Source organism: Bos javanicus, chromosome 5 (assembly GCF_032452875.1).
Source record: "Bos javanicus breed banteng chromosome 5, ARS-OSU_banteng_1.0, whole genome shotgun sequence".
NCBI lineage: Eukaryota > Metazoa > Chordata > Mammalia > Artiodactyla > Bovidae > Bos > Bos javanicus.
Window position 1 is genome coordinate 43996190 of NC_083872.1, and position 246945 is coordinate 44243134.

Here is a 246945-nt window from a genome sequence, read left to right on the forward strand (position 1 = left end):
GAAAGATCAAATGCAACTTATCTGAGCCTAGACTGGGTTAATTTAAAGGACTTGTCACAAGCCAGTGCTTCCCAAGAGGACATAAAAGTTTCAGTTCAGTTCAGTCGCTCAGTCGTGTCGGACTCTTTGCGACGCCATGAATCGCAGCACGCCAGGCCTCCATGTCCATCACCAACTCCCGGAGTTCACTCAGACTCACGTCCATCGAGTCAGTGATGCCATCCAGCCATCTCATCCTCTGTCGTCCCCTTCTCCTCCGGCTCCTAATCCCTCCCAGCATCAGAGTCTTTTCCAATGAGTCAACTCTTCGCATGAGGTGGCCAAAGTACTGGAGTTTCAGCTTCAGCATCATTCCTTCCAAAGAAATCCCAGGGCTGATCTCCTTCAGAATGGACTGGTTGGATCTCCTTGCAGTCCAAGGGACTCTCAAGAGTCTTCTCCAACGCCACAGTTCAAAAGCATCAATTCTTTGGCGCTCAGCCTTCTTCACAGTCCAACTCTCACATCCATACATGACCACAGGAAAAACCATAGCCTTGATTAGACGGACCTTTGTTGGCAAAATAATGTCTCTGCTTTTGAATATGGTATCTAGGTTGGTCATAACTTTCCTTCCAAGAAGTAAGCATAAAAGTTTAGCACCCATCAAACATTACAAAGTAACATTACAAAGATATTATTTTTTTAATCCAGTTTATTAGCAAGTTATAGTGTATGTAGTTCAAGTGCATGCACACACATATACACATAGTAATAGCTTGCCTAAATGTGAGCTCAGCATCAGATACCACCCACCCCTCCCCCAACACACACCAAATCACAAATTCTCAAGAGTCTGTTTAGTGGGTCCAAGTTGACACGGCTGAAGTGGGTCTTTTGTTTTCCTCAAAAGCACTGAGATATACAAAGACAAAGTAAAGTCAAACCTGCCCATTTTGACCTCACAGCTTCCTTAGGAACAGAAACAGTATTTTCAAATCCAACAGTGCTGTTTACTCCAGGAAATGTTTTCCTCATAGTCACGGCAAAATCAAACACTACAGTATCTCAAATTCCAGCAAACACTTTATTCTCCTCACTAATGTCTCAAAACCTTTGGTAGCCAAAGCCTGGAAAAAGCCCTTTGGCAATAAACGTGAATGTTTTACAATGGGTAGAGAGAAGTTGCAAGAGGATAAAAGTTTCTGTTAACTGTATTGAAGTATTTTTCTTGGGCAGAGTCCCCAAACAAACTTGAATAAATTACACACAATGTCGATAGAAGTAAAAGAAGTAATCTGTAAAGAATTTCCCAGCAAAATAAGGGTCCGTTGAACAGTCAGCTAAATCCTGTCAGAAGGGGAGTTGGGGGAGAGAATGATTAATGTAAGAATTAGTTGTAATTAAAATTATCTACTTATCTGTTTGGAAAAGGAAATGGTAACCCACTCCACTATTCTTGTCTGGGAAATCCCATGGACAGAGGAGCCAGGTGGGCTACAGTCCATGGGGTCTCAAGAGTCAAACACAACTTAGTGGTTAAACCACCACCACCACCATTTACCTCTCTATTTATCTAATGGTCCATTTCTTTCTTACTGAAAAGAAAAAAAAAGAGAGCTTACCGGTGCAGCTACCCGGAAATGGTACCCACTGTCGAAGAGTGGTGCTACAGGGAGGCTCCAAATGTGCTGATACCCCTAAATAATGAATGAAAGAGAGGTCCATCACATAACTACATTTTACTCTTTGCTGGAAAAAGCCCAGGCTGAAAAGCATTCCCTTGATTGCAGTAGGAGAGGTGTTTGTGGCAACAGTTTTTGATGGTGTTGCTGGAGAAGTCTGTAGCTTCCAAAGGATGCACAGAAGATGCTGAGCCAACTTCTGTGACCAGGGTCAGCAAAGGGAAACACTGACATGTGACCCATGGCATCTCTGTCTTTGTGAGAATCAGAGGCTGTGCCACCACTATAGATGCACTTCTGGAATGCAGAATGCTGAGGAGCTGGAAATTGTTACCTGTGTCATCTCCTGGGAGACTTCCTGTTGACTTTCCATCCCTTTGGCCTCTATTTTACTACGGAAACACATATTTCCAAGGGTGAACTTGCACTGGAAGACTATCAGTGGCTCTGTTGTGCTTCAAGAGACAAATGAAAGAAAAGGCAAGTGGAAAAGCAGTTATCAGCTCCCATAGGCTACACCGTGAGAAGAAGAGGGCTTATGGGAACATAACTTTGGAATCCATTCAAAGTTCCAAATAGACCTGCTATTACACAAAACTCACGAATGCCAATATACTAATTCACATCTCATTATAAAAGAAAGAAACTCGATCTCAGATGACTACTATTGTCAACTAAATGCTTGTGTCCCCCACCCCCCAAATTCGTATGTCTAAATCCCAACTTCCAATATGATGGTGTCAGGAGGCAGAGCCTTAAGGAAGTGACAGATCCTGACGGTGGAACCCTGATGAGTAGGGTTAGTGCCCTCATGAAAAGGACCCCAGAGAGCCCTCTCACCCCTTCTGCCATGTGAGGACATAGAGAGAAGACGGCTACTTATCAACCAGGAAGTGGGCTCTCATCCTACATCAAATCTGCCAGTGCCTTGATCTTGGACTTCCCAGGCTCCAGAACTGTGAGAAATGAATGTCCGTGGTTTAAGCCACCCCATATTATATAGTAGACTGGAACTGACTAAAACTAAAACTGAGGTAATATACAACAGTCTTGAAAATCTAGTCTCATGACTTAAGTCATTTCAATATTAGAACTTCTTATCTCCATAGATTTAAAAAGTAATTTTGGGGTATATCCCTTCTCTTTTCACTGGCAGCTGAATTTGCTTTCATCTGACATTTCCAGGATTTGAAATTCTGCAAACTTCTGGTCTGGATAGGTCTCATTTGAATCAGAGAAGAAGACAACACAGGTATGGGTGTGGGGTGAGCCCCATTAGGAATTATCAGTTCTTATCCCTGGTCCCTCAGAGGTTAAAGCATCTGCCTGCAATGTGGGAGACCTGGGTTCGATCCCTGGGTTGGGAAGATTCCCCTGGAGAAGGAAATGGCAACCCACTCCAGTATTTTGCCTGGAGAATCCCATGGACAGAGGAGCCTGGTGGGCTACAGTCCACAGGGTCGCAAAAAGTCAGACACGACTGAGCGACTTCACTTCACTTTCAAAGCTATCAGAGTGGAAGACATGTCAGAAAGAATGGTTCTTCTCTAAAGGTTGGCCTGGGAATCATCATCAGGAGGATGAGGTCGACCTATTTCTGGGACAACTACAATCTTGGTTGAGTATATGTGTTACTTTAAGATCACCACTGTTAGAAAAAAAATGATTCCTAAAGCCTGATTTATCATGGGAGACTCAGTTTCAAACCCTGGGTTGAGAAGATCCCTGGAGAAGGGAATGGCTACCCACTCCAATATTCTTTCCTGGAGAATTCCATGGACAGAAGTTACAGTCCATAAGGTTGCAAAGAGTTGATCACGACTGAGTGACTAACACCCACTTTTCAGTGATTCAAGACAACCTTTTGCCACTTCAAGGGATATACGACTTCAGCTTACTTCCTTCCATCGAAGCTAGGGACAAATGAGGAAACGCTGTCCCAGGCAGCTCAGAGAGTGCTAAAGAATAGTACACTTAGCTTTTGCTCTCCCTTGTAATATGGTGGATTCTGAGTCATGAAATTTTAGCTGCTTGAAAAAGACCATTTCAAGGCAAGCAGTTGTCTTGTGTTATTAGCTGCCATCTATGGGGTCGCACAGAGTTGACACGACTGAAGCGACTTAACAGCAGCAGCAGCAGAAGCAAAGTTGATGAAAGAAGGAGTATGAAGTCTGAGTGAAACAGAGGAAGACACCAGAGTGGAATGGGAGGAAATGATGGAGGAAGAATAACAGAGCTGGGGAAGCAGAGGGAGAGAGGGGAGGGCAGAGGAAAGTGAAAGAAAGGGGAAAAGGAAAGAGAGAGAGGAAATGTGGAAGGGACAAAGGAGAAACTAACATCAAGAGACACAAACACCATCTTCATGGTGAGTACCTCACTTCATAATTTCTGTGAAAGTCTTCTAAAGTACCATGATTATTCAAAATAGCTGATAAAATAGATTAGAGTTTTGTGATTTTGGAGGAAAGGTAGTCATAATGTGAAGTGCCTGCTGTGTGCCAGGACGGGGCAATGTTCTTACAGGTCTCACCTCACTGGGGAGGCAAGAAAGTGATGGTCGAATGGAAGGGCTGATTGGAAGCCCATCTCCACCACTTATTTGCTCTGAGTTTCAGGGCAAGCTTTTTGACCTCTCTAAACTAAGTGCTCCCATCTGAAAAGTATGCTGCTAAGTCACTTCAGTCGTGTCCGACTCTATGTGACCCCATGGACAGCAGCCCACCAGGCTCCTTCGTCCCCGGGATTCTCCAGGCAAGAACACCGGAGTGGGTTGCCATTTCCTTCTCCAATGCATGCAAGTGAAAAGTGAAAGTGAAGTCGCTCAGTTGTGTCCGACTCTTAGCGACCCCATGGACTACAGCCTACCAGGCTCCTCCGTCCATGGGATTTTCCAGGCAAGAGTACTGGAGTGGGGTGCCATTGCCTTCTCCATCTGAAAAGTATAAACTAGAAAAAAACACCAACCGCAGAGGGTTGTTGTGAGGACTATATGACCCAGTAGTAAAGTGTAGAGTGTCTGGCATATAGTCTGTGCTCAGCAAATGGTAGTAATTAATTTTGCTATTATTATCACTGATTCTCACAGAGGCTCTCCATGTTATGATATAATGTCAAATTCATCTTATAGATGAATAAACAGTAGTCAGTGAGGATAAGTGGTTTTTCCAAGATTATAGAATTAATAAGTGATGGAGACAAAATCTGAGCCCTGGTCTGCCAGCTCCAAACTCTGACTCCATTTTTTAACTCCCCTGCGGGGAAGTAGATGGTATCTGCATTTGCAATGTTCCCAGGAGCTCAGAGAAATGTGCAGCGCCCCATCCAGGGAACATGCTATTACTCTAGCTCCCACCCCAATTCAAAGGGACACAGCCAAGGGCAGTCGGCAGCCTGAGAACATCAAATCCAAGGTCAGGCTCACTTTGCAGGTGTGAGCATACAGCCCACAGCCTTTCTATCCTTTGGAAGAAGCTTGGAAGGTCCCAGGCTTCTGGCCCACCTCTCAACCCAATCGTCATTCTTTAACTGAAAACATTCTACTTCCTAAATTATTAATCAAATTGTGAGGGAAACTCAGGCTTGGTAGTCAGATAATAAAAACAGAATTATAATATAATAAAACCAGAATTATCTTTTACAGCTATGAACTTACTTGATTTCCAGAGAGAATTTGACATTGGTGGGTGTGTACTTATTAACAGGAATATGGTAATAGTAATTTCCAGACCTAATTAAGGGAAAAAAATAAAATCACAAATCAAAATATGCAGGGAAGGATTCAGTCTTTTTTCTATTTTTGAATACTACATAAACTGTGAAATATTCTATTATATGTGATAGATATAGAAAATCAAGTTTAACATGGCACAGTTTCATGTTTTTCAGAGATATACCTGTCAAATTTCAAAGTGATCTCTTCCAGGTCAAACTCTATCAAATATACCACAAACAGATTCATAGTTTCTTAGAATACACAGAAGAAATGATGGAAAGTCAAAACCTCCACCAAATGTACAAAACTAAACCAATAGGAAATGACTTCAACTTCCCTTAAGGAGACAGAGATTTCAGAAAACAAATGAGGCAAAGGCCTCAAACTAAACAGTCCCTCTGGAAAGAACTGGAAATAATAACTACCTGCTTTGATACAGTAAATCACTCCCTTTTAGACAACATCAGCAGGAAATACCACGTACTTTCAAAAATGGAATCAAGTAAAATTATTACAGTCCTAATTATCATTGAGTAATGGAGAAAACCGCAGGATAGAAATGCTTATACAGGGATTCCTCCCACCCTTGGGGAGGGATGGTTGGGAAAAGGGGGGAGTTCCTTTGACTCATATTGTAATGAAAACTCAAGCAAAAAGGCACATTGTATCTAATACAAGTTCTTATGACCTTCCTATCCCTTGAATTATATACAGAAATAAAACCAGATAAATGGGGCAAAGGGCCAGTCATTTTAAATTCTCTTTAATAAATGCTATACTGAGTTGTTAAAAATGAGAAAGCAAAAATAAAAGCAACAGATGTGAATTGGAATCAGGAGGACTTTGTCCTACCACAGTAAGCTTAGATAAATAGAAGTCGTTTCCTGCTGTGTGCCTCCCAGTATCTGCGTGGTTCCCTGAAACCCAACTACTTAGGTAGTAAATATCCTGATCTTACAGATGGGAAGCAGGTACGCAAGGATAATGAACTTCTTGTCAACTGGAATTTGAACCCAAATCATCTTACTATTCATCATCACATCATTCTACCAAACCAATTAATGTCTGTCTCTGACTTTTTCAGGCTCACTGAGCCTCAAGTTCTTTAACTTCAAAATGGGGATAAATAATACCAACTTTGTGTGATTTTGTGAGAATTCAATGAGATAATGAATGTAAAGGTCATAAACATATAATAAAGTGTCATACAGGTTATTTTCAATAATCAGGTCCAGGAAATTCCCCAGTGGTCCAGTGGTTAGGACGCCCGAACTCTCACTACATGGGTTCAATCCCTGGTCGGGGAGCTAAGATCCTACAAGCTGTGTGGCACAGCCAAAAATGAAAAATATATATATAAAAAATTGTTTTATAAAAGTCAGGACCATCAGCCTGAAGCCTAAGCTATATCAAGCTTAAAAAGAAATAAGGCTGAGAGGACTTCCCTGGTGATCCAGTGGATAAGATCTACCTGCCAATGCAGGGGACATGCGTTCAACTCCTGGTCTGTGAAGATTCCATATGTTACAGAGCAACTGAGCCTGTGTGCCACAACTACTGAGCCAACATGCTGTAACCACTGAAGACTGAGCACCTAGAGCCTGAGGTCTGCAAAATGTGCAGCCTTGCCTTTAACCTAGCAGGCTGAAATATGAGCAGGCTTAACTAAACCAGTAAATACCTATCAAATAAAGCCTCTCCATTCTTAATACCTTCACCCCGCATAGTGTGTTTACTGAAGCTTCTGTGCTTGCCCTCTATGCCTCTAGATTCGTCATTACCTCGACGCATGTGATTCACAAGAGATGAATGTTGCCGTAAACTTTTGCAATGCCTAGATTTTTTTCCTCTTAACTGAAAAGGTTAGGATACGCTCTATTTTTTCAGCAATTAAAATAATGATATCCCTTGTTATTAAAATATATAAATGTCAGCTCACTCGTAACTCAGAGCCATCAGTAATAATGCCTTCCTTTTCTATAAAATTAACTAACAGCTCTGTGCCTATGGTATGTGGCCTCCGAGAGCTGCCCCCTAAGCTTTTTGCTCTGGACTTACCCTTTAAACCAGGAGACTGTAATCTTTGGAGCCATGGCTTATTGACATTTGCTAATACCAACCATTTTACGATTCCCTCGTCCACCATGTAACAAATGTGTTTTCCACTTGAGGAGCCATGTAAGCACACATCGATTTTGCCATGTAACAACAGCTTTCATTCCAATCTCCAAAGCCCTGAGCCCTGAGTAAATTCCAGAAACAATGGGAGATAGTGGGGGGCTTACACACCCGCACTGGAGGCTTCTACTGCAATAGCGCCGATCTATTATTTGCTGGATTTCCATAATCTGAATAGAACTGATGGTTGTATCAATCCCTGAATTGAGAAGAAATAGAGAAAGTAAATGCTTCTGCAGAGGAAAAGAGCATTGTGTTCCAGTTGCAGGCTCCAAATTACAGAATGCGAAATAAGAGTTTTCTAGATAAATGGATTCCATTTGCTTTCAAATGAGATAAAGAGAGAAGGGGAGAAGGCTTTTGTTGCCATTACGGTATATTTTAAGAAAACTAAAAAAATAAAAGAAAACCCAAGCTCCAGTAGATAGCCCCATAACGTCCAAAAGAAAACCTGAATCACTGAAGTCCTACTAAGTTGAAATTTATTGAAAATGGACAGTGTAATGGGACATGCAATCTGGCCAATAAGGAAAGATATATATATATATATATATATATTTTTTAGAAAACAGAAAACCAACTAAAAACAGCAGAAAAATAGAAGAAGAGAGCAGGAAGTTCAAATAAATTATTAGAATCCATGAAGATCAACCACAATGCCTAGCAGTATGCAACCATTTCCAATGCTTCCTTAATAGTTAGGTTGGCATTGGTTACAAAAAACTGTAATCCCCACAGGGGTTTGGGGCAGAGTGCAGCCTCTGTCCCTGTACCTCTCTCCAGTATCACTTTCATAGCTTGTTGTTGTTCTGCCTCGCTCCACAAAGCCAAAGAAGAGAGTAAATGTAAACTTACAATCACTCCTCCAGTCAACGTTGGTTTGTGCCTCTGCTGCCAAGAATGATGTGCTTCTGCCTGTTGAAGAGGAAACCGTCTGTCAGTCTTAAAGCTTGCTCAGGATGAGAAGAAACCCAGTGTGTAGCCTAGCTTGTCAGTCGGCCGAATGTCTCCCCACCCTTTCTCTCTCCCACTTTTCAGCCCATCACGTCCCTATGCCACTATTGGTTTGTTTGTTTGTTTGTTTTCATTGATTTGACTGTGCCAAGTCTTAGTTGTAGCGTGTGGGATGTAGTTCCCTGACCAGGGATCAAACCTGGGCCCCGTGCATTGGGAGCATGGAATCTTAACCACTGGACAACCAGGGAAGTCCTCCCTATGCCATTTCTTACAGGTCTAGTTTATTGTCTCCCTTCTCCAAAAAGCCATCTGTTTTGGAATGAATTAAAGCCCTCCAAATTTTCACATATATAGCCCTAACCCCTGGTACCTCAGAACGTGACTGTGTTTGGAGATGGGCCTTTAAAGTAATAATTACATTAAAGTGAAGTTGTTAGGATGGACCTTCATTCAATGTGTGTGGCATTCTTATAACAAGAGGAGATTAGGACATGAAAAGCCTTGTGTGTATGGAGGAGAGAATTTGCAAGGAGGCAGAGAGAAGGCATCGCTGTACACCCAACTGTGAGCTTCTGGAACACTGCCTCTTGTTCACTGTTATAGTCCCACATTCGACAAGGCCACACTCAGCTGTGATGCTCAATACATATTTGTGGAAGAATAGAAGCAGGGACGTCAAGAAAGAGGGAGGAAGAGAGAAGAGAAAGCCAACTGTGTATCTTCTTTGAGCCCAGGAGTGAGACTTCAAGGAATCAGATCTGGTAACCCCTGAATCTTGGACTTCTAGACTCCAGAACTGTGAGAAAATAAATTTCTGTTGTTTAAGCCACCTAGTCTATGGCATTTTATTTTGGCAGCTCCAGCCGACTAAGACACCATCCCGAATTAGCTCACTGTAGCTCAGAGCTCCAGCCTTTCCAGTGGAGGGTGTATTATTATTATGCTGTAGTGTGTATTATTACTGAATCCTCAAAGTGGTGACCAGTTAGTGATATCTTCTCGATCACTGTACCAATGGGCTATTATCTCTGTTTTGTTACTTAACTTTCATGTATTTTTGCCCTTTCTCAACACCTCCAGGGCTTCCCTGGTGGTCCAGCAGTTAAGACTCTCGCTTCCAACTGCAGTGAGCATGGGTTTGATCCCTGGTCAGGGGAACTAAGATCCCATGTACTGAGTGGGGCAGTCAAAAGAAAAGAAAAGGAAAAAAAAAAAAAACTCCAGAATAGGGAACCTCTGTTAGCATTTTTGAATTGTCGATAACTCCAAGCATAATGTGATCCATACAGAAAAAAAAGCGAGCTCGAGTTTCCCAGGTGGTGTTAATAGTAAAGAACCTGCCTGTCAATGCAGGAGACATAAGAGACCCAGGTTTGATCCCTGGTTTGGGAAGAACCCCTGAAGGAGAGCATGGCAACTCACTCCAGTATCCTTGCCTGGAGAATCCCACAGACAGAGGAGCCTGTTGGGCTGCATTCCATAGGGTCTCACAGAGTCAGACATGATTGAATGGACTCAGCACACATGCAAAGTAAAAACTGAGCTGAAGTCATCTGAGAAGAAGAATCAAATCACTGGTGTGGGGCCAGAGTTTACTGATGGGGAAGGAAGCCAGGGGAGTGGTTATGATCTGTCAGAGCCAAAAAGGCATTTTAAAAGCAATTTTGAAAAGGTAACCATTCAGATAATAGTTGTTAAGGCTGTGGGAAAAAAAAGTATATCTTTTTAAAGTGGATAGTAAAAGCCATCATTTAGTGAGTTGCTAAGCTAACCTCACAAAAGAATTTTAAAGTGTTTTCAATAATTTCTTTAAATTTGCAGATTTTTTTCAAGTAAATGTCCTCTTTATTGCAGCCCTTCATGTGCATTAAATAATATCTATGTTTTTCAGTATAATTTTGGGCAAAACACAAAGACATTAACCTTATTTAACAAGAGATATAAGTTAACACAATATGTTCTGCTTTCATGGCAATGAAAAAGAAACAAGATGTGAAACTAATTTCTATGTGGAATTTCAGGCGAGAAAGCAAAGCTAGTGTGTATTCCTGAGTGTCTCTGTCTGTCCTGGTTAGTACTTCTTACATGAAGTGGAAGGGCTGGTTTACTTATCCAGTCACCCAACTGTGAGCTTTTGGAACACTGCCTCTCATTCACTATTGTATTCCCACATTCGACAATGCCAGTCTCATCTGTGGTGCTCAATACATATTTGTGGAAGGATAGAAGGAGGGATGTCAAGAAAGAGGGAGGAAGAGAGAAGAGAAAGCCAACCATGTATCTTCTAGAGAAATGTTTTCTCTTCCACACTCAAAGGAGGAACCCCTAGGGGCTGAGTGCAGAGGGATGCTGGGGGTAGATGAGGAAGCTGGACTTTTTCATCTCATTAGCAAGTGGGAGTGAGATGACTGGAAGGCAAGGCCAGTTTGCTGAGACTCTTCCCCAGTGTGATACTTCTCTTTAAGAAGAAATGGACCTTAATATATACTGATTTTCTAGAAAATTGAATATTTATTTCCCTTTTAAATATATGTGCTGTCTAAAAAGCCTCAAGATTACCTGGATTCCAGCTCTTCAAATAATAATTTTCAAGCACTTTTCCTGCTATGAGTTTTGTTTATGATTACTTCCATAGAAGGCTAATTTACAAGGCAAATGAGGCATAAAGAGAAGAGGAAACCAGACTTATCTATCCTGTTTTTTTCCTTACCTTTTGTTCTATTTTCCTGCTGAATTTGCAGGAAAACAGCTCATTTATAAAGTCTGGTAGCTGAACTACAGAGTTGCCTTATTTTCACAGAAGCGTGTTTCCACATTCCTGGAGACATAGAACCCTAGGATAGGATTTAGTTTCTGACGGGATAAGGTATTTTTTAACGGTAATAAAAAGGTGAAGTTGAGCTTGCAGCTTAGAATTATGAAAATGGCTTTTCCAAAGCAGGATTGGAAATAAGAAGTTTTAAGTCTCCTATAAAACACCTCTACTTTGTCACTTTTCTGAGGCAAGACTGTTCAGTTCTGAAGGGCTGGCTATTGGAAAACCGTAAATTCTCCTGTAGTCATACAGGAGTAGCTCTCATTTTATAAGAGCCTTCTAGCAACATTCCCTATAAACTTAACATACATTCCCAATGGTTTTCATTGTAAAGTTGGAGATATATCTCACAATCAGCAGATGAGATCTCCCCATAAGCTAAATTAGAAACTTCTGGAGAAGAGAGATTTAAGCTGGTGTCCAACCAAAGCATACCCGGTCGTGGTAGAATGTGTATACTGCATACTTGTAAAACTGTACTGATGGCTTAGTCCCAGTACAGCAACTTGGATGCCTTTCTCTTCCCTGGTTGAAATAGACTCAGGCCAAGAAAAAGTCAATAAGCCCAACCAACTCATGACTGAGTCCTTTAACACAGGGAAACATTTTCTTTCAGCCACTGGCTCTTCTCAGATCTGGTCTCCAAATCAAAGTAAGCATGACTTACAGATGTTTCTTGCTGTGTGAGATTTTAAAAAACTTTACCAAATCTCCTAAAACCTGCATAATTCTGTTGGTGCATTTTCCCATAGGTGTTTAACTTTTCAATATCTTATTCTGTTGCCTATTTAAATATTTATTAGTTCCACAGATTAAAATCTACTCCATCATACTCAGTTCCTCAGAATATAAGTTGAATATTTTGAAGTACCTGCTTTCCACTTGTTAGTTTTACTCAAACCTTTTATTAGGTATGGGAAGAGGGGATATAACCTTTCTGAAAGACACTTTAAGCAATCAACTCAGGCTCAAAGGAAGAATAATGGCTTGAGCTCAACATATTATAAAAATGTCAATTTCCCTTTGTTTATTTTACTAGTATTCTTACTCTTCAGAAAGGAGGCTCATAAGTGTGTTATGAGGCTTGGTGAACTATGAGATATTACTCCACATCCTACTGAGGGTTATTCTACATTTTTTTAATTGAAAAATGTATTTGTAAATTTGTAGTTGGTCTAAATGCCCCAGAAACACCTGTTGAAACGAATATTTGCCTGACTTTCTCCTCTGTTGGATTTAGAAACTCTGGTGTTACATGGTGCTCTGGACAGAGTGAGGAGATGGAACATCAGCAGGGGGGAAAATGCCTTTCTTCAGACCCCCAGAAATATCCTGAAGTGGGAACGACATCTCAATGGCTATAGGCACACAATGGGATACTACTCAGCCATAATAAGAATAAAATAATGACATTTGCAGCAACATGGATGACCTAGAAAGGATCATACTAAGTGAAATAAGCCAGAAAGACAAATACTGTATGATACCACTTAAATGTGGAATCTAAAATATGGCACCAATGAACTTACTCATGAAAGAGACTCACAGACAAAGAAAACAAACTTAGAGTTACCAAAGGGCAAAAAGCAGGAAAGGGGAGAAGAGATAAATTAGGGAGACTGGGATTAAAATACACACATTACTATCTATAAAACAGATAACCAACAAGGACCTGCTATATAGCACAGAAAGCTATACTCAATATCTTATAACAACATAATGGAAAAGAATCTGGAAATTACATATATATATATATCTAAATCATTTTGCTGTACACCTGAAACTAACACAATCTTGTAAATCCACTGCAGTAGTAGTAGTGTTAGTCGCTCAGTCGTGTCCAACTCTTTGCGATCCCATGGACTATAGCCCACCAGATTTCTCTGTCCAAGGGATTCTCCAGGCAAGAATACTGGAGTGGGGGGCCATTCCCTTCTCCAGGGGCTATTCCCGACCCAGGGATCAAACCCATGTCTCCTGTGTCTCTGGCATTGCAGGTAGATTCTTTACCATCTGAGCCACTAGGGAAGACCTAATTAGCTGTATTTCCCTAATTTTTTTTAAAAAATGGCTATAGGCAAAGGGGAGGAGACTTAGGGTACTGAAACTGCTTTCTAGGACCACAGAATAGACACTTTCTGCATCTTCTGGAGTTGATCTCAGGTAGATGCACACACAAGCCCAAATAAATAAAGGTTGAATGGTGGGGCTGGGCACCTAGATTTCAATTTCAACTTTACCTGTGATTCACTGCAGAATCTTAAGCAAAGTGCTAAGCTTTTGTTCCATCAGCAGTCAAATGGATAAGCTGGTACAAATCAGAGATCCTCCTGGCCTGGGGACTTTGGAACCCAGATGACTGCACAAAGGGGTCTGTGGTGTTGGTTGTAAACTTAAAAAGTAACATCTCTCCCGTAGATATATACCATTTTTCAAATGTTGTTGTTAGATTAACAAAAGCAATTCATTTGAAAGCTTAACTAAACTTATAGTTACATTCTCCCTCTATGTATTAATACTTTTTCAGTCAGATAATTGTAAAAGCATAATGGATTCATAATCTCAGGGTCAAAAAACCAGGGCACCACTGGAGTAGCTGCTCTGTGACCTTCTATAACTCTAAATCCCCCAGAGTTTTCAAGTTTCCTGAAGGTGATAGTAAACAGAACATTTCAATCCTTTCCATTTTTTTCAAGTGGAAAGAGAGAAGAGGAAACAACTGCCCAGTGTGTCAGAGAGCCTGATAAAGCAGACCTTCAACTCCATTCTTAGCCAGAGAAGTTGACTGCTTTGTCTAAGAGGACACAGCCAGACGCTTGGGGCAGATCTTCTGTCTCCAGGAGTCTCCCCAGTGTTTCAGTTCATTATGGAAACATAAGAACATTCATAGTCCCAGAGCAGAGAGCAGCAAATCTTCATTTGGTTTGATAAGGTCTGCTCTTCCCAATCTCCCCTTGATGGGAAGAGATGGTGGCTATAGGAGTGAATTTGCACAAAAGTCAAAAAACTTTTTGGAAGTGAAGATCGGGCCAGTGTCCAACCTCTTCCTGTTCAGGATCCATGATTATCCACCTCACATGAGTGAGATGGTCTCATCTGAGCACTGCTCTCAGAAAAGGACACCAAGTGTCCCCAAGGTGGATTCCCACGGTAAGGGAAAACTGACCAGCCACAAGCTTCCATGTGCTCTAAACAAGAGATGAAGGTTCTGGGGGATTTTTATGACAGTAATGGATTTTTCCATATTTAAAACCATTGAGGATGTGATGACTGAAATTAATTTCTTTCTTTAAAATGAACTTTTATCTTCATTCTATAGTGATGCATCTGTTTCCAAGTTCAATCAAAAATTGCTTTCATGAGAGAAACAGTGTAAACATTGCTTCCTGTAGCTTTGGGGAAAACTCTCTGTGTCTTAGCTTCCTCACTGGGGAAAAAAAGATCATAAATGGAGCCGATTATACAGAGTGAAGTAAGCCAGAAAGAAAAACACCAATACAGTATACTAACACATATATATGGAATTTAGAAAGATGGTAACGATAACCCTGTATGCGAGACAGCAAAAGAGACACAGATGTATAGAACAGTCTTTTGGACTCTGTGGGAGAGGGAGTGGGGGATGATTTGGGAGAATGCCATTGAAACATGTATAATATCATATATGAAATGAATCGCCAGTCCAGGTTCAATGCAGGATACAGGAAGCTTGGGGCTGGTGCACTGGGATGACCCAGAGGCATGGTATGGGGAGGGAGGTGGGAGGAGGGTTCAGGATTGGGAACACGTGTACACCTGTGGTGGATTCATGTTGATGTATGGCAAAACCAATACAATATTGTAATGTAAAATAAATAAATAAAAATAAAAAATAAAATACATTTTTAAAAAAGGAAAAAATATAAATAAATAAAAAGCAGAGACATTACTTTGCCAACAAAGAAAAAGAAAAAAGATCATAAAGCTGCCTATCTTTCCAGCTTTCAAGAACTAAACAACTTAGTCATGTGGACTACTTATGATGGTGCCTGGCCTACAGTAGTAATACTTCATAATATGGTGTTACTGATGATGGTGATAACAATGGTTTGTAGAAGCTATTTATTCAAGCTTCAAATATAAAATAATAGAGTTTGCCCCCGAACTTCAACCATTGACCATAATAACGTCATTCATAATTTGGGCTATTCAAAAATATTCTGGTTCATCTTCTTCCAGGCATGTGTAGGTCTGCACTTCACCAGCTGTTTTTAAATTAGACATAACCAATGTCACTTGCTTTGGCAAATAACATGTAAGCAGGAGTGACGTAGTGGAAGCCCTAACAGCCAATGCACAATTTGCCCTGTTCTTTTACCACCTCTGTAGAGATTCTGGAAATATGTACTGAGAAGGAGCTTCATCAGCTGAGTCCTGAACAGCATGATGTACACGATCCTTCTTTTGATCCACATTTGATATATAGAGTCAAATAAATTGTTGTCACATTAAGCATTGTGATTTGGGAGTTGTTACCACAGCATTCTAATTGATGTCACACTGATACGTATGTATTGTTACTATTAGCATAATCATCATTATTATATTGGGCTTCCCTGGTGGTCCAGTGAGTAAAGAATCCCCACAATGCAGGAGACTTGGGTCAATCCCTGGGTCAGGAAGATCCCCTGGAGGAGGGAATGGCTACCCACTCTGGTATTCTAGCCTGGAGAATCCCATGGACAGAGGAGTCTGGTGGGCTACAGTCCATGCGGTTACAAAGGGTCAGACATGACTGAACGATGCACACATTATTATTTTAGACACTTGCTAATATGTGTGTAAACAGAAGGAAATTTCTGAAAAAAAAATAGCTTAGTATACATTTAGAAGTGCAGTACTTGATCTTTCAGAGATAATTTTGTCCTTAATCAAGTTTCCATATTTTTTTTTGCTTTTGTGGCATGTGGAATCTTAATTCCCAGATCAGGGACTGAACCTGTGCCCCCTGCAGTGGAAGCGTGGAGTCATAACTACTGGACTACCAGGGAATTCTCAGCTTTTTTAACATGAACATTCTGATACTAAAAGAGCACCAGTATGTGTGTGTGTGTGTGTGTGTGTGTGTGCACGCATGCGTGCGTGCATATGTATGTGCATGTGTGTTTGTCTATGTCCCAAGAAGATAATCTGAAAGTGAAAGCTTTTTTTCATGGACTTAAAGCTTACCCTGAACTCATTAGAATCTTCAAAGCCATTTACTTCCTGCCACACTTGGTTTGGATAGACAGCCCAGATGCTGTATCACTTTTTAAGTTCTAAGTGGGCCAAAAAGTCTACCCATCTGTACATGATGACTCCACTTGTGCTACTGTTACTCTCTTGTTTGGCAAAGAACAAATGAGACCCTTTCACGTGAATTCACCAACAATTCAATATTTTGGGAATTCAACATTGTAAATGTAATCATTTGACATGAAAGAAAGCTGAGTGCTGAAGAATTGATGCTTCTGAACTGTGGTGTTGGAGAAGACTCTTGAGAGTCCCTTGGACTGCAAGGAGATCCAACCAGTCCATCCTAAAGGAAATCAGTCCTGAATATCCATTGGAAGAACTGATGCTGAAGCTGAAACTTCAATACTTTGGCCACCTGATTCAAAGAACTGACTCCTTGGAAAAGACCCTGATGCTGGGAAAGATTGAAGGCAGGAGGAGAAGGGGAAGACAGAGGGTGAGATGGTTGGATGACATCACAGACTCAATGGACATGAGTGTGAATGAACTCCAGGAGTTGGTGATGGACAGGGAGGCCTGACGTGCTGCAGTCAATGGGGTCGCAAAGAGTCGGACACAATGGAGCAACTGAACTGAACTGAAATGATTGCAAGTTTATGCATTTGTGTTTTTAAAGATTTTGCCACCCCTAACAGAGGAGTGGAACCATTATCTAGACTCATTAACAGACTAACCAAGTAAACACTGGGAAGGGGAACAAATCCCTCAGGTTCAAAGCACTAGTTGTTACCCTTTGGTCATTCTTTACCTGCCCATGGCCCCTGATGCGGCTCCTGCTCCTCCAACTGTCTTTGCATGGGGCTTGAGAGGCCTCTTCTTGTTCCCCAGATGGGGCAGCAATAAGTCTGCTGACATGGCAGGATCTCACAGAAAGTGATCTCAGGTACTTGGAAGGAGGGCAATGTGGTTGCCAGGGTTGTATTAGGTGCTGCAAAGCATCAGGCAGAGGGGAGGGAAGTGACAAGGTTAACCTGAAAGGCTGGTTCTTCTGTTGACAATTCACATGAAACCCAGGCTGGGTTTGAAGGTGGCTGATGGAGAGATCTTACCTGAGGGGGAAGCTGTGGAGGGCAGAGCTGGCTCCTGAGAGCTTGTGACGTTGCTGGAGGAAGAGAACAAAATAATTAACAAAAGAGGCCTTCAAGAGTCCTCCCCAAAAGAAAACAAGATGGGAACTCTTACCTGGAAGGGGCACTTGGGGTACATCGGTCTTGATCTTTTAAGCTAAGTATGTAAAGGGAGACTATTGTCAAGCCACTGTTTAAAAAAATAACAAAAGAAAGAGTTATGTGGCTGATTTGATTCCAGATAAATCTCACATAACCAGCTGCCAGAGATGTCCCCTCCCAGACCATACAGATGAGCGAGCAGGGGGCGGGCGGCCATGGAAACCAGCACAGTTCTGCTTCTTTGCCCTGATAAGGACGATCTCCCAGTCTTCCTGGAGCTCAGAGGCTCCTGGGGTAGGTGGAGCTGATGCATTTTTCCACAAGCAGCCCCCTGACCCTGGCAAGCTGTCTCAGAAGTGTCTGTCACTAGCGGAAGATTACAAGAGGAAGTGTGTAAAGCACTGGAGGAAGCCCTCTGCTCCTTGCAGGAAAAAGTCACAGTAAAGTTCATATCCCCTAGTGGAGGCAGCCGTGTGGTGGTGCAGGGAGATGAAAGGCCACACAGATTTAGTCAGCGGTAGGTACCAATCCTTTTGGCCGCTCCTGACGTCTTCCTGCAGCCTGTCTTTTGAGAGCTCAGTGCATCAAATTGGACAGAGGAAGGAAAAGCAGTGCCATAAAGTATCCATTTCCACTTTACGTGACTTCAGAATAATGAGTGTATCGCTCCCCACAATGATCGGAACTTATACATCCAAGTGGAGGCTTTCCTCAAAGGTCCTGAGCTTTGGGAAGCTATTCTTAATACTACTCACACATCCCAACACTCAGCATCCTCCTCTCTGGGGGTGGGTGTCTGTAGAACTCTACTATCCCACTGTGTGGGGGCCTGACACAGGGGGACCTCACTTGACCTCCTGCCGGCTCGATGTCACATCTGGTTCCCTAGACTCAACTCCTCATTATTTTGTTCCCCATCAAAGGTAGTTGGTTCACCATCATTAAATACCTACAAAGAAATGTACCCCCCATTTGAATTCAGCTCATAAAGAAAGAATTCCCAGAGTTTTCTCAGAAGCAGCTGGTTACTACCCAGCGGGCACAGGGCTGCTTGGTAAAAGCCATGCTGAGCCCCAAAGATGCCTTCAGACAGAATCTGTTGTGTTGCCGTGGCAACTATTTGCTGTGGTCCAGTCTCCCTGACTTTGTTCTCCCACATTCCCCATTCTCTATCTCCCTACTATTAATCCTTAAATATGTTTTCTGATCCGTCTGCTATCTGCGTCAATGCATGGCCTGGGCAGCTTCTAGAATCATACACCAAAAATAGACATCTGCTTCTTTCTTTAGGGTTTTGACCCCTCTTGGGTACACCACAGGCTGGAAACAAGACAATAAGCCTATTACCACCTATTTCTGGTCTTGGAGGTCGACAACATTGGAATTCATAAGATCTGATGAGCACATTTAAAAAGCAGTCTCTTCATGTCAAAATTAGACTTCCTGTAAGCTTTGCATTTGGCTTTCATGGGAACCTGTGTCTCTAGAGAATGTTAAGCATGTCTGTGAAAGGTCAAAGTGCTCACTCTCTCCTGAACTGAGAATCCTAGCAGAAGACAAGTTCATTTAGGAGAGAGAAAAAGTATACCAGCTTCTATGGAAATTCTATGTAGTGGTGTCAAATACTTGGGGATGCTTCCCACAGTGGGCAGTAGCAGGTGAAAAGTTAAAATGCTGAGGGGAGAGAAGGGTACAGAGAGACCAACAACGTCTCCTATAACTAAGAAGTTGCCTTACTTCAAGGAACCGGAAGCATCTTTGGGCCCATCGCTTACTTAGCCTCTGAGGATAATTGTCTCATCTGGTACACGGCCCAGCAGCTAGTCCTTTCCCACACTAACACAGCATTTTGGAGGGATAGATAAATACCCATTTTACTCTGTGAATAGTCATACAGGGAACCAGAAGGCAGGGAAGATGCAGGCAAGATGACCAGGGCTCCAAGGCTGAGAAGCCATCATAGCGGCAGCACAGGTCTGAAGACCAAAGGCCTGAGAAAAACCTCTCATCCCTCAAAAGCACGACTCTTCCTCCTGTGGAGGAGGGATAGCAGACCAAGGGTATCCAGTACTTGCCTAGCAACCATCTTGTCCTTTCTGAATTTGTTTAACTGCTTAGCACATTTGGCTAGAATTTCATCATGTTGCATATCTTGGGATAATCTCATGGTCTCTTTTGGCATAAAATCCAGAAGAATCCTAATAAATGTAAGGATCCAAGGGAGAGTGGATTGTACCTGATTGTTTACTCACTCTTTTCCTCCAAGTAGATGGGAAAGGAGAGCAAAGATGTTGCAACAGTTATTTGCAGGGCAGGACTAAACAATATACACACACGCACACACATACCTGCATACACACAAACACGAAAGCCACAGCGAGCTAGTAAAAAGTAATCAGTTGATTATAAAAAAAGAGCATTTCATATTTAGGAGCAGAAAGCCTGTGCTTTTTTTTTTTCCTTCAAAGAATGAGTTTACAAAGGGCTCCGTCATCTCTAAGCGAAATCAAAGACCAACACCTGGTTTAAAGGGCTTCTCAGTCTTCAAAGTAAATAGAAAGTCAGTCCCCAGTTCACTTGTGAAAAAGGAAGATGGAAAGAGAAAAAGAGCTTGACGTAGAATAACACTGATGTTTTTCTTACCAAAATGCCATCACAGCAATGAGGGTTATAACCAAGCTCTGGAAAACCCAGTTAGGACATGACTGTTTTTTTCCTGAAAAAGAAACCTATAAAAAATTCAGCAATGAGAAATGACAAATCAGTGACACCAACTTTGAGAAGGATGTCTGAAGGCTCACTCCCCAGGGGGTCTTTGCTGCTGCCTTCAGCCTATCTCTCCCTCCTCCTCTCTGAAAAGGAAATTCTTTCAAAGCCAAGTCCCTCCCTTTCCTTGGCACTCCAGGCCATGCTCTCTTTTCCCTGCAGGACAATTGTCTGTGCCATTCATTTAGCGCTTATTCTTGAAGTTCTATGAGAAAAGAGGAGCTGCCAGACAAGATACTGTCAGAAGACAGAGGTCCATTTCTTTTAATAAGATACTTTCGAAAAACAAAATGCCTTCAAGACATGATAGAATAAATCCCAATGGAAGAATTTCAGGCAGCATGACAAATTGCAGGAAAGGTTTTTGTGGCATGAAATACTATTAATTACTCCTTAAATCATATATATTAGTATCCGATTCTGCCACCTATTTTTGAGAACAGTTCTGGGCCTATGTCTTATTTATTCTTATCCCTTCAGCAAATATACATTAAGTACTATGATGAGTAACACTATAGGGGGAAATGAAAATAAGTAAATTACACTCCCTAGGAAGTGAATGAGATAAACCTTTAGGACGGGTACATATTGGCATTAAAAACTTGCACATGAGGAATGAGCCAGAACTAGGATAGACAGCTGTGCAGTTGGTGAGGAATCTGACTAGAGATAGGAGAGGTTTTCTGCCCAGTTAAATATAAGCTCTTTAAATATGAGTTTTCCTGCTAATGCAATAGAAAGTGTTATGTTTGCTTCCTCCTGGGGGTCCAGGGTAAGAAGGGAATTGAAGGATGGCAGTAGACAAGAAAAAGCTTAAATTGGTCTTTGAATTTCTTGGGCAGATTATCTGTATAGAGAAAATGTTCTTCAGTGTAACATTGTGGGTGGGATTAACTGCACCCTTTTTAACAATTACCCAAATCTTTAGGGCTATTTTATATATGTTTATAACTGACTCGTCCAGAGGTGCAATAAGAAGCCACTTTGAATACCAATAGGCTTCCCTTTTGGCTCAGCTGGTAAAGAATCCGCCTACAATGTGGGAGACCTGGCTTCAATTCCTGGGTTGGGAAGATCCCCTGGAGAAGGGAAAGGCTATCCACTTCAGTAGTCTGGCCTGGAAAATTCCAAGGACTGTATAGTCCATGGGGTCACAAAGAGTCTGACAAGACTAAGTGACTTTCACTTTCACTGAATACCAATAGCTCAGTTGCTAAAGAATCCACTTGCAATGCAGGAGACCCAGGTTCAATCCCTGGGTGGGGAAGATTCCCCTGGAGAAGGAAATGGCAACCCACTCCAGTATTCTTGCCTGAAAAATCCCATGGGCAGATTAGCCTGTTGGGCTACAGTCCATGGGGTCACAAAGAGTCAGACACAACTTAGCGACTAAACAACCACCACTGAATACCGAGAAGTAGATGGTTTATACCATTCCCATACCTCACTGGAATAGTTCTGAGGATGCTCTGCTAGTGCTCTGTGCACAGAAGGAACTCAGTGGAATTTACTGAATTGATTAGAATTAAATAGTATTAATTTCAGGATAGCAGCTTCCCTCCCAACCTACTCCCTAAAGATGCCAGATTGTTTTAAATCTGTATGGTTTTGTTCCAAATCCTTTGACCTAATATAGGAAAATCACCCAAGACCTGGAGTCAGACTTGGAGTCAAGCCCTGAACAAGTCATCGAAATGTCATTGATCCTCATTTCTTCATCAATAAAATAGGAAGGATGAAATCATACCTGCCTACTTTACAGAGTTATTGGGTAGATCTAATTAACAGTCTAATGGTTCTCAAATTCAGGTTTGTGTGAAGATTACTATGGAGCTTGTTAAAAATCTAAATGCCCTGAAACATTCTGATTCAATAGGTTTCCATTCAGACTGAGGTGGGGGCTGGGGATCTATAGGAAGCAGGATAATGAAAAGTGTCTGCATCAGTTCCTTTCCTTTCGCCCTTCTTCTCCATGTCCTCAGTGGATTTTTACTTAAACTCTGAGGTTTTTCCAACTTCACCCACGGCAACAGCACACATTGGTATTTTACCAAGCTCCCTGGAAGACTCTGATATATGCCAAAGTATGAGAACCACTGAAAGAGTGGGTTTGAAAATACTAATGGTGAACACTTTTATGGCACTTACGTGTCACACCCTCTTCTGAGTGCTTTATGTATACTAATGTTTTGAACCCCACAATAATTCTCAACGTCCCTATAAGGTAAGTACTGTTCTCATCCCTATTTTAGAGATGGGGAAAAATGAGGCTCAGGGAGCTAAGTTCTCACTCAAGATCACACAGCTAATAAATTACAGAGCCAGGCTTTGACCCAAAAAACACTTGGGTTCAGAATCTGTGGGGCTTCCCTGGTGGCTCAGACAGAAAGAATGTTTCTGCAATGCAGGAGACCTGGGTTCGATCTCTGGGTTGAGAAGATCCTCTGGAGGAGTGAATGGCAACTCACTCCAGTTTTCTGGCCTGGAAATTCCATAGACTGAGGATCCTGATAGGCTATAGTCACTGGGGTCTCAGAGATTCAGACACAACCAAGCAACTAACACTTTCAGAATACGCGCTGTTATTCTCAAATGCCATGCCGCCTCCCTTTTTCTGTCTGTAAAGAAAGGAGACACTGTACGACTTATTGTTATTATTCACAAAGTCTTCATGGCTACCAAATGAACTCCTTAACTGGCGATCCAGAAACTGAGACTAACTTATTTTCAGCCTTAACTTTTCTCCTCCCTAACAAACTCCCACCTAGTCAATGAAGCCAGCACCAGCTCCCAGACCTTGGCTTGTGTCATTCCATCCAGAACTGCTCCGGCAGCTCCTGTCACTTTCCAGACAAACCTTTGCCCCCTTGAAGGCCCAGCTCCCATGCTACTCCCACAGTGCTCTGAGCGTCTACATTATTTATCACTTCCAGGTACAGCTGGTCTTTTTATTCTCTTCTGATTTTCCCTGATTACTTTAAACTTCTTTTTTCTTTTAAGATTTTTTTTTTAAATATAGACCCTTTAAAAATCTTCATTGAATTTGTTATAATATTGCTTCTGTTTTCTGTCTTGGGTTTTTTGGCCCCAAGGCATGTGGGATCTTACCTCCCCACCACCCTGGGTAGGGGGGACCTGCACTCCCTGCAGTGGAAGGCAAAGTCTTAACCACTGGACTACCTAGGAAGTCCCTAGCTTAAAATTCCTTAGACGAGGCCACATCTTACTCACCTTTGCCTCCACAGGCATAAGACAGTGACTATAAGAGGTCTTCGAATTGAGGGGATGCCCTTCAATGTCTATACACGTCCTGGACTCTGTGTTCACACCCCAACACCCCCGCCACCCATGCACCCAAGACATTAAATCTCTTAATGTTTTAAATTTAGATTGTTAGCCTACAGGGAATATTTTCAGATGGGGTCTCCATTCATGCATTGATTTAACGAACAGTTCCTGAGTACACACTGTGTGCCAGTCCCTGGGGACAGAGAGTGAGGAAGGCAGACACAGTCTCTTCTCATGGACCATATATTGTAGTTAATATCCTGAGAAAACTGCGAAAGAAACAGATCCCTTAGGTGCAAGATGGTTGCCACAAAGGTTACACAGGAACCAAATGCATGTGTGCTTGCTAAGTTGCCTCAGTTGTGTCTAACGCTTCTGCGACCCCATGGAGCCCCCACCAGGCTCCTCTGGCCATGGGATTGTCCAGGCAAGAATACTGCACTGGGTTGCCATACCCTCCTCCAGGGGATCTTCCTGACCCAGGGATCAAACCTGAGTCTCCTGAAGCTCCTGCATTACAGGTGGATTCTTTACTGTTGAGCCACCAGGGAAGCCCACAGGAACCAAATCAGTACCTTCCAATCTGCCTCCATTGATGCAGATACAGTTCCTTCTATTCCCTTGCAAACTGGTTAGTACAAAGAGCACCTTCCCTACACAATATTGTTAGTATTTTGTGTTTATTGAGCAACCTGCTATGTGCTGGGCATTGTGCTGAGGACTTTAGATCATTTAATCCTATCAATTATTGTTGTAAGGTAGACACTATTATTATCTGTTCAGTTCAGTTCAGCTCAGTTTAGTTGCTCAGTCGTGTCTGACTCTTTGCAACCCCATGGACTGCAGCACGCCAGGCTTCCCTGTCCATCACCAACTCCCAGAGTTTACTCAAACTCATGTCCATTGAGTCGGTGATGCCATCCAACCATCTCATCCTCTGTCGTCCCCTTCTCCTCTTTCCTTCAATCTTTCCCAAGATCAGGGTCTTTTCAGATGAGTCAGTTCTTCACATCAGGTGGCCAAAGTACTGGAGTTTCAGCTCCAGCATCAGTCCTGCCAATGAATATTCAGGACTGATTTCCTTGAGGATGGACTGGTTGGATCTCCTTGCAGTCCAAAGGACTCTCAAGAGTCTTCTCCAACACCACAGTTCAAAAGCATCAATTCTTTGGCACTCAGCTTTCTTTATAGGCCAACTCTCACATCCATACATGGCTACTGGAAAAGCAATAGCTTTGACTAGACAGACCTTTGTTGGCAAAGTAATGTCTCTGCTTTTTAATGTGCTGTCTAGGTTGGTTATAACTTTTCTTCCAAGGAGCAAGCGTCTTTTAATTTATGGCTGCAGTCACCATCTGCAGTGATTTTGGAACCCCCAAAATAAAGTCTCTCATTGTTTCCATTATTTCCCCATCTATTTGCCATGAAGTAATGGGACTGGATGCCATGATCTTAGTTTGCTGAATGTTGAGTTTTAAGCCAACTTTTTCACTCTCCTCTTTCACTTTCATCAAGAGGCTCTTTAGTTCTTCTTCATTTTCTGCCATAAGGGTGGTGTCATCTGCATATATGAGGTTATTGATATTTCTCCCAGCAATCTTGATTCCAGCTTGTGATTCATCCAGCTGGACATTTTGCATGATGTACTCTGCATAGAAGTTAAATAAGCAGGATGACAATATATAGCCTTGATGTAATCCTTTCCCAATTTGGAACCAGTCTATTGTTCCATGTCCAGTTCTAACTGTTGCTTCTTGACCTGCATACAGATTTCTCAGGAGGCAGGTCAGGTGGTCTAGTATTCCCATCTCTTTAAGAATTTTCCACTGTTTGTTGTGATCCACACAGTCAAAGGCTTTGGCATAGTCAATAAGGCAGAAGTAGATACTTTTCTGGAAGTCTTGTACTTTTTCAATAACACAAGGGATGTTAGCAATTTGATCTCTGGGTCCTCTGCCTTTTCTAAATCCAGCTTGAACATCTTGAAGTTCATGGTATTATCTGTTTCCCAATGCAATTAAGTAAACTTTCCCAAGAACACTTCTACATGTTTATTTATCCATGTATTTATATCTGTTGGCATATATCAAGAAACTTGTCTGCACCATAGCATTTTAGTACTTTTTAGTAGAATACTGAACTCTTCTTAAATCCTCTTAGAATAGTTCAGCGATATACAGAAGAAGTAGAGAGTAAAACAGGACAATGGCCCAAATATCAGGTCAGCCCTTAACAAAATATAGATGAAGGTCATAAATATCTTCCTCTGGGAATATCAGTGGATCTGAGGCATAAGCTGAGGTTCACAGCTTTCTATGAATGCACCTAGGAAGAAGGGACTGAAGCTTCCCCCTCACTGACACTTCTCTGCCATGGATAGGCTGTCCTTTAAGCTAATAAATGATTAACCTTCACTTTTTACTGTAAATGTTATCCTATTTGATGAAATGCTCCGTTCATTAATAAAGTTGCCACATTTTAAGCTTTGCAAGCAAATGAATACCTAGTCTCTATTTGCATATAGAGTACCGAATGTCAAAGGGAAAAGAGAGATTTAGAGATTAACTGACATCCCTTTGGGATCTTTTGGAACCAAAGATAAGGGACTAAATCAAGTCAAGGAATACACACAGGTCTTATAACCCAGGGTCATCTGCTGATGAATTTCTCTTGTTGGGGAATATACACACAAAAACTGGCAGAGTAATATTTCTGAAATGAATGTCCCTAACCTCCTCTTTGAAAAACCAATTAATATCTATTAAAGGAATAATATTTAAATGGCTTTGTGCATAAGGATACATACTAGAGAACCCATCAACAAATAAACGATGAAAACAATTCTTGATTAATTTTCATAAACTCTATTTTAATAGAAAATATCATCTCTGTTCATTATAAATTTAAGTCTATTTACCTTGCTGTTTTTTTTGGAAATGGTCCTTTTTGGAGAAGATGCACTAAGAGCTCTGCTAAATTTGCTTTAAAAAGAGAAAGAGAAAATTAATTACAAATCAAATGCCTCTCTGGGAGTTATATGACAAAGGCCCAGGCTGTCACTAACACAGCAGTATGGCTCTTTTTTTGTAATACAGTGGTAATTTTAAAAAGGAAAGTCGAGGCAACTGAGAGTTCTTTTTGTGTAAAAGAACTTTAGTAAATATAAATAAATGCATTAAAATTTACATTTCCCTTTTCCTCAAAACTATAGCCCAGAAAATATGCACTTACACCCTTAAGTAATAAAAAATAGAATAATTTTTGTCCCTGAGGATCAAACATGGTTTTCTAAATTTAGAAATGGTCCCCTTTCCTTGTTAAAAAGAGAGACGGTCTGTTTTGTTAAAATGTAGCGCATCCTATAATCACCACTCTTAAACAGATCCATTATATTTTGTTTCATCTTAAAAGCAGCAACAGAAAAAATAAGAAAATTATCATATAAAATAATTGTGTTTCAAAACATTCATTCTAAAAGATGAATAGAGACTTAATTAAAACAAAGTAATGATTGCTGCTTGGTAGACAAACCATTCAGATTGTTACAGAAAGGTCTTTCTAGTTATAGAAAGACCCTCATTCTCCCTTTCTCCACATTTCTATGGCAGTCCTGGAGGTACCTGATTGAGCTCGCCTCACTGGCAGAGGACTTCGAACTACTGAGCCGCTTTAGCCTGGCCAGCTTTCTGTTCCATATTTCTAACTCTTCTATTCTTTCTTCAAGGTTGTTGGTTAATTTGCAAAGCTGCTTCACTGCACCCACATTTTCCATGAAGATCTGGTCCTAAAAATGAAAATAATTCAAAGCACATAAGTTTACAGTTTGAGACCACTAGATAAGTGTCTGCAGCCAATCTAAAAACAGTTCAACCCTCCACTGAAAATGGTTATACACACACACACACACATACCACGACACACACATACCACGACACACACATACCACGACACACACACAACCTCAAGTTCATTCAAGACAAGTCTGGAGGCTAGAAACTTAAAGTGATCTTGCTAAACTTCTGGTTGTGCAGTAAAACTGCTTATGTTCAATTTGCAATAAAATGGAAATATGTCCTTGTAATCTAAGAGAGAGAACAGAGCTGAAGGACATTGTCAAGGTTTGAATCCAAAGATTTATTTTCAATGGCCATTATGCTCTATTTAAAACTCATAAAAAGAAAGTCAGAACAGGCTTCTGAATGTTGATTTGTGTGTGCATCACTAAATCATCATAAGGAATAACTCCAGTTTTCCCTGGTAAAATGTATATCAAACTGCTCAGGTGAAGGAAGGAAGAATGAAGATCTGGGCTTTTCTCTGAGCTCTGCCACCTGCTAGATGTGAGGCCCCAATTAAATAGAACAACTGCTCTGAGCTTCAGTTTCTTCATTTATAAATGAGAGAACAATTCTTGAGGTGTTAATTCTGTCTTGCTATTACATGCAATTTATATTTTAGCTTAAAATTTAAAAAATAACACTTAATTCTTCCTATTCAGAGAAAGTTATCCACATGTCAGAAAGAGCAAGAAAGGAGAGACCAACCAAAACCATAGGGTGCCAGACATCCCTTCCCCTACCCACACACTTCAGCCATCATAGGAACTTGTGTGTCTATCTTGTGTGTGCACGCTCAGTGACTAAGTCGTGTTTGACTCTTTGTGACCCCATGGACTATAGCCCGCCAGGCTCCTCTGTCCATGGGATTTCCTAGGCAAGAATACTGGGGTGAGGTGCCATTTCCTTCCCCCAGGGATCTTCCCAACACAGAGATTAAACCCATATCTCTTGTATCTCTTGTATTGGCAGGCAGATTCTTTACCACTGAGACACCTGGGAAGTCCCATAATTAAAAATGCTGCTGCTGCTGCTAAGTCACTTCAGTCGTGTCTGATTCTGTGCGACCCCATAGACAGCAGCCCAGGAGGCTCCTTCGTCCCTGGGATTCTCCAGGCAAGAACACTAGAGTGGGTTGCCATTTCCTTCTCCAATGCATGAAAGGGAAAAAGTCGCTCAGTCGTGTCCGACTCTTAGTGACCCCATGGACTGCAGCCCACCAGGCTCCTCCGTCCATGGGATTTTCCAGGCAGGAGTACTGGAGTGGGTGGCCAGTGCCTTCTCCATAATGAACAATACTATATTATATAATTGAAAGTTGATAAGAGAGTAAATCTTAAATGTTCTCACCATACACACACACAAAATGTAATTATATGAGGTGATGGGTTTGTTGATAAACCTTATTATGGCAATTATTTTGCAATATAAGTTTATACCAAATCATCATATTGTACACCTTAAACTGACATAGTGCTATGTGTCAATTATATCTCAACAAAGCTACAAAAATTCAGCTGTGAGGGAGGATAGTTTATTTAACTAAAACAAGATCGGAGATGAATTGATAACTGTGGAATCTGAGTGAAGTATATAAATTTTATTACTGTATATGAAGTATATAAATTTTATTACTCTTCTCTCTCATTTTGTATGTTTGAAATTTTTCACTAAAAAAATGTTTAAAAATAAATAAAGCACAAAATAAAAACAAAGCAAAAAAAAAAAAAGTCTCCTGACAAAGGCTCTTCTAAATTTTCTAATTCTGGTACAGATTTTCCTTTACTTCTAAATTTGTTTTATAAAAACAAGTCAGAAATCACGAAGATAGGAATGACATTCTATGGTTCTAAACCATAATAAATGTCATATTACAATTTACTGTAATGAGTAGAAAGCCTTAGAGTAGAATTATAACTGTATTATTTAGAGTGGGTCACAAGGTCATATGATGTCCACTTAGCAGTCCAACACAGGTTCCCAAGCATCATCTCTGACTCCCTCCTCCTGCAGGAAATCCATCACACAGTTCATCATCCAAAATCTCCTGAATCTACCTACTTCTCTCCATCCTCACTGGAATTACTATTTCTCAGAATATTTTTAAAAAAATTTCTTGGCAACTGGCTTCATTTTTTTCTCCTTTAAAAAAAAAGTTTGCTTGATATATTAATTTGTGATTTAGTTCACACTAAAACAGACTGTGGAAAATGATACTGATATCCTCTCTAAACCACAGTCAGTTTTTTCTGTCCAGTTATTATTGACCATTTCAAATGACCCACTACCTCAGCTGAAATGTAGCTTTACAATCGTGATGTAAAAATGATGAAAATTAATATGTACACTATTACGTATGAGGTAGATGGTTGGTGAGAACCTACTGAATAGCGTGCGTGAGTGCTTAGTCACTCAGTCGTGTCTGACTCTTTGTGACCCGATGGACTGTAGCCCACCAGGCTCCCCTGTCCATGGGATTCTCCAGGCAAGAATACTGGGGTGGGTTGCCATGCCCTCCTCCAGGGGATCTTCCCGACCCAGGGATCAAACCCATGTCTCTTATGTCTCCTGCCTTGGCAGGTGAGTTCTTTACCACTAGCACCACCTGGGAAGCCCATTGTATAGTACAGGAGAAAGAAAGAAAAAGGTACAATGTGTTTATAGGACATTTATTAAGTCAATCTCTAAAATGCATACCAATATACATTAGGTGCTGAATCCCTAATCCCTAATTTGATCCCACTTATAGGAGACACCTAGAATAGTCGAATTCATAGGATCAGAAAGTACACTGATAGATGCCAGGGGCTGGGTTGCATGGGAGAGGGAGGATGGGGAGTTAGTGTTTAATGGAGATAGTTTCAAATGAGGACAGTGAAAGATTCAGGAGATGGATAATGGTGAGAGGTGCATATACTTCGTGTCATTGAACTGTGCAATTGTGAAGTCGTTCAGTCATGTCCTACTCTTTGCAACCCCGTGGACTGTAGCCTATCAGGCTCCTCTGTCCGTGAGATTTTCCAGGCGAGAGTACTGGAGTGGGTTGCCATTTCCTTCTCCAGGGGATCTTCCCAACCCAGGAATTCAACCCCGTTGCAGGCAGATGCTTTATCATCTGAACCACCAGGAAGGTAAATATGGTTAAAATAGATGTTTTATGTTATGTGACTTTTACCATAATTAAAAAAAATTTTTTTAATGATTAAACCAGCTTGCCACCAAAAATTGCTCATAAGTCTGGGGGTAGGGGTAGTCTTCACCCAGTATTTAAAAGACTTGCTTTGGGGTAGGGGTACACATTGGAGAAGGCAATGGCACCCCACTCCAGTACTCTTGCCTGGAAAATCCCATGGACGGAGGAGCCTGGTAGGCTGCGGCCCATGGGGTCGCTAGAGTCGGACACAACTGAGCGACTTCACTTTGATTTTTCACTTTCATGCACTGGAGAAGGAAATGGCAACCCACTCCAGTGTTCTTGCCTGGAGAATCCCAGGGACGGGGGAGCCTCGTGGACTGCCATCTATGGGATCGCACAGAGTCGGACATGACTGAAGCGACTTAGCAGCAGCAGCAGCAGCAGGGGTACACATGGACAGTGTGAGCATATTTTTTGGAAGGATACATAGGGCAGTTTGGCAAGTGTGTGTGCACAGAAAAACAACAGGAAGAGTTTGTGAAACCAGAGACCTTGTTTAGCTTAGACATGCCTCTGTCTCAGCCTCGCCTTTCACACAGTCCCCGTCACAGGCTGCGCTCTAATCATACCTAACTTTGTGCCCCTCATGGAACATACATCAGGTATGCCCTGGCCTCTGACTGCTCCCTCTGCCTTGACCAGCTGTCATCCCTCTTCACCCACCTGCCTTTCACTTGGTGTCATGCTGACCAGTATTATAAACCCCTGGAGACAGGGCCTGCCTCTCGTCCACCGCAGATTCTTCAGCACCGGGCGTAAATGAATGAACGTTTTTACAGCCGTGAGTCAAGAAGCCCTGAAGCACTGAGACAACATAACCTTGCTCTCTGGTGAAACTGAAGGGAGTGGCCAGACTTCCAGTCTGTTTCTTTACCCAAGGTTTCTCTCAGAAAAACGAAGTCTATGTTCCAAATTCCCTTTCCATGTTAGGAAATTCGAGTGACCTCAGCAAACCAACACTAGTGTCTGATGCCCTCAGTGTGATGGGCTAGTGACTTGCTGGTCACCTGCCATGTGACTTCCACTCTGGCAGTACACACCCTCTCACAGCCTCCTCACCCGCTAGGAGACAGACCGCAGAATGCTCCCCCATCCCTTGCAGGACTGGCCGTAAATGAGCCCCCACACAGGGGAGCAGCCAGGCAGCGGACTTGATTTCTCCTCTATTTGGGAATCCCAGCTTGTCCCCTGCCTAAAAGCACTAAGGAAGGATAACTAAGCCTGATAGCAGAGAATGCTTTGAGAAGTTGAAACAAACTCTTATTGCTTTCCAGGGAGAGTCACAGACTTGAAAAATCTCTCCTTGTGGCATCTGATGTTGCATAGACTGATGTTTTTGTAATAAAATCATGGGAATAAAGCTGCCTATAATTGAGTATTATGAAAATGATTGTCCAAGGGAGAAGAACTGTCTTCTAGCCAATGGGTGTGCCTGGCAATTGTTTAGGCTTTGGATAAACTCAGCTTTAGATCTTTGTCCAAGAGTTTATTTGTGGACAGCTCACCAAGCCTTGATGTGGATTAAAAAAAAAAAAAAAAGCTAGAATCCCCAAACCAGAAAAGCAGGCTCTGAGATGATGTGGGAGCTCAGACTTCAGCTCAATTTCTAGCAGGTCCCTGGAGGCAAGGTTTCCCTCTTCCAGGCAGTTTTCTCTTGCAAACAGGGCAACTCTTGGGCTCACTCCTCTAGAGGTTGTGTTTTCACCTCTGCTTTATGTGGGAGGAGCACAAGTTCACGAAACTGTTTACAATTATGTGTTTTATTGTTGCCCTTTGTTTGCTTTAGAATTCTTGCTTAATTTTCATTATCTCTGTTTCAATGTAATTTTCTGTGGAAGGGCTTGAGTCCTTTGACTGAGATGAGTTTCCAGTTGAACAATCACATGGCACAGTTCGTTGCAATTCTTTGATTTCTTGTCTTCCCTGGGTGGCCAAGGAGCTCTCTTTGTGGGCAGTGTCTTATGACTCCTCAGGGCCAATATAGTTCAATATTCAATTAATGACAGAATCAATAGTTCTTTTTCAAGGACCTGGGATGTGCTAACCATTGTCTTAAGTGTGTGTGCTCACTCAGTCGTGTCTCATTCTTTGTGACCCCCAAGGGCTGTAACCTGCCAGGCTCCTTTGTCCATGGACTTTTTCAGGCAAGAATACTGGAGTGGGTTGCCATTTCCTTCTCCAAGGGATCTTCCTGATCCAGAGATCGAACCTGTGTGTCTCTTGAGTCTCCTGCACTGGCAGGTGGATTCTTTATCACTGCGCCACCTGGGAAGACTGTCTTAAGTACAGGGAGAAAACAATTAGATAAGGCAGATAGGATCTCTGTCTTCATAGACCATGTTTTCTAGTGGGGAGATTAGCCAAGAACAAGTAAACCATTAGTAAATAATATAGTTTTAAGTTGTAATTAGCATTAGGAAGGAAGCCATTGAAACAAAAAATAATTGTTCCTCTTTTAAGCCATTGGTATAGATTTGGTCTATTTTATTCAAGATAGCAATGATGGAAAAAAAACTTAAATAACAGAATCAAGTGGAAAAGTATATTCTTGTCCTGCAAAAGAAAGGTAATCCAATAGAAAACTGGGCCAAGCAATTCACATAAGGAGAAATCTAAATAGCTAATATAAGAAAGAGATGTACAACTTTATCACTCATCAGAAAAACATAAATTAAAACAGTAAGAAACCACTTTACCCATATTAGAAGTGAAAAAAAATAGAAAGTCTGAAAATGTCAAGTATTGATGAGGACACAGAGAAGCAGTCAGCCTCATGTACTGCTGTTATGAGTTGGAGCTGACTAACATTCTGGCAGCATTTTGTAGAAATAAGGCTGTGTAGATCCTATACCACTTCCGGAATGCATGCCAGAGAAAACCGCCCACATATTCACAAGGAGGCTTGTGTGAGAACATTCATCGCTGCATAGTTGTGGTCAACAGAGTTGGAAGAGTCCATCACTGGAAGAGAACGTAAGGACACAAGCCAAGGAATTTCACGCATCAAAGTAGGAGCAGATGTATATAATTCAAAGAAATGTAAAACACATTCATGAAACACTAATAATATTCCAGACAGCCTGACTATCCAAGGATATATATGAAAGACATTAGCATGGCTGCCATTGTTGTGGGGGGTGCATGGAAGAGGAGGATGCAGAGAAGAAACAATTGAAACATGTATAATATCATGTATGAAATGAGTCACCAGTCCAGGTTTGATGCACGATACTGGATGCTTGGGGCTGGTGCACTGGGACGACCCAGAGGGAGGGTATGGGGAGGGAGGAGGGAGGAGGGTTCAGGACAGGGAACACAGGTATACCTGTGGCAGATTCATTTCGATATTTGGCAAAACTAACACAATATTGTAAAGTTTAAAAATAAAATTAAATTTAAAAAAAAGAAAGAAACAATGTAAGAAAGAAAAAGAGCAGCACAAGGAGGAAGGTTAGTACCTCCACTCTAAAGTTCCAGAGGTAAAGACAGAGGAAAATCTACTAGAGAGAGAAAAAAAGGAAAGAAACAGATTTTACAGCTTGAGAGATACCACTCCAAATCCAAAGTGTCTTTACCTACTCTCCACTGCTCTTACTCAGTTTGTCGTTCGAAGGCAGAGTGATGGACTCTGCGTGGTTGAGACTGAGCTCAGCAATCTAAGAGCTTCATGGAAGAAGGCTAAGCAAACTGAACTATATCTACAGGGAAGAAGCTGTTCTGACCTAGTGGCCAGACTTTACAGGTAAAGAAAAGTTAGTACTTATCAGAAAGGGACTGGAGTATCCTTAAAGACTTACTTTTTAAGAAACTATTCAAAAATATTCTCTTTGAAACTTTTGGCAAAGGTCCGTGTAGTCAAAGCCATGGTTTTTCCAGAAGTCATGTAGGGATGTGAAAGCTGGACAATAAAAAAGGCTGAACATCAAAGACTTGATGTCTTCAAACTGTGGGGCTGGAAAACATTCTTGAGAGTCTCTTGGACAGCAAGGAGATCAAACCAGTAGATCTTAAGGGAAATCAACCCCAAATATTCACTGGAAGGACTGATGCTGAAGCTGAAGCTCCAATACTTTAGCCACCTGATGCCACTGGAAAAGACCCGGATACTGGGAAAGACTGAAGGCCGGAGGAGAAGGGGAAGACAAAGGACGAGATGGCTGGATGGCATCACCAACTCAATGGACAAGAGTTTGAGCAAACTCCGGGAGATAGTGAAGGACAGGGAAGCCTGATGTGCTGCAGTCCATGGGGTCACAAAGAGTCGGACACAACTGAGTGATTGAACAACAACCACCACTTAGGTAAATGAAATGTGAAATTCCAGGTATTGAATTAGTAAAGGCATGAATAAATGGGCTACCTGATCTTCAAAGCTTTGCCACCACCTGCTGATACAATATTTAAATTGCAGTTTTAGGTGTCTGGAACAGTGCTTCTTTTCCCAACATTTTATTACAAAAGTTTTCAAGCATACAGAAAAAAATTCAAGCATGCATTAAAAAAATTTTAATTGCAGAGTAAATGCCCACATACTGCCTCCCACTGTAATTTCACAATTAGCATATTGCTCTAATTCCTTTATCACACATCTGTCCATCCATCCATCCATCAACCCATCTTGTTGAAATGCATGGAAAAAAATAAATGAGCAATTACTTTTTAAAGATATACCTACAAAAAGAAACTTCCAAAAAAACAATAAATGTCTTGTGTGTATGTGTCTGTGTGTGTTAGTCGCTCAGTTATGCCCGACTCTTTGCAACTCCATGGACTATAGCCCACCAGGCTCCTCTGTCTATGGAATTCTCCAGGCAAGAATACTTGAATGGGTAGCCATTCCATTACCCAGGGGATCTTCCCAACCCAGGGGTTGAACCTGAGTTTCCTGCATTACAGGCAGATTCTTTACTTTCTGAGCGTCAGGGAAGCTTAGTACATGGCATATATCTCTCTAAAATTAAGAAACAAGAGAATTTTCTCCCTGCTCCCAGTGTAAAGAGCTCCTGGGAAAGAAGATGATCTACATGGATTTCCCTAGTGGTCTAGTGGCTAAGACTCCATGCTCCCAATGCAGGGGGCCTGGGTTCGATCCCTGGTCAGAGAACTAGATCCCACATGCTGCAACTAAGAGTTCACATGCCACAACTAAAGATCCCACGCACCACAACCAAGACCTGGCATAGCCAAATAAGTAACTTTTTTAAAAAAGATGATCAACAGACAAGTGGTCAGTTGTTAATATATCCAGAGTTGGTTGCAAAAGCATATGAGCTTTAATCATTTGGCTTGGGGTCAAGTCACTCAGTGAGTGCAACAGGGTATACTAATTCCTATGGGAAATATCACTGCAAATAAGGAATGAATTCTATTCCTCTCTTGATGAGAAAAGAAGGGACTTCTAAACTAACTATGGATGGGGCAGGGTGGAGGGTGGCACTCCTTAGTACCACATTCCCAGATCTGATATCAAGGGAACCAGAAATCTGAAATGTGTGTGAAGATCTCCTAATTTTATTTGTTTGTTTGTATTTTTTGGTATGCAGGATCTTAGTTCCCTGACCAGGTATTGAACCCATGTCCCCTGCAGTGGGAGTTCTGAGTCCTAACCACTGGACCACCAGGGAATTTCCATCCTAATTTTTAAAAGCAGGCAATGAATTTGAAAATTTCTTAAACACCGTGAGGTAAAAAAGTATCTGCAGGCCAGACTTCACCACAGCCTTCCCATCTATGACCTGTGACCATAACCTTTTCCTTATGAATTAATACCTTCACCCCTGTCTGCAGCTCCCCCTCAATCCCCTAATTGTTCGCTCACATTCTATACTTCCAGTCACCTCCATATGTCTTCATCTGAAAGTTCAGCTGGCATTCCAAACTCGAAATTGAACTCATCTTTTCCCCCAGAAAAACACCTCTCCTTCTGACTTCCTTATGTGAAGATAACCACGTCTCTTCTATTCACTGCGATTCAAAAACTCATGCATTAATATAAGCAAAGTCTTATTGAGAACCCACAAGGTATCACATACTGTTTTAAATAACACAGGATGGGGACTTCCCTTGTAGTCCAATGACTAAGGATCCACCTTCCAATGCAGGGGATGCAGGTTCGATGACTGGTGGGGATACCAAGATCCCACATACCATGGGGCAACTAAGCCTATGCATCACAACTACTGATCTCACAGCTACTGAGCCAGGGCCCTCTAGAACCTGTGCTCCACAGCAAAAGACACTCACACAGCACGATGAAGACCTAGCACAGCCAAAAATAAAGAAACAAACTGAACATACACACATACGCAAACACACACGCGAGATCGACGAGGCACATTCCTAACCTTGAGAAACTCTTAGTCCAGTGGAGGAGACACTGAATAGAAAAAGAAGGATAACAGAGTGAGACAGACACTCTAGAAGATGTCTATCCAAAGGCCTAAGGCAGCGTGTAGACAGGAGCAATCCAGGCATCATGGAATCCATTAACTCAATCACCCAAGATCTCTCAAAATCCTACAGTCCCCTAAACCCTGGGGTTAATGCCACATAGAAAGTACTGGAGATAGAGTTTGGAAAAATATAGAAAGATTTGCTCTCACACAACCACCCAGGGAGCTTGGCAAAGAACAAGTAGGCAAATAAAGGAGCTCATGTCAGATAGGGACAGAAGTCTCCAGAATGCTGGGAGCAAGTTTGCCGTATGTCCCGTGTTAGAGGCCCCACTGAGGGGGAGCATGAGGCCTGTGCCAGCTGGAGGGAGAGCCCTTTTCAAATCATTGCCAAGGCGCTCTGCACCCTCACAGCGGCCCTGGATCTTAGAAACAAAGTGAAGTCAAGCACCACAGAGACTCTTTTAGCCAAGGTGGTCAGAGAAGGTCTTGCTTTGCGATCCAAATGATGAGATCATCTGAAGGGAGGGTCTTTAGGGCAGAGAACAGTCCACAGAACACTTCCAAGGCAGAAACAAAACTTGGAGTGTGGGGAACAGAAAAAAGGCTGGTAGGGAGGAGCTGGGAACAAGTCATGCGTGTGTGTGCAGATACATCAGATTCTGAAGGTCTCAGCTCATTCAGATGGTGTTTGGTGGCTGAGGGGTGTGAGTGTTAGGAAATGAGTTAGAAAGGGAAGATTCCATCCAGATTGTGGAGGGTTGTAATCATAAACCAGTGAAGATTCAACAATGGGAAAGGGGGATTATAGGATGAGATATTTGTTTTGTTTTGTTTTTAAGGAAAATGATTCTCTTGGCATCTAGTAGGTCAGTTACAGGGTTGCTATGATGGCCAAGGAGAAAAATGGAGAGAATAAAGAAGGGAGCTGATATACAAGAGACAGTGCCAAAGTAAGAACAGCAGGACTGGGTGTCACATGGATACTATGGATGAGAAGAAGGAAGGTTTGGGGGCCTTTATGATCCCCTTCCCCCCTTGGCCACACTCAGTCCCCACAACCCACCAATGCCTCCCTTCCTTTGTCTCTCAGTCTCGTCACTTCCCTTCCATCTGAGAACCCCTGCCTAGTCTCCAGGGAGCCCCTCTCCTTCCTATGAACTAGGTAACACTTCATCTATGCATTCCACAGATTCATTACATCTCATGTTTTAACTTAGAGCTTTATTTCTTGGGTACCTGTCACATCACCCTGCTTAGACTGACAGCTACTTGAAGACAGGAACCAAGTATTATTTATCTTTGTATGACTCAAATAGACAATTCTTGCCACATTACAGCTGCAGGAAAAATAGAATCCAAGAGAAAAAGTGGCCACTAAGTTATGGCAGGGTGGCTTCTAACATGCAGTCTTAAAAACACACACAAACAGATTATTCAAGAACTGGTGCTCATAAGATGAACCTCATCTTTATATGGGCTCCACTGTGAATTCCTTTAAGGCAGTTGTTATGTTTATTGTGGACATTTTTATTATACCACGTATACCTAATAATAATGCTCAAGAAATGCAACCAGTTGTTCCCAAATAATCACAGAAACAAATTTTAAAAGTTGACAAGTAAAGAGACAGATGAACAAGCCAAAAGGCAGAGCCCCAGTAGTCTAGCTCAGGAGACTATGGTGTCCACTCTAAGGCTCCCTTGCTCTCAGTATGAACCCCGAGTCCTCTCACCCCATCTCCCATGGCTGAGCTTTCACTGAGCCACCCAAAACATGAGAAATTTAGAGAAGCAGCACATCACCCCAGGAGAGGTTTATCTCACAAGGTCATCTCTCCTGTTAAGGAGAGAACGGGTACTTCCCTGGCCATCTAGTGGTTAAGGTTCACCTTCCAATGCAAGGGATTTGAGTTCAATCCCTGTTTAGGAAGCTAACATCTCACATGGCCAAAAAAACAAAACATAAATAAAACAAAATCAATGTGGCAACAAATTCAATAAAGACTTTAAAAAATGGTCTACATTAAAAAAAAATGTGAAACTCATATGTAAAACAACAACAACAAAAAAAAAAGAAAGGAAGAAGAGAAAGAAGAGTGGCTTACATCAACTTTGGCTGACATCCCTAATCTCCAACTTTGGTTGTTGTATGGACAATCTGTAAAGATCCAGAATTCTCTTTCCTATTTCAGCTTCAAGTCCAGGTGAAAATGATATAGCAACCATGGAGCACAACATTTCAGCATTTCCAGATTCTAGTTTGCATTTTAGCTCCAGTGAGAATTTCTTTATAAAAGAGAAGAGAAATGGAGTGCAGAGGGAGAGACTTGTATCTTAATTGGATCTCCACCTATTATTATAACACACAAAGCCCAGGAAGTGCTAGCGAAGGTCTTGAAAACAAACAGGTCTGGACAAAGCAAGATAGATTGCCATGGTGCAACATGAATAGGGAGGAGCCCAGGAAAGCAAGAGTCTGTCTGTACATCTTTCTCATTGCACAGTTAAGAAAGAGCCTGGAGGTACTTTCCTGGCTAGTGGTTAAGACTTTGCCTTTCAGGGCAGGGGGTGTGGGTTTGATCGCTGGTCAGGGAACTAAGATCCCACATGCCTTGCAACCAAAGAGCCAAAACATAAAACAGAAGAAATATTGTAACAAATTCAATAAAGACTTTGAAAATAGTCCATATAAAAAAAAAAAAGAAAAAACTTTAGAAAAAAAGAAAAAGAGTGTGGACAATAGGAATCACATACCCTATGACTTTTTTTTAACATGCATGCACATTTTATTTAACGTGATCTCATGGACTGAGTTTTTTTGCTGTCTCGTTAGTTGTATTTGAAGTAGAGTATTGGAGAAGGAAATGGCAACCCTCTCCAGTGTTCTTGCCTGGAGAATCTGAGGGGTGGGGGAGCCTTGTGGGCTGCCGTCTATGGGGTCGCACAGAGTCGGACATGACTGAAGCGACTTAGCAGCAGCAGCAGCAGCATGGACTGTAGCCCGCCAGGCTCCTCTGTCCGTGGGATTCTCCAGGCAAGAATACTGGAGTAGGTTGCCATTTCCTTCTCCAGGAATTTTTCCATATGCATGGACAATTTCACAAGAGAATGAAGACCTGAAAACATGAACAGAGCAGCAAACTTCTAAACTCATTAGACAAAGAAACAATAAATTTGTGAAGAAGCAACAAGACAGAGAGATTTGGGTTAGGGATAGAAAAAAGTGAAGAAGTAACTAGTTAAGGTTTAGTTAAACAAGGTTTCTTTATGCAAAATTCTTTGCCCCCAATTCCAAAGGACTTCCTTCCTCCCGGTACAGGGAGGGGACCTCTCATATCAGCCTGTGCTACTTCACTATAAAGGATATTCTGGGATGAACTTATAATGTAGAAGAGGGATATTCCAGAGTGTGGAGGTTTAAACCAGCAATTCAAGTCTGTCCTCAGAAGTGAGTCAAAGAAGAAAGCCGGGCTTTAGAGTGTGGGGATATTCATCTGCTCTTGGTGTCACAGATGCTGTAAATGACTGTGGCCTTGGTGACGTTGCCATAGACCATATCACTACATATCTCTTCCTAAGAGAATCGTCCCTTTTCCTTTCTGGATTCTTGTCAGCTCTAGTTATTTATAAACTCAGTGTCCCCTTGGCATGGATGGTTTTTCAGGTGATAAGTGAACCTGGCTGCTTGGAATAGGAATGCCACCCCCCAGCTTCCTAGGATTCTGGGCTTGTTTCTTAGCAATGAACTTGGGATATAGCTTCCCCATGGGAAGTGGGGCATTGGCCCTCAGAACTGCTAATCTTCTTGACTGTCTCCATTCAACTCATCTGGGAATGGGAAAATACTAGGCTAGAGGGAGAACTATTAGGTTGGCCAAAATATTCTTTCGGGTTTTTCCATACCATCTTACGAGAAAAACCCGAAGAAATTTTTGCCGAACAGTGACAGTCCTAAGGTCCTCAGCAGGTGCTACCCACACAGGTAACATAGAAATCTCTTTCCTGAATGTTCCAGGAAACAACTGGAGACAGAATTAAGACAGCTGCTATCAGACGAGACCCCAAGAGCCCCCACCTTGGCAGCCTGGTGACGTACTCCAGGACCCTGAGGCTGACTCCAGGAGCTGGGCTTCTGCTCTTTCTCTCACCCCAGGAAGCTTGAAAATGCAAGAGTGTGAGGGTGACTTTATTTTACATATACCTCTAAATATATTTTATATTTTAATATATGTGTAATGGCTTCCCAAGTGGCATAGCGGTAAAGAAACTGCCTGCCAGTGCAGGAGATGCAAGAGGCGTGGGTTCGATCCCTGGGTCAGGAAGACCACCTGGAGGAAGAAAGGGCAATCTGCTCCAGCATTCTTGCCTCTAAAATTCCATACGATACCTCTGAATATATTTTATATTTTATTATATTTTAAAATATATTTTATAACATTTTATTTTATAAATAAAATAGTTTGTATTTTAAGTAAATTATATACAAACTTTGGTGTTGTTTTTATTATTAAAAATACATTTCTGGGTAACTCCCTGCTGGTCCAGTGGTTAGGATTCGGTGCTTTCAGGGGCCACAGGTTCGATCCCAGGTCAGGGAACTAAGAAGCCACAAGCCATGTGGTATGGCCAAAAAATTTTTTTTAATTTCTTCAAATACATTTCTGATGATAACACCTCTCAAGTGAACGTAGCCTAGGTCTGAGAGACTGAAGAATTTCTCCTATGGAGGATGTGGTCCTAAGAGGCAGGAAAGTGAAATTTAAGTTGCTTAGTCATGTCCAATTCTTTACCACCCCATGGACTCTAGCCCACCAGGCTCCTCTGTCCATGGGATCCTCCAGGCAAGAATACTGGAGTGGGTTGCCATTCCCTTCTCCAGGGAATCAGAGGCAGGAAGAAGTATTAATAACTCAACTTCTACTACTCGGCCCTTGCAGCCCAGTGAACAGGCCATCTGATGCTGTAATCTAAGTGATTGTTGTTTAAGAGCTTGTAGGTAGAAGACTGAAAGGGCCTACCTGGCTACTCCAAGTGTGTCTTGCTGACCAGCAGGACTGGCAAAATAGGTTTTACCTGGAGGCTGGTTAGAAATGCAGGATCTTGGGTCTCACCCTGTTCTGGCTGAACCAAAACCTGCATTTTAATAACACCCCCACTGATTCATGTTCACTTTGAAGTTTTTGAAGCACTGCCCCAATGAGCTGACAAATTACAAATTACTCTTCACTCAAACATCTCTTCCGACTACCATGAAATCCCCATGTCAATCAGCCTTCCCTCCAGCATCAAATATTATAATGCGATGGAAAGCAAATCAGCCACAGAGTGAATCTGCAACCCTTGCGAAAGATGCAGGATTTCACGGAATTAACAGATGTGATCTGGGAGAGCCCCTCAAATCATAACCGAAGCATCAGCTAGTAAGGAAATGGCAGACTCCTTAACAAGCGAAGAGGAACTAATCTACAAGGGTGGTGACATTCCTTCACAAGAGAATGATTTGAAAGAGAGAGAGAGAGAATGATTTAAATATCAAAGAATTTCAACAGGCCCTTGGGAAAAAAAGATGAAGCTCATGAATATCTTTGTAAAAATGACCCACTTTTTGATTGTGCTGTGAAAGTCAAACATACAGTTTTGTTGAAAACCTATGCTTAAAAAAAAAAAAATTCAACACTTCATTCAGTCTTCAATCATTCTGAGGAGCACATTGTGTTAATTATAACTTAAAGGATATCATGTGAGAGAAATGACACATTTGCAAGGTTTAGGCTCATTTTTCAAGACAAAGTCTAATCAAAACTGGCTGCCACTATTTCTCATGATGTTTGGTCCTTGTTTGCAGGGCAGTCTGGGTAAGTGGACTTTCCCAGGGCCACTACTCCTCAGACAAGATCCACGGTTTCCAGTGTTGTTTGTGGTCTTTCCCCTTTTTCCCTAACGTGACTTCTTTTTGGGTCCCTACGACCAGTGTGGGACAATTAATACCTGCTTACTCTACAGCTCAGTGAAGAATTCTTTTTACTGTCCCATTTCCTGGTTGGATATTCAGGGCACAGTGAATATCCAACATGGGATAATCTGGCCACAGAATGGGGTTCACCTGTGGGGTTAGAGCCCTAGGGGAGCTATCTGTTCAGGGATTACCTTATCCACCATGAGGAAGTTCTCCAACGTCTCTCCGTTTTCACAGGTGACATCGCCGACCTCCCTCACAGCTCTGGGCAGGATCTCTCGCACCTCCTGGGCAATCATTCCTAGACACAAACACTCCATCAGGTTTCGTCAGGAAAAGACCTTTCCCAGGATGGGAATGGCGAACAGGATGTCTTTGCAAATAGATACTTATCCCTCGTCAGTGTTGGCTTTGATCTACAAGGCATTTGAAGCAAAGGAGGAATTTGGATCCCAGAACCACTCTAAGATTAAAATATGTATACCTATGACTGATTCATGTTGATGTTCGGCAGAAACCAACGCAATTTTGTAAAGCATTTCTCCTTCAATTAAAAAATAAATTAATTTTTTAGAAAGTGGGAGTGTTGTTTTCTCCACTCTTTCTTGAGACTCTGAGCCAAAAGTTGGAAAGGGTAAGTGCCTTAAATTCCCTGTACATAGATGTAAGGCTGGAGCTTAATTTTCTCTCTTTTCCTGCAGGCGGACTCTGATCCCTAAATGGTTCTTGTTTCTTTAGAATTCCTGGTCTGGAGTATAGACACCACTCTGCCTTTCCTCTGACTGGACCCACCTGCCCGGCCACCTTCCCCGTCTACCAGGAGGCTGTCCAGGGCTGCTTATAGTTTGCTCTGCCATCTGCCCCTTAGCCCTCATCCCATGAGCAAGAGGACTCTGGGGAAGAGAAACAGCGCATTCAGAATCGTCCACCAGTACCTTGGGGTGCAGGAGCTGGGGTGAGGGTGTTGTTGAGTAAAGATGACACAGCAATTTCTTTAACCTTCCCTGTTCTGGTGATTATAGCTCTCACGGGGACATGTTAGAACGACAGGTTGCTGTCAAGAGCTATGGGCATACAGCCTCCAGATGAAGTGGGAATTAAAACATGAATAGTCGACCACATAAAATCAAGAAGGGCGTTTGTGTGTGTACCTGTCTGATGGGCAGTGTTTATTCCCATTGCAGATGCAAATTCAGGCTTGTAGTCATATTCAACAATCCTCATTTGGGCTATTCTTCTCAGCTGTTCGTTTGTGTCAACCTAATGGAATTAAAGAGCAGATTTCATGCACATAGATGTTTGTTATTTAAATTAACACTCTGAGTGACCCAGAGAGACAAAGAATGTTGGCAGTGGGACTGTCCTTTCCTTTTGCCCAAACTATTTTAAGAGAAATTTATGTTTTTCTCCTCCAAGAAGCAAAAATTTCAAAATTCATGTCAGTGACTTCCATCCACTAGTTTATAAAATGAGCCAGAATTAAATGGCTAAATTATAGGGAAAAACATTTTTTAAAAAATAAAGGACTTCCCTGGTGGCTCATTGGTAAAGATTCCACCTGCCAATGCAGGAGACATGGGTTCGATTCCTCATAGGGGAGGATCCCACATGCTATGGAGCAACTGAGCTCCTGCACTACAACTACTGAGCCCGCGCTCCAGATCCTGGGACCGCGACCACTGAGCCCACGTGCTGCGGCTACTGAAACCCGAGGGCCCTAGAGTCTGTGCTTCCGCAACAAGAGAAGCCAGCACAATAAGAAGCCCACACACTGCAACCAGAGAGTAGCCCCCGCTTGCCGAAACTAGAGGAAAATCCCATGCAGCAATGAAGACCCAGCAAAGCCAAAAATAAATGAAATGTAAGTAAATCACAGGGCAAAAGCTCCCTCATTCACTACTCTGGCCTCACTTCTCTCTGCTAAGAGTTAAACCATCTTTTTGAGAATGGAGCTGGCTGACCTTGGAGAGAAACAAGTGCTGTTCAAGACGGCAAGATATTTCCAAAGGAGCACGCAGGATAAGCACCCAACAAATACAGCCTACCTTGTATTTATAAATTAAAAGGGCAGGGCTTAGTTCAAGTAACAACATTTGAAGAACGGGTATATAATACATCATTGAATTGCTGGTGGACATCTTGCTGGAGAAAATTTCTTCAAGGAGCAGTTTGCAAGCCTATATGATCCACCAGCAGGTCCCTCAAAATTCAGGGTTCCTTCCTACAGATGACTTCTCCCCTAGACCACCCTAACCAGGGGTCCTCCTCTGAGCTGACCACTCTTACAGAAGTAGTTCAAACACTCCCAACTGTCACTGCAAATTGCTCAAAATAAATTTCATGGGTGCCAGCAAAATGATAACAATAAAGACAATATAGTGGAATTTTCCTAGGGCTAAATGTGCTGATTCAAAGGCTTCTTTTTCAATTAGAGTTTTTAAAAAATGAATTCATAGTAATAGCATGATCAATTTTTTTAATGACCTAATTTGACAAGTTAAAAAGTTGGCAGTACTATGTGGGTCCCTAAATTTTCTTTTAGGGAACATAACTGGATTATGACACCAGCATCTCTTGGCAATTAAAAATATACCACCTGGACATCATTTATATGTTGAAACAACTAGAAATGCTTTTCTGTTATTTTAAGAAATCCCTGCTTTGCCCCTTAACTCCTCCCTGCACTCACTCTGTCGAGTGAGCAGGAAAATTCTTCCAATATCAGAAAGTCTCTCTGTTCATCCATTTGGTATCAGAAGTTGTGACTTGGTGCTTAACTGCATAAATAGACTAACTTTATTTCAGGTACTTGTCAGGGAACTCACAGTTGTTTTGATCATTGCTGTCATCAAAAGCTTAGTTCAATTCATTCATTCACTGCTTCATTTGACTAATATTCACCAATCACCTTTGATATAGCAGGTACTACACTAAGTGTTGAAACTTCAAAATAATTTCTCTTTTAAAGTTCATGGTCTAGATAGACTCATCCCATAAGATTATATTACAATGTGAAAAATGCAGGTGAGGATGGAATTATGAAAAGAAAATCCCATCAACTCCAAGGAGGTACCTAAAGTATTCTCAGGGGACCGTGGAAAAGGGCTTACCAGAGATGGTGAAGCCCAACAGAGATCTTGGCTTATTTCAGTTCTCAAACACACTCTGCCCCTCCACAAGGTCAAGACCTTTGCTCAGGGCATTTCCTGCCTCAGAAGCTCTTCCTTCCTTTTCCTCTACCTCCACGTCCCCAATTTAAAACACCCCTTCACCAGAGAAGCATTGCTTGACCTCCAAGACTAGGAAGGCTCCCTCTGCCTTACATGCAGGCATTAATCAACTCATCACCAAACAACTAGTGAGTTACCTTTACGGTCTTATTCTATTGAATAGATACCCTTGTGAGGGTGAGGATGTATTTGAGCTCATGGTATTCTGTTTGTTACCATATCACCAGTTTCTAGAACAATTCCTTGCATGTAGTAGGTGCTTAACTAATATTTATTAAATAAATTAATAACTTTAAGATAGGAGTGGGACTTCACTGGTGGTCCAGGGCCTGGGACTCTACACTCCCAATGTAGGGAGCCCAGGTTTGATACCTGGTCAGGGAATTGGATCCTGCATGCTGAAACTAAGATTTCTCATGCCACAGCTAAGACCCAGTGTAGCCAAATAAGTAAATAAATAAAAGACAGAAATTAGTCAAAGACAGATGTCAGCTAGGGAAGGGAGTGGAAAGGGTAAGAATAAGACAGGGATGCTGGGCAGAAAGAACACCATAAGCCAAGTCCTGAGGCAGCAAATCCCCTGAATTATATCTGCACGACCGAATGCAGAGTTCGCTGTGTTTAGACTGTAAAGCTGAAGGCCAGAGCAAGGAGAGCCTTGCCAGCCATACCCAGATAGAGCAGTCAGAGTCTCATATTGCCCTGTGTGTGCATCTCACTGTGAGCCACTTCATTCATTCAACAATATAAAATGAGTAGCTACTATGTGCCAGATACTATGCCAAGCCCTGGAGATTCAAGGAGTAGTTCTTATTTGGAGCTTAAACTTTCATAAAAGTTCCTTCCCTGAGGCTGAGACCTGTATCTTGACCGTCTAAGAACCAACAGAGCACCTGGCACAGTGTCTGATAGGTAACAGGCACCCAGACTTTGAGGGAAGGAATGAAAGAATGGAGGTAGTGAAATGGCAGAACCATCACTGATGCTAACAGAATTGAAGGCAGGGTCAATCAGGAGCCACTTAGCCAGGCCCTGCCCTGGCCCCGACTCCCTGCACTCTTGGGAGACCTGTGCCCACTTTGCCTACTTCTCATTATCCCCTTGCTTCCTGCATGATGGCCCATCAGAGAGCAAAGCGGAGGCAGTGCCAGTCTCTTTGTTGCAGAGGGAAACCAGAAGAGAATGTGCCCTCATGCCAACAGTCCAGGCTACACAGAGGGAAAATAACTCCTGCTGTCTAAGTGGGATTCTTGACTTCGTTTTCCTTTAAGACATATTCCCAGACATAGCAATTAGATTCACTAGGACTACTACCATTGTATTTCAGACAGATTTTTGGCCAAAGAAAATTTTAAGGGTTGACTTGGGGAGCTAAACACCTTCTAGAACAATCTTTATCTAAGAAAATGCTCTCGTGACTTCTAATGCTGGATTGTAGACCTTCCAAAGCTAAATATAAACATCTTGAGTTGCATGTTCCCTGTGGTATGTACAGTTGGCCCAGGGAAACCCCTAGAGACAAGGGCTGTGCCTCTTTGGAATCCTCTGCTAGAAACTGTACCAAGGCCACCATTCAACCCCATGCCTTGCTCACCGGTGTGTGTTGAGTGAGAGCCTAGTGAGTGAATCTGGGCGTCTGATCTTGCCCACAGTAGTTTTGGAAAGTTTTGACTGTGAATGCAAATGGTTGTCTCTGTCATGCTATCTCACAGTCAAGGTTTCCATACCATTAACTCAAGCATTGTACCGCAGAGAAGACATCACAGACTGTGGACTCCAGTCTGTTTAGGGAGGCGGATCTCATTACACATGGCCCACAGCCCAGACTATCAGTCTCCCATCAGGAGCAGCTTGAATGGCACCAGCTCACCCTGAACTTCTGGTTTGGCTCATGGCCCTAAAGGGAGACTTCACATGTTTGGCTTTCTTGAGCTCATCACACTTTTGTCTTTAACTAGCACACTGCTGGTGCAATTGGGAGAAATGGTCTAGACCATTGTTCTAGACCAACTGAAATGGTCTAGACCATTTCACCTTAACTGATTTTTTTTTTCCTGGTTTTTCTTGTTTAGTCCTTTGCTGCCTTATTTTCAGCCTTTACCACAGAATTTGACTGATGCATTCAACGTTCAACTTCTTTATTTTTTTATTTATTTTTTTTTTTTGCATTGACATTGCTGTTCTTCATGCCCCTTTGGTTCTCATCATACCCTTTCCACCCTAATTGTGCTCAGTTTCCATTGTAAAAGCTGCGTTTCTTCTCCAGGTTACTATCGCCTCGGTAAATACCATGTCTAGGTAAGTGAAACTGCTCTTCACAGAGGCCGATCTCATTTTCCAGAGCTTCTGTTTTGTAGGTTTTAGTCACATCTGCTTTATCGTCTCTGTGTCTTGGACGTGAGTCCACCTAAGTCCAAGAAATCTCCTCCAGGCCTCTCCACACAGGGTGCTTGTGTGCTTATTATCTGCAAAGCCCTCTCCCCGCTGCCTGGAGCGAGGAGACACAGCCGGGCACTCAGCACCTAACATTTGTCCTCCCATCACAATGCCAGGCACAGGTGTAGCCACAGCAGTTGTTCCACAGCAGTTAATCCAGAAGCCAGCTCTGGTTATCATGCCTCCTTAAAGAATGGGAAAAAGCCTGCTGTCCTATGCTTGCAATCAGATCAACCAAGCTTCACTTCCTGGCATGTTTGGAAGAATGGCCTTCTTTTTAAAAGTTGGGAAAACTGAGTCAGGGAGAGGTGAAGATGAAGTTCACGTATCTGTCAGCACCATCATCAACATTACCATCATCTCTCTTGTCTGTAATAAATGGCGAATGAGATAGACAAGATTTCTAGAGACGTGCATTTTATAAGTGTGGATAGACTTACGAAAGACAAAAATATTAATGTGAAATAATGGATGAATTATGTATGTAACTTGCATTTTTACATCAATAATAGTAATATCCATTTATATCTGCTTAGCTGTATACATCTAAAAAATGTTTCCCATATATGAGCTTAGAAAAAATCCTTTAATGTGAGTGAAATGAATATAGGTATTCCCCACTCACAGAATAATAAACAGAGGCATAAAGCATGTCTGGGCCAAAGTTCCTGAGCAAGTAGGTACCAGAATCAGGGCTCAAACTAGCCTTCTAATCAGGGATTTGCTTTTCTTTCTTCCCTCCTACTGCTCTGGGCAGGAAGGGGACACAGGAACTTCTCATCTAGAGCCTTGATTGGATGACACTGCAGTGTATGGAGAAGCTTCCTACACGGATTTGAGAAGTTCCAGGGAACCTTGTTATTTTAAGACAATACATTTTCTTCAAACCAAGGAACATCATTCGATGACGACATTTGGTAAATGGTAGCAGGAGGGATTATGGAGGACTCTCCCCACTTGTCATCTTCTGCTTACATTTAGATAAGACCTGGTGGGGGATTGTAGAACCAGTTGCAAGGATGAGTTTGAGTTGGTGTGATCTGAAGCACAGACAGTTCATCTCTTTTTAAAAGGCAGAAGCATGGTATCTAAGGCTGGTATCTGGAAATGTATATGAGAACCTCCCAACCCGGAGAGTTCCCATCTGGCTAGTAGGTCACAGCTCTTCTAACATGAACCACAACTTTGCAATCAGTATAAAAGTCTACAATTACAGCCTTTCTCTGGGATTCTCTCAGCCAACAAGGACATTCCTTGGCTAGTTTAGAAAAACCAGTGCAGATCTGCACTGGGAAAGGAATGCAGTCTGGTAGCATGGCCAGTGATTTACAAATTAAGTCTCCTATTAACTGAGAAAGAATACAGAAAGGAGATTTAAAAACACCATTCTGCCACTGCCTCAAAATTGTTTACAGGAGACGCAGTATGTGTGAGAAGGTGGGGAGGGGGCAGAAGCAGTGAAAGGGCAGCAGAATTAAGGTTGGAATGACCTGGCATTTTCATCCTGACCCCTTAGGTCTTCATAGCATTTGAGACTTTCCAAGATGATTCAGTACTTATTTTCTCCACAGGTTAAAAATTATAAAAGATTCAGTGGGGTTAGGCAGAGAAGCATCATCTCTACCTTATGGATAAAGACACTGGCATTTCAGTGAGGTTAGGCATTTTTATCCAGGCAAGCCCAAAGTGAACAAGTAGTCTCCTGCTTTCAAGGCCTGATTTCTGATTTTTATAAGGCATGCATGCCTCATTACAGAGGGAAAATGTCTTGACCTGGAAACCGGGGATGATGGGGTTGCCTGAGTGAGGAGGTGAAGTTTCTCTAAGTGTTCTCAGAAGGATGCTGAGCAGGGAAGACAGTGGCTGGCAGGCCTGGTACGAGGGACTCTAGGAGGAAGAAGGTGGAGAGGCCCAGGAGAAACATGAGCAAGAACGGACCTAAGACAGTGCTCCAAAGACGAACAGGGAGATGGAAGTGTGGAGATGGAAAGGAAAGGCAAGCTCCAGTGGGTGACAACAGAAAAGCAGCAGCCTGTGGAAAATAACTCGGAGACTTCTTGCTTGTGAAGCCAGTGTCATGCTGTCATGGCCCACGACTCCTGGGAGGTAAATGCATTCTCTCGGGTAGGAACTGCATTATAGTTTCAGCAGAGACACCTAATGACTCCAATGCTCATAACTGTTAAGTGCCATGTTTATCTCATGCCAGCAGGTGACGTGGAGAGATGCCCCGTGTCCAGCATGTCAGAGGCCAGGAGAGCCCAGAACTCCTGACTCGGGTGTCAGAGGAGGTGTCTGAGGCCTGCCCCCTGCTCACCTCCTGGACGTTCTGCTTTGCCCGGCTGTCAGAGGGATGCATAATCGTCCCCATCACTTTCATGTTGCCACAGACAACCAGGGCTTCGTCCGGTGCATCTGTGTTTATGCCCACTCGACCGTGACAAACGACAGACTCTGGAACTTGTCCTCGCTGCCATAATGCATCAATGTCATTTTCAAATTGCCCAGGGTTGGAGGCCTAGAAAAAAAAATACATAAATACATTACAATTAAAGTTATGGACATAGGAACAAATGATTGCTTTATTCCTCAAAGGAAAGCGGAATGTTAGCTAAGTCTTTCACTTGAGAATCATTTGTCAGATGGGACATTCTGACATATTCTAATAATTGCAGCCCAGGAGAACAAGGAAGTCTCCTTTAAATGCTCTGTATCCTCCACAGACCCCCGCCCCTGCCTCTACCAGCAGGAGCTCAGCATGTCATGGTTTGCAACATCCGGTCTCTACATGGAACTAAAAACGTGTCAGTTATAGCAGGTGGATGATAAAGAAGAAGGGAAAAAACCTCAAAATGAGTATCTTTTTAGGGAGAATAATAATGATTTAAAACCAGAATATTATGTCAGAAAATATTACAAGTTTATTAAAGCTCAGATAATTTTAGCATTTAGCTAGCCCTTTTATAGTTTCAAATCACCTTCATGTTTATGATTTCATATACAGTTGACAAGCAAATGACAATACAAGCATAATTAATATACTTCTGCTGCTGCTGCTGCTAAGTCGCTTCAGTCATGTCTGACTCTGTGCGACCCCATAGACAGCAGCCCACCAGGCTCCCCCGTTCCTGGCATCCTCCAGGCAAGAATACTGGAGTGGGTTGCCATTTCCTTCTCCTCAGCTATTCCCTAAGCACAGATGATACTGAAGGAAGCATTGTAACAGCTACGTTTGCTGAGTGCTAATCCACATCCCAATTCCATGAGATAAGACCATTATCTTCCTTTTACTATATTGAGACTCTAAAAGAATAAGCCTATTTCCCAAGGTCACAAATCTAGTAAGTTCTAGAGTTGCAATTATACTTCCTTTGATGATTAAATAATGATTCTAACTTTGACTTTTGTGTGGTATTGCATAGAAGCAGCCCTGGCTGAATGCAGTCTTCCAGGAAAATCCAAGTGGATCTATCAGACTAGAGAAAGTTTTGGAGGTTTTATTGTTTATAAAAATTTTTTGCCAAATAATTTTCTACTGTACTGCTTTCCCTCTGCCCCATTTCCCTGTAGCCAGTGACCATATTTCCACATATCTTTTCAAAAACTATTTGTTTATATATCTGGCTGCACTGGGTCTTAGTTGTGGCATTCGGGATCTTCCGCTGTGGCAGGTGGACTCTAGTTCTCTGACTGGGGATTGAACCCTGGGCCCCCTGCAGAGGGAGCGTGGAGTCCTAGCCACTGGACCAGAAGGAAAGTCCCATATTTCCACACATCTCTGAGTAGGGAATCAATGAATCCATCAAAATCCTCACAACAAAATTAACGTTTTTAAAATTATGACCTATCCTTCTCTACCTACTCTCGGTGTTATTTGAATGTTTTTACCATAGTCGTGTGTTACTAATTTACAAATAATAATGAAAAGAAATCTCAAAGTTTATTGCTAAATTTGGGTTCAGTTAGGAAATTTAGGTGTCTTCTACTTCCAGTTTCATTCCCACCTGTCTGAACCCTGATCTGCTTGGAAGACTCAACCATTGACACCACGTAGGCAAAAGCAGGGAAAGAATATACAGCAACATCTTTGAACAGTATTTTGTGTGAATTCACTTGAACAAAGAGCTTTTCTGTAAGGTCCCCAGAGCCTCCTTGGTTGTGAATGGCAATTTGGCTTTGACTCAAATCCTTTTATAGTGAGCAGTCAACTAAATCCAAAGGTATGCCATATAAAATGCTGATGTATTTTCCTCTGCTATGAACATAATGAGCCACTTCAAGGAAACAAAACAGGACAGTGATGGATTTTCTTTTTCTTAATGAGCTCTGGGATAATTATGATCCTGTTGGTAACTTGATAGTACTGGAACAGCAGATATAAGTAGGTTCAATTTTGGGGGAACAATTACAAGAATCTCACTTGGCTTTCATCAAATGAAAACTCAAATTCCTAAAACATATTCAGATCATTTTGGATGGTCCATAGATCTACAAGGTTTAAAATACAGAGCCTTGAAGAGGATTCCTCCTCAGTAATGTGTTTGTGTTCAGTTGTGTCTGACTCTTGGCGACCCCATGGACTGCAGCCTGCCAGGCTCCTCTGTCCATGGAATTCTCCAGGTACAAATACTGGAGATGGGCAGCCATTTCCTTCCCTGGGGATTGTTCCTGACCCAGGGATCAAACCTGGGTCTTCTGCATTGCAGGCAGACTCTTTACTAATGGAAAATGTTATTATAAAATCTGTGAACTTATTTCCCTTCTCTAGTAACAGGAGTGTTAATGTATCAAAGCAAACTGAAATGGAACCACAGAAAAACATTCTGGGATCACGAATTTGTGCTCAGATGTGACCCAATAGTGGTTGATTGCTCTCAAATGCCAAAATAAAGTTTATAGAATACTTTTATTTGCCACAGCCTTACATATTTAGGGGTGACCTGAACATTTTACTCTATATTGTGACACAAACTGGCTGTGTGACTTTGGGAGACTTACTTAACCTTTCTCTACCAGTTTTCTCCTCTGGCACATACAGATAATAATGTCTTTACCTATCTTATGGGGTTGCGGGAGTTAATTGAAATCATGTGTGCATGAACACTTTGTAAAAATGAGGATGAATGGTCTCAAATTTATGCTCAATACAATCTGCTGTGCATAGTAAGCACCATTTAACCTGTAATCAATCAATCTGTCCCCTCAGTAGCATCTGCAGAGCTACACAATTACGAGGGAGCTCCGTTCACAGAGAATACAGTGGAAATGGCGCCCCCTGCAGATGCTTGGAACAGGAACCATCACTAGTAGCAAAGTTTGGAAAGGAAAGCTGGATTTCTTTGCTTTATCAGTTTGGGCTTCTAAAGAGCAGCCAAAGAGCATAATAGGAAAGCTTGAGCTGAGGAAGGCAAGAAACTCGTTCTTGTACCTTTTGAAAGGACTATTGAAAATGGGCCTAGAGATGCGATCTACCAGGGCTACTCAATGTGTGTCCACAGGCCAGCAGTAGCAGCATCTCCTGGAAGCTTGTTAGAAATGCATAATCTTGAGAGAGTAGCACTGAAACATATATATTACCGTATGTAAAATAGATTGCTAGTGGGAAGCTAGTGAGAGTCCCTTGGACAGCAAGGAGACCTAACCAGTCAATCTTCTAAAGGAAATCAGTCCTGAATATTCATTGGAAGGACTGATGCTGAAGCTGAAACTCCAATACTTTGGCCACCTGATGCAAAGAACTGACTCTTTAGAAAAGACCCTAATGCTGGGAAAGATGGAAGGCAGGAGGAGAAGGGGATGACAGAGGATGAGATGGTTGGATGGCATCACCGACTCAATGGACATGAGTTTGAGTAAATTCCAGGAGTTGGTGATGGACAGGGAGGCCTGGCATGCTGCAGTCCATGGGCTCACAAAGAATCAGACATGACTAAGTGACTGAACTGAACTGAAGTGAGCAGGAAGTTACTTTACAACACAGGGAGCTCAACCCCGTGCTCTGTGACAACCTAGAAGGGTGGGATGGGGTGGGAGGTGAGAGGGAGGTTGAAGAAGAAGTACATACATAAGTATAAATATGTATACTTATGGCTGATTCACATAGCTGTCCAGAAGAAACCAACACAATATTGTAAAGCAATTGTAAAATTAAAAATAAATTTTAAAAGATAAATTAGAAAAAAAGAAGTGCATATTCTCAGACATCTCCAACCTACTGAACCAAAAATTGTGGAGGTGGGACCCAGGCATCCGTGTTTCCACCAGCTCTCCGGGGGATTCTTATTCTTAACATAGTTTAAGAACAACTTCTTTATGTCATACACTAGTTCCATACAACTATGAAAGGGCTCATGAGTTACCCCTTCTCTAGTTAGTAGGCTGTTCTGTTGAACTCCAACTGCACAGTGAGACAGACATTGCTCTACCCACTGATTCCTTTGGGTAAATAAAAATTCAGCTGAACTTCAGAAGAGGTGTGTGTGTGTGTGTGTGTGTGTGTGTGTGTGTGCAGCTCGAGTGTGTAGGGGAAGGGGAGGGAGGTTTGTGGTCAGAAATGGGCAAGGGCCAGGGAAAACAGAGATGGCACCTGGAGTGGCTCTGCTCTCCCCTCATCCCTCCCCATCCTTGCATCTGCGTTCTTTCCCTTGTCTTTCCCCATTCCGGTTGTGGGTTTCCCACCCCATGGTACTTTGGTTGCAGAGCAATAAAAGAGAATTTGGGGGGACCTGCCCATTTCTATTCTTCCGGAAAAATAAGCTGGAATAAATTAATGGTTTTCAAAACTAGGAAACCCTGGCATGTCTTTGAAAGGAAGACAAAACTGATCATCCCTCCTGCTCGCAACATAGCCCTACCAACCAGGTTTAATTATGTGTTTTAGGAGAAGAATGGAGCTGAAGGAAAGTCTAGCCATTAACAAGGAGAATCCGAAGGAGCTCTGCCGGGGGATGCTCCCCAAAACAAAGAGCTGGGAAACAAATCTGTTCTTTGGAGTGAGCTTTAATTTCCATTAAATTGGTCAATTTACAGTATGGGACCAAAATATCTTTCCAAAGCTGTTTTGATTGACAATCTGGATGAACAATTGCTGGATCCTGCCCCTGTTTCTCTCTCCTCGGAGAATTCTGACAAGCTTGGTCTCCTGAACTCCCCCTTGAGGCCTGAAATTCATCTACTGCAGTCTTCAAGCTGTGTGTGTTGTGCTAAGTCACTCAGTCGTGTCCAGCTCTGTGACACCAGTGACTGTAGCCCACCAGGCTCCTCTGTCCATGGGGATTCAGCAGGCAAGAATACTGGAGTGGGTTGTCATGCCCTCCTCCAGAGGATCTTCCCAACCCAGGGATCAAACTCAGGTCTCCTGCATTGCGGGTGGATTCTTTACCATCTGAGCCACCTGGGAAGCCCAACCTTCCTCCATACATTCACCCTTATGTTAATTTCTGCTATGGGGAAAAATGACTCAGTTCTCAAAATGAATCTGGATTTGCTAAGTGCAATTTGCAGGTCTCCATATAATGTGGTCAGGTCTTATCTTTGTCACATTTCTCTTCCTTCATCCTAGAACTCGAACTAATAGACCCAGGCTTTGGCCCAAGAGGGCATATCTGGCTTTTTTGTAAAATGTAGGCTGGTCTGCCCTCTGCTCAACCCATGGTACATATACCTGTTTAGTACCCTCTAGAATCTCAGGGGCAGGAAACATGCTCTCTAAAACTCACTGATTCAAACAATAATGCCATTTCTTAAATTCAGTTTTTCTCTTAGTTGGTTTAAATATTATATGCTTAAATAAATGCAAAAGTATGCATTCATTTTCACTCTGCATTTGGGGTTAGAACAAAATAATCTCAGTAAGATATTTCCAGTGTGAGGGAAAGATATTATTGCTATCGTTTTTTTTCTCATTGTTGTTAGGGTAACCCTTGTGTTACCCAGCATACATATAGAATAGGGTATTCTCTTTAACCAAAAATTATGGCTAGAAGAAAGCCATTGAATGTGGAACACATCCATTTTTAAAAAATAAAAACTTAATGAATAATATGACATCCAATCTATACTAAGCATAATTTTTTCAATAGTCACACTTAACATGAATTGCAGAAACTTAGGACTTCTTAGGGTCATCATTATGAGTTAAATTCTCATTGAACTTTGGGTACGAGAAAGAGCCCATTAACAGAGAGTTCTGAGAACAGCATGTCCGGCCATGTTCCCCTCTCACATTGCTGCTGTGGAGACTTGCACGGCAGCCTAAGCAGAGCTTTGCAGGGGCTGTCAGCAGGAAATGGAGAAATCTCAACACCAGGTAAATTATTTAAAGTACGCAGGTGACTAGCAGACTGCCTGACTTAAGCATGAATTTCACCACTCAAAGCAGCAGTTTCATGGTATCCGATCTACCCTAATGTTAAAAAGAAAGGCATTGCCTGTATTTGTTCCTTCCTGTGAGGAATCAGAAAAAATAAGCAAGCTAGGTTTCCAGACTTGATTTTAAATCACATTTATTAGCACACCGAAGCAATCCCAGATGACAGCAGGTGAGGTGTCAAAGACCACCCCGACCCTGGCTGAGGTATGGGCCGGAACCTCTGCTCTTGGCTCATGACCTAAGGAGGGGCCCCACCTTCCTTTGCCCCAGAGGAGGCTGTTTTGCCGAAGCTTAGATCAGGCCCCACAGAAACACAGTCTGGGTATGTGTGCTGGCGGGCACACAGCCGGCCTCACCCAGGGACATCTGGACACACCAGTGTTTTACTTCATTTCCATCATTACTTTGCTTCCAATAAAACTCTGAGATGTAGTTTCAAGAGTTCCACTAATAGATGGCTTGTTATTTTTTATTGACTAAAAGAATTACACAGAGGGCCCTTTGTTTGAGAACAGCTCAAGGCAAGCTGTGGAAGACTCACTTCCCCAAATGGGCAGCTGTTGTCCCCAGGCCTAAGTTTAACAGCCAGGTCAGTGGGCGTGCCCCAGTGTAAACTAGTTTCCCCACTGGAGTGTGCACGTCTCCCTGTGCCACTTCAAAGACCCATCACCAAACAGCCCCTCCCAGGGCTGCCAGGCCTGTGGTTACCTGTTCCCTCATGGCCCTGGCATTCTCTGTGCTGGCCAGCCTGGCCTCACACAGCTGCAGCTGCAGCTGCCAATAGCTTCATGTTTTGGTGGCTGCCAAGACTCCCGTCCAGAGCTGTGACCAATCATTCATTCAGCAAAATGTGCTGAGCCATTACTCTGCTCTGGGCAGCAGCCTAGAAGTCCTGGGGTCACCGATCAGTCTGGGGCATGGGATGCCTTCCTGCCTATTCCCCCACCCTGTGGGCTTTGGGGTCAGAGGGAACTGGGTTGTAACCCAGGCTCCTTCATTTACTTACTAGCTTTGTGCTCATGGATGACTTTCTCTCCCTCTTAAGCCCCTCTTAAGAACTCTTAAGTTCCTCTGGGTGTAAAGAATGTAATGTAAACGTGAAACAATGTAGAATGATGTCACACAGAAATTATGTAGCCCAGTGCCTATAACATACAGTAAAAACCAGGGCTTCTCAACTACGGCACTACTGACACTTGAGGAGGAGTAACTCTGTTGTGGGGGCTGTCCTGGGCATCGTAACGTGTTGAGCAGCATCCCTGGCCTTAACCCACTAAATGCCAGTAGCACCCCCAGTTGTAACAACCAAAAATGTTTGCAGACATTGCCAAATGACCCATGGGAAACAAAAGTTCTGGTTGAGAACCACAATGTAAAAACTAAAATCACAGTATCTGCTATTACTATCATTATCTTTGTCATCACTGGCAACTGAGAAGCTGCATACTTCATGCATTCCACTGAATATGTAAAGTCTACTTACAGGGGAAAAAAAACACAAAAAACATGGGATCCTGAAAAGTCAAAGAACCGCACTTACCCTTACAATGATCCGTTCAGAGATGTGGGCAGACAACAGGTAGAACTGGTCTTGGTTAGCAGCATACAGTCCAACCACCAACATGAAGTATCTAGTTCAGAAACAGCAGACGAATGCCAACACATCAGGAAACAAGAGACACAGTTTCTGCCATGAAATTGATTAATTAACAGAGAATTTACCGGGTTTACATATTCAAAATTTTTCTCTTCCACTCTAAGTTGCCCCTCTTGTGAAATCACAGAGGAGTTGGTTCACTCACTGTTGTTCTGGGTCTGCCTTTAACTCAGCTTGAGGGATGAGTGTGCTGTTTTGCACACCCACAACAGCCATCACTGGGCATACTGGGCTTGGCCCATCAGTGCTGGCCTAGTGCAGACCTTACCCTGCTGCATCCCGGGGCCCTCAGCACAGCACTGCTTACACACACTGCTAAGTGCTAAGTTGCTTCAGTCATGTCTGACTCTGTGCGACCCCAGAGATGGCAGCCCACCAGGCTCCTCCGTCCCTGGGATTCTCCAGGCAAGAACACTGGAGTGGGTTGCCATTTCCTTACAAAAAGTCACCTTAGAGGTGCCTTTGTTCAGAGCCAGCCAAGCCACACATCCTACGCCATAAGGCGGGGGTGGGGGGGGGGGGGGGCGGAGTGGGAGATGACTTGGCAGGGCTTGCTCAGACGCACAGGTTCCTTCCCATCCTGATCTGCTCTTGGTCATGTAACCTGCACCTTTCATAGCCTCCAGTCATGACTTCAGTCAAAAACCAGAACCCTCTCTTCCGATTGTTATCAAGGCGATCTTCCTCACTATTTTAACTGCTTCTTCATGTGTACCACTGATGAGACATTTTAAAGATTAGACCATTTCTTCTTCTTTTTTAAAGAAGCATAATGAGTTTTTAAAACTTTTTATTGAAGTTAGCTTCTGCTATACAGGAAAGTGAATCTCTTATATATATGTCCACTCTTTTTTAGATTCTTTTCTCAGAGATCACTACAGAGTATTGAATACAGTTCCCTGTGCTATACAGTAGGTCCTTATTAGACCATTTCTTGAAAGTCGAAATATAAACTATCCCTACCAGAAAAGCATTTACTTTAAGAATTGCAATAGAAAAAAAACTTGGCCAACTTCTTCTGTAGCACTCTAAACAGTCTCCAATCCTTAGGGAGTACAACTTTTCCCCTGTAACTAAAGTACGTCAATAATAGTAATAACTGTTACAATTATGATAATAATTAGCTATCATCCACTGAGTGCTCAAAATGAGCCATGTGCTGGGCTAAGCAGTTTGTCTACATTATTTCATTTAGAACCCCAAAACAACCTTATTGGAGAAGGATATGGGTATTGAACCATTTTTACAGAATAGGAAAATGAATCTCAGGGAGGTTAAGTTCCATGCTTAAGGTCACCCAGCTAGTAAATGGCAGTATCAAATAGTCAAACTCAATTCCCTCCAACTCCAAAACCTTTGTTCTAAAATCAGTGGTTCCTAAACTTGAGCATGCATCAAATCACTTGGAGGGGGGCTTGTTAAAATATAGACTGCTGGACCTCACCCCAAGTTTTTGATCAGGTAGGTTTTTAGTGAGTCCCAACAACTTGCATCTCTAATAAGTGTCCAGGTGATACCATCTCTGCCGGTCCTGGGAGCACATTCTGAGAATCACAGGTGTAAATCATTAATGTAAATGTATTTTCAATCAAAAAAGGCTACAGCAGAGCTTTGGAGCTCAGGGCATTAAAGTAGTGACCAGCACACAGAATTCGAGAAATGCCATCAATCCTCAGCCCTCAGCCCGTCACAAGACATGAACACATGGTCCCTCTAAATGCAGCTGTCTCCAACCTTCTTGGCACAAAGGGCCATTTCATGGAAGACAATTTTTCCACGGACTGGGGTGGAAGGGACATGGTTTCAGGAAGATTCAAGTGCATTACATTTATCGTGCACTTTATTTCTATTATTGTTACATCAGCTCCATCCCAAATCATCAGGCATTAGATCCGGGTGGTTGGGGACCCCTGCAGAAGGATCACGGGGAGAATGAAAACAAGGCACCCGGAGGCTGGGCAGGAGAGGAGGCATAGCAGGGTGTGGGGATGGAAGAAGGACGATGTCTAAGGGTAAATGAAATGCGGCAACAGCAGAGTCAGAGAAGGGAGGAGGGCAGCTGAAGAAGGCCAAGAGGATCAGAGGGGCCTCTGGGGGCCCTGGGCTGTCAGGTAGCATAACCAGCTACCCGCCCCCACCACGCCCCCCGCCCCAGCAAAGGCATACACACCACGCCAGTACCTCTGGTCAGGGTTTGGCTTCCCCTTCTTTCTCATGTTATTTGCTGTGGTTTCGCTGAAGTGTAACCGGCCCAGAGTTACTTTGGTGACCTGGTCAGCCAGCAGGTTAATTCTAAAGCAAACAGCAAAAATACAAAGAGACTGTAAGAGAACATAGTTCTTGATCATATCTGATTCATTCTTAGATTCTGAGCTATGTTTAGTCCCCCATTCTTATCACACTGTGGAGGACACTGATTTTTAAGATAGTGCCCACAGCCTGGTCAGGAATGGCTGCCAGGGAGGTACTCTTTGTTTAGTCACTAAGTCATGTCCAAGTCTTTGAAACCCCATGGATTGCAGCACACCAGGCTTCTCTGTCCTTCACAATCTCCTGGAGTTTGCTCAGATTCACATCCATTGAGTCAGAGATGCCCTCCAACCATCTCATCCTCTGTTATCCCCTTCTCCTCCTGCCCTCAATCTTTCCCAGCATCAGCATCTTTTCCAGTGAGTCGGCTCTTCACATCATGTGGCCAGAGTATTGGAGTTTCAGCTTCAGCATCAGTCCTTCCAATGAATATTCAGAGTTGATTTCCTTTAGGATTGACTGGTTTGATTTCCTTGCAGTTCAAGGGATTCTCAAGAGTCTTCTCCAGCACCACAGTTTGAAAGCATTATTTCCTCGGTGTTCAGCCTTCTTTATGGTCCAGCTCTCACATCCAGACATAGCTACTGGAAAAACCATAGCTTTAACTACATGGACCTTGGTCAGCAAACTGATGTCTCTGCTTTTTAATACACTGTCTAGGTTTGTCATAGCTTTTCCTCCAAGGAGAAAGTGTCTTTTAGTTTCAGTGAAAGTTAGAAATGCTCATTCAGCAGCAGTTCAAGTCCAGAGTACCTGACTCCGAAGGGCTTATGCTCCTACACTGGGGCTCTTTGATCTCAACAACAGGAGAGAAGCCCCGTCACCTGCATCACCATTGCTATAGTGCTCTCCTCCCGATAGAAGCAGTTCCTCTAGGTTGCTGGTGAACTCCTTTGCATCTCCTTCACGTATATGCCCTCTCCTGACCTGGCTGTGGGAAGCTGCCTGCTTCTAAGGTAGACCACACACAGCCTCCCAGCAAGAAAAAACCAGAGGTACCAGGCAAGTTCAGAGCTGTCTGTACACGCTTGAGCTGCAGGCTGAGCTCACACCTGGTCTCTCCAGGCTCTAGCACCATCTTCTTCCCCAAATAGGACTGCTGCTGCTGCTGCTGCTGCTAAGTCGCTTCAGTTGTGTCTGACTCTGTTCAACCCCATGGAGCCTACCAGGCTCCTCCGTGCATGGGGTTTTCCAGGCCAGAGTACTGGAGTGGGTTGCCATTTCCTTCTCCAGTGCATGAAAGTGAAAAGTGAAAGTGAAGTCACTCAGTCGTGTCTGACTCTATGCGACCCCATGGACTGTAGCCCACCAGGCTCCTCCATCCATGGGATTTTTCCAGCCAAGAGTACTGGAGTGGGGTGCCATTGCCTTCTCCCTCAGGCTCAAATCATCCCCACCCAGTCAAAAAGGAAGTCTCTTTCATTTTATATGGCATCCATTGTTTTGGATGATCCCAGTCCTGTGGCTTTCTTTTTTTGAAATATTATTTTCATTTATTTCTTGGGCTGCACAGGATCTTAGTAGTGACATGTGGACCTAGTTTCCTGACCAGAAATTGAACCCAGGCCCCCTGCATTGGGAGCACAGGGTCTTAGCCACTGGATCACTGGGGAAGTTCCCCGCATTCTTTCTATTTTAGGGCTCATTAAGCAATCTAACAGCAGTGCTTTAAGAAACAAGATAAATGAATTATAAGCACAGCATGGATCCAGAACCTTAAAATCAATTCAATCAGTAGCATGCTGATTTAAATGAAAAATTAAAAGAAAGATCTAATTATAATCTGTCTCAGGGAACCAAGGTTGTTAGCAAGGTTGTCAGTAATAAATATTCTGTAAATAATGATGACCTAAAAGATGGGGCTTTTTATAGATTTTTTTGCAATTATTTCAATATATCTTACCTACTTTTGTTGATAAGCATGTGTTCATAATACTAACACATTATTACTAATTTAGTTTGTATCATGGAATTCTTTTAAAATAAAATAAATTTGGCAATAAATTTTCTTCCCAAAATACATTCACAAGAGAATTCAGAAAAGAAGTTCTTACTTAATAGGATTGAAAATCTTTTTGCTTCTGTCTGCTTGGGACTGTTCAATAGCAATTATTTGATTGGTGGCTTCTACCTATGTAGAATAACAAAAAGTAATTACTTCATAATTAATTTCTTTATTAATTAAAACATTCATTAGTAAATAATTTTCAATTACTTAAAAAGTTTCCCAAGGCATTATGTTAAGCACTTGGCAAGAGGCACCAGTCACTGAAAGAATGTATAAGACAAGGACCCTGACCTTAAAGCAGTGTGCTATTGGAGAGAAGAGAAACAAATACCTGAAGAGCTAAACAAAGAAAACACAAGACAAGAGAGAACTTCAGGTAAACAGGGAGTATAGAGTGGACTATAGATCTTCCCGACCCAGGCATTGAACCAGGGTCTCCTGCATTGCAGGTGGATTCTTTACCCACTGAGCTATCAGGAAATCCCCAAAACACATGAGCAAGGCAGCTCAACAGATCCATGCACTCACTCATTCATTCATTCTTTTATTCATTCATTTCATACATACTTGTTGAGCACCTGCTTTGAATCAGGCATTGCATTAGGCAATAAAGGTGAGAAGACAAAACAGAAATCTCAGCCCTTTCAGAGCTTATTAATAAGAAATAAAAATAAACAGTAAAAATAAATAAAACATAGGAAATGACATTTATTCAATAATTCTTGTTATTCAATAATATTCTTGTTATTAGTGAAGAGTAGCAAGTGTCTGCTGGTATCTGCTGTATGACTGTAGGTATTTGCATAGTCACTGTCTTTCCAGAAAGCAATTAGGCAACCAACATCAAGAGTTTTAATACTGATTATATGTTCAATGTGCAATGCCTATTCTGGAATTTATTCTCATACAAAAATGAATATGCCTGGATGTTCACTGCAAAAAAAATTTACAATAAATTTGTAAGTAAAAATTGACAAAAAATTTACAATAATACAGAAATTAATATGGTATCTTGATATAATGGAAAACCATATCATCTTTGTAAATAATATTTTATAGTCTTTAATGATATTATATAATGCTATTTCCACAACATAATATTATCTATATGAAATTAATTTTAATAACATAAAAAATAAGGAAAAATTAAGTTATTAAATTGTGGATCCCAAGTATGAATGAATTTTATCTCTTCTTTCATACTTTTCTATTATATTCCATAATGTCCACAATGGACTCATATTACTTCCATAATCAGAAATATATGTTTTATTATTGTGTGCTTGCTGTTTATTTTATTTTGGTTTGGTTTGCAGCAAGAGCAGCTGATGTGTTTAGCTGTGAAGCGCCACTTTGGGAGACTTGGTGCCTGAGCCCAGGTTGGTGATAAGAAAAAAACATATGCAGATAATGGATATTCCTCACCCTAAGGAGCTGGATCTGAGGTAATAATGCAATAAATACTTGTTGACCACTCAGAAGTCATCCTACATGCATTCTAATCCCAGCTCTATTATTGACTATTTTGGATGAATGGTGTGACTTTCCTGGGCCTCAGTTTCCCCTCTGCTAACTGGGAAAGAGGGAGCATCGACTAGATTAGTGGTTCCTTGGCTTTTTTAAGTTACAGACTTCTTTGAGAATTTGGTGAGAACTATGAACCAACTGCATATGGGAACACACCAGCCTCAAAAAGAATAAACTAATTACACTCAGCAAATGAAGTCCAAGATTTAGACACTAAAAACATTAAAACTGTAGTTTGAAGTGATGTTCTGCAAGATTCTGAATTGGCAGCTTCTATTTCCTATGTCTTGAAATATTTATTCTTAGACCCCATCCACCATGCTGTGAGGAAGCACAAGCTGTCCCACAGAGAGGTCTACGTGGAGGAGAGCCCAAGGCCTCCCAGCTACAGCCCTCTTTGAGCTCCTGGCTGATGGCCAGTACAGATTTGACAGACACTCAAGTGAGCCATCTTGGAAACTGGATCCAGCTAATGACTCCTGAGTAGAGCCAAGCCCTGACCAAGTGGCAGATTTTTGATCCAAACCAATGAGTGTTATTATTTTCAGTTGCTAAGTTTCGGGATAGATGGTTATGTAGCAACAGACAACAGGAACGCTTACTATATGTTGACTGAATGAGATGAAACTAAATAAAAGACTTACCTTAACCCCAAAAGGTTTCAAGTAAAACATTTCTATTGGCTTTAGACCCATTTGAGTTTTGACAAATTTTGGACTTCCCCAAACTTGAATATGGATGGTGATCTGAAAATGGTTCTTCTTTTGGCAAACAAAAGCTTCATCTGCTGGCGAAAAATTAAATCCTTTGTCTGTGACGACTCGATAGCCTACATCAGGTCTATGAAAAGTGGAAGCAAGAAACCAGTCTTACAAATATTTTCTACACATTTTCTTTCATGAACAATATTAATTATATAAACATTTTGGGAAAATACATTTTGGAAAGTATCTTTTGCTATATCTGAAAAATGTGAAAGTGTTAGTCACTCACTTGTGTCCGACTGTTTGCAATCCCAGGGACTGTAGCCTGCCAGGTTCTTCTGTCCATGGAATTCTCCAGGGAAGAATACTAGAGTGGGTTGCCACTCCCTTCTCCAGGGGATCAAACTCGGGTCTCCTGCATTGCAGGCAGACTCTTTACCAACTGAGCCACCAGGGAAGCCCTCTTGCTATATTTAATCAATTTTGTTAATTTTCACCAAGGAAATGAAAATGGTATTTCAGAACACAGCTGGCTATCTAACAGCTTTTTTCCTTCATGAGAAAGAAGTACAATTCTTGCCAAATGGAATCATTGTCTCCTCAGCCTGCCTTTTCGCTTTGTGTTTCCTAGATTTCTAACTTGACTCCACTATACAATAGAAAGACGTTGGTTAGAAGTTGAGAAGTTACTATATTACTCAGACATATCAAATATCTGGGATATATTTCCTTTTTTTCCTTCTTAAGAAAAATCTCTCATTTCATCAGCATCACCACACTCAAATAGTTCCTCAGATGAATGACTACTCAGCTTCCTGGTAGTCAGATGAAAAAAAAAGCAGACTGGTCAGAACTACCAGGAATAGCTTTCAACCAGATTAACCAGAGCCAGACTACTGATTGAAAACATGTTTTCACTAAAGTATGGCCATTTCCTTTTTATCCTTTTGATCTGATCATAGCACTGAATACCTACTATGTTGTTTACTTCTGCAGAAAAAAAATAATAGGTTGACGGTGGGTTAGCTAATCAGACTCTTGCGTTATTTGTTTTATCAAACCATGTTCAAGAGCTGTACTTTACATATACGTAATGCTAACTTGCTGCAGTAGTGTCCGACTCTCTGCAACTCTATGGACTGTAGCTCGCCAGGCTCCTCTGTCCATGGAATTCCCCAGGCAAGAATACTGGAGTGGGTTGCCATGCCCTCCACCAGGGGATCTTCCCAACCCAGGGATTAAATCCACATCTCTTAGGTCCTGCAGGTGGGTTCTTTACCACTAGCACTACCTAGGAAGTCCTTGTGTATTATATGCTTGATTAAATACTTTTTAATATTAATAAAAATAAAACCTATTAAACATGCAACATTATCAAGTAGAAAAGAGAACATAAAAGTTGAAAATTTTGGTAATTTTTTCTGTGTGTTGTAGATATGAAACATAATTTTTAATGCATCAGGTTTCCTAAATGTTCCTCAGGAAAAGAGCTCCTTCCTAGAACAACACACAGAGATGGCAGTACTTCCTGCTTTGCTGGCTCTCTGCTACTATGTGGATCTTTGCTTCCTGGGATCTCAGTTTGGATGGCTGCCATTTAATGAACAACACAGACTTTCTAAATTTTTTTCTAATTTCAGTGACAGAAATATGAATGGGTCTCTTGGGAAATGAGTATTCATGTTCTTGGCAAGCTAAGCACCTCACCGAATGGATCAAGTCACTAGGTCACTGATTACCCTCAAAGTCTTCTCAGGTGGCTCAGTGGTAAAGAATCTGCCTGCCAATGCAGGAGATGCAGGAGACATGTGTTCTATCCCTGGGTTGGGAAGATCCCCTGGAGGAGGAGGTGGCAACTCACTCCAGTATTCTTGCCCAGAAAACTCCATCGAAAGAGGAGCCTGGGGGGCTCATGGCATCGTGAAGAGTCAGACAGGACTGAGTGACTGAACAGGAGCAGGAACTGATCAAAGGCCCCACAGTCACAGCGCCCTCCAGCAGCAATGGGAAAATCCACTGAATGAAGGGGGAGATAAAAGCAGGTATTTTAAGACATTTGGAACTTTATACTGACTTGCTTGTCAAAAGGCTAGATGGATTGAATTGTATAGATTGGACTACAGAGGGTAGTAAGAACAGTTTTCATTAAGGAAAAAAAACAAAGGAAATATTTTTGTGTGTGATCTTCTATATTTCACTGTCAAAAACTCTGAAGAAAAAAGATTTGCAGCTCAGATATGAGCATTAGCCTGAAATTTAAAGACAGCTGTAAGCAGACACTATATCAACCCATAAAAATTATACAGTTGAAGAGTACTCTGAATCTTAAAAAAATGTCTAATTATAAAAATTATTCTATTTACCTAAGAGTAGCGATTCTGCTTTTGATATCAAAAGTTAATTATAAAATCAACTAAACTGGCCTTTTTAAAGGTCTCTAACACAAGCTGTAAATATAATTCAAAAAAATGTAATAAAATTTTAATCCCCTAACTTTATAACTTTCAGGTTATTTAGAAAAATTATGCTTTTGTAACGAGTTAGATCTACTAATCAAAGCAGAGGCAAGTGATTTTCCATCTCAGTGATGTGAGTAGTGAATTTAAGACTTCTGAGTTCTAATCCAGATGAATATTACCTATCTTTTTTGCTTAAGAAAAGTGAATTATGGCTGCTACTGCTGCTGCTAAGTCACTTCAGTCGTGTCCGACTCTGTGCGACCCCATAGACGGCAGCCCACCAGGCTCCCCCGTCGCTGGGATTTTCCAGGCAAGAACACTGGAGTGGGTTGTCATTGTTCTCCAATGCATAGAAGTGAAAAGTGAAAGTGAAGTTGCTCACATGTCCGACTCTTAGTGACCCCATGGACTGCAGCCCACCTAAGCATTCAAAATAAATCTGCTTCTACATCTTTGAGTTGATACTATTCATGTATCTTTTTGTTCTTTTCCCCAGATCAGTGAAGCATAGATTGACTGCTCAGATAAACTTAAAAAAAACTACTCAAGTAAGAAAAGAGATAACAGTTACCTTGAAAACTTGATCAACTCAGATCCATTACAGACTAGGAAGCATTACAGGTTTTGATTAAAATACCCTGCTTATGTGTGACAGTTTCATACCTGGGTATTCATACGTAAGACACTATATGGAACAACCCCCCCAAAACCATTAAATGAAGTCTGACTCAAAACCAGGACCTTTGGATCCTTCTTTTCTTTTTCTGTTGCACACAGCAGTAAAGATACAAGTTGCGACATTTCAGTGATACAACTAGCAACTTGCTTCTTCTTGTCTCCTGTTAAACACATTGAGTCCCAAAGTCTAACTTCTCAGATTTTAAGGAACAGATTTCTTCCTTCTAGGTCATCCAACATAAAATTCCAAGTGATAAGTTTTGCTCTTAAAAAACTGTTGGGATTAACATATATACACTACTGACACTACATATAAAATAGAAAATTATGAGAAGGTCCTGCATAGCACAGGGAACTCCAATCAATGCCCTGTGGTGACCTAAATGGGAAGGAAACCCAAAGAAGAGGGATATATGGATAAGAAGAGCTGATTTACTTTGCTGTACAATTGAAACTATAAGCAACTGTACTCCAATAAAAATATAAAAAATAAAAAGTTATTTGGAGTTTGAAAAATACCTTGAAGACCCTCAAGTTTGTAGCCCAGCATCTCTCATTTCATATTATATTTATTAATTGAAAATCATATTCTTTACCCATTAACACACTTTAGTGTTTCAAGAAGGCATTTACAATCAGTGAAAATTCTAGAAGAGCTGGGTAAGTAAATTATATCCTAAGGAATAAAGAGAAGGCTTAAAAGATCTTTAAGAGCAATAGTGCATAAGTCTACATTTGTTTCTTGAAACTATAATGTCATAAGAATAGGATGAAAATTTTCTAGTTTAAGAATGTTTTGTATGGTTTGATTTCAGTCTCTTAATATAAAGCCACCCTCAACTATGATCACTACAGGCTATATTGGCAATAAACTGACAGTACTGAATTGCAACATTGATGCTGGGGGAGCTAACAATTTAATATGCCCCCCAAAATAATTCTATGAAATTTTTAATTGACTGCAGGATTAAATATTAGTGATTTGGGAAATCTCCATTTTCCAGCTTTTAGTTTAAACTGGGCATTTGATCTCAAAAAGATTCTCTCTCCCTCCATCATTTAGTGGGTAAATTATGAGTCAGAATTACAAATCTGGATTCTTGAAGACCAAAACTCATGTCCCAACTGTTTATTGTTAAAATGCAAAACATAAGGAGTAAGACACACTTTCTCACTGACACATTCCATTTGATCAGAGGTAGCATCAAAGCCCAAATACTTGGATTTAGTCTTGAGAGTTAGCCCTGGCTTGCTCTCCAGTCAACCATAGGGGTTCCTAAGGCCACTTACAGTTTTTCATATTGACTGTTTAATAAGCTGTGCCAAGGAACACTCCGGTATGGCTGCCACTTCAAAGCAGGAGAGGGCTGGTCCGCAAGCATCATGTTCTGTCTCTCACTGCCAAGGTCTTGCACTTCGATGCTGTGACTCCTACCTGTCACTGCAAAGAAATTGGTATGTTAGATCTTCCCTCGGAGGCTGTTTTTCTTAGACAGCTGCATGGAGCGAATGCATAGTCCATGTATGAGGCAGAGTGACCCTGTGGGGAATGACAAGTGTTGGGAAGCAGGGGGCATGTGGCTAGGTTTCTTTCCTCATCTGTAAATTGAGCAGCTTGGGTCAGTGATTCTAAGGTGCCAAGGTGAGCGCTTGTTGGAATCATTGCCCTCAGTGTCTATCTACTCTACTTCCGATATGGCATCTCTTCATTCCCAGTCTGTCTGGTTCTAGTGAATCCCATTTCCAGCCCGAAGAGGTGGAGTTTGGTGAAGTCCATTCCCAGCCTGAAGAGGGTAGGGAACCCAGGCTTAATCAATAGAACTACAGCATTCACTATTTGCATCAGTAAATACGATGCAAATAATGAATGGCCTAATTCAATCCAAGAAATGTGGGTCTCTGTGCTTTAGGGGAGATGGGTTCAAAGATGCTGACTCTTTTCCATGAGGTATGAATCTAAGACACATCCCCCAAAACTGCTGGCACCATTTTGGGACAAGAGAGAAAAGCCTGTCTGGAAATGAACCAGCACAGCAGAAGGTAGAATTGAGAATGAACACACCCAGTCCCAATGGCATAGTTTGAGTTCTGGCGTCCAGTATTAAATCTTGGGTTACAGGAGCCAATAAATCCCCTCATTTTGATTTTTTGTTTGGTTGCTGCATCAGGTAGTTTAAGGGTTTGTTTTTAAATTGGTTTTGTCCTTTGCTTCTTTCTTTTTGCTCTTTACAACGAATACATTCTAATTTGTTACAGGTCCCTTGTGACACCAAGATTCTGTGGTCTAGCTTTTTTAAGTTATTTATTTGTTTAGTGTCTTACTTCCTTCAACTGCAAAACAGAAATTAAAACAGGTGTCCTGCCTGTCTTACAACAACACACAAGCAGAATATCATAACACAAGTGAAAGCACTTTTAGAAGCTAATATTACAACCAAGATAAATTAGCAGAGAATACTTTGTTAGAAGTTAGTATTAACTATATGAAACTGCTTCTTTTCTGTATCAAAAATGGTCCCATGACAGCAATTTCGCATGTGTAAGCTTCTAGTTTTGCATAATCCTTGCAAGTTGTTTGTCTAATTTGAATATGCCTCCAAAACTTCTGATTCAACCACAGAAAAATTTTATGTAAATCCTATTAAGATGCTTGCTGTTTCCCTTTTCTGTGAGCTCCCTACCATCACTCATGCCTCATACCAGGAGTGAAAGGGAAATAGTGTGTGAACATAAAACCTGGTGATGGCTATAAGCAACAAGTCAAGATATAACACCACCTTCTATACAATGTGCACTTAGCCCACTCACTGTTCTGTCTTTCTTTATACTTTTTATTGATGACTTCTTAAATAACTAGCAGAGCTACTTCAGTTTGCTTTGTATCCCAAATGTCCCAGAAACTGTCTTTTTCATGAGATATCACTATTATATGTCACCTAAGCAGAACATCTATTTTTTGAGTTTTGTATACAACCATTTCAGAAAAAGATTTTCTCAAAATTCTGAAAAACTTTTTCCCAGCTAAGAAGACATAAGGTCAGCAATCCTCGAAGTTCTTCACGTCCTCACTTCTCCAAGAGTTACCTGTCTTAAACTTTTCAAAACAAACAAAAAACCTTCCGTGGTTCTCCTGTTCATACCAAGTTCAAAGAAAGGGAGAAGCTAGTTCTTCCATCTTTCCTTTCTCCCTCCTGCAGTGGAGAGAGGATAAAGGAAGTTCAAGAGCTTGGAGTTTGGAACCATATGGAACTGGGTTTGAATCACAACTCTACATTCACTGGCCAATTAGGAAGTGGTCTAACATCTCTAGGCTTCAGTTGCTTCACCTGCAAAATGTAACAATATGCTGCCTCCCAGAACTGCTGAAGGAATTCAGTGAGTCATATCTGCAAGTGCTAAGCACAGTGTCTGCCTCCAGAGAGTTTAAACAATGGTGGCTTTGGTTAGTCCTGGCAGTACCGTCATTATCACATGTACTTGTTTTTCTCAGGTGACTCAGTTATATCTAAGAAGCTTTAGCAAATACTTCTTTCTCAGCCTCCATGGTAACTCTGTCTCATGTGAAATTATGTGGTGGTGGGCCTGAGTGCATACCTAACTCAGACCCTTCCCTACTCAAGTATGGCAGTAAGGTGACAGGGGAAGCAGTCAAAGGTCAGCTCTACCCCTCTAGGTGCTGACAGGGAGGGTGGGCAGGGGGCAGGGGGTTCTTTACTACTAGTGCCACCCAGGAAGCCCTTATTGAAGTCTAATATTTGTGAAAAAGAGTGCACAGATCATTAGTACACAACTTGATACTTTTTAATAAAATGAGTTATACTGGGTAACTACCTCTAGATCAAGAAATAGGATACTTTCAGCACTCTAAAAGATAGGTTCATGCTCTCTCCTGGTTACTACTTTCTCTTGCTCAAGAATAATCACTGTTCTGATCCAATGCCATAGAGAAGTTTATAGAAATTTTGTAATATATGTACTCTTAGGTATTGGCTTCTTTTAACCAACAGTGCTTATGAGATCATTCATCATTGTTGCAAATGATAGTAGTTCATTCGTTTTTCTTGCTGTATAGTGTTCCATTTGTGATTATTATAACTAAAGCTAGTATGAATGTCTGTGGGGACTGTCAGTGGGCATATGTATATACTTCTTTTCAGTGTATTCCTAGAAGGGGAATCACTGAACCATTGGATATGTTTCAGTAGATGTAGCCAAAGAGATTTATAAAGTGATTACAAGGTAAGGATTCTTAACCCCATTTAACAAATGTAGAAATTGGGTTCAAAGACCTGAAACACTCGTTCAGTGTCACAACTGTTACCTGGAACAGATGGATTCAAAATTTCTCTTCATGCTGCCCTGAGGAACTCTTGAGAAATGTAATAGAAGAGAGAAGCAGAAGTGTGAAGGCAGCAAAGTTTCAACTTTTGGGAGAAAACTCACAGCTTGCATCTGAATGTCTTTCAAAATATTTTCTTTGACATTTTTTTTTTTTTTTTGCTGTGCTGCATGTGGGATCTTAGTTTCCCAATCAAGCCTGTGCCCCCTGCAGCAGAAGTGCAGTCTCAACCACTGGGCCACCAGGGAAGTCCCTATATTACTTTTGTTTTTTTAAACTCTTGGTGAAATAGAAATTATTATTCTTATGTGATAATCAAGAAAGTCAGGCTTGAAAAGTCCATGATTCCTGGAGACATGAGACAGGTACTTTTCCTGATTCTACACTGGAAATTCTTTCTCTGTGGACTAATGACCATGACTCTGGGGGTTAAAAAACACTCATGCATTTGAAGTTTAAGCCATATAGGGCCATGAGCTCTCTTATATTTAGAATTTTCATCAGATAGGACCAGGAATCCTCTCATATTCGGGGTCCAGACCATGTGGGGCCAGGAACCAGCTGGCAGAAGCCTGCCCAACACCTATTCTCTCTCAAAGCAAGTTTTTACATCTGCCTCCAGCAACCCAGTAATTCTACATTGTGAATCCAATAAATGGGCATCTTGGAACCCTTGACCAACATGCACTTCTGAGAAGAAATTCACCAGAAAAACCTTACTGATTGATTTAGGACATCTTCCCCCATCAAAAATCCTGCCTGTAAAACTAGCTCCTCCTTCCATTCCCCATATGCCATTTCTCCAGGACCTTTGTAAAACTCTTGGTCTCTGCAACAACAAATATGAGTTCCCCAGTGGAAAACTTCTGCTGAAAGCATAGCATTTGAATTAAGTGGTTTTTTTTTTAATTCCCCTGGGAACCTGCTCATTTTCATCCTGGAATTGCTATCTGGGGCCAATTATCTTTAGAAGGCTTTTCAGGGACCTTTGAATAGGATTTAAATAAGGAATGCAAGATTTCTGATGTGCTGGGACATTCCAGTTACTTCTCTATGACCATTCTCTAGAGAGAGTGACACATCAATGCCCTCCCTAGGGACAGGCTGCAGACCATCATCACAGGATGGAGCTTACTTCTGAAATGGCCAGGAGAATTTGAGTAGCAATCTAGCTTATGACAAAGCTCTTGGAAGGTTTGGGTGACTTACCCAAAGTACTCTCAGTGAGCTGGTGTATCTGTGGGAGAGTGAACAGATGGTCCTCTCATCTGGCTAGAAATTTACTCAGCTTTTGTGTTTAAGAAGCATAAATAAGCAGCAGGCAGTATGCAAGGATCCTTGAAGAAATTAGAGTAACCATGCATAGGAAGATAGATGGAGAGCTCTATATTATTCAGAAACAAGGCTTTAATTAGCGTTCTGTGTTTCTAAGGTTGAATAAGAAAAATCAAGGCAGCTGCAGGCCATGATGGGACCATGCAAAAGACATGAAGGCAGTAGAGGTTTGCTTTATATGATGGCTGGATGCCCGGGGCAGTACTACCACAGCACGTCCAGGGAGTGCTGATGTGTGGGACTTGGCCAAGTGAAGTCATCATTCAGTGAAGGACTCCCACAGCCCGTGATGGAGCTGAGGCCAGATGTCCCTGAACAAACCATAAGGCTCCATGGGACTCAGAGGACCAATTCTCATCATGTGGCTGTGAAAGGCAAAGGCAGCAGTTTTCTCACCTGAGCAGGCAAGAAGGCCACAGGCACCTCCTGTCTGGGCAACAAAAACCTCTGGAGTGTGGAGACAATAGTTGCAGGGGAGCCTTAAGAGGAAAATCTTGGACTTCTGGCCAAACTGATGATTAGGAGTAAAAGAGATGTGACTTGGTATCCTGAACTGGGGGCACTGTTGACACTGCCTACGTTAATTATTTACAGTGGGTGGTAAGATTGGCATGGAATAGTGTCCTTTCCCCTAATAAGTGTCATAGCACTTGCTCCAGAAATTCAGAAGTTCAAGGCTTCAGGCTCAAAAACTTCAGCTTGTTCTCAATTTGGTCAGGTCCCCAAGCTCATAACATGATGTGGCATGTGATATATAAGACAAAGAATGAGTTGGGCTGACCACTTGGGCATCATATAACCCGGCTAAAAGACTTCTAAAATGGTTTTTGTTGTTTTAGTCGCTCAGTCATGTCCTACTCTTCTGCAACCCCCATGGACTGTAGCCCTCCAGGCTCCTCTGTCCATGGGATTTCCCAAGCAAGTGTACTGGAGTGGGTTGCCATGCCCTTCTCCAGGGGATTTTACAAAATGTCAAAGATCTACTGGGAATCTGCTAATTGGAAGCAAGTGCTAAGGAAGCTCAACTCTCTCCCTTTTGCTCCCCTGGAGAAATCCTTTCAAGTCCTGCTTCTCCCAGTAATTTCCTTTCCATGAGCCAGCAGCAGCATTGCCCAGGAGCTTGTTAGGAACGCAGAATTTCAGCCCACATCTCACACGCACTGAACCTGAGCATCTGCATATTACTAAGATCCCTGTGTTATTTGCGTGCACGTCTGTGTTGAGAAGGATCCCACTGAACGAAGCACTGAGCACACCAGCAGGCTCTGCAGGTGCAGCCACACTGCATGGCCTCCCCAGGCCTAGAGCCCAGGTCCTCCAAGACACAACTGCCCCGAGAACTGAAAGGACCAGCATCTCATCTCTGCCAGACAGAGACAGTGGCATCTTCTCCCAGGAGCACCTGTATGACCCCACCTAAGACTGCATGAAACATTACATCAAGAAGGAAAAAATAGGATTTCCCTGGTGGCTCAGTGTTGAAGAATCCGCCTGCCAATTCGGGAGACACAGGTTCCATCCCTGGTCCAGGAAGATCCCACATGCCGTGGAGCAGTTAAGCCCATGTGCCACAACTACTAAACCCGTGCTCTAGAGCCCAGGAGCCACAGCTACTGAAGCCCAAGCACTCTGGAGCCTGTGCTCTGTAACAGGGGAGGCCCCTGCTCACCACAGCTAGAGAAAAGCCCGCATAGCAACAAAGACCCAGCATAGTCAAAATATAAATAAATAACTAGAATTATGAAAATGGAAGAAATAAACTCCCAGAGCATATCATCGCCCTTCTATGAGAGAGAAAATGATTTTGGGGGCTACTCCAAGGCTGGTAAAAATCCCTTATTTAATGGCAGCAAGGGGCCCCGGGCTGGCTCACTGGGTCTGGAGTGCTGGGTCCACACGTGACAGTCCCCCGAGTCCTCCAGCACCTGTGTGCACTTTCTCTTCTTGGTTGGTGGCAATGAGACTCTAGAATCAAGAACCCAAAATCAGGTTAGCATTTTTCTTTGCTCTCCATGTCACATTAAATCAGATTAAATTTCCCAGGACCGTGCTCTTGACCTTCCTAAGACTAATTCTAGTTAAAGTTTCTTGCGTCCTACTAGTCTGTAATACCAGGTTGATACATGGAGTGGATGGAGCAAGCTCCTATTCCATGAGCTCTATTAGTCTGAACTTGGTTTTCCATTATCCAATGGATCTGGGATTCCTGTATTTGAAAAAATTAACAGACATCATTTCCAAAGGCAGAAACCAAGTCAGAAGACAAAAGATACTTAAAATTTGAGTGTACATTTTACACCTGAAATTGTTTTTCACCTGAAATTGTTTTTCACATGGAATTTTGTCACAATATTTGATGGCTTTTACTCTTTTGATCATCCTCTAGATCCAGAGGAAGGAATGAAAGAGAGGGAGGGAGAACAGAAAGGAACGAGGAAGAAAGAATATTGATTGATACGTGAATACCGATTGAAAGACAATTGACACATGAGTTTCAGAGAGCTGTCACAAACTACTTGAGTGGTTTAGCTGAGGCTGCAAATGCAGAGTGCTTTCTCATTCACCCAGAATTATCCCTCTACATTTCTGACATTTTGACTTTCCATCACACTTGGGTTCGGTGGATTGTTATTTAAAAACTCGTCTAAAGCCAAGGGTACTGGGTATCTGATATGTGTCTCAACACTGCCATCTTCTGGAAAGGACTATGCAGTTCATTCTACCAGCACTGGGGAGAGGGGCTGGCTGGACTTTCAAAACCAAGTATCTACAAACATCAGCATGAATCAGCCATAGGTATACATATGTCCCCTCCCTCTTGAACCTCCCTCTACCTTCCTCCCCATCCCACCCCTCTAGGTTGTTACAGAGTCCCTGTTTGAGCTCCCTGAGTCATACAGCAAATTCTATCTGCTTTACATATGGTAATGTAAGAAATCAACACAATTCTGTAAAGCAATTATCCTTCAATTAAAAAATAAATAAATTTTCAAAAATTAATTTTAAAATAATAAAAAAAAATAAGACAAACAAGTAAACTAAGTATCTAGCCCTTTACCCAGGACTGTGGCACAGAGGCTGCTGATGGTAAGAACAACCAATTCCCCCAGACACAGACTGGTCCAGGGGGCTCATGAGGTGACTGGCGTCTGGGTAGCAGTTGTGAAAGGCTCTGTGGGGAAGGCCAGAGTTGCTCATTTCAGAGGAGCTGTGCGACTGGTGTGCAGGCAGAATCCCAGGCGCATTTGCCGAATGGAGGAGGGCAGCTGGTGTCCCCCGGGCTGCAGGTGTCAGAGTCGGACAGCACGCACCTGGGGGAACATGCAAGTGAGGGAGGCCTCTTTCTCACCATACAGGGCCCAAGAGAAGAGAAGTGCAAGACATGTGAAAGGGAGGTGTGTCACACTCACCTTTGACCTGTGGAGGAGAGCAGGAATCTGATGCAGAATAGGGTGGGGTGTCTGGGAGTTGGCCTTGCCTGAGGATGAGAGACAGGCATTGCTTTTTTGTTGTAACCTATTTCATCATTATATTTTTGTCACAAACTGGTAGTGTGTGCAGCAGCCCCCAGGGAGGGTTCTAGGTGCTCCTGGGGGCCAAAGCCCACCAGACCACACCCAGCGTTGCGTTGACTGGGCTCCAAGTCGAGCAGACCTGGGTTTGAATCCCAGCTCTTCCACTTCCCAACTGTGTATCCATGAACAAGTACTTACGCTCTCCAGGCCTGCATTTCCTCACCTACAAAGTGGGAATAATCATGATGCCTCTTCAGAGCATCATAGTGAAAATTAAATGAGATACTGTGTATAAAGCCCATAAAATACACCCCAAACACAATGAGTACTCAATAAAGTTTAATTAACATTAGCGTTGCTTCTTGACATTCTCAAAGTACTTACACCAGAGAGATGATTGGGCCAAAGCAGTATAAAATATCACTACTAAAGCCCTGGCTTTCCATCTGTGCTCTGGGGAATCCTAAAGGTCTTGGAAGGAGTTCAAGTGTTTTATAAAAGAAAAATTGTAAATACCTGGAGGGGAAAAAATTACAACTTTTTTCTGTTTTATATATTAAGGTGCAAGTAAAATTTTATTTTTTAAAAAATTGACTACCACCACTAAAAAAAAAATGTGAAAATTTCTGTTAAAAAAAAACAACTCTACTTATGTATACACATTGTTGTGTGGCAGAAACCAACACAACATTGTAAAGCAATTATGCTCCAATTTTTTTTTAAAGTTATTATAAGATAATGTCCATTAAAAAGTAAAAAACCACAAACCTATCTTTTATGTTCAAAAAGTTTCTTGCTGCTCTGATTCTAAGTGATGTATAAGCACCACCATCTTCCACCTGACTCCCCTGCTGGAGAGTAAACGATCCTGTTTTTCTTGGTTAAGATTTCAACCTCATGCAATAAAGAGAGAGGTGAAAGTTGTTCAGTCGTGTCTGACAATTTGCTACCCCATGGACTATTACAGTCCATGGAATTCTCCAAGCCAGAATACTGGAGTGGGTAGCTGTTCCCTTCTCCAGGGGAATAAAGAGAGAAGTCTGTCTTTATAAAGATAATTTAGAAAAAATACAGAAAAGCTATATTTTTTCCTCAAGTCGGTGCTTTATAGTTTATTCGTTTTTATTAATAAGGAAAGAGAGAACACACATTATCCTTCCTCCCAAAGCTCCACCCAAATGGAAGTAAAAAGGAATAAAGAAGCACGAACATGAAAGGACATAGCGTCTGTGAGTAGCGACCACGACAGACCATATTTCAGTAACAGTGAGGCAGACAGAAGTAGGTTAGGTGGTAACTGAATTAGCAGAAGGGAAAGGCAAAAACAAGACTGCCTGGGGATGGCAGAGGGCATGTTGGAGCCAACAAGACTTTTTCCAAGTTGAATATAACTCCAGCAAAGCCCAAAACATTGATGTCATCAGCAGCCTCTGAATCCAGGGATAAGGTGGAGCTAAAAGTGAAAAAACTAGGACTCCCCTGGTGGTCCAGTGGTTACAAATCTGAAGGGTCCCCACCCCTAGTCGGGGAGCTAAGATCCCACATGTCACAGGGCAATTAAGCCCATGTGCCACAATTCAAGAGCCCTCATGCCATACTGTGTGCCACAACCAAGACCCTATGCAGTCAAATAAGTATATAAAAATATGAAAAATAAAAGTGAAATAATTGATTGAAAGTTTAAATAAGGAAAACTGGACCCTTAGATCAGTTTCCCCAACCTGTATAGTCTGGCAACTACCTCCATCTTCCCAACAGATATTGGAAAGATTTTTATTCTCCAGAGAAACAGATCCCAGGAAATTGTAGAGCTTTGGGACCAAAAATGGAAGGACTCATTAAAAGTCTAAATGCTGAAAGATGAGACCCTTCTTCAGCTTGGCTTTGCAAGCAACCAAGCTGATTTCCCACAGTAAGAAATTAGAAGATTGCTCCCTAAAAAATGCAATGTCTTCAGGACAGGAGAGGGGGGAATGAAATTTGGAATTGAAAAGAAATAAAGTGGCCAATCCTTGCCTGATCACCCTATAGTGAAACTCATTCTTTAAGAATAGTGGTTTGCAAATAACTTCTTAAACAGGAGAAAGCAATAAAAGACCAGACATTTTTCAGAGAACCTTAACCATTAAAGACAGAACAGACAACTAGATTCAAAAGGAATGCAAAAGAATCACAAAGAGTTCTTCTACATCTGATAAGACTGGTTAGCTCCGACCAGACTTGACCCTCCCAAAAATAAAAATATCAACTCTGGAAAATTATATATATATATATAGTTGTTGTTTTTCAGTTGCTTAGTTGTGTCTGACTCTTTGCGACCCCATGGCTGCAACACGCCAGGCTTTCCTGTTCTTCATCATCTCCTGGAGCTTGCTCAAACTCATGTCTATTGAGTAGATGATGCCATCCAACCATCTTATCCTCTGTTGTCCCCTTTTCCTCCTGCCCTTAATCTTTCCCAGCATCAGGGTCTTTTCCAAGGAGTCATCTCTTCGCATCAGGTGGCCAAAGTATTGGAGCTTCAGCTTCAGAATCATTCCTTCCCGTGAGTATTAAGGGTTGATTTCCTTTAGGATTGACTGGTTTGATCTACTTGCAATCCAAAGGACTCTCAAGAGTCCTCTCCAGCATCACAATTTGAAAGCATCAATTATTCAGCACTCAGCCTTCTTTATCATCTTTTTTATGGTCCAACTCACACATCTGTACATGACTACTAGAAAAACCATAGCTTTGACTCTGGAGCCTGGTGGGCTACAGTCCAGAGGATCACAGAGAGTCAGACACAGCTGAGCAACTAAGCACACACTCGTGATATACCTGAAAATACTGAAAAGTAGACAAAAGGAAGAAGATTTTGGAGGAGTTCTGAAACTTAGAAGAAAGTAATGGCATAGGGTGAGCTGTCTATTTACAGCTTTTAGCCTTAGGGCCAGTTGAACAGCTAAAACTCCGTGTGTTAGTTGCCAGGTTTCTCTGTCCATGGCATTTTCCTGGGAAGAATCCTGGAGTGGGTTGCCATTTCCTTCTCCAGGGGATCTACCTGACCCAGGGATCAAACCCTAGTCTGCCACAATGCAGGCAGATTCTTTACTGTCAGAGCCTCCAAAATTCCAATAGAAACCCACAGTCTTTCAGGACTGAAGAATCAGAGAACAGAGTTGGGGGCAAACATAGCTGCTGAAAGTGAAAGGGAAATCTTGGGAAAGAGGGATACAGAGAGGGGAAACCCTAAATTCTTTGTAAAATCCCTGGCCAAATGTGTGGCTAAATCATGAGCCATCAATATGTCTTACAGAGGAATAAAAGTAGAAGAGATTTTTTAAAAGACAAATAATAAAGTGGCTCCTGTTCAATAACAAAGAATTAAATGCAATATCAATAATTGCATTAAAGGTTAATGGATTATATACTCCCATTAAAGGGAAGATATTGGAAGAATGGATTTTTAAAACACAAGGCCCAACTATATGTTGCCTGCAAGAAACACTTTAAAGACTCTGATAAGTTGAAAGTTAATGGAGAAAGAATATGTATATGGGAAGGCAGAAGTGATTTCATGAATAACAGCTAAAATAGATTTAAAAATAAAGAGACTCATTCAATAATAATAGGATAAATGGCAAAGTGTGGTCTCCTGAGGATTGATAGCCATGCAAATTAAAAGGAGTGCAAAATAGATGTTCTCTTGAGCTGGTTGAAGTTAGCACATCCAGGACATCTGCCTGCTGCCTCCAAAGCAGCCAGGATTCCTTTCAGGTTGCAGCCAGGCTGGATTAAGCATTTACTGAGTGCCTAGTATGTGCTCATGACTCTACTAGACACTAGGCAGGACTTACAGTGCTAAGATGTGGGCTTCCTGGGACTTCCTGGCGGTCCAGTGGTTAAGACTTGAGCTTCCACATCAGTGGGCATGGGTTTGATCCCTGGTGAGGGAAATAAGATTCCTCATGCCCTGCGGTAAAGCCCAAAAAAAGAAAAAACATGGGCTTCCCATGAACACCCAGCTGGGACTATTCACAATTCTACAATCCAGTCCTCGGTTTTCTCCAGTGACTCCGCCCAATACCTTCACATACCAATTTCACCTTCTCTAAAGCTCTATTGCACAGTGACATCACCTCAGCAGAGTGCCCTGTACAGAGTTATTACTTAATAAATATGAATTACTGCTTTTTACCTGACATATGGCCATAAACATGTGTGTATTTATAAATTCATATATCAAGAGAGTTTTCCTGACCACCAGTCTAACCCGGTAGTCTTCCCCCACCCCTTGCATTCCACTCTCCTACCCTACACTTCCTTTTCTTCATCTTACTGAACCACTTTATACAGTACGTCACTGTCTTTCTCTTCCCACTGGAGTCCGTAATGACCTTGGAGCACTAAGAGTGAATGCTGATGGCAAAGGAAGAGCTCTCCCCAGGAGCAGACAATAAGGAAATGCATTGTCTTCTGAGAATTTAAAAAAGCAATACTTAAACCCACAGAAAGTCAATCTGCTATTTGTCATTACAACCACACACCACTAAATCAAAGAGAAATGCCTGGGTGCCCTGCAGGGCAGACTGCTTTACCGCATTGCCCTCAGTAAACTGTCAGCAGGAACTTCATTGTTTTGTTTACTGTTGTACCCCATCATGCAATTACAAAGATTGCTGTTACTGAAAGTATTTTCTCCACATTTTCATGTATATGATTCATGTCCTCCCACACAGACATTCACTTACGAGCATGTCTTAATACTCTGTGTGTGTGTGTGTGTGTGTGTGTGTGTGTGTGTCTCCTGCATTGTGCCCACTGTCGTGTCCGACTCTTTGCGACCCCATGGACTGTAGCCTGCCAGGCTCCTCCATCCATTGGATTTTCCAGGCAAGAATACTGGAATGGGTTGCCATTTCCTTCTCCAGAGGATCTTTCTGACCCAGGGATTGAACCAGGGTCTCCTGTGTTACAGGCAGATTCCTTAACGTCTGAGCCACCAGGGAAGTCCATGTCTTAATACTATGTGTGTGTGCGTGTACATGTGTGTCTCCTGCATAGTGCCCACTGGCAAGCATGTAGTAGGCACTTAATAAATAAATATTTGATCAGGCTTGGTACCCACCACCTGGAAGCTGGGATGGGAAAGGGCCTTGGCAGAAATGTCATCATAAGATAAAGTTGCCCAAGAAAATCATTTTATGACAGGGCAGTGGAAGCAAGAAAAGCAAGGTGCAAAGCAACTATCCTACAATTAAAAAAAAAAAGAAGACGACGAGCAAGCTGCCACCCCTCTTATTCAGCCCTATCTTGGCAAACTGCAAACACCCTGACCCTCTCACCACTCTCTCCTGCTGCTTGAGAAATAGACAACCTTTAGAGAGGACCTTGGAGAAGGCAATGGCACCCCACTCCAGTACTCTTGCTGGGAAAATCCCATGGATGGAGGAGCCTGGTAGGCTACAGTCCGTGGGGTCGCAAGAAGTCGGACATGACTGAGCGACTTCACTTTCACTTTTCACTTTCATGCACTGGAGAAGGAAATGGCAACCCACTCCAATGTTCTTGCCTGGAGAATCCCAGTGACGGTGGAGCCTGGTGGGCTGCCGTCTATGGGGTCGCACAAAGTTGGACATGACTGAAGCAACTTAGCAGCAGCAGCAGCAGCAGAGAGAACCTACCCTGGTCCAGTCACTGAGCTAACCCTTTGCATGTGTTGCCTCATCTAATGTCTGCTATGACTATTTTTGCCCCTAACCCCCAGACAATGAAACTAAGACTTGATGAGATTAAGTAATTCACCCGAGATTATTCATATGGCAACCAGTCAAATTGGAGTCAAAAGATCTAGCATCAGAGTTTATGCTCTAAGAGCAAGGTGTTGGGCTTCTCTGGTGGCTCAGTGGTAAAGAATCTGCCTGCCAATGAAAGAGACATGGGTTTGATCCCTAATCTGGGAACATCCCACATAACGCAAAGCAACTAAGTCCATGCACACAACCACTGATCCTGAGTTCTAGAGCCCTGGAGCTGCAACTTCTGAAGCCTGTGTGCCTGGAGCCTGTGCTCTGCAACAAGAGAAGCCCATGCACGCAACTAGAGCGCAGCAACAAAGACCCAGCACGGCCAAAAATAAATATCTAATTTTTTAAAAAAAGAATATGGTGTTTTTCGATACAGATATTTAAATATCTTAAACTCTTTACCGTAGGTTATTTCATTTTTTACAAATATCTTCAGAATTGATAAGTCACTGGTAATACTTTAGCTCAGGATTCTGTTTAGCTTTTCTCCTACTGCATCCGTTTGAACCCAGAAATCAAACTGGTCGATGAACCCAGCCTTTAAAACGCTCATCTCACAGAATTACACAGACTATCTCACTCTCTTTCGCAACATCACAGTGAAGAGTTTATCAGCCCCACTATACCAGTGGCAGAACTAAAACATGCAGCTGGTCATTGACTCCTAACTCGTTTTGCCATCCAACTCCAATAAGCCAAGTCCAAAGTGAAACCTGGGCTTCCCTGGTGGCTCAGCAGTAAAGAATCTGCCTGCAATGCAGGAGACATGGGTTCAATCCCTGGGTTGGGAAGATCCCCTGGAGGAGGAAATGGCAACCCACTCCTGTATTCTTGCCTGGAGAATCCCATGAACAGAGGAGCCTGGTGGGCTATAGTCTATGGGATCGCAGAGTTGGACACAACTTAGTGGGTAAACAACAACAAAGTGAAACCCAGAATACCAGATGCTTAAACTCAACCATTAGAATGAAATGACATGAAACCTGGCGTTGCTTCTTCATGGGCCCAATATGTCTGTAAGTTCCTCTCCTATGGAGTCACCCGTGGAAATCTGTGATTGGGTGTCACCTCAATGCCCCCATTTAGTTCCCTCTTACCCTTCAGCAGCATCTCGAGGCCAGCCTAAAGCTTGGTGTGCCATCTACCTCCTTGAACACACTCAAACCAGAACACACTCAAGACCATTACTTGGTTTGGGTCTTGAGATGTGGTGGGGAAGGACATATATGCATGTGACCTTAAGTAGGTCCTCTCAAACTGTAATGTGTATGTGAATTCCACAGGGATCCTGGTAAAAAAGCAGATTTAGACTCAGCATTTGGGGTCAGGGCTTGAGGTATGACATTCTTAGCTCTCAGGCAATGCTGATGCTATGGCAACCTCACCCACACTTTGTGTAAAGGAAGGAAGCAGGTAAACCTCTGGGCATTTTTGAAGAAAACAAAGCCTGTCTTGAAGAGCCACTGGTCACTTTTCCAGAGTCTTCCTTCCTCTACACACACACACACACACACACACACACACACTCACACACACACCACACACATACACACAAACACGCTTCTTGTCCTATTTCACTGTAACCTCCAGGAGTTTATGCTGCCCCCTAAGTCTCTAGCCTCCTGCTCTGTAAGCAGTACTCCATACCTGGACATTTCCCAGGGTGTTCAACCACCACAGCTCACCTTTGTTTTTAGTGGGTAACTGGCAGGCTAACGTAGCGAATCAGAGGACTTCAGCCTGCTCCTGCTCCTCCTGGGCAGAGAGCTGCCCTGGATTCTCCACACAAGGAAACACAGGGGTGAGGGCAATTGTTAGACGGTCTCATCCTAACAATCCCCAGCTCAACATACCAATTAGAGTCACACAGAAAGATGAGATTGTCCTGAGCATCACATCCCAATGTTTATACATGGGCCCATGCCTCCCAAAAGGGACTCCCAGCCATGTAAGTTTGAGAACACTGCATACCATTTCCCTTTTGCAGCTGCATATTAGCACAACAAAGGCTCTGAGAAGTCCTGCAGTAAAGAAATTTATCTAATTTTAAGTCAGTGAGTCACAAGCTTATTTATTATTGATTACAGAATTTTAATTTTTTCCCCACAGCATCTTATGGGACTACTTTTCCATAGAGCTTTTAGGGACAGCTGTTTCACATAGCCAAAATTTCATTTTTTTAATGTATTTGAGATTTGAAAATATACCTATGAGATTCAAATTTGCTTTCAGAAATTGTGTAGCTTAATAGTCTCTTAAGTTGCTTAAAAGTTGTCATTCATAATTTTTAAAGTCACAATTCAAGGGCAATATGGTGGCACAGACAATAAAGCATCTGCCTATAATGCAGGAGACCTGGGTTCAATTCTTGGGTTGGGAATATCCCCTTGAGAAGGGAGTGGCTACCCACTCCAGTATTCTTGCTTGGAGAATTCCATGGACAGAGGACCCTGGCAGGCCACAGTCCAGGGGGTTGCAAAGAGTTGGACACGGCTGAGTAGCTAACACTTTCACATAGTAGAGGGGAAGTAACACAGTGTTTGTAGTAAATTCATGCTTGAATCCCAGCTCTACTACTTATTAGCTGTGAACCCAGGAAAGAAAACCTACATCCCAGGGCTTCTGTAAGGAATACAACTAACCTGCGAAAAGAGAGCCTGGAATTTAGAAACACTCAACACTTGGGGTATTTGAATATATTATGCAGATGTATAATGATCATTGGACCAGCTCAGCAACTCCATGAGTACAGACTGGGGCTGTTTCCACTTGTTCTTTCTTGGATTTTTATTGCAGCTCCACTTAACTGCATGTACCTGAGCAAAGGTAGGTTATCTGATCATAGGACTTCTCTTTAACGTGCAAGAACTCTGACAATCTTTGCAAACAATGGTTCAGGATCCGAGTCACAGCTTTTAGCACACAATTTTAGACATACTTCATGTGTTTCCCTGAGAGTCACGGAGTCTAAAAACATCTCCGAAAATATCAATTAATCCAAAAGATACATGTAGAAGAAAAGGCAGGTATTCTAGAGCCAGGCACATTTTAATTCCAGCTTTGTCTCTGATTAACCGATGAAGACTTACTTTGCACCTCTCAGCCTCTTCATGTGTAAAATATGGACAATACTGTGCCTATTTTGAAGAGTTAATATAAGAATGAAATGTGTAAAATCAAATATGTAATTAAATAAGTGAATATATTACAAAGAATAACACCTAATAATTGGTGTATGTTCAACAATATAAACTCCCTCCTCTACTTCACTTACAAACTCTCAAAGGTAGAAAGTAAATCTGATTGAGCAAACTATCTCTGAATCTCAATAGCAATCATCCATAGCGAGATATCTGCTCTTGCTTGAAGGACCATTATTATCAGGGAGACTAAGATCAAACGACAGATTTCTGAACACCCAGGTAGAAAGACAGCTCTTTGAATAAGACTTAAGCTACAGCTTAAGTTACACAAACAGCTAAAGTTCTTTCTGCTAGTTATAAAATTGATCCAGATGATTAAACAGATTCTGATGGGATAAGCTTTACCTTATCTTAGGAAGAAATCACGTGGGGGTAAGAAACTAGATAACTTCTGACGGACTGTTTATAGGCAGAGGTAGTTAGGGTAAACCCGCTTGCCCATCCTTCTCACAGGAATAATGGCAGCTACCTGGATGGACTGAGAGGAATATGAAAGCAGGCACAGGGGAATTTGTGTCTGGTGCCAGCCCATGCAGCCATCTGGAGCAAACAGCCAGCTCAGAGTGTGGGTTCAGATATGTGGCAACCCATCAGTTGTGTGTGTGTGTGTGTGTGTGCACGCGCGTGTGCTTAATTAGCCTGCAAAATGTTGAGCTTCCATTCTTCCCCACAGTCATGAATGTTTTTTTGTTGGCAAAGAGCAACAAGAGCCAGGTACCAAAATACCTGCAAATAGCTTTCCCTGTTACTATTGAGATTCATGTCTTGTTTCACTCTCTGTCCTTCACAGGGGAGAGATGGAAGGGCATTTATAGGAACGTCGATGTGGGCTCAACAACAGGAGGGAATGACAGAGGAGGGTCAGTGAACTTAAAGACAGATTAATAGAAATTATCCAATATAAACAACAGAGAGGAAAAAAATGAACTGAGCCTCAGGGACCTGTGTATAACATCAAAAGTCTAACATATGCATCATTGGAGTCCTAGACAGAGGAAAGAAAGACATTGATACAGAAACATAAATGTGAAGAAATAATGACTAAAACCTTCCTAGATGTAGTGAAAAATAGAAATTTACAGTTTAGAAAGCAGAGCCAAACAGTATAATCTCAAAGAAAACCTTCCCATATCCAGACACATTATAATAAAGTTGCTGAAAATGTTATCTTGCAGGTAAAGAAAAATGATATATATACAAAGGAAGCAATGATTCAAATAACTTCTTATTCCTCATCAGAAACCATAGAGATCAGAAGACAGTACTAGGGAAAAAAGAACCGAGAACTCTAAATCCACAATCATTCTTGAGGACTTTGGCATTTCTCTTACAGTAACAGATAAAAGTAGAGAAAAATCAGGAAGGCTATGGAAGACTTGGACAACGATGTTAACCAGCTTGAATACTTGACCCAACAACAGTGAATGGACAAAGTGCACGGGGAACATTCACAAGACAGATCACGTCCTGGATCATAAGGCAAATCTTAACAAATTTAAAATAATTAGAATTATAGGGTGTGTTCTCTGTCCATAAGGGAATTAAACAATGAATCAGTGACAGGAAAATTCCAAAATATTTAGAAATTAAATAAACCAATTCCAGCAACTCATGAGTTAAAGAGGATGTCTCAAGCAAAAATAGGAAATATTTTGAGCTGAAAGAAAATCAAAGAATAGCATATCAAAAACTGAGGAAGGCAGCTAAAGCATTGAATGATTAAATTAGAAAACAAAGAATGGCCTCCAGTCAAGAACTAAGCTTCCAACTTGAGAAACTAAACAACGAGGAGCAGACTAAGCCCAAAACAAGCAGAAGAAAATAATAAGGATAGAAATTAGTGAAACTGAAAACAAACACAATGGAGGAATTCTTTAACTAATTAATGGCTTCATTAAGATTGTAGGACCCAAGCCCACTCTATAAAAAACAAAAATAGTTCTATATGATGGCAATGAATAACTGGAACCTAAAATTTGAAAAAAGAATTTAGAATCATTATTATTTACAATAACTGAAAGAAAAAACATGAAACACTTGGGTGTAGATCTAAACAAAACATACAAGATTTGTATGCTAAAACTATAAACACTGATGAAAGAAAGCAACAAAAGCCTAAATAAATGGAGAGGTATAATATGTTCATAGGGCTTCCTTGGAGGCTCGGCAGTAAAGAATTTGCCTGCCAAGGCAGGAGATGCAGGTTCAGTCCCTGGGTTGGGAAGATCCTTTGGAGAAGGAAATGGCAACCCACTCCAGTATTCTTATCTGGCAAATCCCATGGACAGAAGAACCCAGGTGGGCTACAATCCATGGGGTCTCAAAAGAGTCAGACTCGACTTAGTGACTAACCAACAATTATGTTCATGGCTTGGAAGACTCAATTTTCTTAAGATGTCATACATGCATGCTCAGTTGCTAAGTCATGTCTCTTTTGAGACCCCATGGACTGTAGCCCACCTGGGTTCTTCTGTCCATGGGATTTGCCAGACAAGAATACTGGAGTGGGTTCTCATTCCCCTCTCCAGGGGATATTTCTGACCCAGGGATCGAACCTGCCTCTCCTGCATTGGCAGGCAGGTTCTTTACCACTGTACCACCTGGGAAGCCCTTAAAATGTTGATTTTCCCCAGATGGATCTCTAGACTTAATACAATTCTAGTCTACATCTCAGAGAAGGCAATGGCACCCCACTCCAGTACTCTTGCCTAGAAAATCCCATGGATGGAGGAGCCTGGTAGGCTGCTGTCCATGAGGTCGCTAAGAGTCGGACACGACTGAGCAACTTCACTTTCACTTTTCACTTTCATGCATTAGAGAAGGAAATGGCAACCCACCCCAGTGTTCTTGCCTGGAGAATCCCAGGGATGGGGGAGCCTGGTAGGAGCCTGTCTATAGGGTCGCACAGAGTCAGACACGACTGAAGCAACTTAGCAGCAGCAGCAGCAGTCTATATCTCAATAAGATTGTATAGATATAAACAAGCTGATTTTAATATTTATGTGAGCTCAAAGGAACTAGAATTATCAAAGCATTTTTGAAAAAGAAGACAAATTTGGAGAACTTACACTATATGGTTTTAAGACTTATGATTACAGTAATCAAGATAATGTGGTACTTGCAAAATAATAGATACACAGATCAATGGATCAGAACAAAGAGTCTAGATATAGATCCACACAAACATGGTCAACTAATTTTTTTACAACAGCATAAAGAAAATTCAGTAGAAAAAATTACCCAACAAGGAATTCATAAAGCAACTAGACATCTATACACAAAGAAATTAATCTCAACTTGTATCTCAAAACTCATACGAAAATTAATTCAACATGGATCACAGACCTAAATATAAAACTAAAACTTTTAGAAAAAAACAGAAGAAAATCTTTGACAACTTGTTAGGCAATATCTATATTTCTTACATATAAAACACAAAACACAAAAGAAAAATTTGGTCTATTGGACATCATCAAAATTTAAAACTTCTGCTCTGGGAAATTCATTGTGAAGAGGATGAAAACACAGGTTACAGGCATGGAGAAAGTATTCATAATCTCATATCCAACACAGCTCTAATATCCAGAATATTTAAAGAATTCTCTAAACTACAAAATATGAAAAATTTAGTTTTTTAAATGGGCAAAATATTTGAACAAACACTTGAACAAAGAAAATATATGAAAGGTAAACAATCACATGAAATAAGGCTCAACATCAGTTGCTGATAGGAAAATGCCAATTAAAACAAACCGGGATACCATGCTAAACCTATTAGAATGGCTATAATAATGTTTTTTAAAAACCAATAATTCCAAGAACTGGTGATGAAGAGAAAAATTTGGCTATCTCATATATTGCTAGTGGTAATGCAACTTTATAAAGTTAAGCTTGCACTTATAACATGGTCCAGCAGACTTTATCCAAAGTGTTACCCTAGAGAAATTAAAACTCTTGATCACACAAATACCTATGCATGAATATTTATAAGAGCTATTCATAACTGTCAAAACTGGAAATAATCAAAATATCCTTGAATGAGTAACTGGACAAATAAACTGTTACAACAGAGCTTATCTCAGCAATAAAAAAGAATGAACAACAATAGCAAAAAGAATGAACAACAATAGCAAAAAGAATGAAAAAAAAAAGACATTATGCCTAGTGAAAGAAGTCAGACTCATAGTATTATATACCACAGGGCCTCACTTATATGACATCCTGGAAAAAGCAAAGCTACGGGGATAGAAAAAGAAAGATCAGTGTTCACCAGGGGTTAAGGGAGTATGATGGGTATGCGCACAAAGTGGAAATGTAGGGGAAATGTATTGGGTGATAGAATGGTTGTGTGTGGTAACCATGGCAATAGTTACACAACTCTGTGAATTTCTCAAAACTCACAAAACCATACACGAGACAACAATTGAATTTTATTGCTTATAAGTTGTTTTAAAAGAAAATGGGTATGGCTATATAAATATTAGAAAATAAGAGCAGAAATCAATGACATAGAAAACAGAAAAACAATTAAGAATATAATTTTAACCAAAAGCCGGTTCTTTAAAAGCTTAAGAAAACTGATAAACCTCTTAATAAATTATCAAGAAAAAAAGACATGAATATCAATGACATGATATCAATGACAACACTTGTTGTTCACTATAGATTCTACAGACATTAAAAGTATAATAAGGAAATGTGATGAACAATTTTATGCCAGTAAATTCAATAGGTGATAAGTGAAATTTACAAAGCCATTGAAAGACATAAACTGCTTAAGCTGATAATTAATAATTGATAACTTGAATAGCCCCATGTCTATTAAAGATACAGAATTGGAAGGGAGGACCTTCCTATTAAAAGAAAAAAAAAAAAAAGGCAAAACAAACCAAAAACCTCCAGACTTAGTTAGCTTCACTGATGAAATTTGCAGAAGGTTTATATTAATAGAAGAAATAAGACCAACTCTACTTAGTATCAAGCTCTTCTGGAAAACAGAAAAGGAAGAAGCACTTCCCAGTTCATTTAATTATTTCATAATTTTTTAAACACCAAATGGAGAGCAGTGCTCTTATTACTTACAAGGCTCCCAAATCGAAATCATTGCCCAGGAACTCCTCCAGTAGACTTGTGTCCAGGGTGGGGTTCCCCAGAGTACCATTGGCACCTTGAGCTGCAAAGGCAAATTGAAAAATCTAGAGATTCATGAAGATTTCAGAATGGTTGATCACTAAAATTTCAAAGCAACTAAATGGCATAATGAATTTATTGAGAATGCAGTCTTCCTTCCATGCAAATATCTCCTTCAGAAATCTTTCTAGATGTTACCCTCTTCCAGTAGCCTTCCTTGACCACCCAAGGTTGCTTAGGTGCCCGTTTCTATGCGCTTTCATTAACACCATGTATTTTGCCTTATGTACTATTTTAATCACTTGCTTTTGTGTTTGTTGCTATATCTAAATTCTCTGACTTCAGGGACTGTGTCTTTCTTATTGTATCTACAAGTATCTATGGTATTAAAAAAAGAAAAGATTTATTGGCTGGCTGGCTAGCTGGATGGATGGGCGGATGGAGGACTAGAGTGATAGTCTCAATATTTCTGTCAGGTTCTTTACCAGATCCTTCACCCAGGTCCTTCATGATTTGAGTGAGGCTGGTTGTTCCTCTTTTATTCTAATCACATTACAAAGTCTTATATGCATGCAGTAAACCCTTTTGAATTGATTTGTATGTTATCTGAAGTCAAATAATCCCCAAGGAAATTGTTCTGAAAATCATCTGGAAGAGTAAATACATAAAACTGACCAGAAAAATTATGGAGGGGGGTGGAAATAATTACTGAGAAATACACAGATGAACACATCAAAGGAACACACATGAGTCCAGGATATATCAAGAAATATTACATATGTATGGACTAAATTTGATAGACAGAGTGCCTGATGAACTATGGATGGAGGTTCGTGACATTGTACAGGAAACAGGGATAAAGACCACCCAGGGAAAAAGACCATCCCCATGGAAAAGAAATGCAAAAAAGCAAAATGGCTATCTGAGGTGGGCTTACAAATAGCTGTGAAAAGAAAAGAAGTGAAAAGCAAAGCAGAAAAGGAAAGACATTCCCATTTGAATGCAGAGTCCCAGAGAATAGCAAGGAGAGATAAGAAAGCCTTCCTCAGCAATCAGTGCAAAGAATTAGAGGAAAACAACAGAATGGGAAAGACTAGAGATCTCTTCAAGAAAATTAGAGATACCAAGGGAACATTTCATGCAAAGATGGGCTCCATAAAGGACAGAAATGGTATGGACCTATAAGAAGCAGAAGATATCAAGAAGAGGTGGCAAGAATACACAGAACTGTACAAAAAAGAGCTTCATGACCCAGATAATCATGATTGTGTGATCACTCACCTAGAGCCAGACATCCTGGAATGTGAAGTCAAGTGGGCCTTAGAAAGCATCACTACGAACAAAGCTAGTGGAGGTGATGGAATTCCAGTTGAGCTATTTCAAATCCTGAAAGACGATGCTGTGAAAGTGCTGCACTCAATATGCCAGCAACTTTGGAAAACTCAGCAGTGGCCACAGGACTGGAAAAGGTCACTTTTCATTCCAATCCCAAAGAAAGTGAAAATGAAGCCACTCAGTCATGTCTGACTCTTTGTGACCTCATGGACTATAGCCCACCAGACTCCTCAGTCCATGGAATTTTCCAGGCAAGAGTACCGGAGTAGGTTGCCATTTCCTTCTCCAGGGGATCTTCCTATCCCAGGGATTGAACCTGGGTCTCCTGCACTGCACCCAGATGCTTTACTGTCTGAGCCACCAGGGAAGCCCAATCCCAAAGAAAGGCAATGACAAAGAATGCTCAAACTACCGCACAATTGCACTCATCTCACACGCTAGTAAAGTAATGCTCAAAATTCTCCAAGCCAGGCTTCAGCAATACATGAACTGTGAACTTCCAGATGTTCAAGGTGGTTTTAGAAAAGGCAGAGGACCCAGAGATCAAATTGCCAACATCTACTGGATCATCAAAAAAGCAAGAGAGTTCCAGAGAAACATCTATTTCTGCTTTATTGACTACGCCAAAGCCTTTGACTGTGGATCACAATCAACTGTGGAAAGCTCTGAAAGAGATGGGAATACCAGACCACCTGACCTGCCTCTTGAGAAACCTATATGCATGTCAGGAAGCAATAGCTAGAACTGGACATGAAACAACAGACTGGTTCCAAACAGGAAAAGGAGTATGTCAAGGCTGTATATTGTCACTCTGCTTATTTAACTTATATGCAGAGTACATCATGAGAAACGCTGGGTTGGAAGAAGCACAGGCTGGAATCAAGATTGCCGGGAGAAATATCAATAACCTCAGATATGCAGATGATACCACCCTTATGGCAGAAAGTGAAGAGGAACTAAAAAGCCTCTTGAAAAAGGTGAAAGAGGAGAGTGAAAAAGTTGGCTTAAAGCTCAACATACAGAAAACAAAGATCATGGCATCTGGTCCCATCACTTCATGGCAAATAGATGGGGCAACAGTGGAAACAGTGTCAGATTTTATTTTTCTGGGCTCCAAAATCACTGCAGATGGTGACTGCAGCCATGAAATTAAAAGACGCTTACTCCTTGGAAGGAAAGTTATGACCAACCTAGATAGCATAATCAAAAGCAGAGACATTACTTTGCCAACAAAGGTCCATCTAGTCAAGGCTATGGTTTTTCCAGTGGTCATGTATGGATGTGAGAGTTGGACTGTGAAGAAGGCTGAGCGCCAGAGAATTGATGCTTCTGAACTGTGGTGTTGGAGAAGACTCTTGAGAGTCCCTTGGACTGCAAGGAGATCCAACCAGTCCATTCTAAAGGAGATCAGCCCTGGGATTTCTTTGGAAAGAATGATGCTAAAGCTGAAACTCCAGTACTTTGGCCACCTCATGCAAAGAGTTGACTCATTGGAAAAGACTCTGATGCTGGGAGGGATTGGGGGCAGGAGGAGAAGGGGATGACAGAGTATGAGGTGGCTGAATGGCATCATTGACTCAATGGACATGAGTCTGAGTGAACTCCGGAAGTTGGTGATGGACAGGGAGGCCTGGCGTGCTGCTATTGATGGGGTTGCAAAGAGTCGGACATGACTGAGCGACTGATCTGATCTGAGACAGCACATTAAAAAGCAGAGACATTACTTTGCCAACAAAGGTCCGTCTAGTCAAGGCTATGGTTTTTCCAGTAGTCACGTATGGATGTGAGAGTTGGACTGTGAAGAAAGCTGAACACCAAAGAATTGATGCTTTTGAACTGTGGTGTTGGAGAAGACTCTTGAGAGTCCCTTGGACTGCAAGGATATCGGATCAGTCCATCCTAAAAGAGACCAGTCCTTGGTGTTCAGTGGAAGGACTGATGCTGAGGCTGAAACTCCAATGCTTTGGCCACCTCTGCAAAGAGTTGACTCATTGGAAAAGACCCTGATGCTGGGAGGGATTGGGGGCAGGAGGAGAAGGGGATGACAGAGGATGAGATGGCTGGATGGTATCACCAACTCGATGCACATGAGTTTGAGTGAACTTTGGGAGTTGGTGATAGACAGGGAGGCCTGGAGTGCTGTGATTCATGGGGTTGCAAAGAGTCGGACATGAATGAGCATCTGAACTGGACTGATGGACTAAATATATATATTGTGTGTATGCTAAGTTGCTTCAGTTATGTCTGACTCTTTGTGACCCTAGGGACTGTAGCCTGCTAGGTTTCTCTGTCCTTGGGATTCTTCAGGCAAAAATACTGGAGTCGGTTGTCATGCCCTCCTCCAGGGGATCTTCCCGACCCAGGGATCAAACCTGTGTCTCTTAAGTCTCCTGCATTGGCAGGAGGGTTCCTTACCACTAGAACAACCTGGGAAGCCTCATAATATATATTTACATATATATATATATATATATATATGTAAATATATATATATACACACACATATAGGTAAGCATATCTTTTGAGACCAGTGAGGAAAGATTAATTATTCAATATATGTTGTGGGGAAAATTGGTTATACATTTGGGAGAAAAAAACCTGGATTATTTGCTTGTTCCCACAACAAAATTCCAGATAGATCAAAAATTTCAACATAAATAAATAAAACCATAGAAAGAAAACATCAGTGACTATGCTAACAATCTTGAGATAAAGAAGGTTTTTTTCAAGCATGGCACAAAAGTCAAAAATTATTTTTTTTAAAAAAGCCTTGATAAAATTTCATTATATATACATTTTTTGTGCAGGGAAGAATTTTTAATGGTTTATTTTGAAATAATTTCTAACCTAAAGAGAAACTACAGGAATACAAAGAAAGTCACACATAACCTTCACTCACATTCATCAATTATTAACACTGTGCTGCATTTTCATTATTCTCTCTCTCTCTCTCTCTCTCTCTCTCTCACACACACACACACACACAGATACACACCCACCTATACATATCATTTTGAATCACTTGAGTACAGGTGCCTTCATCCCTGACTACTTCAGTATATCTTCCTCAGTATAACCATTATCTTCACAACCACAATTCAATTATCAAAATCAGAAAACTTACTATCTATACCGTTTTATTATACAATCTATATTCCACATTCAAATTTTGCCAATTGTCTTAATAAATGTCATTAATAGCATTTTTTTCTGGTACATAATTAAATCCAGTGGAACACAATACATTTAGTTTCCATGCCTCTATAGATATTTTTGAAGGGTATAGGCTAATTATTTTATAGAAGGTGCTCCAATTTTAGTTTGCCTCATGTTTTCTCAAGGTTAAGTTCAAATTTTGTGTGTTTGGCAAGAGTATTACATAAATGATATTATGTATCTCTTAGTGCCTTATATTAGGAGGACCATAATATCTCATTATTATTGATACTAATTTTCACCCCTTGGTTAAGGTACTACCTGACAACTTTCTCCACTATAAATTTACTACTATTCTTTTTGTAATTTGTGGCAAAATACTTTGAAATTATGCAAATATTCTGTTCCTCATTAAATTTTTATCTAATAGTTTTAGTATCCATTGAAGATAATAAGCATTTTAATCCACGAAGAAAGTTATAAACAAAGTGAAGGAATATTTTCAATATACATGAAAAAGTAATTATCCATAATACCCAAAACATTCTTTCAAATCAGTAAAGTAACAGCTACACTTCAATAAAAAATAGTAAAAGACTTAAAGAGGCAGTTCATAAAATGAAAAATCAAATTGGTTAATAACTGCATAAAATATAGTAAACTTTACTAAGAAACAATTTAAAATATAAGAAATTTTTCTTACAAAATTGGCATATATTCAAGGAATTAATAAAATCCACTGTTAATGATGATAGAAATAAGATGACCCTCTTATGCTCTGCTGACAGGAATACATATTAAATAATCTATCTAAAAAGAGCTAGCAGATGTTTCAAAAAAACTGACTGTTCATATATACTCTGATCCCGAAATTTCACTTAATATACTTATGATAATATACTTGCTATAATAATAGAAAATTGAGAATAGATGACCATTAATTGACATTCATTTAATGAAATACTATGCAGTCATTTAATAAATTCTATAACATTTCAAGAGAAAGTAGGTTGCAAAATCTTTACCTACCCAATTTGTTTTCAAACATAAATGCAATAGACAGACAATTCCAAAATTTAAAAGTTTAGAGTATAAAGCCCCCATGACTTCCTCTTGAAAATAACTCCTTGACAGTGAAATTCCACCAAGCAAAAATAATTCAGAAGAAAGAACTCAGAAATATAGAAATTGAAGGGGGAAAACAATGATGAACAGTGAATACAGGACTTAAACTGAATAGCTGAGGGAAATATGGTTACAAATCAAAATGTAAAAGTAATAAACCCTTAAAAAGGAAAAAATATCAGCAACAAAATTTACAAGATAGGGAGAGGGAAAATGGGAAGAGATGTGATATCAATCCCTCTGTTATTCATATCTCAGAGTTCATCTTCATCACACTAAATCTCAACCACTGAGTAAAGAACTAACTGTTTCAGCTTTGTAGTGACTTTTAAATCCCCTTTCTTAATCTTGGAAGAATCATTTAGAACTATCTCTAATAGTATATAAACAATTATTTAAATTCTATAATTCCTTCAGTTTCCCTTCAAGTTCTTTTTATCTTATTAAATTCAACTAACATTAATATTTATATTTAATATCAATATTTTATTTAAATAGTACATGTGAGCTAAGGTCCATTTCTTACAAAATTATTTCTACCATCTATCTAGTTATCCATCCATCTATAGATATTCATAGAGAAGATGAAATAATATTCTACCACCATTGACAGTAGGTACATGGTAGGATTTAGAGTGATTTATCATTTTTTTTAATTCCTATTACACACTTTGGAAAATTATTTTTCACTTTGCACAATTTTGAATAAAATTATTTTCTAAAACAAGTGAAAAATAAATTACTAAAATAGATAAAAACATAAAACCTAAACTGACCAAAAGCCCTGGAGTAAATAGAGAAATTTTCCACTCATGACTACCACTCTATACTTGCATGAAAGATAAAAGTCCCAGTGGCATCATGAGTTATGTTCTAAAACATGATCATTCCTCTGCCTGCCATTTTCACAATTCTGGAACATAAAGAAAGAAGTTCAGTTCAGTCTCTCAGTCGTGTCCAGCTCTTTGTGACCCCATGAACTGCAGCACACCAGGCCTCCCTGTCCATCACCAACTCCCAGAGTTTACTCAAACTCATGTCCATTGAGTCGGTGATGCCATCCAACCATCTCATCCTCTGTCGTGCCCTTCTCCTCCTGCCCTCAATCTTTCCCAGCATCAGGGTCTTTTCCAACGAGTCAGCTCTTCACATCAAGTAGCCAAAGTATTGGAGTTTCAGCTTCAACATCAGTCCTTCCAATGAACACACAGGACTGGTGTCTTTTAGGATGGACTGGTTGGATCTCCTTGCAGTCCAAGGGACTCTCAAGAGTCTTCTCCAATACCACAGTTCAAAAGCATCAATTCTTCGGCGCTCAGCCCTCTTCACAGTCCAACTCTCACATCCATACAGGACCACTGGAAAAACCATAGCCTTGACTAGATGGACCTTTGTTGACAAAGTAATGTCTCTGCTTTTTAATATACTGTCTAGGTTGGTCATAACCTAGGTTGTGGACATTTCCCGGGTATAATTTCAATATGCATTATTTCAGCTGTCTATCCCACACACCCGTATCCCTCATGTAATCCAGTGCCTTGAATTCCTCCTAGGGGTAAGGTACCTCAGTACTAGATCACTGGACTGGTTATATGAGTTGCAGGAGGGCCATTTAATCTTCAGCTTTGGGCTTGCTAATTCACCCAATGGCATTAAAACAAAATTTTAAAAATCTTAAGCACCTCACAAATGGGAAAAATTGATGGGTGCTGAGACAGGCAGATGAGAGGCAGCCGGAAAGGGAAGAGACAAAAGAGATCACCAGCTCCATTCAATGACATGAACTCAGAGGGAGATGGACGGAAGACACCCCTAAAGGTCGAGATGGTCAGAAATGACCTCGTAGTGGGGCTTTGTCTTGAGCTAGACTTGGAGAAAGGATAAGATGGCGATGAGAAGAGACTCATTCCTTCTCTCGTTGATTCAACCAGTACTTGCTAAGCATCTACTATGCGCCAAGCATTGTATAAGGTTCTGAGAACACAGCCTTGAGAAAAATTAACAAGATCCACGCAGGAGGCTTGGATTCAAATGGAGGGGAAGAGAGCAACAGTGGGGGAGGAGGTACATGACATATGAGAAACAATAAATAAACAGGATCTTTTTGGGTGGTGATGAAAATAAAATAGAGTGGTGTGATAGGTGGTTGGGGAAGGAGCTCCATTCAGCCTGGAGGCTTTTCTCAGGAAGGCGCCAGCCGTGCACAGATTGAGGGCAGAGCATGCTAGGGAGAGGGAACAGCCCTGCAAGAGCCCAGGGGCTGGACTGAGATGGCTTGTCAGAGAAACAAACCATTCTAGTGTGGCCAGAGCACAGGAGCACAGGGGAGGAAGAAGGGAAGGTGCTCAAAGCAATGAGAAGCCTTTGGAAACTGAAATGATATGCTTTACAGTTTTTTGTTTATTTATTTGTTTGGCTGCATTTGGTCTTAGTTGCAGCACACAAGATCTTCACTGTGTCATTGTGGGATCTTTCCTTGCAGCCCATGGACTCTCTAGTTGCCCCTCGAGGGCTCAGTAGTTCCCTGTGGGCTTGGTTGCTCTGTGGCTTGCGGGATCTTCCCAGACCAGGGATCGAACCCGCATTCTCTGCATTGCACGGTAGAGTCTTAACCACTGGACCACCAGGGAAGTCTCGCTCTACATTTATAAAAGGTCACTATAGTTGCTTTGCAGGAAAGAACTATCCAGGACTATCCAAGAAAGGAAATCAGCTTGAAGCCTGTTGCAGCTGTCCAGTGACTTTCAGAGGGACTTTGGAGTTCTTACTCTGGAAAGGAGAAGCACTTTGCCCGACCTCACCAGTCCTCTTAACAGCCCTAGGGGGTGGGCAATTAGCATTATTTCCAGTGTACAGAGAAGGCAACATGATCACACAGGTTAACGAGCTCGCCCGGGGTCACACAGCTGTAAATGACCTGCAGGGAAGCCGACAGGCCTGCCCTGATTCCTGGAAGTGTTCCCACTCCCGCCCCCATCACTACCACCCCAGCCTGTGTTCCTGCTCCTCCCCAACAACGCCAGCCAACTGAGGGAAAGCAACTTGCTTTCAACTGGGCTTTGGTCAAGACAATTGCTAAGAGAAGCAGACGGAGGAAAAGATCTGTTTAGTTTCCCACTGAAGCCCCTGCTGCAGTCCCATCTGCTTTATACAGCACACCCCACACCCCCCAAACACATACACACAACTCCCCACGTAGAAGTAGGAGATGGCCCGTAGATTCTCAGACCTGACCTTTGTGTTGTTTGCATTACATCACCCACCCTCCCCAACCTCCATCCCCAGGTAGAACTAAGAGATGGTCCATGGCATCTAGGACCTGCCTGTGTGACTTGTCCAAATTCCTTACTGAGCCAGGAGAGATGAACCCCAGGCTAGCTGGCTTTCTCTAGGACTCCAAAACCACAGCTGTGTTTTCCAGACCCAAAGGAAATTATTCCACAATATAAATCCGTAGTGTCAGATAAAATTGTTTTCAGGAGGCTTTACACACACAGGGTGACACTCAAATGGCTCTTAAAAGAAATCACATGCTTTTAAAAATAATCACTTTGCTCTAAATGTCTTCAAGGCTGGTCTATAACACCCAAACCTGCAAAGTGTGTGTTCTTGAGCATTCCACCCACTGTCAGGAAGGCTCAGGTTCAAACCTTGATGCCACCCTTTTCTAGGTTTCTCTCTGTGGCCTGGAAAGGCTGTCACCATCCTGCTCACAAAAGCAGAAACTGCCCAGGCCTCCAGGAGTCCCAGAGACCCACTGCCTTCATTGCTCTAAGGAAGCAAGGTCCTTCTTCACCCTAACTCTCTGCCCCACTTCCAGGCACAGTGACAGCTGCAGGAAGCTCACCTGTCCTGTTGCCCCTGGCCTTGGGCAGACAAGGGAAAAAACCTCAATCCACCAGGGATACCACAGATAGATCTAAGTTGCATCCACAAGACTCAGTCATAGGCATGCATGTGCCTTCGGGAACACAGGGCTTCCCTGAAGTTATGAACAGGGTGCATACAGCAAGGACCTCCCTTTCTGTTTCCCTGTGTAAGGGACCAGTCCTGCATAAGGACCCTTCTTGTTTCTACCCAAATGACCCCCTTCCAATATAACTCCCTCAAACCCAGATGCCCCCTGTTCCTTTTTAACTACTCTTTCACTCTTTGTCCCAAAACAGTGCTGCCCAGACTATTCAGACAACAGGTAAGATGAAAAAATTTGTCTGTTAGGACAATTCTACGATTTTTAAAATTTTTTTATTTTGGGGGGCAGCCCCAGGTCTTAGTTTCATCATTTGGGATCCAGTTCCCTGACCAGGGATAGAACCAGGGATCAAACCTGGGCCCCCTGCACTGGGAGCACAGAGTCTTAACCACTGGACCACCTGGGAAGTCCCTTTAGGTTTTTTAAAGACTCTAAATAGCAACCAGTGTTCCCACCTCCCGCAACCCCCATGTTGATTGCCCTTTGAACTTAAGCGTAGAGCTTCCCTTTGATGTACCAGTGCTCATGAGGAATCATATCATAAATGTTCGTGGATATGCCAAAGAAGGAGGAGGAGGGGGAGGGAGGAAAAGATGGAGGATAGGAAGAGAAACGAGACATTCATTTGCTTAAGGATGTGTGCTCAGTCGCTTGAGCCACCCCTTTCGCCTTCAGTCTTTCCAAGCATCAGGGTCTTTACCAGTGAATTGGCTCTTGGTACCAGGTGGCCAAAGTATTAGAGCTTCAGCTCCAGCACCAGTCCTTCCAATGAATATTCAAGGTTGATTTCCTTTAGGATTGACTGGTTTGATTTCCTTGCAGTCCAAAGGACTCTCAAAAAAAAAATAATAGAATACAGATAATAAGAGCATTTACCTCAGGGAATCTGAGGATTAAATGAGATAATGCATATAAAGGTATGCAGCATAGTCCTCAGCTTAATAAATACTGTCCTTTGTCATAAGCATCCATTGCTGCGCTCAAGAAGTTCATAACCCAGTGAGAAAGACTGACATGAAACACAGCATAGCAGCTTGATGCGACAGCTGAGTGTCATAGGGCATTACAGGTCACCTAAATGACAACAGGAGCAAAAAGGTGCCAGGGAAATCTTCCAGGAATAGGGGTCCATGAAGCTGGAACTGTCAGCAGGGGCAAATCCTGGGGCTTTGAATGACATGAGATTCTTTCTTTAATGTTCCTTACTGAAATTATTTTTTAAATTAATTTTTTTTGGCACTCATCTCACATGCTAGTAAAGTAATGCTCAAAATTCTCCAAGCCAGGCGTCAGCAATACATGAACCGTGAACTTCCAGATGTTCAAGCAGTTTTAGAAAAGGCAGAGGAACCAGAGATCAAACTGCCAACATCCACTGGATCATGGAAAAAGCAAGAGAGTTCCAGAAAAACATCTATTTCTGCTTTATTGACTATGCCAAAGCCTTTGACTGTGTGGATCACAATAAACTGTGGAAAATTCTGAAAAAGATGGGAATACCAGACCACCTGACCTGCCTCTTGAGAAACCTATATGCAGGTCAGGAAGCAACAGTTAGAACTGGACATGGAACAGCAGACTGGTTCCAAATAGGAAAAGGAGTACGTCAAGGCTGTATATTGTCACCCTGTTTATTTAACTTATATGCAGAGCACATCATGAGAATCGCTGGGCTGGAAGAAGCACAAGCTGGAAGCAAGATTGCCGGGAGAAATATCAATAACCTCAGATATGCAGATGACACCACCCTTATGGCAGAAACGGAAGAGGAACTAAAAAGCCTCTTGATAAAGGTGAAAGAGGAGAGTGAAAAAGTTGGCTTAAAGCTCAACATTCAGAAAACGAAGATCATGGCATCTGGTCCCATCACTTCATGGGAAATAGATGGGGAAACAGTGTCAGACTTTATTTTTCTGGGCTCCAAAATCACTGCAGATGGTGACTGCAGCCATGAAATTAAAAGACGCTTACTCCTTGGAAGGAAAGTTATGACCAACCTAGATAGCATATTCAAAAGCAGAGACATTACTTTGCCAACAAAAGTCCGTCTAGTCAAGGTTATGGTTTTTCCAGTGGTCATGTATGGATGTGAGAGTTGGACTGTGAAGAAAGCTGAGCGCCGAAGAATTGATGCTTTTGAACTGTGGTGTTGGAGAAGACTCTTGAGAGTCCCTTGGACTGCAAGGAGATCCAACCAGTTCATTCTGAAGGAGATCAGCCCTGGGATTTCTTTGGAAGGAATGATGCTAAAGCTGAAACTCCAGTACTTTGGCCACCTCATGCGAAGAGTTGACTCATTGGAAAAGACTCTGATGCTGGGAGGGATTAGGGGCAGGAGAAGAAGGGAACGACAGAGGATGAGATGGCTGGATGGCATCACTGAGTTGATGGACGTGAGTCTGGGTGAACTCTGGAAGTTGGTGATGGACAGGGAGGCCTGGTGTGCTGCGATTCATGGGGTAGCAAAGAGTCATACACGACTGAGCGACTGAACTGAACTGAACTGAAATGAGTTGCTTTACAATACTGTTAGTTGCTGCAGTACAGCAAAGTGAATCAGCTATGTGTATACATATATCCCCTCTTTTTTTGGATTTCTTTCCCATTTAGGTCACCACAGAGCATTGAGCAGAGATCCCTGTGCTATGTAACAGGTTCTCATTTGTTGTTGACATGTATATTGTTTAGTCACTAAGCTGTATCTGACTCTTGGTGACCCCATAGGCTGTAGCCCAACAGGCTCCCTGTCCATGGGATTCTCCAGGCAACAATACTGGAGTGGGTTGTCACTCCCTGCTCCAGGGAATCTTCCCCACCCAGGGATTGAACCCGGGTATCCTGAATTGCAGGCAGATTCTTTATCATCTGAGCCAGCTGGGAACATCAATCCCAATCTCTCAGTTTATCTCACCCTCCACAATGCCCTTAGTATCCATAAGTTTGTCCTCCACATCTGTGGATGACACGGAGTTCTGATCTGGTGCCATGGAGTTGGGGTTGGAAAAGTGGAGGAGTGTGCAGTGGTATGCTGGAGCCAGATTGTACAAGCTTGGGCACATCTCTTCCCAACTCCATATTTAGAGTCTAGTAACTTGAAATTGGCAATAGGGGGAAGATTTACACCATGGAAATTGGCAAATATTACAACTTGAAGGATTTTCTCCAAAGGCTTGTTAAACATTTACCAGCACATCCTTGAATGTGAGTAGTATTTGGGAAAAGAATCCCACTGAATTTAGTTACTGATTGGATCCTCCCATCTCTGTTTTGTTGGCTGGTTGGGAGGTGGTGTTGGTGGGTGAGGAGCCTGGGAAGGAGCTAGGGGGTTCATCAACTCCAAGCCATGTACTGTCAACCCCGAGAAGTGACCTGCAGGGCACTGCCCCAGGAAAACCTCCACCTAATGACCTGGGAGTCTCCCCAGTCTTCCTTGTACAAATAGTCCTGCATTGATCCAGGAAGAAAGAAGCTAACCAGTTCTTTCAGGCGGAGGTAACATGGCCCAGTGTTGAAAGCAGCCACCCAGTTAAAAGACTGTCTCTGAACTTTACCATGATATGAATCACCTTGAAATTTATATGCCTGATAATGAAAGATAAAATGAAAACCTTAATTCAACTTGAGTAAATAAATGGATCAAGCATATTGTGTAACGGGTCGGCAATACCCACATAGCTTTTCAGAAACTGTCATGGATGCAAAATTCTAGAAAGGATTGCTGAACACTTGGCTGTTGGCCACTGAGAACAGCAGATTATCCAGGAGCCTGCATGTGTCCAACAAGAACTGGTCCTGGGGATGGACTTCACCTGCTTTCCTGACTAGATTAGGAACTTGCGCATGGAAATCTATATCTTGATTTCAATTAGACACTTAACAAAATTGTTAATTCACTCATCCAATAATAAATATTTTAATGAAGTGTTTGTGCTAGGCAGTGGGATATAACCATGAGCAACACTCAATCTTACCCTCGAGCCAGGGAATGAGAACATAGACAGTAAAGAGGCAGGACTAAGGGTGATACATAAAGCCCAAGAGACATATAGGAATGCCTTTCCCATTCAGCTGGGGGAAGGGCAGTCAAGGATGGCTATCCTTGTAACTCAAACACAGAAAGATAGAGGAAATTACATTAGAATTGGGTGAATTTGTATCTGGGAGAACAACTGAACTCCAGCACGCTAACCCAGAGAAAATCCTAAAACTTACTGTAAAAATGACTCTGCTCTTATCCTTCTCAATAAGGTTATTTGTAATTTGAACAAGTATAGAAAAGACAAACCTGCCACATATACAGATGGCCCAAAGGAGAGGAACAAGGTGCAAATGCAGAATAAAGGAGTCAGGTCACTAGAGATAGTCCTACTGAGTGAGTTAAAGTCACTCAGTCATGTTTGACTCTTTGCAACTCCATGGACTATACAATTCATGGAATTCTCCAGGCCAGAATAATGGAGTGGGTAGCCTTTCCCTTCTCCAAGGATTTCCCAACCCAAGGATTGAACCCAGGTCTCCTGCATTACAGGCAGATTCTTTACCTGCTGAACCACAAGGGAAGTAAGACAGAAAAAGATAAATATTATATGATATTGCTTATATGTGGAATTTTTTTTAATGGTACAAATGGTTCAGTTCAGTTCAGTCGCTCAGTAGCGTCCAACTCTTTGTGACCCCATGGACTGCAGCACACCAGGCTTCCCTATCCATCACCAACTCCCAGAGCCTACTCAAACTCATGTCCATCACGTCAATGATGCCATCCAACCATCTCATCCTCTGTCTTTCCCTTCTCCTCCCGCCTTCAATCTTTCTCAGCAACAGGGTCTTTTCCTAAGAGTTGGTTCTTTGCATCAGGTGGTCAAAGTACTGGAGTTTCAGCTTCAGCATCAGTCCTTCCAATGAATATTCAGGACTGATTTCCTTTAAGATTGACTGGTTGGATCTCCAAGGTACAAATGGACTTATTTACAAAACAGAAATAATAGAGTCACAGAAGTAGAAAACAAACTTATGGGTACCAAGGGGGAACGTGAGAGGATGGATAAATTGGGAGATTTATATACACAATTCTACTACTGTGGGCAGGAATCCCTCAGAAGAAATGGAGTGGCCATCATGGTCAACAAAAGAGTCCGAAATGCAGTACTTGGATGCAATCTCAAAAACAACAGAATGATCTCTGTTCGTTTCCAAGGCAAACCATTCAATATCACAGTAATCCAAGTCTATGCCCCAACCAGTAACGCTGAAGAAGCTGAAGTTGAACGGTTCTATGAAGACCTCCAAGACCTTTTAGAACTAACACCCAAAAAAGATGTCCTTTTCATTATAGGGGACTGGAATGCAAAAGTTGGAAGTCAAGAAACACCTGGAGTAACAGGCAAATTTGGCCTTGGAATACGGAATGAAGCAGGGCGAAGGCTAATAGAGCTTTGCCAAGAGAACACACTGTTCATAGCAAACACCCTCTTCCAATAACACAAGAGAAGACTCTATACATGGACATCACCAGATGGTCGACATTGAAACCAGATTGATTATATTCTTTGCAGCCAAAGATGGAGAAGCTCTATACAGTCAGCAAAAAAAGGCCAGGAGCTGACTGTGGTTCAGATCATGAACTCCTCATTGCCAAATTCAGACTTAAATTGAAGAAAGTAGGGAAAACCACTAGACCATTCAGGTATGACCTAAATTAAATCCCTTATGATTATACAGTGGAAGTGAGAAATAGATTTAAGGGACTAGATCTGATAGATAGAGTGCCTGATGAACTATGGAATGAGGTTCATGACATTGCACAGGAGACAGGGATCAAGACCATTCCTATGGAAAAGAAATGCAAAAAAGCAAAATGGCTGTCTGGGGAGGCCTTACAAATAGCTGTGAAAAGAAGAGAAGTGAAAAGCAAAGGAGAAAAGGAAGGATATAAACATCTGAATGCAGAGTTCCAAAGAATAGCAAGAAGAGACAAGAAAGCCTTCTTCAGCAATCAGTGCAAAGAAATAGAGGAAAACAATAGAATGGGAAAGACTAGGGATCTCTTGCAGAGATACCAAAGAACATTTCATGCAAAGATGAGCTCGATAAAGGACAGAAATGGTATGGACCTATAAGAAGCAGAAGATATTAAGAAGAGATGGCAAGAATACACAGAAGAACTGTACAAAAAAAGAGCTTCACGACCCAGATAATCACGATGGTGTGATCACTGACCTAGAGCCAGACATCCTGGAACGTGAAGTCAAGTGGGCCTTAGAAAGCATCATTACGAACAAAGCTAGTGAAGGTGATGGAATTCCAGTTGAGCTATTCCAAATCCTGAAAGATGATGCTGTGAAAGTGCTGCACTCAATATGCCTGCAAATTTGGAAAATTCAGCAGTGGCCACAGGACTGGAAAAGGTCAGTTTTCATTCCAATCCCAAAGAAAGGCAATGCCAAAGAATGCTCAAACTACCGCACAATTGCACTCATCTCACACGCTAGTAAAGTAATGCTCAAAATTCTTCAAGCCAGGCTTCAGCAATATGTGAACCATGAACTTCCTGATGTTCAAGCTGGTTTTAGAAAAGGCAGAGGAACCAGAGATCAAACTGCCAACATCCACTGGATCATGGAAAAAGCAAGAGAGTTCCAGAAAAACATCTATTTCTGCTTTCTTGACTATGCCAAAGCTTTTGACTGTGTGGATCACAATAAACTGTGGAAAATTCTGAAAGAGATGGGAATACCAGACCACCTGATCTGCCTCTTGAGAAATTTGTATGCAGGTCAGGAAGCAACAGTTAGAACTGGACATGGAACAACAGACTGGTTCCAAATAGGAAAAGGAGTACGTCAAGGCTGTACATTGTCACCCTGTTTATTTAACTTATATGCAGAGTACGTCATGAGAAATGCTGGACTGGAAGAAGCACAAGCTGGAATCAAGATTGCCAGGAGAAATATCAATAACCTCAGACATGCAGATGACACCACCCTTATGGCAGAAAGTGAAGAGGAACTAAAAAGCCTCTTGATGAAGGTGAAAGTAGAGAGTGAAAAAGTTGGCTTAAAGCTCAACATTCCGAAAACGAAGATCATGGCATCCGGTCCCATCACTTCATGGGAAATAGATGGGGAAACTGGAAACAGTGGCAGACTTTATTTTTCTGAGCTCCAAAATCACTGCAGATGGTGACTGCAGCCATGAAATTGAAAGACGCTTACTCCTTGGAAGGAAAGTTATGACCAACCTAGATAGCATATTCAAAAGCAGAGACATTACTTTGCCAACAAAGGTTCATCTAGTCAAGGCTATGGTTTTTCCAGTGGTCATGTATGGATGTGAGAGTTGGGCTGTGAAGAAGGCTGAGTGCTGAAGAATTAATGCTTTTGACTGTGGTGTTGGAGAAGACTCTTGAGAGTCCCTTGGACTGCAAGGAGATCCAACCAGTCCATTCTGAAGGAGATCAGACCTGGGATTTCTTTGGAAGGAATGATGCTAAAGCTGAAACTCCAGTACTTTGGCCACCTCACGCAAAGAGTTGACGCATTGGAAAAGACTCGGATGCTGGGAGGGATTAGGGGCAAGAGGAAAACGGGACGACAGAGAATGAGATGCTGGATGGCATCACTGACTCGATGGACGTGAGTCTGAGTAAACTCCGGGAGTTGGTGATGGACAGAGAGGCCTGGTGTGCTGTGATTCATGGGGTCGCAAAGAGTCAGACACGACTGAGCGACTGATCTGATCTGATATACACAATTCTATATATAAAATAGGTAACTAATAAGAATCTACTGTATATTACAGGGACTTCTCTTCAGTACTCTAATGACCTATATGGAAATAGAATTTAAAAAGAGTGGATATATGTATATGTACAACTGATTCACTTTGTTGTACAGCAGAAACTGACACATCATTGTAAATCAACTATACTCCAATTTTTAAAAAGTCAGTCAGACTATACTACAAAGCTACAGTCATCAAGACAGTATGGTACTGGCACAAAGACAGAAATATAGATCAGTGGAACAAAACAGAAACCCCAGAGATGAATCCATGCCCTTATGGACACCTTAGCTTTGACAAAGGAGGCAAAAATATACAATGGAGAAAAGACAATCTCTTTAACAAGTGGTTCTGGGAAAACTGGTCAACCACCTGTAAAAGAATGAAACTAGAACACTTCTAATACCATACACAAAAATCAACTCAAAATGGATTAAAGATCTAAATGTATGACCAGAAACTATAAAACACCTAGAAGAAAACATAGGCAGAACTCTCTGACATAAATCACAGCAGGATCCTCTATGACCCACCTCCCAGAGTGACGGAAATACAAGCAAAAATAAACAAATGGGACCTAATTAAACTTAAAAGCTTTTGCAAAACAAAGGAAACTATAAGCAAGGTGAAAAGACAGCCTTCAGAATGGGAGAAAATAATAGCAAATGAGGCAACTGACAAAAAATTAATCTCAAAATTATACAAGCAGCTCTTGCAGCTCAATACCAGAAAAATAAACGACCCAATCAAAAAATGGGCCAAAGAACTAAACAGACATTTCTCCAAAGAAGACATACAGGTGGCTAACAAACACATGAAAAGGTGCTCAACATCACTCATTATCAGAGAAATGCAAATCAAAACCACAATGAGGTACCATCTCTTGCCGGTCAGAATGGCTGCTATCCAAAAGTCTACAAGCAATAAATGCTGGAGAGGATGTGGAGAAAAGGGAACCCTCTTACACTGTTGGTGGGAATGCAACCTAGTACAGCCACTATGGAGACCAGTGTGGAGATTCCTTAAAAAACTGGAAACAGAGCTGCCATACAACCTAGCAATCCCACTGCTGGGCATACACACCAAGAAAACCAGAATTGAAACAGACATGTGTACCTCAATATTCATCGCAGCACTGTTTACAACAGCCAGGACATGGAAGCAACCTAGATGTCCATTGGCAGACAAATGGATACGAAAGTTGTGTCACATATACACAATGGAATATTACGCAGCTATTAAAAAGAATGCATTTGAGTCAGTTCTAATGAGGTGGATGAAACTGGAGCCTGTTATACAGAGTGAAGTAAGCCAGAAAGAAAAACACCAATACAGTATATTAATGCATATATATGGAATTTAGAAAGATGGTAATGATGACCCTATATACGAGACAGCAAAAGAGACACAGATATAAAGAACAGACTTTTGGACTCTGTTGGAGAAGGTGAGGGTGGAATGATTTGGGGGAATAACATTGAAACATGCATATTACCATAGGTGAAACAGATCGCCAGTCCAAGTTTGATGCCTGAAATGGCACTCAAAGCCAGTGCACTGGGACAACCCAGAGGGATGGGATGTGGAGGGAGGTGGAAGCGGGATTTAGGACATGGGGGGTACATGTACACCCATGGCTGATTCATGTCAATGTATGGCAAAAACCACCACAATATTGTAATTAGCCTCCAATTAAAATAAATTAATTAATTTAAATTAAAAAAAAATTCAGGTCAAATCTCAGCAACTGGACTGATGGCTGACTCTGACAAGATGAAATTTAGTAGGTTAAGCATTCAGCTTTCCATTGATTTTCTCCATTATGTAAATATGAGATGGGGAAACCTGAATTTTGAGTAAATGGATGATAGAGACATCAATTTAGTCTTGTCATCATGAAGAAGTATTGGGAAAACAAAGAAACAAATTTCCTCCTGAAATCATTGAGGACAGAACTGGGAGGGTAAGTCCCTGTTCCTGTAGGCACAGGTCCAGTATTAATGACCTGAGCCCCATACCTTAAGAGGAATGCCCACAAATTAGGATGTCTGAATGAGAGCCAATAAAGTGAGAAAGAATCATAAGTCAAGCCACATATGAGATGCTCAATGGAGAAAAATATGAATAATAACATATATAAATAATAAAATAATAATAAACTTGGTAAATTTGCTGAGCACGTTTTATGTACCCATACCATGCAAAGAATTTTACATTTACTTTCTCACTCATTCCAAACAATAATTTTATTTTGCCAGATAGGTACAAGTATTATTCCTGTTTTTCAGAAGAGCAAATAGTCTCAGGAAACTTAAGTAACTTGCTCAAGTTGCAATAACACAGTTGTCATTGCAGGGGTTCTTTTTTTTTATGGCAGGGGTTCTTATTGCAGTGTTTTCTACTATAACATAACATACATGTTCCTGAATAAACTTGGTTTCTGCAAAATCATGTGAAATAATGAATGAGTATGGGATAAACCACTCAAAAGCTAATAAAAACAAGAACATTCCTAGTAAAAATTTAAAGGACACATCAAGTTATAATTCATACAGTTAAGTACTTCAGAAAACACAGGGATTCACCCTTTATAAAAAGGTTGTTAGAAGGAAGAGTTGTGGCCACTGAATGTTGAGGGAAGAGAAGAGGGAGGAGGCAAATGAAATTAGGATAGCTGGTTTCCATCACCTGCATTAATGCCTACCCTTCCTGGGCTCAAGGACTCTCCTTTGTCTGAACACATTAAGCTTCTGTTAGGAGGAAAAAAGGTAGAGTGTCTGCTGTTTACACCTTAGAAATATAGTTCTTTCAGCATTAACAGTGTTACAATACCACGTGACTGTGTCCTGAATTGCTTTTTTCACAAACTCAGCATTGTTCAGTGTAAATAATAAATGATGGCTGATTGGCTCAGTACCTTTGGAGATCTGTACTTGTGGCACAGCCTCTGGTAGAATCATCTAACAATTCACAGGATTCAAGGTAGGAGAGGGAACTGGTCTGTTTACTCAGTTTTCATGACAGTATTTCAGTGTCTTCACTAGCTGATTATCAAGCTCATACTTCTTCTCCTTTAAAATTAATTATTTGAAATATAAATTAAGCAAGATCCTCTGGCCTTTCTGGCAGCCTGGGGATCCGTTTTTCCAGAAGCCTTCCAGCCATTCAGCATGAGTATTAAACTTTTATGCTGTGTCCATTTTCTCTTCAATAGCACATACTAATGTTAATACATACAGGAAAAATAAAACAAAAGAAGAGAAATAAAACACAATCAGCATGTTAACCATATTAATTTAACTGTGGAAGACAAATTTGGGAAACAGAAACCAATCACATTTCTTTTAAGTAGTATAGGAATACAAGGACTCTCTTTTATGTCCAAGATTTGAAGAATTATTGCTGTGGTTTATTCTATGCGTACATGTGTTGGTCATGTCCAATTCTTTGCAACCCCGTGGCCTGTAGCCTGCCAGGCTCCTATGTCCATGGAATTTCCCAGGCAAGAATACTGCAGTGGGTTGCCATTTCCTCCTCCAGGGAATCTTCCTGGCCCAGGGATAGAACTTGTGTCTCTTGCATCTCCTGAATTGGCAGGTGGATTCTTAACCAACTGTGCCACCTGGAATTCCTGTTTTTTTCTAATAGAAAGTCTAATTCTACCGAGGGTCAAAATAGAGGAGGAAGGGAAAGCAGAAGGAAGAAGAAGAAGGAGAAGGATGAGGAGGAAGACACCCCAAAGGAAGCAGAGCTAACCCACAGTCAACAGGAGGGTTGACTCATCTACAAATCAATGCCCCCTGGGCCTACACTGCACAGATTCAGGAAAATGTGACCAGGAAGCTGCTTGTCCCGTGGCTTTCAGTGTTCCTGCCTGTGTCAGCGAAGCCTTCCTTCCTGCCAACCCAGACAAAGGGGACAGCCCAGCAGAGCACTGGCTGAGGCCGAGTCTTTAGCCAGGTGTAGGACAGACTCACGTCCTCTTCAATGCAAGAAATAAAAGAGAGAAATCCAGAAGACTTAGGATCTAGAAGAGAGATCAGGCTCAGATTTGTTGACTTATGGATTTGGCAAATATGGTCAAATGCCCACTACTGTGCCAGTCCCCAGCTGCTGAGGCTCTAGGAATGAAGGAGACATAGTTCCTTACTACCAGGAGTCCACAGGAGATAGACACAGAAAAAGGTAACCCAGGCTTTGACGGGTGAAATGCAAAGTGCCCTGGAATACACGGGAGCCTGACAGGTGGATATTGAAGCAGGGACCCCGAGTGTGAACTAACTGCCGTTAGCCAGGTGAATGAGAAGGGGGAGGGTGTTCCAGAAGGAGGGAGCCCCATGTAACCTGGAGGTAAGAAAAGCAGGAGCTTTGGAAAATCACAAGCCAGTCAGACTTGGGTTTAACTCCAGTTCTTGAACCTCTTTGGGTCTGTTTCCTTGTCTAAAAAAGAAGATGGGTTTTACCACCTTAGAGTGTCACTTGCAAACTAAAAGTGATAACATATATAATCCCACTACGAACAGACTGTAGTCAGGCTCCCCTGAACTTTTTTCAGTGAGGTCTATTTCCATGTTTCTCTCTTCATTTTGCAGTTTTAGCAAGAATCCTGATAAATCAGTTTAACCAGAATCCCTTGTCCTTCAGATCTGATCACCCTCGATGTCAACCCAGCCCCTCATCCTCCCCCATCCCCTAGGTCACCATCTGACCGCCCAGCCTACTTTCAGGAAGAATCTCCTTAGGTCAGTTTATGAACAATCTCCCCCCTTACCCTGCTCCCTGACTATAAATTCCCACTTGTGGTATTGGGAGTTGAGCTCAGTCTCCTTCCCTCACTGCAAAATTCCACCCCAGTGGTTATTACTTGCTGTAACAGCCCTTCTCTTGAATAAAGTCCTCCTTTATTATGCTTTGTGCTTCCCAGCTGGCTCACTGGTAAAGAATCTGTCTGCCAATGCAGGAGACAAGGGTTTGATCCCTGGTTTGGGAAAATCCCCTGGAGAAAGAAATAGCAACCCACTCCAGTATTCTTACCTGGGAAATCCATGGACAGAGGAGCCCAGCAGTCTACAGTCTATGAGAGTGCGAAAGTCAGACATGACTTAGAGACTAAACAGCAACAAAACCATGCTTTAACAAGAGGCATTGAATTTTTTTTCTTTAATACTACTAGTGTTTGACACATAATGAATATTCTTTCCCTTCCTATCCCTTCTCTGTTCCTCATCTCCACCCCCAAACACAGGATTTTTGTAACTGGACAGATCTGTTTCAAAGCAACAAGATTCTCTAATCCACCAGGGAAGGAAAAAGAGGATCTTTGTGTCCACATTTTGCCTCTATAGAGTCTCACACACAGAATGCATATGGAGCAAGAGGAGTAACATTCTCAATAATGCTTTTTCACTCTTTTAATATGCATAATGAGACAAATAACCATGCAGATTTAAAAAGCTATTTCCATACATGCTTTTATAAGCTTTTAAAAATATGAATTTTACTAGGGTATTTTACAGGATATTATATTTTTTTAATTCACTTTGGATTTCTAACCTTTACTTACTAATTCAGTTCAGTTCAGCTCACTCAGTCATGTCCAGCTCTTTGAGACCCATGAATCGCAGCACGCCAGGCCTCCCTGTCCATCACCAACTCCTGGAGTTCACTCAAACTCATGTCCATCGAGTCGGTGATGCCATCCAGCCATCTCATCCTCTGTCGTCCCCTGCTCCTCCTGCCCCCAATCCCTCCCAGCATCAGAGTCTTTTCCAATGAGTCAACTCTTCGCATGAGGTGGCCAAAGTATTGGAGTTTCAGCTTCAGCATCAGTCCTTTCAAAGAACACCCAGGACTGGTCTCCTTTAGAATGGACTGGTTGGATCTCCTTGCAGTCCAAGGGACTCTCAAGAGTCTTCTCCAACACCACAGTTCAAAAGCATCAATTCTTCGGTGCTCAGCTTTCTTCACAGTCCAACTCTCACATTCATACATGACCACTGGAAAAACCATAGCCTTGACTAGACGGACCTTTGTTGGCAAAGTAATATCTCTGCTTTTGAATACGCTATCTAGGTTGGTCATAACTTTTCTTCCAAGGAGTAAGCATCTTTCAATTTCATGGCTGCAATCACCATCTACAGTGATTTTGGAGCCCAGAAAAATAAAGTCTGCCACTGTTTCCACCTTTTCCCCAACTATTTCCCATGAAGTGATGGGACCAGATGCCATGATCTTCGTTTTCTGAATGTTGAGATTTAGGCCAACTTTTTCACTCTCCTCTTTCACTTTCATCAAGATTATCTACATGTACAAACAATAGAAGTAACTAAAACTTTGAAACCTTTCAAAGAAGTACAGAATACAATTTTGTTATGGGAAGCTCAAAGCCAGCTTCCCAAACCCTGCCAATCCATGGCTGAATAACCTATTTGAGGTCAGTGGTTACCAAAGTCAGCAGAAAACATTTTTCATACGTATTTTAAAGTGCCCCAGCCTTTTCCAAAAGACAACTGATAGATCAAAGAACCAGTTTTCTTACAGGGAGAACATCACAGAACAGAAGTAAAATGAAACAAGTTCTCTCCTTAAAGTGAATTTGCAGTGCCCCAACTTCAGAACTTCTTACAGATTTATTATGAAGTTAGCATAAATGCTTTAGACTATTCAAGAACAGACAATAATAACAATTTATTCCTTTTAGCTTTGATTCTATCCCCAATCAAGGAAAGCCCACAAAACACAAATACGGTATTAAGTTTCATTATTCTGTTCTTTTTTTTTTTCTAAAAAATGTCAATTTCAAGATCAACATGGAAAAGCTGAACCTTTTGCAATAAAAGGAACTACTCAGTACTTTGTCCTTTGTTGCTTGGCAACTAAAGGCTATAAATGGATTTTATGATTATAAAGGCTCTAGAATTAATGTGAACATGTAAAAGTTGTAATAACTCCATGGGGACAGAAGTATTCCTTTGAAAAAAATGTATGTAGCTTTTACTCGTTCTCATTTCAAAATAAATAGAACAATTTTGTTCCTTCACACTTGTAAATGCTATAATTAAAAATCAATAACTATCATTTACCTCATCATTTCAATATTTTATCATTAATGCTCACAACCCCAAGAGGTAGGTGTTATTATCCCCATTTCACAGACGGAGAAAACTGAAACTTTAAAATGTTAATTTAGGGGACTTCCCTGCTGATCCAATGGCTAAGACTCTGAGTTCCCAATGCAGGGGGCCTGGGTTCAATCCCTGGTCAGAAAACTAGTTCCCACATGCCACAACCAAGTGTTCACATACCACAGCTAAAGACCTCGCATGCCTCAGTAAAGATTGAACGCCTCAGCTAAGAACTGACTCAGCAAATTTTTTTTTAAGTTGAGATGACTTTAAAAAAATGAAAAATAAAGAGTATAAATAGTATGATCCTAATAAACACACCACAAGATCAACACCAAAATGTGAAGACCTGTTATCACTAAATGGTGTGATTAACAGTGATAACTATTTCTTATTTTAGGTTATCTGTTTTTCCCACAACTGTCCATGTATTCAGTGTTTAGCTCCCAAGAAATTGTGGAGTCTTCCAGAAGGTGACTTCTAACTCCCAAGTTGAGAAGTTTGACATCAATAACACCAAAGAAAGTGGTGGAGTCTCTGCTCAGAAGCATTTGTCTGAGTAATTTTGTTCCAGGATTCCCTAGAGTTGCTAATAACGCTGGCAGGTCTCAAATGTAGGATGTGTGCGGTGACAGAAGTTAGCTCTGACCTAGTTACAGCACATTTTAAATTCTAATAAAATCGCCTTCACCTTGGGGATCCCAGAATGAAAGAATAAAGGATTTTTTTTTTCTTAATGGCAGCAAGCCCATACCTCTTTGTTCTGGATGCTTCATGATAAGGTAACATAGTTTCTACCCACCTTCCAGCATCAGATAGAAGTGTTCAGATAATTATAAGCTGCTTGCATTATCTGGGTGGTTCTTCTTGTCCTTGATGTGTTCTTGTTCCCAGTCTCCTGAAAAGTCTATACTGTTTCCGAACAGAAACAGAGGCGATCTCATCAATAAACAAGGAGCTCCTACCTCTGTGGGATAATTTCAGAAATACTAGGATGCAACAAGATGTCTAAAATTCCACCATTAGAGATCAACCAAACCTACCCTTAGAGAAGGTAATCTTTTTGATTCATTTGATCAAAACAAATGTGTTCTATGAAAGTACATTGGAAACAAAACTCTTTAGAGATGTCAGGTGGCATCAGATCTTTCACCATTTGTACCTTCTGTGCAAGCTCAGGTTTTATTGGGACAGAAGGAAGAGGGAATAAGGATGCTAGTTTGTGAGAGGTGAGAAAGTGGTGGTCCTAAAGTGAATGAAAGACAAAGATTGAGAGACTGGTCAAAGACACCCTTTACCCACAAGACTCTTCGTCAGGGCCAGCCCTCTACACTGCATTCAGTTGCTCAGAGCTTCTGATTCCAACCACAGGAATTCAGAAACATCAACCAATCAGAGTTGGTTTCACTTTTGGAGAAGTAATATACAGGAATCATTTGAGACATTTATGACTTTACCTTTGGTAATAATGGAATCTGAGGCTTTCCACCAACAGGCGGCATTTTGTATAATCTGCCTCTGTTTTATTCACTGAACCTTTATGCTGTGTGTGTGTTAGTCACTCAGTTGGGCCTGACTCTTTGAGACCCCATGGACAGTCACCCACCAGGCTCCTTTGTCGATGGGATTTTCTAGGCAAGAATACTGCAGTGGGTTGCCATTCCCTTCTCCAGGGGATCTTCCCAATTCAGGGATCAAACCTGCATCTCCTGCATTGCAAGCAGATTCTTTACCATATGCTAGTTTTTCTTCTTCTCATATCTGAACTTACTAGATGCTCTGAACCTAGAGTTTAAACTCCTGAGTAGAATAATCTTCATCCATTTATTCTATAAGTATTTCTGTCTACTGTATGCTGACACCATATAGGCACTTTTCCAAGCTACATTTCTCTTGTCTCAACAATTCTCCCAATGCCTTGGAGACTTGACGACTTTGATGCCTTTCTAGACGCCTTTCTAGATGTTCTATCTGGGGTCAGTCCCTTGAGTCACTGCTTTTCTGCTCCAGAGTTTTCAGCATTTTCTTCACTTCCAAGAAAACTTAGCACCTCCATAATATTCCTGTACAACTCATGGGTAGTAGATGTTTTTGCCTAAATCCCTACCACCCTACTTTAATAATAGGTAATTAGAAATTTAAATCTTAAGCAGAGAGAGGAGGGCAGGAAATATATTGACGCTTGTTTGACAGCAGCTTCCTGCAGGGTCTGTTCTTCCTCTTAGATCTCAGGAGCTGTTCAGTGCTTCCTGCATGTGCACAGCTTCTGGTTCTAGGAGATACCTTTCAACCCTCAAACTTCAATAGGTGAGTAGGAGTTTCTTCAGCTAGTTTCCATCTTCTGCTTTTCCATGTGATTCACTCTTAGGAGACTCGGCCCTCCATGTCTGCGAGTCACACATTTGCAGATTTCAACCAACCAAGGATGGAAAATATTTGGGAAAAAAGATCCCAGAAAGTTCCACAAAGCAAAACTTGATTTTGCCACATTCTAGCAACTACTCACATAGTATTTACCTTGTACCGGGTATTATAAATAATCTATAGATTATTTAAAGTATGATGTATGTAAGTTAATATGCAAATACTATTGCCATTTTATATAAGAGACTTGAGCATTTGTGGATTTTGGTATCAGAGGGACTGGATACTGAAGGACAACTGTATGTAGTTTTCCCATTTCTGCTCAGTCAGGGCAGGAATCTCCTCTTTATTTCATGATAAGCCAACAAGCATTTGAGAACCTACTTCCAGACCCTATGAAGAGGATGAGCTAAATAGCTTCTTACCAACTTAGAAAATTTCTTCTTAAAGATTAAATTAATGAACTATAAAATATTCTCAAATTAGCTTTTATAAACTAAAAGCTAGTTTAGAATAATTTTCTTTTTCTTCATTTCCATGAAAAGTAATTCTCAAATTAGCTTTTATAAACTAAAAGCTAGTTTAAAATGATTCCCATGGGAAATAAAAGATGAATCTTGATATCATAGTAGTCCAAAAGAAATACCCATAGGGAAACAAATTTAGAATGTAAGGTCACAGCTATCAAAATGAGTGAAATAAACTGAGGGATGGGATATAACATACTTTATGTCATATTCATTTTTTACCCAGGAGGTTGTACGAATTAAATGAGATAATGGTGTAAAGTGAATGGAATAGTACTTCAGTTCAGTTCAGTTCAGTTCAGTCGCTCAGTTGTGTCCGACTCTTTGTGACCCCATGAATCGCAGCACGCCAGGCCTCCCTGTCCATCACCAACTCCCGGAGTTCACCCAAACTCATGTCCATCAAGTCGGTGATGCCATCCAGCCATCTCATCCTCTGTCATCCCCTTCTCCTCCTGCCCCCAACCCCTCCCAGCATCAGAGTCTTTTCCAATGAGTCAACTCTTCACACGAGGTGGCCAAAATATTAGAGTTGAAATCTCAGGACTGATTTCCTTTAGGATGGACTGATTGGATTTCCTTGCAGTCCAAAGGACTCTCAAGAGTCTTCTCCAACACCACAGCTCAAAAGCATCACTTCTTCGGCGCTCAGCTTTCTTCACAGTCCAACTCTAACATCCATACATGACTACTGGAAAAACCATAGCCTTGAGTAGATGGACCTTTGTTGGCAAAGTAATGTCTCTGCTTTTGAATATGCTGTCTAAGTTGGTCATAAATTTCCTTCCAAGGAGTAAGAGTTTTTTAATTTTATGGCTGCAATCACCATCTGCAGTGATTTTGGAGCCCAGAAAAATAAAGTCCGCCACTGTTTCCACTGTTTCCCCATCTATTTCCCGTGAAGTGATGGGACCAGATGCCATGATCTTAGTTTTCTGAATGTTGAGCTTTAAGCCAACTTTTTCACTCTCCTCTTTTACTTTCATCAAGAGGCTTTTTAGTTCCTCTTCACTTTCTGCCATAAGGGTTAAGATGCCTAGTAAATGTTCAGTAAACATTATTAATCTGGTTTGAATTTAAGATAAAACAAAATCTAAGTTAACTAACTTAAAACTTGGCAAGTGTTAAAGGATATATATTTTTAAAGATAAAATCATGACTTATACAAATAAAAGATGAACACATGTCAAAGATTTTTATTTACTTAATTAAGGAAATTAAGATGTTAGAACTGTTTCAAGGAATATTCAAACAGCAGATCTAGATCTAGGTATCTAGAAAGATGAACAAAGATAGATAGATGGATAGATAGATCGATCTATATAGGTATATAGATAGATAAGCAAATAGATAATCTAAGTCTAGCTGTGCTATGGAATGAATTTAATAATAATTGGAAACTTGGGTTTTACTGAAGCTGTTGTTGTTTAGTCGCTCAGTCGTGTCTGACTGCTTTTACAACCCCGTGGACTGTAGCCCGCCAGCCTCCTCTATCCATGGGATTTCCCAGGCAAGAGTATTGGAGCAAGTTGCCATTTCCTACTCCACTGAAACTCTACTGAAACTATTGATCCCCAAAAGGAGATAATTGATTTACATATCTATAGACAAAATTCATTGCATTGATATCAATCATCTACAATTTACAGAGTTTCAGAATAGCTCTAAAACAGTAAAAGGTGAAAATCCCATAGAATTTGATAGCCCAGAGGACATGACGCAGGCATAGTTTTCTGTGGAAGATACCCAGTAATCTTTTTTTCATCCATGTCAATGTCTTTTACAATTTTTCTTTATGCAAAAAAGAGACTCTAACAGAAGAGTTTTGCAGAATTTTTTATTTAAGATAACCTATGACATAGTACATTCCAAGTTTGAAGCACTGAGATAATAAAGAAGAAACTAAAAATCTCAATAGTCCTACTGCTAAGAGATAACTACTCTAATGCTTGTGGTGTAATCATCCAGTTGTTACCATGTACATGTGCATGTGTGTGTATATAGTATATGTGCATGCATATGTGTATATACAGTAACTCTTTTCAGGTCAATTTAAATAAACTCTGTCCTAGAAATATATATATATATATATATATATAAAATTATAATATACCAATTTTTAACCCATGTTTCTTCTTTACATCATTAACATTTTCCTTATCATCATCATTTTTACTAACTACAAAATATTCCATTATATAAAAGAACTATAATATATTTAACTAATTCACCACTAATTTAAGTTGTAATCAATTTTTAGTTGTTATACATAAAATAATGTGCCTCTCCTCTGACAACTTTTCTCTTGCAGTGATATCAGCTTTATTAAAAAAACAAATATTTCACATAATATCTGAGCTTCCAGTGGATGTTGGGATCCCTGGAGAACGTGATCCACCTCTTCTGCTTTAATTGATGGGACTACTTATTGCATCATTGGCAGGCAATAAAATGAGGCTTGCCAGTTGCCTAGAATCACTCTTTGTTCTTGTCATTTTCCTGAGACACACAGTAAAGATTTAGCATAATCAGCATGAACTCTGACGTTCAAGGTCATTTAATTCACAATGATATTGTCAGTCCAGACACTCTTTAATACAAAAGTGTTCATAAGGAAAAATATATTATTTAGGATTCAGTTTATTAGAATGAAGAGTTTGAGGAAACGAAAAATTAGCTTTCAGGTGGGTAACAAATAAAACTTTTCTTGTTTTTCAGACCTTGGTTTTTTATATGAGACTGCACATGGATGGAGAAGCCTGGTGGGCTGCAGTCCATGGGGTCGCTAAGAGTCAAGACACGACTGAGCAACTTCACTTTCACTTTTCACTTTCATGCACTGGAGAAGGAAATGGCAACCCACTCCAGTGTTCTTGCCTGGAGAATCCCAAAGACAGGGGAGCCTGGTGGGCTGCCGTCTCTGGGGTCACACAGAGTGGGACATGACTGAAACAACTTAGCAGCAGCAGCAGCAGCACTTAATTGGAAGGTGATATATAAACAGGAGAACAACATATAACTGGCCCTCCTCATGAGAAGAGCATATCCAATTTTGCTGTCCTCATTCTAAGGAATATTTGAGAAAGGAAATCATAATCTAAGGGAAATTCTTCAAAGCCCTACAGGCTTTCAAAGAGGTGATTGTTGGACTTGGCACACAGTCAGTGATAGATATTTGCTGAATAGGTAATAAAAAATTGACAACCAGCCTTGTGATTTTCAAGGGGAGGGGAATCACTTAAATTACTACTTCTATTTTTTTATTTCAAAGTTTACCATCTTTTCAATCTATTCATTCAAATATAATGTAAGAAAACACTGACCATTTTATTCTCTTTCCATGGAGAAATTACTCCTCCCCACTTAAAAAGTCTCCAAAAGCAGCCCAAGTTTAGTTTGGGCTAAGAAAGATACAATAATAATAATAAGATTTTTGTAACCAGCTAGAGAGAGGATTTGTGGAAACTATATCCCCAAAGACTTCAGAAAATAGCATGAACAAGGACAACATAGTGACCCTATAGGTATGACAGCACTACCAAAAAACAGGTAAACCAGATGAACTTTTCAGGTCTTCTCCAGCTCTGGAATAAAACTAGGTAGGTTTTGTGCTTTTATAAAATGAATGGTTTCTCTAAAATAAAGCAGATATAACTGTAGCTCGGACCTTTCTACTCTATTCAAATGAAAGTTGCATAGGATATAAAATCAGGCGACAACAATTGAGCCACATTATTGTACCTACTGTGTGACCCAAGTGGACACATTGGCTTGGACACTGCCGGAGATAGAATATAACGAGATAGATTATAGATCTAAAATAACACAATACTTCTCTAGGTCCTATATTTTCTTGCCCAATCTGGCAAAATTCAAGCCATTGGACCTACTGAACTGTGCCTTCTGATAGTGACCTAGAATCTCACTGTTTCTTTGGTAGAAACACTCTTTAGTGTTTGACACAATATGGTCATTCAACCTTTAAACGTCTAGTATTTGTCAGGCACTTTACTAATCACAAGAAATGACAAAAGCACTTTCTCAATATGCTGCTAACTGCCCTTGGGATTCTGTGAGCGAGCAGGTCTGCCCTCAATTATTCTCATACTCTCTCCTGGGAAATACCTGGAAATGTGCAAACGCTCTGGCCACATTTCCTGTTCCATGGAAGTCTGAGCATGGCTAACTGAAAAGGAACTCTAGCTGCACTAGTGTGCAGCCTGCCAGTGGCTCCCTAAAAGATGCCACAAGAAGGCAAGGCCTTGCTGACATTTTCAGTGGACCCATCATGAGAATATCAACCCAACTAAATATGAGAAGTGCTACCGCCATTTCAGGTTTTTAGAAAACAGAAAATCTGTGAAACCATGTCGTATAGTAAGCCTCCCCTTGGGGAGAAAGATACTTACCCTCAAAAACAAGCCATCATTCAATAGTTACATATTTTTTAAGTGTTGTGAAAAACACAGATGGGAATGGGGAAAGAGGTGCTTCTTTGCTGTTAGGCTGTTTCGTATTTAATTATACCAAGGGAAAAATTGTCTTAGTAAACTTTTACATTTTTTGTTGTGCTATATTCAATAATTTTAGAAGAAAAGTAGTATCTTATTTAGAAGTAAGTAGTAAGTATATTTCTAGCTTTATGAAACATAGGGATTGGAAAAAAATCTAGCATAGGACAGGGACACATTCTAGTAACATAGGAATGCTGACATCTTGATTCTTTTAATAACCAAGCTATAAGATGGAAATCCTGAATTTTCAAAAATCACTGTCTACACCACTGATTTTTTGCTACAAACACAACAAACAAACCTGAACTTCTGACTTTAGAACAGTTAGTACAATTACATTTCTTTGAAAGCCAAGATTAAGTGAATTCCAAAAAGGTGAAACAGTGATTGTAAGCAATGTCATCTCTCAGGTGTTGAAAACAGGCCTCTTACCTTCAAAGAACTGTTGCAGGGCCTCGTTTTCGCCTACCACATCCATGGTACTGTGGTCTTGGTTGTTACTTCCTCGTGGAACAACTACCAGATCTCAGGAATGAAGTGCTCTCCTCTTGGCTCGAAGCCTATGAATGCTCTTGAAAATTTTTCATTTTCTTTTTATTGGAGTGAAGCATCTCTTCAGCCATTGAACTGTGCCCAAAAAGATGGTCAAGTTTTCAAATGTGATTATAAAGCCAGAAGGATATGCAAGCACGCAGAAGGAAAATTCATGAAGAGGGAAGTGGTAGCAAGTCCATCTATCTTACTGTCGGGAACTGCTTCTACTCTGCCTTTTGTCTTTGTTTTAAAGACCTTTGTCCTCAGTGACACATGTAATTACATAAATGGGCAATAAATACATAGTCTTATCTCCTATGTGTCCTTTTACACCAATATATTTATATCTCTGCTTCTATCAACCAGAGCAATTTAGCTACAACTAAGCAAAGATACAGTTGATTTTTTCTTTTTACCTAGAGAAAGGGGACAAATCAATATAATCACTTTCATAGACATGAAGACTTGTGAAAAAGAAAAGTTAGGGTTTGTTAAATATTTCCATATCTACCCATAGTGCAAAATTAAACTCCTTAATACACACCTAGTCCATTTCCTCCAGTGTATTTCCTTAGAAAGTATAAGCCATAAAATATGAAAGTCCCTCTAATGAGCAATAGAACTTTATTTCTGATTTTGTAACTCTTACAGCTAAGTACATGACTGACTGTTAGCTGGTTTTATTCCTAAATATAAAGTTATACCCAAATAACTGTTTTGTTTTCATTGCTTAGCTATTAACTTATTATTAGATAAAAAAAGAATATAGTTAGGAAATTAAACCAGATCTTTCGGCTTCTTCCTTTTTCCCTAAGTTTATTTTGAAAGTTTTTATTTTTTTTAATTTTTTTTTTAAACTTTACAATATTGTATTAGTTTTGCCAAATATCAAAATGAATCCACCACAGGTATACCCACGTTCCCCATCATGAACCCTCCTCCCACCTCCCTCCCCTACCCTCCCTCTGGGTCGTCCCAGTGCACCAGCCCCAAGCATCCAGTATCGTGCATCAAACCTGAACTGGCGACTCGTTTCATACATGATATTATACATGTTTCAATGCTGTTCTCCCAAATCTCCCCACCCTCTCCCTCTCCCACAGAGTCCATAAGACTGATCTATACATCGGTGTCTCTTTTGCTGTCTTGTACACAGGGTTATTGTTACCATCTTTCTAAATTCCATATATATGCGTTAGTATACTGTATTGGTGTTTTTCTTTCTGGCTTACTTCACTCTGTATAATAGGTTCCAGTTTCATCCATCTCATTAGAACTGATTCAAATGTATTCTTTTTAATGGCTGAGTAATACTCCATTGTGTATATGTACCATAGCTTTCTTATCCATTCATCTGCTGATGGGCATCTAGGTTGCTTCCATGTCCTGGCTATTATAAACAGTGCTGTGATGAACGTTGGGGTACACGTGAAAGTTTTTAACCTATAGAAAAACTGAAAGAATAGTACAATGAAGTACCCTATATTCTTCAGCTAGATTTAGTAATTACTAATATTTTCCCTTATTGTTCACTTAAGAAAGGCTTCTTAAGTGAACAATGCAAAGAAACAGAGGAAAACAATAGAATGGGAAAGAGTAGAGATCGATTCAAGTAAATTAGAGATACCAAGGGAACATTTCATGCAAAGATGGGTAAAAGGACAGAAATAATACGTACCTAACAGAAGCAGAAGATATTAATAAGAAGTGATAAGAATACACAGAACTACAGAAAAAAAAACTCTTAATGACCTGGAAACCACAATGGTGTGATCACTCACCTAGAGCCAGACATCCTAAAGTGTGAAGTCAAGTGAGCCTTAGGAAGCATTATTATGAACAAATCTAGTGGAGGTGATGGAATTCCAGCTGAGCTATTTCAAATCTAAAAGATGATTCTGTTAAAGTGTTGTACTCAATATGCCAAAAAATTTGAAAAACACACCAATGGCCACAGGACTGGAAAAGGTCAGTTTTCATTCTAATCCCAAAGAAGGGCAATGGCAAAGAATGTTCAAACTACTGCACAATTTGCACTCATTTCACATGCTAGCAAGATAATGCTCAAAATCCTTCAAGCAGACTTCAACAGTATGTGAACCAAGAACTTCCAGATATACAAGCTGGATTTAGAAAAGGCAGAGGAACCAGAGATCAAACTGCCAACACCTGTTGGATCATAGAAAAAAAATCAAGGGAATTCAGAAAAGCATCTATTTCTGCTTTATTGACTATGCCAAAGTCTTTGACTGTGTGGATCACAACAAACTGGAAAATTCTTAAAGAGATGGGAATACCAGACCACCTTACCTGCCTCCTGAGAAATCTGTATGCAGGTCAAGAAGCAACAGTTAGAACCAGACATTGAAAGACGGACTGGTTCCAAATTGGAAAAGGAGTACCTTAAGGCTGTATATAGAAAACTAACCAATCTGATCACATGGACCACAGCCTTGTCTAACTCAATGAAACTAAGAGCCATGCCATGTAGGGCCACCCAAGATGAATAGGTCATGGTGGAGAGTTCTGACAAAATGTGGTCCACTGGAGAAGGGAAGGGCAAACCACTTCAGTATTCTTGCCTTAGAGAACCCCATGAACTGTATGAAAAGGCAAAATGATAGGATACTGAAAGAGGAACTCCCCAGGTCGGTAGGTGCCCAATATGCTACTGGAGATCAGTGGAGAAATAACTCCAGAAAGAATGAAGGGATGGAGCCAAAGCAAAAACAATACTCAGTTGTGGATGTGACTGGTGATAGAAGCAAGGGCTGATGCTGTAAAGAGCAATATTGCATAGGAACCTGGAATGTCAGGTCCATGAATCAAGGCAAATTGGAAGTGGTCAAACAGGAGATGGCAAGAGTGAACGTCAACATTCTAGGAATCAGCAAACTAAAATGGACTGGAATGGGTGAAGTTAACTCAGATGACCATTATATCTACTACTGTGGGCAAGAATCCCTTAGAAGAAATGGACTAGCCATCATAGTCAACCAAAGAGTCCGAAATGCAGTACTTGGATGCAATCTCAAAAATGACAGAATGATCTCTGTTCATTTTCAAAGCAAACCATTCAGTATCATGGTAATCCAAGTTTATGCCTCGACCAGTAATTCTGAAGAAGCTGAAGCTGAAAATTTTTATGAAGACCTGCAAGACCTTCTAGAACTAACACCCCAAAAAGATGTCCTTTTCATTATAGGGGACTGGAATGCAAAAGTAAGAAGTCAAGAAACACCTGGAGTAACAGGCAAATTTGGCCTTGGAGTACAGAATGAAGCAGGGCAAAGGCACATAGAGTTTTGCCAAGAGAACCCACTGGTCATAGCAAACACCCTCTTCCAGCAACACAAGAGAAGACTCTACACATGGACATCACCAGATGGTAAATAGCAAAATCAGATTGATTACATTCTTTGCAGCCAACGATGGAGAAGCTCTATACAGTCAGCAAAAATAACACTGTAAGCTGACTATGGCTTGGATCATGAACTCCTTATTGCCAAATTCAGACATAAATTGAAGAAAGTAGGGAAAACCACTAGACCATTCAGGTATGACCTAAATCAAATCCCTTATGATTATACAGTGGAAATGAGAAATAGATTTAAGAGACTAGATCTGATAGACAGAGTGCCTGATGAACTACGGACAGAGATTCATGACATTGCACAGGAGACAGGGATCAAGACCATCCCCCAAAAATGCAAAAAAGCAAAATGGCTGTCTGAGGAGGCCTTACAAATAGCTGCAAAAAGAAGAGAAGTGAAAACCAAAGGAGAAAAGGAAAGATATACCCATTTGAATGCAAAGTTCCAGAGAATAACAAGGAGAAATAAGAAAGCCATCCTCAGTGATCAGTGCAAAGAAATAGAGGAAAACAACAGAATGGGAAAGATTAGAGATCTCTTCAAGAAAATTAGAGATACAAAGGGAACATTTCATGCAAAGATGGGCACAATAAAGGACAGAAATAGTATGAATTTAACAGAAGCAGAAGATATTAAGAAGAGGTAGCAAGAATACACAGAAGAACTATACAAAAAAGATCTTCATGACCCAGATAATCACGATGGTATGATCACTAACTTAGAGCCAGACATCCTGGAATGTGAAGTCAAGCGGGCCTTTGGAAACATCACTACAAACAAAACTAGTGGAGATGATGGAATTCCAGTTGAGCTATTTCAAATCCTGAAAGATGATGCTGTGAAAGTGTTGCACTCAATATGCCAGCAAATTTGGAAAACTCAGCAGTGGCCACAGGACTGGAAAAGGTCAGTTTTCATTCCAATCCCCAAGAAAGGCAATGCCAAAGAATGCTCAAACTACCGCACAGTTGCACTCTTCTCACACACTAGTAAAGTAATGCTCAAAATTCTTCAAGCCAGGCTTCAGCAATACATGAACCGTGAATTTCCAGATGTTCAAGCTGGTTTTAGAAAAGGCAGAGGAACCAGAGATCAAATTGCCAATATCCACTGGATTATCAAAAAAGCAAGAGAGTTCCAGAAAACCATCTATTTCTGCTTTATTGACTATGCCAAAGCCTCTGACTGTGTGGATCACCACAAACCGTGGAAAATTCTGAAAGAGATAGGAAAACCCTGAAAGAGATAGGAAAACCAGACCACCTGACCTGCCTATTGAGAAATTTATTGCAGGTCAGGAAGCAACAGTTAGAACTGGACTTTGGACCATAGACTGCTTCCAAACAGGGAAAGGAATACGTCAAGGCTGTATATTGTCACCCTGCTTATTTAATTTATATGCAGAGTACAGCATGCAAAATGCTAGGCTGGATGAAGCACAAGCTGGAATCAAGATTGCCAGGAGAAATATCAATAACCACAGATATGCAGATGACACCACACTTATGGCAGAAAGCGAAGAACTAAAGAGCCTCTTGATGAAAGTGAAAGAGGAGAATGAAAAAGTTGGCTTAAAGTTCAACATTCAGAAAACTAAGATCATGGCATTGTATCCCATAACTTCATGGCAAATAGACTGGGAAATAGTGGAAACAGTGACAGACTGTATTTTGGGGGCTCCAAAATCACTGCAGATGGAGACTGCAGTTATGAAGTTAAAAGACGTTTACTCCTTGGAAGAAAAGTTATGACCAACCTAGACAGCAAAATAAAAGCACAGACATTACTTTGCCAACAAAGGTCCATCCAGTCAAAGCTATGGTTTTTCCAGTAGTCATGTATGGATGTGAGAGTTGGACTATAAAGAAAGCTGAGTGCCGAAGAATTGACACTCTTGAACTGTAGTGTTGGAGAAGACTCTTAAGAGTCCCTTAGCCTGCAAGGAGATGCAACCAGTTCATCCTAAAGGAAATCAATCTCAAATATTCACAGGAATGACTGATATTGAAGCTGAAACTCCAATATTTTGGCCACCTGATGCAAAGAACTGACTCATCAAAAAGACCCTGAAGTTGGGAAAGATTGAAGGCGGTAGGAGAAGGAGATGCCAGAGGATGAGATGGTTGGATGGCATCACCAACTCAATGGACATGTGTTTGAGTAAAAGCCAGGAGTTGATGATGGACAGGGAGGCCTCACATGCTGCAATCCGTGGGGTCGCAAAGAGTCAGACATGACTAAGCGACTGAACTGAACTGAACTGAAGGCTGTATATTGTCATCCTGGTTATTTAACTTATATGCAGGATACATCATGTGAAATGCCAGGCTGGATGAAGTATAAGCTGGAATCAAGACTGCAGGGAGAAATATCAATAACCTCAGTTATGCAGATGACATCTCCCTTATGGCAAAAAGCAAAGAGGAACTAAAGAGCCTCTTGATGAAGGTGAAAGAGGAGACTGAAAAAGCTGGCTTAAAACTGAACATTCAAAAAACAAAGATCATGGCATCCAGTCCCATCACTTCATGGCAAATAGATGGGAAAACAATGGAAACAATGACAGACTTTATTTTCTTGGGCTCCAAAATCACTGCAGATTGTGATTGCAGCCATGAAATTAAAAGATGTTTGCTCCTTGGAAGAAAAGCTATGACAAACTTAGACACATATTAAAAAATAGAGACATCACTTTGCCAACAAAGGTTTGTCTAGTGAAAGCTATGATTTTTCCAGTAGTCATGTATCAATGTGAGAGTTGGACCACAAAGAAAGCTGAGCACCAAAGAATTTATGCTTTTGAACTGTGGTGTTGGAGAAGACTCTTGAGAGTCCTTTGAACAGCATGGAGTTCAAACCAGTCAATCCGAAAGGAAATCTGTCCTGAAGACACATTGGAAGGAGTGATGCTAAAGCTGAAGCTCCAATACTTCAGCCACCTGATGCAAAGAGCCAACTCATTGGAAAAGACCCTGATGCTGGGAAAGATTGAAGGCAGGAGGAGAAGGGGATGACAGAGGATGAACTGATTGGATGTTATCACCGTTTCAATGGACATGAGTTTGAGCAAACTCAAGGAAATAGTGAAGGACAGGGAAGCTGGCGTGCTGCAGTCCATGGGGTTGCAAAGAGTCAGACATGACTGAGCGGCCAAACAACAACAACAACATTTTTCCCACTTTTGTTTTCTCTCTCTCTCTTGCTCGCTCGCTCTCTCTCTCTCTCTCTCTCTCTCTATATATATATATATATCTTGCTATATATCTCTCTTGTGTGTATATATATATACACACACACACATACATATATATACATATACACACATAACCTTTTTCTGGCTGAGCCATTTGAAAATAAGTTGCTGACATCATTATTTCATTCAGAAATAACTCTGTATATGTCTCCTAACAAATAAGGATATTTTCCCACATAAATCATGATATTATTGTTACTATTATTATTGTACCCAAGAAATGCCATATTATTTTAATACTAATGCTTTGTATATAATTCCCATGATTGTGCCAAAACTATCTTTTATGATTTTTTGTCTTATCGAGAATCCAAGGAAGGTTATACATTACCTTTGGTTATGCATTTCTTAAAATATAGAACACTCTCTTTGTCATTTTTATTGGTTGGTTTTTATAAGACTGACACTTGTTTAACAGTCCTGGTGTATTGTCTGATAGAATGTCCCACATTTTGAATTTGTCATATTATTTCATTTTTGTAAGAATTGGTATGGGTGATGAGTATGATTCTTAATAAGTATTTTCAAACTTCACACATAAACTGTTAAAACAAAAGAATTAATTTTATCCTGGAGAAAGAAAGTGAGGCCTAGAATCTTGTATCTTTAAGGATATCTTAAGGACATATCTTTAAGGACAAGTCATCAAGTTCTTCAAGAAATAGATTTTCTATTTGAAACAAATAGAAAACTTGTGCTAAACTCTCTGTTAGGGGCAAAAAATAAAAAGATGCATAAATTATGGTCCCTGCCTCCCTAGGCTCAAATGCAGGGCATGAGAAAAATACAAGGAACTGTAATTCAAGGCAGAGTCTGATAAGAGCAGGGGAAAACATCCCAAGAGAACAGAGGCAGGACAGATTAATTTCATTTGAAGGGACTTGTAAAAGTGTCATAAAGAGCTAGGATTTGAAGAGACTTAAACAATGGATATGTCTTTAAACACTTGAGCAGTGACTTGGAGGGGAGAAAGCCCATGAACTGAGGCTGGAGTCACAGTGGATGCGTGGTAGAGTGAGAAAAGAAAAAAAATGGAAAGTAGGCTGAAGAAGGGTTTGGGTAGATTTTGAATGTTTGGCTAAATCTGAATTTGATTCTATGCATATTCATTCTAAGTATATCTATTGATGTTTTATATTTGGATAGTGTGTGGTACATGATATAGTTAAATCTAATTTAGAAAGAAGCTGTGTTAGAGTGTGCTGATTGGGGCAGTAACTAAATTTATAGCAGCTGAGATGCTACTGCAGAATCCAGATAGGCAGTAACAAAGCCTCAAGATGCTAGAGAACCAAGAAGAGATGGCTGTTGATTGGATGTGGGGAGTAAGGGAGAAATCAGATGTGATTTCTCAAAAGGATTTCTTTACCTTTAGGTGCAGTAAGAATTAAAATGTCTAAAACGTGTGCGTGCATGCTAAGTTGTAATCCCATGGACTATAGCCTGCCAGGCTCCTCGGTCCGTGGAATTCTCCAGGCAAGAGTACTGGAGTGGGTTGCCATTCCCTTCTCCAGAGGATCTTCCCAACCCAGGGAACAAGCCCTTGTTTCTTACATCTCCTGCATTGGCGGGCGGGTTCTTTACCACTGTGCTGTGTGCTGTAATTAGTTCACTCAGTCGTGTCTGACTCTTTGCAACTCCATGGACTGTAATAGGCCAGGCTCCTCTGTCCGTGGGGATTCTCCAGGCAAGTATACTGGAGGGGGTTGCATGCCCTCCTCCAGGGGATCTTCCCAACCCTGGGAATGAACCCAGGTCTCCCACATTGCAGGTGGATTCTTTACCATCTCAGCCACCAGGGAACCACCTAAAACATGTAGCCTATGGCTAAATCTAGACTCCAAAGCAAGCTCCCAGCCAGGTTTTCTGAACGCCATTGGAAATTAAGTCAGCACACTGCATCCTCTACCAAATGATGATTCAGGATTCTATGCAACAGTTCACCCAGAGACTTGACATAGTCAGCAAAGAGTAATGAGTGATAGGAAACAAATCAGGTTTCATTTAACAAGCTGAGAGACAAAGGTTAGACTTGGAGTCCCAAGCTCAATTATAGGACCAGGCAGATAAGTGAGTAAAATGGGTCAAAATAAGCAAAAACAACCATGCAAGCATATTGATAACCGACAACTGACCCTTAGCCGTGGTGTCCAGAAGACAGTTATGGGTGGTGGGGCAGAGAGCAAACCAGAGAAGACACACCCTCAGGGTGGAGCTGCCAGCAGGTGGAGTCACTCAACCTCCTTCACGTGCTGCCACTCAAGAATGTGCTCTTAGGGTTCTTGAAACAGTCAACTTGAAAAGAGGAGCTGGAAACGCAGTTGTAAATCACATTTGTAAATGTTGCAAATAATCTGTTTAGAAACAAAACAATAAACCAAAACACTGTCAAAGACAAACAGCACATGTGTGAAAGCACAATGCAGCCTCAGGTGGCAACGTCTGGGTTGGAGGCTAAATTATAATCAACAGGGTTTGAGGAAAGCCTCAAAAGAATTAAGAAGAAAGATGGTGGAAGGGCTAGAAAATATATCTGTATTGATTAATGAGCAGACAGCTGATCACAATACAACTGCTGGCAACTGGAATTCAAGTGGAAGTTTCTCCCTCACAGTGAATAATAAATATTACCTATATTTTGCCTCAATTCTGAGCTTTACTTCTCCAATGGTCTAAGATTTTCCAATTCTACTAGGCATCCCATCTTACACACATTTGATGGATTATCTCGAGTACCAATCTAATGGAGCTGTCCCTTGGATTTGTTTGGTATTAACATTTTGTAAGAACACTAGTAGATAAATGATCAGACCTGAGCTGCTGTGGTTAAATCTGGGCATGTAGTGATGGGAAACTGTCTCTCTTAAGACTGTCCTTGGTGGATGAACCCAGAGCCTGTTATACAGAGCGAAGTAAGTCAGAAAGAGAAAAACAAATATCGTATATTAACGTATACATGGAATCTAGAAAAATGGTACTGATGAACCTCTTTGCAGGGGCAGAAATAAGAGACAGACATAGAGAACAGACATGTACACAGCGGAGGTGGGACTAATTGAGAGAGAGTATCGAAATATATGCATTACCATATGTAAAACAGCTAGCTGGTGGGAAGGTGCTGTGTAACACGGGAAGCTCACCCTGGTGCTCTGTGACAACCTAGAGGGATGAGATGGGGGAGGAAGGAGCCTAAGGAGGGAACCCTAAGTCCACTTTCTTGAGTGGCAGCACGTGTTGTTGTGCTGTGCTCAGCTGACTCTTTGAGGCCTCATGGACTGAAGCCCATCAGGTTCCTCTGTCCATGGGATTTCCCAGGCAAGGATCTGGAATGGGTTGCCATTCCTTCTCCAGGGGATCTTCCTGACTTACGGATCGAACCCTCGTCTCTCACATCTCCTGCATTGGCAGGTGGGTCCTTTATCACTGAGCCACCAGAGAAACCCCAAATAAGTACTTTTTAAAAGGCTGTCCCTGAGGCCCATAGCTCCAGAGTTCTTGTATTCATACCAGTCCTCCTCTTGAAGTCAGAGTGTTTGTGGGCTTGTACTTCTGGGACCGATGCCTTTGGCAAGTGTTTCTATTCTTTGACAAGCTTGCTCCTCTTCTCTATTTTTTTTTTTTTTCATTTTAAAAAGATTCATGAACTGTTTTCCAACCTGATTTTTATTGTTTTTTCTCTGTTAACAATAACCACTGTGGAAACTTGATGATTTCCTATTGAGTTTGGATTTATTTTTCTAAGAAGCCATGAAAGGACATTTTGATTTTTGTTTTTAAAGTGATCATGTAAGCTGCTGTCAGGAATTATAGAGGGCCAGGAGTGGAAGCCAGGATACCAAGAGATTATTGCAGAAATTCAGGTTAAAGATGATGATGGCTTGGACAGAGTGGAAAAGTGAACATTGAAGAATGGATGGTGCCAAGATATGTTTCTGAGACTTGATGGGACTTGCTAATGGATTGGACTGAGGTAGTGGTGACAGAAAAGGAGAAATCAAGAAGACCTAGATTGTTGCTTAAGCAGCTGGGAGTGTTCAGCCATGTTAGATTTGAGACGCCCATTTGAAATCCAAGTGGAGTGGCTGAGTAGGCAAATGGATACAAGTCTGGAGCAAGGAAAGGGATAACGCCAGAGCTGGAGATGCAGTTATGAGCAATGGTTATATAAAGTTTTTAAAACCATGAGCCTAAATGAGATGATCTAAAGAACACTCAGATAAGGAGAAAGGGACCCAGCACAAAAACCTGAGGATTCCAGTATTTAAAAGCTGAGTTGAAAAAGGGCCAGCTAGAGCCTGACCAGCTGTCACAGAAAACTCTGACTTTCCAACCACGACTTACAAAGATCTGCATGGTCTGAGTGCCCACTTCTCCACTTTTCTCTTACACTAGCTCTCCTTGCTGTTTTTTCATTTCTTCCTCAGGGGTTAACACCAGCTTTAAAATACTCTCCCTATTCTCTTCCCGTCTCAAGACTGGATCTCCTCAGAGCCTGGCCTAAAAATGCCAAGTCCTAAATGTGGCCTTTCCACACCACCCAATATGAAGTGGTCATCCATTCCCTCCAGCCATTATGCCATTTTAATTATAGAGGACGTGTCCAATCTTTGAACATTTGTCTTTTTGTCCATTTCTCACTACTGAGAGCTCCATGAGAACTGAGACCTTGTCTGTCTTGCTCATTGCTGTACCTGCAACACCTACAGCAGCTTCTGATACATACAAGACTCTCAGAGATGTGTGAATGAACAAACGTGTGGAGCAATTCTCTTTCTAGAAGTTCTACACACAATTATAGACACTACACTGGGTCTTTGTCCACACAACAAAGACAAGAAAACCAGCTATTAAGATGTATGGCATCCCATGAGGAAAATAAATCATTTTCTAGCACAAACAAATTCATACTGCTTTGGACTCTGGTTTTTTAAATTAATTTTTATTGGAGTATAGTTGCTTTACAATGTCGTGTTAGTTTCTACTGTACAGAAAAATGAATCAGCTGTCTTTGTTTTAAACGTTGTATCATATGGGGGGAAAATCTATGTAGGGAAAAATCCAATGAAGAAAATCTTTGAAAATAAAAGCTGAACAAGATCAGACCCATTTTAGACTCTGGGTGCATGAAACAAAAACACACAGGAGTCACAAGGTGGTGCTGGTAGAAATGGGTGAGTAGGTGGTTGCAAGTTCCTTTCAGGACTGAACAAAATCTTTATTCTTTCAGTGTAGATGTTTAGTTAAAGGCTGTGGGCTGTTAGAGCTGGAAGAAACCATGGAGAACACCTGATCCAGCTTTACAGAGGAGGCCGGGGAGGAGTGGCCACCTGACTAACTTTCCAGTTTTTGCGGACTCAAGCCTGGACCAGAATGTAGGTCTTCTGAGCAACTCCCAACCCAGAGTTCTCTTCACTGGGCTAAGCTCTCTCCCCAGCTCTGACCTTACTTATCAAAAAAATCTTTTTTCAGAATTGGTAATCAGGGCAATTAAATTTTGGATAGAAACACTCTCATGAATGTAAGTCATTGATCAGCACCCTAATCTTCCCTCTCCTTTGCCTTTTATTCCAATTAGCTCCTCTGTAGTCAGTCGTCTTCCAGGTTTTTCCTCTCCCTGTCAAAGTAACTCAGGGCTCAGCGCCATATTTCTCTGACTCCCAAGTATCCCCAAAGCTCTCATGGCTAACTACACCCAAACTCATCTCCAGATCTGACCTTACCACTGAATTTAGACTTGTATATCCAGTATAGGCTTTGCCGGTGGCTCAGTAGTAAAGAACCTGTCTGCAACACAGGAGCAGAGAAGGCAATGGCACCCCACTCCAGTACTCTTGCCTGGAAAATCCCATGGATGGAGCCCGGTAGGCTGTAGTCCATGGGGTCACTAAGAGTCAGGCACGATTGAGTGACTTCACTTTCACTTTTCACTTTCATGTATTGGAGAAGGAAATGGCAACCCACTCCAGTGTTCTTGCCTGGGAAATCCCATGGACAGAGGAGCCTGGTGAGCTACAGTTCTTGGGGTTGCAAAGAGTCAGACATGAGTCAGCGACTAAAACAACAACAGCTTCCAATACCTACTTAACATTTCTACTTTTAATGTCTGTGGTGACATATACCTTTTCATTCCCAATATGGGTTATTTGGCATTTTCTATTTTTTTTTCTTCAGGATAACTTGCTAGAAATTTGTCTGTTTTGTTCATCTTTTCAATGACTCAATGGCTTTGATGACCCTCTACTGCATTCTATTTCTGCTCTTATCTCTTTAATCCTGTTCTTGTATAGTTTCTTTAACAGGACACCTAACTCATTATAAACTTTTCCTTGAAGCCTTTCTCTGCATCATTGTAGGTTCTGATATTATTAGTTAGCTCTTAGTATTTTTAAATTTCTATCATTTCTATTTTCTCATTAAGTCTTCTCAGTGCACTGAATTTTTAGCTTTATCCAGAACCTCTATTTATAATAATGCTTTTGTTTTAATGACATCTGTTTTGCTGTATAATCACACTAGCTTTCTTTTAGTATTTTCCTGATTACGTTTTCTCCTTCTTTTATTCTAACTTTTCCATGTCCTTATGTTTTGTTTAGTATCATGTATTTTAATCCAATTTGATTATCTTTTTACTAGTGAGTTTATCTCATCTTACCTTTTATCTCCATATCATACTGTTTGGTTCTCTACTTGGTCTTTTTTTGGCCTTTCACTTTTAACTGATATCTCCATCTTTCATCTAATAAGATGAGAACTTTAATATAGCCCCATATTCTCTAGTCTCCTCCCATTCCAACTGTGTTGATACTGTAAAGAATTTCAGTTCTAAATTGTTATGAATATACTTGAAATTTAATGTTTTTCTTTACCTTTGTTTTTTAATTTTTTAAGTTATCAATAAGCTATCACATTTCCTCTCAAATCTCAAGCATCTCCTGGATTTTTCTTTTTAGTATTTTCTTCAAAAGTGTTTTTAATTTGCATCTTTGGGTGGAAAAATCTTCTGAAGCTTTGAAAGTCTGAGAGCATGTTTATTATGTCCTCACATTAGAATAACTATCAAGTTACTCTAGTTATAACTCAAGTTATCAAATTCTAGTTTCAAATTTCATTTTCAGTTTCATATTCTTGAGCTGGGAACAGTAATCTCCAAACACAATTAATTAAACTATGCTAACTCCAGTACTTTGACCACCTCATGCGAAGAACTGACTCATTGGAAAAGACTCTGATGCTGGGAGGGATTGGGGGCAGGAGGAGAAGGGGACGACAGAGGATGAGATGGCTGGATGGCATCACTGACTCGATGGACATGAGTCTGAGTGGACTCCAGGCGTTGGTGATGGACAGCGAGGCCTGGCATGCTGCGATTCATGGGGTTGCAAAGAGTCAGACACGACTGAGTGACTGAACATCCTAAAATCAAAACCTTACGGTGATTAAGCTTTGTAGAATATTTAAGTAAAAAAAAAGTCTACTTTTTGTTTCAGAAATGTATATATGTAGGTAGAAAATATCTGAAAACCTGTTCTTCAAAAATATGAAGTGGCTTTCACTAGACGGAGACACTAAAGTAGTTTCTTATTTCTTTTTGCTTTTCTGTACTTACTGTATGCAGGAGATGTAAGAGACGCATGTTTGATCCTTGGGTCAGGAGCACCCCCTGGAGGAGGGCAAGGAAACTCCAGTATTCTTGCCTGGAGAACTCCATGGACAGAGGAGCCTGGTAGACTATGGTCCATGGAGTCACAAGGAGTCAGACACGACTAACGTGACTTAGCATGCATGCATGCATCATGAAACTATTTACTCTTAGTTTCTCCATGCAATTTGTTTTATAATTTGAAATTTATAAATCAAGAGGTTCTATGATCAGTCGATCCTTTGCAGGTATCACTCTTTCAATCCACATCCCTTACAACTCCCTGGAGGAAACATCATATTATCTTTATGTCCTTTCAGTGATTACTCAGCGCTCAACGAATATAAAGTACAGATGCATCACATCAAGATGCCAAAAGAATGCATCTCTAGGATAAAATGTGACTGTCTTCTATCTGATATATTTAAATTAATCACCACAACAATGGGATTCTTTAAATTAGAACCAAATGATTAAAACAGATAACTTTCTTTTCAGAAGAAGTCTTTCTTTAAATAAAGTCTTTTCTTTTAATCCTAACATATAAAAACAGACAAAAATAGTCATTCTAGTGGGTGTGGGGGGAGGAAGGTGATCCTGTCCACTTAGCCTTCTTCCTTGTCCTTCATAGGCTGCTGCACAGTTTGAAAATTACAGTTCAAATTCAAATGACCCTACACACCATGTCAGAGCTAGAAGAGAAAGCAAAAACACACTCAATTTAACGTTTATTTATTTAGCTATTTTTTGCAACTATAAATTACAATCACTAGTACACCTGTAATTCTTTATAGTGTGTTCAACTAAAGAATAAGCAAACACAGCATAGGTCAGTTTAAAAAGAAATCACAGTACTTCTTAGTATAATCTGCAAAAGAGGGAAAAAGTCTTGGACCCGCTGCTTGGAAATAAATATCAAGTAACCGTAAAAATATTCAGCCATTTTCCAGGTCTTCAGGGAGGTTCATGGATGGTCCCAGGCAGAACATTAGAGTTCCTCTTTGAAATAGCCCAGCTTTGCCAATGACATCTCTTTTCTCAACTGCATAACTTCCCAAAACATTTGGTCAACTACACAAACAGAAAAGAGGGACACATAAATCATAAAATATCATCTTAATTATTTTTTGTTTCAATGAAAATTTAGGATTAGTTGAAATGCCAACTGGACACTTCTAATGATGTACCTAATGCTTAACATCCTATCACTGTTTCACACTAACTTTTCCATGTACTTCTGAGCATTCCAGTTTTATTAATGAATATATTTACTGCTTTTTCCATCACAATTTGTTATATATTATCAATGACTACCATGGTAGACATTTCAGTGTCCTGCATAACTGGCAATGTTGCTGCCATCTTGAGTAACTATTCTCAATGCTCAATTGTGCAAGAGTTATCATCTCACTTACGGATCTTCTTGCTTAGTTTGCTATATCTTGGCCATTTTTCACTTTTCATTAAAATTAACACAGTAAATAGGAAAAAAGGAAAACACGAGACACTCCAGAGAACTTTAGTAACATTCTTTGTAATGACAAGGAAAGGTTCTATGTACGGCTCACTTAGAAATAAAAATAAATTCAGAGGATAAGCTGTAAATTTCTATTATCTCTGCTTCTGTAAGTCCCCTCTATTAAGTGGGGAAAAGTTGGCTCTGTTTTAGATTATAAAAGGTCTCCCTCTGACATATTATCAGATTAGACTGATTCAGATCAGTGGTTCTTAACCAGGGAGATTCTGCCCCGCAGTGTGCATATGGCAACGTCTAGAAATGTTTTTCATTATTCGTGTCTAGTGAGTAAAGCCCAGGGATGCTACTAAAACATCCTACAATGCACAGGACAGCCTCTCTCAATAAAGAATTATCCAGCTTAAAAGAGTAATAGTACCAAGGCTGAGAAACCCTGCTTTACATTTAGCTGCCTTAAATCCTTTTCAGCACAAGGCACAGATAATAAACAGAATGTAAAATCAATAATAATTTACTACAAACCCACTCAGTATATAATGTGTACCAAACACTGTGAAATGAAAGAGTAAGAGAAGCCAGAGAAGACATCACTTTCATCACTGTCAATCCCTACCACTTATGACCCTTTCTTCCCATAAAGTAGAGTACTTTTCATTTGTCCCTACAAAAACTCTTTTTCAACCAGGAGAAAAAATATGCCTGACGATTTGGCACAAATCATCTGTTCTTAAGCTTAAATAGTATTACCTACCACCAGATATTAAAAAAGATTTCCATTTTATTAAAGTCAGAAAAAGTCAGTTCAGTTATTCAGTTGTGTCCAACTCTCTGTGAGCCCATGGACTGGAGCACGCCAGGATTCCCTGTCCATCACCAACTCCCGGAGCTTGCTCAGACTCATGTCCATTGAATCAGTGATGCCATCCAACCAGCTCATCCTGTAGTCCCCTTCTCCTCCTGCCTTCAATCTTGCCCAGCATCAGGGTCTTCTAATGAGTCAGTTCTTCACATCAGGTGGCCAAAGTATTGGAGTTTCAGCTTCAACATCAGTCCTTCCAATGAATATTCAGGACTGATTTCCTTTAGGACTGACTGCTTGGATCTCCTTGCAGTCCAAAGGACTCTCAAGAGTCTTCTCCAACACCACAGTTCAAAAGCATCAATTCTTCAGTGCTCAGCTTTCTTTTTTTTTTTTTTTTATTTTTAAACTTTACAATACCGTATCGGTTTTGCCAAATATCGAAATGAATCCGCCACAGGTATACATGTGTTCCCCATCCTGAACCCTCCTCCCTCCTCCCTCCCCATACCATCCCTCTGGGTCGTCCCAGTGCACCAGCCCCAAGCATCCAGTATCGTGCATCGAACCTGGACTGGCGACTCATTCCATATATGATATTATACGTATTTCAACGCCATTCTCCCAAATCATCCCACCCTCTCCCTCTCCCACAGAGTCCAAAAGACTGTTCTGTACATCTGTGTCTCTTTTGCTGTCTCGTACACAGGGTTATTGTTACCGTCTTTCTAAATTCCATATATATGCGTTAGTATACTGTATTGGTGTTTTTCTTTCTGGCTTACTTCACTCTGTATAATAGGCTCCAGTTTCATCCACCTCATTAGAACTGATTCAAATGTATTCTTTTTAATGGCTGAGTAATACTCCATTGTGTATATGTACCACAGCTTTCTTATCCATTCATCTGCTGATGGACATCTAGGTTGCTTCCATGTCCTGGCTATTATAAACAGTGCTGCGATGAACACTGGGGTACACGTGTCTCTTTCAATTCTGGTTTCCTCATTATGTATGCCCAGCAGTGGGACTGCTGGATCATAAGGCAGTTCTATTTCCAGTTTTTTAAGGAATCTCCACACTGTTCTCCATACTGGCTGTAGTAGTTTGCATTCCCACCAACAGTGTAAGAGGGTTCCCTTTTCTCCACACCCTCTCCAGCATTTATTGCTTGTAGACTTTTGGATCGCAGCCATTCTGACTGGCGTGAAATGGTACCTCACAGTGGTTTTGATTTGCATTTCTCTGATAATGAGTGATGTTGAGCATCTTTTCATGTGTTTGTTAGCCATCTGTATATCTTCTTTGGAGAAATGTCTATTTAGTTCTTTGATTAAAGACAATCTCTTTAACAAGTGGTGCTGGGAAAACTGGTCAACTACTTGTAAAAGAATGAAACTAGACCACTTTCTAACACCATACACAAAAATAAACTCAAAATGGATTAAAGATCTAAACGTAAGACCAGAAACTATAAAACTCCTAGAGGAGAACATAGGCAAAACACTCTCTGACATACATCACAGCAGGATCCTCTATGACCCATCTCCCAGAATACTGGAAATAAAAGCAAAAATAAACAAATGGGACCTAATTAAACTTAAAAGCTTCTGCACAACAAAGGAAACTATAAGCAAGGTGAAAAGACAGCCTTCAGAATGGGAGAAAATAATAGCAAATGAAGCAACTGACAAACAACTAATCTCAAAAATTTTTAAGCAACTTCTACAGCTCAATTCCAGAAAAATAAATGACCCAAACTCAGCTTTCTTTATACTCCAACCCTCACATCCATACATTAACTACTGGAAAAACCATAGCTTTGACTAGATGGACCTTTGTCAGCAAAGTAATGTCTCTGCTTTTTAATATGCTGTCATAGCTTGGTTGGAGAAGGCAATGGCACCCCACTCCAGTACTCTTGCCTGGAAAATCCCATGGATGGAGGAGCCTGGTAGGCTGCAGTTCATGGGGTCACTAAGAGTCGGACACAACTGAGCGACTTCACTTCCACTTCTCACTTTCATGCATTGGAAAAGGAAATGGCAACCCACTCCAGTGTTCTTGCCTGGAGAATCCCAGGAACAGCGGAGCCTGGTGGGCTGCCGTCTATGGGGTCACACAGAGTCGGACACGACTGAAGCGACTTAGCAGCAAGCTTGGTCATAGCTTTTCTTCCAAGGAGCAAGCGCCTTTTAAATTCATGGCTGCAGTTACCGTCTGGAGTGATTTTGGAGCCCAAAAAAATAAAGTCTGTCACTGTTTCCATTGTTTCCCCATCTATATCATGAAGTGATGGGACTGGATGCCATGATCTTAGTTTTTTGAATGTTGAATTTTAAGCCAAATTTTTCACTCTCCTCTTTCACCTTCAACAAGAGGCTCTTTAGTTCTTTGCTTTCTGCCATAAGGGAGGTATCATCTGCGTGTCTGAGGCTTATTGATATTTCTCCCAGCAGTCTTGACTCCAGCTTGATTCCAGCTTGTGCTTCTTCCAGCCCAGCGTTTCTCATGATGTACTCTGCATGTAAGTTAAATAAGCAGGGTGACCATACACAGCCTTGATGTACGCCTTTTCCAATTTGTAAGCAAGTCTGTTGTTCCACATCCAGTTCTAACTGTTGCTTCTTGACCTGCATACAGATTTCTCAGGAGGCAGTTAAGATGGTCTGGTATTCCCATCTCATAAAGAATTTTCCACAGTTTGTTGTGATTCACACAGTCAAAGATTTTGGCATAGTCAATAAAGCAGAAGTAGCTGTTTTTCTCGAACTCTCTTGCTTTCTCGATGATCCAGCAGATGCTGGCAATTTGATCTCTGGTTCCTCTGCCTTTTCTAAATACAGCTGGAACATCTGGAAGTTCATGGTTCATGCACTGTTGAAGCCTAGTTTGGAGAATTTTGTTAGCATGTGAGATGAGTGCAATTGTGTGGTAGTTTGAGCATTCTTTGGCATTGCCTTTCTTTGGGATTGGAATGAAGACTGACCTTTTCCAGTCCTGTGGCCACTGCTGAGTTTTCCAAATTTGCTGGCATATTGAGTGCAGCACTTTAATAGCATCATTTTTAAGGATCTGAAATTCCTTAGAATTCCATCACTTCCACTAGCTTTGTTCGTAGTGATGCTTCCCTAAGGCCCACTTGACTTCACATTTTTATCAGTCATAAAAAGTACTATACAGTTTAAAGACTGCTTGTATGCTCTGCAGCCTTTTTAAATTCAATATTGATTAGAGACAGATTTCACCCCTATTCTTTTAGGCATTAAAACCTAATTACCAAAAAAACCCAAAAAAACCCTAATTACACGGGATTATAAACAAATGACTGTTTTATATACCAGAGTTTGAAAATGCTAAACTTAAGTTTTTACCAACACAACTAATTCTTCCAAAGGGTTAACATTCACTGGTTTACATTATTAAAACACAGTAGGCTTTTACCAGTTTTTCAGTATAAGTAAATTTTCAGGGTCTGGAAAAAGAAAAACAAGAAAATTCTCCACAACTTCAAATACAAAATTGGCATGGACTTGTCCCTAGCTCAGTATCTGCTATTTCTGTTTTAAAACAACCATATGTATTAAAAATATATATATTTTGGAGCTGTCAGGTCATGTTAGTTTCTATGGCTGGTATTTAAGACATCCGACTATAAAACCATAACTGATCATGAAAGACTACAATTAAAAATGCTGCCACCCTGGCACTATGTTAGCTCTCTGGATATATTATCTACACGTTTCTGTTGATTTAGAAGACAGTGATCTTTACTCCATTCGGAATTACCCTCACAACTACTTTATTAACTCACATGTGAAAGGAGAAAATACAGAAAAAGCTTAGTGCCTTGTGGGCTCCACTAATTAAAATAAGCCTGATCACATTTAGAGCTTGTTCAGTTTTATTTCTTTTTTTTTTTTTAATTTTTAAACTTTACAATATTGTATTAGTTTTGCCAAATATCGAAATGAATCCGCCACAGGTATACATGTGTTCCCCATCCTGAACCCTCCTCCCTCCCCATACCATCCCTCTGGGTTGTCCCAGTGCACCTGCCCCAAGCATCCAGCATCATGCATCGAACCTGGACTGGCGACTCGTTTCATACATGATAGTATACATGTTTCAATGCCATTCTCCCAAATCTTCCCACCCTCTCCCTCTCCCACAGAGTCCATAAGACTGTTCTATACATCAGTGTCTCTTTTGCTGTCTCGTATACACAGTTATTGTTACCATCTTTCTAAATTCCATATATATGCGTTAGTATACTGTATTGGTGTTTTTCTTTCTGGCTTATTTCACTCAGTTTTCTTAAGGAGTATTTTCAACGGGCTTTATGCTCCTCTCACATTTACCATCTGGTTTATCATATATTCCTTAAACGTTAAAACTGATCCTGCTTCAAACTCAAGATTAGAGTAAAATGTGGCAAATCTAAGGATTAAATACAACATGTTTTAAAAGATGCTTTTGTTCCCAAATTCTTCACACATTAGACCTCTAAAAGAGATTCAATATACATGTACCAATAATGTTTATTTGAGCATTACTATTATGTCCTATACTTTTTACTTAACTTTCATGCAAATATTTTATAATGAATTGACACTCACCATCTTGCTGTTTCACAAGTCCCTGCTGAATGTACCGAATGTATGTGAAAAAGTTACAGACAGAAGTGATCTGGGCCAAAAAGAAAAGAATGTTAAACAGTCAAATGTTTCATGTCAAAGAGAGCTTTATTAAAATTCATGGTTATATTACTTACCCTGTATCTGCAAAAAGGAGAAATGTAGTAGTAGTTGCTTGAGTCCCCTAGTTTAATTCTGTGTTTACAGGACTTGCTCTGACCTGTGAGAGCACATTTTCTGTAAAATAAGGATAAATTTTAGTTTTAAAAAATTAAAAGCATTTTGCCCCTACCTTCTGAACAAGTTGCACACTCATTCAGACAACAAATATTTGACAACCTACCCTTTATCAGGCACTCTGTGAAGATGACAAAGACAAAAGCCCTACCCTCTAGGGCTTACATTCTAGTAGAAGTTTACAGGCATAGCATTCAGCATGGTTCTAGAAATAAAAGCTAGATGTTTTGATATATACCCTTGCTTAGTCACTTCAGTCGTGTCCAACCCTCTGCGACCCCATGGACCATGGCCTGCCAGGATCCCCTGTCCATGGGATTCTCCAGGCAAGAATACTGGAGTGGGTTGCCATTTCCTTCTTCAGTGATAAAGTATGAAGTAAGTGAAATGAAGTCGCTCAGTCATATCCGACTCTTTGAGACCCTTTGGACTGTAGCCTACCAGCTCCTCCATCCATGGGATTTTCCAGGCAAGAAGAGTATTGGAGTGGGTTGCCTTTTCCTTCTCTAATATATGTCCTAACCAGGAACAAAGTTACAAATAAGTAATCAGCTGCAGGGCAGGTCACAGCTTTCCACCGGGACTTCAACTGCAGCCATGAAATTAAAAGATGCATACTCCTTGGAAGGAAAGTTATGACCAACCTAGAGAGCATATTCAAAAGCAGAGACATTATTTTGCCAACAAAGGTTTGTCTAGTCAAGGCTATGGTTTTTCCTGTGGTCATGTATGGATGTGAGAGTTGGACTGTGAAGAAGGCTGAGTGCCAAAGAATTGATGCTTTTGAACTGCAGTGTTGGAGAAGACTCTTGAGAGTCCCTTGGACTGCAAAGAGATCCAACCAGTCCATTCTGAAGGAGATCAGCCCTGGGATTTCTTTGGAAGGAATGATGCTAAAGCTGAAACTCCAGTACTTTGGCCACCTCATGTGAAGAGTTGACTCATTGGAAAAGACTCTGATTCTGGGAGGGATTGGGGGCAAGAGGAGAAGGGGACGACAGAGGATGAGATGGCTGGATGGCATCACTGACTCTATGGATGTGAGTCTGAGTGAACTCTGGGAGTTGGTGATGGACAGGGAGGCCTGGCATGCTGCGATTCATGGGGTCGCAAAGAGTCGGACACGACTGAGCAACTGATCTGATCTCAACTTCTGTCTTAGTTGAAAAAAACTTAAAAGTAACTGTTCAAGTCTCAAAACATGCTACTGATACCCTGCAGGACAACAGTTTCCAGATGGGATACTTTTTGGTGTGTTGGGTTGGTGTATATGCATTTAACATGGCACCTAGGCCTGAGAAATACAAAGGAATAAGATATCTTACAAATACACTGCATCTTAACAATTACAATTACACAAAGAGTACATACTACATTTAGACATACAGACCTTCTTCTTTGAATACTACAACATGTATGAGGGTTTTCAGGCTACGATAGGGTGAAAGCCTCTTGAGAGCAGGGAATGTACTGTATTCATCTTTAAATGCCTGACAATAAGTATCCACCTGGCAGAGAGCAGACATTCAGTGGTTGCTGGTTAAGTGAAGGCCACCTGTCACTCCACTTGCTCAACAAGATCAGGTTGGACTCACAGAAGCCCAGCTGTCACCCTGCTAAATTAGAAGCTTGACTAAAGACAGCTACCACTTCTTGTCAATGCAAACTTAGTGTAGCTCTAAAGTAAAATAAAGTGGCCAATAGCATTTTATAGGACATTATAAGTCATAAAGAAAAATGTATTAACTAGACGTTGAATTTTCAGCTATACTTACGAGAAATATGAAATGAATGTGGCTCCATATTAAGCAAACACACAACAAATGGTTACTTAAAAAAGAATAATTCTGGCCATTCGAATCACAGAAGAATTCTTACCTTTTCAAAGAGATTTCACCTCACTGTTCCTTTATTAGAAAATGCCTTTAATGATCTATAATAATATTTAAAAGCACTACTACTAGCTTGAGGATGGACGATCAAGAAATTTAAGGCACAAGTGTTAAAAAGTCCTTAGAACTATACTATTTTAAGCATAATTTACACAAGAGAAAAAAGTAACCATCAAACTGATAAAAATCACCTTTACACCGCTCTTCTGGAAGCAGACATATATCTGTTTGTCCACTATTTTTCTAACTTTCAAATGACTCAGGTAAAATGGTTTTAAGTATCAACTTTTAAAATAATAAAGTGTTTAAGTTATCTCATTTCTGAAGCTAATATATTTTTATTTGAGCTAGAATTCAACGCTAAGTCTTCTGACCTCTAATTCCGATTAAAAAAAAAAAAAAAACATATCTCAGTATCTCAATAGCTCTAGTCCCAAGATTTCAAATCCTTGCTTGCCATTTTCACTCAAGAATGTCAACGTGTCTAAGTCTGCATCTATCATCTTGTAAACCAGAGCCCTATTAACTTCCAAAAGTTCACATCACCCATCCAGTCACCTCTAACTCCTTTCTTTACACATCTTTCCTCCCCGTATACTCATCATCCACTGAACGCAGTTACCTTGTTTCCTTCTTCAGTCTTTGTTATCCAAATTCCATCCACACTTCTAAAACCCAGATCAAACCAAAGCCCCTCTAATAACAGTTCTCATCACCACCAGTGGAATGACTTTGCCTTCCACAAAATTCCCAGAGCACTATGCCATTCACTTAGTGACTGTCTTGACAATCTCATCCACAAGAGCCTTAGCCAGGGCCATACTTCACGTTTCATTCAAAAAAAAGAGACAACATTTTCCTTTGGTTTTCTCCACACAATATGCACTGCAAACATCTTGGCTTCTGGCCCCATTTCCACAAGCACAACAATACCCTTAATTGTTCCCTAAATAGCTCAGTTGGTAAAGGATCCACCTGCAATGCAGGAGACCCCTTTTGATTCCTGGGTTGGGAAGATCCGCGGGAGAAGGGACAGGCTACCCACTCCAGAATTCTTGGGCTTCCCTTGTGGCTCATCTGGTAAAGAATCCACCTGCAATGCAGACCTGGATTTGATCCCTGGGTTGGAAAGATCCCCTGGAGAAGGGAAAGGCTACCCACTAGAGTATCCTGGCCTGGAGATTCCATGGACTGTAGAGTCCATGGGGTCACAAACAGGTGGACATGATTGAGTGACTTTCACTTTCATTCAGTATAAGTATTTTACTAAAATATTGTAAAAATCTACTGTAACTGAGACTTCATTTGATGATACTGCACATTTAATATGTGGGATAGATACAATGCAACCATAAATTTAAAATCCTACAATAAAAACTGCTATTTGTTAAAATAAGGTATAACACAGAACTTAGAACTACAAAAACTGCTATCATTAATGATAGGAGTTTGTTGATGAGTAGAATTTAGGAATGTAAATCTCTTCCCCAAAATTCAGAGGCCGCCATACTACAAGTGTGGCTGCTGCTGCTAAGTCGCTTCAGTCGTGTCCAACTCTTAGCGACCTCATGGACTGCAGCCCACCAGGCTTCTCCGTCCATGGGATTTTCCAGGTAAGAGTGGGTTGCATGGGAATGTAAAACAGGACACAACTCTAGGTAGACAGACTTGCGGCTCATGAACAAACACAGGACTAAAAAAATAAGTTACCCAAATACCAGCACTGACTGATCCTGCTGAGAGTGCAATGTGCATAACAGGAAACAGGAAGAACGACACAACTCCCACAACTGGTTTTAACAGACCTAGCAGTTAATCTCAACCAGCTGTTTCCTCTTCTGCCTTCAAATAGCCTGCCTGACAGGATTCAACTGTTGCTAGCTAGGAGCTCTCTTGGGCCTCCTAGTGGTAAAGAACCTGCAGGAGACATAAGAGATGTGAGTTCGATCCCTGGGTGGGGAAGATCCCCTGGATGAGGGTATGACAACACACTCCAGTATTCTTGCCTAGAGAATCTCATGGACAGAGGAGCCTGGCAGGCTATATGGTCCATGGGGTGGCAGAGACTGGGACACAACTGAGTGACTTAGCATGCACGCACATGAGCTCTCCTAGGCTCTTCAGTCCCCTTATACTGATCTAGTTTTTAACCAACTAAGCAGCTTCCCCTAAATCTTTCAAAGTCACCTTTTAAACAGCTGTCCCAAAGGTTTTGGGTACTGCTGGTTTCAATCTTTTTCTCCCAGAACTGGTTGGAAAAAGGCTTGTTCTGCTATGAAATGTGGTCACCCGTGAAGGTACACAACTGTCAAATATTTCTTACACATGAAGACAGAAATGTTTCTTTACCAAAGTGAAAAAGCTTTACAATGAGACTACTGAAGAAAAGTACTAGCCAAGTCTTTTGGTACCCTGTTTTCATGCTTGGTAAGACCCGGTCTAATTCACTGTCTTTTCAAATTATTTTTGAAGCAAATTTCAAGAAGAAATATTTTATACAAAAAGCCCAGAACATGAAAAGTACAACAACAACAAAAATCTGCTTATGACCCATTAAAGAGATTTCATAATCAGGTAATAGATTACAATATGTGGTTTACAAAAAAAGTTTCTGACACCTGATCTACCTGGATCCCACGTACAGGTCTGTAATTAAAGAGCTCTCCACTGACGATACATCTGAAATCCCCACACTGCCTGCGGGTTGGTCTCTGGGCTGCACAGACTCTAAACAGAAAACTGACGAGAGATTTAACCATATTTAAAACCAGAAAAAATTAGAATAACTACAACACATAAATTTTTAAAACTCAGTATTCTTCCACAAGACATGATTGTGAAAACATACTTTGGTCCTCCGCATTCAACTGCAGATGCTTTCACGAATCGAACAGGTTGTAATCCCACTGGTTCAATGCTTAAAGTGTTGTTCTCCACAGCCTCCAGAACAGCTGAAGCCAACTTCACAGAACACAGAAAAATATTAGATGCTGACAGGAAAATGTAAAAATTCTAGTTCACAGTAAACTGATGTTCAAAAATTATTTTTCCCCAAGTTCCCCTAGATTTGCCTTAGCTAATGAAAAAGAAAGAAACCACACAAGCCTGGTTTGAATTCTTTTATAACTCTGATATTGTTATGAAAAGTGATTCAGTTACAGCTAAATAACTTTTCTCATTTTCTGGAAGGAAATTAAAGACATTAATTCCAGATCACCCCTTATCACATCCACTATTAAAGTCACTTCAAAATGAATATCTTAATGCTTGATTTTACTAAATTTATGCATTATTTTTTAATATTGGTCATCATATTAGAGCAATATATATTAAACAGAACTATATATTTAATGATCACATAAATACACCAATTGTATTTATGTGCACAAGAGTATACAAAAGAATTAAATGAATTATCAAATATTAAATGCCCAGATGGAGACGGTAGTAACTGATAAACAATTGATGAAATGGGCAAACTACTTTATTCTGGCAAGATTACTTATACGTAGCAATCCACCTAAAATTAGGGCCAGAGCCATAATGACTAACAGCTATATGTCAAAAGCATTTTATTCTTCCTCTTCTCCTTACAAGTAGTGTTGTAATTAACACATTAAAAAAATCATACACCATGATCAAGTGGGCTTTATCCCAGGGATGCAAGGATTCTTCAATATCCGCAAATCAATCAATGTAATACACCACATTAACAAATTGAAAAATAAAAACCATATGATTATGTCAATAGATGCAGAGAAAGCCTTTGACAAAATTCAACATCCATTTATGATAAAAACTCTCCAGAAAGCAGGAATAGAAGGAACATACCTCAACATAATAAAAGCTATATATGACAAACCCACAGCAAACATTATCCTCAATGGTGAAAAATTGAAAGCATTTCCTCTAAAGTCAGGAACAAGACAAGGGTGCCCACTTTCACCATTACTATTCAACATAGTTTTGGAAGTTTTGGCCACAGCAATCAGAGCAGAAAAAGAAATAAAAGGAATCCAAATTGGAAAAGAAGAAGTAAAACTCTCACTATTTGCAGATGACATGATCCTCTACATAGAAAACCCTAAAGACTCCACCAGAAAATTACTAGAGCTAATCAATGACTGTAGTAAAGTTGCAGGATATAAAATCAACACACAGAAATCCCTTGCATTCCTATACACTAATAATGAGAAAACAGAAAGAGAAATTAAGGAAACAATTCCATTCACCATTGCAACGGAAAGAATAAAATACTTAGGAATATATCTACCTAAAGAAACTAAAGACCTATATATAGAAAACTATAAAACACTGGTGAAAGAAATCAAAGAGGACACTAATAGATGGAGAAATATACCATGTTCATGGATTGGAAGAATCAATATAGTGAAAATGAGTATACTACCCAAAGCAATTTATAGATTCAATGCAATCCCTATCAAGCTACCAACAGTATTCTTCACAGAGCTAGAACAAATAATTTCACAATTTGTATGGAAATACAAAAAACCTCGAATAGCCAAAGCGATCTTGAGAAAGAAGAATGGAACTGGAGGAATCAACCTACCTGACTTCAGGCTCTACTACAAAGCCACAGTTATCAAGACAGTACGGTACTGGCACAAAGACAGAAATATTGATCAATGGAATAAAATAGAAAGCCCAGAGATAAATCCACGCACATATGGACACCTTATCTTTGACAAAAGAGGCAAGAATATACAATGGATTAAAGACAATCTCTTTAACAAGTGGTGCTGGGAAAACTGGTCAACCACTTGTAAAAGAATGAAACTAGACCACTTTCTAACACCATACACAAAAATAAACTCAAAATGGATTAAAGATCTAAACGTAAGACCAGAAACTATAAAACTCCTAGAGGAGAACATAGGCAAAACACTCTCCGACATACATCACAGCAGGATCCTCTATGACCCACCTCCCAGAATATTGGAAATAAAAGCAAAAATAAACAAATGGGACCTAATTAACCTTAAAAGCTTCTGCACATCAAAGGAAACTATTAGCAAGGTGAAAAGACAGCCTTCAGAATGGGAGAAAATAATAGCAAATGAAGCAACTGACAAACAACTAATCTCAAAAATATACAAGCAACTCCTACAGCTCAACTCCAGAAAAATAAACGACCCAATCAAAAAATGGGCCAAAGAACTAAATAGACATTTCTCCAAAGAAGACATACAGATGGCTAACAAACACATGAAAAGATGCTCAACATCACTCATTATCAGAGAAATGCAAATCAAAACCACTGTGAGGTACCATTTCACACCAGTCAGAATGGCTGCGATCCAAAAGTCTACAAATAATAAATGCTGGAGAGGGTGTGGAGAAAAGGGAACCCTCTTACACTGTTGGTGGGAATGCAAACTACTACAGCCACTATGGAGAACAGTGTGGAGATTCCTTAAAAAACTGGAAATAGAACTGCCTTATGATCCAGCAATCCCATGCTGGGCATACACACTGAGGAAACCAGAAGGGAAAGAGACACATGTACCCCAATGTTCATCGCAGCACTGTTTATAATAGCCAAGACATGGAAGCAACCTAGATGTCCATCAGCAGATGAATGGATAAGAAAGCTGTGGTACATATACACAATGGAGTATTACTCAGCCATTAAAAAGAATACATTTGAATCAGTTCTAATGAGGTGGATGAAACTGGAGCCTATTATACAGAGTGAAGTAAGCCAGAAGGAAAAACATAAATACAGTATACTAACGCATATATATGGAATTTAGAAAGATGGTAACAATAACCCGGTGTACGAGACAGCAAAAGAGACACTGATGTATAGAACAGTCTTATGGACTCTGTGGGAGAGGGAGAGAGTGGGAAGATTTGGGAGAATGGCATTGAAACATGTAAAATATCATGTAGGAAACGTGTTGCCAGTCCAGGTTCGATGCACGATGCTGGATGCTTGGGGCTGGTGCACTGGGATGGCCCAGAGGGATGGTATGGGGAGGGAGGAGGGAGGAGGGTTCGGGATGGGGAACACATGTATACCTGTGGCGGATTCATTTTGATATTTGGCAAAACTAATACAATTATGTAAAGTTTAAAAACAAAATAAAATTAGAAAAAAAAAAAAAAGAACAATGTAAAAAAAAGTAGTGTTGTAATTAAATTCTCTGAAGACTCGTAGGATTAACTTTCTTAAAACATTTATTGACTGGATATTTGTAGACAAACCTTCCACATGTAAGAACAAATTAAAGTTATGACCTTACATTTGCATAGTGTTTTAAGGTTTTCTGTCTACTTGAAAGTGTCAAAGTGTTAGTCACACAGTCATGCCCGACTCTTTGAAGCTCCATGGACTGTAGCCCACCAGGCTCCTCTGTCCATGGAGTTCTCCAGGCAAGAATACTGGAGTGAGTAGCCTTCCCTTTTCTAGGGGATCTTCCCAACCCAGGGGTAGAACCTGGGTCTCCTGCATTGCAGGCAGATGCTTTACCGTCTGAGCCACCAGGGAAGTTTTTCTATCTACTTAATTGACTTCGTTTTGTCTTAACAAACCTGAGACACGGGCAAGGAAGGCATTTTTTCCCCCATTTTAATGATGAAGGAACTAAACAGGAGTTTTAAAATCACATATGGATAAACCAAACAAACAGCCTGAAGTATACAGAAATTCCTTTACACTGACTCTTGGACTAAAAGTTAAGAAATAAGCCCTACCCCCTTAACATACTTAATACTTCACTCCAGTGCAAAACACACTGCAGTGTGAGTGATCCTCTGCTCAAATAAGGAAGGAGGCTCAGTAAGTGAATGCCAAGAAATTATTATGATCCTAATATGGAATGGAGAAAATGGTAAAACATGACATTTTATAAATTATCTGTGTAAGAGATAGTAAAATATGTAACATGTCTAAGTAAAAGGTATAGGAACAACTCTAATGCATTTCTATTAAAGTTTTTTTTTAAATTACCTCACTTTTTGAGAAGGTTAAACAAGGAAAGATATCTTCCTGATAGATTTTGTCTAAGAAAGGACAGGTTCTGTCCATTGTGGGTTCATCCTTCCAAGATCTGAATTCATTATACAGGGATAAGTCAGCCTGACAAAAGAAAACATAAAATAACTTTTTAAAAAGTACAAACAAAAAATCACTTTATAAAACCAAAACCTAATTAATATATTACCAAAAAACAAATACTCTTTATTTAAAATAACAATTGAACCATTCTTGATTAGTTATAATACAGGATAGCAATTTTTTAATTGAAGTATAGCTGATTTACAATATTGTTTGTTTCAGGTGTATAGCAAAGTGATTCAATTAAACATTTTTTTTCAAATTCTTTCCATTATAGATTATTATAAGGTATTGAATATAGTTCCCTGTTGTTGTTTTAGCTGCTAAGTCATGTCCAACCCTTTAGTAACCCCCTGGAGTGTAGCTCGCCAGGTTCCTCTGTCCATGAGATTTTCCCAGGCAAGAATACTGGAGTGGATTGCCATTTCCTTCTCCAGGCGATCTTCCCCACCCAGGGATTGAACCTGCCTCTCCTGCACTGGCAGGCAAGATCTTCCCCACTGAGCCACCAGAGAAGCCCATGGTTCCCTGTACTATACAGTAAATTCTTGGCTTATTTTATATACAGTGGTGTATATCTGTTAATCTCATCCTTCTAACTTATCCCTCTCTCAGCCTTTCCCCTTTGGCAACCATAAGATCCCTTCTATGTCTGTGAGTCTGTTTCTGTTTTGTAAATAAATTCATTTGTACCTTTTTTAGGATTTCACATATAAGTGATCATATCTGTGTTTTTCTTTCTGACATCTTCAGTGAGTATGATACTCTCTAGGTCCATTTACGTTGCTACAAATGGCAATATTTCATTCTTTTTAAAAAACAATCCAAACTCCCAAATAACTAGGGGGTGCTTTTCAATGTAATCACTACGGTGTCAAAGATCACTACCATTACCTACCCACCAAAAACAGTGTAACACTAATGTTGGAGTTCTTCTTAAGACACAGGTGCACACTGTTCTGAATACAAAAGTTTTCTGAAAACAAACAATTTGGAGCCAAGTTAATTAAAACAAGTGTTTAAACAGAGGCTGACCAAATTGTGAAATCTATTTTGGGGTCAAAAGTGACACCACCTGTTCAGCTATTTAAGGCATTTCCAGAATTTTCAAAAATTTTACTCTATAAGCTGCAAAACTAAAAGCAGCACACACACACAGCCTCCTAAATTGACTATCTCAAATACACAACATTCATTTAGATTTTTTTTGCCATTTCAACATCTAGTATCTCCCATCTGAATTACCAATAATCTAGCTGGCACCGGCCTTCCTATTCACTCTTCCAGTTGTCTCTTCTCTTTCCTTCCAATTTAATAATTTTTCCCAAGTATTCTTCTCTTTGGATTCCCCCAGCCCAGCTCAATACTGCACATCAGCATATAAAGGTCCACCCAGCCCCCAGCCACCCAAACACAGAGCAGTGTCCCTCAGCCTCCCGCAACTCTAAGCCACTCCTGTCCAGAGGCACTAGCCGCCCTGTGAATGAAACACTGACTGCACCTGCGGCCTCCAGCACAGCTCAGACGTGCGTGTCGTCTATGTGAAAGTAACCAATCCTGCGGCCTCCAGGACAGCTCAGATGTGCATGTAGTCTGTGTGAAAGCAACCAAACCTACAGCCTCCAGGACAGCTCAGATTGTGTGTAGTCTAATGTGAAAGTAACCAAAGACTGGCTGTACCCCAGCTTTCCTAGAGAGTTCCCTCTAAGGTGTATAATAGCAATCTCAATGTGAATTTTTTTCATCCCAATCCATAAATTCCTTGAATCAAAGCTAAAGGCAAAAGGATAAAATTATTAGCAGATAAGTAATACATTTTCAAATTAATTTTCTTTGTAAAGTCTACCCTTTGATGGATATAAAACCCAAAGTGGGTAAGTAGTGTTCTGAGAAAAGATTCTAGTTGAAAGGCAATAATTTAAACTACTTATTAAGAGCTGACTCTGTCAGGAACTATAGTAATAAGCACTTCACAAACATTTAATCCTCAAAGCTGGGCAAGATAAATATTATAACCTCCATTTATAGATAAGAAAACTAGAGTTTAGAGAGATAAAATAACTTGACCAAGGTTACCAAGCAAGAAGCCAGTAAAAGTTCACATTAGAGTGACTTGATCTCAAAGTCTCGCCTAACTGTGTGCATGCATGCACGTGTTCTCAGTGCTTTCAGAAGATACACTGTAAAGTCATGACTGAATGCCCCATCACATTTTCTATAGAAACATGGACATATTCCATTTTCTGTCCAACTGTTATATCTAAGATTTACACAGTTCAAATTTATGTGTTTCCTTTGTCTAATAGAACATTTTGACAAGTTTTACACAAAATATTACAATACAAGATATAGCCAGAAAGCAAAATGTTATATGCCGCCTATATGCATATTTTAAGGAATTTCATAAATACAAACTTTAAAACGTTCCATGAGAAACATCTAAATGTTCTTAGTGTAAAAAACAGGGAGAAAAGGGTACATAATTACACACACTGAGACACCACAGCAAAAATACAAGTTGTACCAAGCAATTAAAAATGCTATCAATACTGAAAGAAATCAGAATTAAAGTTATGACTAAAAACGTTTCTTAAATATTTAACAGAAACCAGTGTGAATTTTAATTTCATCACATTCAGATTTAACCAAGTATTGAACTTCTCTCCCACCAGCATCTTTTTTTCTTATGAATAACTAAACAATATACAATTCAATTAAAATGAGCAACAACCCTGGTTATTCAAATTCAATAAACTCCTGGCTTCTATGTAAAAATCTAAATAAGCAAAGCTTCTTCAAGATTAATGAGAGACTTGAATTCAACAATGTAAAATACAACTTTCAAGAAAAAAAATGGGAGAAGGCTGCTTGTTAATTAGTGATCAATCCCTTTGGACATGCTTTCTTATCACATGTAAGTAAAAACTATTTTACAATTACACAATTTTTACTCAAAACAGCTCAAAATATTAGCACATTATCCCAGCTATCCTCATAACATACCTTATAAAATTATAAGCTTACCATCAGTTCTATTTTTTGTTGCTTAATTATATGAATTAACTCCAGGACTACCTTACTGATATAAAATTGTTTCTCCCAGAATTTAAGTCAAAATAACGCACTGTTCTTCAAGAAAATCACCTAATATTTTCATATATTTCTTATGTTCATATTTTGCTGGAGCATGCAAGCAATACATTTTGACTAGCCAGATCATTAAAGTCATCCACTCTCCTTTATACAACACACAACAGTTTGCTCCCTAAATGAAATATCGAGATTAAGAAACTTACCAAGTTTCCAGCAGGTACTCCAAGGTCAGCCAGGTAGAGAGGGGAACTGAAGAATCCCTGAAAGCAGCCAGCTCTAGACAAAGCCTCCCCCATCTTAATACTGAATATTTTGTATTAAAAGTTTTGCTGGCAAAAATCATAACCAACACCTCAGTGATGAGAATTACTAAGTATCAACAGAGTCAGAGGGGACAGTCCTGGACGAGTTACCTCTTTGCAGTCTTTTACAATTGGCTGTATCACACTGAGGTCCTGGTGACTGCCACTCATAGCACTGCTTGTACTTTTATTTCTTGTATGCCCCTTTTTAAAATGTGCCTTTCCACCTGGCAGAGGCTCTTGTGTAGGTGATGTTGGAGAACTGGACAATACAAGTGTCTTCAATGCAGCTACTTCAGCTTGGAGTACATCAATCTTGAAAAGAAATCAACACAGTCACATATACTGAATATGTTTTATGACAGATGCAGCTAAATGTTAACAATTTGGTAACTTTCAGAGATGAAACATAAGTTTAATGTGTATTTCCTGTGGAGTAATAAAAGGAAAGTAAACTAAATGGGTTTTTTGGGAGGGCTTTTTATCTTTAATCAGTCTTTTGATGTTCCCATACAGTCTGGATTCAGCTGCTATTCACAATGTCAGATGAAAATTTTAAAATTATCAAAATGTTTAACATTTCACTATGTGGATTTTCCGATGAGATCGGGTGTGTTCAGGGTGGTATGGCTGTAGACATCACCAACTCAATGGACATGAGTTTGAGCACGCTCCATGAGCTGGTGATAAGACAGGGAAGCCTGGCGTGCTGCCGTCCATGGGGTCACAAAGAGTCGGACACGACTGAGCTACTGAACGGATGCAAATTTTCAGAATCTTCATATTTAAAAATAGCTTATGATTAGGTGCAGTTCATTTCTAAAATAGTAAAATCTAGTAACATTTCAGTGGCTTTTTTAGTGAATTAAAAAATAATTGACTTTAAAATGTAATTATATAATCCTTTTGATAACATGTGTGATTCACAAAGCTTTAAATCATTTGCTTCTAATATAAATGTACACTAAATGTTCACTATTAATTATATCTATGTAGTAGCTATTTTCTTCTTTATAGTGTCTTGTAGTTTTAAAAATCTTCTAAAGTAAGCAGTACTTTTATAATCAGAGCAAACCCAATACATGTCAAGGTATTTTTCAAACTGTAATTACTAGTTTCTGTATCCTATTAAAAGCAGCAAAAACTTACTTTTCCTTGTGCTTCTTTTAGCTGTTTTTCTGCTGTTGCCTGCTTGACATTTGCTTCTCTCACCATCTTATGAGCTTCCTGAAAAAGTTAACATCTCATATTTTGGAAATAAAGTATTTAGCATTTGTTTTCAAAAATCCTTCAACGGGTGTCTATGATTGAAACAAAGATACACTAACAAAATTTTGCCTAAAATTAAGTATTCAATGTCAACAGCTGAAGCAGCAACTGTCATCAGGCAAATCAATTATTAGGAATAAAGAATAGGTACCTTCTTTTATTACCATAGAGGCAGGCAAGGTTAGTTTGATCATTTTAATTAATACTTGTGTAAAGACTGCAAATGTTAAAGAAGGAAAAGTCATGATCCACATGTCAAACCCAACTTCTTTGCAGTTAGGTTTTTATAATTTGTATTCATATTACTATGCACAGCAAAGACATATAGGAGAAACAAGCAAAAATATTAACACATCAGTAATGCTGTAGTTTATAGGAGTAACAGCTGAGAAGCCTTAGAGCTTCCAATAAAAATACTCACAAATCAATATTAAATCTTGATTTTGTGCAGAGCAATTGAAAAAGGTTGAGTTTATCCTTTCATAAGATCTTAATTTTTTAGTACCAAATATATGAAACTCTCGGAGAAGGCAATGGCACCCCACTCCAGTACTGTCGCCCGGAAAATCCCACGGACGGAGGAGCCTGGTAGGCTGCAGTCCATGGGGTCGCTAAGAGTCGGACACGACTGAGGGACTTCACTTTCACTTTTCACTTTCATGCTTTGGAGGAAATGGCAACCCACTCCAGTGTTCTTGCCTGGAGAATCCCAGGGACGGGGGAACCTGGTGGGCTGCCGTCCATGGGGTCGCACAGAGTCGGACACGACTAAAGCGATTTAGCAGCAGCAGCATATGAAACTCTAGATATTTAATTCCCCTTTATTCATACAACATTTATTCATCAAACACTTATTCATAACATCTCTTCCTCAGCTACCATTCCAGGTGCTGATAACTCTTAAGGAGCTTACACTCTGAAGACATTCTAATAATCAAATAAAATATGAGTACAAATTCTGGATTTTATTCTAAATCCATTATGAAGCCTTGTGGCCTTTTAAGAAAGAGAATGACATTATGTTATTTGTATTTTAAAAAGCTTACTCTGCTGTATGGAATAATCCCTATAAAATATAAGGGTGGACTGGAATAGTACACAGGGTGCTTGCAATAATCGCCCAGGATGTAAGAGCATAGATCTTAGAACTTCAATTTACTGTTCACGAGGAAGAGAGCGATGGAAGGCAGAAGGAAAGAAATCAGCTTCAAAGCTGTTTAACAGTTTGACAAGAGAACCCTCACTAGGACTGCTCAGGGGAGAGTGGAAGTTCTCCACACCAGAATTCCACGGTGGCACTCCCATTTGTTCACTTGCTTTTAGAGTATGTAATGACATTGCACCTTGTATGTGCCCTTGTATTATAATAAATGTACAGATATTGTTTTAAATAAGAAAAGCTTTACTATCAATGCTTATAACAAGATTAACTGTGAGAATATCCCATGCACCATTATGCTGGCTATCTTGTGTCAAAGCCTGTAGGAGCTATCAAATTTAATAATGAGACAAGCATTTTTCTTTTAAAAATAACAAGTATTTCAGATGTGCTGAGTAAGTGTTGAATTTTAACAAGTAACTGTCATTAAAATACTACTTGACAGGTAGTTCTCAAATAATAAGTATATCTAATCTGATCCTTCAAGATAAGTGACATTTTAACTATGAATCCAGAAGTAACATGTGCTATGGAGAGAATATTTGTTTAATGTTTAGAATTGGATTCTGCTTTCATTAATGGCAGACCATGCAACTTCTTAGAACAAACTTCCTACAGAGAACAGTTTTTAAAAGCTGGACAAATTTTTTAAAAATGTTCTTGAAGGCATTAGAGTGCAACAAAATAATGAAGAACCAGAGGACCAAGATCCAGAAGAAGTAAACTGAGGAAAGTGAGCTGAAACTTGGGGTGATTTGTCCCCTTAGAGATATAAGGGATATACTGGAAAGGTATAAAATAAATGTAACTGGAGTCTAAAAAGGAAAGAGAAAAGAGCTAGAATGAGGCAAGAGGAGTATCTAAAATGATAATTCATAGGACTTTAAAAATTGACGAAAGACATAAAAAGATATATGAGCTTGAAAACTTTTCTATCACTGTCATTCTGAAACTGAAAAATTATTTAAGTATCATCTACACAGGAAAGTCCGTAAACTTTCTAGAAAGGCCAGATAGTAAGTAGTTCAGGCTTCTAAGTTGTATGGTCTGTGTTGTAACTACTCAACTCTGCTGCTATAGTATGAAGGCAGCCACAGACAATAAAACAATCAATGAATATAGCCATTCCAATAAAAATTCATGGGCACTGAAATATGAGTTTCATAGAGTTTTCATACGTCACAAAATATTCCTCTTTCGATTCTTTTTTCTCCTCTTACCATTTGAAAATGTAAAAACCAACCTTGGCTCGTTAGGTTGCACAAAAGTAGATATAGGCCAGTTTTGGCCTGCAGGCTATAGTTTGCACACCTGTGATCTATACAAACATTCATGTCCGTATATTTACAAACACGGAAGACAGAATTTTTTTCCTCTCTGGTTAGCAGTGGTTCAAATTAAATTGATCTTTTTTTTTCTTTTTTAAAAATAATGTTTATTCACCATCTTCTGATTAGTTTTCAAAAACAATTTGTTGGCATTAAAGACAAAAACTCACTAGAGAATGTTACGGGAAAACTTTCACATAACTAGCAATGGGACTGAAAATTCATTATCATGACTTATTACAGGAAAAGATGTACTTGTTCCTTTCAGATGAGTATATATATCTGTGAATTATGAGTAACATTAAATCTAAATTTTAAAAATGGAATTTAGACCATAGCATCATTGGAAAAGGAAATGGCAACCCATTCCAGTACTCTTCTTGCCTGGAAAATCCCATGGACAGAGGAGCCTGGCAGGCTATAGTCCAAAGGGTTGTAGAGAGTCAGACACAACTGAGCGACTTCACTATCACTATCATCTGGATCATAAATTTAAAACAAGTTTTCAAAAACAAGATAACAGAGTCAATCACAATGCTCTCACAAAATAAATATACACATACACAATGTGTTTTAATGAGAATACTTCTGTATTATAAAAAATGTAAGTATTTTTATTATTTCACTTTTTATAAACACTTTTGTGTTTTATATGTATGTAACATTATGATGTGTGTTAGTATATGTGCATAATTTAAGTACATATGTCTTAGAACAGTGCCTAGTGCATAGGGAATTCTCAATATCTTCATCATAACAAAGGTTCATGCTCAAATTTGTCTCTGTGGCTTGAAAGAAAAGGAAGTGCCATTTATGACTTTCACCATACTTAAAAGCAAGATCAAGGTCATGAATTTGAGTCCCAGCATTCTTCTTAACTCTACTTATGATTTTCTTCACAGACAAAATAATTTGTACTATATGTGCTTACAGCATTGTTGAGAGAAACTAAGCATATCAAAGACATTTACTAAAATTGGCTGAAAAAACATAAAACCACCTTAAGACTATATATCTTTTTTTTCCATGTTAAATGTAGACTACTTTGTAAAGCATTCTTTCAACTGATTTCACTTTATATTTTGCATTACCTGACAATCCATAATACTATAAGAAAAAATATATACACACACACATATATATACAACTTTATAATCTTGTATTTTTTGCTAAATACAAAAGTATAATTATATTCAAGATCATTCATCATATATAAATTCCTAATCTGAGTTTACAAGCTTACCAAAATTATATAAATTGAGTTTATTCAGAATAATCTTCAATTCTTAAAAAAAAAAAAAACTATTTACACATATACATAAAATGTAAGCAAAAACATTTTTTCATAAAACAATGGTAAACTGAGATCATGAAGGCAAAACTGAGACCACAGAAAAACTTACTCTACTTTTTTTCTAAACTCAGTAAGCAGTTGGTTTGAATACAATTTTCTTCATTACTGAAATCATCTTTAATCAGCGTAGTTTCTTTCCCAGAAAGTACACACAGTTAAGGTTATTAGTCACTGTTAGGTCAGAGATAAATTAGGGACCCCAAAATTATGCTTTTTAGATAACTTTTTCATTCATTGCACAAACTGCACTTCTGGTACTTCATATCCTGCTAGAGACAGGGAAAAGTTTCTATTTGTTCTCCTACTTCATCTAACAAAATGACATGTACATGCAGCTGGGGGGAACTAATTAAGGGCAGGCTGGTAGGAAACCAATATTAACATAAGTAGCATAATGTATTTGCTTTTTTATCTACTAACACTATATTATAAAATTTTCTTCTGACCAGACAGTACTGAAAGAAACACCTTATGTTTCTGTACACTCCTTCTACGTATAAAAATGTAACATTACATAACTCCTGTTCCAGATCTTTGTATGTTAGTAGCTCAGTCATGTCTGACTGAGACCCCATGGACTGTAGCCCACTAGGCTTCTCTGTCCACGGGATTTCCCAGGCAAGAATACTGGAGTGGGTTGCCATTCCCTTCTCCAGAGAATCTTTCTGACCAAGGGATCAAATTTGGGTCTCTGGAAATGCAGGCGGATTCCTTGCCATCTAAGTCACCAAGGAAGCTCTCCAGATCTTTAATTTCCCACTATTTCTAAGCTTAAATTTATCTTCCTATTATCTCTGATAACTAGCTAACTAAACAAAAAAAAAAGTTTTTAAACATTCATGAAAGAAAGACAGGTGAGAGAGCAAAGGGGTGTGAGCAGAGGGGGGCATGGAAAGCCCACACTTCTGAAAACATCCTCTGCAATATTACTTATAACAATAACAACTGTGGAATATACACTGGATAGATTATGATTTTCATTACACTGACTATGCAGTAACATGAAAAGATGTTATTTAAAGTACAAAATATATTAGGATTAAAACTATGCAAGCAAATATGCATACCTAAAACTAAAAAAGATTCTGCATATACAAACATAACAAGGGTGAAGAAACGTTTCCCCTAAAATCCATTTTTACATTAAAAATTTTAAGAACAAATTTTCAGGGGAAAAAAGAAAATATTGGTAAAGTGATAATGACACTAGCCATTCTAATAACACATCAATGTTTTTGATAAGGAGCCTCTGAAGGCTAAAGATCTTATAACCTAAAGGAAGTGCGCTAGGTAGTGGTTCTTAACCTAGAAAATAATATCCTCTCCCCACCCTCCACAAGGATACTTAAAAGTTGTCAAAATGATGAGGGAGTATTACTAGAATACTGGAAACACCGTCAAGTGTTACAGTTAATTCTGTGTGTCAACCTGACTGGGCCCCAGGTGCCCAGGCATTTAAGGTAGATGTTCTGGATGTTTCTGTGAAGATGCTTCTGGATGAGCTAATATGTGAATTGGTAAAGTGAGTAAAGCAGATTGCCCTCCACAATGTGGGTGCTGCTCATCCAATCAGCTGAAGGCCTGTTAGAACAAAAAGGCTCATCCTCCAAAAGTAAGAGAGAATTCTTTCTGCTTTCAGACTCAAGTTTAAACACCAGCTCTTCCTGGGTCTCAAGCCTAACAGCCTTTGAACTAGAAACTAGAACTACATCATCAGCTCTCCTGGTTCTCTGGCCTCTGGACTGAGACTGGAACTACACCAGGGTCTCTAGTCTACCAACTCATCCTCCAGGTTTTGGACTTGCCAACCTCCTTACATAAGCCTCTTTCTACACATATATAGACATATGTATGTATAGACATGCATCCTATTGGTTCTGTTTCCTGGAAAACCCTGATTAATACAGCAAGGATGCTAATGTCCTACAATGTCAGTGGCACTCCTACTGAGAGACACTGCTTGAATCAGGGAGACATTCTGATCCTGTGGCAGGCTGGAGATAATGTTCCTCAAATCATCCCCTTTCAGAAAACTACCTAAAAGGTTTTCCACCTGTGTTATGGAATCATATAAAGTTACTTGAAAGCAGCCCCTAAATAGTTTGTAAAATCAAAATTAAAATTTACCTCCTCTCTTTTCATTCACATTTTTAAACCACGCGATTCTAGTAGCCCATAGTTTTTTACATCATTTTAAGTTGTAGCCTCTACATTTCTTAAATATTTTTTTAGAGGACTTACAAATATGCATGGAAGCTCAGCATATCTTTTTCAAGATTCCCTCAAATAATAATTCTATCAATATATAAAAATTAAGACATTGCTCTTGACCAAGACATAAATAGACCAACCTCAAATAGACTAGCTGTGAGTTCCTCCAACTCCTGTCCAAGTTGATCTCGTACTTTAGAAAGCCTCTCACACTCTTCATCTTTTAACTTCAGTTCCTATGAGAAATTGATCATTTTATTTTTTTTAATTTCCAAAGTTTGATGTTAGACTCAGAAGACTATATAATCTTTACTAATAAAATTATAAAATATTAATACTGCCCCCTCCTACAACATTCACACTGGAAGTTTTTATTTAGCACTTGCTATGTGGAAACAACCAGGCAAATCTAAAATTACAAATCATTCTAACTCACATATTAAATTTTCATAAAATATCCAAAGATTAAGTATAATTATTCATTACCTGTGAAAATAAACAATTAAAGAACTTCATTTTTTTCCCTTAACTTTGCTCTGAACATATTTGTTTCCATCAAGCAAGAAATTTCTTCAATTAACTCAGGTTCATTTCAATTAATGTTTAGTGAAGTTGTTTCATGTTTACCTTAACAATTGTTTACCTATAGATAATTTCATGTACCATACTGCAGTTAGTCTAAAAATGTCCATTAGGAGACTATACCCATTCATCACTGCAACCAGAGGCAAGCAATATATATTACATTTAAAATCAAGAAGAATATTAATGACAAAAATCCTGTGTTTATACATAACTCCTCAACAGGTAATAAATAGATGCTAAAAAATTCCTTTATTAAGATGTTAAAATATGCCATTTAAAAAAAATTTTGTATGTAAATTTATCTTTCAAACTTATGAGATTAAAAAAAAATCCAAGCTCCCTATATATTGGCCACAGATACACTAATAAAATAATGAGTTAGTTGTGCTGTAATTGTGGTGGCAGCATAGTTTCTAAATTCTCCACCAACTCCTAAAATCACTGCAGATGGTGACTGCAGTCATGAAATTAGAAGATGACTGCTTCTTGGCATGACAGCTATAACAAACCTACACAGTGTGTTAAAAAGCAAAGACATCACGTCACCAACAAAGGTTCATAGAGTCAAGGCTATGGTCTTTCCAGTAGTCATGTACAGATGTGACAGCTGGACCATAAAGAAGGCAGAGCACCAAAGAATGAATGCTTTCGAACTGTGGTGCTGGAGAAGACTCTTGAAAGTCCCTTGCACAGCAAGGAGATCAAATCAGTTAATCTTAAGGGAAATAAACCCTGAATACTCTTTGGAAGGACTGGTGCTGAAGCTGGAATTCCAATACTTTGGCCACCTGATGCAAACAGCTGACTCACTGGCAGAGACCCTGATGCTGGGAAAGACTGAAGGCAGAAGAAGAGGGCAAGAGAGGATGAGACAGTGGGATGGCATCACCGATTCAATACACATGAACTTGGGCAAACTCCAAGAGATGGTGAGGGACAGGGAAGCCTGGTGTGCTGCAGTCCATGGGGTCACGAAGAGTTGGACATGACTTGGTGACTGAACAACAACTCCTAAAAACCAAATACACCAACTGGGATATCAGAAGAAACCAATGACTACGTCTTAAACAAAACTAAGTAAAAGTGAATCCTCACAAATCTTAGACCCTGAGAAAATGTGCTTACACTGCCCAGACCACAGAATCAGCAGTTATGTGGAAGGGAGCACCAGAAGTGCTTCCATTCCCACAGAGTCCCAATATCCGCCTACCCTTCTGGTGGAGGTTTTAAGATTACAAGTGAATCTCCCTCACTTATGCTCTAAGTAATTTTCAAACTGCTGCTTTTGTGCTGGGTCTTAGGGTGAGTCTGCGTGTGAGTCTTTCAGATTGGAATCTCAATTCCCTAGAGCTTTTGGGTCTCTTGGACATATGCCCCATTGATTTTCAAAGCCAAATGTTTTGGGGCTTATCTGTCCACTGCAGATACCAGGGATTGAAGTACCTAATGTGGGGGCACAAACCCCTTGGGAAATCCAATTCATTTAAACATGAAAGACAAAAAAAAGATATGTGAAGTTACCATTATAAAAAAGTTAAACATAAAGCCAAGTCAGCTACAGGTAAAGAAAATCAGATAGGTATCAAATTTCAACAGCATTTTATGCTAAAAACAATGGAGTCACATTTTTAAGATTCTCAAGGGAAAAAAAATGTGAGTTGAGAATTTCATATCCAGTCAAAGTATCCTTCAAATATAAGACCAAAGACTAAAAGTTATAAACCTGTCACACTTTAGAAACTATATCTCCCATGAGCTTTCCAGAGTAATCAAGCAGTGAATGAGTTTCATATAATCAAGAAAAAAAAGGAGAAGCTTTAACATTAAAGACAGGGGATGAGAAACAAATGTATTTAACTGTAGAACTACAAATAAAAGATGAGGATACATAAAAATGAAAAGACAAGCCACAGACTGGGAGAAAATATTTGCAGAAGACATCTGATAAAGGACTGTTAACCAAAATATACAAAGAATTCTTAAAACTCAACAGTAAGAAAACAATTTGATTGAAAAGCGTGCAAAAGATCTGCAAAGACACCTTGCCAAAGTTATAGAGATGTCAAATGAACACAGGAAAAGATGTTCCATATTGTATGTCATCAGGGAAATGCAGACTACAGCAACAACATGATTCCACCATACACCTAGTAGAAGGACCAAAAAGCAGAACTACAACAATATATACTGACAAGGATGGGAGAGAACGGGAATTCTCATGCACTGCTTGTGGGAATACAAAATGGTACAGCCGCTCTGGAAGACTTTCAGCAATTTTTTTGCAAAACCAAACATATTCTTACCACATGATCCAGTAATCATACTCCTTGGTATTTACCCAAAGGAACTGAAAACATAGCCACACAAAAGCCTGCACACAGATGTTTATACATTCATAACTGCCAAACTTGGAAGCAACCAAATATGCTTCAGTTAGGTGGATGAATAATTAAACTGTGGTATATCAATAACCTCAGATATGCAGATGACACCACCCTTATGGCAGAAAGTGAAGAGGAACTAAAAAGCCTCTTGATGAAAGTGAAAGTGGAGAGTGAAAAAGTTGGCTTAAAGCTCAGCATTCAAAAAACTAAGATCATGGCATCCGGTCCCATCACTTCATGTTAAATAGATGGGGAAACAGTGGCAGACTTTATTTTGGGGGGCTCCAAAATCACTGCAGATGGTGACTGCAGCCATGAAATTAAAAGACGCTTACTCCTTGGAAGGAAAGTTATGACCAACCTAGATAGCATATTCAAAAGCAGAGACATTACTTTGCCAACAAAAGTCCATCTAGTCAAGGCTATGGTTTTTCCTGTGGTCATATATGGATGTGAGAGTTGGACTGTGAAGAAGGCTGAGCACCGAAGAATCGATGCTTTTGAACTGTGGTGTTGGAGAAGACTCTTGAGAGTCCCTTGGACTGCAAGGAGTTCCAACCAGTCCATTCTAAAGGAGATCAGCCCTGGGATTTCTTTGGAAGGAATGATGCTAAAGCTGAAACTCCAGTACTTTGGCCACCTCATGCGAAGAGCTGACTCACTGGAAAAGACTTTGATGCTGGGAGGGATTGGGGGCAGGAGGAGAAGGAGACGACAGAGGATGAGATGGCTGGATGGCATCACTGACTCAATGGATGTGAGTCTGAGTGAACTCCGGGAGTTGGTGATGGACAGGGAGGCCTGGCGTGCTGCGATTCATGAGGTCGCAAAGAGTCAGACACGACTGAGTGACTGAACTGAACTGTACTGAACCAATATCCAAACAACAAACCATTACTCAGCATTAAATGGAAATGAGCTATCAAGCCATGAACAGATATGGAGGAAAAGAAGTACATGACTAAATAAAATAATCTAATCTTAAAAGGCTGCATGCTGTATGATTCCAACTATATGACATTCTGAAAAGGGAAAACTGTGGAGATGGTAAAAAGATCAGTGGGCTGCCAAGGACTAAGAAGTAGGGAGGGATGAATAGGTAGAACCTAGAGGATTTTCGGAGAAGGCAAAGGCACCCCACTCCAGTACTCTTCCCTGGAAAATCCCATGGATGGAGGAGCCTGGTGGGCTGCCGTCCATGGGGTCGCTAAGAGTCAAATGCAACTGAACAGCTTCACTTTCACTTTTCACTTTCCTGCATTGGAGAAGGAAATAGCAACCCACTCCAGTGTTCTTGTCTGGAGAATCCCAGGAATGGGGGAGCCTCGTGGGCTGCCGTCTATGGGGTCGCACAGAGTTGGACACGACTGAAGCGACTTAGCAGCAGCAGCAGAGGATTTTTGCAATGCAGAAGACCCGGGTTTGATTTCTGCGTTGGAAGATTCCCTGGAGAAGGAAATGGCAACCCACTCCAGTATTTTTGCCTAGAGAATCCCACAGAGTAACCTGACAGGCTATATATAGTCCATGGGGTTGCAAGAGTCAGACATGACTTAGTGAATTTGATTTTTAGGACAGTGAAACTATTCATATACTATAATGACAGATATACATCATTATAGTCAAAACCTATAGAAAGTACAACACCAAAAGTGAATCCTAATGTAAACACTAATGTAAATGGGGGATAATCACATGTCAATTTAGGTTCACCAATTTTAACGAATGTACCATTCTGGGGCAAGATGTTCATAATGGGAGAGGCTATGCATATGTGAGGAAAGGGAACTTAGAGCAGCTCTGTACTTTCCTCTCAATTCTCCTATGAACCTAAAATTGATCTTTAAAAAGTCTGTTTTTTTTTAAATGGAGATAAAGTTGAGAAAAGTTACATAAATGTTATAAGCCTTAGAAATGTAAAAAAACACACACACAAAAACCCCGGCAAAATAGGAGAAAGAAGAAATCAAATTCACTAACTTCTTAAATATTAATTGGGAATAAAGGGATACAACTTGAAGCTCATAAATCAATTAGTATACATCTGAACATATTTAACCCCATAGAAATTAAACTAGAATTAAATGATAAAGGCAAAGGAAAGAAATAGTTACTAGATAATTTTAGTGTTGCTTATAGTAGGGAATAAAGTCAGTATCTAAAGAAAGGCTAAGAGAAATTCTTTGATTAAAGATAACAACTAGAACAGAAATCAAACCTTCCAAAATACAAAAATGGAAAAAATAAAAAAAGGAAGAGAACACAAAGAAAACAGTACACATAGTGGAAAGCCTTGTATACACACACAGTAGACGTGTGAAAGCTATGTGACAGAAACAAGCCCAAACACAGCATTTTTTTTCAATAAACATATATATGTATAACTCACTTATTAAAAGAAAATGATTTTCAGACTGGCTAAAAGAGAAAAATCCATCTCTAGTCTCTATACAAGAGATACACCTAAAATAAGTAATTCAGATTAAAAATAGAAGGCTGAGTAGAAGTGTACTAAAAAATATAATACAAATAAAAACAAAACAGAGACCTCAATACTGATATCAGACACAGGGCAGAAGTCATTAAAGAAGATAAAAGAAACTTCATAATGCTAAAGACTACAACACAAAATGAAAACTTTACAATACTCTCAAATACAAAATACAAAAGTAGATCTAAATAAATAGGAAGAAAGACATATTATATTATTGAATAGAAAACAGGAAGTCATCATAAAGATGCCAATTCTCCCTGAGTTTATAAATCTGTAAATGCATAAATTTAATACCAGGTCCTTCTGAACTCTAAAATTTCACAATTTTATAACTATATGTGAAACTGAGTCAATCCATTCAACATTTCCTACTATATAGGTATTATGGTAACCCTTCAGGATACCAACACCAAGACAGACACTGTTCTTTGAGAAGTTTCCAATCCTTAGAGCAATACATATATCATTCACAAAGGCAAATTCTTGAATCGTTCCCTACCATCTACCACAGTAAACCTCACCTTGATACTAAAGACCCTCTACAACATGTGCTCACTGTCCCTTCTCAGAGTTATTACCCTTGATCCACACTCTAAAACTAGAGTTAAACTGTTCTGATTTGTTCCTGTTTCATTTCCCTATTTGATCTCATCCACCTGGACTGCCATAAACGTCTGACTCTTTACGCTTCTAGATCCAACTCAATCTACCTGTATGAACTCAAGTTTGTATTTCATGTGAATACTTCTTAAAATGTCACTTGTACTTTTCATTATCAGTACCTTATACTGTAATACAGCTATATGAAATTAACTCCTTCAACAAACACTAATTTTGTGTTAACAATTCATTAGGTATTCATCAAGGATCTGGAAAGAGAAAAGGAAGGAGGCCTGCTTCATGCTTTTCACAAAGCCATAACCTACTAACAGTGGCAAATATTTAAATAGATTCACAAGGAAAAGGAAACAGGAAACAAATATTTAAACGGATTCACAAGGAACAGATTCACAAGGAAAAGTCCTGATAAGGACTATTATAGTGATATGCACACACTAGAAAAAGTAGGAGTTTGCCAAATGTAAAGACTAAAACAGTGTAAGCTATAGTAGCTAAAGACAGGGAAAGGTGGATGCCATAGTTAGATAATGTCAGAAAATTAGGTTTATGGTGAGTCCTGAAAAACCTTGGCTAAGAAAGTGGAACTTTAAAGAAAAGAGAATATCATCTCAAGGGCGATAGGAAGTCATTGAAGGATTTTAAACAGGATAGTGACAATCAGATTGCAATTCCAAACAGTAACTTGAACAGTGTGCTAGCTTAAAAAAAAAAATTAAAACAGGGAAAACAGTTAATTACTGCAATATTTTAGGCAACAGACAGAAACTTAGAGTAGCAGTATTAGAGAAAATAAACTTAAGAGACATTTAAAACAGAAAATCAGGACTCTGTAAGTATACGCCATCGAATTTAATGCTGTTCTTAAGATAAACATTTTATACATCAAGAGAGAAAAAATGCTGGCAATGAAACTATAATCTGATGAGGCATTTTTTTTTTTTCAGTTAGAATTTTCATTTTGTACTTTACAGGAAGAAGTCTTTTAAACTGATGGAGACGCAAATTTTTATCATATGTCATTCTCTTTTGTACCTTTCTCTTTGTTTTGATGTCATATCATAGTGAGATCCTTTTAAGATTTTTAACCCAGTAATTCACAGTAACAAATACAGCCCTCAACTCGCATAAACTCCACTGATTTAATAACAACATGAACAGCTATAAGCAAGTTCACGCACAAGCAAACAATGACAATTGTCATGACTGTTGCCTAGCTGGGAGCAATTTTAAAACTCATATTGATTTCACAGATGTTAAAATGAGGGAAAACATACAATTCAGAATCAGTGAAACATTACCACATATACATGTCTTTTTTCCCCAACTAGTAAACATCTTTACTAGTAAAGTCTAATTTATTTTTTCCTCTACAGGGCCTAATAAACTTTTAAGTACACTGGTTACTCAAGAAATGTTTGTTCATTAAAGAACACAGCAAATGTTTATAAACAACCCTGGTCACAGTTAGTAGGGCCATGCCAAACATGGATTTGTAGAAGTATGTGTTTCAAATGACTTTCTCTGACTGCAAGCTATAATATTCCACTGGATTTTATTTTCTAAGTCATTTTCATTTTCTTTTAAGGAAGAATAATTAAAAGTTGAAAGCAAGACCTTATACCAGTAGGTCTCACACCTTAGTGAATATAAGAATCAAAGAAAGACTATGTATACCAGAAACTAATACAACACTATGAATCAACTATACTTCAACTGAAAAAGGAAAAAAAAAAAAGAATCAATAGGATAGTTTATTGAACATGCATATCCTCCAGCCTCAATACAATAATTCTTTTTCAACAGAATCTGGGGTCCACTCCAGGAATCTAAGTTTTAAAAAACATGTACTAAAACCCAACTTCTGCCTCACCATTCCACCAAGAGCTGTTCTTCAGCAATGATCTGTAGAAGGCCAGAAGAAAAGACTGGCCTACATCACAAGAAGTGAAGGACTACATCACTATCTCCAGTGCATCTCTGCACTTGAAACTCAACCACCACACATTTGGCCTCCCTGTGTACAGTACACGTTTGTGCTGGTAAGCTGTTGCCCCACCAATGACTACATTTCCCAGTCCATCACACATTTAAGTGTCAGCATGAAACTGGCTCACACCAAAGAAATAAGAGTAAAAGTTACGTTTATCAATTCTAAGTTGAAGTTTTTTAGAAGCAGGTGTGCAACTCTTCTTTACCTTTCATCTCACTGGTTAGATACAGATAATAAAACCCTAAAAGATCACAAAGATCCAAGATAGAAGAAACACAGATTCCTGAATTATTTCACAAAGAACTTCCTATGAACTATGAACATCTGCTTAAAAGTGTTAAGTGAATAAAAATGAACTTCTACCACGGTAAGTCACTAAAATTTAGAGGTACCTCACAAAGAGCTGCTGCTGCTACTACTAAGTCACTTTAGTCATGTCAGACTCTGTGCGACCCCATAGACAGCAGTCCACCACGCTCCCCCATACCTGGGATTCTCCAGGCAAGAACACTGGAGTGGGTTGCCATTTCCTTCTCCATCCCTAACTAATATATTCTGTATGTGTCTACTTACACAACAGTGTAATGCATGCATATATTCATTTAATCAACAGAATGTGTTGAGAACATTTTATGTGCTCAAGATATAAGCAAAAACACATGTAATCCCAATCCTTGTGAAGCTCAAAATTACTGAAGTGTAAGTGTATACATCCATGTTGGGGTTAACTGGGATGGGGCAGAGCAATCAATACAAACAAACAAACAGAACTTTCACTCTCAATCAAGATAGAATAACTGGGATCATATTACCACCCTGAATGACACAACTAAAAAACTGGAAAAAACATATGAAATGATATTTAAGATACTTGATGCAGGCAAAAAAAAGTGATCCTCCAGAAATGGGAAATAATGAAGCAAAGCCTATCAGTCGTTCCAGCTTATCACCTGAAGAGATAAAAGCATTAGTAGATATGGATTACATGTTATTAAACTCTATTTCATATGTTTAAGAAGCTAAGACAAAGCACATTAAGTAAAATACTTAAAAGACCCAATCAAACTTGCAGTGATGAAGACTACCATGTCTGTGATAAAAATAATAATAATATACTATATAGAATTAACATATTAGATACTACAGGTGAGAAAAAAAAATAGTGATACTGAAGACACAGCAATAGAAATCATCCACAATTATATATAGAGAAAAAAAAAAGATTAAAAAAATGAATGAATAGAGCACCAGAAGCAGTCTAATGTGCATGTATGAAAAGGCAAACTGATAGGACACTGAAAGAGGAACTCCCCAGGTCGGTAGGTGCCCAATATGCTACTGGAGATCAGTGGAGAAATAACTGCAGAAAGAATGAAGGGATGGAGCCAAAGCAAAAACAATACCCAGCGGAGGATGTGACTGGTGATAGAAACAAGATCCGATGCTATAAAGAGCAATATAGCATAGGAACCTGGAATGTTAGATCCATAAATTAAGGCAAATTGGAAGTGGTCAAACAGGAGATGGCAAGAGTGAACGTCAATATTCTAGGAATCAGCAAACTAAAATGGACTGGATGGCTGAATTTAACTCAGATGACCATTATATCTACTACTGCAGGCAGGAATCCCTCAGAAGAAATGGAGTAGCCATCATGGTCAACAAAGCAGTCTGAAATGCAGTACTTGGATGCAATCTCAAAAAAGGACAGAATGTTTTCTGTTTGTTTCCAAGGCAAATTGTTCAATATCACAATGATCCAAGCCTATGCCCCAACCAGTAACGCTGAAGAAGCTGAAGTTGAACAGTTCTATGAAGATCTACAAGACCTTTTAGAACTAACACCCAAAAAAGATGTCCTTTTCATCATAGGACACTGGAATGCAAAAGTAGGAAGTCAAGAAACACCTGGAGTAACAGGCAAATCTGGCCTTGGAATACGGAATGAAGCAGGGCGAAGGCTAATAGAGTTTTGCCAAGAGAACACACTGGTCAAAGCAAACACCCTTTTCCAACAACACAAGAGAAGACTCTACACATGGACATCACCAGATAGTCAACACCGAAATCAGACTGATTATATTCTTTGCAGCCAAAGATGGAGAAGCTCTATACAGTCAGCAAAAACAAGACCAGGAGCTGACTGTGGCTCAGATCATGAACTCGTTATTGACAAATTCAGACTTAAATTGAAGAAAGAGGGGAAAACCACTAGACCATTCAGGTATGACCTAAATCAAATCCCTTATGATTATACAGTGGAAGTGAGAAATAGATTTAAGGGACTAGATCTGATAGACAGAGTGCCTGATGAACTATCGACGGAGGTTCATGACATTGTACAGGAGACAGGGATCAAGACCATCCCCATGGAAAAGAAATGCAAAAAAGCAAAATGGCTGTCCGGGGAGGCCTTACAGATAGCTGTGAAAAGAAGAGAAACAAAAAGCAAAGGAGAAAAGGAAAGAATCTGAATGCAGAGTTCCAAAGAATAGCAAGAAGGGATAAGAAAGCCTTCTTCAGCGATCAATGTAAAGAAATAGAGGAAAACAGAATGGGAAAGACTAGAGATCTCTTCAAGAAAATGAGAGATACCAAGGGAACATTTCATGCAAAGATGGGCTTGATAAAGGTCAGAAATGGTATGGACCTAACAGAGGCAGAAGATATTAAGAAGAGGTGGCAAGAATACACAGAAGAACTGTACAAAAAAGATCTTCACGACCAAGACAATCACGTTGGTGTCATCACTCACCTAGAGCCAGACATCCTGGAATGTGAAGTCAAGTGGGCCTTAGAAAGCATCACTATGAACAAAGCTAGTGGAGGTGATGGAATTCCAGTTGAGCTATTCCAAATCCTGAAATATGATGCTGGGAAAGTGCTGCACTCAATATGCCAGCAAATTTGGAAAACTCAGCAGTGGCCACAGGACTGGAAAAGGTCAGTTTGCATTCCAATCCCAAAGAATGCTCAAACTACTGCACAATTGCATTAATCTAACACGCTAGTAGGGGAGGGCGCAGGTAAAAAAAAAATAAAATAAAAATAACACGCTAGTAAAGTAATGCTCAAAATTCTCCAAGCCAGGCTTCAGTAATATGTGAACCGTGAACTTCCAGATGTTCAAGCTAGTTTTAGAAAAGGTAGAGGAACCAGAGATCAAATTGCCAACATCCGCTGGATCTTCGAAAAGGCAAGAGAGTTCCAGAAAAACATCTACGTCTGCTTTATGGACTATGCCAAAGCCTTTGACTGTGTGGATCACAATAAACTGTGGAAAATTCTGAAAGAGATGGGAATACCAGACCACCTGACCTGCCTCTTGAGAAACCTATATGCAGGTCAGGAAGCAACAGTTAGAAGTGGACATGGAACAACAGACTGGTTCCAAATAGGAAAAGGAGTACATCAAGGCTGTATATTGTCACCCTGCTTATTTAACTTATATGCAGAGTACATCATGAGAAACACTGGGCTGGAAGAAGCACAAGCTGGAATCAAGACTGCCGGGAGAAATATCAATAACCTCAGATATGCAGATGACACCACCCTTATGGCAGAAAGTGAAGAGGAACTAAAAAGCCTCTTGATGAAAGTGAAAGTGGAGAGTGAAAAAGTTGGCTTAAAGCTCAATATTCAGAAAACGAAGATCATGGCATCTGGTTCCATCACTTCATGGGAAATAGATGGGGAGACAATGGAAACAGTGTCAGACTTTATTCTTTTGGGCTCCAAAATCACTGCAAATGGTGACTGCAGCCATGAAATTAAAAGACGCTTACTTCTTGGAAGGAAAGTTATGACCAACCTAGATAGCATATTGAAAAGCAGAGACATTACTTTGCCAACAAAGGTCCGTCTAGTCAAGGATATGGTTTTTCCTGTGGTCATGTATGGATGTGAGAGTTGGACTGTGAAGAAAGCTGAGCGCCGAAGAATTGATGCTTTTGAACTGTGGTGTTGGAGAAGACTCTTGAGAGTCCCTTGGACTGCAAGGAGATCCAACCAGTCCATCCTAAAGGAGACCAGTCCTGGGTGTTTATTGGAAGGACTGATGCTGAAGCTGAAACGCCAATACTTTGGCTACCTCATGCCAAGAGTTGACTCATTGGAAAAGACTCTGATGCTGGGAGGGATTGGGGGCAGGAGGAAAAGGGGACAACAGAGGACTAGATGGCTGGATGGCATCATCGACTTGATGGACATGAGTTTGGGTGAACTCCAGGAGTTGGTGATGGACAGGAAGGCCTGGCGTGCTGCGATTCATGGGGTCGCAAAGAGTCAGACACGACTGAGCTACTGAACTGAACTTAATGTGCATGTAACAGGAGTCCCAAAGGAGAGGAGAGATAGAGGAGGTATGTAAATGCTTTTGAAGAAGTAATGGCCAAATTTCCCAATTTCTATTAAAAAAAAAGCAACCTACCCACTTAAGAAGATCAACAAATTCCAAGCTCAAGAAACCTGAAAAGGACTACAACAGGGCACACCATAATCAAATCATTTGCAGCCAGTGATTGAGAGAACTATCACATCACAGGAGAGAGAAACAAAAGTAAGGATAACAGTTGACTTTTCATGAGAAACAGTGCAAGCTAGACCACAATGGAGCACCTTCAAAATAATGATACTGATAGAAAAAAATTATCAACCTGAAATGCTTTAGCTGGTGAAAATACATTCAAAAACAAAGATGAAAAAAAGATCTTTCAAGATATACAATAGCTTAAAAAAATTTTTATCAGCAGCATACAACAAAAAATCTTAGGATCCCTTTCAAGTAGAAGGAAAATGTTATGAGATGGAAATCTGGATCCACATAAAGGAATGAAAAGCACTAGAAATGGTAACTACATGGGAAATATAAGGATTCTGACCATTTAAACAGGCGTCCCAGGTGGCACTAGTCCACCTGCAAATGCAGGTAGACAAGAGAGACACAGGTTCGATCCCTGAGTTGGGAAGATGCCCTGGAGAAAGGCACGGCAACCCACTCCAGTATTCTTGCCTGGAGAATCTCATGGACAGACGAGCCTGGAGGGCTTCAGTCCATAGGGTCACAGAGAGTCAGACACAACTAAAGTGACTTAGCATGCATAGCATGCATACAGATTTTTAAATCCCTTTAAAATAACCAGTTGTTTAATGAAAAAATAAGCTAAATGTATCCTGAAATTTAAAATATACGAAGAAGTAAAATACATGGTAATCACAGCATAAAAACTGAAAGGGGGAAATAAAAGTACACTTGACCTCTGAACAACATGGGTTTGAACTGCACATGTCCATTTACATGTGGATTTTTTTTTCAATAAATACATCCTACAGTACCACACAATCCATGACTGACTGACTCCAAGGGTGTGGAACTATATATACCAAGGGCTGACTGGAAATTCATATGCAGATTTTCAACCACAGGGGTTAGTGCCCCTAAGTCCACATTGTCCAAGGGTCAACTATATTTTTGTAAGTTCTTATATATGAAGTAGTATAATATCACTAGAAAGTAGAGACTGATGAAAGATGCATACAATAAACCCTAAAGCAATCATGAAATTAGCAGAAAGATGACATATAACTGATAAACCAACAGAGCAAAGATGAAATCACAAAACTATATAGAATTAATCCAAAAGGCATAAAAGGGAAAGGGGGGAAATAAACATAAGAGACAAACAGAAAACAAACAGTAAGTTGGCAGATTTAAACCAAACTATATCAAATTAAATGTAAATAGTCTAACATAAGCACACCAATTAAAAGGCAGAGATTATTAGAAAGGATTAAAAAAAAGATCTAATGATGTGCTACCTACAAGAAAACCCACTTTAAACAGGGAGACAAAAATTGGTTAAAAGTAAAAGGATGGAAAAATGGGAACTGTCTAGCCACTCTTAAAATAATCATCAAAATAAAAAGAATGACTACGGACATAATTTGATTCACATGTTGCTATAATCCAGGAAATATTTTCATATTCAACAGTCCTTTACAAGTCTTAAGCTCTAAGTAAGTATCAATACTATCTTGTATTCTTCATAACAGAATTCACCATTTGCATGTGTTCACACATCATTATCATTTCAATTATGTCAACAGTACTTCTAAATAAAACAAACTAAAAATTTCAAAACAAATTTTCAACCTGAGCTAAGAAATTAGCAATATATCCTGATGAATAAGTAACCACAATGTATTCTCAAACATGGATATGTATGTCCAGTAGTTCACTTCTATATAAATTGTGACTTCACTTAATATTCTGTGCTAAGACAAGAGAGTCTGAGCCAGAGGACATAGGCCAAATATAACTACATCTCACCACACCCCCTACCTTTGGGGAAAAGTTTAAAAGAATACTGATTTTTCTTTCTGATATATTCAACCAAAAATGTTTTAACATCTCTTTATGGCTGTTTAACCATCAGCCATCCATTGAAGCATTTATAGAAACATATACACACCAGGCATTGTACCTTATTATCTAGGCACCAGGGATACCAAATCAGTGTTATACTCCTGAGAAACAAGTCTGTTGGGGGAGAAAATGGGAATATATATTTGTAAAATGTCATAATATGTGGAAATTATGTTATAGAATGACTTCCCTATCTTCTCAACTTTCTGAATGTGAACTGGTCCATTTCACCTTAGTGTGAAATTTATATACATAGAGCTGTTTGTGTTATTCCTTTACTATACTTTTAATGTCTGCAGGGTCTGTAGTGATATCCCCTATTTCATTCCTGCTATTGTGTCTTCCATTCTTGTTTTTTTCGGTCTTGTTAGAGGCTTGTCAACTTTACTGATCTTTTTAAAGAACCAGCACTTTGTTTTGTTCATTTTCTCTACTTTTTATGTTACCAATTTCATTGTTTCTGCTTTTTATTATTTTCTTCCTTCTGCCTGCTTCTGGTTTTATTTTGCTCATCTTTTTCTAGTTTTTTGAAGTGGGAGACTAGATTGTTGATTTGAAACTTTTCCTTTTCTCTATGTATAAATACTTAGTGCTACAAATGTCCCTTTAAAGTTTAATTACAGACTCAGAAAAAGAAGGAAATTTAGTCACAAATTCGGGAATATCAGAAATTTAGAAGATGAGCACGTGAGAAATAGAACAAATTATGAAAATAGACAAATCTCCAAGTTAAGATACAGAAAACATTCAAATTCAGCTGAATAGCAGAGCATTATTACTAAAACTATTCCTCAATATATAATGACTTGGACCTAATGGCTTCAAGTAAATAATCACAAAATCAACCACATGTAGAGAGGAAAAAAATCCACACACAGAACGTAACTCCCCAAATCTGCACTACAGAAAATGCAAGAGAAGGAAAGGGAAAAAAAAGAATTAGAGTCTCTTTTCTTCTGTTCGTATTCTTGGATGAGCTTCTTTACTATTGAGACCAATTCAAAGATTCCTAAATGCTGCCCAACAGCAACTGAGACTGCGCATATGCAAAAGAAAAGTGTAGAACTATAATGATTTCACTTGAGTTGCCCCCATGGACAAATATTCATTTTGAATGTAACATATAGAAGAATAAAATATATTTTTGCTTACCCTCTGAGCTTTTGCAAGTTCTTCTTTTAATCTTTCATAGCCCTTTTCTCTAACTTCCAAAACAGATGGGCTTCGTAAGCGGGACAGACTATCAGTACTCAACCCAAAAATATCATCACTGCCATCACAAGCTTCTGTTATAGTAGCACCCTGTAAAAACTCCCTCTCTGCACTACAGTTGTCCTTTCTTGTAGTTAATTTAAGTATCCCAGCTGTGACTCCAGAGGTAGAACAAGGTGCTGGATCTGTACCATGGATGCTGTAAAGGAGAGTTCAAACAAACATCAGCATGTGCTCAAGTATTAACTGGCATACACACACATGCCTATAACTGCATTATCCAATTTGTTCACCACCAAAACTAATTAATAGTATGTCCAGAGCCAAAGCAACATCTCAAGTCCTTCATAGCCATATATGGCTAATGGCTATCATCTTAAATAGCACAGAGAATATTTATATCATGCCAGAAAGTTCTATTGGATAGTGATACTCTAGAACAGGGGTCTGCAAACTAAATGTAGAATAAATCCAGCCTGCCACCTGTTCCCTGAAGGCCCACAAGCCAAAAATGATTTTTACATTTTCAAATGGTTGAAAATAATCAAAATAATAATATTTTGTGGCTCGAGAAAATTATATAATTTCTTGAACCAAAATTCAAGGTTCATATACAAAGTTTTACTGGCGCTTATCCATTTACATACTGCTTATGACTATTTTTGGAGAAGGAAATGGCAACCCACTCCAGTATTCCTGCCTGGAGAATCCCATGGATGGAGGAGCCTGGCAGGCTATAGTCCACAGGGTTGCAAAGAGTCAGACACGACTGAGTGACTTCACTTTTATGACTACTTTCACACTTTAATAGTCACGTCCAGCAGTACAGAGACTGTGTAGCCCACAAAGCCTGAAATATTTGCTATTTGGCCCTTTACATAAAAAGTCTGCGACCCCTGCTCTTGATCATTAATATGTATTGCTCTTCATAAATAACATTATATTATTCAAATTTTCTAAAATAATAAAACTTAAAATAAGTTAACCAAGCAAAATTCATTTGTTTAATACAATGCTCTAAAACAAGCATCTTGATTCTCTCCTACCTGCCACTGGATATTTCCGCACAATTTAAACGTCTGGGGGAGGAATACACAGGTTGTGTAGGAAGGTCAGAAACATCTAAGGCATTAGCCTGGATCGGGGTGGAGCACAAAGCTGAAGGATGTGGCCGGTAGATGACACTAGGTGAGGTAGTCTGCTCTTGAGTTCCCGGTTCATACACAGCAAGAAGGTCTGGAGAAGTAGGTGAAGCAAGGTTCACTTCATGGAAGCCTTCCAAGGGGTCATTAGCCATAGCAAAAGCCTCATCATAGAACAACCTACATTTAAAAGCAGAAAATTATTTTGAGATAGTGACATTTAAAATTAAAGTAAGATGTACATTTATAGAATGTGTTTAACAGTCCATTATAAAATATAAACTTAAACAGAAAAAAACTACATTCATTTAAAATTTAATAAGTGACCTCAGAGGATAAATACTATAAAAGGCAAATGATCTGATTCAAAATAAACTTGAAAGTGATGGATAACACTGTTACAGTAAGTAATTAATAAGTAACAATGAGGAATGAATAAAAATTTGCTTGATATTAACTTTGCTATCATATGTGTCTTTGGTTAAAAAAAGAAGAGGCAGTAAAGACAGACAGATACACACACTCAGAATAAGAGAGACTAGGTTCAATGAACTATTCTGTTCTGCTTCAAAGAAAGTCACATGTGACTGGATGACTCAGTGTTTTCTCTTATTTTGAAATAATTTCAGATTTACAAAAAGTTGCAGAGATATATATATATTTCACCCACATTATGAAACTGTTAACATTTTAGAACCATTTGAGAATAGATTTTATGCATGATACCCATTACCCCTTAACATCTCAGTGTGTATATCCTACGTAACACATCACCAAAATCAGGATGTTATTAATACTGATCACTATTACCATCTAAACAACAGGCCCCAATCAAAGTTCACTGATTATCCTAATAATGTTTTCAATAGGCCCAGGATCCAACCAAGAATAATGCATTACATTTCTCTAAGCCTTAAATTTTCCCTCTAACGGGATGAGAATGGGGATAATAATACTCCCTTCATCAGGTTGCAGTGAGGATTGAGGGAGAAAACCCACATAAAGTATTTAGTAATGTACTATGCATCTGGCACAGAGTACAACTCAATAAATATGTTATCAGTCAGCCATTAACAGTAATATGCATGCTTCAGTTTCTCCATAAGTAAAAAATATTTCATAAACTATACAACTATAAAACAAAATTTATATGAAAACTAAAAAGTATACCACTCAAGTTTTTCACTTAAAAAATATAAAGAAATCTTATAAACAGTTATTGATTTCCCACTGTCTAAAGAATAAACTCTGAACTTGTTATTCTGAAAATCAAGGTCTTCTATGTCAACTCAATCTCTCTTCTCAATTGTTTCTTTTTTACAACAGTACTTTGATAATCATGACTAACACTTTCCCCAAACTTTGAAAAAATCCCAAACACAGCATTACTACAGCACATTATTTCATTATAAAATACAAAAAAATATATTAAACTGAAAAATTTTACTCTCTCATATTCTTAATTAAAAAGTGTTTAAAAAAATAAGACAAGTAAGGAGAAGGCAATGGCACCCCACTCCAGTACTCTTGCCTAGAAAATCCCATGGACGGAGGAGCCTGGTGGGCTGCCATCTATGGGGTCGCACAGAGTCAGACACGACTGAAGTGACTTTACTTTCACTTTTCACTTTCATGCACTGGAGAAGGAAATGGCAACCCACTCCAGTGTTCTTGCCTGGAGAATCCCAGGGACGGGGGAGCCTGGTGGGCTGCAGTCCATGGGGTCACTAGGAGTCGGACACGACTGAGTGACTTCATTTTGACTTTTCACTTTCATGCACTGGAGGAGGAAATGGCGACCCACTCCCGTGTTCTTGCCTGGAGAATCCTATGGACAGAAGAGCCTGGTGGGCTGCCATCTATGGGGTCGCACAGAGTCAGACACGACTGAAGTGACTTACCAGCAGCAGCAATAGCAGCAGCAGTTACTACAGGATTATAAACGATGATTTTAAGTATACGGGAGGATGTGCATAGGATACATGCTGATACTGTGTCATTTTATATAAGGGACTTGAGCATCCGGGAATTCTGATATGGGGTGGGAGTGAGTCTTGAAACCAATGCCCTGTGGGTAGGTACTCAGGGACAACTGTATATGGACAATCAAAACCCTAACTATTAAATCTGCATATACCAAATTTCAAATCCAATGAATGTTTTCTTTATTGTAGTAAACAGTAATTTCAGTCCTTAAAATGAAACTAAACTTTGCTTTTTTTACCCAAAATATTCACTATGCCAAAAGGAAGATCATATCAACAAGGAATTTAAAGTATTTAACATTCAATTTTAATTTATTACCTTTCCCTAAAATAATATTTTTCATTCATTGTTCATAATACACACACAAACACAAAAGCAAACATCTAAACCTGAATATTTCATATTCAAGTGAATATAGTTTATCAATCAATTCACTCAACATGAGAAATAAGGTTTTCATTAAACACTGACATTTTATCAGGAACCATGATACTTTTTCTTTGATCTCATATACTCCTAATTCACCTCTATATACCTGAGAGGTTCACTGAATCATCGTGGGAAAGTATTTGCATTTCTGGAAATGTAAAATGGCACAAACCCTATGGAGGAAAATTTGACAATATCCACAAAATGACAGTCATTGAATCTATGACCCAGCATGCCCACTTGACAGGGCTTTATCCCAAATATAAATGGGCAAAATAAAAAAGAAAAGATATATTCATAAGGCCAACAGCACTAGCAAAAGACTGACTGACTGAACCAACAGAGGCACATCCTCATCAGGAAGCACTATATAGCTATAAAAATAAATGAGCAATACCCACATACTGCTATGAGGGAAACCTGAGAATACACTGACATTGAAAAACAAGCAGTATATAATAAGCTACCTTTTATATAAGAAAGGGGAACGTACAAATTTATATGTATATAATTATATATATTTCTATGTACTTATATTTTAGAAATAGAAGGATACACCAAAAATTAATTTTAAAAAAAGTTATGTTTAGGAAAAGGGCAAGAACAGGAAGAGGAGACAGGCGTAAAACCTAGACTTTTCCAAATGTACCCTACTTTATAGATATGAATTTGAACTTGGAACCATGTACATAAGGCAAAATTAGATTTTTTTTTAAATCTTTAAAATAGAAGATGAATCTAGCTCCATTTGGTACTTTACAACATTGAGAAGAACTATTTCAAATGACTTTAAAACACAGTAATAAAACTGTATATCCCCAGTGGCATATATTCTAAGAACAAAAGGAAATTTAAAAAATAATACACTATTTTCAGTAATCGTATTAGTAATGTTGATACTGCTATTCTGAAACTATTGTATAAGATTAAACAATATCATTCATAACTAAAATTTTCAGCATATGAGAAAAGAGACACAAATACAAAATCAAGGAATTTAAAACTCTAAAGTCCTAAATTTGAATCAGAAATACCAGGAAAATCTCTTCTATTTATAAAAATGCCTACCTTTATCTGCTGAAAAGGTATAAGAGCAGTAACCAACTCAGGAGCAATGTGCACCTCTTATGCCCAAAGCAGTATTATATCCTACCAAAAAAAAGAACAGTGGCAACTCTGAGGAATGGCTGATCCCAGGCCCGGGGCAGTAATATACAAAAGGATCTTGGAACATCTTGTTTTACCAGGAAGCAAGAAAGCTATCAAAGACTACTGGAGAGGTATCAAAAGGACTCCCACTAACCAAAGATGGGACAACCTGAACATCAAAAAGGACAATCTCTGTTAAGAACAAACAAACAAAAAAAACCCAGTTTTAAGCTCAAGGTTTCATGATTATACTAAAAATAAAGCAAACAAAAATAAATCTCACTGACTCCTTTTGATCAGTACCATGTAACCAAAACACTATTTTGAAAACTGGTAAAATAAAGAATCCAGTATTTATCCTGACTTTCCAATATATCAGAGAACTAAGAGTTTATGAGGAAAAGTCCTTCTTTTCAAAAAGTCCCGCTTAATAACTTTGTATTCTTAATGAAACAATGAGTCTAGACAACAATTATCAACAACTATTAAAGCCCTAAGGTAAAATCTGGGGGACTTTATAATTAATGGATCAAAATGACAGTACTTGAACTCACTGATGACTTAATATCACAAAAAGGGAGAAAATCATAAGTTATGAGAATTATGTGGTAAAAAAGAGAAGAACACTACCACCATTCATGAAGTATTCTTGACCCCCTCCCCTAATAAAAAGAAAATGACCTCAATTCAATTAACTCTCTAGGTGATTATCAGTTTGTAGGAAATACAGAGCACAGTGTGTGCGGGCTCAGTCATGTCCGACTCTCTGCAATGCCAGGGACTGCAGTCCACCAGGCTCTTCTGTCCATGGAATTTTCCAGACAAGAGTACTGGAGTGGGCTGCCATTTCCTACGCCAGGGATCTTCCCAAGACAGGGATCAAACCTGAGTCTCCCGTGTCTCCTGCATTGGCACACCTTTACCACTGCACCACCTGGGAAGCCCAACAGAGGGTAAAAGAACATATTAAAAATAGCACCATCAGGACAAAAACAGCAAAACCCAGACTTTGGGAAACTCTACTGGATAAATCACCTGGTTTTTTCCATAAATAAAAATGGGGGGGGTGGGAATTTATAAAGAGACTTAAGACATAAAGAGATATAATATGGGGACCTTGTTTGAATTATCTGAATTAACCAACTATAAAAACATTATGAAAAAAAAATCAATGGAACCTGAACACTGGATATTACTGATATTATTATGAATTATTGTCAGTTTTTAGAGATAATAATGGTATGATGGTTATGTGAAAAAAACTTATCCTTTAGGGATACTACAGAAAAACAGAAGAAATAAAATTCCTTAGATTTGCTTCAAAATAATCCAGGGGAGAAGGATGGTATGGGGAGCTAAGTCATCCAACTACCAGTACCAATTTCACAGGATTTCAGAGCTGTTTCTCCCTTCAGTTCAGTTCAGTTGCTCAGTCATGTCCGACTTTTTGTGACCCCATGGGCTGCAGCACCCCAGGCTTCCCTGTCCTTCACCAACTCCCAGAGGGTGCTCAAACTCATGTTCATCAAGTCGGTGATGCCATCTATTTACTGAGCATTTACTTAACAGCAGGTATAGTGCCAGTACATGTATAGCTGAGGAAGCTGCAGCTCAGGGCAACCAGGATTAAAATCTCTGGCTTTTGGGACTTCAGAGTCCTAGCTCTTAACCACACCACACTTATCACCACTAGAATTGCTTTCCTTTTCCACTGTTAGACGGTTCATGTAAAAATGTTTCTCCTTAAGTTGAACTAAAATCCATTAGGTGGCTCAGACGGTAAAGTGTCTGCCTGCAATGCCGGAGACCCGGGTTCAGTCCCTGGGTTGGGATGATCCCCTGGAGAAGGAAATGCAGCCCACTCCAGTATTCTTGCCTGGAAAATTCCATGGACGGAGGAGCCTGGTAGGCTACAGTCCATGGGGTCGCAAAGAGTCATACACAACTGAGCCAGTTCACTTCACATCCCTGCAACACCCACTCTATTTTTCCTATAAACATTCAACTGTTCTTTCAATGAGTTTTCACAGAGAGTCTACTATGTGCCAGGCTCTGGAGAAAGAAGATGGTAAATCATCTCTGCTCCCAAATAGTATCAATATAGTAGGAGACAATGACAATTAGAGGCAATGACACAGTGTGATAAACGCCAAAGAATAAGCAAAGGCTACTAAGAGACCACACAAGAAGGCCAAATAAATCAGAAGGAAAAGACTCCCAGAAAAAAGTAAACCCAAAGAAATAGGAAATAATGAGAAAGATAAAGAGCCCTTGGAAGGACTTTTCAGGCATGTCTAAGGTGTAAAAGTAAAGCATTTGTGGAAAATGTTCCATAAACTGGAGCACAGACTAGGAACATAAGATCCAAACCTCAAAGAGAGGCAGGTTTGAACCCTGGTAGTTCAGTCAGTAAAGAACCTGTGTCCTGTGCAGGAAACCCAGGTCCGATCCCTAGATCAGGAAGATCCCCTGGAGAAAGAAATGCCAAACCACTACAGTATCCTTGCCTATAAAATCCCACAGACAGAGGAGCCTGATGGGCTACAGTTCATGGGTTCCCAAAGAGTCGGGCACGACTGAGCGACTAACACTTTTCCTTTTCTATCAAATTACTGGGCCAATGTGTGCCTATCTTCTCTCATCTGGAAACCTAGCTTGGTTTGCTTCCTCACAGGTTGAGAATTAAGAGAGAAATGCAAGTAGCATTTAGTAAAGTACCTCAGAGCACTGCCTTTATGTACAATGTTTTCATTCTGGGGGATACATTAAAACACTGTTTAAATTCCAGCCAGTCCTGAAAAGGAAATTATTTGAAGATTAAATGTAGTCCCTTTTTCAAGCATGTGAAATTTCCATAAAATGTGTAACTTAGCTGGTAATGAGCTGCCAATCACAATGATCTAAAAATCTTTTGCTCTTTCAAATGGAAGCATTAAGATTTGTTTTGCATTCAAAGTTCTCATACGAATAAAATAAACTGCTATTTTTAAGCAGTAGTACTCTCTGTATTGTGTGTGTGTGTTCAGTTGCTCAGTCGAGTCTGACTCTGCAACCCCGAGTGACGGTAGCCCACCAGGCTCCATTTCTTTCTCCAGGGGATCTTCTCAACCCAGGGATCAAACCCATGACTCCCCACATTGGCGGGTGGATTCTTGACCACCAGTGCCACCTAGGAAGCCCTACTCTCAGCATTACTGCTAAGTCGCTTCAGTCATGTCCGACTCTGTGTGACCCCATAGACGGCAGCCCACCAGGCTCCCCCATCCCTGGGATTCTCCAGGCAAGAACACTGGAGTGGGTTGCCATTTCCTTCTCCAACGCATGCAAGTGAGTAGTAAGTTAACTCAATAACTCAATTTCAAGTGCAGTTATCCCAATTCATAAACTAAACTTGTCAGAGATCACTACAAATGAGTAAAAAGGATGATAGCATTCAATTTTTATGGGTGAATTACTAACAGCTTGAGTGGCCTTATTATCACTCAGTTTTAAGTAATAAAGCTGATCTCCAATTTAAAAAGTTGATCAAAACAATTTGCTTCTGAGTCATAGTATTTATTATATCTTATTTCTTCTTTCCAGAAGTCAGCATTATCACAGCAAAAACAGCAGCCAATACTTACTGAAAGTTAACTATGTGTCAGTTAACTAAGAATTTCCCATGTATCAACTCAATGAATGCCTAGAAAAATCTTAATGGTTTATAGTTATTAAATGTATTTTATACCTATATTATTTTAGTATAAGTATAATTGATCATTTTATCAATTATTTTTATTCCAGTTGAATGGAAGGATGATTGTCAGCTTTGACTCCTCAGGGCAAATCCTGGTACTAAGTTCTAAGAATACAGATGTGAAAATGGGCTAAAAAGAAGATGCATAGCCTATTATGGGCCACTAAATGATAATCCTAAAGAGAGAGGAGGAGGAAGACAATGTTTCAAGGAGAAGTAAAAATATGTTAGATTTTTAAATGCTGAATAAGACTCTGTAGATGAGCTAAGCAAGGAAATAATATAGCATAGTCAAGGAATAAGGGTTTGGCACTAATGAAACCAGAAAAAAAAAAAAAAAAGAACAGAATATCAAGCTGGAGAAGCAGATATGAGACAGATAATTAAAAGCTTCACTTAACATGGAAAATGTTACTTGGAGTTTCATCCTGAAGAGGTGCTCAGATCTACATTTTAGAAAGTACAGATGAATTGTGATGTCATTAGAAAAATGACTCCCAAGGACTTTAACTAGAGACAAGAGACTAAAGGCAATTAGTTAAGAGGCTACTACAACAGACTAGGCAAGAGAGTATGAAGGTCACACATTGCAAATGAGGGGATGAAGGCATATATATTTAATATCTATATATGAAAACATTAAGAATAGCTTCAATTATATTTCTACGTATACACACATATGCATTACATTATTACATTGTTTATTGTGACATATACATATATACATTATTCTAGTTATTGCTCTTGGCATCCCTTTGAAATGGTTCTTACCTCTATTTTATGGATTCAGAAACTGAGGATCAGAGAGGTTAATTAATTTTGTTAAGGTGAAACAGTCAGTAATAGAGGGAGGATTCAAAGCCTGGTGTGTCTGACTTCAGCACCTGTGTCTGACTCCACTACATCTTAAAAGGTTAGGGGTAAGACTCAAGACAAAGGTTAGATGAAGACAGAGGATCTCTAAGGCAGTCTTACCCAGCCAATTTTAAGAAGAGAACAATGCAAACAGAAGAATCCTATTTAATCTATGAATGACTGTTTTACTTTCAGAAAGAAAAAACTAAAGTTTCTCTAATGCACTGCTATTGAAATGAGCATTTGCTGTTACTCTGCCATCCTTTCTATTTTCCCCTACATTCTCTTTGCTCTCATCATTTCCTTACTTATTTTGCTGCTATGCTTGGATTTAAAATAAGTACTTATTCAGCCCCTTATAGTTTGTTGTAGGAGGGTAGGGATAGCATATAAATAAAATCAACAGAAACCTGATTTTAATATAATGGCCTTATGATATAATCAAAAAGTGTGGATGTTTGTAATTAGTAATCCTTACCTAAAAAAAATTTTAATGTTAATTTTTTTAAGTGTGAAACAGTATTATAGCTAACTGCCTTTACCTTTTAGAAACTGTGTGGATCACAATAAACTGTGGAAAATTCTGAAAAGAGATCGGAATACCAGACCACCTGACCTGCCTCTTGAGAAATTTGTATGCAGGTCAGGAGGCAACAGTTAGAACTGGACATGGAACAACAGACTGGTTCCAAATAGGAAAAGCAGTTCGTCAAGGCTGTATATTGTCACCCTGTTTATTTAACTTATATGCAGAGTACATTATGAGAAACGCTGGGCTGGAAGAAGCACAAGCTGGAATCAAGATTGCCAGGAGAAATATCAATAACCTCAGATATGCAGATGACACCACCCTTACGGCAGAAAGTGAAAAGGAACTAAAAAGCCTCTTGATAAAGGTGAAAGTGGAGAGTGAAAAAGTTGGCTTAAAGCTCAATATTCAGAAAACGAAGATCATGGCATCCGGTCCCATCACTTCATGGAAAATAGATGGGGAAACAGTGGAAACAGTGGCAGACTTTATTTTTCTGGGCTCCAAAATCACTGCAGATGGTGACTGCAGCCATGAAGTTAAAAGACGCTTACTCCTTGGAAGAAAAGTTATGACCAACCTAGATAACATTGAAAAGCAGAGATATTACTTTGCCAACAAAGGTTCGTCTAGTCAAGGCTATGGTTTTTCCTGTGGTCATGTATGGATGTGAGAGTTGGACTGTGAAGAAGGCTGAGCGCCGAAGAACTGATGCTTTTGAACTGCAGTGTTGGAGAAGACTCTTGAGAGTCCCTTGGACTGCAAGGAGATCCAACCAGTCCATTCTGAAGGAGATCAGCCCTGGGATTTCTTTGGAAGGAATGATGCTGAAGCTGAAACTCCAGTACTTTGGCCACCTCATTCGAAGAGTTGACTCATTGGAAAAGACTCTGATGCTGGGAGGAATTGGGGGCAAGAGGAGAAGGGGACGACAGAGGATGAGATGGCTGGATGGCATCACTGACTCGATGGACGTGAGTCTGAGTGAACTCCGGGAGTTGGTGATGGTCAGGGAGGCCTGGCGTGCTGCGATTCATGGGGTCGCAGAGTCGGACACGACTGAACGACTGATCTGATCTGATCTGAATGATGTATTTACAGATAAAATTATACAATGCCTGGAATTTGCTCAAAATAATGCAGGAGAGGGACTAGTACAGGGAGTAGATGGGGCAGGCTTGACAGTAGTTGATGGGCTAGATGATGGGAAATTTGAAGTTCGTCCTATATTTGCATCTATGTATTTTGTTTTAAATTCTCCATAATTAGAAAATTTTAAGATTTATTCAAATACTATATAAAGGAAGAAAAAACAAAGAGGTGTATAAAAAATAATTTTCTCATTAACTTTCCCTAAAATTATAAAGCTGATTTTCCAAACTAATATTTGGTTGTAACAAAAAACAATTCACATTTACATTTTAGGAAGCAGTCTATGTTTATAAGTGTGAAATTAATTACTAACTCAAAGGAAAAATTAGTCAGATGGTCAGTCAAGCTACACAATCTTCCCACTCATTAAAATAGACCACAAATTAATTTCCATTTACTAATACCACAGGATTAAATGTACAATCTGACATATTGCAAAATGTTCATTATTGCAGATTCTTAAAGGTTTTCAGAAATTCTCAGAACTTGCTGCTGCTACTGCTAAGTTGCTTCAGTCGTGTCCAACTCTGTGCAACCCCATAGACGGCAGCCCACCAGGTTCCACCATCCCTGGAATTCTCCAGGCAAGAATACTGGAGAGGGTTGCTATTTCCTTCTCCAATGCATGAAAGTGAAAAGGGAAAGTGAAGTCGCTCAGTCCTGTCCGGCTCTTAGCGACCCCATGGACCGTAGCCTACGAGGCTCCTCCGTCCATGGAATTTTCCAGGCAAGAATACTGGAGTGGGTTGCCATTTCTTCGCCAGGGGATCTTCCTGAGCCAAGGATCAAACCCGTGTCTCCTGCATTGGCAGACACTGTATTACAAATTCTTGGAACAAAAATATAAAAAAACAATTGTTTTCCAAGTTTTCTTCTCTTAAAAGTGGAAGCCTCTTTATTTTATATATGTAAGAATACAGGTCAATTAAATATTCAATAGGCACTGAAGTATATGTTGATTGGATAAATAAGCAATAAGATTATTTAGGGAAGTAATAAATAGCAGAGCAGTGAAGAGCAGAGACAGTGATTCCAGGCCACCTTTAAAAATTGGAGATAAAACAATAAGTACCATAGCAAGATTGGAGAAACTGTTTTTAAAGTTTGGGGAAAACTGAGCATTTGATCAAACAAGCTTCAGAAAACATTTCTAATTCAGATTCTGTTATTAACTGGCTGTGTTAACTAGGGTATGTCACTTAATTTCTCTGAGCTTCAGTTTCAACATCTATAATGGTGGTGGTATTATCGCCCCTGCCTATATTTGAGAAAATCAAGGGGCTTATCTGTCAATGTAAAAATGTCCTGAAGACGGTAAAGCACAACACAGATGAATGATATCTATAAAGACTTAAAAAAGAATAAATGAGGGGGTAAATAATAAGAGCCTACAAAGGGGTTTGCCTTACAAACCAGAAGGGAACCTTAGTTATCCTTGATAAAGAAAAAGGAAGGGAAAAACAAGTCTTTCTGAGGTACAGAGTTCAAATTAACTCTCTTCCCAACAAGAAATTAATTAATCCACATTTACGTACTGTTCTTCAAATCTACTTTAGTTGTTCTTTTATACTTCATCTTGATCTGTCAATCAGATGCCCACAAACAAATACTCAAAACTATTATCTGGACACATCAAATGACAATTCACTTACTTAAATGGCTCTAAGGGGCTTCCCAGGTGGCTCAGGGGTAAAGAATCTGCCTGCCAATGCAGGAGACATGGGTTCAATCCCTGGGTTGGGAAGATCCCTTGGAGGAGGAAATGGCAATCCACTCCAGTACTCTTGCCTGGAAAATCCCACAGACAGAGGAGCCTGGAAGGCTACATTCCATGGGGTTGAAAGAGTTGGACACGACTGAGCGCACACACATGCAGGCTATCATCAGTATGCTTCTGTATGCGTCAAAGCTACTCTCACATTCTTGCATGGAGTTTCCTTCCACTAGATTGTCAAGTCATAAACTTTATTATGTAGAGTTTACCCAAATTCCATTATGCTTATACTTACAACAGTTGTCAATTATAAGCAACAAACTTCTCACACTTGAACTATTTCAATAATTTCCATTCTTCTTCCTCTAAGTAATCTTCGCTTATGGTTAAAACTATTTAATTTTGTGTTGCTGATATCCTAAGATAAATCAAGATTACTTTTTTACTTTTTTCTATATACAACTGAAGTTTATGAAACTACCTCATTTAGCTCTAAGTTGAAAGGGAAAGCAGAAGGGAAACACAGAGATGGCAAATTAATGCTACCTCTTGTAAGTAACCTCTCCTTCCCTTAGGCCCTTCAATCCCTACTCTGAACACTCACTTCCATTTCTACTGCTAGAACAGTTTCAACTCATTTTAACATCCTTTTCGCTAACCATCCATCACCAAACAGCACAGTACCTACTAGGTTCCAGGCCCAATACTAAAGCTATATGTTGGGGTAAGATGCATTAAAGGCCTGCCCTCAAAGCATGTGTTCACTAGAAGAGACCTTACTGTCAACAAACATTTACAAATACGATGTAAATATTTAAATGATACCAAAATAGAGGCATGTGCTCTGTGCTCTGGAAATATAAAAAAAAAAAAATACATAAGGACTATGTGGCAAAGGTAAGGACAGTAGGACAGAAAAAGAGTAACTATTAATAGCTAAGTGAAGTGAAAGCTAAGTGAAGGGATTCCCTGGTGGCTCAGAGGGTAAAGCATCTGCCTGCAATGCGGGAGACCTGGGTTCGATCCTTGGGTCAGGAAGATCCCCTGGAGAAGGAACTGGCAACCCACTCCAGTATTCTTGCCTGGAGAATGCCATGGACAGTGCCGACCACGGGGTCGCAAAGAGTTGGAGAGTCGGACACAACTGAGCAACTTCACTTCCATTTTCAAGTGAAGTGAAAGTCACTCAGTCATGTCCAATTCTCTGCAACCCCATGGACCATACAGTCCATGGAATTCTCCAGGCCAGAATCCTGGAATGGGCAGCCTTTCCCTTCGCCAGGGCATCTTCCCAACCCAGGGATCAAACCAAAGTCTGCTGCATTGCAGGCAGATTCTTTACCAACTGAGCTATCAGGGAGAGCTAGAAAGGAGTCTTTAAATTTCTTCAGACATTTTCTTTTTAGGATATCAGATGTATTTAAGTAATTTAGTAACCAATTTACCACCCTTCATTGAACTACATCTTGATTCGCACTCTACAGGGCAAAGGTTTGGTGTGAAAGGGTGTACTCCCTCAGATTACCCTCAAAGCTTTCCCTCAACACACAAATATCACTACCAACTACTCCTTCTTTCTTCCCTACTCTCTAACTACTTAAGCACTTTGTCTTACCTGACACTCATTAAAATTACAACACCATATGTATGTGAAGGTACCTTCTAAATTTTGATAAACTTACAAAAAGATATGGCAATGATTACACGGTCTACCTTCCAGACTTCTTACAGTCTTTCCTTTAATCCCCACTGTGACTTGCGAAGTAGACACTCAATGAAATGTCTAATTTAAAAATCTCTGGTGATACACTAAGAATTACTTATTACACCAATATTAAGTATCTCATAAAAGCTAAATTAAAACCAATTCTTCAGCATTATAATGTACACAGGAAGAAGTAGAGTGGTTAAGAGCATGGACATCAAAGAAAAACTGCCCAACTCCTAATCTAGTCCCCTCATTAATTAGCTTTTGTGACCTTGAGCAAGCTCCATAACCTCTCAGTGCCTCAATCTTCTCAACTATTAAATGGATAAAGTATTACCTAACTCCCAGGTCAATGTGAGAGTAAATGAGTTGGCATAATGCTCAGACCGGAACCTGATACCCCCTAAGGGCTAGACTCTGTAGTAGTAGCAGCAGTGCTCGCATCACATCATCAGAAAACCTGTTTATTTTTTAACCAGTCTTCTTAGTCACAAAGCTCTTTTTACAGAAGGTGCAGTTCAGGAGTGGAAAGAGCAAGGCTGGTAGGATTTCCATTTGCGGAGTCACACTCAGTGTTTAATCCTGGCTCTGCCATTAGTCAGCTATAGGACTACAGACAACTAAGTAACTAGAGGCAAGTTATTCACCTCTCTGACCCTCGATTTCATGATCTATAAAATGCAATACCACCACCTATACGCCAGGAATGTCCCAAGGACTAGAGAGTCAAGGTACTTGAAGTAACAAGCACAGTGCACGTCACACTGTTGAGCTCTGTTTCCCTCCTCCACACCCTACACGGAGCATCTCACCTAATTCTCATCCCACCATTATGAAGCTCATATTAGACTGAGCCATATTGAAAACAGCTGAATACTGGCAAACCCCAAACTGTTCAATCTAACACTACCCCCATTTACAAATGGAGAAAATAAGCTCAGAGGTTAAATGATTTCCTCAAGGTCATACACATGATTTAACTGACCGAGCTAAAACTTAAAAAAGATAATTTTTTAGAAAAATTGGTTCAATGAGTCCTGCTCAGAAAGGGAGGGGGGAGGGTATACTAATTACAATAATACATGTAAAACTACTGTAACCTGCACGTTCTTGTTTTGCCATATTGAAAACCAAGATGATGAGCAGATTTCTAAGAATCTTTCCATCTTAAAAACTATTTGCAGTGGACTTCTCTGGTGGTCCAGTGGTTACAATTCCACACTTCCACAGCAGGGGGCACGGGTTCATCCCAGGTCAGGGAAGTTCAACAGGCTGCACTGAAGACAGTCAACACACACACACACAGACACATACCCACACACAGTGTGTCCATGTGTGCTGTAGAAGTTGAGGGTTCAGTGAAAATTAGAGGAAAATAATATTTAAAAAAGCATTAACTACACCAATTCAAAACCTACAACTGGATCTAATTATCAGAAAATTCACAAAGCAGCTGAACATCAAATATTCATCCTGGTGAAAAGTTAGCAGTATTCAATACCACCGATGAGTTCTTTGCCAAATATACCAGAAGAGTTGCAGTCTATGTATGCCCTTTGGTTCTCGAAATAGTGGATATAGAAAAACAAAAACAAAAAGACAGAAAAGCTCCCCCCCCCAATAGTAAGAAATATACTATTGTAGTAACATTATATAACCGCTAAGTTTATTTCTACATATTCCACAAGGATAGGATTCTATCATACAAACCATACTTGGGATACGTATCTGTCTAAACATGAAAAGTCCTATCAAAACGCACCACACTAGTAAATAAAACAGCAAGCGGCAACACAAGGCCGCATCAAAGTGGTGAAATCTTTTAACAGTATCAAATATTTACTCTGACTGGTTACAAATCTATTCTTAATGTTTTCTCCACTCTCCCTCCTTTCTCCTTCATATGTCATTCACCATTTTTTCCCCTTAAAATGGCATGAACAACAAAATAAGGATAATGAACAGAAACCGGGTCTTGCAACAGATTTACAATACAACAGTTTTGTTCTAATCCTCTTACTGGCCTCTGCTGCAATTATGTAATCATTTCACGGCAAAAGCTTACAAGGAAGTCTCTTCCCCGACCCTGAAATGAAGCTGGAGGGGTAAACAGAAGTGGGAAACAGGTAGCCTCGGAATTTGCTACATTTCCGCGAAACTAAACTGCATCTTTGGAATCATCATTACCTGAGCGCTCTTAATTTTCAAGACTTTACCCATTAGCCATTACAGACTTTTTTTTTCTTTTTTAAATCCCATAACTGGCAACTCTTCACGTGCTGCAGATTTCATCTAACACCATCACTTCCCGAGTCCATTAAACTCTCTTTTCCCTGGGCGATCAGAACGAGCTATCCACGCTGGAAGGGTAGTGTAATTACAATTATGTCTGAACAGCTCGCCTCAACTCCCCGAAACAAAAGTCAGGCTGAACTGAGCTATCTCCTAAGGCGCCGGTTCTTGCCCACCAGGTTTCGCCGAAACCTCCCAAGGGTGACCTCTACGCCTTGGCGCCGCGCCCGGCTCGCCGTCTCCTAAGACCCTCGGTCCATGCCTACTGCCTCGCCGGGTCCAGCTCCCGCGCGGCGCCGGCCTCCAGACTTGTTGGCGAAGTCTCTTTACAACCCGCTCCGCAAGCCGGGCCCTCAGCTCCGGCCGCGCGCGCCCCACCGACAGGTAACCTGGGTCTGGCTCCACGCCTCGGGCGCTCAGGACAGCGCAGTTAATGAGTAACGCGCCCGAGGGACGGGGGAGGAGCCGCCGCCGCCCGACGCCCACCAGCGGCCCCAAGGGGCGCCTACATGCCCCCAAGGCGCCAAGCCTCCGCCACCGCCCGCGTCCGCGAGCCCAGAGGAGCGCGCTCGCCGGAGCCAGGACAGCCGGACCGGGTCCCGGCGCGCCGCGCCCTCACCTGCACCTGCCGCGGCCGCCCCTCCAGGCCAGCTCGCGGGAGGCGGGCGCGCGGCCACTGAGGGGGGCGGTGTTCCTCGTCCTGGGCCTCTCCCTCCCGCCGCCGCGCTCACCTGACTAACCTACCACCGCCGCGGCCCGTGCTCAGGGGCGCTCGCAGAGCCGCACACAGCGCACGCCGAAGCACTCTGAGGCGGAGGAGGACGGCTGGCCGACGCCGCTACACTCTAACGCGGTGAATGCACGGCTGGAGGAGCCGCCGAGAGAGCGCGGGACTGCGCCTGCGCCGGGAGCCGGGCCCGGAGCCTGGAGCCGTACGGCCCCGCGGAGGGAAGGCGGGGTTAGGGGCGGGGAGGGGGCGGGGAGGGGGCGGGGCGGGGAGGGGGCGGGGCGGGCGTGGGGCCTGAGGGGCCGACGCGCTCCCGCGCCCCCTGGCGCCAGGCGGGGCTTTCGCAGGTGTTGGGCGCGGGCCCCAGGTGTCTTCGCGGGTGGTTTCCTTGGGAACCAGGGCGAACTGGCGCTGAGCCTCGTTGCCCTGGGCTTAACAGATGGTCTCCGGTTCACGTCGAATTTGTTGGGCTCTCCAGGAGTCGGAAGATGAACCTTCGATGTGAGTTGGGGACCACTGTATCCAACCTGAGACTCGGCACGCATATGTACCTTACAACGTGTGTCAGTGTGTTTGTGTGTGGGCGTGCGTGAGTCTCTGGGGGCATGGGTGGAAGGAAGGGGAGTCTGATAGAACCTAGATCCTAGCATTCCAGCAACTGTTAGAGCATTCGAGAATGTCGTGTCTGTACCTACCTTCTCTCATCCTTCGTGTCAACTTTTATCAAACTTCCACCCCACTTTAGGTCCTCCAGAGAGGAAACATGAAACTACAAACCATGTTTCCGAAAATCTGATCAAAAAGAAGCCGTCACATCAAATATACGTCTCTATGTTTAGTCAAAGAGATACAGGCAGTTTATGTAATATGTATATTGAGTAGGACCCCCATTCTGTGTATTGATTAGCGGCATAAAAGAAGAGTAGGTTATGGGTATAGCTATAGGAATCAGGATTGAGGAATCAGCTTTGAGGTTGGCATCTTCTAGCTGTTGTCAGTGACCTTGAGCTAATTGATCTCTAATAACCCCAGTAAATGGGGATAATCAGACTACCCACCTCAATAAGTCGTTAAGAAATTAAATGTCTTAATATATGTAAAATACTTAGTGTACTTCATGACACAGTGCCTAATATTGTGTATTTGTCTAAGTAGCTAAGTCGTGTCAGACTCTTGAGACTCCATGGAATGTAGCCTGCCAGGCTCCTCTGTCCATGGGATTTTTCCAGGCAAGAATACTGGAGTGGGTTGCCATTTTCTTCTCCAGGGGATCTTCCCGACCCAGGGATTGAACCAGGGTCTCCTGCATTGCAGGCGGATTCTTTACCAATTGAGCTAGACAAGTGTGTAATGAATATTATCTATTAATAACATTATTACTGTTATCATCCACCTATAATAAAAACAAACCTCGAAAGTCATTATTTACTCTTTTGTACTCCATCTCCAATTTATCAAGTCTTACCTATTCTAATTCAGAAACAATTCTTAAATCTACCCCATCTCTTATTTACTAGGAGTAGACATGATCTCCCTCATTAGGGAGGTCTGTTCTCCCTGACTCCACTACTCTCCCTTACACCATGTAATTCATTTATCAAATGTTTATTGTGTTCAATCTGTGTACCTACTACTAGACTTGGGAAGAGAGAAACCATTACACACAATCTCCATCATCCAAGGACTCAAACATAGTGAAGAAAACAAATATGTCAATAATAACTAAGTGAAATAAATAACTGCAACAGAAAGTAGTCTTTCCATGAAAATGTGTTATTTAAGAAATTTTTCTGGTGGCCAATAACATAAATCCATTCAAAGTATAAGCAGAATGGGAGGAATTACTTTAAGGATATAAAGATTGCTCTCTGAATCCATGGGTAGGGATGAAAGAAGGCTTGGTAATAGTCTGAAAACTGGGACTGAAATGTTGTGGAGAAGCTAGGAGGTCCCCTCATTGTGCCTCATCTCTCTTTCTCTTCCTTCTTACTGCAGATTATTTATGTACCTGGTATAGAGAAGCAATAAATAAATATTTGTTTAGTGGATGGCAATTTATGTAACTGAGAAGTAAACTGGACCCAAAGCCAATTCTCAAAACATTTCCTTATAAGTAGGTAACATGTTAAAATGACTCTTTTGTAGGGGATCATACAGTTTAGAGTCTAAGTCCTTTTAGACTTTTATCAGCCCTTTCTCTCAGCTCTCTGATTTTTTCAGTTGCCTATTCCAACATCAGAAAAAGGATGTAAGATACACAGTTGTCCATAACTGATTGCATGAGAGATACATTTGAGACAACTGTTTTATACATGAGTTGTGAAAGCAAATTTTTATGTGATACAAGTACTGGCCCACAAGTAAATATTTTGCTAGACAAGGAAATGATAGACTACTTTCTGTTGCAGTTAAAAACTAATAAAAAAAGAATAAATAAAGAGAAAAAATTCAAAATAACAAACTTAAAATGTATTCCTCTCATGTAGATTTGCACAGTGCAGAGTTGATATGGTGGCTCTCTGATCAACATGGACACAGGCTTCTTCTATCACATGGCTTCACTATCCTGAAGCTTCAGCTTCTACCATCAAGTAGGCTGCTCAAGCTCCACCCATCACCTCCTTATTCCAAGCAGCGGAAAAGCAACAGAGGCTAAAAAGAACACCCCTCTACTTAAAAACACTTGCAGAAGTTGTGTACATCACTGTACTTACACCTTATTGGTCAGCACTCAACTATAAGTGATGTTGAAACATACAGTTTCTATTGAATGGGCATGTGCCCAGCTAGAAATCAGTGGTTCTAGTAATAAAAAAAAAAAAAAAAACAGGGAACAGATATTGGAGACAATTAGCAATATCTGGTTCATCATTCCGTATCAGACTTAGGATGAGAGAAATGGTGTTGAGGGAACATATAAATAGAGCAAAGGCATTGTAAGGAAAACGTGATGTGATGAACACTGTACCTAGGACAGGTGCAGGTAGATAGATAAGCCTGGAAATATGTAGAATCCAGTTGTGGAAGATCTTAAATGCCAGACTGAGGAATATAGAATTTGGTTCAGTAATCAGAGGAGAATTTCTGAAAGATGTTGAGCTGGAGAGTGAAATGGTCAAACCACTGCTTTAGGAAGAGTAATGTGGTGGCAATGCCTGGAATGTACTTGGTGGGGGTGGGGGAGGTGACGAGAGGCAAGGAAAATAGATAGAAACTATGGAGAATAAAATGGCAACCCACTCCAGTATTCTTGCCTGGAGAATCCCAGGGACGGGGGAGCCTGGTGGGCTGCTGTCTATGGGGTCACACAGAGTCGGACACGACTGAAGTGACTTAGCAGCAGCATTATGAGATAGTAAGTGCCTATACTGCAGTAAAAATGGGAAAGGATGAATTTCAAAGAATGATTTGTCAAATGCAACAATCGAGTAGATGTCCTCTCTCTCTCTCTCACCCTCCCTCTCTCCTCCTCCTTCTCAAAAGTTCAGAATCATTCTACCTATTTGAGATCAGCACAATGATTTTATTTGGGAAAGTACCCTTCCACCATGTTCAGTCCAAGTGACCCATGTAAAACTGAATTCCCCACCCCTACTTTCAGGGTGAGTATGTGACCCAGGCTTTACCAGTCAGAGAATCTTCTTGATCTCTGTGATTAGCTCATGATAAGCAAATGACTCAAGCAGGGCTAATAAAAAGTCAATTCTGAGAGTTTTGGGAAATTTTGGGGAAAAGTGAATCTCTCTCTGAGAATTGCTGAGACCATTAAATGTAAGCCTGGGGCTACCAGCAGTGATCTTGCCACCCAATGGAGAACATGCTTGAGAATGGAACTAATGGGGAAAAGGCAGAACTGAGAGATTAGAAAAGCAAGAGTGGGTCCTGATGACATTATTTCACTTCCTAGGTCAAGCTGTGACTGAAGCTGGAGACCCTGAACTTTTCAGTCATATGAGCCAGTAATTTTCTCTTTGCTTAAGCCAACTTGTATTGTGTTTTCTGCCACTTGCAAATGAATATACAGAAATAAAGGCAAGCATAATAATTCCAAGCCTTAAAAAGAGTACCATCTACCTTTGTCATACATAGTATTAAAAGACCTGGCTCTAATAAGTTTTACCTGTTCCAAAAAACCAAATCTACATTCAAAGAGAAGATGTGCTATACAGCTGGGAATGTTCACAATACTATGAAAGCTCTGAAAGTAATTTGAGTCATAAAATATGGGAGCTGGAGGAGAATATTAATTCATCTCACCTCCTCACCTGTTTTCACAAATGAGGAAACTGAGACTTAGAAATATGAGATTTATGTAAAGTCACAGGGCTAATATATGCTGGTCTTCAACCCAGGTCTTTGGAATACTAGTCTATATATTTTTGGAATACTAGTCTACTACTCATTGTATCATTCTGACACTTCAAAACAGGACATCTAAAAAGCTTTCAAATACATTTGAAACACATGTATTACTAATGAAGTAATGTTCCCAGTTCCCATGAAGCAACAGTTTTGAAAGGATAATATTCAGTTTGAAAGCCTGGGGGTGCTGATGATATTCACCATATTCTTGTGAGGGTAGGTAGTCTTTCTGCACAAGGTTGCTGTGACTCATGCCATTATACAAGTAAGAGAAACCAACCATGCTGTGTTGACCATTAATACTGGACCTGTGTAGTTGCCTGAGCCAAAATCAGCCCTGTGTGTTTTGATTGGATACAAGGAAGGTCAACCTTCAACAGCATTTTGTTAAGTGATATAAACCCAGTCAATACCCTTCACTTTGACAATATAAACTTGAAAATAAGTATACATAGGGAGAGTGATTATACAAACTCAACTGGTACCCCAAGCGGAATAAACTATCCTTTATGAGGCCTATTCAGTTCACTCGCTCAGTCGTGTCTGACTGTTTGCAACCCCATGAACTGAAACACGCCAGGCCTCCCGGTCCATCACCAACTCCTGGAGTCAACCCAAACCCAAGTCCATCGAGTTGGTGAATCCATCCAACCATCTCATCCTCTGTTGTCCCCTTCTCCTCCTGCCCTCAATCTTTCCCAGCATCAGGGTCTTTTCAAATGAGTCAGCTCTTCACGTCAGGTGGCCAAAGTATTGGAGTTTCAGGTTCAACATCAGTCCTTCCAAAGAACACCCAGGACTGATCTCCTTTAGGATAGACTGATTGGATCTCCTTGCAGTCCAAGGGACAGACTCTCAAGAGTCTTCTTCAGCACCAAATTTCAAAAGCATCAATTCTTCAGGGCTCAACTTTCTTTATAGTCCAACTCTCACATCCATACATGACTGCTGGAAAAACCATAGCCTTAACTAGACGGACCTTTGTTGGCAAAGTAGTATCTCTGCTTTTGAATATGCTGTCTAGGTCGCTCATAACTTTCCTTCCGAGGAGCAAGCGTCTTAATTTAATGGCTGTAGTCACCATCTGCAGTGGTTTTGGAGCCCAGAAAAATAAAGTCAGCCACTGTTTCCACTATTTCCCCATCTATTTGCCATGAAGTAATGGGACCAGATGCCATGATCTTAGTTTTCTGAATATTGAGCTTTAGGCCAACTTTTTCACTCTCCTCTTTCACTTTCATCAAGAGGCTCTTTAGTTCCTCTTCACTTTCTGCCATAAGGGTGGTGTCATCTGCATATCTGAGGTTATTGATATTTCTCCCGGCAATCTTGATTCCAGCTTGTGCTTCCTCCAGCCCAGCGTTTCTCATGATGTACTCTGCATATAAGTTAAATAAGCAGGGTGAAATACACAGCCTTGACGTACTCATTTTCCTATTTGGAACCAGTCTGTTGTTCCATGTCCAGTTCTAACTGTTGCTTCCTGACCTGCATACAGATTTCTCAGGAGGCAGGTCAGATGGTCTGGTACTCCCATCTCTTAAAAAATTTTCCACAGTTTATTGTGATCCACACAGTCAAAGGCTTTGGCATAGTCAATAAAGCAGAAATAGATGTTTCTCTGGAACTCTCTTGCTTTTTCAATGATCCAGCGTATGTTAGCAATTTGATCTCTGGTTCCTCTGCCTTTTCTAAAACCAGCTTGAACATCTGGAAGCTCACGGTTCACGTATTGCTGAAGTCTGTCTTGGAGAATTTTAAGCATGACTAGCGTGGGAGAAATATCAATAACCTCAGATACGCAGATGACACCACCCTTATGGCAGAGTGAAGAGGAACTAAAAAGCCTCTTGATGAAGGTAAAAGAGGAGAGTAAAAAAGTTGGCTTAAAGCTCAACATTCAGAAAACTAAGATCATGGCATCTGGTCCCATCACTTCATGGCAAATAGATGGGGAAACAGTGGAAACAGTGTCAGGCTTTATTTTTGGGGGCTCCAAAATCACTGCAGATGGTGACAGCAGCCATGAAATTAAAAGACACTTACTCCTTGAAGGAAAGTTATGACCAACTTAGATAGCATATTCAAAAGCAGAGATACTACTTTGCCAACAAAGGTCCATCTAGTCAAGGCTATGGTTTTTCCAGTAGTCATGTATGGATGTGAGAGTTGGAGTTTGAAGAAAGCTGAGCGCCAAAGAATTGATGCTTTTGAACTGTGGCGCTGGAGAAGACTCTTGAGAGTCCCTTGGACTTCAAGGAGATCCAACCAGTCCATCCTAAAGGAGACCAGTCCTGGGTGTTCATTGGAAGGACTATAGCTGAAACTCCAATACTTTGACCACCTCATGCGAATAGTTGACTCACTGGAAAAGACCCTGATGCTGGGAGGGATTGGGATTGGGGGCAGGAAGAGAAGGGGACGACAGAGGATGAGATGGCTGGATGGCATCATCGACTCGAATGATGTGAGTTTGAGTGAACTCCGGGAGTTGGTGATGGACAGGGAGGCCTGGCGTGCTGTGATTAATGGGGTCGCAAAGAGTTGGACACGACTGAGCAACTGAACTGGACTGAACTGAGCGTATGAGATGAGTGCAATTGTATGGTAGTTTGAGCATTCTTTGGCATTGCCTTTGTTTGGGATTGGAATGAAAACTGACCTTTTCCAGTCCTATGACCACTGCTAAGTTTTCCAAATTTGCTGGCATATTGAGTGCAGCACTTTCACAGCATCATATTTCAGGATTTGAAATAGCTCAACTGGAATTCCATTACCTCCACTAGTTTTGTTCATAGTGATGCTTCCTAAAACCCACATGACTTCACATTCCAGGATGTCTGGCTCTAGGTGAGTGATCACACCATCATGATTATCTGGGTCATGAAGCTCTTTTTTGTACAGTTCTTCTGTTTATTCTTGCCACCTCTTCTTAATAGCTTCTGTTAGGTCCATACCATTTCTGTCCTTTATGGAGCCCATCTTTGCATGAAATGTTCCCTTGGTATCTCTAATTTTCTTGAAGAGATCTCTAGTCTTTCCTATTCTATTGTTTTCCTCTGTTTCTTTGTATTGATCGCTGAGGAAGGCTTTCTTCTCTCCTTGCTATTCTTTGGAACTCTGCATTAAAATGGGTATATCGTTCCTTTTCCGCTTTGCTTTTCACCTCCCTTCTTTTCACAACTATTTGTAAGGCCTCCCCAGACAGCCATTTTGCTTTTTTGCATTTCTTTTTCTTGAGTATGGTCTTGATTCCTGTCTCCTGTACAATGTCACGAACCTCTGTCCATAGTTCATCAGGCTCTTTGTCTATCAGACCTAGTCCCTTAAATCTATCTCTCACTTCCACTGTGTAGTCATAAGGGATTTGATTTAGGTCATACCTGAATGGTCTAGTGGTTTTCTCCACTTTCTTCAATTTCAGTTTGGCAATAATGAGTTCATGATCTGAGCCACAGTCAGCTCCCGGTCTTGTTTTTGCTAACTGTATAGAGCTTCTCTATCTTTGGCTGCCGAAGAATTGATGCTTTTGAACTGTGGTGTTGGAGAAGACTCTTGAGAGTCCCTTGGCCTGCAAGGAGATCCAACCAGTCCATTCTGAAGGAGATCAGCCCTGGGATTTCTTTGGAAGGAATGATGCTAAAGCTGAAACTCCAGTACTTTGGCCACCTCATGCAAAGAGTTGACTCATTGGAAAAGCCTCTGATGCTGGGAGGGATTGGGGGCAGGAGGAGAAGGGGATGACAGAGGGTGAGATGGCTGGATGGCATCACTGACTCGATGGATGTGAGTCTCAGTGAACTCTGGGAGTTGGTGATGGACAGGGAGGCCCGGCATGCTGCAATTCATGGGGTCGCAAAGAGTCGGAAACGACTGAGCAACTGATCTGATTTGATCTGATCTGGTCTGATCTTTGGCTGCAAAGAATATAGTCAATCTGATTTCAGTGTCAACCATCTGGTGATGTCCATGTGTAGAGTCTTCTCTTGTGTTGTTGGAAGAGGGTGTTTGCTATGACCAGTGCATTCTCTTGGGAGAACTCTATTAGCCTTTGCCCTGCTTCATTCTCTACTCCAAGGCCAAATTTGCCTGTTACTCCAGGTGTTTCTTGACTTCCTACTTTTGCACACCAGTCTCCTATAATGAAAAGGACAACTTTTGTGGGTGTTAGTTCTCGAAGCTCTTGCAGGTCTTCATAGAACTGTTCAGCTTCAGCTTCTTCTGCATTACTGGTCAGGGCATAGACTTAGATTACCATGATATTGAATGGTTTGCCTTGGAAAACAAACAGAGATCATTCTGTCGTTTTTGAGATTGCATCCAAGTACTGCATTTCAGACTCTTTTGTTGACTATGATGGCTACTCCATTTCTTCTAAGGGATTCCTGCCCACAGTAGTAGATATAATGGTCATCTGAGTTAAATTTACCCATTCCAGTCCATCTTAGTTCGCTGATTCCTAATGTCGATGTTCACCCTTGCCATCTCCTGTTTGACCACTTCCAATTTGCCTTGATAATGGACCTAACATTCCAGGTTCCTATGCAATATTGCTCTTTACAGCATCAGACCTTGCTTCTCTCACCAGTCACATCCACAGCTGGGTATTGTTTTTGCTTTGGCTCCATCCCTTCATTCTTTCTGGAGTTATTTCTCACTAATCTCCAGTAGCATATTGGGCACCTACCGACTTGGGGAGTTCATCTTTCAGTGTCCTATCATTTTGCCTTTTCATACTGTTCATGGGGTTCTCAAGGCAAGAATACTGAAGTGGTTTGCCATTCCCTTCTGCAGTGGACCACATTCTGTCAGACCTCTCCACCATGACCTGCCCATCTTGGGTGGCCCCACACAGCATGGCTTAGTTTCATTGAGTTAGACAAGGCTGTGGTCCGTGTGATCAGATTGGCTAGTTTACTGTGATTGTGGTTTCAGTCTGTCTGCCCTCTGATGCCTTCTCTAAGTGCCTACCATCATACTTGGGTTTCTCTTACCTTGGACATGGGGTAGCTCCTCCCATGAGGCCTATTAGTCATCCTCATTATAGGAATTCTGGAAAGCTATGTATCCTATAATATCTAATAACCCCTGTGTCTTTGCAATAATTCTTTAAGCATTCATTCCCTTATTTACTGAGTGTCCCTTACATGCCAAATTCTGATTTAGATGTTGGCAATATGACTAAGAATAAGACAGTGACCTGGCCTTTATTGCTTACATTCTAGTGGAGAAGACAGTCAGTACCGGAATAGATGCATAACCACATGTTAAGTAATGAGGCACGCTATGAAGAAAAGAAAAGGACTCATTACTTCATGAGAACTTGGTCACATGGCCAAATATGGCTGTAAAGGAAGGATGGAAAGTATAGTCTTTACATTGAGAGTCATCTGCCCAGGAAAAATAGAGAACTAGCTGCTGCTGCTGCTGCTGCTGCTGCTAAGTCGCTTCAGTCGTGTCTGACTCTGTGCGACCCCATAGATGGCAGCCCACCAGGCTCCCCGTCCCTGGGATTCTCCAGGCAAGAACACTGGAGTGGGTTGCCATTTCCTTCTCCAGAGAACTAGCAGTCTGCCACAAAGAATACTGGGAAGTGGGGTTGGGGGGGGGGGTGGGGAGGAAGAGAAGTCCACTGTATCTAACACGTCCACAAATTAACAAATGATTTACCATATGGTTAAGTTGACCCTAGTGGAGTTCTTGCATGGTTGGTCACATAAATTGTAGATAACTTGTATTCCTTGAGTCAATTTTGGGGGATCTGAGGGACTGATGCTAAAGCTGAAACTCCAATACTTTGGCCATCTCATGCAAAGAGTTGACTCATTGGAAAAGACTCTGATGCTGGGAGGGATTGGGGGCAGGAGGAGAAGGGGACGACAGAGGATGAGATGGCTGGATGGCATCACCGACTCGATGGAGGTGAGTCTGAGTGAACTCCCGGAATTGGTGATGGACAGGGAGGCCTGGTGTGCTGCAATTCATGGGGTTGCAAAGAGTCGGACACAACTGAGCGACTGAACTGAACTGAGGCTATCTCTCTATTAAACTAGGTCCTATTTTGATGTTGCCATTCATCAATATTTACTGCATATTATTAGTGTGCTAAATACCACTCAATTGAATGGATCAGAGAGCATTTTTGAGGTAGAAATAAAAATGTTTCTCCATTCTCCAAGGAAACTATTCCTCCTCAGTTCTTCTCTGTTGCTACATATGTTATCTAAGCCAGTCTTATTTATAAAAACAATATCTTTTCTATTACACATATCAAGAGTTCTCATGTAAATGCCCATGCCTTTATAAACCAGTCAGCTAATAGTATTGAGCAGCCATCTACAAGGTGTGATTATTGAACCACCAGCATCAGAATCACCTGAGGTGCTTGTTTAGTGCAGGCTTGATGACTTAGAATCTTTGAGGACTGAGACTAACTGCCAAAGTTTTTACAAACACTGAAAGCAATTCTTGCAATACTAAACTTTAAGAATCCACAATGAAGGCTATGAGGAAAGTAAAAGGATACCAAAAGGGCCCTACAATCTAGTTGAGATAATATAATATGTATACAAAACAGTGACTTTTAAAATGTGCTATGGAGAAATTTCCAGAATTAAAATGGAAGAATAAATATAGCATCTTCTACTATTTCTTCTACTCTAAGAGATTATCCCGTAGCAAAGATAATGACACACAAGAATGCAAAATCCATTTCCACTGAAAACAGGAGACGCCTGAAACCCTGAACTACAATATATGTGGAGGTACAGTGAAGGGCAGGAAGACTGATTTAAAAAAATGTCAGATGGCTACAGACCTCAGAAAACATCAACAAAATACACTTGGACTGTTAACTTAGGGGAAAAACCAAGACTCTTTCATTTGAAACAAGAGAATAAAGGATGTGTATTGGCAGCAATGTCTCCGCTCAGCCTGATTTATTGTGAAAGAGAAGTAGGTAAGGGACAGTTGAAAGAGGAATAATTCAGACATGCCATATATGCAGGAAGCACTCTATTTCTAAGGCAAGATGGAAAAAGATGGATTCTGAAATGTAAGCTGACCTGCAACCACCAGTTCCTCTTAGACGTAGAAGCTGAAGGAACCCATCCACATAACCCTTGTGTCATGAGAATTCCTGCTGGGCTGGAACATGGTTGAGCGGGGCTGCCCTCAGCACAAATCTTTTGTAGGTTGCATGTGTTGGAAAACTTTTCTTTCAGAGATGAGTAGCCAATCAAAAAGGAACCAGCATGCAAAGATACTATAAGAAAAAAAGAGAAAGAAATGGGACATAATGGCAAATTAAAATTCTCATTAAAAGAAATGTTGCCATTAATGGATGGACCTAGAGATTGTCATATTGAGTGAAATAAGTCAGACAGAGAAGGAGAAATATAGTATGACATCCCTTATATGTGGAATCTAAAAAGAAATGATACAAATGAATTTATTTACAAAACACAAATAGACTCACAGAGAATGAACTTATGGTTGCCAGTGGTGAAAAATGGGGGTAAGGGATATTTAGGGAGTTTGGGATGGACCTGTACACACGGCTGTATTTAAAATGGATAACCAACAAAGACACATGGAATTCGGCTCAATGTTATGTGGCATCCTAGATAGGAGGGGAGTTTGGCGGAGAATGGATACATATATATATATATATATATATATATATAGTTCTCTGAGTCTGCTGTCCACCTGAAACTATCACATTGTTAATTGGCTATACTTCAATATAAAATAAAGTTTTAAAAATTAAAATTAAAAAAATGCTGCCATTAAGCAAAAGATATTTTTAACCAAATGTATCAGTTTGGTTCAGTCACTCAGTTGTGTCTGACTCTTTGCGACCCCACGGATTTCAACACACCAGTCTTCCCTATCCATCACCAACTCCGGAACTTGCTCAAACTCATGTCTCCTGAATCGGTGATGCCATCCAACCATCTTATCGTCTGTTGTCCCCTTCTCTTCCTGTCTTCAGTCTTTCCCAGCATCAGGGTCTTTTCCAGTGAGTCAGTTTTTCGCATCAGGTGGCCAAAGTATTGGAGTTTCAGCTTCACCATCAGTCCTTCCAATGAATATTCAGGACGGATCTCCTTTAGGATTGACTGGTTTGATCTCCTTGCAGTCCAAGGGACTCCAGAGTTTTCTCCAACACCACAATTCAAAAACATCAATTCTTCAGTGTTCAGCCTTCTTCATGCCCAGCTCTCACATACGTACATAACTACTGGAACAACCATAGCTTTGACTAGACAGAAATGTATAGCTATAGATTTAAAAAGCTAAGGGTGCAACTTGGAAGAGGATCTTTGAAAGGAATTTCTGTTGTTTATAAGCTACCCAGTGTATGGAATGTTGTTATAGTGACCCGAATGGGTTAAGACAGCCAGGGTTATTTGTGGTGGGGGGGAGTTGGAAGCACTCTGGTAATGATCACCAGGAGAGTGAATAAGTAAAAACTACTAAATGCATAGCATGCAGATATATGCCACATTGGAAGCAACTGGTTAGATCTAAGCAACAGATTAGATCTAACTGGTTAGAACAAAGCAGCATGGATGGATCTTAAAAACGTGATGCTAAGTGAAAAAAAGAAAAATATATATGATCATTACCATGTATGTTCATTAAAAAGTATATACATATAAACAATGCACATTTAACAAAAACACATTAAATGCTATGCATTTAACATAGGTTTGTGTGAATGATTGCCTACAGGGGATAGGAATATGAACAAAAAGGAAAAAATAAATAAGACTGGCCTTGTATGAGTCAACTATGTTAATGTGGCAAGCACTAACAAGTATGATTAACTCAACTTTCCTCTCTTCACTTGAGATTTTTGAAAATAAAGTCACAAAAAGAATTCAAATATTAATTGAAAGAAGTAGGAGGAAACAAAATTAAACTATCTCAAAAATGAAGGCAAGCTTGGAAATAGCACAAAGGAGAATAAATTCTCATTAAAGAAAACAACAGAAATAAAATATTTTTAAAGTGTCATGGAATACCAGTTTGAGAAAAGCAGGTAAAATGAAATAGAAATAAATGAACTGTTTAAAAAGATTAGAGAGAAAATTATGTAGATGCCAGAGAGACCAAAGAAATTCAATATATGCATAAATAAGAAAAAAAGGGGGAGAAATAATATAGATATTGAGACAGAAAAGAAAGCTTACATAAATATTTTGAAAGACTTTCCAGAAATATAAGAAGACCTAAATCCATAGATAGAAGGGTCATGCTGCTGCTGCTAAGTACTTCAGTCGTGTCCAACTCTGTGCGACCCCATAAACGGCAGCCCATCAGGCTCCCCCGTCCCTGGGATTCTCCAGGCAAGAACACTGGAGTGGGTTGCCATTTCCTTCTCCAATGCATGAAAGTGAAAAGTGAAAGTGAAGTCGCTCAGTCATGTCCGACTGTAGCGACCCCATGGACTGCAGCCCACCAGGCTCCTCCGCCATAGGATTTTCCAGGCAAGAGTACTGGAGTGGGGTGCCATTGCCTTCTCTGAGAAGGGTCGTATAGTACCCCAAACAAACAAACAAAAAAATGACATAGAATAGTCTAAGACATAATCTAGTAAAGCTAATAGATTTCAAAGCTGATGAAAATCTTTTGGATAGAGAAAAATGATTAAGATATCTATTGGGGGGAAAAATCAAAATCTGAATCAAAGGATTTTATATCCAAGAATTCAATACCAGAGAAACTTATTCAAGTACAAATGTAATAGACAAGATTTTTTAAAATGCAAGCAATATGGTTTTCATCGGCCCTTTTATAGGACATTAGTAGAGGATGAACTTTAGCCAACCATGAATTTAGAAAAGAATTTAAAAGCTGGCAGTGATCCTTGAATCCATTTATCTGTAGAATTAAGTCTAAAGCAAATTGTGAGAATTATGGTCATAGAAGAGAGTATATTTTTAAAATCCTGACAAAACAGCAATAAAATAACCAGCAGATGATGAAAGAAAAAAGAAATAAGGTAAACATTACCAGATTCAAATTCATAAAGCAAGAACTACCGAAATTCAAGAAGAAATCAACAGAAACCATGACTAATCATGTCATGAAAAACAGCAAAATGAGTAAGGATAGAGAAGACCTAAGTAACATATTTAATGAGGTGGGTTATATGCATACATATACACATATGTATTTATATTTTTTATATAAAGGTATAAATATATGTTCACATATTGCTGAAGCCTGGATTGGTTTTGCTTGGTATTGCTGAAGCCTGCTTATTTAACTTATACACAGAGTACATCATGAGAAATGCTGGACTGGAAGAAGCGCAAGCTGGAATGAAGACTGTGGGGAGAAATATCAATAACCTCAGATATGCAGATGACACCACCCTTATGGCAGAAAGTGAAGAGGAACTAAAAAGCCTCTGATGAAAGTGAAAGAGGAGAGTGAAAAAGTTGGCTTAAAGCTCAACATTCAGAAAACAAAGATCATGGCATCTGGTCCCATCACTTCATGGCAAATAGATGGGGAAACAGTGGAAACACTGGCTGACTTTATTTTGGGGGGCTCCAAATCACTGCAGATGGTGACTGCAGCCATGAAACTGAAAGACACTTACTCCTTGGAAGGAAAGTTATGACCAACCTAGATAGCATATTCAAAAGCAGAGACATTACTTTATCAACAAAGGTCCGTCTAGTCAAGACTATGGTTTTTCCAGTGGTCATGTATGGATGTGAGAGTTGGACTGTGAAGAAAGCTGAGCGCCAAAGAATTGATGCTTTGAACTGTGGTGTTGGAGAAGACTTGAGAGTCCCTTGGACTGCAAGGAGTTCCAACTAGTCCATTCTGAAGGAGATCAGCCCTGGGATTTCTTTGGAAGGAATGATGCTAAAGCTAAAACTCCAATACTTTGGCCACGTCATGAGAAGAGTTGACTCATTGGAAAAGACTCTGATGCTGGGAGGGATTGGGGGCAGGAGGAGAAGGGGACGACAGAGGATGAGATGGCTGGATGGCATCACTGACTCGATGGACGTGAGTCTGAGTGAACTCCGGGAGTTGGTGATGGACAGGGAGGCCTGGCGTGCTGCAATTCATGGGGTTGCAAACAGTTGGACACGACTGAGCGACTGAACTGAACTGAACTGATAAATATATGTGAATAAGAATATATCTTCTCTTCATTTATCCATGGACTAGTCAGAAAAATTGGATATGCATCAAAATGGGCTTTCAACAGTCCTGAGAATTTTGTGTCTCAGCTCCCTTTTAGTACAGCTGGCTTCTCTTTTATTTCCTTTACATATTGAACTTCCAGATGTAATAAAAAAAAAAGTTTGAAAACCACTGTGACACACACACTTAAGAATGTAAAAGTATTTATTTTATTTTAAATTTAGAATGTACAGTCCATGTGCCCAATATATGGACTGGAATGCTCTAAAGTAAATGACCTAAGTGACCCTGATTACAATAGAGACATTTTCAAAGGCTATCTCTGCCAGTAAGGCATTTGAGAAGTTTGGTATAAATATGGATCTTTTTTATAGGTAGGGTACCTATAGTGAAAGAGGGAGTAGGGATGCTCCAATTCTAATTCATGACAAAGGAGAAGTCTGATGCTCCTTGCATCATTCGTCAGGCAAATTTGTGACTGGAGCTATATAACAAAGATTCTTTTCCTGGTGTAAGAATGGAAGTTATCATGCTTGTCAACATTTTTTGTGCCTGTGTTCTTAACCATCACCAGATTGGACAAAGACAAAGCAGTGTATGCAGTTTGGGTTTATTATAATGAAGTCAGAAGGCTAGGTTATGGGAACCTGGTAAAGAGACGTTTTGAGGTCAAGGACTTTGGGGAATGAAAGGACTCTCAGAGGCCCAACTTGCTCAATATTCAGGGGCCCAAGAGATTGTACTTTCTTGTTGGTCTGATGAAACATCTGAATATACTGAGCTTGAAACCACAAGGGAAAGGAAGGGCTTTTGTTTCAGGAAGTGAAGATCTCAGGCTCTAAGCAGCATGTAAATTGAGCTCATGGCAACTTCTCTGAGCTTAATGGAATTATAGATTTGAGGAGTTGCTGTAACTATTTTGGTAGAAATAAAGTCCAAATTTCAGAAGACACAAGTTTCAATGAATATGAACCATACTTTAACTTTCTCCCACTGCTTTTGGTGTGCAAACCTCAAGATGTGTTTGAATTACCAAGTATCTCTCCTATCTATGCAGCTTGGTTATAAAAGAGATTTAATTTCACAGACCCAAAATGAAACTGTGCTATCAAAAAAGACACAATTATAATTTGAGAAGTGGCGTATGTGTCACAAAATTGTCCCAACTTTCTGTCCCCCTGGCTCCTTTTAATCAAACTGCTGAAACCTAGGCTGATAACAACTATCAGTAACACGAATATGGAGTAGAAATTCAGGATACACTGATTAAATGCTGTCTGACATCTCAAGAATTGTTCAGTTGCATACATAATGACATTGTCACTGACATAATCAAAATTAATCAACGAGTTTTGCTTTAGGTAAATATTTTTCAGGACTGGAAATACTCTGACATCATTCCCATGTGAGATATATCTTGCCAGACAGGCAGACACTTTTGGCTGCAGGGAATGGGCATCTGTCACCAATTGCTTGAGCCAGCAATGCTAGCTCAAGGCCCAGATGATTCAGATAATTGTAGAATCTGACCTTGAGGAAGCAGTGTGGGAAATATCTGAATACTGCTTAGCATGATATTTTATAAAGAGTAAATGAACAATACAAATGCTTAATTAGTCTATCTCTTGGGGTCTTGAAATACCCAGCATATTATAATTATGTGGCTTTGAGTAAGCCTAGCCAAAAGTGAGTCATCCCTAGCTTTAATAGGCTATATGTGCATTTTTATTAATAGTTGACTAATTTTGAAATATTCTTTTTATATTATCCTTAAAAATTGATAATTTTGAATACCATCAGGAGGGAATTCAAGCCACACTCATATGAATTCCTCATTACCCATAAAATATGAACATCATTATTCTAAAGAATTATAGAAGACTTGTGGTGAGAACCTACAACAGATGTACAAAAACCAAAAAGAAAATTACTCAAGCATATTGCAAAAGAAAATCATCAATTCACAACAGAAAAAACAAAGAGAAGAAATAAACAGAGAAGAACTACAAAAGCAACTAGAAAACAAGTAATAAAGTGGCAAATAAGTACATCAGTTCAATTCAGTTCAGTTCAGTCACTCAGTCGTGTCCAACTCTTTGCGACCCCATGAATTGCAGCATGCCAGGCCTCTCTGTCCATCACCAATTCCCAGAGTTCACCCAAACTCATGTCCATCGAGTCAGTGATGCCATCCAGCCATCTCATCCTCTGTCGTCCCCGTCTCCTCCTGCCCCTAGTTCCTCCCAGCATCAGAGTCTTTTCCAATGAGTCAACTCTTCACATGAGGTGGTCAAAGTATTGGAGTTTCAGCTTTAGCATCAGTCCTTCCAAAGAACACCCAGGACTGATCTCCCTCAGAATGGACTGGTTGGATCTCCTTGCAGTCCAAGGGACTCTCAAGAGTCTTCTCCAACACCACAGGTCAAAAGCATCAATTCTTCAGTGCTCAGCTTTCTTCACAGTCCAACACTCACATCCATACATGACTACTGGAAAAACCATAGCCTTGACTAGACGGACCTTTGTTGGTAAAGTAATGTCTCTGCTTTTGAGTATGCTATCTAGGTTGGTCATAACTATTCTTCCAAGAAGTAAGTGTCTTTTAATTTCATGGCTGCAATCACCATCTGCAGTGATTTTGGAGCCCCAGAAAATAAAGTCAGCCACTGTTTCCACTGTTTCCCCGTCTATTTGCCATGAAGTGATGGGCCAGATGCCATGATCTTAGTTTTCTGAATGTTGAGCTTTAAGCCAACTTTTTCACTCTCTTCTTTCACCTTCATCAAGAGGCTTTTTAGTTCCTCTTCACTTTGTGCCATATAGGTGGTATCATCTGCATATCTGAGGTTATTGATATTTCTCCCGGCAATCTTGCTTCCAGCTTGTGCTTCTTCCAGCCCAGCATTTCTCATGATGTACTCTGCATGTAAGTTAAATAAGCAGGGTGACAATATACAGTCTTGACATACTCCTTTTCCTATTTGGAACCAGTTTGTTGTTCCATGTCCAGATCTAACTGTTGTTTCCTGACCTGCATATAGGTTTCTCAAGAGTACATCACTATCAATAATTGTTTTAAATGTCAATGGACTAATTGGTCCCATCAAAAGACAGAATAGATGATTGAATAAAAAAAACAAACAAACCAGGACCCATCTATATGCTGCCTACAGGATACTCCCTTCAGAGATAAAGACACCTACAGACTGAAAGTGAAAGGATGGGAAAAGAAAGCAGGGTAACAATACTCATATCACACAAAATAGACTTTAAAACAATAACTATATCAAAGGACAAAAAAGGCCATTATATAATGATAAAGACATCCACACAAGAAGAGGATGTTACACTTATTAACACATGTGCACCAAATACAGGAGCTTCCCTGGTGGCTCATCTGGTGAAGAATCTTCCTGCAATGTGACCTTGGTTCAATCCCTGGGTTGGGAAGATCCCCTGGAAAAGGGAATGGCTACCCATTCCAGTATTCTGGCCTGGAAAATTCCTTAAATATATAAAGTAAATATTAATAGATATAAAAGGAGAAGTTGATAATTATACAATGCTAGTAGGGGAATTTAACTCCCCACTTACACCAATGGAATAGATCATCCAGACAGAAAATCAGTAAGGCAACAGGGGTATTAAATGACACAATAGACCAGTTGAACTTAGTAGATATCTACAGGACATTACATCTAAAACAAGCAGAATACACATTTATTTAAGCAGTGCTCCTGGAATGTTCTCCAGGATACATCACATAGTAGGCCACAAAATAAGTCACAGGAAATTTAAAAAGATAGAAATTATATCAAGCATTTTTTTCATAATATAAAACTAAATCCACTGCAGAAAGAAAAATAAGGAAAGTACAAAGATATGGAAACCAAACAACATTCTACCAGTTGGTTGATGAAAGAAATCAAAGAGGAATAAAAAAACACCTTGCAATAAATGAAAATATACACAACTTTCCAAAGCCTATGGAATGCAGTAAAAGCAGTTCTAAGAGGGAGATTTATAGCAATACACACCTTCCTCAAGAAATAAGAAAAACTTCAAATAAACAACTTAACCTACCACATGAAGGAATTAGAAAAAGAAGACTAAACAAATCCCAAAGCCTGAAAAAGGAAGGAAATCATAAACATCAGAGAAGAAATAAATGAAATAGAGACCTAAAAAACAATAGAAAAGACCCATGAAACTAAGAGCTGTTGTTTTTTTTTTTTTTTCAAAGATAAACAAAATTAAACCTTTAGCCAGGAGAAGGAAATGGCAACCCACTCCAGTATTCTTGCCTGGAGAATCTCATGGACGGAGGAGCCTGGCAGGCTACAGTCCATGGGGTCGCAAAGCGTTGGACACAACTGAGTGACTTCACTTTCACTCTCACCAATAAACAGAATGAGAAATGAAACAGAAGTAGCAGCCAATGCCACAGAGATACAAAAAAATCATGAGAGTAGAGACACTGCTATGGCTTCCATTGGGGTCAGCGTGACCAGTAGGGCTCAACAAATCAATCTCCTGGAATTCAGACAATGTGGGAGATTATCTTTGGGGCATCTCCTGCTTTGCTACCAATAGGAATGAGTTCCAGAGGAACTTCATCCTCAATTTGGAACTCTTTGCTGCCAGAGTATGGCTGGCCAGGAATTTGACCTAATGTCAATGTCTGGGATGTAGCCATAAAGACACATGGAATCCCAGTGCTGTACTTGAACCTTCCAAAAACAGAGCCTCCAATCTGTGACCATCACAGGACTTGCTCTGATGGCAGTTGAAGTTTGATTCAAATGGACACCTTCCCTTCTAGGCCTGACTTTCTTTCCTTTGCTGAGTCCGCTCAGAACACCCTTCTCTGGTCAGCAGGCAGGTTTCAGCTAAAATGTTGTCCTCTGTTCTGTAGAGTTGCATGGGGTGTGTCCTCAGTCACGTGCAACTCTTTGCAACCCTTTGGACTACAGCCGGCAAGGCTCCTCTGTTCAAGGGATTTTTCAGGCAAAAATACTGGAGTGGGTTGCCATTTCTCCCTCTAGGGGATCTTCCCGACCCAGGGTTCAAACCCATGTCTCCTGTGGCTCCTGCATTGCAAATGAATTCTTTACCTGCTGAGCCACTGGGGCCCTATAAAGGTCTGCACCTAGTTCTTAATTATCTGTAGGGGATGATCTTTGGTCTTGTCCTGAGGAATAATCTAGGGGTATGTTAACAAATTAAGTAAAACTGTCCCTGTATGTAGGTAACATAATACTACACATAGAAAATTCTAGTCTCCACCAAATAACTATTCAGTTCAGTTTAGTTCAGTCACTCAGTCGTGTCCGACTCTTTGAGACCCCATGAATCGCAGCACTCCAGGCCTCCCTGTTCATCACCATCTCCCGAAGTTCACTCAAACTCACGTTAGAACTAATAAATGAATTCATTAAAGTTGCAGGATACAATATTAGTATACAGAAATCTGTTGTTTTGTATACACTAAAAATGAACTATCAGAAAGAGAAAGCAAAAAAGAACCCATTTAAAATTACATTCAAAAGAATAAAATACTTAGGAATAAACTTAACCAAGGAGGTGTAAGAGCTATATCCTGAAAACTATAAAGCCTGATGAAGGAAACTGAAGAGGATACAAAGACGTGGAAAGCTATTCCATGCTCTTGGATTCAAAGAATTAATATCATTAAAATAGCCATACTACCCAAAGTAATTTATAGATTTAATGCAATCCCTATCAAAATACCCATGACTTTGGTCACAGAACTGGAACAAATAATCGTAAAGTTTATATGGAACCAGAAAAGACCCTGAATTGCCAAAGAAATCTTGAGAAAAAAGTGAACAAAGCTGAAAGTATCACCCTTCCTGACTTCAGACTGTACTGCAAAGCCACAGTAATCCTAACAGAATGGTACTGGCACAAAAACAGACACATAGGTCAATGGTACAAAACAGAGCCCAGAAATAAATCATTTGCTAAGTTGAATTAATATATTAATAATAAAGAGAGCAAGAATATACGCTGGAAAAAAAGACAGTCTCTTCAATAAGCACTGCTGGGAAAACTGGACACCTACATGTAACCGAATGAGATTAGAAGATTTTGGGGCCTTCCTTGGTAGTGCAGTTGATAAGAGTCTGCTTGCCAATGCAGGAGACATGGGTTCGATCTCTGGTCCATGAAGATGCTGCAGAGCAACTCAGCCCATGCACCACAACTACTGAGGCCACACTCTAGAGCTTGCAAGCACCAGCTCTGCTGCAGCTACTGAAGCCTGTGTGCCTGGAGCCTGTGCTCCACAGCAAGGGAAGCCTCCACAGTGAGAAGCCCGGGCACCGCAGCAAAGAGCAGCTACTCACCACAGCTGGACTAAGCCCATGCAAAGCAGCGAAGACCCAGGACAGCTAGAAATAAATAAAAAATTTAAAAACAACATTTCCTCACACAGTATACAAAAATAAACTAAAACTGGATTAAAGACCTAATGTGAGACCCAAAACCATAAAACTCCCAGAAGAAAACAGGCAGAACTCTCTTTGACATAAATGATAATATTCTTTTGGATCTGTCTCCTAAGACAAAAAAAAAAAAAAAGCAAAAATAAACAAATGGGACCTAATTAAACTTAAAAGCTTTTGCACATCAATGGAAACCATCAACAAAATGAAAAGACAACCTACTGAATGGGAGAAAATATTTGCAAATGATATGACCAACAAGGGGTTAATATCCAAAATATTAATATGAAAACAGTTCATACAACTGTTTATACAATTCAAAAAAAGCCCATCAAAAAATGGTCAAAATTTGAACAGACATATTCCAAAGAAGACATATAGAGGCTAACAGACATGTGGAAAGATATTCAACATCACCAACTGTTGCTGCTGCTGCTGCTACTAAGTCGCTTCAGTTGTGTCTGACTCTGTGCGACCCATAGATGTCAGCCCACCAGACTTCCCGTCCCTGGGAGAAATACTAATTAAAACAACAATGAGACATTAGTTCACACCTGTAAGAATGGCTATCATCAAAAAGTTTACAAATAACAAATGTTGGCTAGGATGTGGAGAAAAGGGACCCTTGTACACTGTTGGTAGGAATGTAAATTAGTGCAGCCACTATGGAAAATAGGATGGATGTTCCTTGAAAAACTAAAAGTAGGGACTTCTCTGGTGGCCCACCTTCCAATACAGGGAAAGCAGGTTTGATCCCTGGGTGGGGGACTAAGATCCCACATGACACAGGGCAATTAAGCCCACGTATTACAACTACTGAATCTGCACACTGCAGGTAGAGAGAAGCCCATGTGCCACAACAAAAGATCCTGCATGCCACCGCTAACACTGGATGCAGCCAAATAAATAAATATTAAGAGAAAAAAGACAAAACTAAAGTAGAACTACCATATGATCCAACAACTCTACTCCTGAGTGTGTATCTGGAAAAAAAAAAATGAAAACACTAATTTGAAAAGATGGAACACTTCAGTGTTCATTTCAGCACAATTTGACAATAGCCAAGGTATGGAATCAACCCAAGTGTCCATCAGAATGGATAAAGAAGGTGTGTTACACATATATAATGGAGTAGTACTCAGCCATAAAAAAGAATGAAATTCTGCCATTTGTAGCAATGTGGATGAACCTACAGAACATTATGCTTTAGTGAAATAAGTCAGACAGAGAAAGTGATATCACTTAACATGTAGAATCTAAAAAATAAAAATAATACAAATAAATGTATTTGACAAAACAGAAACAGGCTCACAGATATAGAAAACAAACTAGTGGTTACCAGTGGGGAGACGGAAGGGAGGAGAAGCACATTAGGGGTATGGGATTAAGAGAAACAAACTACTATGAATAAAATAGATAAACCACAAAGATATATTGTACAACACAAGGAATTATAGCCATTACTGTGTAATAACCTTTGATAGAATATAATCTATAAAAATACTGAATCATTATGCTGTATACCAGAAACTAATATCATATTGTAAATAACTATACATCAATAAAAAAGATAATAAATATTTTAAAATAATAATTTTGTCTTTCCTTTTGGTCTGATAAGTATTTTACATAGGTTCATGCATATTTTGATTTTTATTCTACAGCAGGTCTGTTATTAAGATTTTCTGAGAAAGAAATCCAAAGAGCTGAAAAAGGAAGAATATTTTGTATTCTGTAATACAATAAATAGGCTTTAATGGGGTTAGTTGACTCTTAAAATGGATCTATTAAGTCAAGAAAATTACAGATTTCAGAAATGCCATAGTTAACCATTTTAGGGAAAGTGGGGGAAGGGTACCAGAGTGATCAGAGGCTGTAGCAGTAGCTGGAAAGGGAGGGAGACAGGCTGCCCAAGAAGAGGAAAAGCAGATGGAGTCCCTGTTGCTTCCTATAGGGGTCATTACCTTCAAACCTGTCAAGATGTCAAAGCATCAACAAGATTAAGGGGAAAAAAACCAACCATAAGGTAAAAGAGTTTTCCTCTAAAACATAGAGGTAATTTTTGATGTAGGATATGTAAAATTTCCCATGAGGTGATGCTTTTCTCATTAATGAACACTTCAACCCCCCCACCTCCGTGCCCGACCAGTGTCAGGAAATGCACAGGATCCTGCTCAAGTTTGCACCCCTAGGCCACTGCCTGACTAGTTCTATCTGCCTAAATTACAGAGGTAGGGAAACCCAAGCTGGGCAAAGTCAGAATACATAGAATTTCATTTTTGTATTTATTCAAGACACTTATTCACTGACAAGGTAACTCAAATGGAAAGGCTTCGGGCATATGCAAAAATGGAAAGTGATCTCCGCTCAGGGCAAGGAGTCTCCTGGAGAGAATTGTGCCTTGTCAGTGTTGCAGACCTCCATTTGAAAAGCCAGCAGATTTCGGTCAGGGACATAAGCCCAGGACAGCAAAGCCCTGTGCAAAATGCAATGGAACATAAGTAATGCAGCCACAAGGATCAGATCAGTAAAGCTCCAGACAAGTGTGGAGACTGATTTCAAATAAGATCTTTCTTTTCAAATTATTTTTAGCACTTTAGACTTGTCCTCCAGAAAGACTGTACATGTTCCTTAAGGGAAATTACTGTAATGTGGAAAACCAGGACAGCTTGAATGTCCGTCCAAAGGAAATAAGGAAATGGCAAAATCAATCTTGACATATCCACTCTCTGGAACTTAGGCATCTACTTAAAAGAATGCGTTTGATCTCAAAATCCTGAAAGGGAAAATGGCTATCTTTTTTTTAACAAAACGAGTATCAGAACAATGTGTATATGATTCTAATTTTGCAAATTTTTTGTTTTGGGAACATTTCCATTTTGTAAAGCAAGTGTATTAGATGCAATCTTTGTGCACCTTCTCAGATTTCCTTTACTGTCTCTTTTCTTTGAAGATAAACTCAACACCTCTATTGCACCTTGACCACAACCATTGCCTTCACTGAACTCCCTGAGATGGCTGGGGTTCAATGAAACCTTGGGCCTGCCTAGCTCTTGCTTCCCAGACACTGAATCCTATTGATATCAAGTCATCACTTGAAATGCCAGACTGTTACACAGAGGAATTTTCTTCTTGAGTGGCTGCCAAGGGCTGAAAATACGGAGAGTTACCCCTAGTAGGGGGGCTTCCCAGGTGGCGCTAGTGGTAAAGAGCCTGCCTACCAATGCAGGAGAACATAAGAGACACGGGTTTGATTCCTGGCTCGGGAAGATTCCCTGGAGGAGGGCATGGCAACCCACTCCATTATTCTTGCCTGGAGAATCCCACGGACAGAGGAGCCTGGTGGGCCACAGTCCATAGGGTTGCACAGAGTCAGACACAACTAAAGAAAATTAGCATGCACACATGCACAGTCCCACTGTGAGGTGAAATTCGGCCAATGGAAAGTGAGAGCCAGGAGGCGTGTGAACAGAACAGTGCCCTCTCCCCTTGCTCCGTGTAGTGGACCACTCTGAAGTGTGATTGCTTCTTGCAGCCTTCCAGACATATCTGCTGCTCACCTGCTGTGTCTCTGCCAGGCCTGTTGTGAAATGTGGCCAGAGCAGTGACACATCACATCACATTGCTTTGCATCTTTCTTACCCCACTTCCGTTGTTTCCTCACCTTCATCAACTTCAGTGTGTGTTCCAAGTAAAGTGGACACAGGTTAACCCTTGCTTCTGCCTCTCCAGGCTAGAAGGCCCAGGCCAAAACCACAAGCAAGCTAGATATTAAGGCTCTATGTAAATTTGTAGTGAAGGTATCAGACTTTCAGAGAAATAACGCTTTGCTTGTAAATTCATAAGACATGTGAGAAGGAGACACTTCAGATTAAGCAGTGGTTAGCTGTTGCTGCTTACATTTTTAACATGTATTACTTTTATATATTTATCTAAACAATAAGTTAATACCATAAAGTCATGCCATGTTAACAAGCCTAGCACACGATTCCCCCCTTTACTCCTTTGCAGGCAATATATTATTGTATTTCTCAGGCAAAATCAGTTTACAATATTCTTACAATTTTTTAACTGTGTGACGGTTGTTCACTTGTCACCTTGGGAACACGAAAGACAAGCCAAAAAAGTCCAGAAAAGAGGACCAATGCTATGATATCATGAAGGCTGTGTATTAAGCAACAGTGAAGACTCCTACCCCCCAAATTCTTGGTTTGTGAGATAATAAATGTGCTCACTGTTTAAGAAACTTTAAATTGTGTATTCTGTTGGTTGCCTTAAAACCATTCTGGGGGATTGTTTATGTATGTATGCATTTGTGTGTGTATCTGACTTTACACCTATAATATATATATATCACCATGAAATACATGGTGTCATACGAGTTAATATTTGTTTTATTTACCTTCATGTCCTCAGCTCTTAACATGGTACCTACACAGTGTAGGAGGTCAACAAACATTTCTTGAACTAACAAGTCCCATTCATCTTAATCTGTAATTGGCATTTTACACATCCAGTGGGAGGCTATAAAATAAAGAGAAGGTAAGGTGCACAAAATAAAATCTGAATCACTTCTCATCCAAAAAGCTTAAGCCTATCAGTAAAGTTAACAATAACAAAAACTGCACGATTTAAATCATATCATATAGCACTGTCTGAACGACAGCAGCAAAATTTAAAACAAGTAAACAAGAAGTGCTATGCAGCGCTCTGTCCAGTGGAGCTCCGCTCAGTGTCACGTGGCAGCCTGGGTGGGAAGGGAGCTTGGAGGAGAGTGGATACACGTGTAGGGATGGCTGAGTCCTTTTGCTGTCCACCAGAAACCATCTCAACATTGCTAATTGGTTATATTCCAATATAAGAAAAAAGTTTAAAAATAACAGTAAAGGATAGCAGCAAACCGCGGTGAGAATTAAAAGATCACACTCCTGTTTCCATGTTATTTCTAGATATAACCAATTAAAAACAGCTCGTAAAAGAATTCTGTTTTGGGGTAGGATAATCATAGTATTTGAAGAGTACAAATAGGATAAGACAACAGAATGTAACCAGGCACCAACAAAGAGTTAAGGTGGGTGGTGGAAACAGCTGTTACCCCAGTGAGAGCTATCATTTCATGATCCAGATCAAGGCCCTCACCTAAACTCAGTCTGTCAACCCTTGCCTCTAGTAGCTTCCAAATTGCAATAACAAAACTTAGCCAACTTTAAATTACAGACATGGGTGGGGAAAACAGTTGACACAGACAAATGATATTCATTTATGCAATTTTTATTATCCTAGTACAATGTGCCAGGAAATGTTCTAAGTGCTTGAGATTCAGTAATGAGGCAAAGAGACAAAAATCCCCACCCACATGGAGTGTATGTTCTAGAATTGGAGGGGATGGGTTGGGAGGGACAGTAACCAAAAATTTCAGAAATTCGTTTTAGTCCTTAATGTCCTAGCAAGGCTAGCTCTGAAAAAGCTTGTCAAAGCAGCAAGGTTCTGTTGTCTTCTTCCCCACTGTCTGGCCTGTTTTGCACCATGCTTCGCGGCTTCCACACTGCAGCCTCCTTAACTACCTACTCAGGGTGATGAGTCTAGTCAACTGAACCTCAGGAGGTCTTGAGATAGAGCCTGCTAGTCTATTGCTGTTTCATTTTGTTTCTAAAATATTCTCCAGATGGTTCCAACGATCAGCCAGCCTGCTTCAGTTCTCTCTCTCCTCCTTCTAACCACCCAGCAAAATTTACCGAATTGTGTCTTTTCCCACAAATATGCTCACTGCATTCCACAGCTGTGCTATTAGCTCAAACTCACGTGTTACCTTATTTTAATAACTTCATAATACTAAGGGTCTCTGATATTTGCAGAGTGCTTTTGTATTAACAGAGCATTTTCATTTATGGTCACCCTTTGGTTCACACTGTTACCCCCAGAGATAGGCAGGGCAGGTTTTATTTCCCCCTTCTACCCTGGAGAGACTCAGAGCGACTGCACTGTTTGCCCAGGGTCGTTCAGCTGGGAAGAGCAGAGTTGCTCGGGAATCTCCAACCCCTTACCTCTACTGCTTTCACAGTCCTCCGTGCTGTTCTCTCCAGATGAAAATTTGAATTATTTTGATAACATTTCATCACAGCTCTAATGGTGGAAATGCTAGGCACCAGTGTGGGGTGATGGGAAAAAATTCTAAGGCACATATCTTTGCTATCTTAAATCAACTAGACAGATTTTCCGTTCTGCCTTCAGGTAGAAGTAATGCTGTCAGAATCAGTATCAAGTAACAGATATATGACTAGTTAGACTAAGTAATACAGCCCGTGTTTATTGGCAACTGGGCTTCTTTCTGTCCCTTTGAGTACTGCTTCTGGCTCCAGGAACCATCTGCCCCTTCCCCCACACCCCTCCATTCCAAGCGTCAGCATCCAGACATTGCCATTCTTCCCTACCTCCTCCCCACATCCAAGATTGCTGGAGTGACCATATACCTTATGGTATGGACCAGAGCAATTTGGAGAGAAAAAAAGGACACAGCAGATTAATAATTATGTCAGGACCACTTGTGTAAAACAGGACCCTACTCATCACCTCCCAATAAAAGGAGAAAACTTAAAAAAAAAAAAAAAGACTGAATTAAAGTTTGTTCTTCTTTCTTGGTCTGCTTCTGATAAAGGTACCAGTACCTACAAATGTATCTTATGTCACACAAAAAAGAAAATATTCCTGAGAAGTTGCATGCTATATGATGCATAAGAAAGCTAGCAAGTTAAGTGTGTGAGCATGCTCAGTCATGTCCGACTCTTTGCAACCCCATGGCTTATAGCTCCTCTCTCCATGGGATTTCCATGTTAAGGAAACTTGTGAATTCTTTGGCAATGTAAAAACACTCCTTTCACGATGCACCTTCTCATTTCTTACATAAGATTGTAAAATTTAAATTTTCTACAATAGTTTCCTGCTAGGTAGTAATCAGTACTGTCCAGTTCATTGTAGCAGAATATTTAAATCCCACACAGATGCTGTGGAGCAGCATCATATGAATCATATCTACCAGGAGTCTGCCTTGTCAAAGCCTAGTTCTGGATCAGATCCACCCTAGCAACAAAATCCTTACTCATACAGTGTTTGTTTTGTGTTTTTATATTGTAAAGTAACATACATTCATTGTGAAAAAATTTTAATATAGACAGGTTCAAAGCAGGAAAACAAATCACCTACAGTCACCACCTCTCAAGTAACTATTATTACATTCTGGAATATTTAATTCCAAATATTTATATCTATACAACTTTTTTACTTAGTTATAATCACAGTACATATAAAATGTACCCTACCTTTCACTCATTATTCCTTGTATTTCTGATGTCATTATAAATTACTTATAAGCATGTGTGTGTGAGTCACTCAGTCATATCTGACTCTTTTCAACCCTGTGGACTGTAGCCCACCAGATTCCTCTGTCCATGGAATTCTCCATGCTAGAATACTGGAGTGGGTAGCCATTCCCTTCTCCAGGAGATCTTCCCAACCAAGGGAACAAACCCAGGTCTCCTGCATTGCAGGCAGATTCCTTAAGTCTGAGCCACCAGAGAAGCCCGTATAATCATAACTTTACGTAAGTAATCTGTTATGTGGAGAACATCTTGTTTCCTCCTATTCCCAGATTGTCTGGCATTTAGGTTGTTTACAACTACTTCTTCTTTCAACTAGTTTTCAACTACTTCTCCATTCAGAAAACAAAGACCATGGCATCCGGTCCCATTACTTCATGGCAAGTAGATGGGGAAACAATGGAAACAGTGACTTTATTTTCTTGGGCTCCAAACTCACTGCAGATGGTGACTGCAGCCATGAAATTAAAAGATGCTTGCTTCTTAGAAGAAAAGCAATGACCAACTTCAACAGCATATTAAAAAGCAAAGACATTACTTTGCCAACAAAGGTCCATCTAGTCAAAGCTATGGTTTTTCCAGTAGTCATGTATGGATGTGAGAGTGGGACTATAAAGAAAGCTGAGCACCGAAGAATTGATGTTTTTGAACTGTAGTGTTGGAGAAGACTCTTGAGAGTCCCTTGGACTGCAAGGAAATCAAAACCAGTCAATCCTGAAGGAAATCAACCCTGAATATTCATCGGAAGAATAGATGCTGAAGCTGAAGTGCCACCTGATGCGAAGAACTGACTCATTTGAAAAGACCCTGATGCTGGGAAAGATTGAAGCCAGGAGGGGAAGGGGAAGACAGATGATCAGATAGTTGGATGGCATCACAGACTCAATGAACATGAGTTAGAGCAAGCTCCAGGAATTGGTGATAGACAGGGAAGCCTGGCGTGCTACAGTCCCTGGGGTTACAAAGAGTTGGACATGACTGAGTGATTGAACTTCATCTTATAAATAATGCCATAATGAACACTTAATACTAAAAGTTTTCTCTGTACTTCATGTCATTTCTTGAAGCTAGATTCTAGAAACTGAAATTATCTTAAAACATATGAACATATTTAAGATTTTTGTTACATATTACAAAAGCTGTCCAACAGGCCTTTATCCAGTTTACAAATTTTTACCCATATTCAACAATGATTATGACCCTTAGCAGCACAGAATAATTTTATATGTAAAACATGATCTATGTTTTTTGTTTTGTATTTTTTTTTTTTTATTTCTAGAGAGGCTTAGCTCTCTCTCATATCCTGGCTAACTAATTGTATATTCTATCCTATGAATTTTTTGGTTGTGTCATTTGCTCACCAGAATTTTTACTAAAATCGCAAACTAGAAATATGTATAGCATACCTTAAAAAGTTCTTTATGTTCAGACAATAAAAGTAACAAAGATCCACTAAGAATTATTATATGTATAACTGATTCGCTTTGCTATATCCCTGAAACTAACCTAACATTGTAACAAAAGTATACTTCAATAAAATTTTTTTAAAAAAAGAATTGTTACATGGATTATGGAATGAGAATAATATACAATTTTCTACAGAGAAGAATTTAAACATAAGTATTTAAGCAACAAAATTGTGAAATTCAGTGAGATGTTGATATTAATTTCCATCCTCATCAAGAATTGACACATCTCTGAGCCAAGGAAGTGATGAAGGCACTGTTCTTAACCCTGCTCAGTGTATTGTATTCTGTATTCATAGTCTTATTAGTTTCCTGACCTCCTCTGTGCTTGAATGTTTAATCCTTTAGGTCTCCTGTAGTAGAAGCTGAAGCAGGTGTTATTGTCATCTTTACAGATATGAAAACAGGGGTTCAGACAAACATGTAACTAGCTCAAGATCACACAGCTGGTAAGGAGTCAAACCCTTTCTGACTGAAAAATCTTATGTTCTTTCCATTAAAGTGCCTTTAACCTAAAGTCAGAGTTTAAAAGCATTCAGGAAAATGAGGACGCAAAGGACCCAAAAAATTTACTAAAATAGCAGTTATGATGTATTAGAGATTCCTCAGCCAGGCTACAGTGAGCATCAGTAACAAAAGTACTCATTTGCTCTACATCAAAGTTTTCAATTTTTATAAAAATCCCTGCCTGCTTCAGCTTCATTCTCTTAGGCACTGTTTTCCATGAAAGGTAGTACAGCACAGTGAGTCAGAGTGCAGGCTAGGAAATCCATGTCTGTGTTTTAATCCCAGCTTTGCCATTTGCCACCTTGCAGCCTGGGAACATCACTCAGATGCTCAGTGCTCTCCATTTCCTCATATGGTGAAAAACAAAAATGAAAAATAGGGAGGTGATGATAACAGTAATTGCCACACAGAGTTTTAAGGAGGAGTAAATGACATATTACATATACAGCACTTTAAGGCTGCCTGGCACATGGCAAATAATTGCATAATGATACTTGTTGCTGTCGTTATATGTATTAACCCATTTAAACTCATTATAACCCTGTGACCCATGACAACTCTACTGTGATCCCCTTTTTACTGATAAGAAAACAGAGACTTTATACAAATTATGAAAGCAAAACGTAAGGTGCTATTCAAATCTTAAAAGGATCCCTGACTGTAGGGATGAACCAGATTTGGAAACAAACAACACAATGTGTTTCCACATCAGCAAAATACAAACAGTTAAGGGAAGTAAGTTATATTTTGCATCAGAAACAAAATTAAGTAACATTAGACACTAGCATATAAAGCTTTTTTTGTCAGAATTGAGTGGGCAAGAAATATTGTAGAGTTTTAAATAGTTTTCTTTTTACCGTGAAATTATGGAAGAAAAAGACCATCACTAACCTTAGAGGTGGAGAAGGCAATGGCACCCCACTCCAGCACTCTTGCCTGGAAAATCCCATGGACGGAGGAGCCTGGTGGGCCGCAGTCCATGGGGTCACTAAGAGTTGGACATGACTGAGCGACTTCACTTTCACTTTTCACTTTCATGCATTGGAGAAGGAAATGGCAACCCACTCCAGTGTTCTTGCCTGGAGAATCCCAGGGACAGGGAAGCCTGGTGGGCTGCCGTCTATGGGGTTGCACAGAGTCGGACATGACTGAAGCAACTTAGCAGCAGCGGCAGCAACCTTAGAGGATTGACAGGGATGTTTTCAGATGCTGACAGTCTCCTCCTTTGTGCTGTTTAAATACCACTTATCTCTGTTCTCAATAGGCTTAAATGCTTCGTTTCTGATGCCTGTGACTCATACTTGTAAATAATAAATGTATGAGACGCATATTTTGTGCATCATCATACACTTTCATTTTGAATTAAACACTTTTTTTTTTAACAAATATATCTTTATCCTGAGAACAATCATACACCAAAACCCTAGGGAAAGTCAATATAACGTCAATATTTTTATGAGCACTGTCCTTAAGAAATACAACATTAAGGAAAACAGTTACTCTTATATTCTTTCTCCTACTTCCCAAATGTAGGGGAAGACCTTACCAAGGGATGGCCTCCCATTGGGTCCTAGGAACTCCAGCCTGACTCAAGGGGACAAGTAGGCAGGGACTGGAGATGGCTGCAAATATGGAGACCTTGAAGGATTTGCCAGTGAGCGGCAATCCACATGTGAGACGCCTAGAGAAAGAGGAGATGGTAGTCAGCGAGGAAAAAGGGAAAATACAGACATGGGGGAAAACAAGGGGAATGGACACAGATAGAGAACTAAAATGGTATGAAAGCCAGCAGACAGGTAAACTTCACCTATCTCAAAAGAAAATCAGGCTGTTGAAAAGATCCCTGGGCTGTGGAGAAGATAAACGAAATAGTTTATTTCTAAGAGTACTGAACTATTAAGTCTGAGCTGAGAGATATAATGTACGGAGAAAATTACAAAAATAAGCCTCTTAGGTAGCCTGTTGCTTTGTGTTTACAATGTACACACTCTACTGGACTGCAAGCAATTAACTTATCTATAGGTATAAACTTCACCTGGGGTTTCTCCCACTTTTCATCTGTGGAGTGTGATTTAATCACTCGGACATCTATGTTTGCAGATTTGGAGAAGGGGATGTTATCATCGAAGCCTGGATGTGACTGAGTATTTCTTGTATAGTTTAGCTTCCTAGATTCATTTCAGCCATCCTGGAGCTCCCTGAGTTTCAGATTAGTATTGAGCCTCCCTGAAAAGGGAAATAAATATTGGGTAGAAAGAAGGGAAAAAGATTCAGAGGGGTGGGGATGGAGAATGGGCCATGGAAAGGGATCAGGTTTGCTAATACACTTCAGAAAGGATGAATCTTTTCTCTAACAAGACCCTCTGAACACTGACCCCCAAAATTCCCTGGGTCTGTGCTATCTCACACTTTTGTGTATATACAATGGGCCTTCCCCAGTGGCTCAGTGGTAAAGAATCTGCCTGCAATGCAGGAGATGCAGGTTTGATCCTTGGATCAGGGAGATCCCCTGTAGAAGGAAATGGCTACCCACTCCAGTATTCTTGCCTGGGAAATCCCATGGACAGAGGACCCTAATGGGCTACAGTGATGGAGTTGCAAAGAGTATGACACGACTGAGCATGTACGCATATACAGAATATAATCGCTCCCTGCCTGACGATGGCTTGTCTATGTGTCTGTCTCCCCGTCTAGACAGTGCATTTCTTGAAGGCAGAGATGGAGTCTTATTCATGTTTGTATTCCTAGCTCCTAGCACCAGGCTTGGTGCATGACTGCTACTCAATATCTATTTGTTAAATAAAGGAATCATGTTCCCCTTCGAAACATTATTATTTATGAAACTTTTTAAAGCCTACAAAATAAGGTGGAATGCATTGTTTTGTGCTCAAAATCCCTTCAGTCTATATGGAAGTCAATGGAAATTTATGTGATCTGATTATTTATAATGTCACCAAACCTCCAGAATTGGACACAGACTGGAGAGTAAACCCAGTTAAAAGAGACAGAGGGACATACAAGTACTTTGCACAGTACTTTACACAACTGTGTATTTTTAATAGCTTTTAAATTTATTTATATTAATGTATCACACACTGTGCAAAGTGCTTGTATGTCCCTCTGTCTCTTTTAACTGGGTTTACTCTCCAGTCTGTGTCCAATTCTGGAGGTTTGGTGACATCATAAATAATCAGATCACATAAAATTAACCCTTAAGTAGGTATTCTTAGGAGAAGGCAATGGCACCCCACTCCAGTACTCTTGCCTGGAAAATCCCATGGGCGGAGGAGCCTGGTAGGCTGCAGTCCATGGGGTCACTAAGAGTTGGACACAACTGAGCGACTTCACTTTCACTTTTCACTTCCATGCATTGGAGAAGGAAATGGCAACCCACTCCAGTATTCTTGCCTGGAGAATCCCAGGGACAGGGGAGCCTGGTGGGCTGCCATCTATGGGGTCGCACAGAGTTGGACACGACTGAAGCAACTTAGCAGCAACAGCAGCAGCAGCAGGTATTCTTAATTTGGGGTCCATGGAGCCTTCACAAGGCCAGGCATGGACTTCAGAGGACATGTCTATGCACCACACACACAAAACCAAAGTCAAAATTAGGTATATGAATGTGCATTTTGCAAGGGAGATGATGCATAGCTCTCACTAGATTCTCAAAGGGGTCTACAATCCAAAACACACAGACTATTAATGCAAAGAGCAACTTGTAGAGATATGAAAAGAAATATGCCCAAAGGTGTTCATCACAGCATTGTTTGAAAGTGAAAACTGGAAGCTATATCTAAATAGACTTCAATAAAGGGGGTCAAGCACCTACATAAAGCATGTGTGATATGCAGCATGTATGTTACAGCCCAGTGTTCAGTAAGACAGTTGATTACCACACAGCACATATCATGTGGTCTCGCTTATAAAAAATAATACTCATGCGTGGGGAATTCCTTGGTGGTCCAGACTTTAGGACTTGGCACTTTCATTAAACTAAGGAACTAAGATCTCACAAGCCAAAAGTGCAGCCAAAAAATAAAAAAATGCATGTGTATCGAGACATAGAATGATTCTGGAAAATCAAACATTAATAGATATTGTTGATTAGTAGAACTTAGGATGTTCTTGTCCTTCCTTTTTATACACTCTGAATTATTTGAATTTTTATATTGAGCACATTATCAACTTAACAATAGCAGTGTTTTCTGGAATTGGAGGGTTTATTTGGAGAAATGTAAGAGAGACAGAATCACAATAAGCAACTAATAGAAAGTCGGAAATTGTTAACCTTAACGATGGCATCAAAAAGATCACTGATCCGTGCCAAGTAGACAGCAGAGTAAGATAAATTGTAAGGTTGACGCTGCATGGCAATTACTATGTCCAAGTTTGCATGCTCTACGTTTGCGTGCTCCAACTCTATGTGACCCCATGGACTGTAACCCACCAGGTGCCTCTGTCCATGGGATTCTCCAAGCAAGACTACTGGAGTGGATTGCCATGCCCTTCTCCAGGGAATCTGTCCAAATTTAGGCAGGGTTTAAAGGAAATGACGTGGTCTTAGAAGATCCTATCTTCATCTAGCTCACCGTGAACTGGTTTTTCTGTAAGACACAAGAGCTCCGTACAGGAATAAGACGTGTGCAAGATGACGTGTGCAAGAGGCAGAGGTAATTGCATATTTTTATGCAATTGCTATTATTACATGTGGCTGAGCCAGTCAGTCCAGTATGTGGCAAGACCAGTTCCTGGAAGATCTCAAGTTTCTCATCATCTGAGTCAGACTAGAATCTTCTTTCCTCTTTAGTGGACAAAGATCTACTTTCAACCTTATGTTTCAAATGTGAAACATTCATTTACGAGATTCAAACCCTTCTTGGAAAGACCATGTGCAGTAAGGGCTTACATTTGCCAAAAGTAAGGGCTGCCCCTTCAGTGTGTCTTAATTGAACCTCTCTGGTTTGCTGTCATAGGAATCTGCCTCAAAAGCTATGTATTTTCAAAACTTTCCTACATTTGGTGACCCCAGATTTTCACATTCTGGAGTAATGCACCATAGTAATATTTGAGATGGGTGTGAAGAGTTTTCTTCTGTCAAGTAAGAAGTTATGAAAGGAGAAGCAGATAATTTTAGGAGAGAATATACATCAGGAAACTGAGTCTGGAGAATGATTCACTTAAAACTATCCATGACCCTTTACCTCCTGGAAACTCTCATGTGTGCTCAGGGGTATGTGTAGCCCAGCTTGAAGGCCATTGCTTTAGTCCACCTCATGTATTCATAGGTATGGAAACTGCAGTTCAGTGCAGTGGCCAAGTCAAAACTAGAACCTAGGTCTTCCAGAATGCTGACTAAAGGGATTTGGGCTCTATGACACTGCCTTTATCGTGACCTTGGATAAATCTTTTCCCTCATTGAGGCTTATTTTTCTTATCTCTAAAATGAAAGGGATAGACTAGCTGATCTTGAGTTAGATACTTTTCCTTTTTTCCTCCCATTCTCCAAACTTCTCCACTTTGCTCTTGGTCCCAGAGCTGGATATGTTCAAACTTCATCACTGGGCTCCCTGGACTTCTAGCTTCTGGGTTGGGTGCAGCCAATGGGAGGCCCTGGCATGAGCTTGGAAGGCAGAAAGGGAGTAAGAATGGACCATTTGTTCATCTGGATTTCCTGCTTGAATACCATGGGCTGTTCGTATCCTGCCCCTGAAGGCCATAATCTTATCAGGAGTTCCTTCAAACTGTTTCCTGTATCATATTTACATACCTCATAATTTTTTAGTACTTCCTGGCCTTTGGACACCATAAGATGCTCCAGGCTCAACTTATATTTTCCTTGGAATCAATCATTTCTGCAAGAAGCCCATCAATTATTTGTCCGGTCCTAGTATACACACATGGTCTCATAATTCCTGACCCATTGTATGTGTTAGTCGTTCAGTCCTGTCTGACTCTTTGTGACCCCATGGGCTGCAGCCTGCCAGGTTCCTCTGTCCATAGAATTCTCCCAACAAGAATACTGGAGTGGGTTGCCATGCCCTCCTTCCAGGGATATTCCCAACCCACAGATTGAACCTGAGCCTCTTGCATTGCAGGCAGATTCTTTACTATCTGGGCTTCCGGGGAAGCCCCCTGACCCATACCACTGAGGGAAAATTTTTTACTAATTAGAGTCTAATATTTGTGCACAGTTGTGTCTTTAATCTGACATCATATGGTCAAAATATTGTTTTTCAAATTTAGTTAATTTTTCCCCAACTTCTTTCATATGGTCATGATATTCGTTCATAATACAATTGCATCTATTTGTTACTCTTTGTATTCTAATTTGGGCTCCCCCCCACATTCTGGTTGATTTTAATTATTTATTTGGGGGGTATTTTGGTTCTAAGCGTGAGAGCCATTCATAAAAAGAATAGCAGGTAAATGTCCCTCCCCCACCCCTGCTATCCCAGTCCCACTTCCTCACTCTTTCCACTGCACTCCTACCTCATGCCTCAGTAAACAGTCTCATTAGGTTTAATTCTTCTTATGTTTCTTTTGCACAAATGAACATATACATGTATATTTTGTTACCTCTTCTTGTGTCTTCCATGAAAGGAGGCACACTATAGCAACTCTTTTTTTGTTGTTGTTATTTAGGTACAATTCACATAATATGAAGGGCTTCCCTGGTGGCTCAGACGGTAAAGTGTCTGCCGACAGTGCGGTAGACCTGGGTTTGATCTCTGAGTCAGGAAGATCCTCTGGAGAAGGAAATGGTGAAATAAATCATTTTAAAGTGTGAAATTCACTGGTGTTTAGTGTATTCACATGTCATAAAACCACCATCTCTCTTTTATTCCACAACATTTCCACCACCCTGAAAGGAATCCCCATACCATTGAAAAGTTACTCCTCATTTTCCCCTCCCTCTAGCCCCTGCAATGACTAATCTGTTTTCCATCACTATAGATTTACCTATTCTGAATATTTACTATAAATGGAATCACAATATGTGTGAACTTTGGTATCTGGCTTCTTTCACACAGCATAACATTCTGATGCCCGTCCACATTGTAGCATATATCAGTATTTCATCTCTTTTTATGGCTAAATAATATTCCATTGTTTAGACATACCACATTTTCTTTATCTGTCCATCAGTTGAGGACATTTGGGCTGTTATCATCTTTTGGTCATTGTGAATAGTGGTGCTATGAATATTTATGTACAAGTATTTTAATATCTATTTAATATGTCAGAATATAGGTCTAGGAGTAGAATTTCTGGATCATATGGTATTTTTAACTTTTTGAGGAAATACTAAAATATTTTCCACAGTAGCTGCATCACTTTACCTCCCCCCAGCAGCATATGAGTGTTCTAAGTTCTCCACATGCTCACCAGCATTTGTTATTGTGTGTGTTTGTTTTTAAATTACACCTACCCTAGTGGGTGTAATGTAGTATCTCACTGTGGCTTTGATTTGCATTTTCCTAATGGCTGGATGGCATCACTGACTTGATGGACGTGAGTCTCAGTGAACTCCGGGAGTTGGTGATGGACAGGGAGGCCTGGCGTGCTGCGATTCATGGGGTCGCAAAAGTCGGACATGACTGAGCAACTGATCTGATCTGATCTGATCTGAATGACGAATGATGTTAAGCATCTTTTCAGGTGCTTAATTTTCTATAGATATGTTGTTTTTTTTTCACCCAGTAAATGCTGGAAATCACTCTATATCAATTCACAAAGATTGTTCATATTCCTTTTGCACCTGCATAGTAGGTGAATTTTGTGAATTACCATAGTTTATTCAACCAGTTGCCTAAACATGGGCATTTAGGTTTTTTCCAACATTTTTCATATAAAAATAATTCTGCATTGAATAACTTGGTACATATGTATTTTCATATTACTAGAGGCATTCTTTAGGGTAAATTCTTCATACTTTATGTGGAAATGGGATTGCTGGCTCAAAAGGTAAGTTTGAATGTATTTTTGTTAGACATGAATGAAGTTAGCAAGGAACAATACTGTTTCTCTTAAATAGTTTAATGATAAATACAAGGATTGAAGCTCAAGAGGAAGAAAAAACTCAGCTAGCTGTTTATCATGAGAGAAAGGAAACTTGTATAAAAGTTACTTTTTAAAGATAATCTTGTGTGCATGCTCATTTGCTCAGTCATGTCCAACTCTTTGCAACCCTATGGACTGCAGCCTGCCAGGCTCCTCTGTCCATGTGATTTTCCAGTCAATCTTATCTTATAATAAGATAATTCTATGCTAAGGGAAAATAGTCTTGTTAGCACACAAACATACCTCATTTTCCTAAGGTTAGGATTTACATTTTTATAGAATTCCATGAGGTCTAATAGAAGCTGAGTCCTGAGTGTGCTTTTATGCAACTCATTTTTGTGTTTTTAATTTAATTTGATTTTCACACTGTGTGAAAAACAGGATTAGAAGAATCATGAATCATTCCAAAATTATCAGGGTATGTGGGAGTGGTAAGGAGTTAAAAGAGAAGATACACTCAATTCTCAGTTTACTTCAATTTTCAAGTCACAGAAATATTGAAATATATCAGAATGAGTTCTGAGATACCACTTTAACAGTGGATCTGAATAGCCACATCTCTCATATACTATTACTCTGCCGTTGGGATTTAGTCATTAAAATTCTACTGAGGGACTTCTACAGTTTAATCTTTACCAAGAATCATACCTCCCAGTCCAGAAAGGCCTTCAAGATCAAGAACCTCAAGAGCCACAAGAATGATATCACCACCACCTAGATTATCATCAGAGAACATTTACTGTAGTCATCCTTTCATTTTAGTGTTATTAGAAGGCAATGGCACCCCACTCCAGTACTCCTGCCTGGAAAATCCCAGGGACGGAGGAGCCTGGTGGGCTGCAGTCCATGGGGTCACTAAGAGTCGGACACGACTAAGCAACTTCACTTTCACTTTTCACTTCCATGCATTGGAGAAGGAAATGGCAACCCACTCCAGTGTTCTTGCCTGGAGAATCCCAGGGACGGGGGAGCCTGGTGGGCTGCTGTCTTTGGGGTCGCACGGAGTCGGACACAACTGAAGTGACTTAGCAGCAGCAGCAGCAGCAAGGGATGTTCAATGTATTTGTCACTAGCCAAGTGAGCATTCAGTCCATGCCTGGACCAAATGATGCTATGAAGTAGTCAAAAGAAGTAAAGGAATCAATTTATTGCTGCCTCTACCCTTATAGCTCTTTAATGTGCAGTGGTATCTCCTTGAGGTCAGTTTAAAACAAAGAAGCTGAGAGGCACTGTTCCAGATGGGTTGCCTGGAAGACACCATTGACACCCCTACTCTGTGATTAGTTAGCTAAGGATACAGAAACTCAGGAGACAGGAATGCAGAGAAGTAGCATTCCACAGTACAGAGAGAATGCAAAGTCAGTTCTCAGGGGTCTTGAATGATATCTGACTTTAGCTTTCTGGAGTACTGTAAAACATATACCTCTGCAGGAAAAACTGTCTTTTTAAAAAATTCTATAAAAACCATGCATACAAAAAATATGATCTAAATATCTGAATAAAAAATACATGTTCACTTATTTACTCCACAAATATTTATTGAGTGCCTACTAGATGCCAGACACTTTTCTGGGTACTGGATCTAAAGCAATTAACAAAGAATCATGGCAACCTATGGACTGGGAGAAAATATTTGTGAACGATGCAACCTACAGGGCTTAATTTCCAAAATATACAAACAGCTGGAACAACTGAATAACAACAAGAAAAACTAACTAATCAAAAAATGGGCAGAAGAACTGAATAGATATTTCTACAAAGAAGACATACAGATGGCCACAGGAAAATGAAAAGATGCTCAACATTGCTAATTACTAGAGAAATAGAAATTGAACTACAATGAGGTATCACCTCAAACCAGGCAGAATGTGCGTGTGTGCTTGGTTACTCAGTCGTGTCTGACTCTGTGACCCCATGGACTGTAGCCTGCCAGGCTCCTCTGTCCATGGGATTATCCAGGCAAGAATACTGGAGTGGGTTGCCATTTTCTCCTCCAAGGGATCTTCCCAATGCAGGGATTGAACCTGCGTCTCTTGTGGTTCCTGCCTTGGCAGGCAGATTGTTTACCACTGAGCCATGAGGGAAGGCACACTGAGCAGAATGGACATCATTTAAAAATCAACAGATAGTAAATGCTGGAGAGGGTGTGAACAAAAAGGAACCCTCTTACACTTCTGTGGGAATGTAAATTGGCATAGCCACTAATGAAAAGCAGTATGGAGTTTCTTTAAAAAACTAAAAAAATACATGCGCCCCAATGTTCAAAGCAGTGTTATTTAGAGTAGGCAAGACATGGAAGCAACCTAAATGTCCATCGATAGATGAATCGATAAAGAAAATGTGGTGTATATATATATTCAATGGAATATTACTCATCCATTAAAAAGAATGAAATAATACCATTTGAAACAACATGGATGGACCTAGAGATTATCATATTAAGTGAAGTCAGTCAGAAATAATAGGACAAATACCACATGATATCACTTAGATATGGAGTCTCTAGTATGATACAAATGAACTTATTTACAAAACTGAAACAGGCTCATAGATATAGAAAACAAACTTATAGTTACCAAAGGGGAAAAGGAGTGGGAGAAGGATAAATTAGGAGCTTGGGATTAGCAGGTAAAAACAGGTTGTATATAAAATAGACAACCATACTGTATACCACATGGAACTATATTCAATATCCTATAATAAAACATAGTGGGAAATAAAACTGAGCCACTTGATTATACATCAGAAACTAACACAACACTGTAAATTAATTATACTTCAATTAAAACATTTTAAAAAATAGTCATGGAAACTGATCTCACGATATTTACAATTGTGAGAAAAAGTGGAATCCTGTCTAGCCTCTTTTAAAATTTATTCATTCAAAAAATATTAAATGAAATAGGACTACTGGTGGCACTTTGTCTTCTTCAGTAAACAAAACTGAGACATTCGTGCCCTCGTGAAATCTCCAGTTTAGTAGGGGTAGATAAGCAATAAACACAATAAATGTGTGAATTATATGGTAGAGTCAAGGGAGATAAGTGGAGTGGATAAAAGGCAAAAATCGAGCAGGGTAAGAAGGGGGATCAGGTGTGCCAAGGGGAGGGAGGTGTGCAGAGTCAGCAGGCAACTTGAAGTAGGGCAGTCAGCTCACTGAGAAGATATTTGAGCAAAGACTTGAAAGGTGAGGGTGACAGTCCCTCAGATACCTGGAGAAAGACGAGCCATCCCTAAGGCTTTAAGATGGGACCTGATGTGTTCAAGGAAGGAGAGGAGGCTAGTGTGGCTGGAGAGGGTCCACAGGAGAGGTGACAGTAAGAGGAAATGAGATCAGGAGAAATGGGAGCAAACCGTGACAGACCTAGGACTATTTAAGGACAGGGTTCAAGAGGATACATGCATCCCGATGTTCACTGAAACACTGTTTATAGTAGGCAAGACATGGAAGCAACCCAAATGTTCATTACGGGACTTCCCTGGTGGTGCAAGGGCTAAGACTCAGTGCTCCCAATGCTGGGGGCCCGAGTTCGACCCCTAGTCAGGGAACTAGATTCCACATGCCCCCACTAAGAGTTCTCATGCCTCAACTAAAAATCTGACATGCTACAATGAAGATGGAAGATCCTGTGAGCTGGAACTACAAATAAATAAATATAAATAAATAAACAAATGTCCACTGACAGATGAATGGATAAAGAAGATGAGGTACGTATATACAGTGGAATGTTGTTTGTTGTTGCTGTTTTGTTGCTGGCGTATCTGAAGGTGGAATATTACTCAGTCATTAAAAAGAATGAAATGCCACTTGCAACAACATGGGTGGATCTAGAGGTTATCATACTAAGTGAAATAAGTCTGATGTAGAAAGACACATATCATATGATATCACTTATATGTGGGAATCTAAAAATAATGATGCAAATGACCTCATTTACAAAGTAGAAATAGACTCACAGACTTAGAAAATGAACTTATGGTTATGGGGGGAAGTGTTGGGGGAACAGGATAGATTGGGTATTTGGGATTGACATGTATACACTGCTATATTTAAAACAGACAACCAACAAGGAACTACTGTATACAAGTAAATAATAAATTAAAAATTAAAAAAAAAAAAGAAAGAACTTGGGCTTTAACTCTAAGAGATGAAAGAAGCCAGGGAGGGCTTTAGCAGAATGGCATGAGACACCTGACTTGCCTTCCACACCACCTTCTTGTCAGAGGAGACTGGAGGGAGCAGTAGAGAAGCGGGGAGACCTCCTGTTAGAATAAGCTGGGAGAAAGATGAGGGGGCTCTGATGAGGTGGGAGGAGCTGAGACAGCGATGTGAGATGAGACAGTGAGGTGACAGATTCTGAGTAGATTTGAAGGTGGAGCCAACAGGATTTGCTCAAAGATTGCACTGTGATATGAGAGAAAGGGAAGCTGCTGAGAACAACTCTAAGGCTTTTGACCTTTTGGAAGAAAGGAATTTTCACCAACTGAGATGAAAGGTGGCAGGAGGAGCATGTTTTAGGGGAAAGACCAGGAGTTCAGTTTGGAGCATGTTGGGCTTAAGATATTTAGGAAATTATCAAGCCTAGCTCTGGAGTTGGGTGAAAATCTGGGCTGGATGTATAAACTTGGAAGAAGCATCATGTAAGATGTTAACTGCATATGATTAAATATGAAAATATGAATGTGGTTCTAAAAATACAAAATTTTATGAAGCAAAAATTTGAGTTTCTCCTTCACTGTATTACTCCAAACCCATGACCCTTTTCAGTAGTAACATTATTAGGGAGCTAGTATGTAAGTGTTAAGAAACTAAAAATGTCTTCAGAATATGCAATCTGCCATTTCAGAGATCCAGAAACAATCCTTGTTCTAGGATCTACGGGCATATTTTTTTTCCCATTTATCTGTATCTTCCCTTTGTGTGTATGTGCTCAGTCGCCTCTGACTCTTTGCAATCCCATGAACTACAGCCCATCAGGCTCTTCTGTCCATGAGATTTTTCAGACAAGAATACTGGAGTTGCCATTGCCTATTCCAAGGGATCATCCCAACTCAGGGATCAAACTCTCATCTCTTGCTTTAAGAGAAGCATCATTGCCAAGCGGATTCTTTACCACTGTGCCACCTAGGAAGCCCTATATCTTCCCCTTATCTACACTGTAATATAATTTCCAGAATGGCCATCTTATACCATTAAGGTACTGAAGTAACAGAATTTCACAGCTGTTTGGAATAAACTTTATACTTGGCTTTGCATATCTTTTCTTATGAAATTAAACTGATTTTTAATTGGCCCTATGTTGCAATTTTTTTCTTTAGCCATCTGGAATGTGCCTGAGCTAAGCGGTACCATTGATTTAAGAAATATCATTGATTATAGAGTACAGGATACACTTTAAGCACTATAGTAATAATTCTCTAGACTCTAGGCTTTCATCCCTAAAATAGAACAAAGTTTCCGTACCTTCCATTAGAAAAAGGTGACCTTCAGAATGTGAACTAATGCATTTCTGTTCTGTTGAGTTGGCAATTACTCGTGTAAGGAAAGTAATGATGACTCCTCAAATAGCCAGTCTTACAAGTTTAGACCTTCATCTGTAATAAAACTCAATAGTCTTTCACTGTTTCTTCCCTGGAATAAAGAGAAAAAAAGTAATTGAAAAAGAAAAACAAATCAAATCCACTTTAGTTTGATTTTTGACAGAGTTCACTCCAAGACCGTGTATCAGAAGGCTCCGTACATCTGGATAGACACACGGTTTATCCCAGTCAGCTATTGGTTACACAACTATTGCATCCATCATGGTAGTCAATAAATAGGGAGAGAAAAAAAAAACAACAAAGAGTAAGGCATAAGTTCTCAAGAAACTTACAGTTCCATTAAGCCAATAAAAATTTACCTTTAGGGAAAATATCACTGTGAATGATTCTCAGACCAACTGAATCAGGTATTCTGCTGACAAAAACAGTAATGTCTGACTGTTCTCAATTCAAAGTTTATGAATTTTTCTTGCAACTTTAGCGCTAACTGCTATCTTTTTCTAGGGAGATCCAGCACATAACAAAGTGAATAAGTGCCAGAAGCAGTAACAGAAACTGAAGCTCAGCCAATTATATTTAATTCAATAACTTGATTTTTACAAACACATGAATTCCTACTTGTGATTTTACTTTGCAACCATTTTTTTTCTGATAAAATGTTTCTATTTGCAAGATCAAATAAAACCTGTCAAAATTACATGGCACCCTGCAAAGAACTGTGTCACCTGAACAAATTTGTTCTTGTGCTGCTGCTACTGCTAAGTCGCTTCAGTCGTGTCCGACTCTGCGTGACCCCATAGACGGCAGCCCACCAGGCTCCCCCGTCCCTGGGATTCTCAGGCAAGAACACTGGAGTGGGTTGCCATTTCCTTCTCCAATGCATGAAAGTGAAAAGTGAAAGTGAAGTCGCTCAGTCATGTCTGACTCTTAGCAACCCCATGGACTGCAGCCTACCAGGCTCCTCCGTCCGTGGGATTTTCCAGGCAAGAGTACTGGAGTGGGGTGCCATCGCCTTCTCTTCATGTGCAAACAGGCTCAAAGGATGAAGCAAGGGTCATATCAGACTTCTCCTTCCTCCTTCTCCTCTCCCTCCCCACAGCTCCCTCCTTTCTTTCTCCTCCAGTGGTAGTTTGCTCTGGGCTCTCTCTCACCATCCTTCCTCTGCATTCCACTCACTCACCACCCCAGGTAATGCTAGAACAACCATAATAACTTTCAGACTGATTCCCTTCCTTAGTCCCTGCCCACTCAAATGCAGCACATTCTCATCTCATAGACTCATCTTTTTACAACATAGAATTTTTGTCAGGCCCTTTTCCTGTTCAGAAATGTTTACTAATTCAATTCCTTATTCCCCATTTAACAATGTTCAAAAATCTTAGAGTCAGAATAAAAAATTACAAAATACAACCATTTCTAGCCTTTGGTTAATATCTGAATGCAAAGTTTCACATACATACAACTATGTTCAACCTAGTGCTCAAAAGAAATTTGATAAAAGATTTTTCACACCAGTGAAAATGAGTAGCTGGTTCCCTTTTAGGAAGTGGCATGGTCTGTCTAAACTTGCTGGGTTTTGTTCCCTTAAGGAATAAAGGATGATTTATCTTGACATCTATGGATGAATATCAGCATTTCCATCACTTAGAAATGATCAGTTATTCTTGTTTTATGAATTGTCCTGTCACTGGAGGTTTACTGGAATTAAAGACAAATGTATTTATCAGGACTGCTGAAAACCAGAGTGGTCAGGATGGCAAAACTTGATGCTTGCTGTCAATAGAAAATATGGCTGGTATGGTTATTTCATAGAGCCCTGACATCGCCTAAGTGTCTACCACATTGTTTGCTATTTATTAGAGAATTTAAAGTGTCTTCTGCAGAAGTCTAAAAAGATTAACTTTATAACTAAATGATTACCACCCCCCTAGGGAAGCATGATAGAGTACCACTCTATTCTTTATATGTTGTTTTACGTTTTATTTTTAATACACACGTTAACTTTAGAATCCAGAGGGGAAAAAATAGTATGCCTGTTTAAACAAGAAACTTTAAAGTTTCTTGAAAAATTCATACAGGGACTTCCCTGGCAGTCCAGTAGTTAAGACTTCACCTTCCAATGCAGGGGGTGAGAGTTCAATTCCTTGCTAGGAAGCTAAGATCCCACACGCCTCATGGCCAAAAAACCGAAGCAATGTTGTAAAAAATTCAACAAAGACTTTAAAAATGGTCCACATCAAAAAAAATTTTTTTAAGTCATATGCATAGTTAGCTTTGCAATTTGGGGTTTGCCAGATGTTTGAAATTTGCTGTAGGAGTTGGTCCTGTCTAATGAATTAATTTCTGAATGGCATCTCGGTACCTGTTAGAAACAGCCACCAGACTCAGAGTTCAACAATGGCAGTTTGTTCATTCAATCCAGTCATTACTGACTAATTTGCATTTAGAATGCTAACTCAACCATTACTTGGTCATTCCTGAAAACAGCCTGATTAGAAAGATAATTTCCCCTGCTTAAAAGTGAGACCAGCCAACAGTGGTCCATAGAGGAGGCCAGTTCCCCTGTTATTCAGTCATGACTGCCGGGAATTAAGCCACATTTCAGGGCCACCACATATCCAGTAAGACACCCCAAAGTGCGATTCAAAAAAAAAATAGCTCCAATGTTTCTATTTCATAAGCACTTGGATTTAGATTTGCTCAAATTCTACGATGATCAGCCTTGAAAGCAACATCGGGTCTATCCAACCACTTTTCACAGCAATCCAAATATAAAATATGCGGCAGTGTAGCTGTACTTTTAAAATGTTCACAAACTCCCCCAAATGTACTAACAGTAGTATCAGAGTGACAAGGTGATAATCAGACGACAGATACATATTCAAAATCCAGTATGCACTGGACTCCGTGCTGGAGCTATGTACAGGGATGGGGGCAAGAAATCAGACATTCACAACTCTATTTTTGCTCTAAGATACTTATAGTTTGCTAAAGAAACTAGTCGAGTGCAAATGAAACTTTAGAACACTGTAGGAAAATTTTCAATTGTATTTACTTAAAATTTTTAAATAAGCATCTTTTTTTCTACATCTTTCTCCACAAAAACACATGTTTTGTTTTGTTTTTTTTACAGTCATCTGATTTAAGCTTAAGGCACGGTGTTTAGTGCACATGTTACTTTAGAAGGTTGGAAAACTCCCAAGAATTGACCCTGAAATTATGTATTTCATGATTTAAAGAATGCTGATGAACACTGTCTTTCCAGAAGGGAAGCATAGAAGCATAATCAACCTGAGAGAAGGCATTTTGAATAATTAAAACATGTTTCTAGCGGACCACAGACAGATGAAGTGAAAGGAAGTGTCGGTCGCTCAGTTGTGTCCGATTCTTTGCAACCCCATGGACTGTAGCCCTCCAGGCTCCTCTGTC

At 40.2% G+C, this 246945-nt stretch overlaps 2 protein-coding genes across 8 annotated transcripts; both read right to left on the reverse strand.

The window, feature by feature from the left end:
* Positions 1-1047: 1047 nt before the first annotated feature.
* Positions 1048-126161, reverse strand: MYRFL (myelin regulatory factor like). Its single transcript, XM_061416489.1, has 25 exons — positions 124229-126161; positions 91849-91939; positions 77670-77737; positions 77318-77570; positions 76133-76224; positions 69876-70026; positions 65389-65584; positions 63264-63340; positions 61081-61191; positions 58783-58873; positions 51189-51389; positions 44357-44465; positions 43397-43506; positions 27444-27607; positions 26741-26804; positions 20413-20498; positions 17783-17857; positions 17650-17702; positions 17349-17528; positions 8410-8469; positions 7666-7753; positions 5317-5391; positions 1999-2119; positions 1605-1679; positions 1048-1329 (listed from the first exon to the last, which is right to left on the reverse strand). The coding sequence occupies exons 1-25, from the start codon at positions 124272-124274 to the stop codon at positions 1243-1245; spliced, it is 2724 nt and encodes a 907-aa protein (XP_061272473.1). The 5' UTR covers positions 124275-126161; the 3' UTR covers positions 1048-1242.
* A 13151-nt stretch (positions 126162-139312) lies between these two features.
* RAB3IP (RAB3A interacting protein) lies at positions 139313-198726 on the reverse strand. 7 transcript variants are annotated; one of them, XM_061416492.1, is made up of 11 exons: positions 198578-198721; positions 182192-182467; positions 181086-181344; positions 165576-165671; positions 159264-159341; positions 158226-158429; positions 154612-154740; positions 150487-150599; positions 145647-145746; positions 145492-145561; positions 139313-139667 (listed from the first exon to the last, which is right to left on the reverse strand). In XM_061416492.1, exons 2-11 carry the CDS (start codon positions 182440-182442, stop codon positions 139585-139587), a joined length of 1383 nt encoding a protein of 460 aa, XP_061272476.1. In that variant the 5' UTR covers positions 182443-182467; positions 198578-198721; the 3' UTR covers positions 139313-139584. The 7 variants fall into 7 exon arrangements, 5 of the variants coding, with proteins under 5 accessions (XP_061272476.1, XP_061272475.1, XP_061272478.1 ...); XM_061416491.1 differs by having other exon boundaries at positions 198569-198720; XM_061416494.1 differs by lacking the exon at positions 198578-198721 and adding an exon at positions 198014-198366.
* Between the last annotated feature and the right edge of the window lie 48219 nt (positions 198727-246945).

Excerpts from the sequence above, each read along its gene's own strand:
- MYRFL (XM_061416489.1), bottom strand. The coding sequence starts at position 124,274 with ATGGATGTGGTAGGCGAAAACGAGGCCCTGCAACAGTTCTTTGAAG. Across the intron at positions 77,738-91,848 it reads GATTTCGATTTGGGAGCCTT|GCAAGGCCAACTCCCAGACA; the intron begins GTAAGTAATAAG and ends TCTCATCCTCAG. Across the intron at positions 20,499-26,740 it reads TTTCCAAAAAAAACAGCAAG|GTTTCTTTTTCAGGAAAAAA; the intron begins GTAAATAGACTT and ends AATTTTTTATAG.
- RAB3IP (XM_061416492.1), bottom strand. The coding sequence starts at position 182,442 with ATGGCTAATGACCCCTTGGAAGGCTTCCATGAAGTGAACCTTGCTTCA. Across the intron at positions 145,747-150,486 it reads GTTGAATGCGGAGGACCAAA|AAAATGTGCTCTCACAGGTC; the intron begins GTATGTTTTCAC and ends CTTATTTTACAG. Across the intron at positions 145,562-145,646 it reads CTCCTTTTTGCAGATACAGG|ATCACTTCTGTCTGTAACTT; the intron begins GTAAGTAATATA and ends TTTTTGGCCCAG.